The sequence below is a fragment of the Anabas testudineus genome, chromosome 6 (genome assembly GCF_900324465.2).
Source record: "Anabas testudineus chromosome 6, fAnaTes1.2, whole genome shotgun sequence".
Classification (NCBI taxonomy): Eukaryota; Metazoa; Chordata; class Actinopteri; order Anabantiformes; family Anabantidae; genus Anabas; species Anabas testudineus.
Genome location: NC_046615.1, coordinates 10,548,446 through 10,769,315, shown reverse-complemented (window position 1 = coordinate 10,769,315; position 220,870 = coordinate 10,548,446). Strand labels below are relative to the sequence as shown.

General features: G+C 40.5%; 18 protein-coding genes across 30 annotated transcripts; 11 read left to right on the top strand and 7 right to left on the bottom strand.

Moving 5' to 3' along the window:
- Positions 1-8,086: 8,086 nt before the first annotated feature.
- fam185a (family with sequence similarity 185 member A) lies at positions 8,087-11,592 on the top strand. The gene is made up of 8 exons (XM_026366244.1): positions 8,087-8,647; positions 8,745-8,854; positions 9,174-9,266; positions 9,468-9,606; positions 10,639-10,680; positions 10,776-10,871; positions 10,967-11,101; positions 11,277-11,592. The coding sequence occupies exons 1-8, from the start codon at positions 8,212-8,214 to the stop codon at positions 11,387-11,389; spliced, it is 1,164 nt and encodes a 387-aa protein (XP_026222029.1). The 5' UTR covers positions 8,087-8,211; the 3' UTR covers positions 11,390-11,592.
- Positions 11,593-12,059: 467 nt separating this feature from the next.
- Positions 12,060-26,783, bottom strand: fbxl13 (F-box and leucine-rich repeat protein 13). The gene is made up of 21 exons (XM_026366234.1): positions 26,646-26,783; positions 26,314-26,420; positions 25,606-25,699; positions 25,430-25,497; positions 22,276-22,430; positions 21,772-21,881; positions 21,579-21,677; positions 20,482-20,577; positions 20,248-20,383; positions 16,213-16,265; positions 15,705-15,805; positions 15,325-15,454; positions 14,761-14,859; positions 14,481-14,601; positions 14,217-14,379; positions 13,993-14,112; positions 13,774-13,897; positions 13,615-13,695; positions 13,159-13,293; positions 12,895-13,058; positions 12,060-12,810 (listed from the first exon to the last, which is right to left on the bottom strand). Exons 1-21 carry the CDS (start codon positions 26,715-26,717, stop codon positions 12,615-12,617), a joined length of 2,424 nt encoding a protein of 807 aa, XP_026222019.1. The 5' UTR covers positions 26,718-26,783; the 3' UTR covers positions 12,060-12,614.
- On the top strand, positions 15,122-20,099 carry LOC113166212 (leucine-rich repeat-containing protein 17-like). 2 transcript variants are annotated; one of them, XM_026366235.1, is made up of 7 exons: positions 15,122-15,248; positions 17,183-17,420; positions 17,517-17,996; positions 18,120-18,334; positions 18,920-19,075; positions 19,480-19,621; positions 19,711-20,099. In XM_026366235.1, exons 2-7 carry the CDS (start codon positions 17,287-17,289, stop codon positions 19,988-19,990), a joined length of 1,407 nt encoding a protein of 468 aa, XP_026222020.1. In that variant the 5' UTR covers positions 15,122-15,248; positions 17,183-17,286; the 3' UTR covers positions 19,991-20,099. The 2 variants fall into 2 exon arrangements, with proteins under 2 accessions (XP_026222020.1, XP_026222022.1); XM_026366237.1 differs by lacking the exon at positions 15,122-15,248 and adding an exon at positions 15,258-15,384.
- Positions 26,784-27,065: 282 nt separating the features above from the next.
- armc10 (armadillo repeat containing 10) lies at positions 27,066-31,283 on the top strand. The gene is made up of 6 exons (XM_026366246.1): positions 27,066-27,549; positions 28,293-28,438; positions 28,653-28,787; positions 28,897-29,073; positions 29,179-29,250; positions 29,458-31,283. Exons 1-6 carry the CDS (start codon positions 27,300-27,302, stop codon positions 29,707-29,709), a joined length of 1,032 nt encoding a protein of 343 aa, XP_026222031.1. The 5' UTR covers positions 27,066-27,299; the 3' UTR covers positions 29,710-31,283.
- Positions 31,284-32,228: 945 nt separating this feature from the next.
- On the top strand, positions 32,229-48,142 carry LOC113166206 (DENN domain-containing protein 5B-like). The gene is made up of 21 exons (XM_026366220.1): positions 32,229-32,537; positions 36,190-36,299; positions 36,810-37,524; positions 38,149-38,336; positions 39,674-40,168; positions 40,300-40,531; positions 41,697-41,847; positions 42,154-42,244; positions 42,338-42,457; positions 42,556-42,708; positions 42,871-42,952; positions 43,045-43,120; positions 43,336-43,464; positions 43,551-43,672; positions 43,856-44,001; positions 44,092-44,210; positions 44,840-45,024; positions 45,205-45,287; positions 45,763-45,889; positions 46,105-46,279; positions 46,774-48,142. The coding sequence occupies exons 1-21, from the start codon at positions 32,429-32,431 to the stop codon at positions 46,955-46,957; spliced, it is 3,792 nt and encodes a 1,263-aa protein (XP_026222005.1). The 5' UTR covers positions 32,229-32,428; the 3' UTR covers positions 46,958-48,142.
- A 1,071-nt stretch (positions 48,143-49,213) lies between these two features.
- sinhcaf (SIN3-HDAC complex associated factor) lies at positions 49,214-55,801 on the top strand. Of its 2 annotated transcripts, none has more exons than XM_026366247.1 (6): positions 49,214-49,368; positions 51,669-51,796; positions 51,903-52,002; positions 52,126-52,249; positions 52,375-52,525; positions 53,610-55,801. In XM_026366247.1, exons 2-6 carry the CDS (start codon positions 51,669-51,671, stop codon positions 53,893-53,895), a joined length of 789 nt encoding a protein of 262 aa, XP_026222032.1. In that variant the 5' UTR covers positions 49,214-49,368; the 3' UTR covers positions 53,896-55,801. The 2 variants fall into 2 exon arrangements, with proteins under 2 accessions (XP_026222032.1, XP_026222033.1); XM_026366248.1 differs by lacking the exon at positions 49,214-49,368 and adding an exon at positions 49,868-50,112.
- A 627-nt stretch (positions 55,802-56,428) lies between these two features.
- kxd1 (KxDL motif containing 1) lies at positions 56,429-58,547 on the top strand. 2 transcript variants are annotated; one of them, XM_026366251.1, is made up of 5 exons: positions 56,429-56,920; positions 57,184-57,303; positions 57,453-57,605; positions 57,681-57,727; positions 57,830-58,547. In XM_026366251.1, the coding sequence occupies exons 2-5, from the start codon at positions 57,206-57,208 to the stop codon at positions 58,084-58,086; spliced, it is 555 nt and encodes a 184-aa protein (XP_026222036.1). In that variant the 5' UTR covers positions 56,429-56,920; positions 57,184-57,205; the 3' UTR covers positions 58,087-58,547. The 2 variants fall into 2 exon arrangements, with proteins under 2 accessions (XP_026222036.1, XP_026222035.1); XM_026366250.1 differs by having other exon boundaries at positions 56,432-56,911.
- An 843-nt stretch (positions 58,548-59,390) lies between these two features.
- Positions 59,391-63,075, top strand: ergic2 (ERGIC and golgi 2). Its single transcript, XM_026366245.1, has 13 exons — positions 59,391-59,798; positions 59,877-59,985; positions 60,084-60,130; positions 60,223-60,290; positions 60,403-60,443; positions 60,702-60,803; positions 60,886-60,978; positions 61,151-61,206; positions 61,346-61,444; positions 61,533-61,630; positions 61,724-61,886; positions 62,168-62,247; positions 62,356-63,075. The coding sequence occupies exons 1-13, from the start codon at positions 59,693-59,695 to the stop codon at positions 62,440-62,442; spliced, it is 1,149 nt and encodes a 382-aa protein (XP_026222030.1). The 5' UTR covers positions 59,391-59,692; the 3' UTR covers positions 62,443-63,075.
- A 290-nt stretch (positions 63,076-63,365) lies between these two features.
- Positions 63,366-125,303, bottom strand: LOC113166205 (membrane-associated guanylate kinase, WW and PDZ domain-containing protein 2-like). 7 transcript variants are annotated; one of them, XM_026366218.1, is made up of 23 exons: positions 124,826-125,303; positions 108,298-108,414; positions 97,351-97,470; positions 93,600-93,824; positions 92,037-92,265; positions 91,645-91,724; positions 84,244-84,301; positions 83,298-83,419; positions 82,558-82,740; positions 79,286-79,809; positions 78,367-78,532; positions 73,697-73,728; positions 72,061-72,253; positions 71,822-71,937; positions 71,232-71,424; positions 70,555-70,794; positions 70,011-70,196; positions 69,221-69,536; positions 68,334-68,553; positions 68,020-68,163; positions 67,366-67,504; positions 66,965-67,047; positions 66,315-66,503 (listed from the first exon to the last, which is right to left on the bottom strand). In XM_026366218.1, the coding sequence occupies exons 1-23, from the start codon at positions 125,121-125,123 to the stop codon at positions 66,447-66,449; spliced, it is 4,041 nt and encodes a 1,346-aa protein (XP_026222003.1). In that variant the 5' UTR covers positions 125,124-125,303; the 3' UTR covers positions 66,315-66,446. The 7 variants fall into 7 exon arrangements, with proteins under 7 accessions (XP_026221998.1, XP_026222000.1, XP_026221999.1 ...); XM_026366219.1 differs by having other exon boundaries at positions 71,846-71,937; XM_026366213.1 differs by lacking the exon at positions 66,965-67,047 and having other exon boundaries at positions 63,366-66,503.
- A 5,178-nt stretch (positions 125,304-130,481) lies between these two features.
- Positions 130,482-139,739, bottom strand: LOC113165787 (guanine nucleotide-binding protein G(i) subunit alpha-1). Its single transcript, XM_026365518.1, has 9 exons — positions 139,245-139,739; positions 135,929-135,971; positions 135,129-135,270; positions 134,149-134,306; positions 133,897-134,025; positions 132,573-132,702; positions 132,309-132,462; positions 131,655-131,847; positions 130,482-131,554 (listed from the first exon to the last, which is right to left on the bottom strand). Exons 1-8 carry the CDS (start codon positions 139,360-139,362, stop codon positions 131,657-131,659), a joined length of 1,065 nt encoding a protein of 354 aa, XP_026221303.1. The 5' UTR covers positions 139,363-139,739; the 3' UTR covers positions 130,482-131,554; positions 131,655-131,656.
- Positions 139,740-146,819: 7,080 nt separating this feature from the next.
- On the top strand, positions 146,820-153,402 carry LOC113166008 (muscarinic acetylcholine receptor M2-like). The gene is made up of 4 exons (XM_026365896.1): positions 146,820-146,919; positions 150,977-151,190; positions 151,392-152,255; positions 152,459-153,402. Exons 2-4 carry the CDS (start codon positions 151,032-151,034, stop codon positions 152,768-152,770), a joined length of 1,335 nt encoding a protein of 444 aa, XP_026221681.1. The 5' UTR covers positions 146,820-146,919; positions 150,977-151,031; the 3' UTR covers positions 152,771-153,402.
- Positions 153,403-165,009: 11,607 nt separating this feature from the next.
- On the bottom strand, positions 165,010-174,848 carry LOC113165855 (ubiquitin-conjugating enzyme E2 H-like). Its single transcript, XM_026365626.1, has 7 exons — positions 174,477-174,848; positions 170,268-170,344; positions 169,906-169,980; positions 169,767-169,806; positions 169,470-169,522; positions 168,037-168,165; positions 165,010-167,300 (listed from the first exon to the last, which is right to left on the bottom strand). Exons 1-7 carry the CDS (start codon positions 174,527-174,529, stop codon positions 167,176-167,178), a joined length of 552 nt encoding a protein of 183 aa, XP_026221411.1. The 5' UTR covers positions 174,530-174,848; the 3' UTR covers positions 165,010-167,175.
- Positions 174,849-177,001: 2,153 nt separating this feature from the next.
- Positions 177,002-182,487, top strand: LOC113165831 (kelch domain-containing protein 10-like). The gene is made up of 10 exons (XM_026365597.1): positions 177,002-177,240; positions 177,687-177,779; positions 179,254-179,475; positions 179,592-179,746; positions 179,837-179,985; positions 180,117-180,201; positions 180,288-180,354; positions 180,435-180,482; positions 180,582-180,721; positions 181,054-182,487. Exons 1-10 carry the CDS (start codon positions 177,153-177,155, stop codon positions 181,261-181,263), a joined length of 1,257 nt encoding a protein of 418 aa, XP_026221382.1. The 5' UTR covers positions 177,002-177,152; the 3' UTR covers positions 181,264-182,487.
- cax2 (cation/H+ exchanger protein 2) lies at positions 181,619-190,753 on the bottom strand. Of its 2 annotated transcripts, XM_026365595.1 has the most exons (20): positions 190,604-190,753; positions 189,203-189,367; positions 189,011-189,117; positions 188,825-188,933; positions 188,379-188,495; positions 188,238-188,299; positions 187,551-187,703; positions 187,258-187,449; positions 187,074-187,173; positions 186,843-186,984; positions 186,572-186,755; positions 186,312-186,411; positions 185,513-185,631; positions 185,387-185,418; positions 184,928-185,040; positions 184,682-184,827; positions 184,506-184,600; positions 184,349-184,427; positions 184,152-184,260; positions 181,619-183,918 (listed from the first exon to the last, which is right to left on the bottom strand). In XM_026365595.1, the coding sequence occupies exons 1-20, from the start codon at positions 190,659-190,661 to the stop codon at positions 183,845-183,847; spliced, it is 2,256 nt and encodes a 751-aa protein (XP_026221380.1). In that variant the 5' UTR covers positions 190,662-190,753; the 3' UTR covers positions 181,619-183,844. The 2 variants fall into 2 exon arrangements, with proteins under 2 accessions (XP_026221380.1, XP_026221381.1); XM_026365596.1 differs by lacking the exon at positions 181,619-183,918 and having other exon boundaries at positions 184,171-184,260; positions 184,334-184,427.
- A 2,680-nt stretch (positions 190,754-193,433) lies between these two features.
- LOC113165268 (zona pellucida sperm-binding protein 4-like) lies at positions 193,434-196,945 on the top strand. Its single transcript, XM_026364656.1, has 8 exons — positions 193,434-194,441; positions 194,942-195,126; positions 195,216-195,313; positions 195,409-195,566; positions 195,648-195,840; positions 196,041-196,188; positions 196,281-196,356; positions 196,444-196,945. Exons 1-8 carry the CDS (start codon positions 193,451-193,453, stop codon positions 196,563-196,565), a joined length of 1,971 nt encoding a protein of 656 aa, XP_026220441.1. The 5' UTR covers positions 193,434-193,450; the 3' UTR covers positions 196,566-196,945.
- A 1,953-nt stretch (positions 196,946-198,898) lies between these two features.
- On the bottom strand, positions 198,899-202,512 carry tmem263 (transmembrane protein 263). Its single transcript, XM_026365137.1, has 3 exons — positions 202,126-202,512; positions 200,082-200,152; positions 198,899-199,962 (listed from the first exon to the last, which is right to left on the bottom strand). The coding sequence occupies exons 2-3, from the start codon at positions 200,146-200,148 to the stop codon at positions 199,664-199,666; spliced, it is 366 nt and encodes a 121-aa protein (XP_026220922.1). The 5' UTR covers positions 200,149-200,152; positions 202,126-202,512; the 3' UTR covers positions 198,899-199,663.
- Positions 202,513-202,735: 223 nt separating this feature from the next.
- Positions 202,736-211,301, top strand: si:dkey-103i16.6 (SIRT1 domain-containing protein). 2 transcript variants are annotated; one of them, XM_026365136.1, is made up of 9 exons: positions 202,736-202,840; positions 204,314-204,503; positions 208,462-208,690; positions 209,245-209,445; positions 209,534-209,766; positions 209,922-210,022; positions 210,116-210,277; positions 210,393-210,605; positions 210,751-211,301. In XM_026365136.1, exons 3-9 carry the CDS (start codon positions 208,470-208,472, stop codon positions 210,949-210,951), a joined length of 1,332 nt encoding a protein of 443 aa, XP_026220921.1. In that variant the 5' UTR covers positions 202,736-202,840; positions 204,314-204,503; positions 208,462-208,469; the 3' UTR covers positions 210,952-211,301. The 2 variants fall into 2 exon arrangements, with proteins under 2 accessions (XP_026220921.1, XP_026220920.1); XM_026365135.1 differs by lacking the exon at positions 202,736-202,840 and having other exon boundaries at positions 204,231-204,503.
- ric8b (RIC8 guanine nucleotide exchange factor B) lies at positions 211,204-220,427 on the bottom strand. Of its 2 annotated transcripts, none has more exons than XM_026365133.1 (10): positions 220,166-220,427; positions 219,628-219,675; positions 218,918-219,538; positions 217,882-217,976; positions 216,731-216,881; positions 216,181-216,279; positions 215,780-215,924; positions 215,500-215,644; positions 215,246-215,365; positions 211,204-213,413 (listed from the first exon to the last, which is right to left on the bottom strand). In XM_026365133.1, exons 1-10 carry the CDS (start codon positions 220,247-220,249, stop codon positions 213,305-213,307), a joined length of 1,617 nt encoding a protein of 538 aa, XP_026220918.1. In that variant the 5' UTR covers positions 220,250-220,427; the 3' UTR covers positions 211,204-213,304. The 2 variants fall into 2 exon arrangements, with proteins under 2 accessions (XP_026220918.1, XP_026220919.1); XM_026365134.1 differs by having other exon boundaries at positions 216,181-216,276; positions 220,166-220,417.
- Positions 220,428-220,870: the final 443 nt, after the last annotated feature.

Sequence of the window (220,870 nt, the reverse complement as noted above, 5' to 3'; positions counted from 1 at the left end):
TGTGGTGGGACTGACATTTACACACCAGGTCTGAGAAACTGAAGCCTCATTACCTTAACTCCCTGCAAGGCAGATGCCTCATTTAGCTCATGTGACTGCAAATTCTCTAGTTCTTTTTTTTTTTTTTCACTATATGTAGACACAGTGATATCTCTACTAATCTCAGAAGAACTTACAATCTATACAAAGGGAAATGAGACTTTCCACCCAGAGTTTGTGCTACTAATGCTGGACACTTAGGAGGATTAGTACTGTCTGTACAAAGTCAATAGTCAATGAGAAATTTCTCTCCCCGTGCGTTGCATTTACATGAAACAGCACTCTTGAATAAATCTGACATTCCTGATTTTCATTACTCAGACAATAAACTAAACCACACACCTTACAGTAAAATGAATTATGCTCTTACAAATCTGAGTCACACAGTCGAGGCTCCAACCCAGTGGATAATACTTTCATTTACATGCATATTTTGACCTGTCGCATCTGTCACTCACATGTTTGTGGACCTACTGGAAGGAAGCCTGGGGATTGCCTGCCAAAACAACTGTGACACACATGCATATTCAAGGCTATGATATGCTTATCATTACAGCATGGATCGAGAATGCATTGCAAATGGTCTTCATTAAGTGACGTGAAAACAATGAAGATAAATTGGAATGTAATATTAGGATTACAATAGGACACATGCTTTCTAAAGCTTTCCTGGCTGATTAAGATCAGCTTCAGTACAGTTAATTCTGTTTTTATTATGAAGTAGAAATACTTTACCATTTTTATACTTCCTGCTTATCATCACTATCTCATAGACGTCATCTTCCTAGAAGAACATCCTCCCAATCATCCTTTCACTCTGTTTTTTCACCTGTTTTCCCTCTTGAAGGGTCTTGCTCCTCAGTTCTCTCACAGACCCCTCCCTCTTCTTCTCCCTCCCACCTTACCTCCTCCTCTCACTGTCACTGCGCTTCACTAGCTGAGGTGGGTCTTTTTTTACACTCTCTCCCTCCACTGCTTTTGTTTTTCACTCTCAGGACGCGATGAGGTTATCAGCACTGTGCCTATTTGGGACCCTGCTGGCTCTCCCAAGCCTCTCTTGGACCGCAGCGAACTCTGGTGAAGGAGACCTCCTGGGGGATAATGGATTTGTGCCCTGCACTGCAACTTTGAGACCCGAGAGGGTGTGCGGAGAAGGGCAGGATGAGAACACGTGCCCCTACCTATTCAGTCTGCCACCACTGACTGTCCATCTGCCAAAGCAGCTCAGTGAGCTGGAGAAGATTATGGAGGATCTGCAGAAGCTGAAGGACAATGTGGACCAACTGAGGAAGATGTGTGCAGACTGTACAGTAAGCAAAAGTGAGAGAGAGTGTGGAGGGCAAGGAGAAAAAGAGTGTGAGAAACTGACTGAGGGTGCAGATAGACAGAGGGATGAGAAAAACTGGATGAATGAGAGAGGTCTTGAAAGACTAAACGATTGTGGGACAGACAGGGTTGAAGTGGAAAAGACTATAGAAGGGGATGGAGACACTAAGACTGAAAACAGAACAACTCTGGAAGAGAAAGAAAGGAAGAAGTGGGAAGCAGAAAGACAGAGTGAAAAAGGAGTCATAAAAGATAATGAGAAAGAAGACCTCTTAAAAGAAGTGGCAGAAAAGGATGGAAAAAGTCAGACAAAGTGGACAAAAGGAAAGGGCAAATTAGGACAGACAAAAGTGCCAACAGCTGGTGGAAAGGAGAAAATGGTATATAGGGAAAGGGAAAGGAGTTTTGAAAGCAATAACAGGGATGCTGACATAGATGGGAATAAGGGAAAAGATGGAAAGGGGTTTTCAAAAGGAGAACAAGAAGATAAACTGGATGGTGGAGAAGAAAGAAAGATGAACATTCATATGAAAAATGAAGAGAAAATACCAGAGGATGACCATGACGTGAGGCGAGACGAGACAAAGGAAACTGAGAAAAAGACACGAAATGAAGAAGACAGGGGCAGTGATGGGATAAAGATGTCTGAAGAGCATGATAAGCATACAAATAAGGTGCAAGAGCAGCACGGGGAGGAGAGGATAAGGGAAATGGAAAAAGGAATTAAAGCAGAGCAAAAAAACAAGAAACCAAAACAGACTGAAAACAGTGGGAGGACAGAACAAAAGAAGACTAAAAAAGAAGGGGAGGCGGAAGAGGTGGATAGAGCGATGGGAAAGGAGATCAAAACGAAGGGAGAAAAATCTGTCCAGAGTGAACAGAGAGACAGTGATGGAGAATCAGCATCCAGCAAAGAAAGTGAGGGAGGAGACTTTGTTTCAGTCACCCCGACTCTTCAGCTTAACATTGGTTTAGATGTAAGGTTTGACTCCATGGACTCAAACGAAGCTCCAACCTTTACATCGTCTCCACCTTTGTCCGGTTCCACTTCTGATTTGATCACAGATGTCAGTCAAGATGTTTTGACTGCTTATGAGCTAACAACCCAAAGAACTGGAGTAGACGGTATTTCTAAAAACCCAAACACACCAACAACAGACAGAAGAAACACACGAGGTGGCCACAGACAACATGTAACCAGTGCCACTATTAGTGTCCTCTCTGCAACTAACGTGAGACCTGGAGCAGGCTTCCAGGGTTGGGTTAGCTCAGCTACAACCACCACTACTCCGAGTTTCAATTCATACACGACTACATACCCAGGAGTCACAGAGCCCGGTCCTTGGACTTCTAAAAAGAACAGCTCAAAACCTAAGACGGGGGTGAAACCTCTACCAGGCCGAGGAACAACGCCTGATAAGATGCAAAAACCTGGAATTAAGCCTGAAGCAGAGCAAAGGCCAAAAATACCTCAAAATTACCGGAAACCTGACCAAGCTCCTTTACCTGACAAAAAAACAAAACATGACCAGAAGCAGAACCCTTCTCACCAAAAACCCACAACAGACCACAAACCTAGACCTGGCCTAGACACTAAACTTGTCCAAATTCCAAAACCTGACCAAAGATCTCCATCTGAAAATGTAACTACTGATCAAAATATCAAAAACAGTCTAATACCTAAACATGGCCAATACCGTCCAACTAATGAAAACAAGTTACCCAATCGAAAGCCAAACTCCCAGCAGAAGTCTCTGCCTCCTGTCCGAAGACCGACATCTCAAAGACCTGTGACTGTAAACACAACCAGCCCTGACAAAGATCATCTAACTGAGCAACAGCCTGAATATGATGAAATCTCAACTATCAATCAAAACTCAAAACCTGACAAAACGCTGCATCACACTCCTGAAACCAAGAAGCCAGACCAAAAGCAAACACCTGAGAGAAAAGCGACCAGTGAAGAAAAAAGCAAACCTGATCAAAGATCTGAACCAACACCTGTTCAAGAGCCTAAATCTGACAGAGGTGAGACAACTCGTCTTGCACCAAAACATAAGCCGGTGACAGAATTAATCAGAAAACATCATGATGAAGATCCTTCTTTTGAGCCTAAATCTAACAGAGACTTCGTACCTGGACAAAAGTTCACACCTGATCGTGCTGTTACGCCTCCTGATCAACAGCCTGAATCCAGCCAGAGAATTTCTACCAATAACCAAAAGCCTAAACCTGGCCACATACCTAAATTTAACCAGAAACGTCCAGTGCCTGTGACAGACCAAAAGCCTAAACCTAATGTGAAACCTAAACCAGGCCAAGCACCACAAACTAATCAAGGAATTAAAACACCAATATCTGCCCAAATCCCCAATCATAACCCAAAAGCTGTGCCTGATGACATCCCTGAAGCACAAACGAGCAAAACAGGCAAACCAAGGCCTCCCCCCCGACACAGACCACCAACCAGACCTGTACTCAAGCCAGGAACAACACAAGTTCAAAGGCCGAAACAAGCAGTACGACCAAAAGCAAGTCCAAGAACCAAAGCAGACTTAGATCTTCCTCGTGTCAGCGGGACTACTTCGAACAGCATCCAAAACTCTCAAACTGTCCTGCCACCTACATCTGCCGCTGTGAAACAGACTGATGACGTGACTCATTCTCCAGGGGACATGGAGTTCAGTCCCCGCTCAGTAAAAACTATCAGTCTGAGCACAAAGACCTCTAACAGCCCAGAGTCTAGACCCTTCCGTCATTTTCACACTCTTCCTGAAAGCTTCACGATGAGCCCAAGCAGCAGGACTAAGTCTGATCTGAGGCCACAAGCAGTTGGTAAACCATCATCAACACCAGTGACAACAAGACCAATCAATATCGTCCATGGGAGCCCCCCTAGTGTTATATCCAGCGCCAGTCCAGAATCCACGAAGCCAAATCGAGCTTATAAAACTGACTCCAGCTTACAAGCTACGGTACTTCACAGTGTAGAGGAAACAGCACCCAGGCCGACTCCAGCTCCAGACAAAATGATGATTCCTGTTCATTCCCACAGGGCCCAAACCACCTCCACAGTCATCCCTGACTTCATGTCAACAACCTCTGCCAGTCCAGGTCCCAAACACCCGGATGCTGAGTCCTCCACTCCCAGTGCACGTGAGCTGCGTGTGAAAATCAACCAGGTGGCTGCATTGTTCAATAACAGCCTCAGGGTGAATGAAAGTCCACGGGACAGGGGACCAAAGGAGCATCTTGAGGACAAGCAGGGAGGCAGCAGGCCTGACAGGGGAGACAGCAAACTACCCACACTGACATCATCTAAAGGTAAGAGATATTATTTCAGCGTCTTATTGACACTACATCACTGTAATTAGACAGAGAGGACACTTTATAACACTTTATAATTGTATTAATGTCTTAAAAGGTAATTGCTTCATTCTGAGGTGGAGGACTTTTAAGAAAGAGGACCACACAATAAGCTATATGAAAAATAATGATGTGGTCTGAGTTCATCTTTGTATCATACATCATGGCTATTATATGCCAAAGGAGGAATCTGCATATGTGTGCAAAATGTGTGCGGTGACTAGGGGTAAAACCACAAGTATGCACAGACAAGCAGCTTAAAAACATCCTACAGCGGAGTTTGACTTACAGCGAGTGACTAATTTGGCATCAAGTCAATCTTGATACAGTATCTTCAGTTTATAACTTGAGTTCAAACACTACACTTAAACTAAACAATGTTGACGCAGGTGATGATCAAGAGGATCTGATCACCACATTACATCATATTATATATGTGAAGTAAAATAAAAAGCCTAAATAAACTGTCATTTTAAAGTTATGACTTTTATCTCTTATCTCTTAAATCAATCTTTGATACTGGTAAAGTAGTTTCTGCACTGACCCGTCGCACTTCACGTACACATCCTAGTTACAATAATTATTTCTGCAAAACATGAGATGACATCATTGCTTGTTGATGACATCACTCCTACAAATGAAGGGAGACTTTAGTAATTGTGTAAAATATGTCCATCCTTCCTGTTTTCCTTATCTGCAGTCACCATCTCGAGGAGAGACTGTTCGGACCTCCTGCTCCGAGGAGAGACGAAAAGCGGGGTGTACCTGGTGACCCCTGACATCCAGGGAAGAAGCTTCCCGGTGTTCTGCGACATGGAGCTGGTGGGTGGAGGGTGGACTCTCATCCAGCGTCGACAGGACGGCAGCGTGAGCTTCAACCGCAGCTGGGCTGAATACCGATCAGGCTTTGGAGAGCTGGACGGAGGGGAGTTCTGGCTGGGCAACGATATGATCCACCTGCTCACCCGGGACAGGGACATGGTGCTGCGGGTGGAGCTGGAGGACTTTGACGGGGTGAAGGAGCATGCGCAATACGAGCACTTCAGGGTGGCGAGTGGACGGCTGCGGTACAGGCTGACAGTGGGTGGGTACAGTGGGAGGGCAGGTGATGCTCTGCGCTTCAACAAAATGTACGATCACAACAACAGGGCGTTCACCACCCCGGACAAGGACCATGACCGATACCCATCCGGGAACTGCGGGGCTTACTACAGCTCCGGATGGTGGTTTGATGCCTGCATGGCTGCAAACCTCAATGGGAAATACTATGTGGACAAGTACAGGGGCATCCGGGACGGGATTTTCTGGGGGACGTGGCGTAACATATCGACAGAGTATTACCCCACCAATTACAGACAGTCCTTTAAATCAGTCAGGATGATGATCAGACCGAAAGGCTTTTCACCATAAGCTGTGACTTTGACAGGTCATATATGAAAAAGAAATAAACACAAATACTAACTTCAACAATAAGCTCCAGAGATGCACATTACAGTTTTATTAAAACTTAATGTCCAACCTGTTATTGTATGCCAGTAACGCAATGCTGCCTCCTAGTGGTTTGATTTGCAATAATGATTTGTTTACAGATTATTCTGACGGTGTAAATAGTTATAAAGACTATACTCCTAAAAACATAGCAGCCTTTATCATAATCTTTTGATATCAATATATTATCATGTTTTTGAGAGGTGACAGAGAGATATCTTCTTATGAACAGTTATTTTTGGATGAAGACTGAACGGGTACCGTGTATGTAACAGAAAATGACCTTTTTATAGCAGGACTGAAAAGACAGCAGTTGATTGTTGACTGAAGCTGTTTGGGATGTTTTATAAATAAGATTGTCTTGTCATGGTGAATAAAATGAATTTAAATATACGCTTTGCCTTTTGAAATTATCTGCGCAGTGGAACAATAACTAAAATACTTGGTCAGTATTACTAGAACAGCAGCTCTCACATATGAAACATACCAGATTAATAATTTTTTACAGAATAAATATGATTAATCAGAAAATATGATTTTAGTCTCAAACTGGACTTGATTTTAGTCTAAATATCTTACAGATCAATAATCAAATGTATATCTCGGGTTTCTATTGGATAATTAATGTTTCATATTAATATATTATATATTTATAGTAATGATTTTATAGTCTAATCAGCAAACTGACATGATGGCTGCGTGTCATTATAATTTTAATCCATTTCATGAGAAATAGTCCCATTACAGTCCAACCAGAAGGGGGCGCTTTGAGCGACAGTTGAGCAAGAAAGTATATCCGGTTTGTCAAGTTAAAAACATAGACTCCGGAACTGAAAGATTGTACCTTCGAAATAAAATATTAATATTAACAATAATGATAATAATAAACTGTGAAAAGGACTGTTTGTACCACACAGTGAACCAACTGATTTGTTAACACAAAACAAGTATTCAACTACTTTTATAAATTAATAGCTATTTTAGTATTTTTTTATATGTCAAATGTTTAAATTAGATTATCATGCTTCTCCCTGTTTTAAATAATTATCACTAAATGTATGTTCTTGGATTTAAGGAAATGTAACAGGTACAATTACTATTTACTTATTATAGGCAAGATGATAGACTAAAAAAATAACATGCAGATAATATAAATAATAGTTCATTGGTACAAATTTCAGAACAGTCATTGATTATTGGTAAATGGGCAGCTGGAACTTCAATCCAAAAGTTTATTGTAGAGGCTATTTGAAAAAACAGTTAAATGTATGAACATGTGCCTTTATGTTCATAATAATTGTATTTGTATTCCCAACAAATTTCAATCATAACACATCTTTTAAAACTAGTAGCTACTAAGAATGGTTGTACTAAAATTGAAAGTGTCTTCTGGTCGGAGAAGCATGTTAGCAGAAACTGAAAAATGACTACAGAGCAGTGGCTCTGACCTCACATATTATGAAGGCTTTTGAGAGGCTGATCCTGGAGTCCCTCCGACTACATACATAATAAAAATACATAATTACACACTTTAGTTTACCTATCAACCCCAACTTGAAGTGGATGACGCCATCATATATCTGCTCCATTGCACTTACACCCACCTGGACAAGCCTGGGGGCTTAGTGAGGATCGTGTTTTGTTTTGTTTTGTCTGCAGTTGTAGGATGTATTCAGGGTGAGTTTTCTGTATTTATGTTAATCTGTAGTTGTGTTCCTGTGGATCTTTTCTGATTGAACAACTGTAACAAGACAAAACAATTTCCCTCTGGGATTCATAAAGTTTTTTTAAATCTTGAATTGAGATAAAGGACAGGCTGTAAATGGAAAATGTGCTTTTACTCTGAAGATTCGTACCGGAAGCCCAGGCTGTGTTGTAACTGCGACACATGTTGAATGGCGGCTCGTCCAGTGGAGGAGTTTGTTTTGTTGATCAGCTGTAAGAGCTGCGCTGTCTGGCGTGGATGAGTTGGTTTGTCGGGAGGTGACTGAAATGTTTTGGAGCTCAGCAGGTCACCGGGGATGTGTCGGACTTCTGCGCTGCTGGTCCGTCCCAGTCAGCCCCAGGACTGTCATGACACACCGGGTCCCTGTGGACACTTCAAGGACCTTCTCCATCTCTGCAGCTGCTAAGCGTCGAGCACACGGAGAGTCGCAGCCGCCTGTGAGGCAGTGGGCCCTGGCTGTGAGCCCCTTCAGCTCGGTGCGGGCACAGCTGAGCTGCGGCATCTCCGTCAGCCCGCTGGACCCACACGACTTCCCCGAGGCTGACCGAGCCTTCATCACGGTCCGCGGGGCAGACTCTGAGCTGGAGGTCGGTCTCCATCACTTACACGTCCATTATGATGAACACAGCAAAGAGCTGCTCATCTCTGCAAAGGAGCTGCACAGCAACGTGTCGATTGATGTGTCTGCGCCCATCAAGAGCAGTGAGTGTCTCCTGATGATGATGATGAAAACTGTACCTTGTAACTGTACATCTCCACAACAGTCTGTCAGTGTCAGTGTCCTTTGTGTTTCTGTCAGATCTTTTCATTACTACTCATGGAAAAGGCGATGTGCAAGTAAATAAAATGGAGTGTGATGTCTGCAAAGTGCAAACAGAGAGAGGCAACTGTTTACTGCACTCCGTCAAGGTAGGTCTGAGCATAGAAACATGTTCTTATTAAAGAAAATACACACAAAAACAAGAAACCATCAGATCATCTGTATCCTACTGACTGACGTCAACGTCTTCAAGTAGTTTAGTGTGTTTAATAATGCTCAAAGAAATTATGTAAATGAAATAATCAGAACAGAAAATCCAAGGATGAATCTTTAAGGGTCCACAAGCACTTAAAACTGATGCAATAAACTGAAGGTGCTTTTATTTTCTTTCATGGATCTAAGAGGATTCATAACTGGTTGCACACTGACTTGTCACTCCTGGTCCACTCTCTCTCTCGTTTGTCTCAGAGTCATCATGTGGAGGTGCAGTCCAGTGGCGGACATGTCACAGGTGTGGGCACTATCCATGGCAACGTGGACATCAGCACGCATGGAGACAGTGTAAGGACAGTGTTATCACCTGGTTCTCCCTGGTTTTACAGTCCCTGGTCATTAGAGGGCAGCAGCAGTCTGTAAACAGAATCCATCTAAACATGTTTTGAGGACTGACTTTCATTTTTTCTTAATTATCAGAAGAGAAAACTGAAAATAGGTTGAACTTGTACGTCCCCTGGCAGCAGCTAATCAGTTTTGTGTTTGCAGGCAGTGGATGTCAAGAAACTCCAGGGCTCCAAAATGAATGTTTCCACAGAACAGGGCCATGTGAGGGTCAAAGCCATCTATGCTGAGTCCAGCTGCATCTCCTCCTGCTCTGGGAAAGTAGAACTGGGCCATGTACACGGTGAGCAAACAGCAGCATCCATCAATCATCTCTACTGAAGCATCTACATTATTTATCAATATTTCACATAGTACAGTGTGATTAGAGCTGCAGTCAAACTCAGGTGCAGAGTGAAATAACAGGAAGTGGTGGAAAGTAACTGGGTTGATTTACTCAAGCTATAGTAACTAAATACTTTGTAGAGTAAAACTTCACATACTGAACCTTCAAAATCTTTATTATATATTAACATATTTTTATATATACCTATTTTCACCTTTTCTGAATAGAAAAATAATTTTATATTCAGTGAATAATAGAGAATTAATCTAATATAGGAAAGTACTATACTGCATAATGAGCAACTTTGTAACTCTAAATATATGGATATATTTACATATTACATATTTATATATAACATAAATATATGTTGATGCAAATCTTTGTAAACCTGATTTTACATATGATATTGTTAGTTTTAGGATGTGAATACACAGTTAAGTTCCATCACACTCATTTGACAAAGGCTTTTGTTGAAATTATTTAAAGTCTTTCCAACTTGTACACACATGCTGAAAGGAATTTGGGACACCGGCATCGGGATATAAGGAGCAGGAGATCAAACTCACAGCTCCATAATTAACAGATGATGCAGTATTTCGCCGGTGAAACACAGCATGATGTTAATTTGATAGCTGATTTAGCTGCAGTGTGGTTGCAAGTGATCACAAATTCAATACTTGTTGTTTGTTTTGAGTAGGCTTATAAAATTATTTTTAGGCATAGATAACAAGAAAGCCCCACAATGGGATGTGAAGTAAATGCATCATCTGTGTAGAATTTTAATTTCTTCCTGATACAGCTGACCGTCTCTCCATGGAAACAATTAACTTCTTTGATCCAGGTTTATGATATCTATCATCTGTGATGGCAGCTATGTCTTTGCCAGATTTTCACCAGTCTTTATCATTTCCATATGTTGTAATTTACCTACAGGTAACTTGAAATAATCTGACAGTTGCGTAAGTTAATGATGACCTTGTGCTTTCAAAGGTGATGCCACTGTGAAGAATGTGTCTGGAGACACAGTTATAGGTAAGCAGGCAGAGTGATTACACAATGACATACTTGTGCTATCCATCAGCAGCTTCAAGAAACAAAATCTCCTGAGGCATGCTTTAATCTTGCAGATGGTTCAAATAGTTTCCTGAAGGTTTCCTCTCACAGCGGAGGTATTGATGTTTATGTGGGAGATGGTGGGAGTGCTGAACTACATAGTCAGGAAGGTAAACATAGATTATTAAAAGAATATTCAACTGACAGATCATAGTTTTTCTTCCTGTGTGCTGGTCTGTTTTACTGAGTCTATCCCTCATTTTAGGAGAGGTGTGTGTGCGTGTCCCTTCCTCGTTAAGAGCAGGAGTGGAGCTCTGGGGAGCATCTGTGGAAATCAATCCAGATGTTGTTCTGCATGGAGTAGAAAACAACACAACCCAAGGCCAAACCACAGTTACTGGTAAGCCACTATTATGAAATGTAATGTAGAGTTACATCACATTTCACAGTACCGTTGAGAAACTAGGTAACTAAACACTCCAACAAGTAAATCAACACAGAACCTTCTGTTTCTTGTCTGCACACTGAATATCTCCTATATTTATCTCCTTTGCTGCGTTCTATCTCTGACTCAGGTTTTCTGAATGTGGAGTCTCCAGTGGACCAGTGGGTTAAAGCTCAGGCAGACAGAGGCTCTGTGAGACTGAAGACACAAAGCTGGTTTGAGTCACTCAAGCTGGGGAGCTGAAGTGACAGGTTTTCTAAGCTCACAGTGATGCACCACTGCACTGGAGCTTTCCACTTAAAGAATGAGGCAGATATTTACTGCTGCTCTTGAAGACTGATGTTACCTCCTTCAAGTACTGAAAACTCAGGATGTTCTAAACTCTCAATTATGTATCATCCAACTTTATGTCTTTGTCTTTGTGTAATAAAATCCTTGTACATTGAGTCTGGAAAACATATTGTGTAAGTAACGACATAGTGTTTTACTTTTAAATTAGCAACATTTTGATTGCTTAAGTTATTTTAAAATAACTGCATCTTCTGTGTGATACTGTATGTAAGGATAATAAAAACTAGTTGAGGTTTAACATTCCTTATAGAGTCAACACAGGCATAAAACAAATACATGTCTGTACAACTGTCTCCCTTCCTGAAGCAATACCACCAACTGTAAAGCATTTAATCAATGATTCTTTTTCTTTTTCTTTTTTAGATAAAATAATAAATAAAATAAATATAAGTAAAAAGAATGCATATTTTTAAGTTTAATGGCATAAATAAGATTATATCAATATATAGAGCTATATCTATATGTAGATATAGATATATAGATATATTATTTTTAAAGACAAGCAGTACGTTAATAAACTGACAAAATTTAGAAAAAAACAAAATAATTATCAAACTCAGGTTATTGAACGTTTTGGGAAACCATATTTTGTATATTAATCCTCCCAGTTTTTTAGTCTGGGGCCGCGTCTATTTAAATAGCATCTAAAGAATTTAGTATTTATGAACCAAAAATGGATAAGTAATCTTTTGCACTCTGCAGACGTTCTATAACTATCTGTTGAATGAGAAAACAATAAATCACTATTAACTGTAAACATTTAAATACCTCTGTAAAGAAAAGTTGATAATTCAGAACCTAGCGGGGTCAAAGACAATACATCTAAATCATATATCTAAAAGCTGATCTGTTGTGTTATATCAAACACACATTTAGAGAGGTGGCTGTAATAGTGCTGTGTCTGAGCTCCTATCCAGACAGTAAGAACACAGAGAACACACGAAGGTGAAACATAATCAGATCATTAATCCAGTGATTTGAGTGTAGATTTATCTCAAGATTAGTTTGGTCTTATTACATTTTGATATAAAACATATAAGCAGTGGGATTGCATGATTGTCAAAGTGCTGTATCTATTACTTACTGTGTGACTCTATATTATAAAATCAGGAATTCTTTAGATCTCTTTATATCCTCTCTGAACTCCTGTCATCACTGAGTGCTGCTCCACCATTTCCCAGGTGCCATCAGTCTTATTAGGTCCAGTCACTGAATGCCCTATTTGGCCCAAGTTGTATCCAAACCAGTATGGAGGGTCATCATTGCTGTGCTCCCAGTGCTCTACACGTGGTTTCAGCTTTAAGGCAGCCACCCTGAGAGATCACACATTTACTGATCATTCAAAGTTCTTGTGCAGGAATTTAAATATACAGTACTTGTCTAAGTTTGTGTCTTACTTGGAGATGCTGCTGCAGCACATCATTGCAATGGAGCAGAGTGGAGGACAGATCCTTTCTAAGTGTCGAAGTGTGCGATCTGTCAGCAGAATGCAGCCACTCACATCAAGCTCTCGCAGGTACTGAGACCCACTAGTCAGATACTGCACTGCCATATCTGTCATCTGAGACAGGCAGAGGGGAACAGAAACATCATATGACTGAACAATGGAAACAGTTGGCTTCAACTAGAGAATATTTAAAAGTTTCAGAGTGTGTGTATACCTTTGGACAACCTGACATCTGCAGAGTGACCAAACTTCTGCAGTAAAATGAAATAGCTCGAATGGCTGGGTCAGACAGAGATACACAGTGAGACACGTCGATGTGTTCGAGATCTCTCATATTCTTGCATAACTTCTGTCCTCATGAGGAACAAAGGAGATGACAGAGAGATTTAAGAGAAAATGCAAACGGATATCATGAAATGGGAAGAAGAATTAATGCTCTGTTTACATGTGTTAGTAGGCAGAAGCAGACAGAACACCTGTGGAAATAATTGATACCTTTTTGGAACCGATTTACCAGGAAAAACTTTGGGTATGCTTTTTTTTTTCTTGTCAACTATTCGTTTTAGCAAACACTTTGAAAGCATGTAAACATAAACCCAGTAAAGTTGTAAACTGTTCTATTAAAATGTCGCCATCTGGCCAAGTGTTGAAATTCCAACTGGATTTTTACCTCTATGCCAATGTCTGTGATGTAGACACAATCTGCAAGAACCAACTTCCTTAAGTGTATCCCCTCCACAGCAGCCAGTCCCTAAAAATACAAATATGTTCACAACAGGGGCCAGGTATCTTTTTTTAAGCAATGTGAGAAACAAACATGCAACAATACCTGATCCTGAATGTTGCAACCACTGATGTCAAGGGAGCAGATAGAGCTGCCACTCAGCCACTCCAGACTCATGTCAGTCAGTCTTTCACAGTAACTTATGTTGAGATGGTACAGATTACACAACCTGTCCACACATGACAGAAAAAGTCTGCTTTGTGTTGCTGACCACCAGATCACAGCAAGGTATTTTGTTTCTAAGAGTGAAGTCACACTATATACCTTTGTGAAATCCTCATGACAGAGATATCAGTGATGCCACTACAGTGACTGACATTCAGCTCTTTCAATTTGGTGACAGAGGAGCCATCAGTTAGGTACCTGATGCCAACATCATTCACCCTAAAATACACATTATACAAAAACACATGGTGTCATGCAATGTAAGAATTAAGCACATTGAATATTGAAAGATGAAGGACTTCTCCAGTTGCAAACATACATACCTATTGCAAAGTGAGATGTCCAGGTATTGCAGGTTCTTGAGGGTGGCCACAGATTTGAGGCTGGCGTCAGTCATTCGGGGACATTCTGCAACATGAAGTCTGCAGAGGCCCTCTGAGCTGCTGCACAGAGCTTTCCAGCTGATGTCTGATAGTTGGTTGTTACCTAAATTGCATGTGTATAAAGCAGATAGAGCAACTAGAACATTGTTGTGTCTTTACATCTGTATATCGAAATAAAGGCTGCAAGATACAAAGGGATCTCACCCTCTGTGCTAAAAGTCTTAAGTTTGGCTACTTCAGCAATGGCTTTCAGGGCTGTGTCGGAAAGATGAGGAGCTTCCAAAAGAGACATAGCAGACAAACAGTGACACCTGGCAAGCAGCGCCTGTTGGAAAAGAATAAGACTCAGGGGGTTGAGGGTATGTGGAGAAAAGATATCACAACGTTTAAAAAGCAATGTTTGTCTAATTTCCCTGTTAAACATTCCAGAGCAGTGATGGTGATTCTGTGTGAAACCAGTGACATGAGAAATGATCACACTTACCAAGACACAGCTATCTGACAGTGTGGGCATGTCATTGATCACAATCTCTTTCAGTGCAGGGCATCCAGCAGAAATGTATTTGAACCCATTTACTGTCATCTAGGAGGAGTGAGAGGAAAATATGTGTCTATGTCGGAATCTGAATCATTCTGAATGCAGTTTTCCTCACTCCTCACATTTCCAGGGCCCCACAAAGTGAAACCATACATCTGGAACAAAACTAACACACATTCCGTCTTTTATGTTGGGGGACATATGTGTTATGTTATGAAGTGTGCACATGGTGAGTGGGTGGACCACAGCCGAGTGTATAAACCCAACCCTCTGCGTAGCCACAGCTGCCTCTACTTAAGAGCTTTGTTCTTTTGCTCTGATCTCTGAGTGCAGACAGTCACCAGTGTACGGTTAGACAGAAGAGAAGACGTGGAGTGTGCAGTGACTGGGATTATTCAACGGGCGCAGAACACTAAACATTTAGGAGGAAAAAGGTTTGGTCTTGTCTAAAGTTGAAGTTGCAACTCTACTGTATGCAGAACGAAAACTGAGAGCAGCATACCAACTGACCTGAGTGCAGCCAGACAGATTGAGGTGGACTAAACTGTGGCAACCTTTGTCTGTGGTCAGGTACAGAAAGCCTTTATCTGTGAATCTGTAGCAGTAGGCCAGACTCAGGTATTGAAGGTTAAGACAGTTCCTGTTCATTTATAAAAGAAACAGATACCGTGTTAAAGCTGTGTGCTCTTATAAGATATCTTCAAATCCTAACATTTTGTGTAATACTGTTATCTGTGAGAATGAGGTACCCATAACAGTCAAACCTCCAAATACAGCATATTGTTCATGCAATCATCCAGTGCAGTAATTTTGTTAACTGATAATGCTGCACACTGGACTAAGAGAAATGGGAATCCTGGACAGACAAGTGAGCTGGACTAAAGGTTTACCTGGATAATTCTCTTAGAGTTTTGTTTGTGATAAGTGTGCATGAAAGGTTTAAGTAGAGCAGGCTGGGACAGCCCTCGACAATTCTCTGGACCATTATATCCTGTTAAAAAGCACAAGTTCAAATGTTATTTTAAGGCATCTGCTCCAGTTACGTGGATAGCACAATATCTAAAAACAACAGTGAAGCTACTTGGTTTTCACATGGGACAAATGCAATGTTATCTGTGACCTAGTGCTAGACCTAAATAACGATTATACATGCAATTATGAACAGTGAGGAGCACTTTCCCAGACAAACAGTGTTATCTTAGACAAGGGCAGTTTTTGATGAATATGTTAAATTATTTTTTATAGGACTGACAGTGTATTAATAACCATCATTGTCAACATGTTGCCTTTAAACATAAAAACATAGTAAAGTTGTAAGTAGTATTATAATGTTTTATGAAAATTATGCATTTTCTTATAGATTTTGGAATTATTTACAAAAAACATTATTTTACTTACAGTAACATTAAAACACTCTGACACATTGAGCTCCTGGAGATTTCTGCATTCACCTAAAAAATGCAAAGAAAAAGCAGAAAAGAATTTGTTCTTATTTGTACTAAAATAAGATGAAGTCATATATAAAGTTATGCAAGGAATAACAAATAAGTATACCCCTAGCCTTGTTTCAAAGTTGTACAGTGGCAAGAAAACATATGTGAACATTTTCAAATGATTTTCTGCATTAATTTGTCATAAGATATGATCAGATCGTCATCTAAGTCAAGAGTATTAACAAATATAATGTGTCTAAAATAAAACAAAAAAAATCTGATCTTTCATGTCTTTCTTGACATATTATTCACAGTGCACAATAGTGCTATACTATAGTATAGTGCACAATTCTTTATTCTTTCAGACAGAACAGTTTTAGCTCTGTTGTATTTTTTGGACATTTCATGTGTGTGGCTCTCTTTAAGTTGTTCCATAGCATCTCTGTTGGGTTGAGGTCTGGGCTGACTAGGCCACTTGCTTTGGTGTTTTGGGTCTATGTCCTGTAGCATCATCCACCTTCTACAAAGTTTCAGCTGAAGTACAAATATTCTAACATAATGCTAAAGAATTTGGGAATTCATCTCCCCCCAAATCACTGCAAGCTAGCCAAGCTTGATGCATCAAAGCAGGCCCAAATCATTGAGGTCCTCCACCAAGCTTCACATTTGGGATGATGTTTGAGTGCTTTTTGTCAAAGTAGCTCTAGTCCACATCTCCAAACAAAATTTTGAACAACAATACTCTATATAATATTGTTAGGCACATTATATTTGTCAATCCTCTGTACTTAGATGAAGATCAGATCACATTTTATGAAAATTAATGCAGTAAACAACAAAATTCCAAAAGATTCACATACTTTTTCGTGCCACTGTATATACATTCCTGGATCGTGCCTATCTCTTACATAACATGCTTCATGTTTCTTCTGCAGGCTGAGCAGCAGCTGTGTTCCATCAACAACAACAACGCTGCTGCCCTTTGACCCACTGCTTCTGTTTGGAGTCTCTAACTCCAGTGCTTCATACTGAAAGGACAATGCCTGTAGGGCTCAGCATGCGTCTGATCTCGCTTCTTATTGTCTTCCTGCTCCTGCTCCCATCTACTGAGATGAAAAGACCAGGGAAGGGCAAAGGCCTGAAAGGAGCACGACAAAATCTTGCACCGGGCAGGTATGGTTTATTCTTGGTCTTTGTCCAGTCCATATTTCACTATGACAAGCGATGACTTTTTAAAAAATATTATTTTGTCTTTGCAAATCATGTCAGGGTAAGAGTTGCTGGGCGCCACAGCAGATCACGCTCCTCCAGGCTTGTTAGATTACCTAACTGCTCAGAGTCCACAGAATCTGGAGAGGTCTTTGTGGACTGTCAGGACCAACGTCTCACCTCCATTCCAGCCTCACAGATGTGGTTGAAAGAGCCAAAGCACCTCCTTCTAGCCCGCAACCGTATCAGAGTCCTCAATGACATGGCCTTCCGTGGATATGAAAGTTTAACCAGTTTAGATCTGCAGCAGAACCAGATCTCTTTAGTAGAGGAAGGGGCTTTCCAGGGCCTGACAAGCCTCACAACCCTGCTGCTGCAGCACAATCGCCTTGTAACACTTAGCGAGGAGGCACTCATCCCCATGCCAAGCCTACGCTACCTGCGTTTGTACGATAATCCCTGGAATTGTTTTTGTCCATTGGACAGTCTCATACGCACCATTCAGGTCCCAAGCAACCGTAAACTAGGAAATCATGCCAGGTAAGTGATTCCACACAAAGCCTTTGACACAGTGTGATCCACAAGTGTCCACTAAAATATAAGAATCAACTTCCCAAAATCACACTTGATTTATTGACGACTTAACTGTACTTCCTTCACCAGGTGTGCAGAGCCCATCACGCTAAAAGGCATAAAATTGAAGCAAGTTGACCCAGAGTTACTCTGTAAAGAGTCAGACCCAACTGGTGACCCAATGGAAGATCAGAGAGATTCCACAAACACTTTAAAGCCCAGTCCAATTCGCAGCAAACCTGATGCTATCGCAGCTTGCCATACCTACTTTTTCCCCCAAATGCGAATGGACTGCAGAAAACAAGGTAAGGCCATAATCACTGTGTATTCTGAGAATCACGTTTTGAGAAAATCAACACACGTTTCTTATGCAACAGAGAAGTTAGGAAAAATACCTCAAAAGCATTATGTCACAGAACTTGTATGCTTGTGTATTGCTTTTGTATGACAGGAATAATTAATGTTCCATTCCTCAACGGTCATTCAGGGCCAGACAGAAACAGCAGAGAGTCACATCTGGTTTGGCAGGTTTATAACATCTAATATTGTGCTGCTTGCTGCCTTAACCACTGACTGATTTCATGTTAAAACAAACCAAGTTTAAATCAGAAGAGGTCTTTTGTGAATGTGCAAAAGAACTTTAAATTTTCCTAAGAATATATTCAATCAAATAATGTGTTAGTACCATCTGACTCCTACTGGCAGGAAGCCTGGACTAAGTATTACTGTAAAAGTGTGCAAACTCACACTGATTAATGACAATTTTGACAAATTTGCATGGTTTACATCCATCCTTCTAATTTATTAATAAAACAAACAGTGAACATGTAAATAAAGCAGTGTAATTAAATGTACTGGATTTGAATAAACCCCTTCCTTTTTATATTTAGGTCTAACTGAGGTGCCCACAGGTATTCCAGAGGATATTGTTCATATTGACTTGTCTCATAATTCAATCAGTCATCTCAAAGCCAGAGATTTCCAAGGTGCAAGGAGCCTCAGGACCCTTAATATCAGTAATAACAACATGGAGCACATTGACACAGGTGAAGCATGTGTTTTTATTACTACATATCAATTACTTAAGTTTTACTATGAAACCTTAATGTGTCCTCTATTGTGGAGGATAAAAACCAAAAAAAAAAGGATGTGTTTTTCTTTGTCCGGTAAAAAAATATGTCTGCAACTTCTGCTGAAGGCAATTGAGCAATCCTTGTGTAAACAGTATTACTTTTATTTATAGAAGGAAAAAGCTGAGAGTGTTACAGACATTAAGTGATCGCTTTGCTTAACTGATATTAAAAAAGAAGAAAACGTCCGTCTGCACATTCCTCTTAGAGTTAGATTGCAATAGCTTTTTCTTCATTAATAATAAACTGCAAAAAAAAAAAATAAAAATCACATATTGAGAAAAGCTAAATCCAAGTTTTCCTTTCTCTCTCTCTCATAGGTTCCTTGGCTGGGCTCCTGCACCTCCGTGAGCTGGACCTGTCTGATAACAGTCTGCTTTTTATTCAGTATGGGGTTCTGGAAGACCTTTACTTCCTATCACAACTAAATCTGGGAGGAAATCCCTGGATGTGCAACTATAGGTGAGTTCTTCTTCTCTAATTTGTGATCAACTGATTTTTTTTTTTTTTTGGATAAATGCAAATAACTAATAAAACTAACACTTTTTCAGCATTCACTACATGGTGTACTGGCTTCGTCTGCACCCAGCGGTGCGGCACTCTGGCCTGCTGTGTCACTCTCCTCTCGAACATAATGGTGAGAGTGTGGAGGAGTATGTGAATTCTTACAACAGAGAATGCCCAAAGGACAGGCAGCACAGCCAAATAGACCAAGACACAGATCCTGAGCTCTGGCAAACTGTGATGGAGGTTCAGAGAGAGGTGGAGGAAGAGTTGGAGCCCAGTCACTTGAAAGCACCGCAGAAATACCAGATCATCAGACTGTCCTGATTCTAATGAAAATCTGACCTAAACTTTGACTTACAAAAGGCTCTTTGTGTTCTGTTCTTTTTTATTCCCTTCAACATTATTAAACTGTCTGTATCAGATGGGGAAATTATTATTTTGTTTAGTGTTTCTATATTTTTATGTTTTGTCAGTGCTGTTCTGATTAATTATTATTGTTAGATCATTATCTGTATCAATACACACATATGTGAAATATGGGAATTGCACATTAAATGCATGACAAAGCATGCAATACTCACTGATACATTTTAAAGTGGGCCATTTTAGAGATGTGCAGCCACGCAGGTTGAGACGTATCACAAATGGGCGGTAGTTCTTCAAAATCTGCTTCATTGTGTTGTCTGTTATCCACTCTTTCTCTACAGAGACATTCATCTAAAAGGGGCAACATTGGGAAAAATGTATTTTCCTGTTTAAAGTATAGCTTTAAATACCACTACCAATTAAATGCAAGAATCAATCTCTGTACAGACCTGACTCCACAATGTGCCTGACTGGATAATAGCTTTCCATGCGCAACACACCTCAGCACAATTTAGCCAGTCTCGTAATGGTAGATATTGAAAAATCTGTAGAAAAAAAACCAATCATACAACAACGCTAATTCTGTTAGGTGTTAGATGAAAGACAGTAGACATATGAATGTCCTCTTAATTTTTTATGAACTAATATCAATTCAACTTTGTGTTAATTCATAATGTTATTATAAATGTACCAGCTAAAAATGTGAGCATCTCTAAACAATATGAGAAAGAAAGTCCACAAATTACAATTGTTACAGATGCAACTAATTTTAAAGCAAATTATTTTACTGATATTTGGTCCTGCAGGATTTAATTTCACATAACCCACACTCACATTGGAAATATTTGGCCAGTGTCAAGGGGACAGTTAGATGATCAGACAAGCTTCAGTGTCATCTCTGCCACTTTGCAAGGCAGAGTGATACAAGTGTACAAGTAGCCCCTTTCTCTCTCCAAACATAGTCATGTTGGAGCACTGTTTACTGAGAGGGGTGCTGGATAGAAACACAAGAGCAGATGGAGCCAAAACTGCGCTCCCTTTGCCCGCACATGTGGATGCAAAACAAACAGGCTCTACAACTGATAAGTTTCGAGTAAGGAAGATAACTAAAGTTCAAGTTTTCAGGATATTTAAAAACAGAAAGAAACTAATGTCAAGGTACTAAAATGATTATATAATACAAAATATTAATATGCACAAAACCAAAACACTGCAGCAGATAATAAATAAAGGCCTTTCTAGGGTAATGGATAATAGGTACTTTGAAGCTTATTAAGCTGCAACTGGTTTTAGTCATGTGGCCTCATGGCGACAGAAAGTATGTTTACAGTAAAGTATTATGTAACAGGTATGTGTGATCTCATCACACTGCTTTGAAAACGAATGAGGCTACTATGACTTTACTTTTACAGCCATCAAAACTTTGTGAACTCAGCTCATGAGCTATAAAAGAAAACAGGAGAGTATATATATATATATATATATATATATATATATATATATATATATATATATATATAAAACTGTAAAGTTTCTTAAGAATTACCTTCAGGGAGAGGCTGCTAGGCAGTGCTGAGAGTCGGTCACATCCTTCTCCAGTCTGATGGTCTTCATCGCCATTTTCCATCAAACCCATTTCCAACTTCTGCAAGATTCACACAAACACAAATAATATGGAATATTTTTTAGAGAACAGAGCTAGAGATTCAAAAAAAGTAAAGTCCCACATAAAACCATACCTTAAAGTAATCTTTTGTCCTCTTTGAGTCCTGTGCAACATTATGCCATGCAGCCATCATGCGCTTAAGGCGTTCACCATTTATAAGTCTCTCAAGTTTCTTGATGGCAGCTGAGTTGAAACAAATTCACATCTTTAAACACAGTACTTACATTATTGCATCGTTTTAGAGATAGAGGGTAAAATGTAGGCCAATATTTGTCAATAATTTAATATTAATTAATATTATGATCACATTGGATACTGGATGTTTAGCTTTTAAACATAAAATCTTAGAGTTCAGTATTGAAAGGTACAAGGGACAAAATGAGTCACAGTAGTGGGTGTGGGGAAGAAATGAATGTCAGGAAAGACATGGTTTGAATACATTTCTAAACCACAGTGCATGTTTTCTCTGGCTACATACATGGGAGGGTTACAGCTTACAGAACCAGTTTCTACTTTTTGGTTAAGGTAAACACTCATGATTACTATTTTACTCAGAAATACTTATGTGGTTACTTACCAGACTGTGTCTTCCTGTGTAATTTTACCCAATTCAACCATTTGGCAAGTGCAACCCGTTGGCATTTGGTCTCAAAGTGCTTTTTTGTCATGTCCATCTTCAGAGCCAGCTCTATGGTATCTCTCTTGCTCTGCACAGTAAACATCTTCCACTTCCTGTACCCAACAACAAACACAGCTCATCATTAATTTAATGGAAAGGTTCACAGTCTGTCAGGAAGCTGCATTTACTCAACAGGACAAGAGTCTTGTCCTAAACTAGATTATTTCATTAATTATTTCAACTAAAGCAGATATGCATGGAGATTATATTTGACAGGTGAGAGGGAACCTGTGAAATATAATATCTGAAATACATGACACTTTATGCACTTGCCCATTTGTAAAGAGTGATACAGAGAAAACACTGAGGTTAGATTTCTGCTTAGCACTTTATCCGAGTCACTCTCTCAGTATGTCATGAATAATTTAACACTGATCAAATTGAAAGGCCTTAACAGTTTCAAAGTATAAGAGGTCAATTTAAGTACTTCGAACTTTTTTGGAATTGAGGTTGTTCTAAATCTTACTTACTTTGTAATTTTTAGAAGTAAGATTTAGAATATTTATAAAATAGACAACCTCAATTCCAAAAAAGTTTGGATGCTTTTCTAAATCTACATAAAAATGTAATGCTAAGATCCAGAAATCTTATAAACCCATTTTTTTATTCAAATTAAAATAAAAACAAAACAAAACATAAAATTACATTAATTTTGAAATGAATGGCAGCAACATGTGTCAAAAACAACAAGGAGGAGATGGAGGAACATTTTACAGTTAATTAAGTTAGGTGGCAGTAACAAGATTTGGTATAAAAAAGCACCTTAAAGCGTCAGAGTCTCTCAGTAACTAAGTAAAGATAGGGAGAAGATCAGTAATCTGTGCAAAGCTGTGTCCACAAATAGTCAAGCAATTTCAGATTAATGTTCCTCAATGTTAGGCTGCAACAGTTTGGACTTGTAGTAGAAGAGTGTAGAAGCTGAACTGGCCTGCCTGCAGTCTAGACCTTTCACTTATAAAGATTATATGAATTATTTATTTCTATTTATATTCAATATTTCTTAAATGCAAAATGTGACAAAGACCCTGGACTGTTGAGCCGCTAGAGACCTATATATGTCAAGAATGGGACAACATTCATGTCCCAAAACTCCAACAACTGGTCTCCTCGGCTCCCACAAACTGTTGGCACTCTCCCAGCTTATTTTAGATGTGCTGCTGTCATCAATTTTTTTAAAATTGTAAATTTTTCTCAGTTTAAACATTTCTTATGTTTTCTATGTTATATTGTGAATAAAATGTGGGTTTATGAGATTTGCAAATCATTTACACAGCATGTCAACTTTTTTTAAATTGGGGTTGTAAGTTGTACTTCCTTAAAACCGTTCATGTAATTCCTTGTTGTCAAATCTTTTGAGGAAAGAAATCAACAGTCTGTTGCTGTTGCCACTGCAGATGTTTACAGTGATTGAACTATGGTTGTACTAGAGCTATGGCTCTTCCATTTGTGTAAAGAAAATACAAATGTACATTATTTTGGCAAAAGTTGTTCTGTTACTTATTCCTAACATAAATGTTTCTGGGATTTGATAAACGTTTTATGTCTGTTTATTCCCTGTGAGGTTACATAACTGCAGATGGCTAATCTCTCAGTGAGACTCCACAAACCTCATGTTTCATATTGAAACATTTTTAACTGAGGATGGGACACCTTAGTTATAAGACACTATAGATTTGTTTTCTTTGACAGAGACTCTCTACTCTGAGCTCCTTCTGTGCAAAAATATGAACATTTGAACTCTGGCTATCAATACATCTTTCTTCAGGAAGCACACACCACAGAAAACTATGCATCAGTTTCCCGAAAATCTAAGATTACAGACAGCTCATAGATACTATGACTTGAAAAGGTGTTTTAAAACCATCTGGAGTGAACCTATGAATACAGAGTGAACAGGGCACTAACTACCTCAAACTCAGAGCCTCTCTTACCATGATCCTTTCAGCTCCACTGCAAGTCCCACTGTTTATGATGAGCAAGACTCTGGGCTTGGCTCTGCTCTCGACCCACACCATAATTTAGCAGCCACAAAACATTTTTCATTTATTTATAGAGTTTTGGCTAGTGTTGTACTGGTACTTCTAGGGGAAAACCCTGATATTTTCACAAGTGCTCCTGATGGGCAAAATGACGATACTCAGTCAACCAGCTACAAGCTATGATTGTGTGCCTGGCCAATCCTCCAAACAGCCCAATACACGATTTCAGCGATACCAAATAATTGAATATTCAACTGAATATACTATACATCTCATAGTAAAGACTGTTTAGCAAGGTATCAAAAGCCATCATGTGGTTCTAAGAGGGTAACTATAGATCCCAAATCACCTTCCCAAACACAGGGACAGTCGGTTCATACATATCAACCTACTATTGGCAATTAAAGGATATAAACTAAACTTTTACCATCCACCCACACATATCTACCTGTTTTGTTTCTTGAAAATCTTAAAAACCTTTCAACCCAGACAGATAGCCATTATGTGGCCGTTTAAGCAGGCAAACCACATGACCCACAGAATCAAGCTGTTACTTGTCCATTCACCCTCACTGCCGAGGGTCATTAAGGAACCAAAATAAAAGAATGGGAATACTGAGATTTCCATTTTAGTGGCTTAGATTGAAGAATTTAATCTCATCTCACCTCTCTTTTTTTAATTGCATAGCAATTTATTTGATATTTCTGGGACGACAGTAGCTCAGTTGGTAGCACAGTCCTCTATGAACCTCAGGGCCAGTGATTCGACTCTTGGTACCTCCTGACTACATGTTGGGACAAGACACAGAATCCCAATAGTTGTGCCATTATCTACTGTCTGGCAGCTGTCTCACAAGATTTTCCCCAAAAGGATCAATAAAGAATGCCATTATTGTTATTTAAACTTTATTTGAAATTATGGTTTTCTAAAATGGTCTTGGCTAAAGATTGCTGCACTTTACTCTAATGAGCCAAGAAAAGCTACCCAAATGACTCATGGTTCTTTTTCTCAAGAAATCCTTCAACAATCAAACCTTATGTGTTGATTTTTTTACTGTGATTCTGCAGACCTACCTGAAGCAAGAGCTTGTTAAGTTTTTCCTGTGATAGGAGTAGGCCTTCTCAAACAGGCAAAAGGAGAACTACAAAGCAATACAGAACTAAAATTATCATAATAGCATTAAAACTGTTATATTATATGTTATATTCAACTTGATATTCAGGTATGCGTGTACACTACTAAACCACACCATATCATCTGCCTCCATATATATAGTGTCCACAGTCCTTTGAGTGAGGAAGGTTGCTGTAGTGCACAGTTCTGAGTCTGCAACAAACTTTTGCCTAAAAGAAAATAATACAATTGACATCAAAAACAGATAATACCCCACATTTATTTGCATCCCTACCTCCATATTTCACAAAAACAGACTCAACACAATCCTAATGCTACATATCTTTTGTATAAATATTAAAAAGTATTATTAGTAAATATTGTATCTTATATAAGAAGTAATACATTTTGTCTTCATGATATCTTCTTTTTACATGTTAACTGTATGTATAATTGTCAAGGAAAGTCTATGATTTCCCCTCACATAATACTTGATTAACCCTAATACGTATTTACTGGAGAACTTAATCATCTGTTAATATGAGACTATGGCAATGTAACCAGATGATAACATGATGCAATTAGAAACATATGTAAGTACTATTTCCAATATTTCTTCAGTTTAGTTTGTTTTGTACAATCTTTCCCACCAGTTAGATAAATGTTAGGGTCAGAAATGGAATGTAACTAAGATTAAAAAAATGTTTTTTATTTTTTTTATTTCCACTCCTCCACATTTAGTAGTGCAACATGAGATTCACCACCAGCAGTAAAATAAAACTTGAGAAAGTGAGCCACCAAGTGTCCATGTCAAGAAAAGTCTCAAGAAAGGGGGTCTACATACCAGTCGACATCATGAAGATGATCATGTCCCTGTACGGCCAGAAGAGTGTTTTTCAGAAACTGTATTGGGTCACTAGGACATGACAGGCACGAAGCTGCCAATATGGTCTGTTGTTAAAGCACATCAAAAAGACAACGCTTTACTTAGATACAAGAAAAATATTTGAGTGGTCAAATACATAGGCAATAATCCAATAAAGTGAACTTCGTGTGCATCAGCTACTGAACAGCTGACCTGTGCTAAATTAGCTAAATTAGCTAATTAGCTAGGTGCATTCATGCTACATTTAACTAAATATACTGAACGTTACTGTCCCTATAGAGGTAACATACCTTATATATTTGTGGTAGGCAGTGTTTCTGCTCATGATCCTTTAAAACATGTTCTGTATTTGCCACATCCATATCTTGTCTTGTTGCATTTAATGTTAGTTCAGTTTAGCACTTTCCAGATTTTCTTGACGTTTCTCAGCTCCATTTAAACTCCAGCGTTGCCAGGTAACGAACGTTAATTGTTGGACAACTAATAAGCTGCCGCAAAGTTTAAGAGAACTACGTAAGTCCGCGGTATGGATATGAACTCTAACTATTTTATAGTTTAATGTTACATATTATTTGCTATTTTGAAAGATTTAAAAATCACTACACATAAATATGATAAAATTACAGGATAACATTTTGTGTAAAGCTCAAAAATACATACTAGTCACCCAGCGAAAGATTTGGTCGGCCACTGTGGGCTGACCGGAACAACGGAACAAAACATTGTTGACAACTTATAGCTACTTGTGGCTGTGACAAACTTCTCTAGTTTTCAGAGCAATGAAGCTGCTGGATTTGGTTCACATGGGACTTGTAATGGCTTCAATTGGTTGTTGTTAGTACTAGCTAACTAATGAGCTAGGTTAGCTTACCAGATTTTGCTCTTGACGTTTAAGAGCATCTGTAGCTTAACGCTAGCTAGCTAGCAGCTAAAGACGAGACAGCATGGGAGATGGTAGTGTTACTCCCAGGCTCGGCAATATGAAGGCGTTGCTTGGAATAGTTGCTGGAGCTGGAGCTTCCTATGGGATATATAAACTTATTAGCTTCAAGAGAAACAAGAAAAGTGCTAACAGCGAAAGTACTGGGGTCAAGAGCAGTCAGCACAGTGAAGTTACTCTAAAGCCGGGGAGCCTGTTGGCCAAAGTGTCTGGACTCGATGTTGTATGTCCTCGACCTGTAGATGTTGCATCAGGTAAGAAACACAGAGCTCAAAAGCAAATCTAGCTTATAACAACTATAGCCTTATCAGACTCTTCTATCTCAAGATCATTTTTCAAGATGCGCTGTTCATAAAAACTTTCACAGATTACCTGTAGTCGTCCACTAGTTATTGTCACCTATATGACAAGATAAGATATTTCTTGATTTTCAACAAGATCAAACTAAATAAATAGTTACTAATAATATACAGTACTATAAAATAAAAAAACAAAGCTCTCATAGAGTAACTCAGTAGTTATTGGAAAACAGCAAAAATGTAAATTTAGTACAACGTGTCTGTGGAGGAAGGAGAGGAATCCGTGATGGTCTCTGCAGGATTACCAAACCACACAGTGAGTCCTCTAGTCAGGATGCTCTCCACAAGTCCTCTGTTGGTCTGAGTGAGGGATTGATGGCTTAGTCCAGCTATTTTCTGTTTGTTTGTTTCCTATTGACATTTGCTGTAGAGCTGCGTCTGGGCCCTTTTCATTGTTGCTTTAGAGTTAGTGGACCACATCAGGATCCATTAGATGTGCAAGCACAGGAACGTAAAGCTATCAGTCTGCTCTATATCAGAGCCTTTTATGGTCAGCAGCTGGAGAGTGGAAACATGTACAACCATGTGTGAACTGAGAACAGTTTTGGACTCAAACAACAGCCTTGAAGTATTCCTGTGCTCAGGCCATACAGTATAAGCTCAGCCAACATCCTGTTTTCCACTCTGGTTTTTCATAGGTGATATCATCCACCAGTCACCTGGCAACTTGGAGCCACAGCACCTTAAAATGTTATTGTCATGTCTGCAGACCAGCAATAATCCATCTGACAGATGTCAGATCCTGGTTACCTTAGGAAATGCTGCTGCCTTCACTGTGAATCAGGTACAGTAAAAGTTTACTTTCTCTAAAACCTTCTACAAGTGAGGTCAGTAGATGTTGATTTATTGATGAACAAGAGTCAGAATTTTCTAAATCTGTAAATTACTCAGTTAATACTGTTGTGTTTTGCTGGTTAACTTACTCAGGGTTTTGTATAATACTTGTGATATTTATTTGCAGCAATTTAATATATTTTCTCATTCCATTGATCCCTCAGAATCTAATTCGGGAATTTGAAGGGATACATATCATAGCAGGTTTCATTTCTGATCCTGCAGCAGAGGTTAGAGTGCAGACTCTGAATGCCTTAAATAATTTGTGCATGAACATCCAAAACCAGGATCAAATCAAGGTATGTTGCAATATACACAGCAAATAGCATGTAGTCTTTTTTTTTCTTCCTGAAGTTTATTGTCAGTTTGCGGACGAACAAATATTTTAATAAAACTCTCTTCTTGTAGGTTTATGTACCACAAGTGCTGGAACTGATAGAGATGTCACCAGTGAATTCTGACCTTCAGCTTGGTGCTCTCAGGCTGCTGACAAACCTTTCTGTCACGGACAAGCATCAACACTTGCTTAAAGAATCAATTACACTTTTACTTTCTCTACTTGTCGTGAGCAATGAAACATTACAGGTTGGTACAGTATCTTTTCGAGTTGCCTTGTTGGAAACCAGTTAAGGCTAGTAGAGCTGTGAATAACATCCATATGTGATGCTCTTTTGATTTTTTTGGACTTAGGTTCAAGCTTTGAAAGTCCTTGTGAATGTGTCATCTAATCCAGATATGATGGATGACATTGTCCAAGCTCAGGTAAGAATAAAGGGTTAAACATGCAGTTCTTATCAGATCATGAAAGTTAAGCAAAAAACTGGGTGTAGTTTGTTCTTCTAATACACAGAAAGTAAAGTTTTGATGTCTTAAAAGGTCATCAGGACAACAGTCAAACTGTTGTGACAGATGTTCAAATTAATTTTAAAGCCTCATATTAATGTTATTCCTTTATGTTTTTTGCCCCAGGCACCAGCTTCTGTTGTGCTGCTGTTTGATGCACGAACAGCCCCTGCGGTGCTTTTGCGACTCTTGACATTTGCAGGGAACTTAAACGCCTGGCGGCCCTCGGCCCAGGTGGCTGATGAACTGAGACAGCAGCAGGATTGCCTCTTCCGGGTTATGTTAGATGAATCCTCCCAGCTCCACAGCAGACTGGTACAGCTGCTGTCACACCCTGATGGGGAGATTCAGGCCCAGGTGGCTCGTATGTTGACATAGGCCTCCCTCTCTGCACTTTAAAGTCTCAACTTTAACCTGTCATCAACCTGTCACCGTTCAAGTCAAATGATAAATCTGTTGATGTGAACCTTACAGAAGAACAGGCCTCCTGTGGATACACTCTCTAATCATACAGTATTGCTCAGAACAATACTGTTACCACACATAAATTATCTATTCCACCCTGCCAACTGATCTCCATCTATTTATACTACTAATTTATAAGAAGTAAGCTAGCAGGAAATCATTATTTATTCAGATGAGTATAAAAACAGATAATCTCTGTTTTATTTTTCACTGCTTCAAAGAAATTTCTTATCTTTGCAAGAGATTTTTTTCCTTCCAAGATCCACAGTGCCCTGTCTTCTGAAAATGTCACCTAATTTCTCTGAAGATAATTTCCAGGTGACACTTCTGAACCCACTGCCAAACGTTTTTTAGAGAACCTGTCCACACAACCTCCGCAGCATGACCCAACTTGCTATCCCTGTGTGGTTCAGAGAGACACTTTGCTGGAGAGATGAGCAGGTCTCTTGCTGCACATCTTAGAATGCCTTGGACTTACCAGTGAATGGGTGTACTGCGGCTCCTGTCCTCACTAATGTTACGTTTGATTTAAAAACTGTAGTCTTATTCCAAGGAAAGCTAAGATTACTTATCTCTGAATTTAATTTGAGAACGTGCATCTTGATTTTTAGAAAAGCAGGAGTGAATTTAACCTAAGGTGTGATTGCTTTCTGTGATTCTGTGAAAAGACGAGGGTTTCCGTATATCACTAGATCAGTGAAACACTGCCTCACCGACATTATGAAGAGTTAGTACAGGTGCTTAAGGTACTTGGGTAAATTAAGAATTGACTTTGAAGAAAACCTCTGCTGCTGAATGAGATCATCCAGGATGGTGTCGTTGAATGTCTCAGCTGGCCTATGAATACCTGCAAATCCCCCAGGGAGCAGCTGGAGGAAACTGCAAGGGAAATGGATGTCTGGACCGCTTCAAGCCAAAACAAATAAAAAAGTAATATAGATATTCAGCTTAAAAAACAAACAAGTCTCATCTCAAGTGTTTGACTCTGTAATATAAATAATAAAACTAACTATGATTACTCTAGGTGAAAAATGAATAACAATAGTGATTGAAACACAAGTCCTGTGTATTAAGTTATGAACTGTAGTAAGACTGCAAGTGTCGGATGCACATCCTGTATAGCTAAAGGACAGGAGCTGTAAATCCATCTGCTGCTGAATTATATTTCTAGAAAAGAGGACGTTTTAGGTGCATATTTCTAAATTGCATGACAAATGTGGCACTGAGCTCGGAATATGATTTTTATTGTGAGGCTTTTATGGCACGAGCTGGACAACTAGTAAAGAAATGCTGCACATTTTTCAGGACACTGACTTTATTTATTCCCGATCCCAAATATCTCTCAGGCAACATGGTTTACCAGAAAAGATACAGCAGGAGGCTGATTTACTTGTGACCTAGAAATGTAATTAAGTGAGTTTGTGTTTTGAATATATAGAGGAGAAATTTGTTAATGTGTGTTTGAATGGTTCAATAAATACTCTATGACCCACCCACCTCTTTATTTCTGACATTTACTCATACATACATATCTACATATTCAACTAAACCACCAGTTTTGCAGATCTTACACTTCAGTGTATTTTACCACTGCTCACCTATATTTGCCAAGAAGCAAAATATGTCTCATGTCTTTCAGCTTCACAGACTATCTAGCAGGGGTCTTCCTACTCCATGTTTACTTTGGACTCCAAAGTGAACATGGAGAACTAACATTTATGTTATTTCTACTGCAGAGCTGCAACAAGCTCCCATAAGAGAGGAGACTCACCCTGTGATATCAGGTTCCCCATCATCTATGAATCTTTAAGGAGCACTAAATCAGTTTAGTGATGTTCTTCAAAAAGCTCAGGGCTCACAACAGACTGATTTTAAATGAAATAAAAAGTGTGAGTAGATGTCTAAAAACAGTGGATCCTACATTTCCCATAAAGCCCGTGTCTGTCTAGATCCACACCCACAGATTATAGTAGGCTTCACTCAAATAGGTAATGTGTTAGAAAATGCAACTCAAGAAAAGCTGAAGACATTATACAGCATCATTTGTAGTTATTAGGCCACATATCTCTGTTAAACAGGATTTTAATGTTTTGATATGCATTTTAATGATTTATGCTGTATTTCAGTTCATGTTTTAAATGCATTTAATTTTTTTTTTAAAATGAACTTCCCTTTTATCCTCAATTTATTCATATTAATGCTAAATGTGCAAATTACAAATACAAATTAAAACAAAGTAAAACTGTCCGCTATGAACATTCAGAAATTAATGTTATTTTGATGTTAATGCTGTCGATTAATCTGTAGCCTCATTTAAAATGAGGCTGATTTAACGCTGATGATCATGATGCGTTTCTGTCTTTGTCTCCATCCCTCGTCCCCTCCCTCTCAGGCCTCCATCCAGCCTCCTCCCCCCGCTGAACAAACGCGATGACCGTCGTCGGCTCGTCCTGCGCTCCATCAGAGTCAAACCGCGGATCAGTGGGTGCAGACAGGCGGGCGATCACAATCCAGCGCACGGATCAGGAACCGACAAGGGGGGCAAGTGGTTTCGGATTAGCCGCATCAGCAATGAACATCCACGACGTGAAGTAGAAGTACACGGAGCTGCCTCAACACTAACACATCGACGATGAGCGGCACTGCGGCGGCCTCGGCGGCGGCTTCCTGCCGGTTCGCCCACTATTTTGTGGTGTGTGGAGTGGACACGGACACGGGCCTGGAGCCGGACGATGGAGCAGGTACCCGGTCCACGAAACAGGCCAGAACTCCACACTTCACAAATACGAACATAATGCGTCCATGACATCCTTCAGCATGTCAGATATCTAGCAGTTCACACGGGCCCGTTTTTGACGGGGTGACATGTATTTAAATATGTTTTTAGTTGTTGTTGATGTTGTTGAAGACTGCGTTTCTCTTCCTTTATCTACAAGTAGCCTTTGACCCTTAACATTTCATTTCAGATCAATTCAATTAGAATTTGCTATTACATGTTTGCCATGGCATGTAAAGATTAAAGGTGTATTGTTGGGTGTTAAACAGACATCTAAACTCAAATTACTGTATTTTCTATGACTGTGAGACGTTTAAATGATTATTTCAACCTTTGTGGTTTCTGCAAGTCATCTACTACTACTACACCTGGATGAGGGACATTGTTGAGAAAAGGATTGGGAACAACATCCTGTCTTTCTAATACAAAGCTGGAACATCCAGACAGTACTTTATGGTTACCACAGAAATAATCTCTTATCTCAGACCTAGAGCTCTGTCCCTTTCTTAGAAACACCAGAGGTGGAGAAGGAAGTTGAAGGAAATGGATGCTCTCATATTAGTGTATGTGAGGGTTGCTACGGTGATCACAGCTGTAGTGATGCTGCGATGTGTCATGGATTGATGATATTTTATTTGTCGTAAATAGCGCAGTTAGAAATAAGAGGTATCAGGTGATATGTCTTTTTTTTCCCCTCCACGCACTCAGTTGTTGACGCTGAGCTCGGTGAGGTGAGGACAGATTCACCCAAGAGCCCTCTGTGACGTCTGTATGTGTTTTGCCCTGTTTGTGTTTGTGTGTGTGTGTGTGTCTGTGTGTGTGCGCGCGTCCTGGTCTTTGTGAGGACACCGAACCATGCAGGTGTGCTGAATGCCAGTAACTCGAACATCACTTCCACAACACAAACAGAGCACAGTCACACCCTGCCCTCTCCCTGTCTTCTTCGTGTTCATGTAGCTGCTCCTCACTCTATCCTTTTTTTCTCTTTAGTTACAACCAGGAAAAAAACTGGATATTAAGATGAGTGCTGTATCACTTTGGAACACAAAGTTTTGCTGCAGATTATTTAGTGCTCTGACTAACCAGTGGGGACTTTGATATCTGGCTCCCTGCAGAGAGCGACAGTGCCACTGGCTAGTATATCCGAGCTCCTCCAATCTGCTTATATAACAGCAGGTCATCTCAGACTCACAGAAGCAGGGGGGCTCTGCTCCTTTCAAAGGATTTTAGTCTGTGTGTGGATGTTTTTGCCCTTGCATACATATTGTATAAACTGCAGTAAAGAAAGATATTTATTCTGTACACCAGCAGTTCAGTGTTAAGATGGTGCAGTATCTCTTTTTGTGTCTCTGTGTGTGTGTGTGTGTGTGTGTAATTAGTGAGACAGAGAGACAGTCTTCTCTTGTTGGCTTCTCAATAGATGCCACTGTGTTTTCTGCAGCCTAATCAAATTTCGCATGACGTTGCTGGTTGGAATGCTGGATGGCCGAGGTTTCAGTGCCTGTTCATGCCAGACGACTGTCACAGGGGGATGACATCAGTGGTGTGCGAGAAGTCCACGGGCCGATTGTTTGAGATCTGTTTTAAAGCATTGATTTAGTTACAAAGAGATGTATGGTATATAAACTGCCCTTGTGTTATTAATACACACGCTGCTTGTACTAAGAAAACCCAGCCCCAGATATCTTATTTTTAGGCACTCGACACTTTTATCTTTTATTTTAAGCTAATGTGTCTCAGGCTGAGATAAAAACGAAAAAAATATTCACCTTCAGTGAATGGACAAATGTGTGATGCAGGATGGAGAGATTTGAACAAGCCCTCATCTGTCAGTGCCTGCTGACATTAGCTGTCATTTTAATCTCTTTCCACTTTTTACTTCTCTCCTTATACTCATGTATTGATATGATTAATGGCCCAGTTCAGGTAACTCACTTGCTGAATATAACAGATTCTACCTTTATGGCTGATGAAGAACCCCTGTTTTAGAGATGAAGAACCATTTGGGGCCATAAATCTTTGTGATGAATGTCTCCACTGTGGCATGAATGTGAAACACAAAGTTTCATCCTTGATCAAGATTGACGGTGATAAGGACTTTTCAGTACTGAATGATAAAGCTGACTTATGTGCTAGAAAAGTTAATATAGGTTGTTGGAGTGTTGGTTTCTCAAAACAAGCAATTTGAAGACATTTAAAAGGCCAAGATATTAAGTGGGGTTGTTGGGTTTTCTATATAACTCTCTATAGAGTTATGTTTTGTAAGATCTTAAACCTTAAACACTGTAAATGGACTTGAGATGACTTCCTTTTTTAATTTGGCACTATACAAATGGAATTTAATTGAATTAATAAGATAATAATGATCACACAATATTGGCCAATGTTAAGTGTTTTGCAAAACATTGGCTCATAATTGTTTTCTAGTGTGTGTTAACCTGGTAAAAGGAGGAAACGAGCTAATACCAGCCTGAAGTGAAACGGGCAATTAAGCTTCCATTCAAACACTAAAACGAACCTCCCTCTCACTCTGTTCTCTTAACACTGACAAAAGGAGAGAGAGACAGCGGGAACCCGTGTCAGGAGGTGTGTGGGTTGTACTCAGCGAATGTCAGCTGATGAAACTCGGGGTGACGTAATTGCTGACGAGCTCTGTCTGATGGCTATCTTCGAGGCCACAGCGGAAGTGAATGCCATGGCAACTAAGTGTCCTTCAGCAAGGCTCGATTGTGCCTCACAGCACCAACGCCAATTTGTATCCTTAGCAAAGAACACTGACTCCCCCTCATGTCGCTGTGATCCATTAGCTGCTATCCCCCACCTAAAAGTCTGACTCAGTATAAGTGTTGTGCGTGGTGCGGTTTCCTCTCTCGTGGTTGTCTGCGTCATCTCGTAGGCAGGTTAGGTGGATGTCCCTGAATGCTGAATGAGTGCATCATAGCTGGCAGCTGAGAAAAAGCAGTGTGCCAATTGCAGGTGTTGTTGTTTTGCCAGTGGTGTCAGGTAAAGTTGAACTTGAACTCTGAGAAATAATCGCAGTGTAGTGAAATGGGGAATACAGTGAAGAGCACTGTCCAAAGGCATCCTCTCTGAAAGTGCATGAATAATGAACGCACCTCGATCTAACGCATACATCACTCATACAGACAGTACTATGTATGTAACCGGAGCTCGAAGCTGACACAAGCTGCAGAGACTAAAGAAGGGGGAAATCTGAACCAGACAGGGCAATGCATCACATAGGTGCTATCTAATAGAGATTTCTTGCCTGCCTTGCACTGTAAATTCCATCCTTTGACATAGATGTAGTTGTTGCATATTATTCCCTCGTCCTTTCCTACTGCAGTTGCACTGCTTTTCCAGCCTATTTCTATGATAAGTAGTTGAGTTATATAACCCCTGGATGGGTTTTCCTCTTCGCTGCAGAATGGTCAGTCTGTTCATAACAGATAATGACAATTTTTTTTAAGTCTGTGTCAGACAAGGTTGTCCTGTCCGAGTCACTTTATAAATCAAAGCTGCTGTCATTTTGAGGCGTCCTCTCTTTTGTCCTTTCTTTCTCTCTTTTTGTGAATCCTGTTGATGAAAGTCTTTCTACGTCTCTTTCTGTCTTTCAGGTGAAAGCTTTGATCAGAGCCCCATTCGACGGTCCTTCAAATCAAAGGTTCTAGTGCACTACCCTGAAACCACAGAAAGGAGCCCCTTTAATAAAGATGCTGTCAACATGGTGAGATTTTGGATTGCAACATAATTGCTTGTCTATAGTGCATTTGAAGCACAAGATGTGCCTTGTTTTTTTGTTTCTCTTCCAAACATGATAACACACTGAGGGAAAGCCATGTACTGTATATTTACTTGACTCTCACATTAGAAAGGCAGATCAGGATAACAACAGCTTAAGCCTCAAAATAAGTTGGGATAATTTAAAATTAGTTGTGAACAGCTTCCTCAGACACCACAATAATTATACTATTACTAAATTTATTTTTATTGGGTTTTCAGATCTGAAAACATCATAAGATGAATTCTTAGACACAATATATACATTTTTATACCAAGGTTTATGTTGGCTACAAATGTAATGTTTTGTCTGGTATCTGTGTCTTCTTTGTTCGGCCTCCTTGTTCTTGTCTTTTTGTCGATACTGTCAGTTGTTGAAGTCATTGGCTGCATTAAAATTTATTCTAAACCTTCCTTTATTTCTCCTCTTTGTTTTTTTTCACCACTTTCTTTTCAGCTCTGTATGCCAAGAGGTCTGTCCTTCCGCACTCAGGCAGACAGACTTGATCCTCAGTTCCACTCATTCACAATTTCTTTTGACGATGGGACACGTTCCTATGGCTTTGTCCACACCTTCTATGAGGAGGTGACCAGTGCTCAGATCATCACTGCCATGCAGACTCTCTATCAGATGCACCATGTGGAGCACCACTCCTCCTCATCAGCCTCCTCTCCTTCTTCATCATCTTCATCTGCCTCCTCACCCTCCACCTGCAGCATGGACTCGCTTGTGAGCAGCATGGATGAGTCGGATGCTGAGTCCTTGGCCGGGGTTTCTGGCTGCCTTGGTTGTGCAGGCTCTTTTGAACCAGCACGGGACACCCTGTACGTGTCCAAAGCCCTCTGCCTCATCTCGCCGCTCCCTTTTCTTCAAGCTTCACGACAGTTCCTATCTCAGCTGCATCAGGCCGTGACATCACAGACGGCCCCACCACTCCCTCTAGAGAGCTATATCCACAATATCCTGTACGAGGTGCCCTTGCCTCCACCTGGCAGGTCGCTGAGATTCCATGGGGTGCAGGGACCCATTGTGTGCCAGCGGCCCGGGGCGGATGAACTCCCACTGGGAGAGTATCCTCTTGGAGAGGCGTTTTCCCTGCTAGGTGTGGACAATATGGTGCAACTGCTTACCTGTGCTCTCCTGGAGACACAAATCCTGCTTTACTCTCAAGGTAAGCATCATTGATTAAAATGACACATGAAAACAAAGTGACACATTAAAAAGCATATGCTGAGTAAGCAGAACTGAAGGAAGATTATAACTGTTACTTGGACATTAGTTTTGAAACGTGTGTTTGAAGAGGATATCGAGCAGCACTTCTTCTGAGCAAACTCTGTGTCTTTGCAGTATTTAGCAACACCAAGTATGTAGCACAATTGCTTTGATCAGTTCAAAGGGCAACTTTGGTAATAAATGGTGCATAATACAATTACATTAAAATAACAAGAAAAAGGAAATGAACAAAAATAGATGGGGGCATTCCTGTGACGTAAAGGCTCTGACAGTAATCATCTGGCCATCGACCTAGCATGCATATTATTTCCTGTTTCTCTGACCTCATTTCCTGTCGTCAGCGGGTTTTTTGGTTAAATACCGGAGGAAACACAATAGCCTTAATGAGGTACGAGGTATTCTTTAAGCAGTTAAGCAGTTCATGTAACATCCTCAAATAAAACACTGTTATTTGTAAAGTATGTGATTTCCTTGATACTTTAAGTGATGAATTCATGCTGATGTCCCATCTTTCTCTCTCTCTCTCTCTCTCTCACTCACTCACACACTCTCACACCCTCAGACTACCAGCGTTTGATGACAATAGCAGAGGGGGTCACCACGTTGCTGTTTCCATTCCAGTGGCAACACATCTACCTGCCCATTGTTTCTACATCATTACATCACCTCCTGGATGCCCCTGTGCCATTCCTGATGGGTATCCAGCGCAGGGATGGAGCTCAGCGATCCTCTCTGCACCTACCACACGAGGTACAGCACAAAACAATGAGCTAATCTGCCAAATTCATCTTTGGTTTCTGGCGTGAACGTAACAGTCGAAATTTCAGGATGCAGGAATTTCGAGTAATAGTCACACAAAAGGAGCTCAAATCAAATCTCCGATAAGGCTGATGGTAAACTGAAACATTGTTCAGCCATTTGAAGATCCCCTCGTTTCTGCTTGCATGACAATTTGCCCTCTGCCTGCAGCCTGTCACAATGAGACAATACATTTCCTCAGAGCTGCCTTCTCCCTCAAAACCAATCCTGCATGTGAGATCCCTTTATGCTGCATAAATATCTCACTGAAGCCTCTTTGAAGTTGCTCTGCCCTAGAAAAAGAGGCAACAGAAAGAAAGCTTGGGGGGGATGAAAGCAAAATTGCAGAGCATCGAGGAGCCAGAATAATAGGACTTGGTGAATAATTAATGAGAATTAGGAGTTGTCACTTATTTTTTTGAGCTGTGCAATTTGAAGGAGGAGGGAAATGTTTACATTGTATGTGTACGATTGGTTGAAATTCAGCACAGGAATAAGTGCACAATTTGGCTTAGGCAGTCTAAAAATAAACAACACTAAGGCAATCCTCCTTAATATTCATATGCAGTACAATGTGCATTATTTTGCTTTCTTCAAAACAAATAATCTGATCGATAGAAGATTTACAATTATGAAAAAATAATATGAAAACAAAAAAAGGTTTGTTTTCATGATCTTAGATCCTCATATTTGTCTTAGGATCAAAGAGATGATTGAAAAGATATTAAGCATGAAGTGAAGACACGAAGCTATATGAGGAGGTAAGAGAGTAAGAGTAAGACGATGTCTGCCTCTGTCCACTCTGCAGTGTATCTCCAAATTTCCCCTGAGGCTGGAAGCTGACTGGCTGAGGTCACTGTTGAAGGTCGTGTTGCTGCTGAATGTGCAGTGCTCCACTGCTGCTTACATGGCAGCTTTTTAAAATCAGTGCCTATCTTTCTCACAAAGTTCTGGTATTCATTGCTCAGCAGCTTCATGGGCACAGGTCTCTCATTTGTTTGTCTGTGTGAAAACCTGATGTTGCAGGTTTCCTCTGGTTATCCTGTTGTGCTGATAACATTGATCAGTAGTTAATCCTTCACAGGAGTCCTCTGAGGGCTCAGCACAATAAAATGCCAAGAATCTGTTAATTAAATGTAAATCTTCATCTCTGATCTTAATTGGAAGCTAAAACTCAGACACTTTGTCTACATGAGGTGAATAAGCATCTGTACAGTGCGACTGGTTAAACCTATTATGAATATCTGATGGAGGCACCAGTTGAAAAGTGTTGTTTGTCTCTTGTACAGGCAAACCTGTGTTTCGTAGACATCGACAACCATTGTGTTGAAACCCCCGAGGACCTTCCTGCATTTCCAGACCAGGCTGAACTCGTCCAAGAACTGAGTGAAGTCCTGCTGCGTTTTGGGCTTTCTCCGCAGGGGGGTGTGATCACTAAGCCCACAACCACCTCCCCTCGCCTAAGCAGCCTGGTGTTGGAGGACCTGATGGAGGACAGAAGGAACGGGAACCTTGGAGGCGAGGAGTTGGCAGTGCTGGAGAGGCTGCAGGCTCTGGCCCAGAGGTGTGGAGGAGGGAAAATGTCAGACAGTGGGAAGACACTGGGACTGTTTGAAGAGGAGGAGGAAGAACTGAAGTCTGCAAAGCTGAATATTCAAATAAGGGAGGTGTTTGCTGGACGTTTTGCTGCCATGTTTGGCAGATATGAGGAGTTTGTCATCCACAGCGCTCTGGATTTAGACTCGTGGTTGAGCAACAGAGAGGGGACATTAAACTTTGACAAGGTACGTATAGGTAAATGCTCAAATATCATGTTTACTCCTGTTATTCCTATATACATTAAGACTGCTTCGCTGTGTGCTTTTGATTGTAATAAAAAAATTCGAGCTGAGCATATTCACTTTCATTGTTTCAGGGTTCCTTCCTCTCAGTTCAGCCTGTGACCCACTTGCGCTTCTTGTCCCGGTTCTTGGAGACATCCATGTTTTCTTTTTTTGTGGATGGGAAAGTGATATCTCACTGGGCAGATAGAGAGCCACAACAGCAGCTGTTCGACAACCGCCTGGAGAGAGAGCGACTGTATGACACAGACGGGGTGGACTCCCGCAACTGTAGCTACAGGAAATGCACCACACTCTTTGAGTCAGGTACTGAGGAGGAGCACATGATCAAAAGAGGATGGGGGAAAAAACACATTGCTGCTAGATGTTAATGTGTTGTTAAAATATATTAATATGTTAAAATATAAATACTGTATTCCTAGGCAAAAGATGCAGCAAAAAACATGTTAAAGCATCTCTTGTCAATTCGTAGTGTTGATTTCTCATTCATCCTTGTTGCTCTTTGTCACCAGGGAACACTTAATCAAACCTGAATTAATTTACATAGATTTTCATGAAAATTTGACATTGATGTACAAATTTACTACCTCTGGTGGCAGCTATGACAAATATATGATTAAAGGGACTTTGGCAATTGATCTTTTATACATGAGTTGTTACTTGCAGTTATTCTAAGAAGCTGTTCTGTATATTAAATGATAATTAATGCAACAAATCATTCAAAACAACTGTTTCACTGTTTCTTTTCAGCATTTAGCAGTTAAATTGAAACCCCTAATGGTTATTTGAGCTTAATAATGTGATTGAAGTTGATGCCAGACTTTGCCAAGGCATTTTGCAAATCTGTTGCCATCTGTCTTTCTGTTTTGGTTCATGTTGATTATGTTGCTTAGCCTTCCTGCAACCATAAAATTTCTTCTGATGGTATCTAAATTATAACTAATGGAAACATTTGCCAAATGTAGATTCAAAGGAAATAATGTAATAAATAATTAAAACATAAAAGTAGTTTAGAAATATGTAATATAATAGTAGAATCAGCTAGTTATAAAGGGCTGAATTAATGGATGTGTTGAGGGGATTAGCATTATATAAGCAGGAGATGATGTCCTGTGAAAATCATTTAGGACCTTCTAATTTGAAATCCAGCAAACGTCATTGCAAAAAATGCATCTCATCTCAGTCTGTATCATTATTCACATTTAGATTCCTGGAGATGTTGCTTCTCCAACATACTGTCAGATGCAGTAAATCTCCACTTTGTCTTCTATTGTAGCTTCCTTTGAGTTTGTTGCAGCTACACAGACTTAACACGTTCATGTACAGTAAGAGGTGTCATTAAACATGACGCACAAGTCCTCCCTAGAAATGTCTTAATCATCACTTTCATGAGTCATTGTCATGAGTTACTGTATTTATAGTAGCTGCTTCTGATCTATTGCAACTATTGTGTCTATGTTTGTCTCTGCAGCTCAGGCTATCGAGCACAGACTGCTGAAGGCCGATCACACAGCCATACACCCCCACCTGCTGGACATGAGGATTGGCCAAGGTCGTCACCAGCCAGGCTACTTTCCTAAACTGCAGGCTGATGTGCTTGCACAGGGGCAAAACACCAACAGGTGAGCCATTGTTTCTGCTGTTGATCAGCGAGAAACCACTAGAACAGTGATTCCTAACCAGGGATGCTTTTCAGCAAGGCTTATGGTGGAAATCTGCAGCTTCCAGAGGTTACAAAATGTAGATCAACTAATCTGAAAAGAAAGATAGCTGTTATTATATATATGTATATGTTTTCGTGGAACGTTAGACAAAAAAGGTTGATAACCAGAACTGTGTGCGGATATCTGCCACTGTCTTTCAAAAATATACAATCATACACAGTTGACATTGTGAATGTTATTTTGTTATGTTATCTGGGTGAACAGGTGGTCAGGTCGTGTGACAGCATCACGCAGGACTGACCCTAAAAGATTAACGGCTGCTGATCAATCAGGAGTGGACAATGAACAGAGACAGGTACTTTTCAGGGGTAAACACGTAGATACACACCATCAAAGGCTTTAGGGGGCGGACTGTGTCTAATTTATTATTTTTTTGTTTCAATAACAGAAGCACACATTTGCGCGGAAGAACCTTCGTCAGGCTAAGCTGCTTGACCCATCACCTGAGGCCGTCACACAGACTCATCGAGAGTTTGTTGATGGGCTGCTGAGCGAATGTCGTCTGAAGGTGAGAGCTCTCTCTGCGTAGTAATGAAGGAGCTGCTGTCTTTGATTTCTTAAATAATGACGCAAGATTAATGTCTGGCTTTTTTCCTGGCTCCTTAGACCAAACGGATGTTGATGGAGAGGATGGGGAAGGAGAGTGCGGAACTGGGTCAGGGGGAAGCCAACATCACAGGCTTGCAGGAAAACACACTCATCCACAGTCTGTGTGACCTACTGGAGAGAACCTGGGGCCACGGTCTGCAGCTGAAACAGGTCAGACACACACATACACGTCATTTTACACACCCCATCAGCTCAGATGACCTACAGGAACATCTGGAACTGTCTGTCATCATGTAAACACATCTACAGCATGCACATTAGCAGAATCCTGCTGTGGTTAAATATATTGAAATGTGTTTTTATTCTGAACAGGGGAAGTCCGCTCTTTGGTCCCATCTTCTTCACTACCAGGCGGAACAGGAGAAGACAGAGACACCAACTGAGCCTCAGTCAGGTTAGAGCACAGCCCTCGGGTTATGTTTTCTTACGTAAATAACTAGGTTAAGTGTTGTCTTATCATCCCTGCTGAACTGGTTATCTGTTTAGGGTTTAACGGTTCGGACCAGAGAACATTGGATGATGGCGCTGTGCCCCTGAGAGGATCCTTACTACAAGATGTGAGGTAATGAGAGCAGGTCTGCTTTGATAAAGAAAGTGTTTATGATGTATAAAAATTGTCATGAATCATGGCTGAGGTTTTTAATACTAACACAGTGCACAGACTGTTTATTATAGTTAGCATTTGTCCTCTGTTGGAGTCGGAAAGTTAAATTGCATCTTGGTTTCAGAGCAATAAGTTGTTTCTGACTGCTCATGACAACCTATTTGTTCCTCCAGGTTTATCCAGACCATGAGTGAGGGTCTGTCGGACGTGGGTCAGGCTCGAGCCTGGATCCATCTGGCTCTGGAGAAGAAAATGCTTTCTCAACACCTTAAAGAGCTGCTTACAAACCAGGAGCTGCTTAGGTCAGACTTCACTCAAAATTATTTGTTGACTGATTTCATTTGTAGCATGTCTAAAACTTTGGCTGACTTTTTCTTTTCCCCAACAGGCAGCTTTATAAACCCCATGCATTCCTGCTATTTGAGGAAGAAAGGGAGCAGTTTTTGTTCCACTTGCTCTCTCTAAACACTGTGGACTACCTCTGTTTTACACATGTCTTCACCTCCATCAGTAAGTATTGTAAAATTTAACAACTAAATGGTCAAATTTACTGGCAGTTTTAGCTGAAGGTTTAGCTCTGATTGTGTTTACCACTGATCCCCAAACCAAACGTCCTGCAACTCATGGGATTTTAAGTGATACAAGTGAAATGCCTTGATAAAAATATTGCTCTGGTGTCTTGTCTTTTTCCAGGTATTCAATATCGCGTTGCTATTATTCCCATGAAGAAGCTGAGCATTGCAATGGCAACAGTTAACCCCTGGGTGTGTGTGTCTGGAGAACTGGGAGATTCAGGAGTTCGACAGATCCCGAAGAATACACAAGAGATTTTTTTCCAGGTTTGTATACACCCTTCAGCATTAATGTAGCACATGTAAAACCACATCCAGCCTGACGAAGACACATCGTTTTTGTACTTTTTATTTCAGTGCAAAAACCTGGGCCGGCTGAGTACTCTGCAGCTGGGACAGGAAAACTCTGGTTTACTGGCCAAGTGTCTGATTGACTCAGTGATGGTGTACAATGAGATTACTGGACACACCTACAAGTAAGACTAATCCTCTGACCTCTTATCAGTGAATAGTGATTGTGAGGGTTTCAGCACAGTACTTGTGTAACTGCAGCTCCTTGTGTGGTAACTCTCAAATATTGGATGTCGGAGCATCCAATGAGATGATTACCTTACAGGATAAACACTTACAGTAAAGTATACACAGACAGTAAGAACCTACAGAAGAGCCCTGGTAGCCAAATGGTTACAATATATGCCGTGTTATCATATTCCTTGTCTTCTCCCTTGCTTCCTGCCTAGATTTTCACTACATTTTCTCAAATAAAGGCAAATATGCCCCCCCAAAAAGTAGGAATCTATATATTCCTTGTGATGGATTAATAACTAGGAACATACTTCAGGGCTTTGAATGTTTATTTAATACCTTTTAATGATGCCTGGAAGCTGGTAAATAAATCCAAAGATCTATTGGATGATTTTTAGTTGTATAGATTGTGATTTGTAGGTAGTGAGCTAAACCTAGAGTGTGGTTTTTTAAGTTATTTACAGAAATAAACACTGAAATATTAAAGCAGATGGCCCAAATCTACGCCAATTCCTTGTATAATAAATCATATTTTTTACTGTTTAATATAATGAACCACTGTGTCATTCTTTCCTGTCAGGTTCCCATGCGGCCGATGGCTTGGAAAGGGCGTGGGTGACGGCAGCTTGGAGAGAGTTCTCATTGGACAGTTGGTGTCACCTGGTGGAGAGGAGGATGCTGGAAGATGGACAGGGACGCCTCCAGAGCTGGCCTCTCCTTCTCAGGCCGTACGAGCAGTGCTGGGGTCACTTGGCAGCCGAAGCAGTATGTACTGACAAAGAATACATTCTTTAGTACAATAGCTGACCCACTTGTTGGTGAGCTCATTACAATAACAGATTCTTCCCCTGTATCACCTTTCTATTTACCCTCTGTTCTCTTCCCCTAGTGTTCATCATCATTCTTACTCATGTTTCTATTTGTTCCTATTCTTGATGTTCTCAGGAATGCTGTCTGTTGAAGTACAAGAGGACATGAGAGAGGCGGCAAACAACCTTGTTAAATACTTCCACAAACACGAACAAGAGGTATGTGACTATAATAGTGAGTGTGTTCCCCTGATTCAGCTCCAACCTTCATATAACCTGTTGGCTGACGAAGCGTGAACATGATTAATGTAAAGAACAACATTTTTTGCAGCGACGGCCTCCTGCGTGTTATTTTTATCTCCAACATGGTTCAGTTCTGCAGGTTCTCCAGCCTACTTGTGGTTCACACTAAATTCTCAATATAAAAATGCTGAAGAGATTTGATTATTCCAAGTTTATTGAGATAATATCTTTGCTGAGGCTGTATTGTACACGATGTTCTGTCTACTTCCTCTGAGTAAAGAAAAGAAGAGCCATATTAAATTTAAAAAATGCATAAACTGTTCTTAGTTGTTGAGGTTTTTGGAAAACTGTAGTGCCTTCTATAAACTCATATGAACAGATTTATTGAAGTTGTTAGATGAGCCTCCTGGTTACAGTGCCTCTATTAACTGTTCCTATTTTATCCTCCCAGAGGGGAAACTTGACAGTCTTGTTATGTGGAGAAGGAGGTCTAGTGCCTTCCTTGGAAAAGTTCCTCCTCCACGGGTTAAAAACCAACCGTCTTTTCCAGAGGAATGTGTTTGTTTGGGACTTTGTGGGTAAGTGGGTTTATTAGCAGCATCCAGTGAATGTTACAAGTGATGATTTAGTTCTTACTGATATGTTTGACATGTCACCATCTAGTGGCAGCAAATATTTCACAGATGTTTCCTATCTACAGTACCTCCAGTGTTTGTTTTTTACAGCTTTATTTCCATTACTGCTAGTATAATAATACATTATTATTCAAAGTATTTAAAACTCTTCCTCCTAGAAAAGGCAGTGGCTTCCATGGAGACAGATGATCAGATGGGTGACCTGCATGGTTCAACACTGACAAAAGGTCCTCCCTGTGACTCTCTGTGCCACTACGTCAACGCCATCAATGTCTCACCACGAAACATTGGAAAAGAGGGCAAGTTCCAGCTGTTTGTCTGCCTGGGAATAAGGTGAGTGGTTTTAATTTATAAATGAAACACTAAGTCTAAGAGGACAATGAAAAAACTGGACAAATTTAGAGACCCCTTCCTAATGTACATGGTGGTGTAACAGCAGACAGAAGTGAGAAATAGGCAAAAAAAAAAAAAACAGCTTTAACAGTTACTGTAAAAGAAATACAATTAAACGGTATACTATGTTTTAGTACCTATATTAAAACTACAATGTTCAGCTTAGGATATCACTACCAAGTAGTCTTGTGGTAGTTATGAAATTACAATAAATAATAATTCTTCAAAACTTCTGAATTATAGATTAAATTCTCTGATAAGTTAGAAGACTAAGTCTTATGTCACATAAGCCTTTGACAGAACCTCTTTCTAGTTAGAAAAAATCTTTAAAAGCTATTTACACCTTTAATGTAAGAATCCCAATACAACATTAGATTAGATGTGGTCTATATATTAATTTAAGATATTAACCCTTGACCTTTTATTTTTGGCAGAGACCAGCTTCTCTTTCAGTGGCTCCCCCTGCTGGCAGAGTGTCCCTTGACAGCACGGACATATGAAGAAGGTGCTCTGCTGCGGGACCGTGCTGCTGTACACTCCCTGTCCCGCATGCTGCACACACTGAATGAGTTCACCATCATCCTGGAGACAGCATTGGTTAAAGGGGTTGACCTCTGACCCTGACGGATACACACAGAGTTCACTCGGTAATGTTTCTTACTGCAGGAATGCCGATGGCGTAAAATATTCATTCTTCCATTGTGGAAAAAGGAAATACATTGTGACACTGGAGAAATGTGACTTTATCATAAAAAGGACAGTGGATCAGACGGAGTCAACTTGCAAACATATTGCCTTGTTCACTATGTAAATGTCGTACATACTTTATTGGCTTCAGGAAATAGTCCGATTTTTCCTATGCTTGTTTACACTGTGAAATTCTGTTTCTTCAAGGAGAAATAGAGAGTAATTCATAATCTCACATATACAGTTGATATTTTCACAGCTCACATCATTTGCTGTTCCTGACCCTAGGACAACTATTACTCTCCTTCTACTGCTGTATTGCTTGCACTTGAATTTTAAACTAAGCATATGCATGGCCAAAATTTGTTTGTTTGTTTTGTGTCTTCATGTGTTGTGATCTCGTCTATAATTTCTCAGGCCTCATTATTATATCTAATAATATATAAAATCCTTAATTGGATATCTTAGCAAATATACTCAGAAAAAACAGTGTTCCCACTCTATATGTTGCAAAAAAGTTGTATTATTATGCTGTTGTTATACTGTGTAATGTCTGGCCTGTTTATTTCAGTTTAGGGTCACATACTACCACTCAGAGTTGTGCTCATAACATCCTCAGTTGGTGAAACTATGAAACCAAACTAGTGTCCTGATTGTGTCAGTTCAAATAGTCACTTTGTCAGAAAGCTTTTTCCCCTCTCTCACTGTAAATATTTTGTCCCATCAAATCTTTGATAGAACTGTGTCCATTTACTATTACAGTACAATGAATTTGTGGCATTCTTTCTGTATAAAGGCATCCTGTTTGTGTTTGTGTAAGACAAGATATTCCACTGCTGGTGCATTTTACTGATTATGTGGATTATTGGTCATGATGTTTGTTTCTAAGATGTTCAGATGTCATTGCAAAACATCAGACAATGAATAGAGCACAGGTTCTTAAAGCACTAGGTATTATGTTGCTGCCACATTTTATTTAACAGTAATTATGAAAATACTGTCTCCTGCACTGTCCTGCAAGCACTATGTAACTCTCAATGACCAACCCTCTATTATCATTTAGATTAGAGAAAGCAATAATATTTATGAAATGTGTCGTCAAAGATTAAAGTTAATATTGACATAACTGACATGTTTTGAAATTATTTTTTAACATGAAATATGTCTCATTACTTTGTTGTGCAACAGTGTAGAAGTTACATAATGTGATTTACAGTTGTTGTGGTGAAGGAAAGTTGAACTATTTAACACATATTTTGAGATAATGCTATTGTTTGTTTCAGAATGTAGTGATAAATGCGTTGTCATTTATCACAACTGTCAGAGCCCAAAGTGACACTCTTACAATAGTGTTTTGTTGTACAAAAAGTATAACAGATTAAAGAAAATAAAATTCAGGGAATCATCATATTTGAGAAGCTGGAACCAAGCAAATGTTAGTATTTTTGCTTGAAAAAAATATTTTTAATTAATTTGTTTTAAGATGTGTGTGTGTGTGTGTGTGTGTGTGTGTGTGTGTGTGTATGTATATATATATATATATATATATATATATATATATATATATATAGGCTGCATTTAGATATGTTTTGTGTGCAAAAATCTTAATTTGCAAGTAAAGCTGTAAAACTGCTGTAGTGCAAGTTATATTTGGGTGTGTATCTTTAAGGATGCACTAAAAAGTAAGTCCTTCAGATTTGTAGTTTTCCTCCTGTATTCACCTGCTCACCGCTGCACAGCCTCCTCTCCATCCCACTGCAGACACACAGTGTCTAGTACGACTAGTCTCTAGTTGGCTGAAACAAAAAAAGACCAACCGCTGGATGCAGAGCGTGCTTCAGCCACCTTTTATTTACCACTAATCTGGCCAGTTGTCACGCAACTGAAGTCAACAAAGCGTCTCTCCGTGCTGGACTCCGAGCCCTCTGAAGACCCTGCAGGCCGCCAGACGAGCCATCTGGCGTCCCGTAGTAAAACAGCAGGCCCCGCCCCCTGGTTCCATTCTCCAATGTGCCATAGCAACCGGGGCCGAGCCCCCTGTTCCCGCGCAATGTTCCCGTCCTTATAAGGCCAGTAGAACGCAGACGCACGCACACGTCACACGTCACACGTCGTTTATGTAAATGCTGTGATTGAAGAAAAAGGAAACGGCTCCACTCTGAAATGGAGGCGTGGAGACGACGCATGCGCGCTGTGTCCACAACTATCCAGTCCCGTCCACAGGCGCAGACATCAACAAGAGAGCGGGTTACTGATGCGGGTTGATTTTCATAATAATCACACCGCAACGACGCGCTACAAGGACTATTACTTTGTATCAGCTTCACGCAACTTGTGACAAGGTAATCAATGCAAACGGCTTTCGTGTGTTTTGTTGAGTCTTTTGCGCTTTAAGGGGTTTTAAAGTCCTGGCTGCGCTTTGAGATGTGTAATTCAAAACAAGCTTCGAGTTGTCTCGGAACAATTGCTGTTTTAGGCCTGCCACCGGAGCGAATCGGTGGTCAGCTTGACGTGTGGGTCACATTAGAAACAGTTAAAGTGAGCAAGTGAAGTGGAAGAAATGCGAGATTAAGGCAAAAAATGTGTTTAATAGTGTCAAGAAAATGTGCTTCATATGCAAGCATGATGAACAAGGGTTGAGTGTTGTCACTGGCTGCTTCGGTGCATTTGGATGTTGGAGGAAATCCCTCGTTGTGCGCCTAAAACCGGGCTAAAAGTCGGCTTTTACAGCCAGAAACAGTCTTTTTAAAATGCACTAATGTTAACATCGTGGCTGTAGTGCGCCTGCAGCCAACTACACCTTTACGCTCGCTAAATAAACCAAGTTAATCTCTCACGCCCACCCGCACCACAGATGCGTCTCAGCACGCGGGCGACGCTGTCAACAAAACAGCTCCAGCAAACGCAAACTATTAGTGATGGAAGCGAAGCTGTGGAAAGAAGAAGAAGAAGAAGAAGCAGCAGCAGTTTAGCGTGAGGAGACGGGCTGGACGAGCCGCAGCTCCCGACGAGCCGTCCCTTTGAACTTCGTGCACATGTAGTTGAAGGTGGACTGTGGCAGTGACGCGGCTCTGGAATAACAAAGAGTAAAGATCAAATTACACGTTTGTCTGAGAACAGCTTTTTCTCGTCGAATTCAACAAAGGCTACGTTGCTTTCGAAATACGTTCGCCTCGGTTGTTTCTCTCTGCACGAAGTTAAGGTTGGGAGGGAAAGTCGGGCACCGTCGAGTAGAGGACGGTCGTCATAAAATGGGTGCGCATGAAGCAGGTCGTGTGGCATGCCATGCTTCCTCGCTGGAGTGGGCGGTGAAATTGGCGACTTGCACTTTTCTCTCGATAAAAACAAGTGTATTTCTCGGTGTCTTCTTTTATTTTAAAAGGGCCACGTGTTGTTGACCCAAGTCCCGACCGCTTTCAGGAGGATTTTTACAGTTTACTTTTATTATTGCAGTTTTTGCGGAAAATCGCATCACACCCCCTTCTCCACACTGCCTCCGCCTTTGAAGTGTGTTGCCATGTTGAGTTGCGTCACGTACTGTATTCTGCTGCAGAGATCGTCTGCGTTTTGCAGATGAGACACTCGAAGGTGAAAACCTGGTGACGTGCAGACAAGACCGAAATGTTTTCTGTGTGATGCTGCTGTCTCAGACGGCACATGCATACAATAATCCAAGTAGGGTGCTTTCCTAGTTAGTCGGTATGAATTCGAGTTCAACATAATTGTGGGACTGTCTGACTTTAACTGCTGCAGTTTGTAGTTTGCACACCGATAAATAGACTTTCACTGTACCTTAATGCTGTATTTATTTTACTATGTTCGATGTTTTATTTCTTAAACTGTGCTCTCGTTCAGTATCGTTTACTAGACTGAAGCACGTCATTTTTCAAACATGCATCGTTGTCTCGTTTTCCTCTTCTCCACATCTCCCAGCATTGAGTGGATTCCGATATAACCAACGGAGTGAGAGGTGTTTGTTTTTTCCCCTCTCTGCCTGCTCTCTGTGGCACCGCACTGTCAGAAGACCCCGAGGACTGATGGCAAGAAAAAAACCCAGTCTGGGGGGCGCGGCTCGCAGTTTTGCCGCAGTTCAGGGCTACATGTGCGGTGGAGATTACATTTTGCCTAGCAACATAAATCATAATTCCTCTGCATAATCAGCGCGCTTATTGCATTTCGAGTGATATTTTTTTTTTTACCCCTGCACACATTTATATTTTGCCACGTTTCTGTCATTGGTAGTTTGATTTTAGCCATAACTAATAATGTATCCTCTGTAGCCTGGAGGCTTAAACTAAGTGCGTGCTTACATTATAGTTTGATTTTCCAAAAATGAAGCGTGCATCCTGTGAGCGCAGCATGGTGACTTGATCTGTCTGACACGCAGTCTGACTGTTGACCTACTTCCCCCATGTGGGTCACAGGAGAGATGCTCCAACAAAATCGCTTTCTCTGAATGTTTTAGTGGTTTATGATGGTCACAAACTTCGATTCTTAATGCACTTTTGTGAAATGCTACGAGAAATTAACCAGCTCTGGTCGGAACCACAAATGCATGGCTGGGGGATGTGCTGCACTGAACACAAGATGCACACCGATTAAAGTCTGAGATGTTAATTTTTTAAAATTTGTTTGCATGTAGATGTTTGGCTTTCATAAGCCGAAAATGTACAGGAGTTTGGACGGCTGCTGCATCTGCCGGGCAAAGTCGTCAAGCTCTCGTTTCACGGACAGCAAGCGGTACGAGAAAGACTTCAGGAGCTGCTTCGGGTAAGGGACACACCTGAACACGTGGTATCTGGACAGAGATGCAGCTTAATGTGTAACATTATGTATATGCTGTACAACGTGTCGACTAACTCTAATTGTTTTGCAGATTGAGTGAAACACGGTCGGGAGAAATCTGTAATGCCTGCGTGCTCCTGGTGAAACGATGGAAAAAGCTACCTGTGGGAACCAAGAAGAACTGGAACCATGTGAGTGAGATCACACTGCTGATATGCTGCTGTTATTTGGTCAGGGTATAATACTGAAATCAGTAAATTAATTTTGAGAAAACTGATCCTGTTATATCTCCCCCTTTCCTCTGCTCCTTACAGGTGGTGGATGCAAGGGGAGGTCCCAGCCTAAAGATAACTTCCAGACCCAAGAAGATAAAGTCCATCTCCAAGAAAGCACGTCCAAGCCAGATCAGCAGACTCCAGAAGGAACTTAAAAGAAACAGTACGTTTTGGCATTAAATACTAGCTATCATGCCAACTTCCATTAAAGAAGTATGTTTTCTTTCTGTTATACACACCACACATCTAATCACACCTCTGTTTTTCATGTTTTTTTCTGTCCACCAGATTCAGATGCTCACAGCACCACCTCCAGTGCCTCTCCAGCTCAGTCACCCAGCTACAGCAACCTGTCAGATGATGGCTCTGACACTGAACTCAGCCCGGGTTCCAGCCGCTCCCCTGTTTTCTCCTTCCTGGACCTCACCTACTGGAAGAGGTAGGTCAGACTGTGAATCAGTGGCAATCTTTGATGTGACGATTCATTCTTTGTTATTCAGATTTAGGAAAACACAGTCCAACATATCATTGGTTGTACACATTTATTATACTATCACATAAAAATGAAAGCGCAATGTTTCACATGGAAATAAGCCCTTACACTGCACTATTCCACACAAATGGGAAGTTTTGTTACATAGATGGTGTGACTTGCATTTCTCTTACTCTCCTGCCTGTCAATTCTGTTTTTACACGTTAGGGTGGGATGACCCACATCAATCTTTATAGTTCATATTTTGATGACAACTTCCACCTGACTAGAGGTTTAATAAGGGAGAATAATATAAACAGTTGTGTGGGTGTGCAGAGACTGAAGTGTATGTGTGTCCACAGCTTAAAACTAACGTGTTAGACACACCAGTAGAATTACGAATAGAATAAAGATAAAAACACCAGTTCATGTTTAAAGATAATCCACTTAAAAGTAGCAATAAAAGTATATTTGACACTTGCTTAAGTTACATTTAATGCTCTTTTTCTTTAATGGACCATTTTCTGCACGGTTTGGTCATTTAATAGAATTGACTGTTGCACATTTACATTTAGTTCTGCTGACTACGTACTAAGTACAACATGCTTTTAGAAATATTTAGTGTCTTCCAGACTTCCTGTGGTTTTCATATAGATAGATAGATAGATAGATAGATAGATAGATACTTTATTGATCCCCAAGAAATTTTGGTGTTGCAGCAAAAAAAAGAAAAGTCACGAAAAATGGGGGGAAAAAATCATAAGTAAGGCCAAATCTAACGGGAGCTACTGCAACAGGCAGCCAACTGAGGCGACGCCAGGTAGTACTAATATTTATATTTATATATAAAAAAAAAGAAACATGGCAGCTTAAAACAGTGCTCTGGGTTTCATTTTTTTCTTTTACATTACTTAATTTTCCTAAACACTTGCATACCAAGTTTGAAAAATTTACACTTACTAGTTAATGTTTAGACACATGCTGACTAACATGGTGACACAGGTGATTAGATATTTTCGTGGTGCCTCATCATGTATCATGTTTTGTATAGGCAAAAGGTGTGCTGTGGAATAATCTACAAAGGGCGCTTTGGGGAGGTGCTCATCGACCCCCATTTGTTCAAACCATGCTGCCGTAACAAACGGCAGCAGCAACAACAAGAGGAAGAGGAAGAAGATGAAGAGGACGAGGAAGAGGAGGAAGAGGAGGGCCAAGATAGCATGGATGTCACTGAGCAAAAATCCCAGACAGAAGAGGAAGTGAAGAAGACACCACCATGTGAGCAAACTGCAGAGCCTCCAACCAGGAGTGTAGCAGTAGTGGAGGAAGGGTGGTAAAGTCCAAACCATCCTCGCACACATTCATGAAGTAATATTGGGGTGCTGTTTTTTTTTTTCCGAACACTCGCAGAAAGAAGTTGCCTCAGATTGCTTTCAATCAAAAAGCAGCTGAAATCTTTTTGGTCTTCTTCATAACAATGTTGGAGGTTTGTTTATTATGTTTAAATGGTAATTTATGGATTATTGTGTTTCCTTATTGTCTCTTATTTTGTATATTTTTACCCTCATCATAATGGACCATCATTCAAGGTGTTTTTGATCTACTTCAGACTAAATGCTGGAGCTCTAGTTTGCTGGTACATTTAAAAGATTTATTCCAAAACGCAATAGATCCACTTACTTACAGGAAAAGGTGCTATTTGGAATTCATTGCTCAACATTTCCAACACACCACTGAGTCACATCCTTAATGTGGATATTTTATGAGCATATATGTTAAGATGGCTAATATAGTATGATATGTTTTGCTTTTTTTGTTCACAGTAAAGAGTCTCTTTTTTTGAAATGGTGGATATTTCGTTTTGGAATGAATGACTTTTATTACATTAACTGAGCACAGACCTGTACAGTATCCCTAGTGTTTGTGTCTATTCATATTGACATTCACTCCTATCAAAGAGTTTGTGTTTGTAGACTGGATTAGTGTCTCTGTGTGCAAATACATACGCGGGTCCCATTTAAATAAGGCCTATTCACAGCTTCAACAGCAAATACACCAGCCTTAATTATGTGTTACAGACAGTGCTAGTGTTAATTCTGGATTGGTATTAAGGAACAAAAAGAGACAGTAGCTATATTTATTGTGGCCTCAGCAACACATAGTGCATTTTGCATGAATGGAAAGCCACTCATCCAAAAGACCTAATGATCTGATGCATGAGTCTACTAAAATTGCATGGCCTTATATAAACTGTAAATCTTACTTTTATTTTTTTTGATCAATTTCTCTGAAGGTTTAACTTATTTTTATATGTAAAAAAAAAATGAAAAAGAAGAATAGAAGTGTCATTGCGTAATAATACCACACAATACGACAGCAAAACACACAATCGGTCTATAGTCAGTCAGCAATATCAATATCAGTATCAGCGATTTCCCTCATTCCTGGTTCATTGTATGGTAAGACTTTATACAAGCTGAAATTCTATGCCATTGCCTTTTATATACCACAAATGTGTTGTGATATATAGCCTAATTACTTTATTTATCAAATAAAAGCCAAAGCACATTGAAATTCACCCGATGTCAAATCAGTGCAGGTTTTCTATGGACACTTGTGCTTGTCCGAGGTCATTTGTATGTATGTTTATGGTCTTCTAAAAACAAACACTAATATGAAATTTCATACACGTGATGTTGTAGTTGGGAGCAGAGGGTGTGTTATGTACATAAGGGTTGGGCGAGCCTTTGGCTCTTATGTGGGTTTCATTATTTATTTATTTCATATTTATTTGTATCACTGCTTCCCTGCTTAGAAGTGTAATGCTATGATTTTTTTTCATATTTAGCTTCTGCATAGTATAGTTTTGAACATCAGAAATCGAATGTAATTCTCACGCAGGCTTTGTTTAACATTGCGTTGAATTACTGGTTGTCAATATTTGTGAAATGTGTATTTATTTACTCATCAGTTGAGTTGTGTGCAACCTGACTTATTCTGTATCATCATTTTTTATCTGTATCATGTAGACTGAAACACAATGATAGAACCAAACTGTACCTTCTCCCTGTTCAGCCTGTAGCTTAAAATGTTACAGAATAGTAGGACACCTTATTCTAGACTTGCATGCACTGTTGCTATGCATTTACTTAGCTTACAAGTTAGACAAAGCAGTTTTGTATTTTTTATACATCATGTACTTTTTTTACTTGTCCCTTAATAAAAGTAATTTTTGTGAGTTTTCTGGAAGTTTGGAGTTTCTGAATTTATTGGTGTAAGGTGGGTAAACATGGACTCAAGATCTACACTGAGAAGATCTAAATTCAGATAACCTTGAAGTATTCAAGTATTTAGTACCTTAGACTATTTGGAATGATTTATTTATTGCTCAACATGACTACAAGTTGATATATATCACATAATGTATAGGGAATGTATAGGTGAATTTACAACATTTCAGAGGCAACAAACTGCATATTTATCTTATTCTTTGTGAAAGTTGTTTACACGTACTTACAATACGATGTACTTACAATACTATTTACTTTAGTGCAATTACACTATAATCAATTTGCTTGAGATTTAATATTATGTTGTTATAAAATGTGATCTTCATCTAAGTCAAGAGTATTAAGAAATATAAGGTGTCTACATTAATAATCCAAAAAAGAATTAGCTATGGGTTCACATACTTTTTCCACTTTCACTATGAGGTTTTTATGGTTTTGCTTAAATAAGACGTGAAAGATCAGAATTGTTTTGTGATATTATTTTAGGCATATTGTATTTATTAATACTTGACTCAGATGAAGATCAGATCATATTTTATTAATGTAGAAGACCACGAAATTCCAAAAGGTTCACATACTTTTTCTTGCCACTGTTATTCTTGAATCATTGATATATATTTCTCTTTTCAGTATACCTCCGCGTTAAGCCTTTTTAAGTTACTTATAATTAAAGTATAATACAGCAGAGACTTTCAAAGACATCCGATTTATTTGCGGACCAATTTGTTTTCTAGGCTGTTCGTTTGTTGTTATTGTCGGCAAATCATTTTGCTGGGACATAATACCGTATAATAATTCCGTATAATAATTCCGTAAAATAATACCGTATAATAATCCGACTTGCTGATGATGTATAATTGTAAGTTGCGCAGTTTTAAATAAAGAACAAAAAGAGAAAAAGAGGCACCGGAAGTAGTGGTCATATGACAGGAAGTTAGAAAACACGGAAGCGCTTTGTTTTTGTTTTATAGCTGTCAGGTAAATCTTCAGCCTGCTGGTGTTGTTTTAAACAAACATTAACTAAATATCCAGAGGTTGACAGACAAACACCGTGGGACCTGAGGTAGATCATGTTTCTCCGCTTGTTATTATAGATTGTACGCTCACCCTGCTAACTCTGCTGATGTGTAAATACAGTTATCTATCGCTAACATTATTATTTTAATATCATAGCTTAACTCTGTAGATGTAAGGCCTCTGGTAACCAGATGCCACTGAATTAAGAACGATTTGTTTAAATAATAACATGATGTGTTCATCGTTTCAGTGGTTATTGTTGTTGATCTTCATGACAATGATGATCACACATTTCTAAACAAAGGTTTGTATTTTCAGATTGTATGTCTTGGTCTTCATCATGGAGGAGCCCACAGCATCTGACGTGTTCTGTAACAGGATGCTGAGCATGGTCAATACTGAGGATGTGAACGCCATCATCCAAGCTCAGAGGCACATGTGAGTGTCACGCTGTTATTTGTCTTTTTAACTTCATGTGGCTTTTCTGAAATGTGTGAGTTCCCTTGTATGTGTGGTGAATCTTATATCTTCCTTGAAAACTGCTACCTGAAGATTGATGTTGTTTTGCTCAATTACTGTGACAACAGGCTTGACCGCTTTGAAAAAACGAACGAAATGCTGATCAACTTCAACGGGCTGTCTAATGTGCGACTGCAGCAGATGAATGAGCGCTTCCTACTCCACACCCGCACCCTAGTGGAGATGAAGAAAGATCTGGACAGCGTCTTCAGAAGGATCAGGTAAACACTTTTCCTCCAGTGCAAACATACATTTACACACACACACAACCTCATTGGTCTCCTCTGCTTCTCCAGGACACTAAAAGGGAAGATTGCCAAGCAGTATCCAGAAGCTTTCAGCAGTAAGTTAGCATCTTCTCCACTATTGTAATTTTAAGCACAACTAACTTCCCTGAGAATCTGCTTATGTAAATAGCACTTCTAAAATATCCAATTTATGGCAGATATCCATGAATCACCAATCTTGGAGGATGATGATGATGAGTTTGACCCAGTCCCCCCCAGCGTTGCCACAACAATCACAACAGCCACCTCAGAGCAGAGCACAGAGTCGTGTGACACAAGTCCAGATGTGATCTCACCCACTGTGAGCAGATGTTCTGAAGATCTCTCTCAAGAGCCACCTGACACACCCACCTCTGATGTCCTAGAGACCGCTGTCCTACGGGATGAGGGTCCAGACTCTGTACCTGCAGAGTAAAACGACAATTTGGAATGGATTTATGTTATTAAACCTGAGCTTCAACCTTAGAACTATTTTAACAGGAGCATGTTGCATATTGGAGTCAGTGTTGACCGGACATTTCGAGTCGTTAATAGATCTGTGGGGAAGAGCATCACAACATTGTGTGGCAGTGAACCGTCTGTGACGATGCTGGTTTATTGTTGCATGCTTATTTGACTTATACCTGTATATTACTGAAGTCATGCAGACAATACTTGAAATTGTGTTGTGCAATATCCTTACCAATTTTGCAATTTTAACATTTAATTTTGGCATTTTGAAGAAATTCACACCTAACCTGAAGATGTTTATTGTGCTTTATGTTATGTCAAAGTCAAACGTTCTCATCCTAAATAATAGCAGTTAGGGTTTGCCAGCCATGACTGTTATTTTTTAGGCTCCAGTTAAAACAAGTAAATGCAATTTTAATACACAAATGTTGTCAGTAGCATTTAATCAGCTTTAACACCTACAACACAGTTCTTTCCTAGTTTGCCTTCTTTTTCTATTTAACAGACACTCTTATCCAAAGTAAGGAGGTCTTGCCTAAGGAGTTAAATATCGGTGTCAGGGATTCAGTGAAGTGTTACAAATGCAGAAAACCAGATTGATTTAGGTAAATTATATTAACAAATATAACATTTTACTACTACAGTTATGCCCATTAAAATGCAGTTTAGATGGGGAAAATCCATCCTAAAATTGACTTGGCATCTATGTCATATTTTACATCTTAGATTTATGCATTTAAAAAAAAAATAATGAAAAGCAGAGAGACTTAAAAACTGATCTATAGAAATCAAGTATCTTATTTTATATTATTAGTTTCTATATGTTACATGGTCACATTTTACGACTTACAGCTTTCAATCCAACATTCAAATAAAACCAGTCTTCAAATAGTGTCACAGTCAAAAACGGTATTGATTAATTGACTTTATTGTAAAAAAAAAAAAAAGTCTCTCAAAGATGAAAATGATGGCACTTATAAACCTATATTATGTTTAGAGTATCTACAACTGCAACATGTAATCAGTAACGAATAAAAAGTTCAAAGCTTTGCTTAGTTACCTAAAGCACTTATTAATTTAACAGCTCGTTATTTATACATTTTAATTAAGATGTGAAATCCGTTTTAAAACCTCTGCTGCTGTTTGCTCCAGTTGCCGTCAGGGGGCGCTCAGTCCGGCTCGGCGCAGTTTTTTCAGACAATGGGTCAAATGACAACGTAGCAAACCCGAGTTCACAATACTGCTGCCGGATATTTAGCATTTCTTGCTGTTTAACCTAGAAAATGAGCACATTAGTCGTAAAATACAGTCACGTCTTTTGTTCAGTTTAGACCACAATCATGTTTTAGCTCGCTGAGCTAGCATAGCTAGGTGTACTGTTAGCTAACAGTAACGTTAGCTAACAGTAACGTTAACGGTGGGAGCCTCGGTAGCCGTCATGGTCGACGTCAGCACAGAGAGGAGGACAAACATATGAACTCTACTGCAAACAACAAACGACCAGCGATTAACCAGCCGAAAGAAAGCATCCACTTTATGAGGGAGTCACCTGAAGGTGGGCTGCAGCTAAGATGAGGAGGCTGACCAAGAAGAAGGCTCTGACTCTGGTGAAGGAGCTGGACGCTTTCCCCAAAGTGCCGGAGAGCTATGTGGAGTCGACAGCCAGCGGTGGGACAGGTACAGATAACAGCTGACCACCTGCAGCATCCACACGTAGCCGAACCACAGCTTACACTGTCTCCATATTCTCCCTAGTGTCAGTGATAGCGTTCACTCTCATGGCTGTCCTCGCCTTCCTGGAGTTCTTTGTGTACAGAAGCACATGGATGAGATACGAGTATGAGGTGGACAGAGACTTCACCAGGTAGGAGACGTGCACTGATGCATGCAGCACTGGGATTGTTGTCTGCTCTGTGTCTTGGCCCAGTATGTTTCCTAACTGCATTTGCTCTTTATTTACAGTAAACTGAGGATAAATGTTGACATTACAGTTGCAATGAGATGTCAATGTAAGTGCAGAAAAGTAGATTTCAGCTCGTGAATAAGACATTAATGACCAAAGTGTTATTATGTGTTAACCTGTGTGTATTTATGAATGTAGATATAGGTGCAGATGTCCTAGATCTTGCAGAGACCATGGTTGCAAATGACGGATTGAAATATGAACCAGTGAGTATGAGCTCAGAAATTAATAAAGACAATGAGCTGTAAGTACAATCTGTCCCTTAAACTGCATTTAATCCAGTCTGACATTTGTGTTGTTTCTCTTTTAACTGTTTAGGTTAACTTTGAGCTCTCACCACATCAGAGATTATGGCACATGTAAGTCTCAGCTAAACTCGTTGAACCTGTCATATGTAGGACACACCCTAAACAGTTAAGGTGACTCTTCCTTTTAGTGCAAGGTAACACAGTTTATGGTCCATTGATCCAGTATTTACACACCAGCGGTCTAGATGATTATTATCATTATTGTTTATTATTAATTATTATTTTTCTTCATGAACCTATTCATATTTTTTATTTTATTTATAAGTGAAATATTGAGATCTTTTTTCTTTTTCTGTCTCTTGCTGTCAGGACTCTTCTGCATATCCAGGAGCGTCTGAGAGTAGAGCACTCTCTCCAGGATGTAATCTTCAAGTCTGCATTAAAAGGAGCTCCTCCTGCTCTGCCCCCAAGGTACAGGATCCTAAAAATAAGCTGCCCCATGATGGAAATGATAAAACAAGTGCTTAACTTTCTCCACATATTTTCCTGATAGTGAGGACCATCCAGCTTCCCTCAGTGCCTGCAGGATACACGGACATCTGTATGTCAACAAGGTGGCAGGGAATTTCCACATTACTGTCGGCAAGTATGTATCTACATGTCTATAAAACATTTGTTATGATTTGTTGATGAATTAGCTGATTAAATGTTTTGCATCTTTCCACAATATATGAATCAGACTTGACAGCATTATATCAATGTGTTATTTTAACAGTAGCTTTAACTAGTAGCCATTTTTGTGTTATTTTGTGTCACAGGTCCATCCCACATCCCAGAGGTCATGCCCATTTAGCTGCACTAGTTAGCCATGACTGTGAGTTTTCTATGCCTAAAACCTTGTTCTTCTAATGTGTTTTTATGTGTAAAAAGCGACGATACACTGTGTTAAAGTAGTGTTTGCTGTGACATATGAATCGATGAAGTAACTGTTTTGATTTGGTGTTATGTTACAGCTTATAACTTTTCTCACCGGATTGACCACCTGTCTTTTGGAGAAGTGATTCCCGGGATTATCAGCCCTCTCGATGGCACAGAGAAAATCTCTGCTGACTGTACGTACATATTGTGAAACACAATAAATTTTTATCTTATACTTTGATATATTTTTTTCATTGATGGATTTTTGTTGATTCTTTCCAGCTAACCACTTGTTTCAGTACTTCATTACCATTGTGCCAACCAAACTGAACACCTACAAAGTCTCTGCTGACACACATCAGTACTCAGTCACAGAGCGGGTAGGTTTAAATCGTGCATTAGTTTGTATATTTGTGTTATACTCTTTAGTTTAGTATGGTGATTGAGTCTGTATTCTGCTTGTCCTTTTGCAGGAGCGAGTGATAAACCATGCTGCAGGCAGCCATGGAGTCTCAGGGATCTTCATGAAATATGATATTAATTCACTAATGGTCAAAGTCACAGAGCAGCACATGCCTTTCTGGCAGTTTCTCGTCAGACTCTGTGGCATCATTGGGGGCATTTTCTCCACTACAGGTCCATGAGCTTACACACATACAAACCTATACACGACATTTTTTTTTTACCTGAAACAGTATCTGTAACACAGTTTTAGATTGTATTATTGACTCCCAGACAGTCATTTATAAATTAAACTACTACTAGTAGTAGATACTTTAACAAGTGATTAATGTTTTGTCATTTGGTGTACCAAAGATACTTATTGGTGTAAACAGAGCTTAAACAGAGCTATTTTCACCACAGGTAAAGCCTCATTATTATCAGCATCTAAAAGTTGGACTGTTTCTCACTTACAGGTATGCTCCATGGTATGGTAGGATTCACAGTTGATTTAATTTGCTGTCGTTTCCAAATGGGAATCTACAAGCGTCTTAAGGTAAGCAAATGCATAAATATTTGCTTCTGTATAAACTCTTCACTTTGAATGAAAACATATTTGGATATTGACTAAAACAGTTTAACCCTCTGTTGGTTTTTGCCTCAGGAGGCCCCTCTCAATGAGCAGGAAAATGGTGAAACCCCGATTCCCACTGTTACTCTCAAGGATAACAACTTAGCTGCAGCCAGCTGACTGACATCTCCCCATCTTGGTCTCATTAACCAGACAGCAGTGAGATGCTGGGAAAATGTTTACAAGTTGTTTATAAAGTGTGCCCTGTCTTTGTCAAGAAAGGTGAAAATATTTGTGTCATTTTAAAAATGTATTATTAAGATGATTAAGATGTGACGCTTTGTCCATGTGAGGGGCTGCAATCAATACTTCCACTAATGACTTCTGTCTACAGCTGCACCGGAACTGAAAAGCAAAAATGATTTACATCATTACTGTACTGTCGGCCTGAGATCATTAAATCGACATTGCCTATTGTTAAAGCCCCCATGTGATACCTACAGTCGTCTTTCACTTGGCTGATTAGACTTTTTGTCTTGATTTTGCTATTATGTACATACTTGTTTGATGACTCTGACATGCCAATTTAAGCGATCTTTCATGTAGTTTGGTGACCTCTCAGCTCACCTATGCTCTGCTTCAAGCTGAACAGAGGTCTGATACGGCTACAGCTAAGTAAAAACCTGTGGATAGTTTTAAATGAAAACTGTTAAAGACTGGAGGTGTTTTAGGATTGACAAGTGCCTATGTATAAATAATTGTTGCAAATATGGGGATAAGCTGATTCATTTAATAAAAGTCACTTTAAACTTGTTAAAATCATTGTTTGTATTTTGCATTAGTGACTCATGGTTATCATTAGCCACTAATATGTCCATTAATGTTTTGTTTTTAAAATGTAAAAATGTTGAATATCATCAAACACATTTCACAAGCGCCTAAACTTCATCCAACCAATAATATGAGCCCCAATTTTAAAATGGTAAACAGAAAGCATAGAGGATTGTTGTGTTTGTGCACCGGTAAACAAATAGAACCATTAATTGATTATAAAAATGATTGTGGTCAAGTTAAAACAAAGTTAATCAATCTCTAGAAAAGAATATTTTACACCATGTCAAGAGTTTATTTGACAGTATTTCAGAATATCTTTCAGTAAACAAGTTTTTTGTTTTTTAGCAAAATGTAATATATCAGTACTGTCGCATTTCATAAAAATAGTTGTTCACGTCTTTGAAACTACAGTATCAATGATACAGTAAACCATATTTGTAGGAATACAGCTGTACAAGGTGAATAGTACACAAGTAACACTACACAGTTATACTTGATCTCAATGGGGATTTATGGACGTGCCATCCTTCCTTTACAGGTTCCAATGAAGCAGTTTCTTTTTTGTTGTTTCTGTGTACAAAATCACTCACAGCAGGCAGGGGGACGGCCTGGACAGAGACAGAGGGCTGGATGACATACTGTTCCACCTTTTCTGAACTTTGACACTTGTATATAAGGTAAACACACTTTCTCCAGCCTAATGAAATGTTCTCATGCTCTCTGCTAACATGTTAACTGCAATTAATTTGAACTGTTCAAGAAGCACCCAGACCCCAAGTTTTACAAGAAACCACTGCAGGTCAAGTTCAGTCCTGACAACGCTTAATGCAGACAGTCTTACTGGTCCATTCCCAGTTTAGCTGTAGGTCCATACCAGTTTTCAAGTACAGCTTGGATCTGCTATTACACTGCATTCAGTCACAATGAGATTATTTTAAAACTCATCTGGTCCACAATGTTTATGAGAGCAAGCATCTTGTAGAGAGAAATGGATGACATCAAAATGGAGAAATGCAGGAGGAAAGTGACTTCGTCTGTAGTGTCTCAGGTTGATAGCAGCATACCTCGACTGCCAGTGACGAACCTGTGATCCAAGTGATATTTCAATGCATTTATGTCTCATAGATCATCTTAAATCATGGGTTCGACTCAGCGAGGAGTGGTGCTGCCTGCAACAGACAAAGCTGAAATAAGACTCATCTGAAACAACAGAATCTATGGTCCGCTTTGATGATAACCCTGTCTGGATGAACAGCTCGACTCTGCCAGACGACTGTAAGAAGAGGATGTAATGCTACAGGCTACATTTGATCCCCTGTTCAATACGTGGGGACAAGGGCAATCACTGACATTAATAGGTTGTGCAGCTCAGATTGCATCAAGATAACCGCATATACTGCTTGGTGTTAAGTCCGAAGAAACGCAGGCGCCACAACTCAACAGCTGCAACTGCTGGTATGTGTGCGTGGTCACTAACATCTGTTTTGCATTCAGTTCCCGAAACAAATCGCAACAGCTCTGCATTAGTTTGAGTAAGGCACTCCGCCCCACCTCATAACCATCGGCCTCCCCTTCCCCACACCGATGCCCCTCTCCCACAGTGATGTGGTACACATAGCACAGTAAAAGGCATAGAAATGGGAAATATAGACTGGACAAAATTTTTTTCTGTTGAGCATCAAATGAATACAACACTGCACAATGCCTGCATGGTTGACTGATCAAGTTGTGTACATAACTCAGTGGAGTTTTACGAGTTCTTACTTAGCCAACTGATACGAGTTCAGTTTGATGAAAATCTTATTTTCTGTAGTCTCACACGAATAACATCTGGTCAGCTCCACAGAGAATATCCTCTATTTTCACCTCTAAAAGACGAGCGAGTCCCAGCTTTATGACATGGTGGCTTATGTCCATGCACAAGACCACCGCCTCCTTCAGTGGACCAGGTTTGGTGCCTTGCACAGTCTTTGATATGTAGTTATAGGAGGACATGGAAATTGTGATCGTAAAACACAGCCCTGGTGTTTTTACTCTTTTCTTTACAATGCATCTAACTACAACATGGCCCCAAAACACTGACAGGCATGTTTTTGAGTTTACCAAATGTACATATTTTTAACATCTTTACATTTACAGGATATGATATATTGGTAGGCATGTGGAATCTAACATATGTCAGGTTAACCAGGTTGTCGCTTGGGTCGGTACCATGTCCTCCAGGGGTTTCAGTGTCACTGCCTCCATCTGTCAGATTCGTAGTGTCATTCTTTCCACTGTGCTGAGAAAATAGAGCAAAAGTAAATCTCTTGGATGTACAAATGTCTCTCCCCTACATGATCCTAAGTTGTGATGCGATAACCAATGTGAGCCAGACACAGCTGAGCAGTTAAAGGTGCACGTCAAAAGCACAGCTCCACTCAGAATCAACCCTTGGTGCTCCAGCTGACACCGTACTGTCGCATCTGAGGGTCCAAATGCCTACAGGTTGAGTAGTTTCCATCAGGTTTTACATTGTACGTCACAATAGCTGTGAAAGTTCTTCTGTTTTTTAAGGTGGTGGGTGTAATAATCATCTCGTAAGAACAAATTAAAATAAGATGGAGAAAAAAACTGGACAGAGAGAGAGAGAGAGGAGATTCTCAGATATCCACTGGTGACCTGAATGAGAAGCCAGACAATGTGATCGGGTCCAAACCAGCTAGATCCATTCTACCTGCTTACTGTGGAGGTCCAGGACCTCAGGGTGCCAGGCAGTTTGTCAGACCCAGCGATGTTCCAGGGCCCAGGTGAGGCAGCTGCGCTCCTCACAGGAGGATCTTCCATGCTTTTAGAGGGGCAACAGAGCCCGCTGTGGCCACTGGCTCTGTCGTCTTCTCTTGGGAACAGACTTCTGGACACCAGCCTCTCCTGGAGGCTGACATGTCCATCTCCACTGGACAATGAGGCTCCATTCAAGTTCACACTCACATATGAGTCCCAGGGCCAGACAGTGCTCATCGCCTGTGTGTGCAGACCCTTCCTCTCACAGCAGGGGGAGCAAGTCTCCTTCTGCCTCTCTTTTCTTTCAATCGACCTCCCCAGGACAGATTTAGGAGGCAAAGCCCGAGGCTGTCTGTCCCCTGGTCCACAGTCCACCTCTCCAGAACCCTGAGGGGTTCCCTGCCCCCTGATGATGCACTTCTGCTGGGTGGACCTGCCACCTGCAGCCCCTCTAATGGAGCTGTGGTCTATCATCTGTGGACCCTTGTCTGCCATGCACATGGTGGCCTCTAGAGGGAGCTGATGAAGGGAGTCTGGGGCTGAGACTGGATGGGATGAGAGCAATGGATTTGGGTGGGGTTCGAGGGTCACTTCCTGCAGGGCAGAGTGGGCTGTAGAAAGGGAATCCCAGGGGCCGGCACAGTCTGTCAGGAAATAAGAAATAAAACGTGTTAAGGTGGACTGGGATGAAGAACGATTGGTACAACCAGCATGCACGTGCATCCAGATAGAGAAAGAAAGAGGAGAGCAAATAGCAGAGAGAATGAAAGATTGACACAAGAATACAGTCACCACAACACATCCTGATATACTGTCAGGCTAAATTGCATGCACCTGAGCACACTGGACTCTATACTGATATGATACCTTAAGTATAATTTCCACTACATACAGACGTGTGACAGGGTTCATTCAGTGCTCGAAAATAAATAACACATTCATAGTTGTGTGACAGACTGATCCTGAACAGATTGAATTCACACAGTCTACTGTACAGCACTGTTCAGGATGGTATTTCAAATGCATAAAGTCGTGATCATGCACACATGAATGAACTACAGCACATCTACAGTGAAGAGAGAGAGACGTGCAGTTTTTCACAAACCGTGTCTTTGCCCATTAGGAAGAAATAGGGGGAGCTTAGTGTGTCACCTTTCATGCACATGGAGAGGTTGGAAGGTACCATTCCTGAGGGAAGGCAAGTAAAAGCCTATACCAATCATTAGATTTCAAGCAGACACGCTACAGCTAAAGATTGGGTTGTTACTTTACTGCTGGATCAAAAATGTTTTTTCACATACAGACGAGTATAAATTGACAATAGAAGAACAGAGAGGAGTAAATGTGGAAAGATATTAATACATGTTAATGTATGTTGTTGAGTTAAACATCTGCAGGACAAAGCAGTTCTGGTTAAAAAAAAAACAGTATGAAGGCAAGAACCAGATCAGGTCAAAAACTATGGCGACAGAAAGAGTGGAAAGTGCTTGTGTCAGGAAAACCCACCATATTCTGGCACCTGTCCTGTGCCTCTCTTTAGTAGCAGCCTGACCCGCCTGCCTCCCGCCTTGATAAGTTCAATAGCACGGGCATGAGTCATGTCCCGGGTGCTGTCCCCGTTAATCTCTATGATCTGATCCCCTACCTGGAGGAGACACACAGAGGACATGGTCGATTTTTGTCAACCTCTGTTTACCAACGGAAAGTTGACTTTCCTACACTACTACAGTCTTCCGCTGGTGAGTAGCTCCAGTGAAGCATCTGGGGAATAAGTGCCATTAAGTGCCTCGACAACATCTCAAGAGTTGTTGCTGAGGGTCAGCAGTAGGTTACTCAGTCACAGAGACCACATGCACTTATACATAGTGACTTTCTAGGTTTCCTAACCCCAAATTCTAACTGCCCCATGAAGAAGTGGGAATATACAGAAAAATAAATACAAAAAGAAGAGAAAGAAAAAAATCATATTGGAAGAATAACACATTAGACTTTAAATTTAATTTAAAAATACCACATTTTAAGCAGCCATTTTTCTCATTCTTAATGCATGTCACTTGAATAATTGGGTTTCTTCAATTGTTTACCAACTAGTAATTCTAGTCATCTCCCAGACAGCTTTTTATTTTGGCAGTTTTTGTCATCTCATTCGTGCCATCTCACCCTCATCCTTCCGTTTCTTATGGCAGGACCATCCTCAGCAAGACGCAGCACAAATAGATCCATCTTGTACTCTCTGCCTCCACGGATACTGAAGCCAAAACCCTTTGTACTTTTCTCCAGCTCCACAGTGAAATAATCAAAGTCCTGCAAAACATAATGTACAGGAATTAAAACAATCCCACACCAAAGAACAGTGTAAGGCATGCAAATTACACCCTCTCAATAGTGTGGTAGCACAAACAAACAAATAAATATGACCACTTAATGCTCCACACAGTATCAACTTAAACAGACAGTTCATAGTCTGGTCGTACCTGTGGTCTAAAGTCAGCAGGGATCCCAAGAGGAAACTGTGCAGCTGCAGGGTGCTGCCTGAAGTCCAGCAGACCAGGTGGGTGTCTGTAGTCCAGTGTCGGTGGCTGTCGATAATCAGTAACCGGTGGGTGACGGTAGTCGACTGGAGGTTGTCTGTAATCAGTGAATGGAGGATGTCGGAAGTCTGGTTTAACGTCCTGTCTAGCTTTTACCTCTGACCTGTGACGAGAGAGAAGGGAACTAAATCAGAGGAGAGGACTGTCCCATTATGAAGACGCCATTGTTTTGGAGAAGCATAAAAGAAGGGGTCCTACTATACATAACCTCACACGTCCCTAAGATATTTTGTAAATATATGTAACATTTGACCATAGCTTTCCATGTCAAGGATGGGAACCTAAGTAATACTGTTGTGTGCAGCCAAGGAGTGCCACCACAAAAAGAACAGAAATATCACTCCCTGTTTTAAAAGTTTTATCAAGTTCCCAATTGTAAAATGGGCATAAATCCATAACTCTGGGAGTGCTACTCTCCGAGCTCACACACACACACACACACGAGCGTTCTTGCGTGCCCCCGAACCTTTATAGTTTTGATGTGGAACAGGGCCTGATTGCTGGGTTCCTGCATTATGGAAGAGATACCTTAAGCTAAATTATTCACCAATACTGTAAGAACTAAGTGGTGTTATGCAACAGAGTAGAAACCAGCCTGAGACTGAGAGTCTGTGACAAACGTTGTCTCAGCTTTTCTCCAGAACTGGAGGAAAATGGTTTACATTCAGCATGCACAGTTTGATATTTGCCACTTATGTACACCTGCTTCCTCTTTCAGTCACCATGACACACTCGCACTAAACAAGAACATCTGTTTAGTGTGATCTTACCTGCCGTCATGGAGGTAGAGCTGAGGAGGGGGACCAGAGGACTGGGTGACTGGGCTCTGCTGGTTTCCGGCTGGTGCAGGCTGGGAGGCTGCTGGTGCAGGAGGACCTGTCACTGTTTGGCATGTCTGAGCTGGTGCCTGGCTGGGCCGGACTACTGCTTGACCCGTCTGAATGGCCGTCTGGCCTGGCTGAGGAAGTGCTTGGCTGGGCTGGGTGCCTGCTTGGCTTGGCTGGGCTACAGGGCTGGGCTGGGTCTGCGGACTTTGTTTCTGGGTCATGGGGCTTTGCTTCTCTGAGCTGGGCCCGGAATGGGCACCTGCAATGGGCAAAAAGTGAGAAAAGATTTCACCTGAGTGGATAATGTCAAACCCTGTAGAGAATTGTAGAGAAAACCTATAGAAATGCACAAGACTGTATTACTCTCCAGATTTTTCTGAACTGTATTTGAGTTCTAGATGGCCTTATGATGAAACACACCTAAAATGTCTTAGTGTTATAAGACAAAGTGTGATTATGTTCACGCACCGTCATAATCAAAACAGCACCAGAACATCAAGCCTGAATCTTTTCATGTTTACTCTGTGAAGATTACTTTGACTTAAACTTCCTTTAAGTTCAGAAGACTTTAAGTTAATGTATGGTAATAGAGTGAAGGAAACACATTCATTTACAACACAGGTGAATGATGTCAGAGAGTTTTCTTTTTCGAAATACAAAGAGAAAGCTAAACAAGTTCCCACACAGAATACACAAAATATAATCTGTTTTCATTTCACACTAATATACTTACCCTCCTCTGGTATGATGTGAAGAGTGACTGTTAGCCCGGCGTCTTTAATGAGCTTGACAATATCCGCGTGTGGCATGCTGATGATGGACTGTCCATTCACAGCCAGGATCCGGTCACCCACCTTCAGCTTTCCACATCGGTCCGCTGGGCTGCCCTCAATGATGCGTCCTATTTTATGGGGCACAGCTGGAAAGAGGCAATAACAAGGTGGTCCTTATGTTTAACCAATCAAAAAGTAAAGCAAAGTAAAAAAAAAACAACAAATCAGTATCAGTTTGATTACAGCTAATGAAAAATCAGAAATTATTGGAAAAGATAATAAAAACTAAGTTTATTGGTAATGGCCATAAAATCCGGTGGTTATTAGTAAAGCCTATATAATGAGGATTATATCACATGCTCAAAATGCTCACAGATACCATGTACCATCTGACACTGAAACAGAAAAAACAAACAAACAATCAATCACCCTGGCACAGTAACAACCCATCAGATCATTTGTCATCAAGGTTTACAAATCATCATCCAGAGATCGGTAACTCACTGATGACAGTGGCGTTCTCCGGTCTGTTCAGGGAGCTGATGATGACAAAGCCAAAGCCTTCGTTCTCCTTGCGGTGAATAACGACGTCACTGGTTTGCAGAGCGGATCCCTCTGGAGGAGAGGTGGCAGCGGGGACGGCGACTGCTGGAGGCCCTGAGGCCGAGGCTGCATCGCTCCGTGGAGAGCTGTGTTGTGTTGACACTGAACCGGGGCTGCGGCCATTCACTGGACACAGTTCACCTGGAGGGAACGCAGCGACAGGGCACGTTGGCAACACCCCTGCTAATGTAAAACCATCTTACAGCAGCCATTTCTCTCCATCCCACATATATTCTCAATGAAACTTTTGCTTGTTGGTTTGTCACTTGATAACTTGTGTAACCATCTACAGGAGCACTGCATTCAGAAAGGCAAAAACCACACGGCCTGCTGCAGTGATCACAGTGAACAAAGGAAAGACGTGATGATGCACGTTATGATCTACTACCACAGAAAAGATGTGTGGGTGAGAAGTACACACTGATCCTGCACACAGATTGTCAGCATGTGTGTTGTGTCCAAGTTTTTTTTTTAAAGTCAATGCCAGTGAAATGTGCAGCATGTTCTTCAGTTTTAGTAAAGTGAGAAAAAAACCCAAAACAAAACAGAAAGAACAAAAAAATAAAACATGTCCTCACCAGGCGTTTGCACTCTCCTTCTCACAGTCAAGCTGACTTGACCATTACGAGCGGCTGCATGCATCAAGTCTATTACATATTTGTGCGGTTTCCCAGCAACCACATTTTTATCCACAGAAATGAGCTCATCCCCGGGTCGAAGTCGCCCATCACGCTCAGCAGGAGTGTTCTCTATTATAGCTCCAATAACAATCTGTTCAAAGACAATCAATATTAGCAGCATAGATAAAGGTGAAGAAGATACGGCAGAGACAGAGAGTGGATTCACACACTAATTGCTTTATCTAGCTTATAAACTCATTTTTAAAACTAGTTTTCACCTTTCAAATATTCTGCTTCCACACTTCTCTATATCACAATTTGCATGCTGTTGCACACTTTCACAAGTTAGCAAGGCGTTACTTCAGTATGGGAGGTACGGAGCGTTTAGAGGGTCAGGACAGCGAGAAAGTGTGTGACAGTGTGTGGATGGTGTGTTTGTCAGATGTAAGAACTAGATGAAGAGTGTCAGATGAGGTTAGGTGTGAGTCGGATGAGTTTGGTGTATATGAGGTTAAAAATGTGTGTGGTCCAGCCCGTCCCATACGAGCCTTGTCACGGGCGTCCGGACTCACAGCCTGCACGGCCTCGTCTCCCCCCAGGATGCGGAAGCCGAACCCGGTCTTCTCCCTCAGCAGGTGCACCTCTACCTCTTCGTACTCTGGACCTGATGCAGTGATACAGTCAATAAAGGTGAACTCTCACTTTCATTTAAACGCTACTATAAAATAGTTTGTGTTTAAAACAACATAATGCTCCATGCGTCATGAACTAAAGGCCCTGTACTCACGTCGACTCTCGTAGATAGCCCTCGACTTCTCATAAAGGTCATAGGGGTCGGGCTTGTTAAGGTCGAAGCCTTCAGTTGAGTCAGGCACTGAAGTGCGGTGCTGCGGCTGATTGGGGAAGGGCATGCCAGGAGGTAAGACGGAGCCAGACAAGTTTGCCTGGGGGCTGCCATGTGGATCCCACTGGTCAGTCAACTACAAGACAACACAAGCGTGAGCTGTTTAATTGAGGATATCGTACATAGCAAGCATGTGTCATGTAGTATTACGGCATGATTTAATTATTTCTGTGCATTACGTTTCTGCAATCGTTTAGAAATACAAACAGCGTGTTTGTCAGCTTTGGGACGAATGCCTGTTTGTGTCACATCGATTGATCAATTTCATTATCTGAAGGGGAACTGAACACACCATGCAGGCAGAAGAAAACAACTCCACAACAAAAAGCTGAAATATTATGTAGTGATGCTTATAATACTTCTACAGGTAGAAGGCAGAAGAACTAATATTAGCATAAGAGTAGAAAAAATGGAAATAACAACACAGGACCAGCTGCAGAAATTAAATCAGACCAGATTAAAATAATAAAAGAAAATCAACGAGCTACAACAAAACAGAGGATAACTAATAAGGTAATGAGACAAGTTAACCTGGGTGATTTTAATTTTCCCCCCATTAGCCTAATTTGATAACTCATAATGCAATAGTGATTTTTGCAAATCACAAATCTAAATTAAAGTACTCAGACCATTTGCTGTGGTAAAATAAATTGATTGGACATACAGTAGTTTAGAAAAGTACAAACCTATGTATAAAGGTTCTCACTGTCCACACTGCATGTCAGGACTTAAACCGTTCATGTAGACCTCATAAAAAACTGGCTAGGTGAAGATCAGCACATGGGTATAAAACCATTATTAAAGCTTTCATTGTTCTCAGGAGCATCGTGGCCTCAATATCTGGGAAATGGTTCTTTCATTTTTATCCAATTATTAGTTTGGAACCACCAGGACCCGGCCTAAATCCAGGTACGCAGGTTGTGGAGACTTCTGAAAACTACAAGTACCTTTACTGAATTAAGAGAGTGAATCCTGCTCTAAGTGAGAGATTTCAATTTTCAACTATTCTAAAAACTAATTTTCATTTTGTCACCATGGATTTCTTAGGGTTAACTTAAGGGGTAAAAACAATGTTTAATCTGTTTTATCTGTTTATCGATTAAAGGTGCAAGATGTGTGGCCACAATTTAAACTAAAGGAATATTGGAATAATAATAGGATTATTCTAATACCATGTATGAGTGCTGATTGTGGCAGGTGCAGGTAACGTATAAATCTGAAGAGCTTTTCCCCATCTGGCGAAGTGTGAGATCTGACACGATCAAACCAATAAGCAGGTCACAACAGACTGGCTCATTTCACAATAAAGCAAAAGCCAGAGACCTCTAAGGCAAAACATCCTACACACTAGTGTCTTACCTCTCCGCTTCAGCAAACAAATCTGGTTCACACACAAACCTTTTCCCTCTTGTTTTTCTTTCTTTCTGTCTCACTCACACACACACACACACACACACACACACACACACACACACACACACACACACACAAGCAGGAACATGTGGTTCAACCACTGTACCTGTTTGGAGGTCTTCCACGGAGAGATGTGGCCTGAATGAGAAAGACAAAAAACATATTTACCAGAGAGCAGAGTCTAATAATAATGTGTCAGATTATTATCAAAAAGAAACAGAAAAATAAAACAAAACAAACACTACAGATGAGATACAGGTCTTCATTTAATGTGTTAAAAATTACAAGTTAGTGTTGTGACTTTGTTTGTGCAACTCTTCCTAAACGGGTTTGGTTGTTGCATTTGTTTTCAGCATAATTACATCATTATCTCCAGGCAAAAGCAGAGACCCGCTCCCCCAACAACACACACACACACACACACACACACACACAGTTTTCTCTGTAAGTCATGCTGTGTCTGCACGTAGAAAACAGGGAGGACTCTATATCACAACAATAATCTCGTCAACACAGTTTCCCTATGACTCCACAGAATCAAAGACATTGGCACATTTGTGCTGCAGTGAGTCACATACATACATACATACATACAAACACACTCAAAGCACTCCAGACTCCTGCCACCTCACCGGTGAATCCTTAACAGATGTGGCCACTGAGAATCCTGATATACGTAATATTTACTCAGATTTCCCGAGAAACGCCCGAGAGAACTGGATGAAACATCTTACCGACTGAGGCGCCAACTAAACTAACTCTTTTTTAGGTGGGTGAGATGAGGGCCAGAGCACTTAGCATCAGAGCAGAATGGAAGAACTTTCTATCAAGTTAAGGGAGCCCAGGGAAATTTGAGGAAAATGAAATACAATAGATCACAGCCAGTTCATGTGAAAACAAAATGAAAATGCAAAATAATTTCTACCTATTCTTCCACTTTAATGTTTTATCTCCCGCCAATTTTCAACCACAGCCCTCCTCCATTTGCTCCATTAGAGTCACTTTTCTACATGGGAATCTTTTCCATTTTTCCCTATGTCCCTGCGGCGTCTGTCGGTGTGGAGGAGGACTTACAAGAATGACAAGGGAAAATAAATAAATTCCCTTGTGTCCATGATGCCATAAACATGAATGGAGGTATGAGGAGAGCTGTCCGCGGTGCTGAAATGATTCAGCACACTGGCAGCAGAGGGAAGGCTCAGTGGGAGGTTGGGACTAATAACCTCATTCTGCAGGGAATACAGGCCTTAAGGGACGCCTTTAAGGAATCCTAATAACTCACTGTCGGAAAACTTTTCTTAATGATCCATGGAAGGAAATGAGTATGAGCTGAGAGGCAATTGTTCACTCGTATTAAAGAGGAGCGTCACACTTACAGACACAGGTAGGCTTAATTTAAATACTAATGCAGCTCATTGGCGTATGTGCTTGATGTGTGTTGCGCTCATATGAATGATGGTGAATTACAAACGACTGGTGGAGAGGCTTCATGTGGCCTCTCTTACGAGTCAGTGGTCAGGAAGTCTGGCAGGCTGGCTTCACAGACTAGCCTGCTGAGTTCTGGATGGCCTTCAGATCAGCCTGATTGGCTTGTGCAGTCTGACACCCTTCTCTTTACAGCCATGATCTGCATCCTCATTGGTGCCGCAAAATGTCTCTAGTCTATGGTTGGCTCAGCTTCAAACTGGGATGTCAGGGGACAGAGCTGTGAACACGACCAGAGCTCAGTGGAACTCTGGCAGACTGCCCATGCTACAACAGAGCAGTCAGACACAGCGACACACACACACACACACAGCGGAAGTCTAACACACTGTCTGTGCTACACAAAGCACCGATGCACTCAGTCACACATCTAAAATCATGTGTGCAAACTGTATTCCATTGCTGCTCTGCACAGAAATTCGATGTCTGCAAACACAAACATGCCTAAATGTTCCTGATATTTTGTACAGCTGAGTAATTTTAAAGGGCCTTTTCCTTTCGTTCACCCTACAGAGAGAGAGAAACACAGAGTCAGAGAGGTTCCTGGTGTGTCAGGCCAGTAGTCCCGGTGGGCCAGTTGTCCTGAGGCGTTTTGAAATGGATGAGGGTGAAGGAGGAGATGCATCTTTGAGGGAAGGTAGCCAATTTGTCACATTCAGCCCAGAATTGACAAGAATATCAATTGCAACCTGTGACCGTGTATTTGAATATGGATCTGTTTATGTACATATGATGATGCATTAAAGTGTGTAGGGCAACCTCATTTATGTATTGAATTTCAGTATGCTTTTCAAATGGCGTATCTGACAATGACACATGACTGAGGGTCTTTGCAAACACTAACCACCAGGTGGCATATGCTGGCTCTGCATGGATTGATCTTAGCTGCTCACATACACATGCATACTGATGTTTAGTCTCACAGACACACAGTTGTTTCTTGCTGAAAACACTCGAGTCCTTTGTGTGCAGAGCGGCACAATTTACTGCCTTTACTGTAAACAAGTGTCTGAGTGTAATTCATTGTACAACATACAGTACAGAACAATCTGCTAAGATCAGGCAACAATTAGTCAAGACTTCTCCAATAATGCTCAATAATATACTGCAACAGAGCAGGTGCAACATCAGCAACCCACCAACAACACCCACTGTATATCAGCTAGTCTAATGCATTAGGATCACTAAGAGCTAATGTCTCTGATTGTTTTTCAGGTCTGCAATAATAATTCCTGTCACACTTCAATTAATTAAACCTGAGATGCATAAGAGACTGATTGCCTTCATCCCTAATTAAATACAAAAAAGTGATGCAAATGAGAGCGTATCTATAATTCCTCTTTATTGTTCCCTTATCGTTTCAGAAACAATACAAAATAACTCTTCACTCTTGGCAATTTATCTCCAGAAAAACTAGACATAATGACAAAATGAATGTGAAAATGTGAACTGCAAAGCTACACATCAAAAGTCCACAGTGAACCTATGAACCTGAAAAGACAGGTGTTCATTCAGGCTGCCTAATGGTGCTATATGGTAAATAACTGGTTATGTTGAGTGTGTGTGTTCGTCAGATGGCCAGAAGCTCAGTGGCAGCCGCAGGTAATTAACAAGTCAAATTTTGACCCTATGACCGCAACACATTTTAGACAATCAGTGCAAATGCACATGTCAAACAAATGTGCAATTTAATTTCCTCACAGGTGGCCTATCTCGCCGGAAATAAGTTCCGGCAATATTATATGAACTCTGCACTTCAAACTTCCCCATGTCTTCTTACTTCATCCTTCAGCTACATCACACCTCCAGTTTACTTTTCTTCTTCTGATCAAGATCACATGGTGGTCATCTCCGTTCAACTCTACAGAACGGCATGTTGTTCTTTTAGATCGTTTTTAATCATATTTTCTCTTTGTTACAGATACAATCGTGCCGAAATTGACCACTAGTATAAATAAAAGATAATAAAAAGTATAATAAAAGCACATATTTCTGGGTATTTGGAGTACAGTCAGTACAAGCAGCCAAACAGCACCATGCCAACCAGTTCAGCCTGTTTGCTAGTTTACACTCTGCACAGACATTTCTGTCTAAAGCACATTTGAGTAATATAACTGCATTCATTTTAGGTTTGAGTGAGTCCAGTGGGAATTAAACTACTTCCCTCTACCTCTATCCACGATTCCACACCTAACAGTGATATTAATGCTACTCTCTACCCTAACTCTCCACTGCATGTTACATTTTTACCAGCTTTTGAGTGGCTGTATCTTTAAACACTCCCGGTGTGTTAAATCCCTCATGCTGCTCCAGTCGTCTTCAGTGGAAAACACTGATGAGCTGCACGAAACACTGAGGACACGTGGTGTGACACACACAACACTTACGATGACATCTGCTTACACTCTTTTTGGATCTGTAATATCTCTGTGTTTTCTCTGCATGAGTCAGCACATATGAAATACATTGAAACACACTTTTCATTTCATTTCTCTGTTTTCTATTTTCTAATGTGTAATAATGTGTCCTGTGAGCGTTTGCTCCTGTAATTATCTATGATTCCCAAGAAGAGCATTATAGTGTAATTTTAGGGTTAGGAAAACACTGATTTTATTTCAGGAAACAATCATGTAGTTTCAAAACTATTTAATATTTCAAATATCAAATCTCATCTGGAGACTTGAATAAAATGTTTTGAATGTGTTCAAAAATAGAACAGGTCTCAAAATGATCATAATCAAAATCTCTTCTGCTCTCTAAGCTCTCGCTGTCAACTCTACTTGACTTCTCTCTTGCAAAGCTGCAGCTGGGGTTGAAGATGCACAGCAACAAGATATTTGTGCATCTCAATCAGAAGCTAGCTTATATTTAGCTGGGCAGTTGCATTGCATTGAGCCCTTCATTATTTTTGCTAAAATTATCTTGGTCTTATTAGCAGTGTCAAAGCGCCACTTGTGATTTGATGCTAATTGTAAGTGTTTTTTTCCACAGTTGATGATATAAGTACATTCAGGACAATCAGCAGGTAACACAAAGCTGAAAATGATTTGCCTTTGAGTATTGAGTCATAAAGTAGATTATATTCATACCGTGCTTTGTCCGGAAAATAATTAACTATCAAATTTCTCTCTACTCTGAGTCTGTACTATACATTTTGGTTTATTGGACACTAGTGTTATTAGGTCTCATTTAGATGTTTCTTTGCAAACTTATGAATGAACAACAGAAATAGAGAAAATGTTCCAAGCTAATAACCAAGCAGACACACAGACAAATGGGAATGAGTCTCACCTGCTGCTCTCTGTATGAGGAGCGTCGCCTCAGCTCCCACCGGACACTCTTTGAGCATCTCTACCACTCGTCCATGTCCAGCTGCAGCCACTGGCTGCTGGTTCACCTCCAGGATCAGATCTCCCTCAATCAGCCCTGCTGCTGCCTGTGAGCCTGGCTCCATCACCTGCACCATAACAAATTAACTCATGGTTACTTTGACCTTCTCCAGTTCGATTTTGTAATACCTTAACCTAAAACACCTACTGAAAACCTGTACGTGGCTTGTCTTTATATAATTATAATTGTTTTTTCTCCAAATTCTCCACTGTCCAAAAGCAAATCAAGAATTCACTAGAGTTCAAAGGTTTCCAGGACCGATACTTCAACATGTTTTCAAGAATATTGTTTGTAACACAGCTGCAGTTATTGTGCTAAAGAATACATCACTAATGTTGACCAAAAACCAAATTACTTGTTAAGAGATTGTTTCTTTTAATGGAAATACAACAGGGATAATAAATATAATCTGTCACATCGCAACTCATCATTTTCTACTTTATCTTTGGCTGTCTGATCGGATACACATTTTATTTTTACTTTAAAGCTTCTTTAAGGCAGTCATTTGGGACATTTCCATGCTATTAACTATCAAATTCTTCAGAGGCAGAGCACACATTGTTCTTATTATTTTAATCTTGCACCGACTGAATAAAATATACTTTGACCTGCTGTCTCAAGTTTAATTTGTAACTCAGCTTAACTCGATTACTGAGTTTAGCTGACTACTGTGATTTTACACTTTGAAGAACACATTCACTTTATGAAACCCACAAAGTAAAATACAATTAAAACATCAAATGGTTCTGACACATTTTATCTCAGGGTCTACTAAGTGAACAAGGGATGGGAGATGTACAGACAATCCATTATACATCACCTGTTTAACTCGCTGACCAGTGGGACTATCTGCAATAGTGAATCCAAATCCCTCCGTCCCTTTCACCATAGTAACCGTCAGCAGCTCTGCCCCTGGTGCTGCTCCTCCACTAACCCCTGCAGTCCCTGAGGAGGCCATGGACACGTTATCGTCGTGTGGTGTGAGTGCTGATGCTGAGCCAGGTGTGGTGGGCGGCAGGGATGAGCCGTCTAGATGTGTGTCCCCGGGGTGAGATGCCTGAGCCAGAGCCTGAGGAGGCAGCTGGGAACTCAAAGACAAGTACTCCAGATAAGGGTCATAGCTGCTGCGACCATTCACAACTAGGGGGCGGTGCTCCAGGCCAATGGGAGTCAGGGAGGTGCTCGCTGCACCACTTGGATCCTCAGGGTCAAAAGGCAGAGGATAGCCTCGACAAAGCACAAGGGTCACGCTCTGACCGATCGGCACCGACTGAAACAACTTGACAACATCGGCGTGTGTAGTGCCGAGCACACAGATGTCGTTAATGTAGACGATGACATCGCCTGAAGAGGAAAAGGACAGCAAGGACACAACAGTTTCAGTCACACTCACACTATACAACATGTTGCAGAGAGCACATGATCTGGACTCAGTGGTTCATGTGCAAACATACTGTGCTGCAGAAATACAAGTTGTCACAGTCTGTTGCCATAAATGTCAAATCTCAGCGGTATCTGGACAAGATGCGGCACAATAGAAGAAGCACACTGTCCTTCTCAAGTGTCACACAGGAATATAATACCAGTTCACTGTTACTGCAGGCAAGTGCATGTGTGAGACGGAGAGATGGTGCATCTTCATGAATATGACCCATCTGGTGCTCAGTGGCACCCACAGAGTTCCTATAATTATGAAAATCTCAAACTCTTTAATGGACACACACAGTAACAGTAATGAGTAGTAACAGTGATGACTCCTGGCTCATGCACACAGCATTATGATGTTTTATTTTTATGGTACTGTGCTGACCAGATGGAAATACAAAATGCACATATGTACCATGGTTTATTGAAAGTTGTACTGGTTAGGTCACATCTGCCCTAACAGGCAGTGTCTGTGTCGTCCAGTCTCATCAGCTCACTAAGTTTTATATTCATGTTCACTGTACCTGAACACGTTGAAGACATTTTCATGCATACCAATGGCAACGTGGTGAAACAACTTCACAAATGCGACACTGGATACTCTGTCATCTCTGCTGTACTTTGAACGTGTAGAAAGTTATGGATTTCAGCTTTAAAGTCAAAGCCCTATGACAAATGCAGCTGCCTCAAATCCTCTATTTCACACTTCTGGAGGCACTCTCTGTCACACGTGCAGACACACACACACACACTCTCCCATGAGTACATGCACACACATAAACGCACACCATACATACACAATCCCTAAGAGCAATGCCGCACAGCTCAAATAGGCCAGCTAATCTCAGCCAGGGTGTGCCTGTGTGTGACTGCGTGAGTGTGAACGCGTGTTTGTGAGCAGCACTGGCAATGTCACAGAGCGGAGGGGAGCTAGTTAGAGAGAGAGAGAGAGAGAGAGAGAGAGAGAAATCAGAACAGAGGGGGAGGAAAAAGCTGACAGACCAGGATAGAGGGATGAGGAGAGAAAAAAACTAAAGAGGTAGAAAGAGAAAGGGGATGAAAATATACAGAGGCTTAAAGCAGAGGAGAAGTGTCAGATGACGTGGTTAGATAAGCACACATAATAAAGGGTAAACCAGAGAGACAAAGACAGAGACGGGGATGAAATAGAAAGAGATGGATTCCAGATAAAAGAGCAACTGATAGCCAGTGGGAGAGACATAAAAGCAGAAAGCAGGAGCAGGAAGGAAAAGGAGGAATCCCAGCTCTGAAACAAGCTCTAAATGAGCAGTTTAGGCACCAACCGTGCCAGGCATGAGGCCAGCTCACAGGTTCAGAGCAGAGCACACATAAAGCCTCATACCGTAGTTCTTCTCTGAGCCTTCAGCTACTGCCACTGTGACTTCTACTAATCACTTCTTTGAGGTCAGGTTAAACCAAGAAACTGCTTCTGTAAACAACTAAAAAGCAAGATTCATGATATGGAGGAGCCCAAGAATCTACTCTTTAGTAAGGGGAAGTCTGGCAACCACAGTGCTGCTGTGAAAGTAAAAATGAATGTCAGTCAAACCAGTTTCTCTCGTTCTCATTAAAAGTAGAATGTTTTAGCACGCTGACAGAGGAGAAAGAGGGTACTAAGAGGAAACTGAAGTCCTTGTCTGGGACACACAGTGCCACAGTCACCAATATAGGACACCCCAAATATGCCACACAGGGCACAAATGGCCCCTTTTAAGATGAATGAATATTTCTGGGGTTACTGAACATTTACCACAATGTTTTTGGAAAATGTACTTTAATGGTTCTTGGAGTATCGCTGCAATTTTGTTCACATTGATTACATTTATTTTGTGGAACAGCTTATTAGGATTTCATCAACTATATTTGAGTTGTTTTTGTAAAACATTCAAACTGCTCAACAAAAAAGAATCTGGCAACAAAAATGAACCATAAGGAGAAAAACTGAAGCCCAAAAGTTCAGGGTTTTTTTACAAAGTAATTGTTGCCTTGTTTTGTGTATGTGTCCATCTCTTGACAAAGAAAGTGTGAAGGAAGAGAATCTTGTGGTTAACTTAAATGAAAACAAGCATTACTTTTGGCTGACAAACACAAAGTATTACCCAGTGGATTATTGCTAGCTTTGATAGTCCAAAATCCAATCCATTAAATATTAAGAAAATAATGTCTTTTTGTCAAAACAGTGAAAGAGAACACTAAGTTTTAAAACTGAATTCAATTCAAAATCACTGAACACAATGGACCTCATTGAAAAATGCCCAATATATAAAAGACACAATGTGTGAATGGGATTTTGTGGATGACCTCTGCCAACTAAAAATCATATAAGCACAAAGCGATGCTAAAAGTTTAATTTTGTGGCGTCTGCTGAGTTTCGACCTTTTTTCAAGAAATTCTGACAGAAATTATCCAACAGGCAACAATCTGCTTGATTTAATTCAAACTCAACAAAGAAAAGTGTTCACACTTAATCTGCCTTGGCAGGAAATTATGGTTCGTACTGTTGACATGTCAGGATAATAAGGCTGTGCTTAAGCACTTTCTATAAACCCAGCATTACAGTATCAGCAGTGACAGATTGTAGTTTGTTCAAACCTCAATTTATCTCTCAAACAGTTGTCAAAATCCGGCATTTGTAAACATAATTACCTGTGTCCATCTTCCCATCCTGAGCAGCCGGTCCGTCTGGTATAACACTCTTCACCTGCAAGAATTCATCAGGCTCGTCGCCTCCTATGATTGTGAATCCAAATCCCATGGTGCTCTTCTGCAGGGCTGTGGACAGGAAGGTGCCCTTCAGCTGGGTTGGGTCCCTCGTAAACAACGGTTTCTCTGCAGGGAGAGGAGGTTCTGAAGTATGAGATTTCAAGTATCTATATTTAAAAATGTAATCTTTGTTAAATCTGAAGTGCTGAATGGACATATTTTTAAAGAAAAGTCCTCATAAGATGACTCATTGGAGAGCAGTTCTTATTCAGATGAAGAAGTACATTATGTACTGGTCTAGTACATCAACACACGTGCCTAGATTAGCCCACTAGGGGCCTCGGGGTGAACATGTTCCCTGTCCCCCGCACTGCCAGTGATTTCCATTTGACCCTGTACGTTGTGACATTGTGCATCTGCCCCATCAAATACTCATGCAGCGGCCCACTTTATAAGATAAGTCAGGAAAAATATGAAAAAATGTTCAACATAACGAAACAGGGAATTTTATTACATTAAAAATCTATCAGCAAATGAGCTTCCAGGTTCCTGATGCACTGAAGATCAAGGGTGTGTACTGTGAATGTCCATTCTGCAGACGTGGCATTTTTATCTCTGTGTAAATGAGTATGTCAGCATGCTTTTATTCAAGTACTGCACATACTGTAATATTTCATGTGTACCTCTGTATATAGTGGGCAGTGGTAGAGCGGAGAGTCCCTGGCTCTGCATCTGCTGCTGCTGCTCCAGACGTCTCTTGGCTTCCAGAACTGGGTTCTCAAACTGAGTCCTTCGATTGATGTGACTAAAAATTCAGTGCAACATAACAATAAATGGTCGATATATAACCCTGTTCATGACAAATGACACAGAACACCACAATGCCATTGAGAATCATAATCGTTAACCAAGTACTGTATAAAAATATTTTTATAATAATGTAAGAACCAGAAGCGCACATTGAAAACAATGCTGCCTTTTACTCCTGCCTTGTATATTCATACAGTTATTTATGGTAGATAGGGCTCCTGTCATTGGCATGTACAGTAATACTGTATGTGAGGTTCACTGCACCTGTTTAAGTAGGACAAATTACACCTGTCATAACTACAAGAACAGTGGCATCACATTACATGTAAATATTAGCACCAGAGCAGAACTAAAAACACATATTTACATATTTCTTTTTAATACCACTGAAAATCAACAATAAAACAAACAGGACACATTTAAGAGCCACATATTTTTCAGCATTTTACAAACTAAAAATAAAATACAAATGAATATTGTACTAGCATTTACATGAAAAAATAATGTCATTAAAATGTTATTCATAGTGACAGCCAAATGTTGTGAAGGACACCTCTAGTTACTGCTAAATGTAGTTTGGACTGGAACAAAACTGAATGTTCTTCCAAGTAAAACAGAAACTGGAAAGTAACATATCAAACAACTTGGATACAGACCAGTATCTCAGTGTAAACGTTTAGTCAAATGACCAGTAAGACATAAAAAAGAAATGAGAATTTAGTCATTTATAATTCAGAACGAGGCGTTGTAAACCGTGGAAAATCATTTCCTGTTTTACTACAGAGCAGCTGAGTTAAGCAAGTCAAGTGGGACACTTACTCTACATAGTAGCTGCCATAGATAGGGTCATCTATCTTCTCCCATCCATAGGGCAGCTCTGAGAGGAAGCAGAAATCACAAGAGGAGAAAAAGTCAGCGTATGCTGTGAGGAAAAGAAATGTAGACACTAAATTGAACCACTGAGGGGAGACAACATGAATCTCTGGGCTCACAGCTAGACGCTCCCAAAGTGCTCCTTTAATAGACAGACAACACTTCGATCTGCAGCAGCAGCTTCTTCACAGAGACACGAATCACGACAGACGCATTGGGCAGGAGGAAAACATTTAAATCATCTGACACATCACATCCCGTGCTCTCTTTCTTCCAATCCTTCTCTTTTAATCCTTCTCTTTCTTCTTTCCTTTGTCATGTGCACAAATCTTTCAAGGCCAAATAGCCTCACCATGCTACTTCATGTTTGTCTTTTTTTCCCTTTCATCCACCCACTCGTTTTCGCCTTGGATGGCTTCCATGGCTGTTGTGTTAATTGTCTCCATCTCTGTTCCCTCCTCACTTCATCCATCCCTTTGTTGATTTATCTCTTCTCTCACCACTGTAAAAGAACTGGGTCAAGGCACTGATAACATTTCCTCACTCTACACCATATTCTTTTTCTGTGTCCTAACTTTCCAGTGACAATCACAAACACATTTTCAAATTCAGCATGTCTTGGTTTGAGGAAAAGGACAAAAACACTAAAAACCCCAAGTTATCCAGCAAAGATCTTTCAGTGTCACACAGATCGGAAAACATGACAAACACGGTAACAATGAGTCACCTGGGATTTGGTTTGACCCTGAGTTTGTTATTACAGCACAAAAACACACAGAAGAGGAGATGTGAGAAATAAAGTGAGACGAAGAGGGACCTGTGTGTTAGTGAAAAGCACGGAAAGGTGTTTGTGGTGAGGCAGAGTGTTTAGCAGCGATGCTTCTGCTCAGCACCTCATTACCTTACACAGGTGAATAAGTTGTCATGTTGAGGCAATGCTACAACCACCGGAGACTTCAAGAATCTGTCTGCACAGCAAACATTTGATTTTAAATCTATGTTGCATTTTAACACAATGCAAAGGTGCAATTTTCGTTTTTAGATTCTAAACAATGAGAGAGGTGTAAACACCTGCCCACATGAGCCTGCAGAGGAAGTGAGTGAAAATGGTTCAAGAACGCTGAAGGAACACGCAAGTTCGCAAGTTGCCAAGTAGGAAGGGTGTTCGTGACTATCACCACATACCAACGCAAATCTAAATGCCACAGAGAAATTACTCAAGGATAGGGTAAGACATGATGGCCCTCCATACAGTGAATACAATGCTGAACAAGCCACACAGTGCGCCCTCACACACACACACACACACACACACACAGCTAGACTGCAATACCAGAGCTGTATAGAGCATTCAGAGAGCACAGGAAGCAATGCAGAAACAATGAGCTTTAAAAAAGGTTGAATACAGAATCGCAATTGGAAATAGTGTTCTAAAAAAATATTTTCATTATTTACTCATATCTTTCAGCCTTAATTTGTAGCATTGATTATCACAAATTGTCAAATACCACGGTTTGTGCATCAAATAAAAGAACTGATCAATCTTGTGTCTGCCTGTGATATACAATTTTGTCATAGAAAACTTCATAGATATTTGTGCGATACATTTTACATTCAGGCATGTTAATTTGAATTTAATTCATTCGTACCTGTGGAGTTATTTCCAGGAAGATTCTTGAAAATTACTGGTAAATTACTTTTAAATTAAAGATCCACACATAAAAACCCATAAAAAAATTAGCAACATGTTTACATGAAAGTAGTATTGTTTTTACAAAATGAAGAAAACTTGAGAGAGAAAACTGTCTCTCTCAAGTCACTCGGGATTCATACACACGTGCACACACACACGCGCGCGCAGGCAAATCCCCAGATCTCTCATTTTTACAATTACTTGGTCTGCATGACACTGGTACTGTGGCATCATCCCCTCATGCTGTAATGTAATTATGATCAGATTTGTGATTTTGATATCAATAATCCATGTGTGTGTCTGACTGTGCGTATGTGTGTGTCCTGCCTTCTGAGCATGCTGACTGTGCAGCCCAAGGTGAAAGAGGGGCACGCTGCAATTATCCTTGCTCAGCTCCACTGTTTCCTCAACTGCCTGCCCTGCACTGCCCTCAACTCAAACGAACCTTCTCATCCTGAAGGCGGAGAAGTCTGATAGATTCACACTTTAAACCACCTTAAATTCCTTTCCACCCTGTCCACGCGCCACCTTAAATGTCGGCCTAACTCATCCACTAGTCGCTAGCCCTCCCTTGAAGTGAAAGGGAGACAGTTTCCATGGAAACCACCAGAGGAAGTATTTTTTCCCTCGCCTGAGTTGAGGGCTCTGTCTTGTCTCCATTTCCTGCTGCTCAAATACACGGAGAGGGAGCGAGTGTTTGCATGTGTGTTTTTATGCATTCATATGAGTATATATTTGCAGTGTGTGTGTGTGTGTGTGTGTGTGTGTGTATCAGAAGGCTGAACGGTTTTGAATGAGTGAAAGCGTCATCTTCTTTGAATCAAACACCTCATCGTGTGTCTGTTGCTTGTTTCTGTGTATCTGTATTGGTGTCACACATGACATTAAGTCTAATTGTGATTCCTCTGCATTAGATGACTCATCTTCCCTTTTGCACAAAATCTTTCTGACCAACAGGCAGCAATGAAGCCATCTGATCCCAGAGAGAAGATATAATAGAAGAACCACAGCAAGTGTTGGAGTTATTGTGCAAATGACACATTCAAAGATTCAGACTTGTGATTTATATAAAGTAAGTTGAATTAACTAACTAAAACAAATCCAACACAATTCATCGTCGTCATCAGCAATGAAACTTCAAACATATTTACTTTAAAGTTCTGAACAGATGAACACACTCGCAAAATTAGTTAAAATACAGCATTAACCAATTCCAAAAAAATATTTTAGATTTATTTTCTTTTTAGTGGCTAAGTGATTATTCCCTGCAGATCTAATTACAGTGTGTGAATGCTGTTTTGTGCTGAATGTTGTGTTTATGTGTGTTTGTCTATTACAGTATTAACAAATAGTGCACCAACAAAGGTAGGAAATAAATAAGAAACATCAAGCTAGATACAGGTGGCACTATCACCTCACAGCAAGACTGAACGTGGCAGCTGGGGGCAGCCTTTCTGTGTGCACCCTGAACCCGTGTCAGTTTCTACCCACAGTACAAAGACATGCAGGTTACCGTAGGTGAACTGGTGACTCTAAGTTGCCTGTGGGTGAATGTGAATGGTTGTCTGTAGGACCACATGGTGACGTGTCCAGGGTATATGTCACTGATGGGACTGGCTCCTGTCCACATGCAACCATTATAGGTAAGTAGGTATAGTTAAAGGATGGATGGATGGGTATTACGTCGGAAACAGACAAACAACAAAAGAGACGAAAATAGAGAGAAAAACTGTAGAGAAATAGTTCTGGTCTGGACACGACTGAAGGTAATACCAGTGATGTAACTTAGAAGTAACATTTTAGCATTTCGACTCCATCACTGTCTGACAGTGCTTCAACTCTCCACATATGCAAACGTCACTCTACCTCCATTTATGTTTTTCTGCTCTTTTCAAGAAGCTACTCTAGCAAAGCATCATCATCACCACCTCCTCCAAAGCCATCATTTCTCGTTTCTTTTCACTCTCTCTGTCTAGACTCATTTCCTACACCATTTCTCTCATGGATGTAGGGAGGGTTTTGAAATTACAACATTCGCCTCAGTGAGGATTCCTGTCTCTAAATGAGCATGAGCAGCATGTTTTCGTCAACAGCACCGAGATTACTTTGAAATCTGAGTTGGGACTGAGTGCATATCAAAGGCAGAATTGAAACCAACGCTTGTGCCGCTCTGTTCTTGCCTTCTCTGAGTAAGAGAGGAGATATGGGCTTACGTTACATAACAAAAGACTAGCCTGACAAAAAAAAAAAAAAAAAAGGCAAGTGAACCAGATCCGTGGTGACAAGCCTTTGAACTCTGAGAGTCAAACTCAGCATATGGATACAACACAACGCACACAAAAGTTGCACATTTGCGCAAACACGTCGACACAAACATGTCTCCTCAAATTCGCCAAAAATTCAGCAAGGGAGCAAAAGAGGCCTGAGAGCCTGAGCGAGGGGGAAAAGGAATAGTGAATGAGGATGTAACACGGCGCATAAGAAACAGATGGAGGCAACTCAAAGAGAATAACAAGAGGGAAGATGCAAACACAGGAATGATGAAAGCATGTCTGAATGTTTGTCTGCTTGCTGCCTGAAGCTTTGAGACTGGGAAATCCTTCAGGCAGATGGGCAGTTTAAAAACAGCACCACCTCTTCCTGTTGTTGCCTACCCACATTTTTGTTTTGTTCACTCTCCTTTCAGAATTTGACATTGTTGCTTCCATGCATATTTCATCATTCAACAATGGCACGTCAGTGAATATGAGGATAAAATGCTAAATTGCCTTTAAGTTGTCACAGCGAGCACAATAAACGTGTGTAAATGTCAGAAAACAGGCAGCACAGCACAAGGTGATGATTAACAGGGAAGAACATGACGCGAAAAGAGCAAAACACTTGATTAAACTTGAACTGTAAATGCTTCTGTCATCCATGAGGCTGCCGAGGATACGGATGAAGAACATTTCCTGGAAAGTCATCCATGACCAAAACTGCTGCCATAAATATATTTAATAATTTAGCAAAATCGTTGTTGGTTAAATTAAACTAAAATCTCTGTCTAAAGATGTTCTGAATCCACTCTCTGTGCTCGGTGGTGTATTACAGTCTGAGTCTGGCTCAGAGGTGGTAAACGAATACTTGTTCATTTTACAGTTCGATGCCTCTTTGAATCAAGTCTTTACAAATCCAGCTCCGGTCTGATGTTGTTGTTCTTGACGAAAGGAGAAATCTATCAAAGACTGAAAACTGTACTGCCTGTCACATGTCACCAATTCAATTTCAGCTCAAGATTTTCAAATCGAATCACAATCTGTCATATGAGAATGTGTTGTTATGGTGCAGGAGCCCTGCGATCTATTTAGTGACATAAATCAGCCATAATTTGCTGATATCACCTCTTCTGTTGATATAATCCCACAGCTGTGATGATCTGGACTAAGACCTAACCTGTTGATTTTCACATTAAAAGCCACATGTTCCATTGATTTAAAGTGGAATCTGACTTCTAACAACTTGTAGAGCACTACACTCTACAATGTCCGTTTACCTGGTGTTTTCATTATAGTGCAGTATTTTGTAGTCTACAGTGGTTGGAATTGCTCATATGAACCATATTAATATTTCTTTAATTGTTTAAATTTAAGTTACTGTGCTGTGTAGAGCATCTTTTCAGGTAAATAAATGGCCAACATTTATTAATTACTGCATATGTTTGATTTTAAAACACAGGTAAAGCCATCAGGCGTCTGACACTCATTATTGTAAAGGACACAGCCATGAAACTGAAGGACTACTGTATCCTGAAGAAGACATAGCTGAAACATCTGTGCATTTTTCCAACCGTGCTGATAAAATAAAAAAAGAAACATTTCACTGTTCAGTGTTTAAACTCTTTTTGTGCACACACCAAGGCCCCATTCGTTCTTTTAGCGGAGTGGGATGTTCTTTTCGTCTTTTTTCAGCTACACTAAGATGGTGAATGTGATAAACATTACACCTTCTTAAGGTAGACACGGTCAAATTGTGCCTTTAGGCCTTTCAAACTTTGTTTGTACTCTAACAAAAGTAAGCTCAAGTTAAATTCAGTAAGAGTTAAAACTGTAGTATTAAGAGATAAGTTACTTTTGTATACCTTGACTTTATTTCTCTTGTCTCATGATGTCTAATACTCTAAGTATTGTTTAGAAAGCTGTGATCATGGACAAACCCACAGGCAACAGCAAGTTCTTGCACTAATACATAATATCACAATAAGTGATCACACTACGTTGCATTTGACAGAAACTTGGCTACTGAACACGGCTGGCGAAGGTGAAAACCGAATTCTGCTCTGGCAAAATGAAGTTGAAGTACAGTACATCGGGTGTGTTTATAAAAAAAAAGGTCTGTGCATTGAAACAGTGTGTGTGTGTGTGTGTGTGTGTGTGTGTGTGTGTGTGTGTGTGTGTGTGTGTGTGTGTGTGTGTGTGTGTGTGTGTGTGGTGTGTGTAGAGAGAGAGAGTGAGACCAGTTTGTGCAGAGCAGCGTTATTAGAATTCCTGTCACAGTTCAGCCCTTTACTGTGCAGAAGAAGAGCGAGAGAGAGATTGAAGGTGGGAGAGGAAAAAAAGAGGAGGAGGAAAATTGAAGAGAGGGGGAGATTGAAATGGGAGAGAGAGGAACACATGAGGTGAAGGACTGCAGAGCGGAGAATGGAGAAGGGAGAAAATTGTGGAGAAGGAGAACAGAGGAGAGGTGGAGAAAGAACTGATTCAGATCTTGCTCAGGTGAATCACATCACAGCCTAATTCACTGACCAAAGGCTGTGACAGGAGCAGTAGGATCATCTTATTTTAAATATCTGATCACAGTGAATCCACACAGAAACTCTTATTTACACAACTGACATCAGCACCGGCTTTTCATGGGATCAAATACTTTCACATCTGATGTAGCCCAAGTGACATAACCAACAAAGACCATTAAGCCCATTTTAGCAGGACAAATAGGCGTGCAGAACAGACTAATATGCAGCTGTCTTTGGTCTCTTTAGGGATTTGTTGACAATTACACACTTGTCTCTGTCTTTATACACAAGTAAAAAGGTTTTGTCCTGGAGTAATGAGGTCTGAAGCAAACAGTTATGCAACAAGTAGCTTTGACATAAGCAGGTCTTATTCATAAGAGTAATAAGAAAAGTTCCAGACGTCCAGCTTAGCAGACCTGCAACAGGCTAAGAGCTCTTTATCATGGGATGGGCATGTTTTAGGTGGGGATGGTAATACTGTAACTGTCATTAATTACTAAATAATTGGTCATTACATTCCTCTCGACTTGCAAAGTGTTTTATGTTGATAATTTCCAACAACAAATGCAGAAAGGTAAAATTTATTTAGCAAGTTTATTCTTTAATCTGTATTTGATGATGGTATTGTGTATTCCAGTCCCTCTTAGAACCTGGAGTAGAAGTGAGACAGACAAACGCCTCAAACAGTGGAGTATTTTTGTGCTCTCTCAAGGTGGGAAAACACACAGGTAAAGTGAGTCGGGAATAGACAACACAGGTACACAAACAGCAAGAAATGCAGAGACGACACACTCCTATAACCTCTGATGAGCTCGACTCAGATCAACAGAAGCAAAACATACAAATAACAGCGCAAACAGGCAAACAGGTTGCTCAGACTCACCATCTTCCCTGCATTCTTCTGGAGGTTTTGCTTTCTTCGCGAGCCGAGGATCCAACCATGATGTAGTTTTGGTGTTGTGACTGAAGAAGCAGAAAGAAATATGTAGATGAAGGCAATAAGGAGAGGGGCATACAGAGGTCAGAGTGCAATGGACGGAGAGAATACCATAAAGAGATGGGTAACCAGTATGTACAGTAGGAGTGTGTTGGATGTTTGTGTGAGTAAAGTGAAATATGGTAATTCTAGGGTAGAGGTCCAGAGTAAAGACCATTTATCCACTAATTAGCCCCCAGTTACTAATTGGTAAGGGTGAGGTGGTTATTTATTTATTTTTATATTTAAAACCTACAGACATGATTCAAGTGTACTCATACAGAGCGTTTTTCTCTTACTCTATAAAGTAGACTTCCCCCTTCTCAGTGTAGGCCATCTCCCAGTTGTCGGGCAGAGGACCCAGCTCTTCCTCATCTGCATCTGGGAGTTTGACCGGAGATTTAGAGGGAGATTTTGGGGCCTCCTCTCCTTCGGTGGGAGGCTCAGTGGAAGTTGGGGCCTGGCTGGACAATTCAACAGCGACCTCCCCAGAGGCATCTGTGCTCTTGTCCTCATGTTCACTGGATTCTGTCAAGTGCAAAAAAACACACACAAACACACACACACACACACACAGTTATTCTCACACAGACTGTACACACATGCAGACCTGGATGCACACGACACACGCCATGCATGATGAGTCAGAGCAAAGCCACTGCAGAGCTATGAACCCCCAGGAGAGAGAGAGAGAGAGAGAGAGAGAGAGAGAGAGAGAGAGAGAGAGAGAGAGAGAGAGCAGATACAAGAGATGGGCTCTGAGGACAATGAGCATGAGGAGACAACATGGGAATGTCAGAAATGGAGAAATACAGAAAGACAGAGACTGTAGGGGTCAGAGACTGAGTCAGAAATACAATGAAAGGTTTTTGGAATGAGGAGAAAAGCTGGTGGCATTTTAGTCAGCAGATGAAGATCATACGATCGGGAAGAAGGAAAACAAAAATGTTCAATGCTGTAATGTTCCTGTTCAAGAAACAGAAAGACCACTGACAAAAGTCAGACAAGCATGTTCAAAAAATAGTTTTTCTTGTGTCTTGTTATCAGAGACTTTTGTTTTAGTGCGGTGCCTAAAAATAACACATGGCAGTAAGAGAATAAAGAAGAAAAATACAATGTGCGACTAAAAGAACCTCGACTACAAAGAGAGATGGGTGAAGGTAAAGGAGGAGAGGGCAGAAAGGACAGGACCACAGAGATGGACACGAAGCTAGAGACATCAGAAGAAGGGAATGGTAGATGGGAGTAAGAGAAAGGGGAGAGCTGGGGTATTAATAGAAACAAGGACAAAGGCCAGTGGCAGAAGAGCAAAGACAGCAGGAGAGACGAAGAAATGAGGGGACAGAGAGACAGGAGCCGGAGCCAAAATGAGACTCTGGACAGTGATAATAGTGAAGATGTTAAGGTGCCCTTGTGCATTCTGTTACAAAAGGTTATTGAGAACCTGTACACTTCTCACTCAGGCAGTTTATTAATGTCTGTTATGATTGGCCGGGGTCTGGTTTATTGTCAGACAGTCAGACCTGCACTAGCTTCACTGTATAAACTGCACACATGACAGTTGACTAAAAGAGAAAGTCGATTTTTCCTTAAGGAACTATAAAAAGAAAATATTACAATTGCTAAGACTATTGGTTTGTTTGTCTGCTTTTGCTCAATCATACCAGTGAGACAGCAACAAATAACCCAAGGAACAGTGCAGGCCTTCAAATCAGATTTTCCTCACCTACACATGTAATAAAATGTCTTCTTGGTCACGGCAACTGTAGTAAAGACAGTGTTTCAATCTAATTTCAGCCCGGACTAAAATTAGATTGAAACTAATCAAAGCAGGAAATTGATATTGTTTGCTCCTATGTCACCTGGTGTGATGGCCACCCCATTGCCGTTGACAACCGGGCTCTCCTCTTCCTCTTCCTCCGGCGGCTCCAGGCTGGCGCGCTGCTCCATGTTGCTGACTGACTGGTTCCTCTTCCTCTTGCCCTGGGCACTGGGCCGGGCTCCGGGCAGCAGAGCTTCACTCACATTCAGAGGAGGAGCTGCAGGAGACGGCTCCGCTGGGGGTTTTGGTGTGCCGTAAAAGTTATCTGTGAGCAGAGAAGCGCAGCGTTGTTTGAGTGCGACAACATATGTACGAGTAAAGAGGAATCTCAGTGATGTAACAAACTGCCTGTCAGGCAGACTGCAGGTCCACTGCGTGTGTGCAACTAGTTTCTAATGAATGTGATCAATTTAGTGCTGGATGTTAGTGTTGGTGTTAGTTAGCAGTGCTAATAGTAAAGACCTTCAGATAAACCTGGACAACATCACAGCATCTACAGTTTAACTTAACTTTAATATTCAACTTTAAGTTCAAGGTTATATATCAGAGACACGTTGTATTTCCCATCTTAAACTTCCTACATGTTAAAGTCCCACCTCACCAGAACAAACACAGAAATAAGTAATAACCCCAAAACAAACGATGAAGAACAAAGATCCAAGACAATACTCAACACACGCTGGAGTCAATGTCATCAGTGTGTTTCCACCCCTTCTTTCTGCTTATGAAATACTTTTCTGTCCTATCATTCACACACTGTGTGACACTATTTTATAAGCAGCGATCTTTCCCAACTCTGTCACCCAATCCTTAAAAAGAAGCACTGCAGGCATCTTCCAGATAATTTACTGTTCAATCATCATTGCTATCTGGCCCCAGACCTTCAATACCTCACAGTCTTCTAAAATATATTAGACATTTTAGACATGATACAAACGGCAAACCTGTCACATTCACGATGTAACAGTGACTCTTCCAGGATTGTCGTCTCATTTTGTGCCATACCCTAATTTTTCCTTTGTCCATTTATATATATACTTCCCTCAATTGAATAAATATATATAAATATATGTGTGAGGGTGTGTGTGTGCTGTATCAATGTAAATTAAAATCGTATATTTAGATTGGACACAGCGGGAGACATTAACATGAATACATTCTCCTGACTGATTCATATAGTCTGTGCTCTTACAAACCATTTATATAATGAAAATCTCTGCGAAAGACTTAATTGAATTAGCAAGTGTAAAATAAGTGTAAAATGATTTTTAGTTGAATCTGAAGAAGAAAACAGGTCCTACAGGTTCTTTTAAATTTGTGTTTCTGCTTTTGTTTTATTAGACAGACCCACAGTGATGTCTAGTGTTGTCATCTCACTTTCATTGGTTCTTTTTTGGTGAAATACAACCAGTGACATCATTAGGTTTAATTATTTTAAGCCTAGTCCCAAATATATTTGGTCTTGTCAAAAAAGCACTTTGCACCAGAGCCAGGGACTGATTTAGAAACAGAGCGCAACTAAGCACAGCACTGGAGACTGCACATGAAGGAGATTAATGTGGATATTCCAAGAAGAAAAATAAAGGTAAATAAGTAAGCTTACATATTAAACAAAGTTGACGACCAAAAGTGAAACTATATCTCAGACACATGCGATTTTTTATTGCCCTTGTTTCAGGGTGATCTCTCCTTCTCCTGAGAAACTACAGAAACACTTACAGTAGCGTCCTAAAGTACTAAAATGCTAAAATCAAAGAACAGAGCATGTCCATTTTTTAGATAAATTAATATTTTGGAAGTTGAGAAAACCTTGTCACTATGTTACCTCTGCCTAATGATGCACATAAACCTATTTTAAAACATAATGATAGCTGTGCAGTCAGGCTACAACTACAGTGTCGTGTCAAGACAAACGGGTGCAATTTAATGATGAAATGGTTACCAAACTGTACAGAACGCCCTGATCTGTATAAACACAACCTGAGCTGCGTCATTCCTCCCATGCTGCTCCAAACAGCTCTGCTTGGAGGCACAAGCACAAGAATAAAACCAGGACACAAAAATAGCACAGTATATATGATTTCTTTCCATGTGCCGTTCGCTCTTCAACAGAAATAAAGCTCCAATTTTACTTGGAATTTAAATGAGACTCAAAGTCAGTGGATTTTATTTTGTGATTAAATATTGTAAGTGAGTTGCAGGGATATCTTATTTGGTAATCCCTCAAAGTGGAGAGGGCTGGAGGTTTCACAAAAAGGAAACGGAGAGAAGAGAGGGACAATGGGAGGAGAACAGCTGTGCAAAGAGTGAAGAAGGCAGAAATAAGGGACAAAAGGAGGCTCAGCAGTAAAAGAGGTTCAGCAGTAAAAGAGTCCACAGACATCATTTTACTTTCATCGCAGCAGGAGGCTGACAGATATTAGCAATGTCTCTACTGCTGCCATCAGTTCCTCAATGTGCAAACTCACCTTGCTGCCCACCAAACAGAACTATCACACTGTGACAAAAATATAAATGTGCACACAAGCACATATAAACAAAAATACAAATATGAAACTGCATAAGCAGCAAGCGCCCACCTGAGAAAGCTTAAGGGCATCCTGATGAGCCGCTTCAGAAAACATAAGGCATGTTCAGACCAGGGTTCCTCCATAAGCACCACAGTGGTTTTAAATGTGCAATGTTCCCCTAATCCTGAATGCTCCTGGTTTCATCCAAAGGCATCTTGGCTTTATACACCATTCAATAGCCACCTTCAACTGTGACTCATCTCCTATTATCACAAGTAAACTCATATGTGCATCACCTTACACACACTCGTGCCTTACAATTACCTTAAAGAGTTTCCTGATGGTGCTCCATGTCTGATTTTTCCCTCACTTCACTGCCTCTTAGATCTTTTCCTGTATTTTTGAGTTCTTACCTCCTGTATCCCATCCCCTCTTCTCCACTCTTGCTTATTTTAATGTGCATTACAAAACGACTTGCTGCACCTCTGCTGCAGCCACCCAGAAAGAGACAGCCTCCCCAGTGGGTATAAGTAAGCTATATACATATAAATGTACATGGACCTGTCCCCCTCTCCCACACACACACAGTTTGTGCTAGTGTGTTCATCCGCACATGCTCACAAAAACGCTACTGGGCAAATGAACCAGCAAATCCCCCATCTGTAGATGTATCCCTGACAGTGCAGCAAAGCAGATGCACAGACTTGACATGACTTGGAAATGGGGCATTCGTCCAACTCACACTCACTCACACACGTCAGCCAGCCATTCAACAACCACCAGAGGAGGCTGTGGCTCAGGAGGTAGAACAGATCCATCATGGGATCAGTGTGTCGATTCCCAGCTCCTCCTGTCACATGTCAAAGTGTCCTTGGGCAGGATACTGAACCCCAAGTTGCCCCCGGGGGGTCAGGTCAGCTGCATAGCAGCTGTGCGATCGGTGTGTGAGAATGGGTGAACGAGAAGCAGTGTAAAAGCACTTTGAGTACCAGTTATGTAGAAAAGTGCTATGTAAGTGTAGACCATTTACCATTCTTAATACATTACTCTACACTACACCACATTGTGCAAAAGACGGATTCTGTTTCATTAGCTGTGTGTTCAGTAAGAGCATCAAATTACACAGCTGATCCATCAGGGAAAGAACTACACTGTACCTCAAGAAGCCAGATACAATTTAAAAATAGTAAAATAGCTCTAGTGAAACATGTGTTCCCATTTTTGCTCCCTAAGCACCAGTGATTGTCTCGCAGATGCAGCATGTTTCCTCCCAGAGCTTACCTTCATAGGTTCCACTCTCTAACAGGGCTCCACTTTGCTCCAGTTCCATAAAACGCTCCACACTCACAAAGTTGTAGTCCACCCCCAGCACCTCCCCTTCCTTAGGCTGTCTTGTCGTACCTGCGGTGAGAGAAAGAGCGAGAGAGGGAGAGGTCATCAGAGCCAAATAGGGCACTTGAGAAGAAAAGGCAGGAAGGCAGAGAAAGAGCTTAGAAAAACGACTGGACAGAAAAAAATGGAAGATTTGAGGCTACAAAGTGTATGAGAGGAAGTGGGAGGGGAAAGGAAATGAAACAGAAGAGGATGAGTTATGGAGTCATCACTTGTGGTAGCCAAATCCATTCACACAATTGTGTGTGAGTGACAGTGAGAGAGACAGCTAGAGAGGAGCATGGGGAGCGTGGTCGAACAGCGAACCACTGTCATTCAGTCTCTTCGTGCCAATCTGGTGCTGTTTTAGTAATGGCTGAATCAATACACCACTGTTAACCAGCATAACACAACCTCCTTACACAGCACACAATACTGTGCCCGTTGGATTATTGTCAAAACAGCAGGAATGCAGAGGCACCACATTACCATGCAGCAATTAGAGCCTACACCAACACTCTGGAGATCTCCATCAGAGCTGCAGTGTCGAGGCTTCGCTCTCTGATAGCTGCAATGGGAGTTTTGGGTTTAATGAGGTGCTGTGTTTATGCCTCTGCCAAGTGGACTTTGAGCTCAGGCTTGGTGAAGTCTGCTATTGCTGATTCCTGATCTCCACTGATCGTGCCTTTAAACGATCAGTGGTCCAGTGGTATATCAGAGCTTTTCCCACAGCTCAGGCCCACATGGTAACAGCTGCACTGGATTGATCTGGCTTGAAAGATTCGGTTGAAGTCTACATGTATGAAAAGAAGATCAGCAGATCAGACCAGGCTGTAAAAAGTCAATATAACGGTGCAAGTGATCAGGTATGAGACAGGGTATAAAGCACTGAGCTGTGGGAGAATAACAACACATACTGGATGCATAGACACACAAACAAATAGATGGATGTGCACAAACACTGAGTGAACGGGATATCAGTCACTATGAGTGTGATTTCTTAATCATTAGATCTCAATCGATCATCTGTAACCACTTTGCTCCTGCAGAGCATCTACTAAATATTCTCTACTGAATTTCTTCACTGCTGGGAGCAGAGACGGCAGCTTAGCAACACATAATGGGTACGAACATGATGTCAGAAAAATCTGTCTATAGAGTTGCCTGACATTATGTACAGAGGTGTGTTTGATTGTCCTTTTGTCCAAATGTGTGTTTGTCTTTGTGACAATGAATGGTGGTAAAGTGCCCACTGAGCCAGCAGCAATCCCGTCTACCAAGCTGCTCATTAGGCCTCCTAAATCCACAACACCACAGGTGAACGAGAGTGTTTATATCTCATACAGTGAAGAGCTCGAATGCCCTTCACTCCTAATGTTTCGTAGATAAGTCACTTAGTTTTTGGCCTGTACATGGATGTTTGGAGCTGTTTGGAGCTGGATGAAGTCCTAGTCTGGTTCTAAATATCAGTGAGCTATTATATATGTCTCCATTTTTGATTGTGATATTGATTCATAAACTCCAAAAGGAGCTAGACAACTAGCTGGATGCTGTAGGTGTTGCTAGTATGAACTAAAAGATTGCCTACTTAAGAGCTTAACTGTGTTCCCTTAACAGACAGGAAGATGTGCAGTGCAGCGACCACTGAAGAGGACAGGAGAGAGGAAACATTTCAAACACAACAGTAAATACTGTCTTATGGTGTCATTTTGCAGAAGAGCTGAATAAACTCTATGGTAATTTGGGAGGTTTTAGTTTACGTGCTAATGTGTTCGACTGCATTATATCATAACGTTATATTAAATGTCTTCCCCCACCCCCATGAGCTGACTCATCGATCCTCTGACTCAGTCTATACAAAAACGTAGCTTTATATGCTCCACAGAGAGAATTATAATGAAGGGCTATTTTATCCGATTGTTTTATAGCACCAGGTGTTATCTCAGATGATCTTTTTCACCACCTCTTCATAAACATGCAACTTCCAACTCCAAGATACTGGCCGTTCTCTAGTAGATGTCTTTTAGTACATCTTGTCCAAATCTGATATATATAAAAAAAAATCATCATGAAGGGGACCATCCACTGCATGTGCAGTGCTCCTCTGAATACTGCAGCAGCTCAGGCAGCCAGGCGGGGCTGGTTACAGCTATTGATCGGTAAGATCAGAATGAAATTATTCTGCTGCCCACACCAGAGTAGGCAGAGCCTGCTGGAATACTGATGAACTGCCGATGGCCTTCTCCCACAGCTTCCTTCACCGGACACATCAACCGAACAGAGAGAGAGAGGGAGAGAGTGTCTTGTTGGATCTGAGCTGGGAATATTGATCAACTATCTCGCCTTGAGAAAGGCTGATGTGTCGACTGTTCCTCTTCTCTTCCCTCCTTCTCACACATTTCTACCTTAGAGCAGTTAAGCACAATCCCTGTTTTTCCTCTCTCACTGTCTGCTCTTCCTCCTTCCCTCCTTCCTTCCTTCCCAACACTCACTAAATAACTCTGAAGTAGACGTTTTTATTAAAACAAACACTGTCTGCAGCAAAATCCATAGTCCGTTCCCTCTGCCTCTGTTGTTATTTTTCTCTGTCATCAGCTATTTTTGACCTTACAGCTTCCTTTTTTCTTATCCCTGAGAACTGCCACACAGAGGCCAAGAATAACAAATATACAATATATAATTGATGGCGTTTGGTTCGGGGGATCTTTGCTCACCTAAGATGAGCTTTAATAAATGAGCCGATCAAAGCAGGTGCACAAATTAAAAAAATATATATCAACAAACGAGCGGGCAGCAACATTTTCCCGGAGCGAAGAACATCGCTGCTGTTGACTATTGATTGAATGTCACGTTCTTGCTAATAAAGGATAAAGCTGGCTGCGAGCCAAAATTGGTCAGCGAATGAAGCCAAACCTCTCAGAGGTGATGCTACAAGCAGCAGTATGAGTGCCATAGAGATTTATGGCTTAAATGATTTAAATCTATAACAGCACAGAAAAGCTTCTGAGCTGCCTCTTTAGGGGTTGAAGACTGTCTGTGCCTCAAACCATGAAGGCTGAGCATTACAGAATATTTTCACATTAGTGGGAGTGTGTGAGAATGAGAAAGAGAAAACAGGAGCGAGATTACGTAGAAACATTACAAGAAAAGTCAATTTGGAGGTAGAGCTAAAATAGCTGCTATAGTGAAATAACTCAGCTGGGTGTCAGACGATAAGAGGACAAATACCTTAGCTAAATAATAGAGTGGTGGAAGAGTGGCAAGCAGAGGAAAACAGCAAAAGACTGCAAGTGACTTTGATACTATGCACACGTACTGCGCATACATCCAATTGTATAGTAAGAAGGAAGTCGCCATGAGAGAGAAGCAGAGTGGGGGGCAGTCAGAGCTAAAAATAGACCATCAATGGACTGATTATCATAATAAAGGGTGGGGAAGGTGGTCAAGTGATATGATTTCACGTAGTATGTATGGAAACATGGAGCTGAAGATGGTGATTCCTATTAAAAGTACTTAACGCTAAAGAACTACAGGTTCTGGTCACTGTGTCCTCTAGAGTTTTCAAACTCACTGAAGAATAATGACTTTTACATTATTTGCAGTTGTAATACAAGGAGCAATTATACAGTAATTGGACTGAGCCACAAAACCAAAAAAGTCAGGTGCACGCGGTCCCATGCGACTTTCCAGCTTCCAGCTTTCTCAACACACTCTTGGTTTCAGCGTATCATCCATCAGAAGCATCAGGCTGCTTCGGGAATTAGAGTGAATTTGTTACAGAGACTGAGGTAACACCAAATCTAACAGTAGCTAAAAATATTCTCTGAAAGGTGAACAGGCGTGATGCTCTTTCTTAGTAATCCCCAGGTGGACTGGATAAGGAGGTTTCAAACATATAGGTACAGATCCGTCCTAACCAACTAATTCTGCAGGAGTTAAATGTCTTTCCATCTGAATTAAGACTGAATGTTCCCCTGATCCTCATACATAAATATGCCCAAACCTACAAAAAAGTGAATAAAAAAGATGCACAAAATATAAAAATGTACCATTCAATCTAACTGTGTTACAATAAAACATCACACCTAATTTAATAATACAACTTGTTTTTAAATTCAATCCTGCAGCCGAACCAAACAAAAATATCGATACAGACAACACTGTCCTAAAAACCCGAACTTGTCTACCCAGAATCCTTTTCGGCACAGCAAGCACAGCCCCCCGACAGCAAGAGAGCATAGAGGAATGTGAAGACTGTTTGTTTCTCACACGACACACAGACACAGCTGCTTTTCTATTCATTTACTGTCTCAGTCTCACATCTGCCTCTCTCAATATCTCTCTCTCGACATCTTTTTGATCTTGTATTTTCAAACTGCCCCTCTCAATTATTCTTTCTTCCTCTGGTTCGTCTAGTTTCCAATTTATCTTGTTGCTTTTCCATACATTTGTTCCTCCGTTGGTGCACCCTGTCCTACCATTACTTAATCCGTTTCCTCTTCCTTCTGTTATCCTCATCTCTTCTTTTGTCTCCCCTTCAAGCGCCCCGTCTTGCCCTTTGGTCTCAAGTCTCAGTCAGCTTCTTTGTTCACCCCCCTCTTCCTTTTCCATCTTTGTAGTTGGCAGAAGTGAGACAGCGTGTCTGATCGAGGTATAATCGAGCACACACACACGTACACACACACACTCTCTCTGTCTCTCTCTCTCTTATTTACACTACAAAGCCCAGGCTACAGATGCAGTGATGCAACATGGCAAAACGCTGACAGGAGCGTCTGCTACCACAACACATCACTGCCTGGCAACACAGCTTTGCCATGGCAACACGCTGCAACATCTACATTATCTGTACAAAAATAATATTTATGTCACATATGACACTTGGTTGTTTTAGTAGCTACAGTCTCAGAGCTGCATCTTTCAGTCTTATGCTTCAGTCAATTACTGTCACAACCTGACCACTGAGAGCTCACACCTGTTACCTCAGAGCGATTCAACTGGTGGTTAAATGGACAGGGACTGCAGGCTGGGAGCCTGTAGATGTCATGTCTCCTGTGTAAATCCCTCTCCGGACTGGAGAATGCTCTTCCCCCACAGGCTGAGTGGAGTCGCAGTCAGCAGTGAGATAGTGTGTGGGACGGACGTGAGATCGGGCTGCTCACTTAGTTATAGATATACTGAGCTTGAGAGTTAAAGGAAGACTGTTGTAAGTCACAGCGGCATGATGTGCAGTGGTGAAGGTTCTAGGTTCTGACCTGGCAGACGTTCTGGGCAGCGTTTGTACGTTCTCACCTTGCATGCCTCACTTTGCCCTGCTTTGAAACAATCATGGCGTTGATTTTCAACTGTACCAGAGCATGTTTGCCTAAAGTTTTTGCTTTCTTAAGAATGTCTTTTATGAAAACTGCATTTTGTAGAAAACATAAAATCTCACTATTAATTAACCATTTAATGAACCCCAAATTTCACTAAATGTATAATCACATTTTTTCCTGCATTACTGGTAAATTTATACATGATGTGTTTCGATATTTTAGTCATGCAAAAGTAAAATAAAAGAGTTGGTTTCCAGGTTCAAAGAGCAGCAACGTGTTGTCTGCAGTTTCTCCCATAAACTACCTGTATGTCAGGTTCACTAGTGGCTGCAAAGACAACTGTGTTGCTCAGTTGATCGGTGTCTGGCGGAGCTGGTGCCTGGATGACATTGAGAAATTACCTCTGTACTGAGGTGTTTCATGTGGCGATGGAAATCAGTCCTGATAGGCTGAAAATCACCTTTATTAGTCTGCAGAGCTGACTGACGCAGAACGACAGTGGGGGTCACGATGATGCTCACACACACAGATCTGCTGTGTCTGGTATGCAGCGTGCGAGTCTGTGCGTGTGCATGTGCAGAGGTAAAGATTGTAAACAGTCGAGCTCTCGAATATGTCAGCGCTCAATGACCATAACAGTCACTGAGCACCTGGCTCATCACTGCACACTATTCTGATCTTAGAAGTAGCACAGACAAAGCAACGAGGAGAGTGAGGTGGTGGAAAGGTAAAACTAGAGGCAGAAACATAAAAGGCTTCAGAAGAACCTCATTTTGTGATTAGTTGCTGAGTGAGAGGATCCTAATGTTGAAAAGAAAGAGATAAGATGACACCTGTCCAGAGCTTAATGCAAAGAGCACTTTGCAAACATAACCAATTCATTAATCACATTCAATATTTGCTATATTCATTTCAAAAAATTCCTATCATTGCTGCACAGTTCCTTTCATCTGTGGGACAACATTAATCCAGTATGTCAATCAAACTGCAGGGAGCACAGAACCACATCAAAGCTAGTCAGGCAGCCCTTTAACAAGAGCAAGCCAGCAGGCAAATCACCCCTTTAAGAACAGAGTCCCTGAGGAATGATGTATTTCTCTCCCTCTTCCTCACACACACACACACACACACACATAGAGGCGAGCGTGCACTAACCCAACACGCCCATTATTCATTCAGCGGCTCAGCCTATTAAACCTCGGAGCACAAACAGAACAATCAACATGAGAGTGTAGAAAACGCACGTGAACATTCATCCATAAACATAAAAGAAATTCATCTTACCTATATCACCTCATCAAACTTCACTATTACCATCACGACAAACATCCTCAAATAACTCATCACTCTTGTTTCTCCTTTGCCTCATCATCACCAGTCATCATACAAAATTAGGATCAAGGCCCACTCACATCCATATCAGTGACTATAAAAATGATCCAGTCTATAAACAGAATGTAACCGATCACTAAAATTAATGTGTTCCAACTAAAGAAACGTCAATTTCAAATTCAAAAGCAGATGGAGGTGGGAGATTTTGGTCGCTCACTGCAGTGACAGCTTCCTTCACTGAGGAAATCATCACAGATGAATAGACTGGATGTTTATTTAGGTGCAGATTTTGTCCCTGTGTATTTATAGTAAATGTCCATCTGATTGCACTTCATCGAGCATAATGAATTAAAATCTAACATTGTTACAGCAACACATTGGCAACTGTGTTGTCTGAGCCCAGAGATCATCAAGGCGTGAATTTACAAAAGCAGAGAAAACTACAACACTTGGCAGACACACTTCGACCAGACAAACCTGTGATCCTTTGTTTTAAAATAACTGACAGCTTTTGTGGCTTTTGTGGGGTTTTTTCAGCCTTCAAAGAAATTCACAGTCCAAAAAGAAAAAATGGCTTATAACAAGACAAGTTTTACTTTCCTTTTCCTTTTTCAAAGGACTTTATGGACGACATGAATTCACTATGCAAATGTTTAAAATAATCCAGTTCATTTTTACTAAACTTCTGTCACTGACATCTGCACAATCCTACAAACTAATCTGCACATGTGCACAAATGCAGAACTGACTCATGTTTCAAACCTTGACAGATAAAATTCCAGTGAAGTGAGGACTTTGGTAAGTTACAAATACCATGCTGAGACCAGAGGAAGCTAAATAAAGAAATAAAACCCGCCTGTGGTATCACGAAGCCAAACAGACAGCAAATTATAGAAATGTAAAATAACAGACATGCTTTCCTCATTACAAGACATGTATATCTACATACAGTCTGTAATACTACCTGTTGATTAAGTCTTTGTTGTGTTTTTGTTGAAAATCAAACAGTTTTTAATCATTTGGGGCTTAAAGTGTGTGGAGCTGAAGAGCAACAGCAACCGTAAGCGCTATCACTTTCCCCATCCTTGGCATCTCGGCCATGTTTCTCAGCACCATCTTTATCTTCTCGTCCTCTTCAGAGGAGGATTCCCTATTGATGGCAGCAAAGCTACAGGGCAGCATGCAGCCAGATCAGTGGATGTGAAGTGACAGAAGCTGCATGTATTTATAGGCTATCTGAGTAGAGAAACGTGCTGCTCACTGCTAATGCTATTTATAGATCCTTTTACTGATGCCTTTGAGTAGAATTGAGGAGATGGTTCTCGGTGGAATGACTTAAGAAGCTCTCTCATATCTTCTTCTACCACTACTCAGTGTACATCAACCCTTCCACTCCCCGTGTCTGTGCTCAGACCTTCTCGCATTGGCTCTCCCCTTCTCAATTACCATTTTCTGTTTGCTCTCTTCTTCCCTCTCCACCTCTCCCTTGCGGATCTCCTCCTCTTTAACATTCTCCTCCTGTCTTCTCCCCCTTTGCACATGTCTCCTTCCAACACCTCCCCCCTCTCTGTTTACAGTACGCCACTTTCCCTATTTTATTAGCCAGATCTCACCACTCCTTTAAGGCCAATTTCAGGGTTTTAGACTTTTTAAATTTCTCAGCAGAAAGTTACACTTCTTCTTTCACATTCCTCAAGTGGACAAGTGATCCGTAAAAGTTAAACTAAACATTTCTAATCTCAATGGCTTGAGAACCAACCAGTTTTAACCTAGAAATGCTGATGTCAGTCTCCTCACATCTCTCTCATATTCTCCTTCTGTTTTATATTTTTGCACTATAATGAATCACTCCTACACAAAGTAGAACCCATCTTTTATTTTTATAACAGTCTGCAATGAGCGTTAGTCCCTATCCGACTGAAAATGTGGATACATGCCTGCTCTTAAAATGGCAGTATACTGCTAGTGCTCGACATGTATGTTTATTGAGGTGTGAATGCATGTGAAAAAAATGACAAATAAATAAACATTCACCTACAAATACAACAGCAAACACAAAGTCTGGAGGCAGCCACAAGTGAAGTCATTAATGTCAGACAGTTATCAAGAGTTATCACATTCAATTTATTATCTTTTAAGGGTAGAATGGCCAATCCTTGAGCTGAATGATGTAAAAGGATGCAGGAGTTAATGTCAGCATGTAAGCCTTCTAGCTGTGTGAAGAACACACACACACACACACACACACCTCCTCCCACGCCCTTCAGTCTGACAGCATGTTGTGATGCAGAGTGGCGTCTGCTTGTCAAGCTGACAGACTTGCAATGACAGCATGGTCAGAGCGCTGCAGACATGGAAGAAAAAAACACTGAACTTATAATGCTCCAAACCACAACAACGAACAGCCTGCCGGGCACAAGCAGCACAGCGCTCAGGACCATCGTCCCCGTTTTTCAAGCGCCTGATGCTGTGACACACTGATAGCTGAGCAGCGCCTGTTTCTGTGTGTCTCAAACTGCCAGGAAGTTATCTAGAGAAGGTTCATCAAACAACCTCAGAGGCACTACGGACGAATGGTCATTTTTAAACAAGATTTTTCTTTATTTGATTGAGTTTGTATGGAGGTAGACAGTGAACACAAGAGAAGAGAGCTGGGGACCTTTCCTGTATGACATCCAGGAAAGGTCCCAGCTGCACTTAAACCGGGAATGCGGCAATTATGTGCTTCTGTGCACTGTATCAACTGTTAAAATAATCAAGAGCATGTTATTACTACTCAGAATTTACACAGAATAACTTGCTTTTCATTCCCATTAAGGGATGAAATGTGGCTATAATTGAAAAGTACAATTATGGTTCATGCTACCAAAAGGGGCAGGTGCAGTCCTTCAGCCTCAACAAGGCTGAAGTGTGCAGAGACCTGCAGTGCTGAACTTCAGCCAGTTACCATCACCTCAGCCGTCACCCTGTCAGTCTGCCTTTGCTACACTATTACACAGCCAACAGGCTGAGAAAGGTAGAAAACAGAGAGGCAGAGGAAAGGAGAAAGCAAGTGCGACGTCTGGAGTACAAATTGAAAACAAGAAAAAAAAAATGTGATCGAGTGAGGTTGTGTCCAAAAGAAATCAAAGAGGCAGAAAAGGAGGGAGAAGCAAGGGGAGCATGAGAGCACGAGAAGAGTGAATGCAAAGAAATGAAGATGACAGGAGAGCGGGGAGGGAGGAGAGGAAAAAGAGGGAGAGAGGCGCTCAGGAACTGTGCAGCTGTGGGAGCTTATTAAACAATCACGTCTGTGTCAGCAGCTCAACACTTCCGGCTGAGGACATCTAGTAGAGTATAAGAGCTAAACAACCATCGCTGACGTCAAATCTTAGCTTTGCTTTCTCATGGTTTTGTAGCAGACTGACTCAACCACCTTCATTTGCAAAACACCCCGACAGCATGTGTAGGTTATTAACAGAGGATACTAAAACATGTCAGATGAGTACAAAGCTCTTCAACAAACCTCAAATCAAAGTTCATGAAACCGTATGCAGCATGACAGGAAAAACCTGTGTAGCTGCAGAGTCGAGCGTCAGAGTGGCTTCAGTCTCTGGAGAAGCTGATTCATGAGCTGCTCAGTGTATTGACAGCGGGCGGAGCTGCTGGGGATAGCATCCTCTCAATGTCAATCATAGCAATGACATCGTCCCCCAGCAGGCAACAGGCACACGCATTGATAACACAATGTAGGCGGAGTCATGCACGTCCACATGCATCTCATAGTCATGAGGTGTCTGTGCTGTGAGGCTGTGTGCGATTTATCCTGTAGGATGACGTGTAGTTACCTTCATATATACGTGTGAGTGTTGTGCATAGTGAGTGTGTGCTAAAGGGGGTACGGCGTCACGGCAACAGAAGCCTCGAGACAAGAGGCTGGTTGCCGTGGAAACCTCAGGCTGAGAGCTCAGCAGCCGGACGATTGAGGGAAAAGAAGGAGCGATAGACGGAGAGAGAAGGAGAGAGACGGAGAGAGAGAGCGTGTGTGGTGAAAAAATATGAGGGCAGTTTCCACAAGGAGGGTAAAGTGAAACTGAGAAAGGGAAGGAAGAGAAGAAAATTATATATAAGAAAGACAAAAAAGACACAAGGAGGCTGAGGGATGAAGAAGAACAAAGACGAGTGAAGGAATGATGGAGGCCAGAAGGAAGAAGAGAGGAAGAAGACTTACAGGGAACGGTGCGGAGGTAGAGGTTGTCTCTAATAATCTGCTGGTGGTCGTGGTCCACTGAGCCCTTGGAGAAGCGCAGGTTGAGGTAGTGCCGCAAATCCTTGTCAACCACCCCCCCTATACACAAACACAGGAAGAGAGAGGTTAAAGCTTGCTTTCATTATGCCTGAGTCTTCTCCACATATATCATGAGTCTTCTGTTTCAAGATGCTAAATACTGGTCCCATGGTCATGATGCAAGTGACACTATACTGGAAACAATAGATGTCCACTAGAATAACAAGCAGTGGCCTGTTCAGCCATTTCATACAGCTGAGAAGCCAAACTTTGCTCAAACCTGAAGAACTTCTCCAAAGATACATAATATGTCAGGGTGACTACTGGACAAGTGTGTATAAAATTATGCACAGGACATGTAGAATATTTCATTTATGGACAGCTATAAAAGAGTGCAGACAGTATTTTTTACAACCTTACACCTCGTTAAGCAGCGGTAAAAGGGGAAAACTATTTGTTAAGGGTGTCAAAAAATACATGTTTTTAGATTGAGGTTGATTAGGATTTTAGAAAATTGCTTAATCAGGTTGAAAGCATGCATTGGTTTTCACACCAAAGCAAAAACACCACGGAAAAGGCTACCACAAACACACAGATCATGGTAATTGTGTAAACTAGTGATTCCCTTGGGGCTAAATGTGCGGTGTCAGCAGGTTGGGTGACAAAGGCCTACAGAGTACAGAAGCCCACACCACCTCTCTGTCCCTGCTGATTATTTGCTGTACAAGCTGTCTTCTATCTCACACATAAGTGAAGGCAGAAGGCTAAGAGCAGACCAACATATCTGTGCTGCACACAGACACTGTATAATAATGTCCATGAATTGTTTCTCCTCCCTTCATCCCCAAACCAAACAAGCCCCGGAGGATGAGGAGAACTTATTCTCCACACAACATTCGTTATGCAAGACTATCACATCCGACAGCGGGAGGGTTGAGGTTACATGAAATGCATTTACAAATGACAAACATGTCTTCTCACTCATGCATACTCTAGCGACCTCCTGCCAAATTGACTTGACAGCATTCGGCCTACCAGTGGAGATTAATGCAGTATCTACCTGTCAAAGAGATCATTCAGTCTAACGCTGGGGAGAAAAATTCTTTACACGGACTCCCACTGCACGTACCATCCAGATACATGCATGCGTGTTGCTGACACCGGTGACTCCAATTCTGCAATAATTAATCCTTTGAAACAACATCTTATGTAAACTGACACCATTTTAGTGTGGCTGTAAAGCACTGAATTGATTCACAAACAGCTAGGCTGGAGGAAGGAGAGGAGACAGCCAGAAAACAAAGGAGGACAGAATGAAATCTTGATTAACATTACTGTCACATTTTTCAGATAGGTAAACATCACATCACACAGCTGTGTATTCAAACATAAGGAATATCTTATATCTTTAACATGCTCAGACACCAGCACAGACATAATTATGCATACACACCAACACACAGAGATATATGTTCAGAGAGCGATGGAGACACTGTCACAGACGGTCTAGAAAAAGGCACTGCATTCCAGGCACCTCATCAGCAGCAGCTCCAGATGTTCATAAAAGCAGTCCCTTCTCCACAGGTATACATCCCCAGACAGCCTGTCCTCCCAGGCGTCCTCTAGCCTTGCAACCAACCACCGCACATCTTTTGCCACCTTGGTGAAACCTCAATGTCTTCCTCCTGCCTCTGCTTCTCAACCGCTGCTCCAGTGCATTCACCACCTCATTCAGCGCATACACAGCGCCCGGACGCAGGCGTTTTTCATCCCAGAAAAAAAGACGAGGATGAGGGGGAAGGGAGATGGTGAGAGACGCGGAGAGATGGAGAAAGACGATGACCGTCGGGAGAAAAGAGAGGAGAAAGAGATGTGCCAGTGGGAAGCTGGGCTTCAAACAAGCAAGCAGCCGATTGGCTAGACAGCTTCCACAGTCCTGCAGCAGCCCCTATCTGCTGCTACTGTTACTGCACTGGAGTGTCTGTGCAGTTGTGTGGTTAGTGCTTGTGTGTGCAAGAGACAGAGAGACAGAGAGTGCAAAGGAGATAAATGTTTGTGTGTGAAAGCATATGTAGATGTGTGTCCGTCTCTGTATGTGTCTGTGTGGGAGTACACCCAGATGCTCCCTGACATTCCTCAAATACTCTGCATCTTACCCACCAGATGCTCTCCCTGTTTGACCTTGTGTAAACGTCACAGACTTGAGAGAGAAATACTACGAAACGCAGCAGCCGCAGCATATGTCACACTGAGGTTACACACACACACACACACACACACACACACACACGGATGGTTGATGAGCTCACATCTGCAGACGCCAGTGAAAATGCCTCGAGCACTGTCTTGGTCAGGGTTTGGTCTAAATACAAGGAATAAACAAACACCAACACAGAAGCACACACTCATGATATCAGTACTCAGCTCAGGGCACAGCTGAGTGTGGAGGAGGGGGATATTTAAAGAAGCTTTATTGGCGTACTTGATGCTGTAAACATCATAGTCAACTTGCTTTTGTGGCTGGCTGCTCTAAAAACCTGGAAAAACCCTGCAGTTTGATAAAATAAAATAAAAAAACGCTGCGTGTCAAGAGGAGAAAGATGGCAGCCACAGTCAATCAAGGCAGACAGCAATCAGTGCAGCTTGTGTCCAGTGAAGCATTACATTAGTACATACAGGCCATGCACTGTCCTTCTCATCAACTGAGCAAAAAACAGCAATCGTGTGGCCACACTTTAACAAGGTGGCCCATTTAAACCATCAGCTCCACATTCCTTTATGCTGCAGCAGCTGCTCACGAACTACTCTTACTGATGGAGACAAAGCAGCCTCCACCTTGTTAATCAACACAGTGCGATGGTGCAGTGGGTCTCTATGGGCTTGTCTATCGGATTTATATGTTCAATATCTTGTAGTATTTGTCTGCTCGGCTCCTTGGATACAAATATGGAGAGTCTGTACAAATACAAAGGATTTGTGTAGTAAATGACAAGCGTGAGCTTCAAGCTACATCTAGTTATTACATTTAACCAGATACAGCTTCCATTTGCAAAATAAGTCGACGAGAACTCAGTTTTACAAAGAGAGATGTATGGATGAACGTTGGCACACACACACACACACACACACACACACACACACACACACACACACACACACACACACACACACACACACACTACAGGATCGAATGTCTGTGTTGCTTAGCAACACAAAAGAAGCAGATTTGTTTACACAGCTGTTGATTTACCTACAGAGCTGTTCTAGTGAGAAACGCTGCTCCAGTGTGAATAATTTCATCCTAAACATCCACTATTACTGTGAAATCAATCCAATGGTTTGGGTGTTTCTGCCCTGAGATCATACACAGTTTACTTGAGACAGGAAATGTGGGGAGAGAAAGAGAATATGTGACATGTAACAAAGGTCCAGAGTCAAACCAAGCAAAATAAGGGACACTGGAGTTTACAGGATGTGTCTTTGCTGCTATCTTTTGTGGTAAATGGACATTTTGTCCTAAAATGTTATACACTAGTGGCAAGATGCACTTCCACCAAATCAAGTATGCCATTTATAAATAAATAATAATAATAATAATAATAATAAATAAAAAAAACACCTGCAGTTGTTTGTTTTTTTAGACATTTTAGCCTTTATTTGACAGTTTAACAGTGGAGACGGGAAATATAAGATGAGATAAGGGGCATTAAATGCAACAAAGATCCCCGGCCGGTCTTGAACTGGGGACATTATGTGACATTAACCATTAAGCTTTTAGGTGATTTTAGTTATGACTGTTAACAGCAAGTAGATATTTTTTAATGTGTGACTCTCAGCCAGAACCAACAGTGCTTCAGAGCAATTTGGAGTTTATTACTATTTTAGACATTTTAATTAGCTTCAATTTTGTTTCACTTGAACAGAGTAGGTTTGTGTATTCTTTCACATTTTTGTGTAACAGGTTTTATATTATGTGGTAGTGTGCAGATATTTTATTTTGTAAATAATAAAAATCATAGTTTAGTGACTAGTTATTCTCTAATCAAAATGAATTTACACTGCAAATACATAGATACATACATACAGCAATAGATGTATGTTTATTACTCCACCAAATCTTAAAGTGGAGACTAAAAACTGTTTCCTATCACTTCCATCACTTTGCATGTCCTCTTTTCATCTTTGTGGAGACATGTAAATGTGTGATACTTCAGCTACACAGGAAGATTAAAGCTGAAATATAGCAGGCCAGTTAATGACACAACTTCTTTCCAGGGATAGCTAACTGAATTGTTAATCCTGCCCTCAATGCCCTCAGCAGGTCAACATCACACTCCAACACCTGTCACTCATCTTGATGAGCTGTCTTCTTCGAAACAGCCTCTAGCCTAAGGCTGAGCTAACCAGCGTGCAAACTCCACGTCCAGAAGAGGCTCAGAAATAAGATATTCTTTAAACAAAACAGCATCACCTGTCATTTTTTAATTCTGCCTTTTCCTTTTCTTCATGGTGAAGACCTCTTTATTCAATTACACAAAAAAAATTTAAATAAACAGACGTTCACACATCAAGTTTACCTTAATGCACTTTGTTTGTAATCAACCAATTTTTTTATTCAACGGTAAGGATGCAGAGAGAAGGAAGGGAGGTACATGAAGCAAAGGTTCTCAGACTCAAACCACGGACGCTGCAGTAAACATTCAGCTACCAAGGAGCTCCATTAGTCTTTCACTTTTATCTGTCAGGTTAGACCATGTTAGATATCTACATATTTGGATGTTTTTCTAGTCTTTAGTTGGCAAATTGCTGCTTTTTTATATTTTATATTCCATTTTATATTATAGATTCTCCATATTATACAGTACATACACTATGTACTATTTTATATTTACGAGGTTTTTGTCCAACCAAACGTCCGAAACACAACACAGAAATAAACAATATTGCTTAAAAGAATATATTAGTAGTTACAATGGTTAGTCAGCTAATTTAGCAGCCGTTTCAGGTTTGGATGTTTTTGGCTTCAGTGTTATGGTAACAACTAGCTCGACAATAAACTACAGATAAAAATGACCAGATATAAAAAGACACAATTAAAAAGTCAATATGTGCTCAATTCACACTTTACACACGTTTTATGCAATTTAGATTCCTGAGTACTTCTCTGTCTTAACAAGGTGGGTCTGAAAGCATCGTAGTGTTTGTTTGTGCACCAACAAAAGGCCTAAAGGAGGAGCAGATAGATGCAGAAACCAACAGGAGCCATTTTGTTTGATTTGGGACGGCATAATTAGGTCTGACATGCCCCCTCTCCCAGGAGGCTGAGAGTGAAGGGAAGCACAGCCGAGCCACATTGATTCTCTGAGCTTCTCTCCTCACAAACTTTAAGTGGTCAACTATTTAGTGTAAACAACGCAGCAGTCATGCTTTAAGGACACAAGCCAGTATGCAAAACTAGGCTCCATTCTTAGTATGTGGAAACTTGAGTTAGATTAAAGTTCAGTGCTGCTGATCAGTCTAACATGTTAGAGGGAACCACAAACATGATGCCAACTTCACATATGGCTCCATTTCATATAGGCAAAAAGAAATAACCTGACGTTAAAAGTTTGCACCCTGAAACCTAGATTTTGAGATACTGTAAAGCAATAAGACATAAACTTAACTAAAAGAATCAATGCTAAAGAGCCTCAGCTCAGGTACCATCACTTGGAGTCTGAACATGTCTGAACTTCTTTTTAAGCAGACACACAAGACAACGTGTTCAAGCATTTAAATAAAACCTACTAATTACATGAACAGCAAGCAATCAGATTGACGTGTGTCCCAGCACATAAAAGTTGGATGAGCATTCAATTGTATAAATGTCCAATACAAACATCAAATGTAACTTTACTGCACATTGTCCTTCTCTCTTGACACACACGAACTTCCCCACCCTCCCAACTATAGCAGATACACCTGACACACACCACACCACAAACAAACAACTAATCGAATCCCAGAAACACACACGCGCACACACACACACACACACACACACACACACACACACTGAGCAAATCGAGAGGATGTCTGGCCAGTTAAAGACTGAGATCTGAGCTGATGGTCGGGGGCGTCTGGGGAGAGCTGAGGTGAAGTGGTGCTGCACCCGAGTGGTTGTCATGGAGAACAAAATTCAGAGAGAGACTTGATGATCGATAGTTTTCCTGCACACCCACGAGGTCACACGGGCTACAGAGCAGACAAACAACACTGCAGAGCAGGAGTTACGTGCACTCACACACACACACACACACACACACACACACACACACACACACACACACACACACACACACACACACAGTTTCTCCTTTCTCATCCAAATTTCTGCTCAAGCTACAGAGTATTGTAAAAACTAAAAAGCGACTACTGCATATCATTTGATGCCATTATCACTCAAGCTCGATCCACATTATCTGTTCTTATTCCTGGTGTGGAATATGGTGTGTATATATATATATATATAATTTATTTATTAATTTATTTTCAAAGCAGGAAAACACAGGTGTCAAACACAGGTGTGACTAATAACATCACTAACCAATGCACTGCAATAAGTGCTGGAATTGAGCCATCATCTGTGTTATTAGCTGCACCTGTGATGTGATTTCCCTGCTAAGACAAACTAAAATAAATAAATAAAATGTCTGCTTCACCTGGGAGCCAGATTAATGCAGAAAGTGAAACAGGTGATGAAAAAACAAAAAGCAGATGATGGTCGTCGATAAAGCAGCTCATGCAAATCCCCTAGAAGTGCTTTCAGATGTTTTCGGTGTCTTGCCGCCTAATTGCAACACTAATGTGACATTCACTCTCTAATTTAATATAAAACGCCAACACATAAATTAAACATACCTTGTTGCCACTGTTGGGATGGACACATTACATATGTATATATTCTCCTGAACAGTTTTAGTTGGTTCTAATCTTGATGAGCGCCTGACTTTCAAAATAAAGGATTAACAAAATAAAAGCTGTAAAACATAAAGCTTTGTACTATTATACTATACAATATTATGCAAATGTAGTTTACACTAAAACTAAAAGAAGGATGATGATGATCTTTAGTAAAATAATAAAATTAATAGTGTATTTACAATGGTCAATAGGAGAAAAATCCATTAAGTGTTTAGTGTGTTTGTTGTTATGTTAACATCAGGGTTAAATATCTAAAGCTCCTGAAGGTGTTGTACAGTTCTTCATATTCAGCATCAAGCACAAAAAATGTTATTTTATCTAGTCTTATATGGATTTCGTCTTCTTCTCTTAATAACTTGTTTTTCTCTTTGCCATTCTGGTTTTCCAACTACATTTTTCAGTCCTCACTTTATTCCTCTCTGCTCCTCCTTTGTCTCATCTGATATTTTAGTTTGTCAGTTTCTCTCTCTGTATCTCTTCATCCACCTCTCCAGCGGTCCAGCTAATACTACCCTGATCTGACCTAATCTACTTTTTCTTGTTTTACAGTCGCAGTTCAGCACAGGCAGTTTGAGCTGGCCTCAGAAGGCCTGCATGTGTGCGTGAACACCCAAAGGCAGAGTGTCTGTGTGTGTCCTTGTGTTTGTGAATTACACTGTTTATGTACTGATAGTTTGAACATGTGAATATACTGTGAAGGCCATTTAGCTGTGGATGAAGTATCTGTTTCCAGTAGTCCTAATGACATTATTACAGCAGGCGGCAGGGCCCATTATTAATAGTAAATGACAGAGCCCTCTCCTAAAGGTCTTAATATTGATCCTCCCTATCCTCAGACTGGTCTTAATGATGATGTTCCTCCATGTCTTTCTCTACAGATCTGTAATCAAGGCCAGATGCACATTTACAACTTCTGAGTCACTATAAAGAGAAACAAGCCCACACTACAAATGAGACTTCAAGATTAAAGGAGGGAGGTCATAGGAATAGCCAGCCCTAATATTCCTCACACTGTCCCCCTCCTCCTAAGGCGAGTAAATGAGTTCCTCGTCTCGTTGATGCCGATGAGAGAAATACCAGTGGACACGAGGATTGGAGGTGTATGTGTGTGTGTTTGTGTATATGGTGGCTCCTGTTTTTAATGTGGCTGTGGAGAAGTCTGTCACTCCTGATTGCACTCTCCAGTTTAAATGGCGCTCTAAGACTCTGTTAATCAGGAGCAACAAGGAGCATCTTAATGAGCATTAAAGCAACAGACAACATAAGAGCTGCAAAGAAGGAAACAAGAAACAGGGCAAAGGTGTGTGTGTGTGTGTGTGTGTGTATGTGTGTGTGGGCTCATACCTTGTCCTAAAGCAGTGGGAAGTTGAGTAACAATTATGTGCAGAAAAGAGTGAGGGCTCCAAGGAGCCAAGAGGCAACAGAGAGTAATAAGATAGTCATTGGTTTGGGGGCGCAGCGGTCAATAACCTGAGGGGTTGAAACCAGCAGGGGTTGGTTCCCGGTCAATACAAAAAAATGAATAATCATGGCTGTGGAGACGAGAAGGCGGCCCCCTGAGCATCACAATGATTCTTCTCACCAATGCCTCATTTGGCTGCTATGGTCTGATAATCTAATAAAGCTTGTCTGTAGTGATTAAGTGGTTCTTCATGATGCTACATCCAAAGCAAAATTAATTTAATTCAGCTGTAGTGACCTGACTGCTCCTTTTTATTCTCTATTACAGCGATAGGATGAACTATAGGAACAGGGATATTATACACACCCAGCACATAGATTTAGTGAAAAGAGGCCATAACTCACATCCTAACGAGTCAGGTGGAAAACTACTTATAGGGTCTTCACAAAGTGAGGAGTCACCAGCACAGTAATCATGATTTCATTATAATGTCATCATATGCATCGCTCTAAATATCTATTATTATTATCATAAATCCAGGGGGGTTTCTTTAGTTGCTTCACACAATGACTTGTTTATGTGCACTGTCATTTTCTTATACATTTAGATGGTCTACACCTGCTATGCTTTGGGGGGCAAGACCCAAAAACATACTATACATAAAAAAATAGTCAAGATGAAAGGATCAGGTCGTCCAGTTCTTCTCATTTAGTTATTTGGCCATACAAACATTTGCACAAAAAAATCAACAGCAAAGTGTCTGCCCCAGAGAAATTACATTTTCATAGGAACTTATATCTAACAAAGCAAGTGCTCTGTTAATTTACCAGAAAAACCAGAACAGTGTGCACCTAACAGGGTTCAGTCATTATATGCTGTTTAAAAAAAACGTTATTTCAGCCGAATGTTATTGCTTTGGGAGTAGGGGACACCCACAGGTTGGTCATCCCTGACATAATCTTGTACATCTCAAACTGCTCTAGTACAACTACGCAACATTATTCAAGACTGGCCCCACTCAGAGGGGAGGCTCAGCAGCAGTCTCCTTGTCACACCCGTAACAGGTTTTATAGTGTGTTACAAAGCAGTTCAGTCGGATAAACAACAGCAACTGTCGGATGGGAAAAATAGTGAAGAAAGGTTTAAACCTTTAACATTTTGACATAAAAACTGGGAAAATATTCAGCATCACTTCTGAAGTTCAAACTCAACTGAACCATAACTGTCCAGTATTGTGTCAGTGCAGAAAGAAAAGCTGCCTCAGGCTTCCTGAAGAGCATTCGAGTATAAACTGATCAGACAGCCACCGTCCTCTACTGGTAGGAAGCATCAACTACAGTGAGGAAACGATCCTGAATGCAAATTAAGCACTTTAATACATCAGCTGAGATTTCTTCCAGTAAGACAGGAAGCCGCCTGCTGCTGCAGTGAACATGATTAGCTCAGCAGTCATGTTTTAAAAACCCAGTAATTAAATTCCAGTCTTACACGAGCTGATGCATTACAACTAACACACTTATTATATAAGGTACAATGATGAGGGAAAATCAGGTGAAATCCATCATCTCGTGATAGCCCTAAAAAATATGAAAGGTTGGTATGAATTAAAGGATTCTGAGACAGATGAGGTGTGATGTATGAAAGCGGTTTTAACTCCGTACCATGACAATGCCGCTCCTGTTTATATGCAGTGTATATAATACTTTGCATATGAGTTGGCTCCAGTCCAGGATATGCAGCTCAGCAACGATGGCAAGCCTCTTTAGAAAGTCAGGAGGGCGCAGAACATTGTTGGTAGCCATCCACCAGTTTCAGCGCTGCAGCTGGAGCCGCTCCTGACGCCAGCTTTTCTAATCCTCCTCATTCAGAGCTGAAGCCCACAGCGAAGCTATCAGATTAGCGCTGCTGGCTAATCTACATTACTGTATGTCAATGAATGAAAACCATCCCCTGCCTTCTGCGCTGCCATGCCTGACTGAATATGATATGATTCTGTGAAAGTGGGAGGGGGGGCAACGTGTTACGGGCACAGATCTGTTTTTGTCACACTGTTAGATACACACAGTACGTATCATGTTGAAAGCAGACCTCATGTCTTATATTGTGATTTTTGTTTGTCTCTCTCTCTCTCGCTGTGTGTGTGTGTGTGTGTGCATCAGCAGATGGAACACATACTGACATACAAGGCCACACACACACACACACACAGAGACTAAATAAGTTTCACATTCACACGTTCATGTAGCAGTCGTGATGAGCCAGATGTCCTGGTTGCTTCCATCTCTGGAGGTGAGAGATGCTTGTGTGAACTTTCCCAACCTGCACTCAGAGTGGTGCATGTACAATACATGAGTGCATCCATTTTATGCCACTCTATACTTCACTAAAATCCAAAAGGAAATGCTGCATTTTTTACTCCATTATACTTATTTTATATTATGCTTGCTATATTTGTAACACTGCACTGTTCCACATATGATGCGTTTATGAAATCAGATGCATGTTATAGATTGAAGAACTACAGACAATATAGTATAATTATTTTATCAATTAATTAATAATTAAATCTGGTTCCACTCTGGCCAAGTAAGTCAGACAAATGCTGCTTATGCACTGATGTAAAATCTTCTACTTCTACTTTTTTCATTTTTCTCAAACGGATTTTCATTCCTATTGTTATTTCTTCTTCTTTGTATGAATCCACCAGTAATTCCATGCATGCATACCCTTGAATTTATTTTCTATTCCTTTCTCAGCATAATAAACACATGCACACAAATAATCGCTCTCTCAACACTCACAACAACACTCAAACATTATGAATAATCAAGAATTAGTTTAGTCTAAGCCAGATTTACTGCTTTAAGTGGCAACATCCTACTTGTGCGAAATACAGCCTCTTTTCCAAAATCTGACCTCACACACTGCATCATAATGTCACATTGCCATGGTGATCTATCACACAAAGGTCTGTGCAGTTATTCTAGAAAACCTTTTAGAAACATGACACATTTCTTCTGACTTATGAAAATGACAAATCCGACCTGATCACAAAGTGGGCAGTGAGACAAATCGCACAATAACATCACTAAACGACTCTGTTAGATACACATTGTTGAAATTGGTAGAAACTCTGATCCTTTTATGACTGAAGGATGTCAAAGCAAAAATGTTTTGACAAAATCTCCTTTCGGTCAGGTCTTACACATACTCACCGCATCCATCTACATTTCACGACACATGCAGCGGGACCATCCCAGATTGTTCCATGCAGTGTGTCTGTGGTGAGGAGAATTACATTGACCTAATTCACTTAACTGGACCAGTTAGATATATGGCCATTGGCTGCTGAGCTTGAGTTTGATCCTCTGAGCTGAGCTCCAGCAGCTTCTAGCCTCAATAAAACCATCCTCCGTGTCTGACAGAACTTAACTCTACATGAGTTATTAATACCAACAGAGCAGACAGGATGTTATGCACTGATTCTTCAAGCTTCTCATCAACAAAGCGACAAGACAGCAGAAGAAGGTCGCTGTCTCTCCCTCTGCTCCATCTGTCCATCCATACTTTACCCACACTGGGAGGAATGGCAGGACTTGGACAGACGAGTCAGAAAAGTTGACGACTTCCATCAGTTCTTAAAGCTGATAGACAGGATGTACACAGATATATCACACTGACCATGGTCCTCTAAGAAACAGAAAATCATCCACAGTTAACAACTACAGTAGAAGTACAGCTAAGGAACTTCCTTTCCAAAGGAAGGAAATATTTTGTGGGGCTGGTTATGCTGCAAATTGCACAAAGATTAAAGAAATATATACCAGCTCTCACAGTTATGCTTTTCATCACATGACGGTGGACGTTCGCTTTTGATTTCAGAACCACTACAGACACACTCCTAGTACAGAGCCACCATGTTCCTACAGGGTCTAGTGTCAGTATTAGCTTACTCTAGGTATCTCCAGTTTCAACTAGCAACACAGTTTGGCCTGTTTTTGTTTACTTCTGATGTTAAAAGAATATTATTAAGAATTTCAAGTAGGAAATCTGCCGCAAATGTCAAAGTAAACAGTATACGTAGTGTGAAAAGGTTCATTTCACAATATCACTGCCTGCATGTGGGATGGATAGAAAGTCACAATTTCAGAGACAGTTTTATATTTCGGATGAAGTGGTTTCACTCAGCTGAAATCCTGTTTACAGTTTCATTAGTAAATAGCTCCCTGGCCTGGCCTGCCCTATATAAGCTGTGGCCGAGAGCTGCTGCAGGGACGGAGGCAGGCTGTGCTCCACTTAGATGTTAAAGGGCATGTTAGCATTTTGAATTCATGTTGTTTTTCCTCAAAAAGCTCTGCATATTGTTCTCCTAAACCTGAGTGGATAAAATGTCCTGGGGTCTTCCTCCTCCACACTCCTCTCTGATCGGTGAAAACATATTTTTTAAAGTAGAAAAAAACATTTGAAATAGGCAATATCAGCAAACAGTGACATGTCTGTGGCTTCATGTCTCCCAAAGCTAAACACCTTCAGGTAGAGAAAATAGCATTTCTGATATTCTGTCTATTGTTATGTAAATCAGAGCTACATTTGTTGTGGGTTCAGTCTAAGATGACAGCTTTAATTTAATTTGAATAAATAAAACTCTAAAAATAGCTGACATTAATAATATTATTATCGCTGTTACTGTCCATTGCTATTATTAATGGAAATTAAAGGCACAAGAACTGGGTTATTTAAAGAAGGATACAGATTTTAATGTTTTTTGTGTTTTCCTTTTCTCCAAAAACAGTGAATAAACAAAAAAAAACTAACTAACAAGCAGCAATGCAAAAGGAAAATGACAAGGCCTACAAATGATTGTGGAAATCACTGTCTACAAACTACAATCTGCTATTTTGCTCATTTAGGAAAAGTGGAGGCTGTCATGAGTTTACACAATGAGGACGTGTCATTTCAGAAACAAGCACTTTAGAATTTGTTTTGATTTTAGAAAAAACGAATCTGCCAGACATAAAAAAAAAAATCACAAGATGGCATTTTCTCTATTTCCCAAACTGTGTTTTCTCACACCTTCACCATACTCTTCTCTTAAAACTCCACCTCTCCTTCTCACTTGCTCTCTCTCTCCCTCACACACACACACACACAGACGCTCATTCACACTTCTCTCCTTACTGTTCTAACACCTCTAACACCATTTGCACTTTGTTCCTGCTCAGTGCTGACGAGCATGGATGAGAGATGTTTATCAGATAATTACATACAGATGGACACACTCAGTGCATTTTAAAAAGTCTATTTGTTAGGTGCACATGTATCTGGAAGATTGTTATCATTTGAGTTCAAAAACAACCATCTCAGTAAAGAGGCTGTATGTGCAAGAGAAAATTTTGATTATGCTAATCTGGGACAGTAGGCGACAGCAGACAATCTGACTTGTCGAAGCTCATGTGGCAACAGTAACATTCACAGTGGTTTTGTTGAAGAGTCTCGTGTCCCGTGACACGAGGCTCCATGCACTACACCAGCACTGTGAAACTGAAGCAGCTACGTGGAATTCAACCTTTCATTTCATTATTCACACATCTGCTTTTACTGCTGTGACGTGTCACAAGGGTCGTCCATGAAAAAAACAAAAGGGGTTTCTAATGTCTCCAGAAAAGATGCAAAAGGCTCATGGCAAAGGTTTCATAGAGCTGCTTAGATAAAATGCAGAAATCGTCTTGTTACGTTTTGATTTTCCGGTCTTCTTATACTGTTCCATTTCCGTTAGTTGAGGTTTATTCACAACACATTCATATGACGGAGAAGTGAGACACTCGAAGCACTTCGACACACGCAGCAGGGGAAGAAATAACAGCCCTCTTGAGAAACATACTTGAACCATATTTCTTTCCTGGCAGCTCTACTATTCTTCACATTGAAGTCATTTATCTGCAAAACCAAACAATGCTCCATGAAGCGTTGATTGAGTAGTTGACTTAATAGCGAGTTATATAGTGGAGCACAAGATGTCTATTAGAAGGTGACCTGATACACGTCCTACACCTGCATGATGTGACGTGCGAGGGAACTTGCCAACACAGGACCTGTGAAAGCGATATGGTCTGTGTTCGTGACTCAGTCTATAAACTCTCTCAGAACTGGGGTGAAAACGCAGCAGTGCCACAAACAAACATTTTTGTTCCAGTAAAAGGTGCAAAATATTCCCTTATCCACAAAACCTATCTATTTGGCTGTGTGCCCGCATGCCTGTGTGTTTACTAAAATCTATGATCAGTGAAGATGAAACAGGTCAGGGCAGAGTCAGGCCGTGACCTCGCTCTGGAAGTCCATCAGGCCTCGCTGTCGCCCCTGTGCTCCCTCGTGGACAGAGAGGGGCTTTTCTCCATTCTACCTGACTGAAAATAGCTTGTTAAAATGTGAGTGTGCATGTTTGGATGGGCAGTCAGACATGACTGAGCACACAGACAGGACATCCATCTCTGATTCGGATGAGCCAAACTTGTGGACTGCTACTAGACGATTCCTCAGCGGGCCATGAGTGTGTCAGCAGCTGTCTGTAAGCATACTACCATAAATACACTCCGCTCTCCACTGGATGGAAGTCAAATAATAACATGACAGCCAAGAAGGAGAGAAAGAGCGAACGAGAACATAAAATATATAGTGAAGGGGGGAAACGCAAGCTGTGCGCAAACAGCAGCGAGCTGAAGGACGTTCTTAGCTGAAACCATATTCTGCTGGGGAACAGTGTGAGGTTTGTAGTTTAATAAATAGACACACTCATGTTTAAATGGATAAGACAGAGAGGGTGGGGGGAGGGAAAGAATAGACCTGTCTGAGAGACACACACATTAGCATTTAACCCCTTCCACATCACAGGACCACACTCTGTCAGCAGCTCTTACTCAATAATCAATCACATTGATGCAATCCGTGGAAACACTGGGGTTGAGAGCGAGCAGTCGGGCAAGAGTGTGTGAACACAAATCCAATGTGAGTAAACGCTGCAGGGTCCAAAAATTAAAAAAAAAGGGGTTTGATTTCTTGCTTTACTGATGTCTCACAAACAAATCCCTGTAATGCTCATTTCAGGGCTGAGCATGCAGCACTTTTAGCCACTTACTGGGGACTTGACCTGAGCCTCGGAGGGTGTGACAATAACTATCTCCCCTTCTCCTCCTATCTTCTAGCCCCCTGTCTGCTTTGACACTGGCTGACAGAAGCAGGTCAGTCAGTCAACACTGTTCCCCTCCTGTGTTCAGAAACACTACCACAAGCCTTCCAGCTTCAGAGGCCATAATAATTGCACAAAAAAAAAAAAAAAAAAAGAGCAACACAGCGCGCAGGCTGACAATAACGCTCACACACGCTCCTCAAAGAGACCTGCGCAATTCTTTTCCCACTTCTGAACTCAGGAACATTTCATGAACAACATGTGTGCGAGTGTGCATGTGTGCCAGCTGGAGCAAACGGAGCTAATCGATGTTAAAGCGGGCTCAGCAGTAATTAGGCTGCACAGGTTTCATTTTTCATCCGCGCGTAATTATCCTGTATTAACAGTAATGGTATTATCTGGACTGGCAGCCGGCACAGACTCGCTGTGGTTGTTGTTTTGTTTTTTTGTTTTTTTTGTCCTGTCTGTCGTTCAGACTGTGCAGCAGCACAGAGAAAAACATTTGATCTACGGCGCAGGCCTCTTTGGTGAAATGATCCCTGTCCTCGACCACAATAAGGAGAGATCTGCAGGCTGTGGCATCACGCCTAAACGGACACACCCCCTCCAGGCTGCTGTGGCATCGAACCAGCGACGCTGAGATAAACAAACGGCGGCTGCTCCCGGCTGCGATGTGATCATTACAGCCTGGTGCTGATCCTGGTGGACTGAACCCATCATTACGGCTCGTAATGGCATATCCGCCAACAAGCAGGCCTGAGCACAGGTCTGCGCTTTGTCCACCTAAACGCACGGTGTGTGTCTCAAGTGCAGACTGACAGATGACATGTTAATCACACCAGCACACACACACACACACACACACACACACACACACACACTCCCCCCCCCCCTCCTTTTAAATCCTGGCCTCTCTAGCTCACCTTGTTTGACACATTTGAAGCGGACCGGGTCTTTGCAGTGCTTAATCACGGCCAGCACGTCCCGGGTGGTGAGCCCGGCCACTGGCATGTCGTTGACCTCCAGCAGCAGCTCATCCTGGGCCAGTTTGCCGCTCTGGATCAGTCCCTTCCCCTGCTTCACTTCGCCGAAGTAGGGGAACTGGCCGTTTTCCGCGCCCCCCTTCAGCTCGAACCCCAGCTCCCCTTCCTTCCCCCGGGATATCACCGCTTCGTGGACTTTGTTGGTCCAGTGGTTTTTCTTCTTCAGGCTCTTAGACATCGTTAGGGCGAGTTGATCACCACGGGCTAGCCCATACAAAAGCCTCCTACCGTCTCATCCCTGCCTTTGTGCGATCGCAGCTTCACAGCGCCCGTGGCTCCATCATCACCGACGCACGCCAGGCGCAGTGTCCGCTCGGCGAGCCGCGCAGGCGGGCAGGAGGCTGCAGTACGGCACGGCGGCGGCTGAAATAGTCTAATTATTACTCTGTCAGACACACAGACGCAAGAGACAGAGACTGGCGGATGACCCGGATGTGAAGCCTGAAGGAGGGGAGAGATGAATGGTTCTGGTTCGGCGTAAAAGGATGGAGAGGAGGGGAAATAACACAGGAGGCGCTTCACTCCCACTACACTGCCAGGGGCGCTTCCTCAGGCTCACTGTGATCACACAGGGGCGACGACATGTAGGAGAAGCAGCAGTTTACAGCACATTATATACAAACATCACCGTATGTGATCCAACTGTAACCGTGTCTGGACCAGTTCGGTGGAAAAGTAGCTTCATAGCTGACTTTATTATTTTATTAGTATTATTTTTTAGCATGCACCATCTTAAACACATGTTAAATCGGTCAGATACAGCTTCAGCGTGGGTTATTTTATTATAAGTATTTTAAAGACACTTGTGCAATAAGCATTATTCATTCTAGCCTACCCAAAACTGGATTATCACAGAGCTTCATGAAAAAAAAAGCCCTGGGGGCCCCAGACCCACAGGGGGGGCCAAAGGGTTCAGGCTCACCATGTGGTGCTAGTTTGTGGTAGCCTAATTACTGCAAATTAATTGCAAGCTTTATAAAATGATGTAGCAGCAGTTTCAAAGTGTTTTTATTATGAGTCGAAGGTGCTAAATAAACGGGTGTTTAATACATACAGAATACAAACATAATTCAATGTACGCCATAATAAGACATATCAGCATTTCATGGTAAATATAGTATGTTTAGGAAATGTCCTGGATATCTCAGATAGAATCAGAATCACCTTTATTAACCAGTATATTAGTACATGCAAATAGTTTGATTCTGTCATGTATACAGATTTCAAAGACCTCAAATTGTTGTCTTAGCTCCTACACATCTACTGTATTACTGTAGGTGTTACAGTAACATACAGTACAGCACTAAATACAGAGCATGGGCTGATTTTCACCGTGTTTCAGAGTGTGAAAAAACAAAATCAGCATGTGTGTTTCTGTTTTTTTTTTTTTAAATTCACCTTCCTTCTTGAAGCTGGCCATCATTTGGCTCCATAATTGCCATGATGACATGAATCCTAGTCCAACAGAGAATGACAAATCCTTTTGTTGTCATTACTTTTTTATGGCTGCGTCGTTTCTGGAGAGGGCGAAGTAAAGTTTCATCTAATATTTAACACAAAAGTCAAGAGCTGGATGAGGATGACAGTCCCTCTTACTGCCACTCTTAGCCTGTGTGCGTGTCCTGTTTAAAGGCATGCTTCTGTTATGCAACTATCTTTCCTGCAAAACAACATTACTATACGCAGCCCCCTCTGCATTTTACAGCCTGTAAATAATCTATGAAGAGCAGTGGATTCACTTTTACTGTCACTTCACTTACTGTAGGGTCTTAGGATTTAGGTCATACTGCACGTGCCGGTCACAACGCATGGTTTTGCCACTAAATCTGAGCAGATGATGATGCAGACCAGATGATTATTGAAGATGAAGATTAAGGAGTACTGGTATAATCCAGAAAACTTGCTGGATTAGTAGATTTACAGACTCAGAGGGGAAATGAACCCCTGCTTTGATTTAATTGTGCCTCTGTTGGTGGATGTCAGAACTGCAGCTTCAAGAGGTTTGTATCCTGTTTTGAAATATAGTTGAGGGATAAATAGTCATGTAGGACTAAAAGACTAACACTAGCTAATTCTAAGTAACGGGTGTATGTAAAAACAGCTGATGCTGCCTTCAAATGTAATAAAACTCAGGCACACTGTAGCTCTTTGTTACATAAGTAGTAGTTTTAGTGTGTGCAGGATAAATCATGCCCTAAGTGTTTGTCCTGGGCTCATTTATCTATATCTGGATCAGAGTATTTCACTACTTTGGACCTTCCTTTGTTGCAGAAGAACAAAAAGAAAAGCCATCAGCTGTCAGAGCTTTGAGCTGGAGCATCTAAATTTGGAGTCACTTCAAGCAACTCGTTGCCACTTTAAGATTTTCCTTTGACAGGATACTAAAGTAGTGCAGCAGTAGCTCTCAGTAGTGTCTGGGACACATGCACAGATGTGAGGAGGAGCCGTGCATAATGACAGCGTTGATTTCCTTTAGTCTTTATGTCGCTGTGGTGTAAAGTCTCAGAAACAATGTGTGCATCAAGTTTGACCAGCTCCATCAACTCCAGTTTTTGCCAGAATATTAACAATCCAAATAAAATGGCTGTGATGATGAACACCCTAAACGTTCATAGAGGCTTCGTGAGACTGTCACAGATATTTGCGACTGTGTTTGTGCAGACCGGGTGGGGGAGGAAGAAGAAAGAAATATATCATCATTACAGACAGAAACTAATGAGCATCTCAAAGCAGACTGCCAACAACAGAAGGCAAAAATACAATAACACGAGGCAGTCTGCGCACTCAGAAGGGAAATTTCAGTAGAGCCTATATGGATTTAGCTCAGTGCCTCCGTCATTGACTTTGTGCATTTACTCTTAGAAAAGAAATGCACACTAAGTTGTTTTTATTGCTCGACAAAGACGGGTGGGAGTGAGGTCACCTTCACACAGATACTCACACATTCTCAAAAGGATGAACAGACTCCTCGAGTCTTTAGTTTATCCACAGATCTGCCAGAACTTAAAAAGAAAAAGACTCCAGATAATAACTATGGTCTCCTGTCGACTGAGACTGACAATGCTGGGAAAGCATTTAAAACCTTAAATTTATATAGACATCAGTGACAAACCCAGTGACATGCTGCACTGGAGCAGCAGCTAAAAATCTGTTTCAACTATGCACACACACACACACACACACACACACACACACACACACACACACACACACGCACAGAATAAGTTAATTAGACTGAATGGCTTAAGGGAATTGGCGACTAAACGATGTTGGCTTTTTATCCAAGCGCACAACGAGATTTAATTATGCAGTGAAACTTGTGATGGCAAAGTACACCTGTAGAAGACTCCAAATCCAAACCACACAGGCCTCCTCAGTAAAACCCGATTGATACATGATCTGGGCTCATGTCTGCTGATATTAGTTTATCACATATAGAGGTGATCAGCGCAATGCTGAGGATAAGTTTGAGGTAACTGAGAAACAGAGACGTTGCAACATTTTTCAGCTACGCAGTGTTTCGACTCCATAGAAACGAGTCTTGGTTTAAAAATAGATAAATTAATTAACACTTAAATAAATATGTTAAAGCTACTTATACTGGAGCGTGTAGCTGCTAAAGAAGCAGATATTTTCTCAGATTGAGACTAAAAGAAAATAAATTAAAATTTAAGAACGAGGAAATCAGGTTGGAAAGAAACCCAATTCTGAAATAGTGTAAATGTGCTTAAATCTATAAATGTCGATCATCCAAAGAAATAATTCAGCAGTTTGATTGACTGGACCGAGTTAACCGAGCTCTGTTCAGCTTCTTTAAGTGCTAAATGCTCCAGTATATGTTCACCTGCTAATTTTCTATGTACTTAAATCCTATTTAAAATAAAAAATCTCTGTCTCATGTTGCACTTGCACCTCATGAAATTGAATAATTTCTTCCTTTAGCACTTTGCTCTAATGTTTTCTCCTTGACCTAGATATTTAGCTTTCTTTGAACCTCACTTCTAAGTTCTTTTGGATAGAAGTGCCTCCCAACTTGCTAAATGTAAATGTCCAAAAATGACCTTAGTGCATCTCTAAAATTCTCATCTTAAGATTCCCAAACTTCCAAAACATCAATATTAGTATTAAAATCAAGTATCAGAGAGCTACAATTACAGATTTCTTTACCCACTCATGAATTATATGAGCATCTCCTCTCAGATATTATTGCTTTCATGTGGCAAATATGGAGTCTGTTAAGCTATAGATAAAAAAAATCAGCTGGACGTTTTTTCAGCATCATTAGCATCATCATCCTCTTTTCCTTCACTTTCCATTACTACCTTAGTTTTGAAGAAACTTCATATCCACACTGTTTGATCTCCCTGGAGGGGCTTTAGGGATTAGCTTAATGACTCTGCAGTTAGCTTTTAAATCACACAATGCCTCCCAAAAATAGTGTCCTCTCAGCTAATGCCCAATCATTGTGCTAGAGCAGCGATGGCTTAGCGAAGTCTGCAAGACAGGAGTCAGCCGAGGCCCAGCTGTGACCCATTTGTAGGACGTTAGTTGCCATCATCTTGATGTTTGTAAAATATATAAACACAGACTGGAACATGACAGTTGTTCAGATAATCCTATCACTGTCTCTGAACTAATTCCATTAATGGTTGATCTCTCGTGAGTACTGGGAAGGATTCTGGGCCTCAGTTCTTGCTTTAAATCACAACAGCTTGGTGGAAAATCACTTTCTCATTTTAGTTTGGGATTAATTGGCCCTAATCTTGGGGCGCTTCCAATGGAGATTTTACAGGAAAAGCCAATGCATCTTGTTCAGGAACAATCTATGTTAATTATATTAAAAGTGGTGATTAGATTTTCCTCACTTGTCTCCTTTATGACCATGGAGCATAAATCAGTCTTGGTCATTAGTTACTCCATGTGTCCACTAGAGGGAGCTGTTCACTGTCAAACAGAGCAGGCTGTACTGGCTCCCAGTCAGTTTGGGGAGAAATATTAAAGCCCCCCTCCAATCACAAATATGTTTCACTAATCATTTCTTCACTTGGATGTTTGATAATCACTTAGCTGAATGATGCATGTGTTGTTTGGCACTAAGAAGGACGTTTTTGTGGGCTAAAAAGAAGTGTCTGCGTTTAAATGAAATCTCAGACCGAGACACTTTTCTATTAGCAGGGAAATACAATTTACAATATTTTATTTATTTTTAAACATTTCTGGTGGATGCCGCTAAGATTTTCCCAATCATTTATAAACCTGCACATTTACAAACCTGCCTTTGCACACAGTTGGGTTATATTGTGCAAAAACACGTCTATGGTAGTTTCACAGACTTTCATCTCACTAATAAAAACAAGAAGTAATTAAAATGAATCTGCTATCGGCTGTCTGAGTTAAATTGTGAATTATCTAAACCTAGGTAAAATTTATTTAGTTTAAATTTCTTGTTAGCAGTTGAAGGGAAATCATTTAAATCTTCATGAGGCAAATGTTTTCCTGTGTAAGAGTATTCACAAACAAAAACAACAAGAAGGAATGTTTGTTGCATAAGCCATCGTGGTTTCACCACAGCAGCTTTTTTTATTAGCAAAATCATGGAGATTAGTTCACTAATGTCCCCATCCAATGGAAACAGGGGGTTGGGGTCTAGGGGGGGATATGTAACTTGAAACCATTACAGATCATAATCAATAACAGTGCACTTGTACCGAGCCACCTCACTGTCTTACTATGCACTGAACACAGATCTACACATGGTCCTATGGTCTGCTACAAGGTGACCACTGGCATCCTCTTCAAAGCTTCTCCTAACTTCCTGATCCAAATCGGGAACGTTTCAATTCGTAGCAGTGCACCAACAACGTGCACTCAGTGATTAGAGAGAGTAGGTTCTTTTTGGTCGCTTAGAAATATAAAACTTTGAAAGAGGATGACAAGTAGAGGAATAAAGTCCCTTTTGTTTTATATTGTACACACAACCATTCACAATCACACACACAACCAGTCAGGCTTTTGACCTCAATCCAAACAAATCTTCCACTCTCAGCACACACACACACACACACGCACACGGCTCTCACAGTATGTCGGAGTGAATGGTCTACAGAGTGACTTGGTCTTGCTTGGTTTGTACAAGGAGGCAAAAATGATAAGACAACGAAATAATCTGCAAAGAAAAAGATAACATGGACTCGGGAGTGCTTGGAAGAGTTCAATGGTAACATCTACATAAACCTAAGATCTAAGTCAACAAAACAAAAGCACTGCACCTAGAGCATGCAAGGCACAAGAACCTAGAAACAGAAGACAAAAAGTGTTCATTTATGGACAAAAAAAAAAAAAAAGCAAAAGGCCCCCCGTTTTATATAAAAATTAAAAATAATATGGTAAAATAAGCACATTTTAAAAACTGAAAAATCCCCAACCATTGACAGTTGTACAAATATTTTACACAAAGTGATTTTTTTCTACACACTGACTTTAAAACTTTTAGAGATGAACATAAGTTAATAAGAGGTTAAAAGTGACATTCTCAGCAGGGTCCGTGAAGTTCCCTCGAGTCAGACTCCTCTTCAACAAAGTCACTTGCTAAACTGTCCACCAGGCTGCCTGAGCAGAGACACAAGGGAAAACAGAAAGTGATTAGGAGAAAAACATGACCAACACGGTGACAGTTGGAACAGCTTGACCTGCACACAGCAGACAGTACCTTTAGAAAAGACCACAGTCCTTCAGGTTGTTTTTGATGATGACATCGGTGACGGCATCAAACACGAACTGCACGTTCTTGGTGTCGGTGGCACAGGTGAAGTGGGTGTAGATCTCCTTGGTGTCCTTTCTCTTGTTCAGGTCTTCAAACTGGCACTGGATGTAAGCTGCTGCCTCCTCATAGGTGTTGGAGCCTAAAGGAAAGAAGGATGAGGACTTGACAACTGGCTTCAGCTGATCAAATACTGGACTTTTTTCTGCTAACTTTTTTTGTATGTCCTGTATTTACTGTATGTATACTAAGAACTGACCAAAGGAGGCTGGTACAGTACTAGTTATCTACAAGTTCCAAGTACACATTTCCTTTGAATGTGTAACTGGGATTATTCAAATTAGATTAATCTTGTTTTTTTAACAAAGCCAGGAACACACTAAAAAGTGTCTTTGTTGCTTCACTGTCAGTTGTCTCACAACTGCTCTTTAATATTTTCTTGTGAAAGAGAATATACCTGAGTAAAGAAGGTACAACTGAAGACATTTTTAAGATAAAAGAAAATGCAACCAACCTCAACTATATGCTTCATGCCGTCACTTACTAAAAACAAATGTACTCTCTACTCTATTTGCATGTGCAACAAACAAAAGTGTTTCTCACCTGCATATTCTGGGTAGCAGATCGTGAGAGGACTCTTTTTGATCTTCTCCTCAAACAGGTCTTTCTTGTTCAGGAAGAGGATGATGGAGGTGTCTGTGAACCATTTGTTGTTGCAGATGGAGTCGAACAGCTTCATGCTCTCGTGCATTCGGTTCTGAAAGAGAGGAGAGATGCGCACAATGCTAACCAGCCACAGGAGCTGGGCTGAGAACTGCATTTGCAATCCCCAATAAATGCACATAATTAGGGTGAGTCCGGTCTTACCATCTCCTCATCCTCAGCCAGCACAAGGTCATAGTCACTCAGAGCCACACAGAAGATGATGGCAGTAACTCCCTCAAAACAATGGATCCACTTCTTCCTCTCTGATCTCTGACCACCTACATCAAACATTCTGCAGAAAGACCACAGACATGCATCGTTAAACACACTACACTACGCATATTGACTCTGAAATGTGCATATGTCACACGATACTAATGAACTAAAATCACTTCCACTGTAAATCACTTCATGACACATTAAGACCACAGTTTTATCTTAACTTAAGTTTAAGTGCAAATACTTGCTTAAAAAAGTTGTTCAAAGCACAAAACATTTACTCAAGTTAAAATCCTATCTGCAAATTTAAAATGACCATCAGTATGACTGTGGTACTGAAAAAAACTATTTTATTCTAAATACACTGATTTTAATTAATGAGTAAGAAATGTTGCCGCTGGTTAAGGTGGACATATTCTTAAGTAGTTTATGTTCAGCCAGGAGGTTAATGAATCGTGATTGACTAATTGATAATATTTTGTTTTTGCATTTGCAAAATAAGTAAAGCTGTAAAATACATATGAAGTAAAATGTACAAAATTAGTATCTAAAAGCTGTGGTTAAAGCTACAGTTTGTAGCTTTGTAGTAGACACATGCTCCATAATTCATCATGAGGTGCTACATTACAAAGCCTCTTGTGACAGAGACTGACAGAGCAGCACTGTCGGACGTCTGGAGACAGTATTTGACACTCTAGGACAATTTCTTTTGGCTTTCACAACTCCCAAATGGTGCATATTGTTGCTTTAAGTAAAATGATGTTTTGAATGCACAATGATGACCTAATCTGATAATGTGACTGAATTTTGTTTCACTTTCAGTCAGGTGTGCTCATGTTAGTCGGTGTCTGACCAATATAACTGATAAAATAACACCTCCCTGTTTGGGAGCTGATGTTCCAACCAATCAGTAGCAAGTGATGCATTCTGCCTGCTGACATTATTTTCATGACTGAAAAGTTCATATTGCCCACAATGATCAACAAGACAAGATTGATTTGAGATATCAGCTACAATATCAGTAGCTTCATATCAGTGTAAATGTTTTCATAAATGCAGCACGTCAACCATGATCCCTCTTAATCCCTTTTTTTTTTTTTTTAACACTATAAACAATCGTCCATGAATGTGACACCAGACCTACATTTAAATCAGAGATGTGGGGACGATTCACAGGCTTGGAACAGGGCAAGAACTGAGCAGCACTAGTCATCATGCAAATACAGCAGGGTTAAACGACTGGACAAACTGCGGTGGCTGTACTCACTTGAAATGCAGGTCTTTGAAAGTGAAGTGTGTCTCCACTATACCAGTAGTTTTGACTCTGGTCCTCAACACATCCTGCTGGGTGGGTACGTATGCAGCATCAGATATCCTGTCCAAGTCATTTAGGTAGCTTTGGAGGAGGAGATAAAAAAGAAAAATCAAAAGACAGATGTTTGCACACTAAATGTTTATAATGGGACCTATTCTGCCAAGTACATTAGTTCCTGTGATTGTATCAATGCGTCCCACTCACTATGCTGCAGAGTCGTTGAGCTGGTACTCTCGGGAGCGACTGAAGCAGGCCTGAACTCCTCCATCCTTCCACAGCCGCTTGATGACCCCGGCCAGCTCGACTGTCATAAAGCCCTCCTCTGCTGAGCCCGCCAGCACAAACAGCTGGCGTGCATCATCCTAATGAAAGAGCATATTTAAGGTTTCATAATTCGTATTCGATTGAAACGTTCAAGATGAAGAGTGTTTACAGTGCAGTTATTGTTACAGGAAACAAAGATTTAGGAGCATTGTTTTGTACTGAAAACAGCACAGTACAGCACTGTTTTGGATAAAAATTAGGGAAGAATTAAAAAAGACAAATTTGTGTCTGTTCCTGCTTTTTAGCCATGAAACTTTGCATAACATTTGATTTCAAAAGCTGCTTGGTGTCTTAAACAGGTCAGTAGCCAAAAACACGTTGTTTATCTGCAGGAGCAGAAAATCAGGATAAAAAAGCTTTGGGTGTAAAATTGGTCACGATGACAGAGTCAGGCCAGTCACGCTGAGGCGATGACTAAGCCCCTTGTTACGCCAGGAAAAAAAAATAGATTTACAAAATAAAACGGGAGTCTGTTTAGGATAAGGAAGAAATAAAATACTCCAGATTCTGTATTTATTTGCAGCATGTGGTAATAATACGCTACACTCAACACTCAAGGAAAACATGAAACCAATAAGTGTCCAGAAACCAGGAAAACATAAACAAAGCTATTAAACTCATTCTTGCTTCAGTCCATGAACAAGTACTTGTAAATATGCTGATCAGCTGCACAGCAGGGTCACCACATCAGCTGAAGTGTTTTGAATGAGATGTTGAACCTTAACCTACCTCGGTTCCATCTGTCCTGCTGAAAAGGAGGAAGTGAGAAGTAAGCTGCCCTTTTGACTAACTGTTGTCCAACCTGTAATGTCCAGGTCCAAGAAAAGCGAAAGTGCCAGATTTGATTTTGCATCACTCACCGCTCTGGCTTGATCAGCAAAATCAATCTTGAGGCGTCCCATAGCTCTGATTATAGCGATTATGGACTGGATGGTGTTGCTGAAGACCACGGCCTTGTACTGCTTACACTCCTCCTCTGAGTAGCCAGCTTCATGGATGATCCTGGCACACAAAGAGAAGAAGTTAGGAGTTGTTTCCAAGTAGCATGGATGCCTTCCTAAAATAGATTATAATTTATAATTTAGGCAGCTACAGGCAGATTGTGCAGTGTGTTTTGAACCAGCCATACAATTACTTTGTTGAAAGGACACATAAACTTTACTCTTAAACTGAGACATGTTTTAGACTTGCACATTTGATTCAGGGACATTATATATGAAACAAATATACATACAAGTACACGTGTATCAAAGCTCTATTGTCCATAACACTGCTCCTATGCTTGATATTCAACAATGCACAGGACAAAATGACAGAAAATTATAGTTATGAAACATAAACCTGCCAGTGATGGCACAAGATGATCATCATAAACATGTCCACCATCTAAATTACGGCTCACTCCATTCCAGTCCATTATGTAGGGACAGTGAATGGGTGAACCAAGGAATTAAGGAATTATCTCCATCAAAGTGAATATATGTCTTAAGGTATCTCACCTGCTCACAACTAAGAATCACTACTGTGTCAGATGATCTGGTGCATATATGATCATGTGTGACATTGGCTTTATGTGTGTGTGAAAGCCTGCTGTGTGCTGTAGGTGACTCTAAACCAAAAATACTGCTCTACAAACATGATGCTCATCATCCACACTTACTTCATCTGTTTAACAATTGTACTTTTTCCAGACTCTCCAGCACCTGAAACAACAGAATTATAGTTTAGACAGTGACATGACATCATGAAAGTCATAAGTTAAGAAGTTTACTAACCAATCTGATCTGTATATAGCTTTTTTAAAAGCATATTTTATAGTTTATACAGAATTTCCACTGTAACAAAGATGAATTTGTCTGTCTGGCATTAGTCAAGGCCTCAGACGTCATGCACTTACATACAGTGTGAACAAAAGTCCAAAATGAAAAACATATAGATCAACAAACTTTAGATGTAGGGCTGCTGATCTCTGTTCACAGAGTTCACGTTTTTGTTTTTAAACTTCATATTTAGCATTTTCACTGAGGCTGCAGTGACTTTGCAGTTGTCTGCTGCTTCTAGATAAGTGTGAGATTCTTTCTCTTTAAAACTCCAAACTCTAATACATACTTGTAAGAATGTCAAACTAAAGCAGTCAATATTTTGTGTCACTGTGAAGACCTACAGTCAAATCACAACCATTGCACCTACACTGCAACTTTATGATTTATGATGGCAGCTTTAAACCACACCCAAAACCAAAGACAAATCTCTCCTATACTTTATTCAAAAATGTGTTTGCTGTCATCGGCAGCATATCAGGGGCTAAACTGTTGCAGTAAATACATGTGTGGTTTAGCCAGGTCCAATTGGATTAATCAACTGAATCCTCTCGTCAACGAGATTATACACAGCTTAAACAACTGACTGAATCTCATATGGACCATTTGATTTATGCATGACCAGTATATACTGATACACACTATGCCACTGCAGCCTTAAAGGTAAAGGTTAAAAAGATTTAAAGAAACATGTGAAACATACGATGGTGTAACTCTGACATTAAGACATGTTTAGTACACAGCGTTTTCTACAGTTCTCCAGCAGCTCCCTGAGAGATTCAGGCATGTTTTCAGCTGCGCTCACAACATTTTAATTACCTTACCTCTGCAGGGACTCACAGTTCCCCATGAGGAGAACTGTTCCCCAATTCATCGTCCCATATGATAAACAGCCACGCACCACAGCTTATATTAAGCCAAACATCAAAACACACTTAAAATTAATTTCCAAATCCACGCCCAAACCTGACTGAGCTGCTGAAATTAAAGGGTTTAATAAAGGGCAATTAGGGCAAAAACTGAAAAAAGCAAAACGATGCAAGTTTGTCACTAAAGTAGGATTTTTACTGGACTATTCTGGCACATTTCACTCATTGTAGGAGATTTAAATATGTCCCCAGCAAAAAACTAGTATGCCAGCAACTATTCTGTGCTGTTTTCTTCTGCTGCTGTACCATGAAATGCCTCTACACAAAGATAAAGATCAATCTTTATGATCTGCATTTGTGCAGTGCAAAAACAGTCCACTTCTGAAGCAGTCCTCCCACTCAAAACACTTGTCTCAAGAGCATGTCATTTGTAGATTACAGCATTAATGCAAACACCCCCAGTGGGATGCCTGGCAGACTGCAATAATCACGCAAAGTAAAGCTGTCTTTCTCTCCATCTCCCTCAGCAACACATACACGCATTATATAAAAACATTTTCACAGTATTGAACAGACAAATGTGGACGATAAACACATCCATGTGGAAGATGATACATGTGAATTGCCCCATCAGATGCTAAATCCACAAACCAATCCCACACACCTCGTGCAGGTGCTTGTGGAAATCGTGACATGGACAGAAAAAACAAAAACAGTACCATGAAGATTCAAATCAGGTACGTCTCAAATGACGCACACATATGAAAGAACAGACTACTGCGGCTCAGCAACAGTGTCTGGGACTGTGGTGAAGTCCTATGTCAGAAAACGAAGGGGTGCCACAGAAACACATCTGCCTGAGTCGGGTTTAACTAAGAGATCGACAATACTGTTGCATTGTCTGAACAGCTTGTCGACCACATGACATCCAGTTAGTATGCACTGGCCCTCTCTGTTTGTGTGGATATAGTTGCCACAGGTGCTTATTGCTGTTGGACAGGCTGGAAGGTTGCTATGCAACCACTCACCTGTCCTCTTTCTGACCGAGCCAGCCAGTAGTGCTCATCAGATACTAGTGACAGGAAGGACCAGGAGAAGCTGTGGCACATTTCACTGAAGCCATTCGGATAAATCCGAGATGCTGCACTGATACAGGACTGTGAATCTGGATATCATCTGGCAGATTGTGTTAAACTGTTCGATGCAATGACCTGAATGTTTCCCTTTAACAATCTTGAAGGCTCACTAGCTACTTAGCAGTATTAGCTAAGTGAAATCGGAGTACAAGCCTCTGCCTGCTTGGTCAACATATCCAAATGACCATATTAATGTTTGTTTTCTCAGACACCCGGTCAGATAACCAATATTTTGGATCAATCAGAGTCACGGAGAAGATAGCACTATTATTATTTGTAAAGGTAATTATTGAAAAGATAGCATACAACCCTGAACACAGCAGAAATAAAACAGCACAGCGTCAAACTTCTTAGAAATTTCAGACATTCAGACTAGTTGAGCAGCATGAACGCTATCTCTGAACAGACCAAACACTTTTCTGTAGTATGACTGGATGGATATTTGTGTAAAATCTATTTTATAGTTTCACTCGCTAGTTTCACCCGTTAGTGTTTATTTTATGGAACTTAATGAGTAGCATCTGAACAAGAAGGCGAGCTAGCTACGTGAATTTAAATGGCTAAAATGAAGGTAATCTGTCACAATATTTGTGCACTTGCATGTTTGTCGGTCCTTGTGTCTGATTATGATTCAGAGACCGACAGACCTGCTGAACAGCGAACATCTCGGATTTTTGTTCCAGCTACATGTTAGGCTAGCTAACTAACGCTAATCCCCGCTAGCATCGGGGCGCTAACCTAACGCCAGCTAAGCTGCTAACAGTTAATTGCTAAATTAGCTCAGCGACTTATGTCTGGCTAATGTGTGAACACAGCGAAATGCACGGCGGACTGAGAGCTACTTTACTGGCTGATTTGCACTTGTTGAGGCGGAAAATAAAATGAATCCAGCATAACCAACTTTTAAAGCAACTGCACCTCGGCTGTGCCATTCATATAGCGGTTCGTTAACTAATCTGCGAAAGGTTTCAAACCACCACTTGTGTCGTCAGCCTCATCACTTATTGAACTTTAGCTACGACAAAAAAACATGTGCTAATATCTAACGTTAAATATAACTTGGGTTCACAGCAGGTGGTGAACAGTGAGGATGATCCTCTCCAGCAAATAGACCGAGACCCCGTCTCTCCGTCCATCCATGTTTCTCTCACCGAGCAGCAGCAGCTTGACCTCCCGGGCAGCCTTTTCTCCGTCGTCCCGAAGGTTCCTGTCGATCATCTTGCTCCGCTCCTGCGCCGCCTTGTCATCCGTGCTCAGAGTACATCCCATCTTCTTTTGAGCTGACCTCCAAATAAATAAAAAACCGAGACTATAACACAACTTTTAACTAGGAGTGCAACGACATGCAAAGGCTAAGCTAGCATCCAGTGAGTGAGGAGGAGGAGGTGGTGGTGGTGGAGGCAGTCTGTCTTCAACACTTGAGAATCAAACACGCCCTTGTCTCGCACTCAAACTCCTGATTCCACTGCCAAGAGGTCTCAAATACGAGTTAACCACAACGCGAAGCCTTCTCCACAGCTGGCTTTCCAACTTTATTTTCAGCCACGCACAGAAGTCGAGCACAGTCCGCGATCATTCACAGAAAAAGGGAGTAGACGGTCGACGGCGGCATCTGCGACCAAGTCAGAAAATGTTCGCTTCCTGTTCTTCTCGCCGAGTACTGCGCATGCGCGAAGCAACAAGCTTCTTTCAAAAAAGTCTGATCTTCTTACTTATTTTACAAAGTGTCTGCGGGGATTACTGCAGAAAACTGCACAACACGGACGTATGCAGACGCTCGGGGACACATTGCATTGTTAATTGAGAAAAGAGCAATTGTAAAACACGTCATTGACTCGTTAGGTTTTAAAGGACGACTAAGGTTCTGGTTTGGGGGAGTACATGTTCAAGCAAAGTAGGAATATCTAGCATCATTTCACCTACTGCCAAAGTTGTGAAAGATTTGAGACTCCAGCCACACTTGCAGTGTATCAGACAACTTTTTGCAAGTGTGACTGGAGTCTTGGTCTTTTCGGAGTACATGTATATGAAAAGTGTCACTAGTTATTCTGTGTTCCCTAAAATACTTCGCCATGACTTGTTGAGAAACTCCTCCAGATGACATCATCATCTGTGTAGATGATGTCATCTAGAGGAGCAACTTGACCAAGAGCACAACATCCATAGTATCAGCAACTAGATGACATAACCTAAACTCAAAACACATATTTAAAAGGCTGAATTGGACTTTTGGTTTAATAAAGTTTTAAATTAATAAGTCAGAATATTGCATGGCATCATTTTTATTTATTAAGTCAAACATCTGAGTAAAATGTAAATAATGTTGATTAAATAATTCAAATGAGTTACTTTCTGCCTCACCTTAAATTACTTTTTATAGACCATAGACCTGTTTTTAATTTGATTCATGACATCACAATTTACAGTTACAGTGTTTTCCTGGCAGATTATTTCAAAACATTTCTGGTGTGACATTTAGGCGACAATTCAGTCAAATCAGCTACAAATACACCGTGACACATTTGTTTTCAGTGAGTATGCAATACATAAGTGGGAGAGCGAGAGATCAGTGTAACTCATCCTTTGTCTGTGCTGTCAGCACTGATTTGCATTGCAAGGCTCTTTCATGAGCTGCGAATGCTCAGTAACATGTTTGCATGAGCAGCTCATGGAGACAAGCTGCTCAAACAAAGACGCTTTTAATGTCTTTAGTGTTCAGCTATTTGAGACAGTAAAAACATGTATATTTGGATACAAGCGAAAATACCTGAGTATTTTTTTCACAACATAAATTTGTGAAAAGCATTTGTTCAATAATTTTAATAAAATCACCATATTGATTGATTTCAAATATACAGCTGTAATGAAATTTTGTGTCTGTAGAAATTTACACAGAAACTGACAAACAAAAATAAGCAAAAACTCTGGAATTAAAACAAGCTTTACAGATAATTCTGCACAGAAATCGTGTGTGAATATACTGTATAACAAAATAAATCACCAAATTAAGGCCTTAATGTCAGAACAGACTCTACACATGTGGACACTGGCCCAGATTAGTTGCCCAGATGGTGAAAGCCTATTGTCCTTCAGTGTTAAACATCTCTGTCAGGTGATGGAAATCACAAATGAAGGTTAAACAATGTGGTTAAGCTTTCTCCATGACCACATCCAGGAATTCAAATGACCGGCGGATGGTTGTGTGATTCAGCCTTAAGAGCTCTGCAGCCAAACTTGTACAAATAAACAGAACATGAATATGTGATTCAGAAGTTTACATGTACAGTGTGTGAATTAAACTCAATATGCATGATGCTTAGTGTACTGGTCACTTTATCCTTTAATGTATTATTATGCTGCTGCAAATAAATTAAGTTTCTACTAAAGTCAACCAGTCGAGGCTGCAGAACATGTTCTCCCATAATGATGAGAATTAGTTTGACCTCTAGTGAACCATCATATTGTCAATGGTTTTATGTATAAACAAAATGGGAAAGGTTTGAGATGTGGTCAGAATTCATCTCCTTACTTTACATATGATTTCCATTGTAGATGGCCTGTGCATCATGCAAACTAGCACCATAATTTTTTCCAATCCACTTAAAGTGAGCAGGGAAAGATTTTCCTGTGTGTGTACAGTACAACACATGAGCAGGGGAGGTCATCAGGTCATGGGTGGATTCCCAAAGGAGCCTGCCGTAGTGCCCCCTGTCCGGTTGAGCCTCTGTTTGGAGTGTTAACTGTTCCTGTTGGAAGGTCAATGTACTGGACAATGTACAGTCTATGTTTCTTTTATTCTGGGCTCTTGCTTTTATATAGGAGAGGTTGTTTCATAATCAATCCATGGGAGAACTAATTCATCAATTCACCTATCATATCTTTATAAACACGCAATTGATTAAGCAGCTACTAAGGATTTCATGTGTTAGTTTTGTCTTATAGGAGGATATCTGTGGGCTTGTTGCTATGACACACCTAGGGCACAGCACCCACAACAGCAACAGGAAATGTTCTGACTCTTTCAGCAATGAAACCTCGAGTGTGAGATTACTGGTGAAAGGACAGAGCAGCTTGTCATGTCAGCACTCTGATGCTCATTATGAGCAGGGGCTCCAAGAGGGACCTATTAGTGTGTGTGTGTGTGTGTGTGTGTGTGTGTGTGTGTGTGTGTGTGTGTGAGTGTGTGTGTGAGAGAGGGTGTGTGCAAAACCATGTTGTTTTTTTGGTCAACCTTTTATTGAACTGTAAAAAAAAAAAAAAACTACTAAAAACAAAACAAAGAGACGAAGACCAAGAGGAGACAGAAACCAAAATATAAATAATGGACTATTGTACAAAAGAGGTGGTCTCTTTATTGAGTCAGTGGAGAGCTCCAGGTACACAATGTCTTTAAAAGACTGAGTAGTGAGACTAGTGTCTCACTGAGGAGGAGTGAGGGAACATTTACTGAGCTGACACCGTAGCTGTTACCCTGGTCAGGATTGTTCTGTGAGACTGTGAGACTGTGAGACACCTAGTGACGATATGTCTTTTAAAAGTAAAACAGGAAAGGAAGATGAAACTGGTGCCCGGTCCTGGTGCACAGACAGATAAAAAGTCCCCACACCACTTTTACGTGTCTCTTTGGGTTAATTCTGTTCCTATCTTTGTTTATTATTTGTCATTTTGATAATTTTTCACCTTGTTTGTGATCATTTTTTGCCTGTTGTTGTCATCATGTCATCTCCTTGGTTTTAATATTTGTCTATTTTTATTTGTCATGTCTTTCTTTTTGGTTGTTTTTCAAGTGTTTGTGGTCTTTTGTATATTCACTGGGATCATTTTGTGTCTGTTTTGAATTTGCACCTTTGCACAGAGATCTTTAATTTTCAAACAAGACATAATAACACTCACCCCATATAGAGGATCTGGCACAGGGGCCCTCTGACCTCTCAGGATCCTGGACCTACAGTGGCAAGAAAAACTTTGTGGACCTTTTGGAATTTCATGGTTTTCTGCATTAATTTGTCATAAAACATTCCCAGTGCAGGGTGGAAAAAGTATGTAGTAGAATCTGCATTATTTCAGATTTAGTCATTTGGCAGACACTTTTATCTAAAGAAACTTACAAGGTACAAGGCAAAGGCAGGGTAAGTGTAAGGAGGTCTTGCCTAAAGGACTGTATGTAGGCCATAGCCAGGTTTCAAACCCAGGTCTCATGCATGGAGGGCAGCGATATTACCACCACACTATAAAGCCACATTTTGATTGTTTTCCAGGTGGCATTTAGTATCAAGGCTAGAGGAGTCCCTGTTAGCCACATCATGTGTCTAAATATCTCCCATAGCATGAAAGAATTAATGAGAAGATACTGATAAAGTACGGACACCATACCCAATTATATTCCTACTTTAAATAATAAACTACTGTATATAGAAATGGGATGCATAGGAAAGTCTCTTTGTCACTAGAGACTGTGTGAGGAAATGCAAGAGAGACAAAGGTCAGACAGTCCTATAGATGGCAGCAGAGTCATGAAGCAGCCGATCAGTCAGAGACAGAAACATTAGAGCAAACAACCAGCAGCTAAAGACTGAACATTTAATGGGACGTTAAAGTTTAGAACAAAACCAGTCATCTGTGTTTTCATATGATCACGGTTCTGCAGAGGATTATTCTATTTAACCTGTGTAACAGACTGTAAAGGAAGCTTTTATTTATGTCATTATAGCAAATCTTAAATTCTGTTTTTTGTAGCTTATACTAAAAGTCAGAATGTCTTGGACGTGACCATTATTTTGCCTCTTCAGCTGACCCTTCTGAAAAACATATTATTATATTATATTATATTATATTACTGGAAGAATTGTTGGTATTTCTATTTTTGGAATTCTTGTTGTTATCAGTCCACTTACGGTATAAAAAGATTACGTTTGTGTTGAAGCAGAAGAGCAAAAATGGTATTAGCTGTGAGTGAAGGCATACACAAGCACATGTGACAGCATCCTTTCACCATCATACGTTTGAACTTCCTCAATGAAATGTTGGCAAATCTTATTATATTTTTGAAGCACTAGTTTTGGGAAATACATTAAGATGTCTGTCTCGTAGAGGCTTTCTCGTGAAGCAACTGGTTTACTTAGCTTGGCTTCATGTGGTTATAATAGATTATTAGGAAGTTACTAGGATGTTTCAACATTTCCTTTAAATTCTTGTTAATTACATAATTTCAGAAACTTAACCTACAAAGATACGTTCAAAGTTCTGTAGTCATATTTATTTACAGCCACAGTTTGTGCTTATGTCCTAATATTAGTCATATTTGTCTGTATTATTTTGTGTTATTCTATGTTTTCACAAACTCTTTGTGTGAAAACATAGAATCTTGATAAGATTGAACATTTAAATTCTGGCTGTGGCCTACCTCCAGTAGGGGTCCAAGACCTTCCTACGCTTACCCTGCCCATGTACCTCACTAAGTTTAGATGAAAGCATCTGCTAAATTACTAAGTATAAATGTAAATGCTATACATAACAAATGAAGAAACTGTACATCTGACTAGGAAAGCTTGAGAAATAAGGGAATTAATTAATTTTTTTTTATGTTAAAAATGATTCTTTGACCATTTTATTACAGAACAGCAGTGTGTTTTATTACAGAAAATCTTTTAGTGTGTTTTGTAAAGTTTGCAGCTTTGTTACTGTGACTCTAATGGTAATGGATGAGGCCCCAACGTAATTTATTTAGAAGTAATATCAGTGCCAGTGGTTGACCAGAGTCCAGGTGGCACAAAGCTCGACTGGGTCTGGACACAATGAAGGTCTTTGATGAATCACCAGAAGAGATTATAATGTCACGATTTGCTCCAGGCCCAAGAAGAGTTACAGTATCTGTCATCAACATGAACCTATTAGCACATGATGCAGTAGATAATTATGCTCAGAAAACAGTAATCCGTACTGTGAGACAAGGCAAAATACAGTGGAACCCTTTAGAAATTCCTCAGCTTTGCTGACAAATCAATGTTTCGGGAAATATTAGGGAATATAAAACTGTCCGGTTAAGTGTTTATGTGCAGTCATTGTGCATGGCCCAGCTGCTGTGGCTCCAACATGACCCCATTTCCCTGCAGCCTTCAGGCTCTTCTTCATAAAGTGAGAAGGAGAGAGCTAAATTGTTTTTTTATTTTTTATTCCACATTCACATACAGCAGAGTACAGCAACTTTTGAATGAGGGTGTCCCTCCCACTGTTACTACTAAGACTAAGATGTATAATTATAATGTGAGTCTTTTGAACCTACAGTACACATGTGGACAGAAGACAGATTGATTTGAGAAATGTGATTTTGTATAGTTATGTTTGGGTGACGCCTTTTATCAAACATCGTCTTCATCGATCTAATGCCCTGCTGTAGTCTGTCCTTTCAGTTCTACTTTCAACTTTTATGTTTGTACATATTACACAAACACATATTTCGACTTAAATCAGAGGATGTTGAAAATTAAACTGAGACCTTTAACTTTCATATTCATGGATACAAACACAAAGTGAGAGCCTTCATATGATATTCCCATGCAAAGCTATTGCCACTGGCCAGTAAAGACTAGACATGACCCTTATGAATTATACATTCAATGTTGTTCAAGCTATCGCCCAAAGGAAGCATCATGTTAGCTTAGCTTTACCTGTGCAATAACTCGTCACAATTAAATACTTAGGTATCACTTGATGAAAACATTGTGTCACTGTCAAATATTACATTTCATCCATTTTTAAAACATTAAATATTATTAAAGCTCTTTTGCACAATAACAAACCAGGACAACTATATATTGGGTTAGGGTTAGTTTCAAATTCAAATTTGTGCATATTTCTGTGTATATTCTGCAGAAAAAAGATCTATTAAGTTACACATTTTTGTGGTTGTTATTGTTGTTCTTATGTCATATATAACATTATTAGTGTTAGTTTCATTGAGTTATTTTGCACCATTACAGTTTTCCAGAACATCACCTTATCAATAACTAAACAGATCACCTCCAAGTGTCGCTGTGATGAGTCTATCATGAGTCTGCAACAGGACAAGAGCAATGTATAATCTTGTAATTTCTCACATCAAACCAACTTGCCCGGCTTGGTCCTGTGTGATAGCACACTTTGTGTTTCATTTGCAATATTGTTTTGTGGATAGCGACCATTATTCTCTGTGGTAATTCCATCAAAGTAAGGTCATCCTCCAACCAGGGCAAACTGCATCATGGCTTTGGTTAAAAGGTCAAAACAACAGAGTTTTAAAGGTTAATGTCCCGCAGCAAGGGAATAACAGTACAAACCTCCTCTTTGACCTGTTCTCTTTTTAATAGTACTTTACCATTGTATTTCACTCAGACACTGTCTCATCGTGATTGCTTAGGGCTTTTTAATGCAAGAGAACGTGTTTGTGCTGGAGAGGCGAGTGCTCCCTATCATCACGAAAGCAAACCTCTCTCCCTCTCTCTCTCTTTCTGTCTTTATCTGTCTCCGTCTCTTGTTTATTCAAATTTGTGACCGTAGCTTAAGGGATTCAAAGCAACAGTCACTAATAGCCCCCTACACCCCCTCCCTGCTGTATCTGTCAGCCTCTCTTTCTGTGCAACACACACACACACACACTCATACACACACTGTTTTTGTCAGAGGAGGAGCAACATCAATGTCAGGTTACTTTCTGCTTCTCTGTCTGCTCCAGTGTGTTGACAGAAGTGAGAGTAACATGGACAAAATCTAAAGCTAGGTCATCTACGTCATTTGCTGCAGACAAGGAAAGATGATATTTCTCTGTGGATTTCTACCAAACTGCTGCAGGTAAGGATACTGTTTTAGAAAATGTCCCTAAACTTTAGAACAGCTACTTTTTGGGCATTTTGATATTTGCTTGCTGAGGCACCAGTACAGTCAACTAGACAGAGCATCTGTATATTTAAAACAGTTATTTTGAGTTTCAGCTGAATCTGAACAATCTGAACATGCATTGGACAGGTGTATAACTAACAAAGTACTGTTACGCTAAAAAGGAGAAAAGTCAAAGGATGTTCTGTTCTGATGTGAGCCGTGCTGTAAATGTCACTGCAGACTTACAGACACACCAAAATAAATATAATATGACACCTCAAAATGCTGGTTGGAATCGTACCCTACACATGCTGATTGAGGTTCCTGAGGAAGTTTTCATTTATCGTAGTAGAACTGGGCTTTATAGTTCCCCTAAGGCTGTTTCTGTCCTGAGCTCAAAGGATTAAATCAGCCTCCTACTCTGGATTCCCCAGTCTCCTTGCTCCCGAGGAATCCCTCTATGTTTGTGTCTAAAGAAGGAAATTAGATTGCAAACAGACCGATCCTCCCTAAAAACTGTTGGTCTACAACTTGAAATATGTGTTATGTTTTAATCTTTGCTCATTAATTCTCCTACTCACGCCCCCCTGATGGACCTTTTTGCCTGCGTGAAGTTGTGGTTCCCCTTTTTATTTCATTATTTTTTTCCATTTATACCTTACGTAGCTGATCACTTCAGTTTTGTTTTGTCTTTCTTCCAACCCTGTCCACTCTATTACTTGTGCTGTGTATTTTTTCTCTCTGACACTATTACTGTGCACCAGTGGTTTTCTACTGTCTTTGTTACATTGCTGTGTGAGGCCAAAGCTCAGGCTTATGTGAAATGTCCCACTCTTCGGTGTCAGGACAGACAACAAACATACCTACAGCAACTAGTGCAATAACATCAGGAGCATTTACCCTGAAAAATAGTTATAAATCCGTGAAGTACTGTGAAAAAACACCTCAAACTACAGTATGTGTTCAGTATGTGTTTTTCATTCTGTGTATTCACTTTACATTTTATGCTTTGCAGTTGCTGGTTATAATTCCATCTGTACAAAATAACATTAAAGATTTCCAGCTAGAATGTGCAGTACACAATAAAATACACTTACGATATGAAACATTAGACCAATAAACAGCTGTATTATGAGGTACTGCCATAGACTTTGATACCTGTAGTCATTAAATCCTCCTTTTGATCAAAATGTGTACTCTGTACAACGTCCACAATCGCAGATGTGCTTCCACACCTGCTTTTGTCTCTGCAAACAAGCTCCTTGTGTCATCGTCTCATCTGCTGGTGACTGCTGACTCGGCAGTCCTCGTGATATCAAACAGACTTTTTAAAGCAGAGCTCACCCTGCCAGATGAGTACTACTACCCCAGAAGCTTTTTACTGGCGCAGCTGTTGCAGGCAGCATCTGCTGGATCTAATTACTTTCTGTGCCTGTCAAAGAAATACTGTTTGCCTGTTTGACTCTTTCCAGTGTCCCTGCCTAAATAATTAAGGAGGTTCAGTAATTTAGGTATGATCAGTGTGAATGGAGGGAAGATGTGAGGATGGGCTTTTGAACAGGCAGTGATCCACTTTGCATTTGCAAAGTAACTGAAACTGTCAAATAAATGTAGTGAAGTAAAATTCAAAATAGAAAAAACATATTGCGACTTAAACTTAAACCCTTTGTGAAAATGAGACCTTTAACTTTAATATTCATGTATACAAACACAAATTCAGAGCCTTCATATGGTGTTACCATGCAAAGTTATTGCCAGTGGGCAGCAAGGACTAGACATGACCCTCATGAATTATACATTCTGTGTCAGCCATCGCCCAGAGGAAGCATCATGTTAGCTTAGCTTTACCTGTCCAAGGATTCGTCACGATTAACTGTCCAGACATTATATGCCTTTCAGACAATGTGCCACCACCAGCTATTGCATTTTATACAGTACATTATATTAAACATGAAATTTACAGCATACATTGTTTAATTCACATTTGAGAATAGATTGTGTAAAAAATTGTGTTAAAACTATTACATTAAATAATAATTGAATAATGATGATTGAATAATACTTTTTTGTTTTTGGTTTTACTTTTCAGGATAATTAGGTATTAGTTTTATCGCATTCTGTAAAGACTGATCTCTATAAATTCAGTAAGACAACTGTTATTATATTCAACACTGCTACGAAGAAAACATTACATTATTATTACACTAAATAGATGATTCAGTGCTGGTGTAGCTAGAAGAGCAATTAGTGTAAGTACTTCATTCATTGAAATGTGTTTATCCAGGATGAAGATGCATCAGCACAGCAGCTGTGTGAGTGCGTATTTATGTGATACTACTACATTTATTGGCTTGTATAGTACACACTGTATAGTACTGTTTAATTAGGTAAAATTAGGGTATTGGGACAGCTCTGCTAAGAACTGTCACTTGCAGTGCACTTGCTGCATCAACCTGGGCTGAGTTTTTGTCCGAGTCCATCTCTGGTCAATGCCACATATTGATTTGTGTTTATGACGAATGGTGAAACAACACAAGAGAGACTCATGGTCATGTTGTCTTTCTCAGCTGTGACAGAAAAGGACTGGAATAGGTCTTTGATGAGTAAGTCATAGAGATAGAGATGCCGTAATGAAGTTTTATCTGCAGGAGAGATGTTTCCTAAGAGCAGGAAGGAAACATCTCTCAAGTACAGTATGATGTTATCATGTTGCCTAATGGAGTCACTTACAGGGCTTCAGTAGTATACAACAACCCACATTGTCTCAACTAAGCATCTTTTCATTGATTTTCTGATCAGAAAACATTAGGTAATCACATTGTTGTACGATATATGGTGCAGATCTATTAAATATTCCTGATGTTTCTTGGTATTTCTCGGTTAATGATGCGTTACTCTAATTTTAGTGTTTTGATGTCAGGTTGCTTGCCTGGAGCCATTTTGAATACACAGGCCATTATTAATACAAAAACCCAGGTATGACCATTTGCTCATCGTGTGTTGTTTAGCAGATGATTTTATCCAAAGCACCAAACAGCACCATTACTGCCCCTGCATTTTTAGCATGGGTGGTCATAACGGAAGTCTGTTTTTACTGAAACAGTCTTTCATAACTCACAGAAAAGGCAATTCCATTACACGGAGTAACTTACTTCCCTTGTTTCCCCACAACTGACCGGCAGACAAACCTTCTTTAGCCTCAGAGAATCTGCCCTGCCTTGACTTTAAGTATATTTGGACATCTGTCTGAAAAAGAAAGCACAAATAGACACGTGCATGTTCACTCACACTCTCAGTGCTGTATTTTCCCAAATGGAAATCCAGCTTTCAAACCAGGCTGTGCCGACATCGTATCCGGGAGGAGAGATGTTGTTAGGAAATTACTTCTATACACCTGGAGGATTGTGATAACAACTTGACATTTTTGAATTGGCTCTCACACACAGATTAGATACACTCAAAGGACATTTTGTGAATTTCATGGCCAAGTAAGAAATTTAAATGAACTCTCTAGAGGTGTAGGTGGCCTCATTCAACGTGTCAAGTTAGATTTCATCAGAGTTAAGGCCTTCAGGTTGCTTAACGAGTAGCTGTAGAAAAGAGCCTGACAAAGAAACCATTTATAGTTGGTTTGAGAAATAAAAATAGATCAAACCAAATGTCAGTCTGGTTTGAAATCTGTTTATTTCTGCAACATCTGACACAATTTAGACTAACCAGATGTACATTTTACCATAACCTCTGATTTACAGATATGAGATAATACTCACTGTGTAGATTTATACATTTTAACATCCAGGCCAGTTGCAATGTGTTATTCCTGGTATGTGCACACAGCTGCTGCAGCAGCCTTTATTTGCTCACCTGTCCATCCTTCACACCTGGGCCAAACTGCAGACTCAAAAACACTCAAGCACCTGCCAGCTGTAAAAATAAAGTGAAGCTAAGCTTGTTTTTAATTGTGTGATTGTGCAGACAAACACCAACAGTGGGAAAAGGCTTCTTTTTTTCAAACCTTTGTCACTAACAGGTAAACAGATATGACCTTGAGGCATCGGTGAGAAGGATATTCAAGAAGAGACAGCATGGAGTATTCATTGCACTCTACCAACACCAGCAGCGGCGAAAACAACACCACGCTCGGTTCATACACGACTGTGGAGATGGTGCTCATCATCCTGGTGGCTGGATCTCTGAGTGTGATCACTGTTGTTGGAAACATCCTGGTCATGCTTTCTATTAAGGTTTGGGTTTTCTTGTTTTGCTCATTCATGATTTTGAACCATCCATCAATGGACACCTTGAAAAGCAGCTCAGATTAAAAGATAAGAATACATCATGGGCAACCCTGTGCAGAGGGGTAAACCAATAAGAAGAGACCATACATCACATGGTGCAAAAAAAGACTGGTGAGTAACAGCCTGCTCCGTGTTGTTTCTCTACAGGTAAACAGGAACCTGCAGACTGTCAACAACTACTTCCTGTTCAGCCTGGCTTGTGCAGACCTCATTATTGGTGTCTGCTCCATGAACCTCTACACTGTCTACATTGTGATTGGCTACTGGCCCTTGGGAGCAGTGGTGTGTGACCTGTGGCTGGCTGTTGATTATGTAGTTAGCAACGCCTCAGTCATGAACCTGCTCATCATCAGTTTTGACCGTTACTTCTGTGTCACCAAACCTCTGAGTTACCCAGCACACCGAAGCACCAAGATGGCGGGTCTGATGATTGCAGCCGCCTGGGTCTTGTCCTTCATCTTGTGGGCTCCAGCCATTTTGTTCTGGCAGTTCATCGTGGGAGGGAGAACCGTGCCATCATATCAATGCTACATACAGTTCTTCTCAAACCCAGCTGTGACATTTGGGACAGCCATAGCAGCTTTTTACCTGCCAGTAGCCATCATGATCCACCTTTATTGGCGCATCTCCAAAGCCAGCCGCAGCCGCATAAGGAGAGACAGCAGGAAGACCTCTGGTACCAGTCTGGGAGAAGGTCCCTCCCACAGCCAGGAGGGCTGTGAGGACCAGAACAACTGCACCACAACAAAAGAGACTCAGGAGGAGGCGGGAGATGGGAAGGAGAAAGAGATGTTGCAGCAGCAGAACGGAAATGGCCCCTGCAAGGAAGAAAGCATTGACCAGGTGGACTCGATGACAGAAAGTGTTCATGCTTCAACATCTAAGGACACAGCTGTGGTGGCTGTGTCCTCACAGAAAGGACTGAATGGTGGGAAGAAGACTAATCAAACACAGCCACCTGCCCTGGAGAACTCAGCTGCTGATAAACTGGTTTCAAGGACACTGTTCAAGGTACATTTGTTTGCTGTAAATCTGGCCAACATTTCCCCAGTGACTTTAACGACCTTCTGACTTTTTCTACTACAACACCATGAGGTCCACATTTGCGGTTTTGAGTGAAATATCTAATTAACAATTGCAAATATTGCCATGATGTTTCGTATGTGGGCTCACTTAAATTAATTAACAACCATTTAAACTTCTCCTATTTTCAGATAACAAAGCAGAGTGCTGTGGCAAAGTGGAAAAAGAAAAGCTTTTCCTCCAGGGAGAGGAAGGTGACGCGCACCATCATGGCCATCCTGGTCGCTTTCGTTGCCACATGGACGCCGTACAACGTGATGGTCCTGATCAACACCTTCTGTTCGGCCTGCATCCCAAGCTCTCTCTGGACCATCGGATACTGGCTCTGCTACATCAACAGTACTGTCAACCCAGCCTGCTACGCCCTGTGCAATCCCACCTTCAAAAACACTTTCAAGCACCTCCTTCTGTGCCAGTACAAGAACATACGTGCGGCACGATGAGTTTGCAAATACTGACTCGTGACTGATGGCAAGCTGGCAGTGAAGTAAACACATTGTTGACATATAGACTAGTTTTATTCTTGTTGTGCATGTTTCTATATCACTTGTTGAACTTATTCCCACTGCCACTCAAACCAACATACTGCTGAACTTTTAATATTTTTTAAACAGATATGGCTTGGTACAGTAATGCTCGGCTGTATTATGGTGTGAGTGCATTTCTACTTGTTGTTCTACTGTTTTACTATGACAGATGATGTTTTTCCTCTTTACTCGAGCTTGTGCAGTGTGTTGTCTTATATGAAATCTGTTTCCAATTCAGCAGTAAAACTGTGGTTAATGTGAAGGTTTTGTGACCTTTTGTGATTTCATTCCAGTAAAGAAGATGTATGAGAAGAAGATAAGCAATAGAAAAAGACACTATGCTACTCACATGTTATTGCATAAAAGAGACACACTGACGTGTGAAACTGGAAAAATCAGCAAAAATGAAAAAAGGATTCTGAATTATAACATTTTATGATAATTAACAAGAGAGGATAAGAGTGTTATCAACTGTAAACAGATGTATACATGTGTATGTAAAGCTAATAACATCTGTAATCTGTGTTAATGTGAAAAGAGCTTTATGTCCATATCAGCCCTTATTTCTTCATATATTAATGCTGTTTGTTTGTTTGTTTTTGGTAAATAAAGGAGATCATGAAAGAACATTTAATTTAGTGCCAGTTGTTTTAATTTTGAAAAACAAAATGTATAGATTAAATGCACAAAGCCTAATTTATTGGTTCCATTATCATCAGAGGAGAACAAGGCTCCACTTTGGTTGGAATAACAGATGTTTACAAGCTCAAGACCCAAGAAGAAATGTGGTGCTGTCTTGTATCTGTAACAACCTGTCAACCACACGTTTCTACAGACGCACAGCACAACGCTACAACTTCATATTACCCAGTTAGGATGAAGTGAGATGAAGTGAAGTACTTTATTTACTATTGCATTTCATATATTCTCATGTCATAAACAAAAGTACAAATATTTCACAGCAAAGTAACAAGCGATTCAGTTTCATTCAGATAATGTGAGAAAAGCATCACAGTAACAATAATAATAAGAGAGAGCACAGAGCTGGTCTCCTTTTTTCTGAGTTTGTTCAGTCTCTTACGGTGCACTGCAAGGCCACTTCCCCAGCAGCCCTCTAAAGTTGGGGTTGTAAACCTCTACTGATTACTGATTAACAAGGCACAGAAGGAAACATCCAGCCTTCATATTAAGGACAGAAAGTTTCTGTCTCAGTCTTGGAAACAGCTGTGGAACTGTTACGCCCTCTAGTGGAAGAAGAATCTGATTCCTGTTGACGCTTCTACACCAGAAACTTCAGTGTTTGAAACCTAAAGGGTTTTAACTGTGTGTTTTTCAGCTGTGATGTTTGGTAAAGACTTTGAAGCAAGTGCGCATTTTGCAAAATGAGTCTTTTTGTGTCTGTCCACTGTCGCTCAGTGTGATGACACTGTCCAATCAAACGCAAAGTTCGCATTTTATAATAAAACCTTTGAATCCTTTACTCTGAAAGTGCATTTGAACAGGAGGAAGTGGTACTGAAAGAAAATCTTATTTTATGTTCACCTGGGCACCAGACTTGTTTTTCTCAACATACCCTCGACATAACTACACAACTGTATTCAAGAGGCCAATCACACTGTGGATTATGAGAAATTTGTGCATGGGGCCACTACTGATGCTAAAGGAGTGTATTATAAATATGTATCCTGGATTTTGAACCGCATTCTGCTGTCAAAGACAATACAGAATAAAGAAGTGGTTTTGTAGGTCTACATGCCTGAGGTCTTGAAGTGCGACTTAAGCTTTTTGGCACTAACGGGAGAACAATTGACATTGCTGACATGTCCAGGCTACACAGAGGGTGTTTACTCTGTGCACACAGCATCCAGGACTAATTCTCTACTTTACATTTAGTCAAAGTGGCTCATGATGTCATGCTGACATCTTTCACAATAGAAAATATGGCTGTGTGGGAAGTGTACGGCTAAGCTGTCATTTGGTCTGCTGTCAGATCACCTAAGCAGGATTCTGATTTGCTTCATCACTGGCAGCCAGTGGATTCACAGCAGAGGAAAAGAGCCAGACACAAACCCTGTGGGAGGAAGTGCGATTACCTAATGATTATTCTGAACCACATCAGGAGGATGGCGTTGTGCCGAATCAGGAGACAAAGCAGGACAGTTCCACTACCACATAAATATCAAGCAGTAAAAAAACAGCTCAAACCTGATGCAGCTGCTACAAGCAGCAGAGAGGAGGTGGACACCATGTGTGAACATGTAGGGCAGATGCATCCAACTCTGAGATAAGGGGGGCTGGTTACTGATGCTCAGAAGGCTGAAGGTAAGTGCATTTACACACTTCAGGACTGAGATGGTGTAGATCACGACAGTATATATAGTATGACTGTATAATAATAATAATAAAGATAATAAAGGACACCACTAAGCGGGATTCCTGTCTGAGCAGCAGTGCATCCTGGATAGTGAGGCACACTTTTTTCATATTTTCTGTCCTGAAGATGTGAGCTAACTGAACTGAAGGTGAATAGTTAATTTAATGTTGTTTATGAGATTTTGAAGGCTTGATCTGAGGCTGCTCCTCGTGACTGGTGAATTAAGTCTTTGGCTGTAGGGACTGAAAAGAATGAAAAGAAGTGTTTAAAAGTGTTTTTATAGTTATATTAAAAAACCATTTAAAGCTAACTAACAAACTAACTGATAACAATGCAGGTACAAAACATGAACGATTTATTATGTGTGATCACATATCTTTGATATACAAACAGAGTCTGTTCTGATTCATGACATGTACAATCACAGGATTAACTTTTGTGCTTTCTCCTACAGCTAAAACTTAATTAAAAGAAAAAATTAAGTTTCTTTAAATCTGTCCTAATCTGAACTGTGGTCAAAGGACTAGAGAAAAGTATTGCCTATGAGATGTCTGACTTTAAACGCTGCATCAGAAACAACACTGGAAACTATAATCATGTATAGACAGTGTTTGACTCTGAAGAGTTAAAATGTTACATTTACTCTAATTTCTGTCTTGCAGTGTGCAGCGACAGCACTGATGATGGTATTTACCCCACACGCAAAGGTCAGAAGACCTCTAAAGGCCTCTCTCAAAACTGATTTTCAGAATTTACAGATTCAAAGAAGATAAATCGGGGTAAAGTCTGTGAGACTACAAACCACACTAGTATAATTTATAGTAAGAAAGAAACAACACACAAGAAAAAGAGATAAAATGACAATATCTAAATACAAATACAAAATGGACCCAGGTTTTATGGGACTTGGTACCTTCTTTGATAGTTAGAAACCCCCAGCATCACTGCTCAGACAACGGTCAGTTCACACACAAGTCAACAAACTTGACACTGACAGAGATTTAGTTAGTGTCACAGTTTGACTGATTGTTACTTAAAGCACCGTCCAACATACAGTTTGTCCTGCTGATTCTTTGTGTGAGTGGTCTTCTGTGGGTCTTGATTGAGACTTTGTCTGAGCTGACCAGCTGCCCCTGAGTCGCTGGCCAGTCTGCACCATCTCTTTGACTCACAATTCAACAGCTGCTGCTTCGGCTGAAGGAGGCACAGCTGCCTGCACCAACTGCTCCTCCACCCGACTCATTATTTATTCTTCTTTACTTTCTCTGTTGATCATCTTGTGCTATTTAACTCTTATTCCCTCTTTTGATGGTGTGTTGACCGATGGGTCTGTGCTGAGACCTGGCAGCTCAACTTACTACTGTAAAACACATCAAAATGTAAATTCTGTTGATAAAAAAGTATACATTTTATTGCTATAGTTATAGCCAATTGGTTTTAATATATTTCTAATTAGATTTAGTTAAAGATTAAACGCTACTCTTTGACCACTACAACCTAAAAATCTCACCCAATTAAATTTAATTAAATTTTTTTTTGAAGAAGTCCTCCCTTGATAAAGATTTTTTTATTGTAGCTGGTTGAACTGTGTCTGTGTTAGTTTGACTTCCAGTTGTGTGTATTTAATAAGCACAGTTAGAAGAGCTTCAGTGATGATACAGGTATGCATATTATATATTACAAGTAGTAATTTTGATCAGGGTTTATTTCATTTTAATTTCACCACAGGCAATAAAAAACGTGGCAGAGAGGAAGCATCTGGACAAAATGAAGAATAACTGCATAGTCTGCAACATGGGAAATTCCCACAATGAGATCAAGTTGGTAACAAATTAGAAATGTGTTTGTGTTTATGTATTTACAGTGTTGTTCGTGTGGAAAATCCAGGTTCTTTCTCTGCAGAGCTGAGCTGGGCTCTTGTGAGGCCTCAGGTGAGTGTTTTCTAAACTAATAGAAAAAGAATTGTTATGTTTGCTGATGAGGAAGCTATTATTATTGTTATTGGTAAACAATGGTGCCATGGCAACACGTGTTGTAAAATAAAGCCCCAACGAGGTTTCTAAACTGATCACAGTGAAGGTGCTCATGCTGCCCTAATGACGATCTCTCTGCACATTATCTTTTTTATTTTATAACTACTTAAAAAACACGTAAATCAACACTAGAGTTGTGTGTCAGCGAAACACAAATATACAATCAGCGCTGTAGTGGACACACAGACCTGCTTGACACTGAAATGAAAGTTACAAGCACATTTTACTGCCCTTTAAATCCAACTACTACTAACAAAAATATTTTTTTCTTTTCTGTCTTATTTATCAGGAAGCATTTTTCAAACAGGGATTAACCATCCAGAAACAGAGTTGGAGGACTAAAGCTGATGTCCTGTTAATTGGTTGGTGTCCTGCAGAGAGATCCATGACGCCCTCTGCTGTCTGACAAGACACAGTACACAATATAAATCTTTATACTATCTAAAACAAAACTATTTAGTTCTGGGATTAATACAGTTTTTTTACTCTTAAAGTAAACAGTGAAGAGTTTATAAACTGCACAGCTGCTGATTATCAGCGTGGAAGAACCACATTTCTCGTCAACACTGATTTAAATATAACATTACTGCTTTTCCCAAACCAGCATGTAACATGTTATTCATAGTTTCAGTTCATCTTCTGTTCTGCCTCCACGTTTGTCATGCTTTTCTGTTGCCACTTTTCATTTTTCGTCATAAACAACAGTAAATGGCCATGCTCACACACAACCCTGCACATAGGTTGCACAGCCTCATATTATTCATGAGGAAGTTTCTTTCTTCCCACTAGAGGGTGTAAAAGGACAGATGTCTCATCACTGTCTTAGTGCTGAACACTGAGATAAATTGTATTTTTTAGTTAATTTCTTAATCAAGAGACATAAATGCCATTTGTGTATGTGTAATTAAGAGTGTGTGTGTATGTGTGTGTGTGTGTGTGTGTGTGTGTGTTTCACGTGCATCATAACGACATGTCATTATTTTAGTGACTTGCTGCTACAGTTACATTAAAACACTATAATATCTGTTTTCGTTCAGTTAATAGCCTGCTGAGGAGGTCACTGAGTTTAGAATCAGATTATTTTATTACAGTGTGTTTTGAAGCCAGTTAGCACTGCTCTTTGTTTGGCTCTCGATTCACAATTCACAAAAGTCCTCTGATACTTTCAGTGAAGCTTTATATTGCAGAGTGACTTGTCAGCATTTTGGTTCCTGCTAGATGATACATAATTAACCCTTCTCCTAGAGAATCCATCTGGATAGATGACAAACATTATCTGTTTGCTTTGATGGTTGCACCATGTCTCTCTCTGATCATGAAGTCCTAAAAATACCCCCCCTGTCCATGGATTAATGTAATCCAGAGTCTTCCTGTGTTTGTGTGTACCAAGACATGGCCTGGCTGAAGTACAGGGGAGCAGCACGGTTGTTACTACTGTGACCGATGAATGAATGAATCCAGTCTCTTCCTCTTCATTTCTTTTTCTGATAACTAAAACATCCCTGACTCCTGTTCCATCACTGTTCTTCTGTATTTGAATTCATCCCACATAATGTGACACTGACAGCAACCAGTGTAAAACACCTTTAATATTACAGGGACAATAATATACACAGGGATACAGAGCAGTTGAGACAGCATCAACTGAACCATGAAGTGAGCCATTAGTGTAGGAGATTAATGAGAAGATCCAGTAACCTCCACACCCAATAAACTCTAACAACTCCACCCACGTCCTTGTATTACCAGTTTCCCATAGTCAGAATATTTGTGTGTAGACCTACTCATAACCTATTGGTTGAGGATGTATCTGAGAATGGCAGATGGCCTGTGCAGCCAATTCGCTGCTGGGGCTGTGAGCTTGGTTTAAAAGCAGTTTTAGAAACCAGGAAGTTGTGTATCAGGATTTTGGGTGTGTGTGTGTGTGCGTGTGTGTCCGTCCTTGCCTCCTCCCTGTTAGGGATTCTCCCTAAAGAGCTTTGATGCCTTCTCTGCATCACTACACGCTCTAATCACTCGTACCAGCTGTCAGTGTGTCGGCCTCCCTCCTCCCCTCTCTGCATTGGCTGGCACCACTTAACCTCACATCCTCTGCAGTCGGCCATGATGGACTCTCGCAGTGCTCGTACTGACACACGATGAACATGTATCAGCTACTGATCGCTCTGACTGCTCCATCCAAACACACAGTTCATTCATATACAGTAAATGTGACTTTGTTAGAACTGCACTAACATTATATACTGTCTATAATTATGGACCAAGTTTTCTTTTTCTCTACCATTTCTTCCATAGCGCAATCAAATAATTGGACTAGAAAATATTTTGTCCAGCTACATTACATTTAAATTCAGTTAACAGTATCTTCTAACAGCTGCAAACATCTGCTGAATAAGTGAGTTTTAACTTTAACCTCTATTACATCTAAAGTCAAATTCTAGTAGATCATTTTATACACATTTTATAGACGTTCTGCTTGTATTATTCAATTATTAGAAACAAAAATCAACTGTTTAGAAAGTTCAGTGTAGCCCAACTTTTGACTTAAAGGCTTCTATCACATCTTATTTTTAGTAGTATATTATAATTGTACAAAGAAGTCTTTGTAATTTAGCTGAGCTTTATTGATATGAACGGGGCCAAGATATTAATAGAAACAGTCATCAGTATAATAAAACACAGTTAAACAGAAGGACAAATGACATCTTCCAGAGCCATCATCAGCCCCTCTGTCAAACAGAACATAATTTATTTATTTATTGCAGAACTGTAAACCACTGCGTCACTTTTTACTTGGTGAAGCTAATAAACTGTGATTTACTACCTTCAGGTCCAAACAGTCAAATTTAAGAATATATATTCTGTAAATTCTTCCTCGGACATTTCAAACTTTTAAATTTGGGAAATAAAATTATAATTTTGGGAAACAACATTGAAGATGGGATCTCAGTGTAATTAACTGTAGGTGGACAAATCCTAATACAAACAACAGGATTTTGATAGATTTGCTAAAGTTGGGTTTGCATTCACTCATTTGTTAGGTTTTAAACGTCCATGGTCTGCAGGGGCTCAACCCAGACCCTGGGTCTACAAGCTGCTAACACAAACAGTGAGGAATTACAACCACAGGCCTTCAGCTGCTGGTTTCACGACACCCATGAACACGATTGATTGATTTATTGATCGGGGTATACAATGGTCAACTTACTGCCTAATGGCCTGTGTATGGATATATGGGTTATGGCCCAAAAAAAGTCTCCATTGGCTCAAACCTTCAGTGTTTGAGGTCTAAAATTACCCTTATGGTTTGATGTCATGACCAGCAAAGTGGGGCCGACATGATGCTGAGGGAGCAGAGAGGAAGCACAGAGAGGAACAGGGATGTTTTCCAAACCAAGAGATTTGGTCTGTGCTTTGTTTTTATATCACTACACTTGCTGTGTCCTCACTCGGTTTCTACAGTGTTCTGAGACTGCAAGTAGGCTCAGGGGGAACGGTCAGTTTTCACCCCTCACTGCACCGCCTGCAGTCACTCACACGCCCACATCCCAAAGCAGCATTTCTAAACACAAAATCATCCTTGATGAGTCCCGGGATAAGTGGAGGGTGGACGCGTAAAAGCTCTCAATCAGTTGTTGGCAAGTCTAGAACCACTGGATCCTTCCAGCCCACCAGAGTGAGTTCTACCATTGCCAAACACTGTGGGAGAGTACACCAGTCGCCACCACATCTGTGTGACAAGTGGGGTTCAGGTTACACGGGACGGCATCTCCTAGATAGAGCACCGGCCTCCATGGCAACCAGTGATATCTGAGAGGGAGGATGCAATCGATCAGATCCATGGCTCATCTTTCACCCCCTCCCCTCCCGCTCCTCTCTCTCACAAAGATAACAGAATAACACATGAGACATGGGATTATTTATGAACAGCTGAGTGTCTGTCTTGTCCTATATTGGCACTACACATGATTGCCCAAACAACGAGAGACAAAGCAAAAATGTGCTAGTGCCAAAAGAGGCAAAGAAGATGTGACACATTGGAGAAACAATATTTGAAGTGTTTCAGATCTGTCCGCTGGATTTAGACTTAAAGTTAGCGTAGAACTGGGACACAGGCAGTGTGGTTCGGTCTCTACTCTGTTTATGGCCCTATGGTAATTCACTGATAGTGTGCGGTGACAGTGAATTCTACCAGTGCCATACACAGAACAGGAGGAGATACATTAATCCCACATGAATGCTAACAGCATTGACGGCTACGCAGAGCTGAATAAAAACATGACCAACTTTTCCTCAAAAGATGAAACTTGACGGCCTGTATGCTGCTTTGTGGTCAGGCTCTACTTCCACGTCTGCTTTTAAAACCCTGCTGACATGTTCTGAGGTTGAGGAGTCTGGTCTTGACAGTGCAGGACTGAACCGAGCAGTCAAGCTCAGATTCAGTGGTGGAGTCGTTTCATGTTAGTTTTGTCCACTTGTGCTGGAAGACACAATTTGCCCAGTTTCCCCATGGAGATAAGGCTGTAGTTACCTTTGCTTCTAAAAGTTACTGTTGGATTATTGTTAGCGTTAATATTTTGGGCCACATTCTAACCTCCACGAAGAGCAGGTCTGCTGCTTGGATTGATTCTGGCTGTAGGGAATGATGTGCTAAGTGATTTTTGAGATGCTCCAAATGGGTCCCAAAGCAGGGCTCATCTTCCCGTTTCCGGGAGAGATCAATAGAGTAAAAAGCTTGAGAGAGACACAGAGAGAGAGAGAGAGAGAGAGAGAGAGAGAGAGAGAGAGAGAGCAAAGAGCTGCTTCCCTGAGTTCCATGTTTTTTTTATATTCTGTATATTTTGTTGTTTATATTAAAGTAACAATTATGTTGTCCATTGTAAGGATTTGTAATAAAGACGAATTCAGGAAGAGAATAAAACATATTGAGGTGATTCAACAAAATGTGTTTAAGGTGAGACACTGTTCAACCACCAAATCTCTACATGACATCATTTGAAGTATTCTTAAAAACTACAAGGAAAACATGAACCCATCATTTTTCATTAGACACTATTGTTGTTGTGTTTGCTTTGTGATGACTATTAACTCCAGTAGAGGTCCACTTCTCGGTTCACTAATTTCTCCAAAAGTTATTCAGAGGGCTGCGTTTTGATTTTTTTAGATGCAGTATTTAATTTCTTACCTTTAATAAAAGTAGATTATATCTCCTCACTGCAAACAATACATTAGTCAAAAAGATCAGAAGAAACTTCTTCATCGAGCCAAACCTCCAAAATTATCCAGCAGAAGAACATGTCAGAAGTCTCTTTTTTTTTATCGTATCCACTGAGGGTCATTCAGCTGGAGGAACTGGAAAAGTCGTTTGACGAAGGCAGAACATTTCTTTGATTCTCCTCAGTCCACACAGTCTGGTCACTCTCCGTATTCCTCTCTCCGTTTCTCATGGCTCCCTGCTTGTTTGGGCTGTGTGACCGGGGATTTTCTAGTGGACAGGTAATTAGTTGGTAAGCATCTTAACCCACTGGCACTACAGTAATCCACACTGTCCTCCTCCCTCTCCTTCTGCCGCCTCTATACGCAGGCCTACAGCACATTTCCGATGCGCCTTTTACGCACAGGGCGCGCACTGGAGTGTCGAAGATGAAAGACACTGAAAAACCGGTTAATTGTTTTAATTGAGTGTTGCCCCACATTAGTTTCTTACACTTCAAAGTAAAACCTGGATTATTGTCAAGCAATAGTACATTAATAACATTAAAATAGACTGCAACAGCCATGCGTCTGAAATAAAGCAGATTAAAGATTACGGGCTAAGATTTAGGATATGTCAGAATTAAACTAGGTCCAGCTTTCGTTACTGTGCTCTGTTTCTACTCGCGTGACGGTTCCCATGCTGTAAAATCCTGATGTTTGCTAACAGACCACAGACTTACCAGCTTCCACCGGGTGTGGCATCCTGCTGCAGCCAGGCCTGAGGCTCCGCGCTCTCTCATCCCTACAAGGGACTAAAAAGTTTCTCCTCTGCTCCTCGTTATATATTGACACCCAAAGGTCCCTCTGGGGCTCATTCACCTGCTGTCGGTGATTATTAGACAGGTGATGTGAGCCCGTCAGAGGGGGATAGGACAGGTTTGGGTTACGGCTCCTTCAAAGTTGACGCAGAAATCCAACCGTCCACCCTTTGTCCTGTCTATACATTATGAAGGAGGCGCAGCCGGCACAGCGCTGCTCCTCTTACTCGGAAATAACTTTACTTAGCACACACAGAAGTTTATTTTAAAACTGATATCGCAGTTTTATTACTCATTAGACGAGCTTTTCACTAGATTTTTGGAGCACTGCAGTTAAAACAGGAGTAACTGGCGTCAAGGCTCCGTCTACAAACTTCCACAAAATGATCTTTAAAAATATATAAGTAAATAAAGGGAAGCAAAGTGCTGAGATAATTAAACAATTTAGATAATTTACGGAGCTATTTTGTACAATAATAAACCATTATTCATTTTTAACAATAGATTATTACTAATAAATTATCTTTTTAAGTTACAATTAAAATAATTTCCAATATTCTGAGCTTGAAAATACAAACTAGTTTCACATGTTCTAATGCCACTTTCATACAGCATGTGATAATTCAAAATACCTTTTACATTTACTACAGTTATTCTATTTAAAGGGAAAATAATTGCAATGAGTCTTAATCATTGTAATGTACTGAGGCTGGTGATACCCTTCAGCCAAATGTTGATGTAGAAACAGGAAACTCATTATGCCCAGAAAGAGGCTGCTGGACCACACAACAATGAATATTTCATAAGATCATTATTGTCTGTTAAAGAGAAGCACAGCATCTCAAGGCACAAGAGGAAAGGACTGTGCAGGTTGTTCATTCATTTACCTTTTTAAAATAAGTCATCAAAAATCTGAATAAATCCAGAAAATAGTTTGGAGATAACCAAACCAATTCCTGCTCTGGATTGAAGAGGTACAGTATTTAAGGCTTTTAACATTTTTTAAACCAATAATGTGTGAAGTAAAGTAAAACTGGAATATCTGTCAGGAAAAGGAAAAAAGTACATAGACAAAGAATTTAAAACATGATCGTGACTTATCAGTTATTACATACAATTTCAGCAATGAGTTACTAAATCCAGACCATAATAATAAAATCAAGTTTTAAAGGTTTCTAGTTTTTTTTTGTTATTATTTTTATTAGCTTCCACTACTCAACTCTCACCAATAACCTAATTTTTCCACAGTATATATTATAACTTGTCATGAACTAGGATGCTGCATATAAAGCAAGTGAATGATTTTTATCAATTCATTCATTTTGCGTTTCACCTACTGTGCCATAAAGCCAACCTTTCTCTCTTTCAGGAATGCCACCACCTGTCTTGCTGCAATAAAAATAACTATGTAGGAAAAAGAAAGAAATGATGAAAAGTTAATATTATCTAATTTGTTATTTGACGTGGAAAAACATAAATGAAGCCTTATGCACAAACATGCAATAACAGACTTACTGAACAGTTTGCGCACCAGACAGACAGGTCTGCCACCTTGTGGACAGAGGAGAGACACCAACACAACTCTAAAGTTCTTATACAGTATGTGTGAATAGTCCTGTGATCTATGTAAATTATGTTTAACAAATCAGATAATAAATAAAATTGACCTGTTGAAAATGAAAAGTACAAACACAGACACAGTGTCAAACACACAGGCATATGGACATAGTTCATATATATTTTGTTGTTTATTTCTTTTTTTCTAGTTACAAGGGAAGCACATTTATTTATTTTTTGCCTTTAAAAAAAAAAATCAGGGAAATCTCAACTTGTATCTTTGACATAGGGCTTAAAAGACAAAAAAATAAAAACTAATTATAGGCATCAAATGTATGTGTCTCAATAAAAATACGTAACACACCGATGAATCCAGATGATGACAAACAAGGCTGGATCGTGGATTGTTTTGCAAATAACAAATGACTGACATCATGTTGTCCTAAGACCTACACCGATATATATTTGGTTGCCAAGGCTAATTAGAGTCATTTAAACTAGGCTACTTAACGAATATGCCATGTTACAAACTATGACATGCTAGTTTTATTAACCTATATTACTTTCAAACAAAGATAAACCCTACTGCAAGACACAGTGAAAGAGATTCTGATATCATTTTTAAAAAATTAGAAATATCACTTCTCTGGTAACACCTCATTTTGCACAGGCGCTAGCAGGCACATGAACGTTTTCGGGGCTAAACCAGGACAAAAGCTGTTAATCCGTCCACTGAAGAAGAAAAAGAAACAGAGGAAACCTGCGCCTGAATTTAAGTTTTAACTAAAATGAGGTGGCCACTCAGCATCTGACACTTTAAGGAACATTATTCATTTATCTTCTGATTTAAACTCAGTCTCCAAATCCAGTGTGTGGAGGATTTCTCATCTGTTTATTGTCGTTTTTAAAAAACTTTTTGGGATATACATGAAACTAAGCTTGAAGATCCGTTATATTTTTGGTCCTGCCATTTTGGAAAACAACTGGCCATCAACAGTGTGACAAAAGTAAATGCGACTATGTCGGATGGCTGAAACAAAGAGCACTTCTGTCTAACAACGTAAAATTATTTGATGAACACATTTGCATAAGAAGAGGGTGAAGGGGAGCAGGGGTGCAACTTTTTTTTTTTTTGCAAGATTTGATCCGACCCACAGACAAAGATGCATTAATTCTCCTCATCTTTACAGGACAATTAAGTCTTTAAACTAGTGTGTTATATAAGTATTAAACCATACAGTATGATGGGATTCACCACCCGCAAAAAGACTAACTATCCCTACGCAAGTCAAACACCTATTATAGTTCAACACAAACAATAGGCAAAGTTTAGAAGTTCAATAACTCAGCAAGGACCTGGATAATCCCCACCAAACCCCGTCCGGTTTACAGACGTCCTCTTCAGGTCTACAACGTTACAGCTCCACAATGTCCTACACAAACTTACTTCTGTGTCATGCGACAATATACAAAGATACTCAGAGAATGACAAACACTTTCCTAAAACGGAGAGGAGGAGGAGGAGGAGGGTGCTGAAGATGAGAAGGATCAGGACTGTGAATGGTCTCCTCCACTTCTGCTGAGCATCATGAGTCAGTACAACACAGGTTATCAATACGCCATAATTCTCTCTGGATTACATTCATGCATGCACACAGGCACACTAGAGACAGACACACACACACACACACACGGCCGCCCACACACACGTTGTCACGGTTGATGCATTGGTTCTCTGATAGTGTGTGTGACGTGTCAGCAGGTCTGCACAGAATGAAGTCCTGTCAGAAAGGCCTCGTGCAGCCAGTCAGGAAACAATGAAGACACGGCTGCTTTGTGGCCACTAGTCTCAAGTGATGATTGTAATGGCAGCAGCTTTAAAAAAAAAAAAAAAATCCACGATTTTCTGAAGTCAAGACCACTCGGAGATAGTGACTCGTCATCCTGCGGTCGTCTGTCGCAGAGGAGAAGATCTCAAGCCTCATGATACAGTACAATTAAGAGAAAATGTGGTGAGGTGAGGCTCTGTTCAATTTAGACTCAGTGAAGCAGAGTGAAAGCCTTGACTGAAGCCAGTACAGATCATGAAAGTGAATAATTCACTCCATTCTGATCTAAACAGGCGATCTCAGGGTGAAGAGGAGGCGGAAGTGGCAGGTGGTGACGAATTCCTAAAGAAGGGTTAATATTCTGCAATATCATACTGCAAATCCTCGTGTAGCAATAAAAATCCTTGTGTTGCTGTAAAAAAGTGTCTTGTTTAAATATGAATATAGTACTGAGTTTCTGCTCTTTAGGAAACGAGTCTGTCGTGTGGTGAAGGGGACAGGATCTCCCCCATCACTACAACTCCATGTCCTGAGCCTCGTCCTCCGAAAAGTCTGACATGGAGCTCTCGGAAGAAGAGTCGCCCCCTCCTTCCTCCTGCTCTTTTAGAGCCTCCTCTGTGGCATACTTCTGGATGTACTCTGAAACAAGAAGGAGAAAGATGTATGACTGTGCCTGTGTGACGTTCGCAGCTTCTTAGCAACAGAAAAGCTTCACAGCGTCGAGCACTTTCGCGCATCGACAGGTACGTCAGTCGAGCGTAAGGAAGACATCTGTGACTGAGCCCTGGATCGAACCTAGTCACAGTGTTTTTACCACTTTAAAAAGAATCTCAACTCAGAGCCTATTTAGAAGTCTTTTCTACACTTGTTTGAATGACACCACCAGCTGTTTGTTAAACAACTAGGCTCACACAAAATACAGTGAATGGAAATTAATTGGTTTTAATTTCACACATTTCCACAATTTTCAATTATTTAAATTTGTTTTCAGTCCTCATTAAACTGCTTCCAATAATAGGAATAAGGTCCAAAGGTTTCACATTTTTATGGTTGTTCTCAATACAGTCATGAAAGAACAGGATGTTTTTGTGTTATTATTTTAGGCACAATATATTTTTTAATACTCTTGACTTAGATGAAGATCGGATCACATTTTATGACAAATTGATGAAAGCCATGAAATTCCAAAAGGGTCACATCCTTTCCCTGCCACTGTACATATAGTATCTTGTCTGACATGGCTTATGTGAATGTGTTGAATGTTGAAATATTTTAGCTGCAACAGCTGCAGCAGCTCATTGCAATTGAGAAAAAATACTAAGCATATACCAGTTTTAAATCTCAGCATCTTATCCGCCATATCACTGTTTGCTACCTTTAATCTTGTGTTTATAATCCTCCGGTCGGTGCAGGTACATTGCGGCTGCGTCCCCGTTCAGAGGATCGATGGGGTTAGGGTAGGCGAGCAGCTGGGGGAGGAATGACTCAAAGATATTGGTGAGGTCTGGTGGATGTGGGGAGAGAGATTAGTCAGCACACAGAATAAAATCCAACAAAGAAAACTCAGCAAACTGAACTCTCATTTCTCCAACACTGAGTCACTCCATTATGTGTGCAGCTACAACAACATCCACTACAGTGAAATGCAGGTAAACAACTGGGTGTCAGTTCATTTTCTGCTCCTATTAAAGGAGGTTAGAGTGAGGTTGTGGATCCCGAACAGCTGAGAGCAGCTAAAATTATCTCACGTTAATGTTTTTATGTTATGTTTTAGTTAATAGGTTAAATAGTGATGGTCAGGTCCACAAACTACAGTTAGGTGCAGAAGTATTTGGACAAGACATGTTTTTATGATTTTGCCTTCATACACCACCACAATGGATCTTTGCTGCATCTTTGGGATCTTCTGAAGACCTTAAAATTAGATTTGTTGTTTGAATATGCCATCAGCTACAGCTCAGGAAGCCTTTTTTGTTCTCAGTATAATACATCTTTCAGATACATATTCTAAACAAGTACAGGGTATTTTGAAATTAGCCTGAGAAAACTCACTATGATGTTAACCCTTTAATACCACTGACGACAGAATGACTGAATAACTTCATTACTAAATCAGCTATTCCATCAAGGTTACTAGGTGTGTTCTTCTATCTGAATGTTCAGTCTGTTACTCATCACAGCTAATGATTATTATGTGTGCAAAGTGCTCATTATACCAGTGTCACACCACCCACACAAAATACGCAACCATTTGTCAGGGTGTTTTCGAGCACACACAACACATGTCTAGGAACAAACAAAGCTGATCAAAACAAACTGAAGAACAAATAAAGTTTGTTGTATCTCAGCTGTGATATGATCTCAGACCTCTCTCTCCATCTCTATCTCTCTCTCCCTCTCTTTAGTTTTAAAACACAGATGGTTTTAAATCGCAAAACGTTTTAACCTTTATTTCAAAAAGAGTATAACATTGTTTTGGAACAGTGACGTACTATTGAGGTAACGTGATCTAATAAAGTATGTGTTAACATGTCTTTAACAACAGGTGAGGAGGTTCACTACAGACTGGTAGAAGTTCTCTCAGGCTCAGGACCTTCTTATCTGGCAGCACTCCAATACATGACCTCAACACAAGCACCAGTTATCACTAAAATGAAAGCCGATTAAACTAAGATGGTCTGTCTGAAGCTGTACTGTAGAGGTGTAAGCTGCTTGTTTTGTGTGTTTTTATTGCCTATTACTGTCAGAGGGTTAACAGAGCAACCAGCAAAACTGTCTGTCAAAACGAGAACTGTGGCATTTGCTTACCGTAGAGAGCGGTCCAAGTCTGGTTAATGACATCTAAACACACAGTTCCTGACCTGAAAAAAAAAGAGGCCTTTAAAATAAGAGTCTAGCTGAGATTGTCAAAATAAACAAGGGTGCCAAATTATATAAATAATAATGAAGAAAGGAAACACCTTTCACACACTTTTGAATTATTGCTGTATAGTCCAAACAGAATACATTTTTTTAACAAAATATTTGTATGTCTTTGCCAGTTTGCCTTTAAAAAGGAAACTATCATCAGGAAAATATACTGATTACTCAAACGGTCGTACTTACGCTTCGTCAATGTTAGGATGAAAGATTTTATTCATGAATCCTGTAAAAAAAAAAAAAAAAAAAAAAAAAAAAAAAAAGGTGGGGTTTAATCACTCTGGGTTAAATTAGTAAGATTAATAATATTGTATGTACAATATACCTATTGATGGGGATTTGAAAGGGTATTTATCAGGCAGATCCACTCGAACCTTCCATACACCTCCTTCATATGGTGCTAAATAGACAAGATTAATCAACAAACAAACACCTTAGAAAAACTGTGTAAGACAAAACACTATTGTCCAGATTGTTAAGAAATAAGAAATAGTTCAACATTCTGGATATATATCACTTTGCAACAAAAAGAGTAAACATATTTTCCAAAATGTCCAACTATTGCTTAAAATTAATACTTTAATATGCAAGAAACACTGAAGCAATACTGTTCATTTTAAATTACACTAGTGAAAACCTGGTAAATACTGTGCAGAACAAATGTGAAAAGTTTTGTGAGGCTCTTACTTCCAGGTGGTCCGTGGAATTTGACCACGAACTCATTGAGCCCACTGAGGATGGTGACCTCATGCTTGCTCTCAATGCTGATACTTTGTTAAGGAAAGGTCACACACACACACACACACACACACACACAGGCAGAGCTCCCGTGTGTTGTTTGGACAGAGGTCAAACACAGGTTAAATAACATGAACCAAAGCAGTGGGATCAATAACACAGTGGCCAGGATTAGACAAACTCCAAACCAACAGATAACCTTTCTTACTTTAACAACAAAATTACCTCACAAGTCAGAACAGAATGAAAACCTTTCCACTGTATGACTAACAATTTTCCAGTACACAGTAAAATAAAACATATAGAACAGGTTTTATCAAATATCAAACACCACAAGTCTCTGTGTATCAAGCATATACTGGCTTCAGCTGTCCCAGCTAAAAAGAAACTTATGGGAACTTTCATCTTTGCTGCAGGTAACTACAGCTGGATAAGACGGAAGGTGATTTGGGTGGTGTGTTATAATCATAGCATGTGGTGGATGTGTGAGCGACATGAGACTGAGTCAACCATCTGACAACAATGCAGAAAGGTCGAATGTGTCCAGTCAATGACTGCGAGTCTGACAGTGATGGAAAAAACACACACACCAAAACCACACCATGAACTGTTGCACAACGTTTCATCACCTAATCATAAATCCTTCTGTCAGCTTGATCCCAACCATTTCACCGAGGTAACTTTAGGATGCTTATTTACCCAAACAATAATAACGCTAGATAGTTTGATAACATGCAAAATAACTGCTAACATCTACCAGAGAAAAGGAAGGTTTCAAAAAGCTCAGCCACTGAATAGAAAATGTTTGCAAACCACCAACTAGAGTAGCTCTAAATGTGATGTGAGGCAATGGGTCCTATAAATAAAACCTGTTATAGATGCAGACTTGTGCAGTAAAAATATGTCTTTCCCTTAGGGCGATCCATAGAAACCCAAGTATAAGCTTACTCAAGAGTAATGCACACAAGGGAAAACTTTTATTTTGACAAAAGATGTATCATCATTATTCTCTGCCACAAATAAGAGGTTTTTGCTGATGAACATATTCATTTTTGCACATCTGTAAGTCTAGTTGTCGAGCTTTGGCCCCATTTTGGAAAATAAACTGTACTTTTACTGGCCTTTGGTACAAAAATATTTAGTTCACTTCCATTTACATGAGTTGGATACACACTGATGACTGTAAGGGCAGAAAAATAATCAGCTGCATTAATTGCATCTGCAGCAGTTTACCAGAATTAGCTGTGCTCATCAACACGCGTCCAACTAACATATCTGACCTAAAGGCACAACATGAGAGTACTTATAGTCTCTCCTATTAGAACAGGAAGAGCTAAATCCAACCACGTTTTTTCCTTAGTTACATTAGCTATTTTTAGATTTTTCATCCATATTTTATAATGATGCCAAAGAAAAACAAAAGCCAATACTCTTGTTTTTCAGTTTTTCCTTGTGACTGTACATCCATGATACATGTGGTAAAAATCTAAGTTATTATCACCAGCCCTACCTTAAAATAGTGTAAAAATACCAAATGATCTTAATTAAAATCCTAACAAATCTTATGTAATTGTTCACAGTCACTGGAAGTTATCAAACTGATACAAGTGAATCATTCAATAAACACTGATTAAATCTTCTTAGTCACTCCAAGACATGTTTGTGAGTATTAGATCACCTTTTAGGCTTTCAAATGTATTATGTGAGTTAATCAAATCAAAGTTTGACTTTTAATTTAACTGTTCTAGACACTAACAACTTAATATGTAAATATAAAAATAAAGTACTTAATAAAGTATTTACTTAGAAATAAATATCAACCTGATATAATACACTAATGACACCTATGAGCCTCAGAATCCCCTGCACTTCAGCTTTACCACAGGCTGCTCAGTCCCTCCCCCACACAGCTCAACACTTCAGCATTGTGAAAAAGGCTCAGAACCTGACGTACTTTCTGAGGACGCTCGGCTCCTTCAACTCTGCAGCACCATGCTGCGGCTGTTCTACAAGTCTGTGGTGGCCAGTGTCATCTTCTGTGCTGTGGTCTGCTGTGGCAACATGAAGGTGGCAGACACTAACATGCTGAACAAACTAATCAGGAGGGCTGGCTCTGTTTTTGGGGGTGGAGGTAGACCCTCTACATGTTGTAGCTGAGAGGAGGATGCTGTTAAAACTCCTCTCAATCCTGGACCATCCCTCCCACCCACTAGAGTGTGCTGGTTGAACAGAGGAGCATGTTCAGCTAGAGACTGATCAACATTAGGTGCTCCACAAAGCACCACAGGAGAACCTTTAGGAACCCTCAAACTTTACAACTACTCCCCCCTGTGTAGGGGGGAGGGGAACTGACTATCACCAGAATCAGTGTTTCAGTGTTATGTCATATATTTGTTGTCATTCCCCCCTGGACACTTATTATTGACCTATTTTTATCCATCTTTATATATTCTGTGTATAAATAAAGTTTTTCGTATGGATGTTATTTTGTACTTGTGTTGGTGTAGATATTTTCTGGTTGTGGTTAATTTTCTTTCTAGCTGAATTTCAGAGCAACTGTAATAAGGCAAAAATAATTTCGAAACATTTTTGAATCTATGATAAATGTCTAAACCACATAAACACATATAATCTCAACATACTCAAAAAAAGTATGAGAGCTCAACAAGTCTTATTTTGTCTGACCAGGAAATCTTCAATCTTCCAACTACACTTTTCTGTGATAAATCACAATGATCTTCAATAATCAGCACTAGTTGTTCCAGTGTTATGGTGAAAACAACTTATGAAAACACCTATTGAGAGTAGTGTGTGTTCAGCCCTGACCCTGCCACGGACTGGATGTTCCCAGCCCCCATTCCTGCATGTGCCCGGACAGCTCGCTTGTTGTTCCTCGATCAGCTGTGTGTGAAAGCCCGCCCTCTGCCGTGTTCCGGATGGTAACAGCCTGACCAATCACACAGCAGCAACTAGCTGCAGGACAAAAACAAAACAATTCATGCTCATGCTGTCACAAAACCTTTTCATGCAAAGTTCCGCTGATACCTGCAAATAAAGAGCAGCAAGAGGAAAATGTGCACGGGAGGAGACGACACCAGTCAGCTGTCAGCACAATGAAACGTAGCATCACTGAGATTCAACCTCAAACAGAGTTATGTTATTGTGAAAAGAATAATTAAATACATGCAAACATGACGTTTTCAGTTCTTTCGGCATCGGTAAATGGAGATAAATCACGTTTAGATTTCATACCTTTAACAGTATAATGTGGGGTAAATACGATAACCGAGACTTTCTCCACTATTAATAATAGAATTCACGCTTTGTTTAACCTCAACTCGATTTAGCACATTGTTTATGTTTGGGGATCAATGTAAAGAAGAACAATAAGACATATTAAAGCCTGGTTTCTATGGTCTCTAAGATGAACTGTAGTAGTTACTTAGTTTTTCTTTGTTATATGTCTTATATATCTTTTTAGTCTGTGACGGCCGTCATTTGTTCCTTCTTGGTGCTAGCGTGCTACACAGTCAGCTACATCAACGTTACCATTACTAGCTAAATAATGAAAAAATAAACTTGTCTTTTCACAGAAGTGCTGCCAAAATGTGCAAAGGTCTTCGCCAGTCCTTCACGTTGTGTTGTCAGTCTGCTGGGGACACATATAGTTGGGCTAACAGGCTAACTGGACGCTTTCGAGCTCATGCTAACAAGATTCAAAGCTAACACACACACACACACACACACACACAGCTGTAACAGTAACGTTATATTGCGACAGATTCCGCTGCTAATTCTCAATTGATGCAAACAAGAAGATCGTTGCTAATGTATCAGCAAGCTAACATACAAGTGAGTTCACACAATGTTAAAGTGAGCTACTGTTAGCTTCCTCGCTATCCGGACAACTTCACAGTGAGCTAGCTAGGTTAACGCTTTTCAAACGGCACAATGTAATGTTAGACAAGCGGTAAACATCAGGTTTTCACTAAATATATGAATATCCCAAAGCTAATAGTCACATAACCGACATCCTTATATCACCCATCGGGAAGAAATGATGTAACTGATCAACACTGAAGAGCTGACAGTTGTTAAAAACCACTTGTGTCTGTTTGAATCGCATATTTGTGGCTTGTTTATGTTCTGAAAGGATACAGTTTCACCACGTCGGTATCCATTCGCCTCTTGCCCGGACTTGGAGACGACATTTTTGTATTCCTTACAGAAAAGATCTAAAAATACTGCGGCGATAAGGCTACCTCAATCTTCCAGCTACAAAATACCTACAAGCTCACACGACTGTATCAACAGCCTCCCCACAGTGTCCATAAACAGGCTCCTAGCTGCAACATCGCCCACTTTATCTCCTCTCAGCGGATCCTCCGTGTCTGACCAGCTCTACCTACTTGTGTCCTGTCCTGAAGACTTTCTGCCGCTGACATCAACCTCCAGCGACCAGCCTGACGAGAGGAGGAGCTCGGCTGCAGAAATACACTGCACAGAGCTCCACTACGCTGCTGGTGCCTACTGATTAAAGTGATTTACACTGCTGTGGCCATTTGTGCACACATGGAAGCTGACATATAAACAGGAAATGTAGTCTTTGCATTTGTTTTTCTGAGGTCGCTCAAGAGTGCTCAAAGAACTCAAAGTGTTTGCTTTTCTATCATCCCTAGATCTACGAGGAGTTATCTCCCTGAAAAGCTGAAACAGGCACATGAGGCCAAAATTAATTTTCCTCACATGCACTCTGTGTCCATCAACCATTAATGTGATTGGTTAATGAGTAGCCTCTTATGCCACACATCATTTTGGTGAAATATATGTGCTAAATGAACATACAACAACACAGACCTCCTGATCACTGGGATTTATCAAGAGGTGTTTAGTCTATCACAGTTAAAGGTCAAACAATAAAAACTAAACAGTGGAAAACCCATAAAGTTCCTTCCAACCTCATTCACAACAGTGTTCATTCTCATATGTCACAATCGTAGGGGGAAATGCAAATGATGCAAAAAGGCCATTGATACACAACTATTAAACAGCATGTTGTTTGTTCCTGTAAGATAAAAACCCGCTTTTGCAACATCATTTACAGTAGAATTATTTTGTTATCTATTTTAATCTCTTCATGCCTGAGCAAACAAAAAGCATGGGTGTAGTGTATCTCCCTATCATGCTAAGTGCATTGGAAGACATTTATATGAGATGGTCAATCTAAAGATCTATGTGTAGATCAGTGGATGGAACAAAAAGTTGAGTTTAATCTTATTAACCCAGCTGCAGCTTATTGTTCAGGAATGTCTTACTGTCTGTGAAGGACTGGCTTCATTTCCAACTCACTGTCAGTGTGTTGAGGAATTGTTTGGCAGTGTTACCATCAAGTGTGCTATCTCAGTAAAAACAGGTTGAGAAAGCAACACTATGGATGCCACAAAGTGTTATTTTATTGTAACAGTTATATGGTCTGGACAGGCAGCAAGGGCCTTAACTATTAAACATTAACACGCTTGCATGTGCATAATAACATGCTGTGAGGTGTTTTAAGTGAAACGTCAAGAGTGTAAAGTGCAGGAAAATAGCAATGAAAATAGCAATGTGTGTAACCATTATCTGCACTGTGACAGTCACTGTAACAATGTTTTCATTTCAATTGCTCACACTTTTCATTCATTATTTTGCGAACAGGCCATAGAGTTTTTCACGTGATTGATTCAGCCTGTTCTAAGTTGCTGCAACTCCAGATTGCCACAACACAGATCTGGGGAAAAGGTTGATTTTTTGTTCAAGTTGTAACAAAGCAGCACAACTCGGATATATTTAGTTAAAGGATATTCCTTACACATTGTAAATACAGTGCTGCTGTTAGATATTCAGTCAGTTTTACCAAACTTACTTATATATAGACTTAATATGGACTTAAACCTAAACTTATATCACAAAACTTTACAATATATTTTTTGTAACAATATAAGTGATGATACAACAATACTATGCGAAGCAGAATTTCTTTTAAACAGGTTTTTACATTATGTTTCTCTTGGCTGTTAGTAGGGTGTATAGTGGTACTAATTTCCTGGAGCTCTCAGAAAAGTTTTGTCTTCACTTGTTTACCTTATTTGCATTAAATGCCACTGTTGGTAGTTGACTTAACAACATTAGAGCTTCTCCTCCTCTGAAAGGTGCACATGATTTTTCTCCACTCCTGCAGTGGAGTAGACAGAAATAGTCTGTCTCTAAACATGGTAATGCTCCAAAATGCTGAGGAGGTGAGATGAAGCAGTCACGTCGCTACAAAAGTCAACCCCATCAGTCCACAAAACAATAAGGCCAAATAGAAAAGAAAGACAGTTCACCTGTCTTCAGGATCTGACCACATAAACAGCATGGCAGAAACAATGTCCTACAGTGATTCAACATATCAAAATCTAAACATTTGAAACAGTAAATTGAACAAAAAAAAGACATAAAACTTAGAGGTTAAACACTTAAATGCTGATTACCTCACTAACCCCAACAGGTGCACGTGGTTTTATCTACAGCTTTATTTTGCTGGTTCTTTATATGCACATTGTACTTTTCAACCAGTGACGGTTTCTCCGTGTGACTCTTGAACGCAACATGCTACACGCGACTTTCTGATTGGTCGTTGGAGGCCAGCTGTCTGTGACGTCGCTGGCTGCGGCAGCTGTGGACGCTCTGTGGTGGTTTGTCTTTTTGTTGGTGTCTCTCCTGCAGCTAGCGTCTAGTCTCATGCTGCTACGCCTGACTAAACCGACGCGGGTCCTCGTCCAGCTCTCGGTGTGAACCCCGGTGTGGCTTCTTGTTATGATGTCGTCGACCGAGCAAGACGGAACCCTCAGTCAGCTTAATAAGTTTGAGAAACTATCGTGGAGGCCCTCCATCCGCGACTCAGGTTTGTAAACAAAAGTCCTCTGCAAGAGCGAGCAGCCTGACACTGGCAGCAGAGCAACCCGTGGACTAAAGGTTAATCCTGCAGCTGAAGTTAGTCATCGTTGATTTGGTCTTGGAGTGCACCAGGATACTCATTTGCCTGTGTTTTGTCTGTGTTTTAACCATGCTAGCTTTGGTGTAGCACATAGGCCACAGTTAGCTAACGCTGCTACGGAAGCTAGCAGGAAAGTGTTAAGTGTAAATGAACACACAGCAGCGACCTGCAGCGCTATTGACATTGTAATTTTCTTTAAATGGAGATTAACACATGAATGATAGAAGAAGAGAAGGGTCAGAACTGAGTTTCCTCTGGCAAATATAACCTTAAATCCAGTTTGTATTGGTTGGATGTCATTAGTCCAGCCTCAGTCTAACTGTGTTATTTTTCTCCTGTTTGGTGGCTCACAGGCTCAAAGAAGCGGGCACGGTGGCTTCAGGCTCGACGCATCTTCTCCCCTTCGTGCCCCAACCTGCGGATCCCCAACAGGTTTCTGAGAGAAGGTACTGAAACCACACGACCCCCTCCAATAATCGAGGAGTCATATCTTGTGCTGGGAATGTATTTTGTAACGGTGGTGAAATGTGTCCTTTATGCATATATGTAGCATAAGAAGATAAATAAAATAAGTGTAAATCATTCAAGACAAATTGATTTACTTATGTTGTCTGAGATATACAGACGTGGATAAAATTGTTGGTACTCCTCTGTTAAAGAAAGGGAAAACCCGATGAACACTAATGAAACTGGCCTGGACAAAAATGATGATTAATATTTTGTTGCACAACATTTTGAAGCAATCACTGAAAACAAACAATTTCTGTAACTGTCAATGAGACTTCTGCACCTGTCGACAGGTACTTTAGCCCACTCCTCGTGAGCAAACTGCTCCAGCTGTCTCAGGTTTGAAGGGTGCCTTCTCCAGATGGCAGCTCCTTCCACAGATGTTCCGTGTGATTTAGATCAGGACTCATCGAAGGACACTTCAGAAGAGTCCACTGGTTTGTTCTTAGCCATTCTTGGGTGTTTTTAGCTGTGTTTTGGGTCTTTATCCTGTTGGAGGACTATGACTATGACTGCTTCACTTTTACGTGATCATAGAGCAAAAAGTTCCAATTTTGTCTCAACTGTCCAAAGGACATTCTCCCAGAAGCTTTGTGGTTTGTCAATATGCATTTTTTTTTTTTAATGATTTGCTTTCATTAGTGGAGTCCTCCTTGCCCGTCTTCTATTAAGTCCACTTTGGCTTAATAGTGACTGATGGTGTGATCTGACTCCGATGTACCTTGACCATGGATTTCACCTCTAATCTCTTTGGAAGTTCTTCTGGGTTCTTTAGTTACCATTTGTATTTTCTGTCTCTTCAATTTGTCATTAATTTTCCTCTTATGCCCACGTCCTGGGACGTTGGCTCCAGTCCTGTGGACCTTAAACTTCTGAATAGTATGTGCCACTGTAGGCACAGGAACATCAAGCTGCTTGGAGATGGTCTTAACCTTTAACATGTTTGTCTATCATTTTTTTCTATCTCCTGAGAAACTCTCTCTTTAGTTTTCTGTGGTCCAGGTTCAGTGTGGTACACACCATGATGACCAATTTTTACCCTTTAAATGGGCATAGAGACCGATTACAAGTTTGAAGCTAACTACAGGACACACGTTAGTTTAACATACCCCTATGGTCAAATTATTTAACATCTTTTCTAGGGGTACCATCATTTTTGTCCAGGTCATCTTCATTAGTTTGTTTTTAAAAAAACCTCTGTTGAACCACAACTCAAAGCTAGTAAAAGGTTAGTAAATTTTTAGTTTAAAGTTATTTCAGTGACCTTTGTGGGGTTTTCTTTCTTTAACAGAGGGGCACCAACAACTTTGTCTATGTCTGTGTGTATATGGATGATTTTGGTTACTATCATCATTTTGTTTTCAGTTTACATCAAGAATTTTAAGTGTGTTTTTTACTTTATTCCTTCCACAGGACACTGTGTCCCCCCAGCTCGAAGTGGACATCGCTGTGTTGCAGACAGCAACAACCTGTATGTTTTTGGAGGCTACAATCCAGACTTTGAGGAGGCAGGTGGGTCAGAGAACGAAGACTACCCTCTTTTCAGGGAGCTTTGGCGGTTTCATTTTGCTACAGCCACATGGCAGCTAGTCCGCACAGAGGGTTACATGCCTACAGAGTTGGCCTCTATGTCAGGTAAGGACTGAGGAGATGCTCTTAATTTCATCAATATTTACACTCACATGTTCTCATCTAGATCCAGCTCCTGCAAGACATCAAACTTTAGTATGGGCTGAATATCTCTCTTTCAGCTGTTTTACACGGCAACAACCTGCTTGTTTTTGGTGGCACTGGGATTCCATTTGGTGAAAACAATGGCAACGACGTCCACGTTTGCAATGTTCACTACAAGCGATGGAACCTGCTTAACTGCAGAGGGAAGAAACCCAACAAGATATACGGGCAGGTAATAGTGGTTTTTAATTTATTTACATTTTTTTATCTTTTCTGCTACTACAACATGTAGCTGTGTAATCCAACCTGAAACATCTGTCAGGCGATGGTCATCATAAACGGCTACCTCTACGTGTTTGGAGGGACAACAGGCTATCTTTACAGTACTGACCTGCACAGACTGGACCTGACTACCAGAGAGTGGACTCACCTCAAACCCAACAACGCCCCTTCAGATCTACCTGAAGAAAGGTCAGTCAGCACAGATACTACTACTACTACTACTACTACTATTATTACTACTACTACTACTACTACAGTATTTTATACCTACATTGAATGAAATATGAAAATACACTGAAAATTGATCTATGATGTTCCAGGTACAGACATGAGCTAGCTCATGATGGACAGAGAATATATATTTTAGGAGGTGGGACATCCTGGACATCATATCCCCTGGATAAGGTGAGAGGAAACGGCACATATCACACAGAAAGATGACATAAAAAGGAAAGTTACCTCCTGATTTTAACACTGTTTGTCTCCATCAGATTCATGCATATAACTTGGAGACTAATTACTGGGAGGACATAGTCACCAAACCCCATGAAAAAATAGGTTTGTGATTAAATTTTTAGCTGAATTATGGATTTGAAGACGAGAAATTCATTTTGTAATATTTAGTTTTATCGCGACAGGATATCCTGCCGCCCGTCGCTGTCACAGCTGTGTGCAGGTCAAAGATGGTAAGGAGTACATCACACAGCACTGTCTGGACAAGCCTGTCTGAGTAATTTTTTTGTGTTTGGTTTTTAAACCATGTGTGATTATGTTTTTACCGTCAGAGGTGTTTATATGTGGAGGTTATAATGGAGAGGTGATTTTGTCGGACCTGTGGAAGATCAACCTGCAGACTTTCCAGTGGACCAAGCTGCCTGCTGTCATGCCAGAACCAGCGTACTTTCACTGTGCCACAGTCACTCCGGTTAGTGAAATATCTTTTACACACATCTTAATTTCAGTGCAGATTTATGAGTGGGGGAAAAAATATTTTACCAGTTTCATTTGCTGCAAGGTTGCAACTAATGAGTATGATCATTTTAATTTATGGGATGATTACTTCTTTCACATTACTTATTTAGCCTAAAAAAGTTAAGATAATCTAGAAAATGTTTGCAAAGCTCACAATGTAACTCCGGATGTCATCTAATACATCTAATCTAATCGATTTGCATTAATGGAAACAATCAAACCATTGTTGCAGCTCTAATCTTCTGCATTGTAAATTAGAGTTGTTATATTGCTCCTCTCCCACAGGCTGGCTGCATGTATGTACACGGTGGCGTCGTCAACATGTCTGGAAACCGAAGGACTGGCTCCTTGTACAAGGTGTGGTTGGTGGTGCCCAGCCTGCTGGAAATGACCTGGGAGAAATTGCTGAAAACCTTCCCTTATTTGGCCCAGCTCTCCACCCTTCAGCTGCTCAACCTGGGACTCACACACACACTAATTCAGCGGCTCAAATAGACGGAGCACAGAGACTGAAGGGAGCCGTAATGTGATGGAACAGCACGGACTAGAAAATTGCTGATTACTACGCAAAAAGTTCCTGAAAGGACAAAGTCTTGTGACATCAGATGCTTGTGAAAATTCTTTGAATGCCTTTTAACTTTAGTTTTATGTACATTTGTGTGTTGTTTTTTTTTAACTGCAAAGTGCAATGTTTCTCTGTATGTGAACGTGTCAGAGTTGAGTTTGCACGAATCCACCTGAAGTGTGCATCGGTGTAAAACACTGAATGCTTATTTCTGCCTCATTGAGGTGTCTTGTAATTGGAAAATGCACACTTCAGTTTTTTATATAGTGCACTCTCACAGTTGTGTTTTTTTTTTTTTTTTTTTTTTTTTTAAATCTGTATCACTTTCACAGAAACTTGGAGCGCATGGGCAGGAATAGTTAAATGTTCCATTTCTTAAAAATCTAAACGAATGTTGCTTCTGCTAAAGTTTGACATTTCTTTTCAGATGCTGTGAAACATGCATCACTGTTGCTGAAGTGGTGATGTGTTCACTTCTGCCACAGTATTCAAGATCAGCCTTTAGCCTGGTAGACTCCACATAGGAAATCGGCTAGTTGCTCAGAAAAGCGGTCAGCTGCTGACCAAGCATATGTTAGGATAACTGCGTTAACTGTGATACTTGACAGTCTAATTAGAGTATTTATTTAAGTCTTTGTGTTTTAGCCTCAAAGATTTCCTGACTGCATGCTAACACTATGACTGGAGAGTTCAAACTGAAAAGTCTCTCTAGGCCGTGTGATCAGACAAAAACTCCAAAGCCTCTTTTAAACATCTTTGTCGTGGCATCACTGTGAATCAGCCTGTGCCTCTTTTGTTCATCCTTTTGAATGATTGAAATTAGTTTACACACCTGTAGCGCCACAGTTACCCTTAAGCTTTTTTTATTTACTATTTATTTCTTTATTCGGTGCCTTCTGATTTTTCAAAACATCGCATTGTTTTTATATTTCTGTAACAGAGTCATGTTTTTATTTGTTGATGACTCTGAATTGATTGAACTCTAGTCTTTATTTCACGTGATTTAGCTGGTGCTTCCCACATCAGCCTTCTGTTGGTGAGCTGTTTTGTTTATGATTAAATGGGAGATTAAATCCACATCCACATTTTAACCTATTTATTTTTATCACTGTGCTGCTGTAGGAGAGCATTAAACTACATATTTTTTCACCTGATTTCACTGTTAGTTCACTTCTCACTTTATGCCTAAACTTAACCTTTTATATTCTAACATAGACTTTATTATATATATTTTAACTTTTGGTCTGATTTCTTTGGGGAATATTTTGCTGCATTACTTTGAAAAATAAATTGTATGAAAACTAGTAACCGAGTAGAGTATACTACTCATGATGTTAAATACTGTGATCAGTCTATAGAGCTCCACAAACATTCATCATTATTAACACGTCAGCAGCCTCTGTCATGGCTGTGAATCCAGATTTACATTCACCAAGAATTTATATGAAAAAGATCTTATCCAAATACAAATACTATAGTATTACAGCTGCTTTTATCAAGTCACAGGTTTGCCTCTCGTTTTTTCACCTGTTTTGTTGACTTCTATCCTGAATTTGAAGCACGAGTATCTCTGCAGCATTTTACTTCAGTGTAACTGTGATGGTACAGTAGGAAGCTAAACTCATCTAAAGCTTTTGCATGGTATTTCCCATTTTGAAAAAACCCACCTCAGTCACCTTTTTCGACGTAGTCTTGCTAAAAAGAAAAATCTATGTGCTCAGACTTTGCTTACAGTTGAGATGTTTATATTTGCATCATTCTCGATGGTAATGAAAGGTAATGATCTGGTTTGCATGTCAGTATGGTCTGCATGTCACTTTACGAAAAGGCAAATGTCTCCTCAAAACTCAGTTGTGGCTGTCATGTATATTCTGTTTTGTAATTTCTGTCTGTACAAAACAATAAAAACACAGACAGTTGTTTTTTTCAGAACATTACACTGACAGATATAATTATTGTTCTTGCTTTGTACAGTCAACCACGCCAGTTCTTCAACCACAAGGCTCCAGTGTATACAAATTGAGTCACATCTTCACTCAACATTAGGTGAAGGCTGTACTGGTAAAATGTAGATTTTTCTTTGCTATAGCACTGTTTTAAAAGACATTAAGTTATGAGAATACAGACACACTATTAGCTTCTAAACTGTACATTTTACATAAAGTATCTGAGATTAAAATTAAAGTTTTACTATTTGTATAATTTTATGTCCAGTATACGAGCATTAACAGTTTATAACATACTGTAATGTAGTTGTACACAGATTTATTTACACAATTTTTACAATTGTTTTAATATATTATCATTTTTGATCTGTTTATACAATAACTTGTTGAAAAATATTCAAGACTTAAGACATCTTATTTATATGTACAACTGCATTATAGTGTGTTATAAATTGTTTAATAATTGTTTGTATACTGTCTATGAATGCTACAAAAAAAGCCCATTTCAGGATCCCCACATAAACATTTAGTCATAATCATGTCCACAAAAAAATATGATCCATGCTCAACAGCCTGCTGGAGATGGAGCAAAATAATACAGAGCTAAGAGGATGAAGTAGACAACCACCAGAGCCGTACCTGAGACAAAAAGAAATAATAATATAATATTAATAATAATAATAATAATAAGATTGATTTGATTAACAGTCAATGCACAATGAGATGTGACAATCACCACACTGGATAGCATGTTTCCTTTTTAAACAAATCAACTATATTAGTCTAGGCATCCTCAAAGTATTAAGATAGACTTCCTATTAAATGGTTGAAATTGTTTTAACTGTACAAATCTTAACAATATCTAAACTTACCCTGAAAATAATCAGACTTGCCATCCATGAAGATGTAGTTGACTAGAACCACGCTGAAGATGCTGGCCCACAGGTGCAAGTCACTGAATAACAGCACAAACCCCACATCCTACACAAAGCACATGGTGTTAGAGTATATAAAACCACAGACAGTAGGTATTAATATGAATATATCAACAAACCTAAGGGTCTCTTACGTAGAAAGCATTAAACAGGACCAGTATTGGGATCTGTAGCATGCAGACCTGCACAGCGATACAACTTCCCACCTCCAAGCTGAAGAAATAAAGATTATTTAGATACAGAACCACTTTTAATTTCTCACTGCCTTTTTTTCATTAAAACACGATTTACCTAAGGCTGATGTTGTTTTGGAGTGCAAACTGGATCCCATTAACAATCTCTGGAATCTCAGGAACCATTGCGAGAACTGTCACACCAATGAAGTACTGGAGAAGAGAAAAGTCAGCACAGCTAGACGAAACAAACGGTTAAAATCTGCCTGAGCATGTTCACACGCATGTCCTGACCTGAGACATGTTGGGTTGGTTAAGTATGGGCTGGATGTGTTCAGTGGCAAGATCGGCACAGGCAGACATGAGCACAGTGGCCATGATGAGGATGACCAGAGACCTCCACCGTGACCAGTGGACGACTGCGCCATGGTTGCCAGTAACTGCATAGAAACACAAAGAGATTTTAGTGTTGTTAGTAAGAATGAATCAAATGAAAGTTTATGTTAGGTATTAACTGTATGTCACGACGGTGATTCATACCCTGTCCTTCTCCAACATGGATGTTGTAAATGTGGGAGTGTGTCTTCAAAGTGAATATCAGACCAATGATGTAGGCAACTGGTAGAAGGGCAGACACCGTATACACCAGCGGCCTGAGAGTGTAGACATAAGAAAGACATACTGTAAGGAAAAGACACACAAGTGTGGGACATTTGAGATGCAGCCTAAAATGTAAAAGCTTCCTTAAATGCACCAACAGGAAACCTCTGTTCACAGCGCAGCTAGGAAATAAACAAGTACAGGCAGCAGTTGTGTTTGTGACTGTTTGATAGTAAGATTACACTGTCTTTCGCATGTTTCAGCAAGTCATTAGCATATTTTACTAAATGTGATTGAAATAACTCCCTGAAGGTCCACATCAGTCAATGCTAAAACATACAAAACCACCTCTAATTCCTTAATATTGCAGATCATTTCAAAACAAAAAGAATTTCTTACTCAACATGGCTGTGGAACAGCGTACCGTTGTTCTGTCGAAGAACAAACAAAATATAATTACACAGTACAGTACACAGCATGCAGGTCATGTACTGTTAATTATGTTGTGCTGCTCCAGATGCTGACCAGATCATAGTGGCAGTTGTGGCAGACAAACGACCCGCTGCTGTTGCCTCCAGAGGAGTTGCAGGCGTCACACACCAGATTCCCATAAGCCTTGGAGAACAACGTGGGGGCAAACACACCTGCCATTGACAGTTAGTGGGATCATTTACTTCATTTTGGTCTATATCTTAGTTGATTTCCATTTTGGCACACAGCTGGTTCTGTCATTGACACAAAGACCTGAGCACCACTTCACACCACACTGCAGCATCTGAGGCAGATTTTGTGAACTGTGCATGAAGATGGTCCTTATTAATAATTTTCATATCCTTCTTTATAGTTAGAATATCTCAGACTTTCTATTCTTCAGACGATTAAATTTCTCATGGTCAAGTGTGAAAAATAATCCAGTTTGTGGATAAAGCATTTAGAAAAGTAAATCAAAATAGATTAATGTGCACACTCTTCATGTGCCCAGCAACTAGTTCAACTGTAATTATCTCTATCTGATTATCTATATTTTCTCAGAGATAGTTATTAAATTTAGTTCAATCTTGGTGATTTGAGGTGCTGTGAGTATTAAATGCAAAATGAACTGCAGCTGCATTAGTTGCCTGCAGGTGGTGCATCTTAGCTTCTACTACTTTTCTGTTTCTATGTTTGCATTTGGAGATCTAAACGGTGCTGTTGGTAGTTTCCTTTCTCTGTAAGTGCTGAAAGCTGGCTCAGTTTCTGAGAAAGTTTCACAATGTGGTTGGCATCTGAAAATACAGCTAGATACGAGGAAGCTGTTTCTGTCTGGTACATTTTGAATACTAACCTCCTACAGAGATGAAAAGTAATGCAGAGCTGACTCCTGTAGAGCGACTGTTGAATCTTTGTTCACTGTGTCTCAGCCCTCCAATTATCATGCAGATTCCCTGAAAGAAAGACATAACAATGAACCTTAGTGTTTCACTTTTTGTTACTCTGTTTACCTATAAACATTGTGTACATGCATGTTTCCTAGCAAAGTATGTCGTCATGTACACTGCTAACTTATAATTACTTGTACATTTCAATTTTTTTTTGTTGGCTCACAGGAATGAAGAGGATGCACCCAAGCAATGTGCCAGTCAACGCCGCTTTAACCACCTCTTGCAGACACGGATTGGCTGCCTTGTGTCCTCTAAGCAGGGCTGTGATGTAAAAGGTCAGCTCCGTGATGGAGCCGAAGGTGGCGTTCACCACCGCACCCACAGCAAAGTTACTCTGGGCTGAGATACTGCAAATACAAAAATGAACTGAGTTTGTGAGGAAAACCTAAAACTGCTAGAGGTGTATTTTGGGGGCTTTGAGTAACAGAGCTCACCTGGCAATGCCCATACCGATATAATAAGACAGAGGTATGATGGAGCTGATTGCTATGGCAAACTTGACATCAGAGCTGGCGAACAGATTTTCTTTGTCAACATATCCGATTACCAGGGAAACTATTACTAGAGGGAGGAGGTCTGAGGTGGGAGTCAAAGATGATGACAGGTATTTACATGATGCATGCTGACACAAACAAACACACTCACTTGTTTTAGTAAAAGGATACTAACAGCAAATACATTGATCCCATCAACAGTGTATTTGTAGTAGTACCAGTTTGCAGCATGGTAGCAGCACAGCAACGCTCTGGTCTCATAGTCTTGATGCTATGAGTCAAGTAAAAAAAGAAAAAATTTATTAATCGCTCCAGGTTTATGTGCTATGGCTAGTAAACACTACTTCTCCATTGCCTTTCGTTGTGAGTAAATGAAAACAGAAACATCCTCAGGAGGCAAAAGAAGAATGATGCGCAGAGTCCGTGCGTTCATCTTGGAAACGGGGATGGTGATAACAAGGATCCAGGAGAAGAAGCAGGCCAGGACGTGAATTATCACCAGAGGAGGATATCCCAGCAACAGCCACACGTAGGTAGAGAAACGATGCTACACAATAAGAAGAGATCACAAGGTAAAGATATCTTGTGTGGTGTTTGTGTATTTTCTACATCTATTTGTGTGTGTGTGTGTTAAGTGTGTGAAGTTACCCAGTACGGAGTGCGCAAAGGTTGATCTGGCATCTCTGGGGCCAGCACCTCTGTGGGTGAAGGCAGCAGAACTGTTGAGCTCTCCTCCACCCTGTCGATGTTGCACTCACAGTCTGGTGCCTGATCACAACATCTTCGCAGTGTATTTCCAATCTGGAGACACGATCAAGACCAATTTTTTGGCTCATTAAAGAACAGTATATTTCATACAGATACATATTTACATATAGAGTCAGATACACTTAATGTAGCACTTTTATAAAAACTAACTACACAATGCACACAACCAACACAGAAAATCATACACATGAAACTATACAATAAGAAAAACTAATGTAAAAGTTTGTTGAGAAAGATTTCACAGAAATAGGAAAATAATCTAACCCTAATTATCGTTGCTTTCTTGCAACAGCAACAACTGATTGAGCTACTGAGGAGACTATAAATCTGCATCTTCACAAATGTATTGCAACAACAAACGTTAAAAGCTTGCAGCGTTGCAGAGTTGTGGTGTTATTCAGAAAAAACTGGACTTCTGCTTTAACGACCACAAGTCAGTGAGACAATGAGGAAACTACGCGATTTACAGTGCATGTACCTAATTTCAGTTGCTAGAAAAAAAAAAAAGAAATGAGAGAAATGGGGGAAAGGTTCCTATTGATAACTGAACTCAGACTGAAATGCTACCTCATGGATTGAGCTGCCAAATGGCCACAGGAAGTAGCAGGACAATTTCCAGCAAAGTTTGCCTGAAAAGAGAGAGGACAAACAAATACGTGAACATCTAATAATTAATGGAAAGTACCTTCTGTTGATTAGGTCACCTACCATACGGTGCACCTGTGACAGTGACGAACATAAGTATCCCGACCAGGAAATACGCCAGAGAGACCCACCAACCGAAGAGAAACACATACACTACATTTCCAAATGTGATGAGATGACCTGACACCAGCAAGACAAACACAAAACATTAGTGCAGATTCCCAAAGATGTACAGTCAAATGATTATCCAAACTGTGTGTTCATTAACGTTTACAGACAGTTGACCACTCTTGTTGTGGTTGTAAGACACAGCTCCTGATAAAAGAAGCACTGTTTGTGACATTTTAAGTCTCCCTGCTTTCCAATTACGTACAAATAAAGCGGTTGGTAAAGAGGCTACCTAAGAGGAAGCACAAACCACATCTATGAAAATAAGGCCCATGTTGTAATAAACAAGAATCATTCATCAACACCAAGCTTAAGTACTACAGAGGGACAACGGCCTGTACCTGAATGTGGTTTAATGATGTTCAGTTCAGAGTAGAGCTCTTTCACGACCTCTGATCTGTCTGCAAATGGACGCTCTGTTACATGGCTCTTCCATTTTCTAAATCCAAACTGACACACAACACAACAAATATTTAGTCTGCTGAATGTAAATCACAGCTGCAGAGGAAAGCTTGGAGACTTCTCACCCTGTAGTTGTTGACCAGTTTGTTGGCTTCTACTTCGTTCTCTGCTGTGATTGTTCTCTTGCCTGGAATCTCCTCCCAACTACCATCGCAAACATTATGGCTCAAGCCTAAAATAACAAAGAGAAAGCTCAGCAAACATGTGCACAGGTATTTCTGTCAAAATATGTATACGAGTTGGTATCTTGTACTCACACGTGTGTGCAGACATGTACTTTGTGGAACACAGCGTCGGACATACAGAGTGAAGTGTAGACGGAGGGCAGCTGTCTGTTGAATTCAATTGTTGATCTGCACTCAGTCGGTCGTGGATCTGTTCATCTTTGTAACCTGCCTCGGCATCGTGCTCCCACGGTGGATCTGCAACAGCAAGGAACTTATAGTTTTAATACAGTAAGATCAGCTGGAATCTCAAACCATAGGATTATTTTACCACATGCTAGACAGCATAAAACAGTACAATGGCTTTTAGACATTATCATATTGATAAAGTTGTTATTTAATCACTATGTTTTACATTCATACATTTACAATTATATTATATATATATTATATTTATCTTCTGTTTCATTTTATCAGAGACAAAAGGCATAAAAAAAGGCTGCTAACTGCTTCATTGCTATCAAACAACTCTTTGTTCTCAGAACAACATCCAAGTGTTCTGACTTGTTGCTGGTCTGTGTCTGTTACACACCGTATCCACACTGCACTTCAGTAAAGGTTAAAAACGACCTCGGGTCATTCATTCAGTCACTTCCCGGGTTTCTCTCTGCAGCCTTGACCTAATCCACCAAATACTGACAAACCACTGGCATCATAAGACAAGTGGGCATGCTCTTGCATGACTTCCCCTTCTATATTAGTTAAAACACTTTTAGGTAGACTTTTGTTTTGTTTCCTCTTTTCTGTTTGGCTATTTCCTTCCTGAAATACACAGAATATAAGATAACGGTGCGTTAGTGATCAGTTAAACTCACTACTCATAGCTTTGTTCTTTATAATCACTGTGAACTCTTATCATGTGATAAAAAATATATTTCAACAAAGACGATTTTCAATTCATGAGCCTAACACCTTACCTACACAGTATCAGACTCTTCCAGATTTGTCAGTTTTTAAAAACTATTACAGTCTATTAATCTTTCTCACTAATCAATTTAGGTAATACATCATTTATGAAGTAACATCACACATTTCTTGAAAGAGAAGATTAGTTTTGCCTACTCTGTTTCATATTAATTCAAATCTAATATAGGGATGGGTTTTAGGTTAGTTTAGGGTTGTCTTCTGGATAAAATGAACAATATGAGGATGTGATTCGGACTCTGGAAAACTGTAAATATTGATAATATTTCAGACATTTTATTGAACATTAGAAAACACACACACACACACACACACACACACACACAGTGAAGTAGCCCAGGCTGCATCGGGGGCTTCACCTCAGTCAATCATCAACACAACAGGACTGTTCTCATGTTTCTCATGCTTGTAAATATGGAGTACGGTGCTGTTAAGGACACAGTCAGCTGTGACCAATAAAGTTTTTTTTTATTATTATCACGAGTTTAAACGTCAGCTTCTCTCCCTCACCTCGGGGATGGTCAGCCGGCCTCCTCCTGCGGCTGCTGCCGTCTGGGCTCACAGACATGTCCTTGTCCTCACCGTGACGGATCAGACCGGTTCAGTCTGATCCGCTCAGCTCCTCGCAGCCCGGACTCCTCTGTCGCTCCGCACAGATTCAATGAGAATTAGGCCTCTGAGAATTGTGGGAAATGTAGGCCGTCCAGGTTGAGTGCCTTAAAGGAATAGTACACCCCAAAACTGAATGTAACACCACACTGGTGTTATAAATAACATTGTGAAGTAGGTTACAGTGGTGGAAGAAACATACTCACATTCTTTCCTTTAGTAAAATGGTAAAAAAAAAAAACAATGAAATAAAAATAATTACAACAAAAATTTAAATTCATGCCTTCAAAATTGGATTGGATTATTTTACTTAGCTTGTGTGATAATGTACTAGCAGTCTTTAAATGTCTTAATGGAGGTAAGTTATGGCGCACAGTTTGGTGGTTTAATCTATTACAAGGTATCAGCAGATCAAATATTTTAAAATCTAATCTACTGAAAAATCTCCATCTCCACAATGAAAGTGCTGTCAAATAGTAAACAGCTGAGAAAAAACTACATTTACCCATGAAATCAAGTTGCAATCTTGGGAATGACTGAATGATTTTTCACTATTACTGGATTTAGAGACTGAAGTGCAGAAACCCCACATATTAAATGGTGTCTGCTTAAAGCAGAGACAAACAAAACAGCGCCACACAGTGGTCAAACACAATGTTGGCACCTTGTTTTATGAACACTAACAAATCTTTTTTGTGTGCGTCTTAAATGAGAGTTGGCTGAAGTACACAAACTCTAAAATACAAGTCCAGTATAAATAGAAGTGCCACTTCATTTTCTTTACTCAAGTTGAAGCAATGAGTGCATAACCTAGATTCTATACAGAAGTACTCCATTAAGAAACTAGTGTTTCTGAGGATCAGTCAGATTGAGTTGTTGAATCAGTGTGTCAAACAACTTTTTGCTACTGTTTACTACTGAACTTGATACTGTTTATAACACGAACGCTGTTACTTTCCACTTCTGCCCAAAAGAAACATAATTATATTATTGTAAAATACTGGCCAATCAATACTTTTACATGCATATTATATTATTGTACTTCTGCCTGGTATTCTAAGGTTCAATAAAAAGAGGACCTCCCATTTAAAGAACATCTGTACAACTTTTGAAACAATAAATAAAGAATAGTAATCATAAGATTTAATACATGGAGCAACATGGCGTCCCTGGACTGAGCTCCGCTCTCGACATCTGCTGCATGTCATCTGTTCATCTGTCTGCCTACTCACTTGTACTATCAAATAAAGGGAACACATTGCAAAAACTACTTACTTCTTACTTACTGACTTTAACTTTTTTTTATGCAGTACTGTTCAAAAATGTGGGGTCACTTAGACATGTCCTTTTAAATTAAAAAACACAACATGCCATTGGAACACATGACTGACACTACTGATAATCGGCCTCTGTCCTATTTCCATTAAAAAAATAGCCATTTCCAGTTACAACCATCATTTATAACATCAGAACTATTCAATTCAATTCAGTTTTATTTATATAGCGCCAATTCACAACAGAAGTTATCTCAAGGCACTTTACAGTGCAAGGTTTAAAACCTTACTGAGTATAATTATACAAAAAATGATATAGAAAACCCAACAATCCCAACTAGTTCTGATCAAATTGATGTAAAATCAGCTTTTCTTACAAAAACAAGGACACTAAGTGACTAAAATCTAAGTGACTTAAAGTACCACTTTCATTCCTCTGCATGTTTTTATTTCCTGCTTGTGCTCACTGTATACTCACTCTCAGTCATAGATTGTAAACACTTAAGTAAAGTTCAGGTGTTCCATAGTGTCTAACAACGGTTATTTAGTATTTAAGTAGAATTACAGAAAAATGATCGAATATATTTTCAAAGAAAAGAATGTCCAACGTCTAAGTGAAAAAGGATTTGTTGCAATAGCATATCCAATTAGACATGATTCCAGTCAAGAAATTGACAGGTTTTCAGCATGTGAATTGAAGTAGAACATGTGCCTAAAATGTGGAACTTGTTATTGCAGCTGATGATACATCAGGACATAAGATTACAATGATGTCTCACCTTGAGTTGCTTATATCCTCCAATACATTACATAGTAAAATTAATCTAAATTAAAGCTCAGAAATCTTCAGTAACACAACCTAGGTAAACAATTTTTGATGAAAACCTGCTGCTGCCATCACCAGTCTGTTGCAGCAAGTAAAGTCCAATTTAGCTTAGAATGGCAAAGTCTTCTTCCAGATTCAGTGAAAAGAATCTACATAACCTAAACCTTTTAATGTGTAGTTGTAACATATACTATAGGTGTTGACAAATTAATGCAGAGCTGGACATGGTGTACAAGTAAAATAAACATTTAGTGACAAATAAAGCTTGAGGCCAGAAAGACCTCTAAAAAGGTTTTTGTGACCCAGATATTGGACTTGCAAATAAATAATGTCAAGTTGGCGTCCTATCCATCTGAACAGATAGGACACGTGTTTTATCCCTTCGTGCCAACCACACATACTGGTCTTGTGAAGTTGCCAAAAAAAAAAAAACAGATCATTCACATGAATAATGCAGAAAACATTACATAATGCACCCTGAGGTTTTTAGGTGTTTTTTTAAAGACAGGAAGCCTTGATTGGTGGTTATTTGGCCTTGGGATGGCAGTTTTAAAACGTCAAGCCTATCAAATCACGTCCTCACATATAAATGTAGCAGCACACATGTGGTGCACATGGGGACTGACCAGGTTAAACTGCTCTGAAACCATGGGAAAGCTGTGGAGTGCCACCTCTTTAGTGGCACTCACACTTCTAGCCTGCTTAGCCTTGACGGAGGTCGAAGCTCAGAACTGGCAGACTTTTCAAGAAACAGCAAGGAATCAGCCATCCGATCCTTGGCATCATCATCAATCGTCTCATTCTGCTCACCCTTACCCTCGAACAGCATCTACCGGCACAAGTGATCATTCTTCTGACTTTGTTCCAGGGGTGCCCACACCCATTCTTAATTCTCCTTGGCCAGGAAATGTTCCTCAATGGACAAAGGTTCCAGTTATTCAGCCACCACCAGTAATAACGCCTGCTAAAACACCGGATGTTACAGTTATTCAGCCACCAAAGGTAAAAACACCTCCTCAATGGCCAGGTGGTCCAGTTATTCAGCCACCAAAGGTACCTCCTAAATGGCCAGTGGGTCCGGTTATTTTCCCACCAAAGGTAATACCTCCTCCTAAACAGCCTGTGGGTCCAGTTATTTTCTCACCAAAGGTAATACCTTCTCCTAAACAGCCTGTGGGTCCAGTTATTCCATCACCACAGGTAATAATGCCTCCTAAACAGCCAGATGTTCCAGTTATTCTGCCACCAAAAATAATAACGCCTCCTAAACAGCCAGTGGGTCCAATTATTCCACCAACAAAGGTAATAACTCCTCCTAAATGGCCAGTAGGTCCAGTTATTCAGCCACCACAGGTAATAACTCCTCCTCAATGGCCAACGGGTCCAGTTATTCAGCCACCAAATGTAATAACACCACCTAAACAACCAACAGGCCAAATTACTCAGCCAAAGGTCCCACAAAAACCTACAGCGCCAAAGAAGCCTGTCGTTCAACCTCCTCCACAGGAGCCTATTATCCAGAGTTGTGATGTGATACCAGGCCTGAGAGTCCCATGTGGAGTTCCAGGTATCACTGGTGCTGCATGTAATGCCATTAGCTGCTGTTTTGATGGCCAACAGTGCTACTTTGGAAAAGCAGGTGAGTTTTTGGCTGTTGTTGTTTCATAGGTAGAGCAACATAGTTAGTAATGATAGTAACATCATTTTAATGAGTAGAAACTGTTTTGTGTCCTCGGTAGATGAACCAAATGATTACCTATGATTTGTTAAGTCTTAATTCACCTTTGTGTCACTACAAAACTTATTTGTTAAAAGATTTCATGCAGTGCTGGATTAACTTTATAGAACCTCTTCCCCACTTACTATAGGCCAACATCCCAAAAGTTACTCCGAAGAATTTTTAATTCCTTCGTCATCATTACAGTCAATTTTCTAATTTAACCGTGTTATGGTGTCAGTTACTAAATGCTACTATATCCCAAACTGTGGTGATAAACATGACCATATATAATATTGTCATGTGAGCATCCTGTCATAATTATTTGTATGGTAGCACCCTAAGTAGTAATCTTCTTAGATTTTCTTTGGTAAGTAATATCTAAAGATGCAATCTATCGCTGCCTGTTTTTGTTCTACCAGTGACAGTTCAGTGCACCAAGGACGCCCAGTTCATCGTGGTAGTCGCGAGAGATGCCACTCTGCCGTACATTGACCTTGGGTCAATCTCACTATTGGGAGCAGGTGCTGGCTGTACAAATGTTGACTCTAATTCAGGGTTTGCCATCTACCAATTTCCTGTTACTGCCTGTGGCACCACTGTTACAGTAAGATCGGGATTTTCTCTCCTTTTCAACCAGTAAAGACAAATTTGGAAGATTGTTATATCACCTGCCATGTTTTTTGCCCTTTGTAGGAGGAGCCTGGCATTATAACCTATGAGAATAGGATGACTTCCTCATATGAAGTGGGAGTTGGACCCCTTGGATCCATCACCAGAGACAGCTACTATGAGTAGATGATCCATTCTTACATAGTCTAAGAGATATTTTAGCGTCCAAATAAAAGTTGTGAACATAGGAAAGATGATGCCACCTGTCTCGTTTCAGTTTGCTCTTCCAGTGTAGGTATATCGGCTCTTCTGTTGAAACTGTGGTTGTTGAAGTGATGCCACCACAGGAACCTCTGTCTGTCTTTTCTGAGGGGCCCATTACAGTGGTTCTGAGGTTGGCTAATGGTCAATGCACTGCAAAGGGTTGTAATGAATGTAAGTGCATGTCAGCCTGGCAGTGTTACTTTGTTAGTTTGATGTTGGCGGTCCTATTAACTGACAGCTCTGCTTTCACAGTGGACGTGGCCTACACCTCTTATTATCAGGAGTCAGACTATCCCATAACCAAAGTCCTGCGTGACCCTGTGTACGTGGAGGTTCAGCTAACTCAAAAGACAGACCCCAATCTTGTCCTGACACTTGGTCGCTGCTGGACCACCACTACGCCCACCCCTCACAGTCTGCCCCAGTGGGACATTCTGATAAATGGGTAACTAAAACGTTTTTTTGTTTATGATGTTTTAGTGATCACTTGAAAAGGAGAGTCTGCTTAGATTTGATGGTCAGGTCAAGGAAACCATACTGCCATGCTGATCTATCACCGGACATAAATAAAAATACTAAAAACACCCATTTCTCACCCTCTTTTTTTCATAATCATTGCCTTAAACTACTTTGCTCTCCATACAGGTGTCCATACAAGGACGATCGCTACTTGACCACACTGGTTCCAGTTGATTCCTCCTCTGGACTGGACTTCCCAACGCATTACAGGCGTTTCATTTTCCAGATGTTTACTTTCGTGGATTCCAGCTCAGCAGCACCCCTGAAGGAAAATGTAGTGAACACATCCACAGATAAGAAATTCCTGCAAAAAAAAAAACAAAAAACATTTTGTATTTCTATGCCAACACTGTTTTTCTTGTTCAGGTGTACATTCACTGCAGTACAACTGTGTGCACTCCTGGACCAGGAACCACATGTGAGCCATCATGCGGCAGAAAAAGTAAGAGATGAATTTATAACGTGAAGAATTCAGTGTTCATGGGCAATACTATATTAAATCTGACTATGTTTTTATGTCTGTGTGCAGAGAGAGAGGCTGTGGATGAAAACCAGAAGAACTTAAGGCCAAATGTTGTGGTTTCTGCTGGACCTGTGATCGTAGTGGCCCCTGAGCAGTCAGCAGCACAGGATGTCAAATCCAACAATTAGACTGATGATGTTTGTTATAATTACCACAAAATAAAATACTTACAGCTTTGCTTCTGCTACTGCCCTAGTTGAAATAATTATGTCATACTGTATAGAGTCATATTTAGAACTTCCTACATTTACGATGTAAGTCTAGATGTATTTTGGGTGACGTGACTCCAAGATGCTACAAAGTAAAAATATAACCAGACCTGATTAGTCTGAAGTGCATATTAGGGCCTACCTTTGTTACAGATATGGATAAGAAAATTCTATATTCTATGGCTTTAACTAGCAAAATAAACATTTGATTACATCATATGATGCCACAAAGCCCTTTAAAAGGTTTCTGTGACCGAAATGTTTGACTTGTCAATAAATGTTTAAATGTCAAACTGACATCCGACATATCTGATCTGACACGTGTCTCATCTGTTTGTTCAACAACCCTGACAGGCCACTTTGTTAGGTACAGCTGTACAATCCTCTACTCTAAGTTTTTTTTATGTCCAAACTGTCAGAAAGGTGACAGTTCTGCAAAATGTTTATTACTGAAGTCATATTGAGGGGTGGACTCATACTGGAGTACTAAAGTAGGCGTTATTGAAAATGTAGAATTCATGGCAGAGCTACTGTGTATAAATAATGTAGAAAATAACCTGTAGCTAGGTGGATGTTGTAAGATAGGAAGTGCGAGTTGTCAGTGAGAAGTCAGTGCAAGCAATGTCAAAGTGTGCTCCACCTAAACTTCCTCCACTACCAAAGGTCCAACCACCTCAACATCTACATTTGTCCCCCAGGAGCCACGTTTGTCAACCTCCAACCAGTAACTGCATCTTCCTGTAGACGCCTTCCATTAACATTTGCTGTCCACCAGCATGAGAAGAAGACATGAGAATCGCACGTGGAGGCTTTGATATCTCTACTGTAAGGAAGTAAAGTTAAAGTGCAGTTGAGTTTTTGACGAGGCTGTTATTCTCTGAAACACACACAAATTATATGGTGATAATACTTAAGAGATGAGTCTGGTAAAAAAACAAACAAAAAAAGAGTTGTGTATGTCTGCTTTGTCCTACTAGTCACAGTTCACAGTGGTCACAGCCAGAGACGCCACTCTGCCAAATATTGACCTTAAATCTCTCTATTGGGAGGTCAAAGCTGTACGGAAGCTGACTCTGATTTTTCCATTTAGCCCTTTTCATTTACTGCCTCCATCACTATGGTTAACGTGTATTAGCTCTATCTATTAATACTATTATATTATCTATTTATAAAAGGAAAAAAAATTGCTTGCTGTGTTTGTAAGTCATTTCATAATGTTGTCTGTCTTTATTTTTATATCTGCCATGCTGATGTGTCATCAACCTGAAATGAAAACACAGTCCTCCTCTTGCAGTTTTATTTAACTATCACTGGTTCCAGTCGGCTTGTCCACTAGACGCCACTTCCCAAGTCACTACAGTGAGTTCATTTTCCATGTGTTTATTTCTCTGGACCCCAGCTCACCCCTCAGTCTAAAGGAAAAGGTAATGAATAGATCCATAGATAAGAAACTACTGCAACAAAATATCCCTCTGCTCTGAGAACACAGTTTTCATTGTTCAGCTTTATATATATACTGCAGAACAGCTGTGTGCACTGCTGCACCAGGCTGCTCATGTGAGCCAACGTGCACCAGAAAAAGTAAGAGATTAATTTTATAATGTGGTCAGATAATAAAAGCTTTAGATTTGGGCATAATATATTTTTTCTTTTTTAGTGACTTTCTAACAACGGGTAACCACTGGCAGCAGTTTTACTTGTTTAAAAATCTACAAATCATAAAATTAAATATTTTCTTCAAACATTGACTGTAAATCTCACAAGGAAAACGGATTAAATTCATATCATAATCCCACTACTTACCAGTATCTGTGTCACCTTGATCAGCAGACATACCTGTTACTGACAGCTGTATTAAGAATGAAGTTTTATATTGTTAAATAGATTATTTTTAACAAAATGTTTTAATATTTGTTATATAATTTAATAAATACTAAACCTACTTTAAACAAAAAAGATACTAAAGGAATGAACATAGAAACTTAACTTTCAACGACTTGTCAGTTTACAAATGTACTCGACCCTTTGAGAAACTCAACCATCAGGTTGCTATAAGAGTAAACATCATGGAAAAGCATCACAGAAACATTGAGAACTGTGCAGTGAGGACGTTTTCAGCATCATGAGCTTCCTGTGTCCAAGTGGCAGTTTCATTTTTACATGTCGACATACTTTGAGGGTGACTTACACCAACATGTCATAGTACTGTAATTACAATATAAAGTCTATAAACTGAGACTCAACTAGTACAATAACAGTCAATCAGTAATACTATTTATTGTTAATCAACTGTCACCTGTATCAAAAGTACAAGTTGCTTTTCACTGAGCTGAGAATCAGAGGAAAATGTGAATTCAGAGGAAACTGTTACAAAAACTCATCAGTGAAACCGGACTGTTTGTTTCCTACCACATCTTTCAACAGACACATTATTGGTTGTAATGTGATTTGATTACACTGCACATATTTCCAGACTCATAAAGGGTTCATCTGCTGACAGTTAAATATTTCTAATCCCCAACAAACACTTCATGTCAGCTCAGCTATAATGGCAGATTGTTACTGATCAGATTGTCTTGCAAGTTAAATTTAAGTGCATTTGCATGTCGGTTGTTCTGCACTGTCACAAAAGTTAACTTGACAAATTCAACCGGTTACATAGAAAACAGTCTCATGTTCTACTATCAAATATAAAGAATGGACATCTTATCGGAACAATTTTAGCCCCTCGTCATAACAGCGTGGTGTTTTCTTTTAGGAAAGTGTTGGAGTGTATGCTGGTTCTTGTTTTCTGGGTTGTATGAATGCTGGTTTACTCTCACACTCACACTCACACTCACACTGACACACACTCTCACACACACTCTCACACACACATAAACAATAATTACTGATCCCACTCCAAAACATGAACACTGAACTTAAGAGTCCTCTTTTGCTCTTCTCCTGGTCACGAAGCCTCAAAGTAAGTGCAGTGTAAGCTGATAAAACTCGGAATCGCTCTCCTCTGCTCTCCGTCAGTCGGACTTGTCTTTCTTTTTGCCTCCTCCTACGGGAACTTTGCTGACCACTGCGGAACCAACAGCAGTCACTCCTCCAGCTACAGCACACACTCCTCCTTTTACCAGCCCCACTCCCATCGCAGGAACAGCAGCTACAGAGGTGACAGCGGTCTTGGTGAGGTCCAGACTCTTTCCTCCGATCCATGTCACACCTCCCACGGTCACTCCTAAAGCTCCCTTAGTGGCACCGTATAAGCCCCCTGCCAACCTGCCAAGCATGCCCGGCTGTGTCTGCGGGTGGTCCTTATTGTTGTCTGAAAACAATGAAAGCAGCATGTTTATCAGTAATTTAATATTTAATTGAAAAATGTGCTACAACATGATCCTAACAAAAATGCTTCTGTGTCAAAAGACCACTGCAGTTAAAACTAACCTGTAGCTCCTGGCTCATCTTTGAGGTATGCAGGGATGTCCTCAGGCACCTGCTCCTCCTGACTCATCTCTCTGAGAAATTACATTTCCAAGAGAGACGATGACACACAAACGAAGGGGAACATTACTACTGACGCTACCACCCACAACAGTTTACTCCTGGCATTTCCTCCACAGTATGTGTTACTCTTAAAACCCTGCTAAATACCTGCACCTGTGCTTTCTGTTCCATATTATACTTATTCCTGTCTTGCATTTTAAGAGCACTTTTCAGTTTTTAACCACTTGAAAATAAAATATGGAAATATTCCATATTGTGATCAATATTCTCACCTAGTACGTGTAACACTAATGAGCTATCTTACCTTTCACACTGTATTTGTGACATGCTGTATGTTATTACAAGCCTTTATACCAAGCAGACAATTCTACTTGGTATAACTGGCTAGTGGCTGTCTAAAGAGAACAAGGAGTTAGCACATGTAACTCTGGATGCAGGGGATGGGAGTTACTATGTGAGGAGATCAGGCAGACTGCTTAATGGAGTTTATTTTATTGCAAACTTTAACCATCCTGTTTAGTACGCTACACAACAGAAAAAGTAAGGACACTTTAAATGAAAGCTCTGTAGAACAACGTCATCAAAGTCCTGTCAACCTGTGTGTTTTCGGTCTACGAAGGCTGGCCAGGTTTTGGCCAGCCTTCGTAGACCGAAAACACACTGTTGATTTTTCTCACACAGCATTTTTGGGTTTTGCACAAATGACAGTCTGTGGTCCACTGTATTGCTGAATTATTTAAATGACTTGACTGTTTCTACAGCCTGGCCACTTATTACAGACCTGGCAGAACCTGGTGCCATAAGCCTAAAGTCAATACATATATCCTTAGTCCTGGTTGCATTCAACCAAAGGAAGGATTCATAGCACCATTTTAAAAATGCATGCACCAGGGGGTCATGAGCCGATTCCTCGTTATTCAGCAGCAGTGACACTATCACCGTCAAATCTACAAATTTCAAGTGACAACCTGCAAAGAAGCCTTAACCAAGAGTCAAATAATACGTCTGTCATAGGCACAAAATGCATGAGCTTGCACTGGGTGTGCTGCTGATACTAAAACAAGGCAGACCTGTTCATGGTGTCACAGAGCTGTGGGACAGGTTAAAACACAGATCAAGGACGTTACAAAGTTAAAATACTGATGGTGAAAGTGTTATATTTGAGTGACTATTAACAGCACTTGTTTTCTGGACTGTGTCACCAGTTATTTAGAAAAAAGTAAGAATAAACACTATTCTCAAAGCATGATCTATTGTCTATATCCCTACGTTTTTGGTTTTCAAACATAACTCGTTGCATAGTGTTTTGATGTTGTTGATTTAATTTTGCCTTGAGGATTTAATACTGTTATGAAATCTGCTCAGAGAAAAGCATCCTCCAAGTTGACTGTGAAGCAAAAGTCCTGTTACTTTTAATAAGGGGTTGGCAACACTATTAGTCAGTCTATTCTAGTTATGTTTCAGACTAGCTAAATATATTAATAGGAGTAATTGGCTAAAGGTGGAAATCTGAACTTACAGTGTACAACTTCATTAGCTAACAGTTAGCTAATTAGCTTAACCTACAGCACCCCTCAGGAGCTCCACTTGCTCAACAATCGTCGAGTTTTTTTGTCAATTTAATCCGACAAACATCGTTTCTGTGTCACTTTTAAAGCCATAAACGACCGTGCTTGTGTCTGGTTGTTTGGTTCCTGAGTCTAAACGCCGTCAGCAGCTTATTAGTAACTAGAATCGTCTTTGACATCTAAAAAAGTGAAGTTACAAGTCAGCTCCGCAACACGAAACATCACTTTAACCTTTTTTAACAACATCCATCGATTCTGTATCAACACTATCAGTCCTGGTGAGATAATGTGTTGCTGTAAACCTAGTTTCCGAGTTCATATGGCTCAGTTTTTTACAAACTAGTGGATGTGCAGAAGTTTCTCGTTAAGCAAACTGAACCCCGACAGCTAGCGTTAGTTAGCCAGTTAGCACTTACCTAGTTTATGGTGATCCAAACTAGCTACTGTGCGTCTTAAAACCAACTTAATAATGTTCCGCTTGCCAGGCCTGTGATAACGTAGCTGCAGTTGGTGAAGCTGACTTGTGTTGTTTTTTTTTTGTTTTTTTTTGGAGGACCTCAGTCTCCACCCTAAAAACACACAGAGGTGCAGCCAGACTGGAGCTCCAGCTGCTGGCTGCAAATCCGAGCAGCTAGATTCAGTGCTGTCATTAAAAGGCACTGATGTTCAGGATTCAGGTTTACTCAGTGACACTGGTGCATGCACAGACACTGGAGATGCTAAGTTAAAAAAAATAATTAATGTCAGACGCGCTGGTGATTATATGAATAACTATTTCCTTGGCGGATTAAAAGCCACATTAGGGCTTTTCCGCATGCACTGATGCATGTGGAGGTAGAAACGAAACGATGATGTTTATTTTGGACACAGTCCCAGTACAGCACATAAGTTTGGCGGGAGAAGACGCTGCTGCAAAAATAACAAAACACCACAACACCAACTCCTCCGTCACAGCGGAAGTGACGTACATCGTGGTTTTAGCTCCTACATCGAAGATCGTCTCTTGTTAGCGATGTGTTAAATCACTTTTCTAACAGGCTGGAATCAAACACCCCTTTTGTGCATTTGAGCGGAAACAGGAAAGAGGCACTGATTACACACAAAGCACCAGCTTCCCAGGAGCCGCTGGAGGTAGGTGGTTTGTTTTGTGACTATTGTCAAGTGAAAAAGAGATTCTTTCTTTACACATGTTATTGTCAGGGGTTGGTGATCTGCTGTTTCTGCAAACAACAAAGTGCAGTTCATGCATTGTTATAATCTGCTGGTAATAAAACGGATATGTACAAGTCTGACACATCAGGCAGCATCTATAGTAGTTTTCACTATGTTTCCACTCACATGATTTGAAATAGCTCTGATGTGTTTATATTAAGATGTAAGGGCCTTAGTATTTGGTCTTTGTATGTTGTAGTTCTGGTCTGGACTGAAACAAATCTTTGGATAAACTGGATAAATGTTGTCAAAACTAAACGGCAAGTAACAGTAACCTTAATAATGACCTTCAGCCTCAATTATACACAAGATTATTATTATTATTATTATTATTATTGCTGTTATTGGTCGCTGACACCACAGTCCTGGACCTGTTCAAAGAGATACTTGTTAGTTTTAGAGCTGAACAACAGCTCTCACACTAAGATAATTAAAAGACTGAAAACTGTGGTCACAGGAGCGAGTTACAGAAGTGGTTCCTTCAGCACGTCGACCAACATCTCAGACGAGATGGTGTCTGAGATGTTGGTCCACGGTGTGACCACAATTTAAGTCCTTAAACATAAAATTCACACAGACAACTCACTAAAGTCTCCTGTCTCAGGAACTCATATTTATTTTGTTAGATTTTCAAACTAGAAGCATTTGAAATGTTAAAACTCCTGTTACGCTGTTGTTTTTGTTTCTTCTATCATTTACTGTCTGCATCTTGTTTTTCACTGGTTTATGTATCTTTTATTTCACTTTTCTTTTCTTACTGCTTTTTCTGTCCTTCCTTTTTCTTTTCACCCTCCTTGCACCTTATTTTCCTCTTTTTTTTTTGCCATATATTTTTGGCCTCACCTCTGCCGAGGAGTTTTATCTTTTATCACCTTTTCTTTGTGATGTTCTTTTAGATAGGAACTTGTCATCAGCAGCTTCTAAGCGGTCGGTGTCTTTTTGGCAACGTGTCATCTCTCTCTAGTTAAACATTACAACTTTATTAGGGCTGTTTGTGTTTAGCTGATATTATTTTATTATTATATTTGTCTTATTTTGCACACCACATTAATGTTGGTCACAGTAAATAACTCTCTCAGCTCTCTGTACATTGCAATATATCTATCTATCTTCGTCTTAATTGCAGGATTTGTTGCAGACTATTGCATTGAACCATGCTAGCTGGCTGTACCTAATAATTACCTAATAGCAACATTTTCTTTTCTTTTCACATTGTGATTAGAATAAGACTAGAGGGACAGCGGAAACACATCACCACGTGACTCCAGCTGTGTTTCCCGCCCGTATTCGTAAGGAATTGTTTGGGTCCCGGAAACAGCGGCAGAGTGAGAGCTCCTCTCTCCTCTTAAACTGCACTTGAGGCTGCGCGCTGATAAACTGTCTGTATTTCAGGAGCAGGAGACACCTTTACTACAAATGAGTCAAATGTTGGCCAGGCTGTAGCGCTCGGTGGAGGATAAACCAAAGGGTTTGGTGTTGAAGAAGCTCTGCGAGTTTCCTATTTGGAGGCGGAACATCCCGAGTGGCCCAGCAGAGTGTGCAGCCTGTCGTCGCCGTGTGTTCATCCTTCACAGGCTCACAGGTACCGACCATCGATGATAATGCTGTGTGCTTTAAAACAGCAATCCTGCTTCTACCACTGCAGAGCAGGACTGGATCTGTGGATGTCGGCCTTTTACTTACACTGACACTTTCCTGCAGAGTGGAGCTAAGTTACACAAGGGTGTTGTTAAATGTCACTTTGCAGCCACCTTGTTGTGATTAAGAGCAGCTGGGAAAATGACGACTCCTGAAAGTGTAGACACAGTCTTAAGACTTCCTGACAAGTGATCAAACTTCATTATTACAAATAAACATGGACAAATGTACTGCATTTCAAGTGATGCACAGCACAGTATTTACTGCCAGCTTTCACCCAGAAAGTGATCTAAGCAGCTCATCATGACTGACATGTGGACATTGTGGCTTTTATGAACCACATTTGTAACCTATGGAAGTTATGTGTCGGTTGTTCAAAAGGGATTTTCATGTGTAATGAGTCACAAGCTCCAGCAGGAAGCAGTGCAGCCTCGCTGTTAGGAACTGTTGGGACACAGAAATGCAGACATAAATACTTTATTGACATGACCTGCAAATTAAAATCATCCAAGACTCTTCTGGAGTTGTGATGGACACTTCCCTCTGTTTTTCTAACTATTTAGAGGCTAAATGTAAAAAACAGATGTCTACAGAGTAATTCAAATTAGTGAAATGTTAAACATTAAATTAGATTGTACAACTCTTCACCCCTTCAGTGCAGTAACAGGTAGATTCACTTTTGGCAGTAGTAACAACATAAAACAAACTTTCCCCGATCTCCTTTGTAAAACTGCTCAAGCTCAGTCAGTTTGCACAAGAATCATGAGTCTAACCACAAATTCTTAGTTGCATCGAGGTAATGACTGTTGTTGGCTCCTATCTCAGCAGCAGTAGCTTCTTCTTCTTTGTAACTCCATCAGAGGAGACGCAGGCATCTTGGCGGCCCTCTTTTGAGGGCACCCTGCTACAGGCAGATGTACACCTGTGCCACATACCTTCTGTGATCATGTTTTGTCTTCATGATGTTGTTTGTGGTCAGGATACGGATCCAGAAATTGGACTGCTGTACGTTTCTGTTGCTTGTTGTTAACACTGTTAGAAGAGGTGCAGAGGGAGAGTGGACCAGTGTTTTCAGCTGTGATGACCTTAAATTTAGATCAGTATGTACAAATAACATCACATCCCATGATTGGTTGATTGGAACTTAGGGTGTCCTCAGAGTAGTAACAGCACAGGAGTCATTAGTTACCCATCGACCCGCTGGCCACCACCCACCTTCTTTTCCGTCTGAGCAAACAATATACTAACACAAATTAGGACTCGCTGCTTTGTGTCAATTGAGCGTCCAACAAAGATGCTACACAGAGCGATATGTCATTAGCGAGCAGGTGGGGAAGGAGGACGTAGTGCTGTTTCCTCTCTAACTAAGCAATGAAGAGGTTTCCTTGGCAACCACGTTGCTGTGGCCTTTCCCTCGTCGATGGGTGCTGGGCCGGCAGGAAGTCAGCTCCCAGTTCAGCTGTAAGCAGAGGGTGAAATGTTGAGGTTGTAGGGTAAACGTCCTCCGTCCAACTAAACTAAACCAAATCCTATTTAATGCAGAAAAGTTCAATTATTTTGCAGGTTCAGGATGCTGCTGTCGTTGACAGTGATTAAGGATGTGATTGTGGTTCGGTAACCTTTTTCTAATTCGTTTTTCAAAACAGTTTATAGTCCACCCCATAAAATACACACTGCTAAACTATGGCCTCTTGTGGCCTCTGGTCACAAGGGCAGTTTAAAAAATGGTGATTGTTTTTGTTGTACTTTATATTATTTTTGACAAAAGATAAAAATTAGACTTTTGGTAAAACTGTACAGCGTCTGAACTGTTCCTAGTTGTTCTTCTGGGTTATCATGACCTTATGTTTTTACTTATTTTGTACGTTTAGACCTCGTCTCAGCACATTGTGTACAAACTTGCATTAGCAGGAACATCGCCGGTGTGAGTGACATCAACAATGGCTCGGTTCCATCAAGTGTCACAGTGACCCAGCACGCAGGGCCAGTAGATAACCCCCTGTACTGCTGACCAGAGGTCCAATCAGTAACATGTACAACCACACATGTATGAGCTTGTTCAGTACTAAGTGTTGTACGTGCTCAGTCAAACACACCTTTGCTAATTTAACCCAAATGTTTGGTTTAGCTTTTGGTTCTGGCTTCAGAAGTACTAAAAGGATTACTGTTTCTGGTTAGAGGGCGTTAATGGTGAGCACCGAGGTGTGCCCAGTGTTGTAGGACAGTCCGAATTAGATAACTGTAACCCTCACATGAGCAGCTACACTCCTGGTGGTCCGGGGGGGAGGTGGAGGGGTCTCCAATCCTTTTTAAGCCTTTTGTTATTTATACAGGGATTTATTTGTCGTTTAAGAATAATAGCAGTATTTGTTGCACAATTAGACCTTTATTAGATTAAAAAAAGTGGACATTTAAAACAGTAAAAGGCAGTTTGATCTCTCTTCTACACTTTTTTAAAGTCACCTTCACCTTGGTCACATGTTCTCCAATCCACTTTGCTCCTTCTTGATCTAAGAACCTGCTGCTGCTCCACGTCCCTATACGAGTTTCTCTCTTTTAAGGTTTTTCCAATTAATTCGACTTTCATAAAATTAAAGTGGGAATATCTTCCACATGTGTGATTTTTTTTTTTTTTTTTCCCGCTTTCATTGGGCTGACAGAGAGGAGGGTGATCGTGTTGACATATTAGGTCTACCTCGTCCATCCGTGTGAGACCTTATTAACTATGGTGGTGATTTATTGCCTGTACGCAGCAGTATCTTCTTGAAAGGAGCCCAGACAAAAGCTAAAACCCTCACCCTCCCGCTGTTTTTAATAGTTCTTTAGGATGTGCAGGAGGCGAAAAAAGAAGTAATATGGGGGCTTCTGCCTTTTTAAGGTGACAAAGTGAAAGAGGATTGAGTGCCTGAAGTGAGATGGCTCAGAGGTTTTTCTACAGATGAAACCTCTCCATGTCAACATCTGCATCAGTTTTAAGCTTTATTAAAAAAGTGTCTTTAGATGTTTACAGGCTGGTGTTTTCTGGCCATGCCGTGGCACCGTAAACCTCCGGTGACCCCTCTCCTCCTCTCCCGTCTCCTTCGGAGGGCGATAAGGTGCTGCTGGAGAAAAGCTTGTCTTATCTCCCTGCTGCCCTCTGGAGCAGTCATGTTTTATGGGTTGTAGTTCCTTTGTTTCCTTGATCGCTGGCTCACCCTGATCACTCACACTCATTCCTCATGGAAGTTGTTTGAAGGCTTAGAATAGCTTTAGAAAACAATCGCCCTCCTCCTCCTCGCGCTCTCCTCTTCTTCTTCTACTCCTCTGTTCTCTCTTTATTGAATCCTGCCTCTGTATCATTTATCTCTGCACCTCCCCTCTCCTCTTTTGAGGGGGCCGTTAGGGGGCATCCTCTTTTCTCTCCCAGCTGGGTTTGTTGACACACAGTCAGTCTACGGTTCTCTTTCACCTCTGCCACCCCTCTTATTCTCAGCTCTAGCCTCCGCTTTCCCTGAACAGTAAAGCTGCCACAGCTGTGGACTGTATTAACATAGCTGCTGAGGAGCAGAGGGGGTTGCTAAATAAATTGCTGCCATTACCTTTTGTTCAGTAGTTGACAGTTTTAAAACATTTCAGCTTCTCACTGTGCAAAGGGAGTGTAGAGAAAAGGCACAATGATTTCAGTGTAACAGCTTTTTAAATATGGGACACGAGACGACAGAGGAAGAGCAAATAAAAAAAAAAAATAAAAAAAAAGCTAATCAGTGGAAACAAACAAATGTCTAATGCATTTTAAAAAATCTAAACCAGGAAGGAAAAATGAAGAGGATTAAGACATTGTTGAAGAAATACAAAAAAATAAAACGGCACAGGTTGATGTTTGCTTCTATGTGAATTGTTTTCTGCTTTTTCGCTGTCAACAGGTGTTGGAATGAACAGGTCCAGATCCAGCTGGGATAAAAAAGCCCCCCAGCATCCAGTCACCAGGATAACCCGCAGCTCCAGCTCCCAGGCCCGACACAACAACCCTGCAGAGTCCCAGGACTCTGAGCCTGGCTTGTATGGAAAACAGCGCAAGAAGCAGACGGACTCTGCTTTGGCCCAGGACCTGAGCCAGATGAGTGTGAGTGGGCAGCACATTGTACCTCCAAGGTGAGGACATCACAGATTGTTCTTGTTTTAACTTTATTTTTGAAAAATAATAATGTATGATTGACAAAATGAAATACATTTATTTTCTTGGACCTAATTTAGAATGGATGTAAGAGTCATATTAATATTTTAAAATGCACACAATGACAAAGCTAAATTACTGACTGTGACTGTTCCTCATGTTCACCAACTACTTTCAGCACTTTGCTGAGGTATTTGGTCATAAACCAAAAATGTTCATTAGAAGTGAAGTCAGGGCTTCCTCTAACTCAGTAGGTGTGACTTTGTGTGGAATATGAATATAATTATAATTATAATGTTAATCCATTCAGTTGTTTCTGACATCTCAGTCCAGACAAAATGACAAACACGTTACCACCTTAACACCATGCTGCATTTTTGTTTAAGATTGACACTGACAATCTTGGATATTATATCAGACCCTAGGCTATAAATTGAAAAGTTTGACAGTTCAACAATGTTGGTATCAGGCAGGTTATTAGAAGAAGAAAATAGAAGATCTCTCTTTTTTTTTTTTTCTGCCTGGTCTCCAGTAAAGGAAAGACGGGAAAGATGTCCAACAACAGCAGTGATCCTGTGCAGGCTCACTGCAGCTCATCTACCTCTGCTGCTAAGTCTTCATCCAGAGGTGGGCTGGCATCTGTGGCTCGGCTGGTGAAGCTCGGCCGCTGTAAGAACGTGTTGGTGGTGGCCGGAGCAGGAATCAGCACAGCTAGCGGCATTCCAGATTTCAGGTTGGTGTTTGTGGGTTTATTCTCTCTACATCCTCCTTTGTTCTGCTTCTGTTTTTTATATATTACATAAAGACCCCTTTTTTTCCAGAACTCCAGGAACAGGTCTTTATGCTAACTTGGAGAAATACAACATCCCTTACCCAGAAGCCATTTTCAACATTGACTACTTCTCCAACGACCCACAGCCTTTCTTCTCCCTGGCCAAGGCTCTCTATCCTGGCAGACACAGACCCAACTACATACACTACTTCATCCGCATGCTTCATCACAAAGGCCTGCTGCTTCGAATGTACACACAGAACATTGACGGACTGGAGAAATGTGAGTGAGATCATCCTTGACAAACATGACAACAAAAGCAGTGATTCTGGGTCTGTTTCTTTTACATGACCAGTAGTCGTGGAGTTCTGATGCTTTGTTTTCACTGTTGGTCTTTCGTGTTTTCCTTACGTGCTCATGTCATATTTGTTCGTCAGTGTGTGGCATCCCAGATGACAAACTTGTGGAAGCTCACGGCAGTTTTGCCACAGCTTCCTGTCACTTGTGCTACACTCCTTACCCTTCTGAGGAGGCTAAGGTATGCCTGGGTCTACAGTGCGAAACTAGAGAACGATTACACCGATTCCCTGTTCTGGAAACCAGAATAATAGTTCCTGCATTTCTTTCACAGCGTGCTATAATGAATGATAACGTCCCCATATGCACATTCTGTGCTGCAACAGTCAAACCTGATGTTGTGTTTTTTGGAGAGGACCTTCCTCAGAAGTATTTCCTCCACACTAAAGACTTCCCTAAAGCTGACCTGCTTATCATAATGGGCACATCTTTACAGGTGAACATCCAAAATATATTGAATATCTGTCTATTCATCTATTCAGTTTCTAAATTGCCCTGTGACTCATTTTGTAGTGAATTCTTTGAGTCAATTCTATCAAAACGTGTTTTAGATTGAGCCATTTGCCAGCCTGGTGAATACAGTGCGCTCAACTGTGCCACGTCTCCTCCTGAACCGACACGCTGTGGGTCCCTTTGAGAAGGTGCCACTGCGAAGAGGAGACCACATGGAGCTGGGGGACTTGGAGAATACAGTCCGAAGGTTTGCAGAAATGCTCGGCTGGAGCAGTGAGATCGAAGAGCTGATGAAGAGTCAGGAAACAGGGGTGAGTTCCCTCTTAATCACTAGGCCTCTAAACGAGCTCTTACAAGTTATGAAAGTCAAGAGGGGAAAATGGGGGGACAATGATCAATCAAAGCCAAGTCAGTGGAGATACATGACTTAACTATTCATATGCTTCCTGCCTGCAGAGCATCTCTACATTGATCAGCGGCCCTCCGTCAGACAGCACACGGAAAACCTCCCAGAGCACAGGAGCTTCAGAGCTTCAGTGTAGGATGGAGACGTCCAGATCAAGACCAGGAGCTCAGAGAGCAGCCAGCAGTGGCAGTGAAGAGACCGACTCAGAGACAGACAGCAAAAGCTCCGCATCGTCCACCAAAAGCAACTGAGGGGTTGTTTCATGAAAGACGTCACTGGAAAGGTTTGAGACGATTCCCTGTGTCTTAGTTCACATTCAGACTGTTCTCCTGTTACGTACATTTATCGTCAGTTTAATTTATCTTCTTACCTCCTCATCAGGCACGTGGTGTGTTTGATGTCCCTATGTTCATATGAGCAAATCAAAAAAACTCAACAATATTTAAAGCACTTATTATAGAAGGGGGTCGTTTCAGAACACTAGCAAATGTCTGAGCCCTGTATGTGTTTTGAGCGTTTTATTAAACAGCAACAACATGTTTGTTTTATATCGGCACACTGTATTTTAAGCAATATTTAATAAACATATGGTGTAATTGTTTGTCCTTTTGTAAAGTTCATGTTTCATGGGTGCATAAAAGACAAATATTCTTGCTATCCAGTTTATTAAGTTTTCAGGTTGAAGTCTCACTACATAAAATAAGTGTGGTGGTATGTACAGTATGTAAGACTGTGCAGAAATAACAATAGGATTTCAGTTACATATTCTTTAGAGGAAGAATGTGATCAACATGCAGTCTTAATTTATTTAAAATGATTACAAAGGAAAAAAGGAATTTACACAGGAGTGTGAAAGAGAAAAACTGACAAAACTGGTCAAATGAAACGATTTGACTGTGACACTGAATCTTGGTGAGGAGCACTGAAGCTGTTCTGACAACTCGTGGTGGACAAACATTTTGCTATGACATGTCACATGATGGTTTCTGCCTCCTAATTAGTCACTGAACTGAATATCTGACCTTTCGTGGCTGGTTTGGTTTGATCACAGGAAATTCAGATAAGTGACTGAAGTGAATCATTTTGAGTCATGTCTTTAGTGTTTGTGTGGAAAAACTCCAGATCGTTCAACTATTCCTCATGTGAGTAGGCAGTAGAGGTGATTCACAGGTTGGATGAAAAGCACTAAATGCTTCACATGTTCTCTGCTCGAATCATTCAATTTCTCTGGATTGTATTCAGCAATTAAATGACTAATGAGCATCTACCATAACATACTAATTTTACTTTATATATAATCTAAACATGGATGTATATAAAATTAGCAAAGATTTCACACTAGAAGAAAAATCACATTACTGAATTGACATCGTGGAGATTTGGCAAAGGCAATGTTGATTAGAAAACATCTCAGTTTACACATTTCTTTGTCAAGAGTCCACATCAGGCAGAAAACGGAATAAGTTGCATCTCTACATTTAAAGTCAAAATTGTAAATATAAAGAAGTATCCTTGTGACAGCAGTAAGCCAATTAAGTCCTGTTTTTAAAGTTTCCTTGTCGCCTAACCGGTGTGCAACATTACACAACCAAATACAGACTCACCGTGAGCTGTGGTTTCAAACTATCCACTCTGATACTGACTGTACACATCAACAAGCACACAATCAGTCCTGTGGTCTAGTCTCAAAGTTTTAAACCGAGTAGAAATTTTACTACTAGCTTGCCTTTTTATATGTGTCTATATTATGTGTAGCAGGAAAAAAAAAGCACAGGTGAAGGAATGATTATTCAGACCCTATTATAACAACAGTGATTTCACATTATCCAGCAAAAACTGTTCTGATCATCTTAACTTAGGGGAAATAAATGAAGGTGCAACAGTAAACATAGAGGCCTCCAGTGCATTCAGACGCCACTACAGAGTCCCCTGCCATGTATCAAGTTCTCTTTTGGAGAGGGTTCTTTATAGCTCTCCGCATCCCACAATGCACTGCATGTTAATGATGAGGCAGGTGAACCATGTCACCTTTAAAACTGCCAAACATCACTTGACCACGTCATGTTTAGGTGATGTTTGCAATTCAAGTGGTCATCAGTCACTGGTCAATATATCGATTGAACAGCACATTATCATTTAAACTGCTTACTTTAAAACATATAAATAACAGATGTCAGGTATAAACGTACAGATACGTACAAGGGCAAAAAACTCTGGTATCACAATATTTGCCCCTGAATTGTCAGCAAATTCAGGAAAACTGGACTTGACCAATTGAAAATGGGTGCCTAGATCCAACAATAGTTAGGGTTTGTGTGTGAGTAGTAGCACTCCAATGCCAGCTGACATTCAATTTAAATAATCTGTAAGGAGCTGTCAGTACAACATGTGGTGCTTTATCTGTCTGATGTTTTCAGTAGAAATTTGTTTTATCCACCACCAAGTTTGTTTTTTTTGAGAAAAACTCTACAATTTTTCACTTTCTCATTTAGATTTCAGGTGCAGACAGCTTTTAGCTCCTCTGAAGGACCCACCTTCATGGGCATCACCCTTCAAAGGATGCAGCCCTCAAAATGGGACGCTGCTTTTATGTGTAATAAAGCGCTAGTCAGAGTCTGATTCTGAATTGTCCTCAGGTGGATCACAGAGAGTTTCTTCAAGAGGTGCTAACGTCCCGTCTGGCCTGACGCCCATGGGCCGGATCACGTTCTGCCTGCAGACACAAAGACAAAAACATCAGACACCCATCTGCTAGATGGACTTTGAGAACGCAGACATACTGTATATGGACATGACATAAAACTGAACTCTGTTCGGGACACAGGTCTTTCAGAGGGCTTTCACTAGTACATCTTTACTCTCTCACATCCAAACTCAAGGACTTCCAGTCAACAATGCTCACTAACCCCTAGCTCTCACACCCCCCCCTTCATGGACACTCGCCCCTGTCTGGCCATCCTCTCTCCCTCTCAGCCCCCCTGCCCACTCCTCCTCTCCTGTTGTTTAATTACAGGATCAGAGCTCAGACTAATCTCCTCAAAGCCACGGCTGCCCCTTCATTCTAATCCAATTATACCTGCACTGTGTGTCACCCCTCCCTCTATGATAATTTATCAGAGAATTATCCACCAAAAGATTTAACAAGGACCCATTTACATTCATTTAAAAGATTCACATACAAATAGGCATGTAATTCCTACTGATTCCTGCTATTCAGTTTAAGTTGTGCAGGAAAAAAACAGGTTCTTTAAATATGATGGATGAGAAATCTTTGTGTGGGGGTGCTACATTTTGAAAATACTGTATACATCCGTTGATTAATGACACCTACACCACCAGTCTGTAACTTAATATCCTTTTGAGTCAGCAGGTACAATGAGGACTAATGAAACGAACAGGAACATGTACCATCATCTCTACCAATTAGAGGAAAAATGTCCCTACTCTTCTTCAGCAGTGACAGAGGACTGGGCATATGGCAGATGTGATGGGTTTCAGTGGTGGGGGGGGGGGTGCAGAATATGTACTAATTGGAGGACCAGTTAAACAGTTAGGGGAGCACATTCTTTAAGGGCTCTGACTGATCTCCTTAGAGCCTATAGTGAGAAAGCACCTCTCCATCATCACCACATCTCCGACACTGAGGAAGAGAAGAAAGACGACGCAGCTTTGAATAAGGAATCTTCCTCTTCTGGCTGCACGTGCCTCATTATAGCTCAACCCGTTCTTTGACTCAACAATGACGAGGTCAGCTTTCTTATGTCTACACATTTATTCACCCGTGTCTCTTCCTCTTCGTCCATGTTCAATCCAAAGTGTTTTGTCTATCTGTGTCTCAGTCCTCTCCATGTCTGGCCAATGATCAGCTCCCCAGAGTGAGAAGAATAAAGTCAGGACACATGTCATTAAAACCTGAATGTGGCACATAAAGGAACCTGGACTGACAAACTGACTGTGTGTGCCAATTAGGTGATAATTAATGGAGCAGTGGTAATGATGCTGCAGCAGCGTGCTGGCAGCTTCCATTTACTCTAGCTGAATGCTGCAGCGTGCTGGAAGTCTGGGTTTAATTGAAGCTACAGCTAACGGCAAGAGATTCTTCCTTTGATGAACTGGTTGGCAAGGAGCGACTGTTACCTTTGTATGTTCATTGTGCTTGACTAATGTTTGCCTCTACTCACTAACGAAAGGTCAACAAAAATACAGAATGGGCCTTTGCAGAGGGGACACTAAATAATATGAATCTTTGAGCAGGGGAAGCAACACTGGCTTTAAGAAAAAGTTAAACATCTTAGTTGAACCTTTGCAAAGGAAACATTTGGTGGCATTTTATGTTCCTACCATTTGTTTCTTACCTTTTCAAATTAGTCTTCAATTGAGGACGCACGACAACACAGCCCCTTGCATTTATCAAACAGTGAAGCTTCTGACCTTAATACCTCCTAATTTATATAATAATTTTTCAGTATGTTTGTCTTATAATTTGTTGGTGTCATATTTTCTATTGTCAACAAAAGATGCAGCTTCTAGCAGAGGTATATTTACCTTGACAACTTGTCAAACATATTGGCCAGTTTCTCTGCTTCATACTCCTTCTGCTCTTCTGACATCTCTTCAATGGGATTTGGCATCGGATCCTCCACGTGACCTGTGATTGGGTTGATGCTGGAACACACAGATGAGCAAGCTTAATGTGCAACTGCAGAATTGTTCGTACACTATCAAAGCTTATACAAAACATAAACCAGTAGATATCAGTTTGCTACTGCTTAATTCCCAGCCCAGTGCTGCTTACTCACAAGGGTTTGGCAGATTTATATTCCTCTGTGTCTGAGTCTTCATCTTCAGAGTACTGAGTCTCTCCTCTCCCACCTGCCAGAAGTCCACGGGCCACCAGGAGTCCTGCTGCATTTCCATACCCTGTGTACTTCAACAGGTTGTCCACTAAAGGATGGAAACACAAACGTCACGTGACGTTAGATGTAAGTGTGGAGATGAGACAAGCTGTACGTATCCCTATTTCAGTTGTCCATATCTCATTACGATCTTAGGTGCTATATCCACCGTTGCCCTGCTTACCACTCTCTTTACAGAGGACGAAGAGAAACTCTGCAGCTGTCTGTTTCACACCCATGTCAACATGTGTCATTAGGCGAACCAACTTGTTTCTGATGGTAGTGCCGACTTCTGGCCTGATCTTCACATCTTTCAGGGGGGGAAGTACCTGAATAATTCAGATAATTGTCAATTGTCACAGTTTTTTTTATGTCACTATAACTAAGATGAAACCTGCTGAATGAACATATTATTTTAAAGCCGTGAGGTCATTAAAATCTGGTTAGTATCCTGGTGAAATGTATGACACGGCAGCGATGCAAAGCTCACCAGTTAATCTCCAGGAGCAAATAATTGCAAACAGGACCACCTACTTTATTTATTTATTTATTTATTTATTTATTATCTGCTGGTGGCTTCAGTACCTGAGCTTTGATGTATCTGCGGATCTCTCTGTGGTGTCTGGAACCTTCAGTCATAAGGCTGAGCACAGGAGTGAGGCCCTCTTTGTAATTGGAGCCCTGCTTGAAGTGACACAAACACATAAACTGCTCAACCAGTAACACATGCATGTTTAGTATGAAAAAACAATGAGGTAAACACAAAATTGGTACATGAGAAACTCAATGGGGCACATTAAGAATGTGTGAAGCTATATTCAAGTGCTTACAGGTCGAGCACTAGTAATGAGCCTGTAACAGCTGGCTGTAACTCAGACTGTGTTAAAGTTAAGTTAAAAATATGTATGTACTGTCAATTACAACTGTTATAAATTTGCTCCACTGGCACCATAATGTGTTTTGTTAAAGCTAAAACATGCAACTTAAGATAGCATTAGCATGATGCTTGAAATCCATCCAATCTGCTCTCCCCAGTGTTTCACATTAGCACAAATATTGGACAAGTAATAAGTATAATAATAAGTAATAAGTGTAATCAGCCTTCTTTGTAATAGCTGCAGAGGATGAATGTTACCTTGTCGATCCTTTTCTCCATGAAGTCTAGTAAAACCTGGATTGCATCCATGTTTTTCCCGCCATATTGCTCTAGTCCTCCTTGTACAGGCACATCGATTAACACATCCAGGCAGGAAACAGGCAAGTTGTTAAGCAGGTTGACGGCATGGCTGGAAATAAAACATATTTATTTATGTAAGCCCTCTGTGGCACTTCACAGAATAAAATACTCTGTTTCTGATATCAAGCTTGTTTCTCTATCACGTGTCCGAGGGGCAGGCAGGGGAGGTCAAAGACGATGACTAATAGATGAAAGCTTCGAAAGATTTTACCAAAGATGAGCCGAGTCAAGGACCCTTCATCACCCCTTGTTTTTAATCTGAATTTGAAACAGCTCACGAGGAGCTGCCAGATGATCTCAGGGTGTGATCTGGCTCAGATGGGATAAATACTGTACACCCATCTGTCCCACATTATTTAGTCTGCACATCACTATGTTGTCCCAGCAGAAACTCTGCATATGTGATTATCTATGTAGAAGAATAATTAACTTATAAAAATGATTCAATGACTCACAACATCTTGTTAGAGACAACTGATGCCATGCAATGATTTTAATGTTGCTTTTTTATTATTATTTTTAACACAAATTATTTAAACCACCTTTACTTGCATATGTTATGGTCAATCCTAATTAATTAGGAAGAATTTAGTAGTAATTTAATTTAGAAGTGAACCATGCAACAAGGATGAAAAGAAACATCTCTGTTTTGCCTTGTGCGTAACACTGACAGTGTAGTCAGCTCCAATGTCAGTTTTAAATCTCCCACTAACAGCTGCTCAGTGTAATCATCCAAAGTGGCTGCCTACATGCAAATCACAGCAGGTGATACTCCTGTGTTGTATATGAGTACTGTAGTTCGTGCAGTAGTGGAAGTCTTTGTTGATCTGTGTGCTTTTCTATGCAAATAAGTTTTACATGACATTTAAAAAAAAAAAAATGTTTTCTCTCTCTCAGCAGCAGTATGCTTCAAAAACACAAAATCAAATATAGAGGTGAAGGAGACAAATTTACATACTCTAAAAACATATAAGCATCATGGGATGAGGCCATTTCATGCTTGTTGTGTGCCCTCTCACATAGCACATTAAAGCATGCAGCTTTCCTACCTGTGTGCTTCCTCTGTTTTCTCTTCTGTCTCAGTCTTCAGCATCAACACATGACGCAGGATGGCAGCAATTAGTCTGAACTGGTGGTCATCCTCCTATTAAATTACAGATGGAGAAAAACTTTAAACCTGAACAGTTTCATAGTTCAGAGAAAAGAAAAAATAACAATGTAAAAAACGTAAACTGCAAGGACAGATACCTAGAAGCAGTCTAAACTCTAAGTCTAGGGAGTCCTGAAGCTCAGCACAGAGACAGTCTTAGTTCAAGTCCTATCGGGGTGTGCTTGGAGCGTTTAGCAGGGTCAAACATGAGCCTAATAACTACATTTACCATAATTTGGACTTACACTTCCTGACATCGTTCCTGACTTTCTTGTTGTGTGTCCCCTTCAATCTAAATTGCATGATACATGGCAAGTACATGTTTGAAATACCTTCATTGACATGTTTGATAAAAATTTTCCAAAGTCAGCTGTTGATGCAAACTTTAATACTAAGTCTATAAATCACAACCAAATTGTATTATATTTCTGAAAGGGTCACATCTTAGCACAAATTATATGTGCTCCTTCTGTGATTTGATGTTAAGTATTTCTCCTACTATTAAATTACACAGATTTTATATAACCTGAACTATAAATTTGTCATCCTGAATTGCATTTAATCAAGATGATCAACACTTTTCATTGTCACATTGATATTTCAGGGATGCAGTTGATGCGCTTACTAAAATCCCCTGGAAATAAATTACAGGAGAGCCTTTTCCACAGAAAGACGTTAACATGACACACACTTGGCTGTTGTGGGGATTAGGTGTGTCATCTTTATAATCCATGACAGTAAAATCTGTAATTTAGCAAATGACAGAGCCAGTTACGTTTCTAATGATGTACTCGCCTAAACCACTCTTGACCTGCTCCCTTTATACGTACTTGCAACACAGGGTTAGAGAAGAAACCCTAATGAGTGGTGTGAAACTTGCACTGTAACATTACACATTCTTACACACTTGCAACACATAATCACAACACACTCACCTTGCCCCCAGTTTCAGACAGTGTGAGGTTGAATAAGGCTTTGAGCGCTTCCATTGCTCGTTCATTGTCTTCTGCAGACATGGGGACAGCCTGTGGAGCTGGACAGGCAGCTTCATAGGGACCTACCCAGCACACATCCAGGGTGTGCTCCAACACCTCTGTCAGTAGAATTACAGCATGGCATTCCCTCCTCAAAACTCCTCTAAGATCAGGCCGCAGAGCAGACAACAGGAAGAGAAGGCGCAGTGTGAATAGGCCCACCTCGTGGTGCCATGTGCGGGCCGTATGCAGACTGGCACACAAGCCCTGAGCCAGCTGCACATCTACGCTAACCTGCTGAGCTGCAGTACTGTTGTACACCACATTGCATAGACACTTCAAGGCCTCCACAACCACCCTCTCCTCCTCCTCTGAATATGTCCCTTCCTGAGAGTTGTCACCTCCATCCTCTCCGGCATGCAGCCTTGCCATCCCTCCCAGGATCAGCATGCCTTCCCTGGTGGCTACAGGTGCAAGGACACGCTTGTCCCTGGACAGGATGCGAAGTGTCTCCAGACATGTCTTCTGACAGGTTGGCTGCACCTGTCTGCCAAGTACTGTCAACACACTCTGACACAGCTTCTGAAATGATACAGGTAGAGAAACACTGTCATTATAAAAGGACTAGTTAAATCATTTAATGACAGTCTACATCAATAAATAGTACTTACACTGCGCAGGGCTTCTTCCTTTTGGTCAAAAGTGAAGGTGTGGCTGTTCTGAAACAGAAAGATGCTCATTGTAGAGACCAAACAACACAACCTCACATTACATAAACCGTCACTAAACATGCTTTCCTACATATGTTTGTATTGATTTATTTTGTCCATAAAAACATAACACGTATCTTATTTGTCTAAATAAGTCTCAGCCTCTTTGAAACGATTCTAAAAGGCACCATTAACTCAAATAGAGAGCTAAAGTTTGCTAACATTCATGTATAGCTACATGGGGAAACAGTCTGTTAGCATCATCACCTCTATATGCTTTTTGTAAACGACGTATCGTTGTCCTGTTTAGTTCATTCGCATGTCTGTTTCTATATGTCTGATACCGCAATATTAGACAACATCTGGCGGTGCAAACAGCATTTTAGTTTAGATTATGTTTAAGATGTTTAGCTAACTCGGGGCTAGCATAGCCGTTTAGCTAACTAGCTAACGTTAGCACTGCAGTTTGTTTTGGTTGACGAGCGGAGCCGCGACTCACCTCTCGGTTATACTGCTGAAGAAGCTTCTCGATTTCCTTTTCGTTGGCGGCTTCAAGCTGCGACAAGATATTATTTAAATCCATTGTGGATATCTGAAGAAAACAGTTCCAACGTTACCAATGAGTGTTGTACAGCTAGCTAGCCAGCTAGCTCAGTGTGTGTCAGTCAGGTCTGCTGCTGTCAACAGAGACACTCCCCTCACTGTCTCCATCAGCAGCTGGGCTGTCCTGTTCATCACTGGCTTCACTCAGTGTAGTAGCAAAGTACAGTCTCCATAAGCATCCGTACAATAACAGCCTCTTCTCTCTACTGCATAAAATACAAAATCTAATCTAATCGATAATCTAATCTAACACTCACTTCCTTTGTACAAAAGTGTGAATGACAACACCCTCTTTTTCCAGACAACATGCATGTAACATAAACATGTAGCATGTGTGTGTAACCAGGGGGAATATTTGATGTGTAAAGATGAGAATCAAGAAGTCACAGTGATTTTGACTTTATGATTCATCTGAAAGTGAAGCAGACAGTGTAAATTCCAGTCAATCGTATATACAGAATATTTTTATAGTATTGTTTGGTGTTCAATTACATTAAAACAAGCTGTCTACTGTGTATTGAAAGGTGTTATTGTGAGTAGCATATATTTGATACCTATGAGCGAGATATAAACACATGAGAAACCGATTGCATTTGTTTAA

Excerpts from the sequence above, each read along its gene's own strand:
- fam185a (XM_026366244.1), top strand. The coding sequence starts at position 8,212 with ATGTTTTGGAGCTCAGCAGGTCACCGGGGATGTGTCGGACTTCTGCGC. Across the intron at positions 10,681-10,775 it reads GTCTGGAGACACAGTTATAG|ATGGTTCAAATAGTTTCCTG; the intron begins GTAAGCAGGCAG and ends TTAATCTTGCAG. Across the intron at positions 10,872-10,966 it reads TGAACTACATAGTCAGGAAG|GAGAGGTGTGTGTGCGTGTC; the intron begins GTAAACATAGAT and ends CCCTCATTTTAG.
- LOC113166212 (XM_026366235.1), top strand. The coding sequence starts at position 17,287 with ATGCCTGTAGGGCTCAGCATGCGTCTGATCTCGCTTCTTATTGTCTTC. Across the intron at positions 17,997-18,119 it reads AAACTAGGAAATCATGCCAG|GTGTGCAGAGCCCATCACGC; the intron begins GTAAGTGATTCC and ends TTCCTTCACCAG. Across the intron at positions 19,622-19,710 it reads CCCTGGATGTGCAACTATAG|CATTCACTACATGGTGTACT; the intron begins GTGAGTTCTTCT and ends ACACTTTTTCAG.
- fbxl13 (XM_026366234.1), bottom strand. The coding sequence starts at position 26,717 with ATGGATGTGGCAAATACAGAACATGTTTTAAAGGATCATGAGCAGAAA. Across the intron at positions 26,421-26,645 it reads GCCTACCACAAATATATAAG|ACCATATTGGCAGCTTCGTG; the intron begins GTATGTTACCTC and ends CTTTAACAACAG. Across the intron at positions 20,578-21,578 it reads CTAGCAGCCTCTCCCTGAAG|ATTTTTCAATATCTACCATT; the intron begins GTAATTCTTAAG and ends TTTTTTCTACAG.
- armc10 (XM_026366246.1), top strand. The coding sequence starts at position 27,300 with ATGGGAGATGGTAGTGTTACTCCCAGGCTCGGCAATATGAAGGCGTTG. Across the intron at positions 27,550-28,292 it reads ACCTGTAGATGTTGCATCAG|GTGATATCATCCACCAGTCA; the intron begins GTAAGAAACACA and ends GGTTTTTCATAG. Across the intron at positions 28,788-28,896 it reads AAAACCAGGATCAAATCAAG|GTTTATGTACCACAAGTGCT; the intron begins GTATGTTGCAAT and ends CTCTTCTTGTAG.
- LOC113166206 (XM_026366220.1), top strand. The coding sequence starts at position 32,429 with ATGAGCGGCACTGCGGCGGCCTCGGCGGCGGCTTCCTGCCGGTTCGCC. Across the intron at positions 42,709-42,870 it reads ACGGTCTGCAGCTGAAACAG|GGGAAGTCCGCTCTTTGGTC; the intron begins GTCAGACACACA and ends TATTCTGAACAG. Across the intron at positions 44,002-44,091 it reads CACAAGAGATTTTTTTCCAG|TGCAAAAACCTGGGCCGGCT; the intron begins GTTTGTATACAC and ends TTTTTATTTCAG.
- sinhcaf (XM_026366247.1), top strand. The coding sequence starts at position 51,669 with ATGTTTGGCTTTCATAAGCCGAAAATGTACAGGAGTTTGGACGGCTGC. Across the intron at positions 52,003-52,125 it reads CCAAGAAGAACTGGAACCAT|GTGGTGGATGCAAGGGGAGG; the intron begins GTGAGTGAGATC and ends TGCTCCTTACAG. Across the intron at positions 52,526-53,609 it reads GACCTCACCTACTGGAAGAG|GCAAAAGGTGTGCTGTGGAA; the intron begins GTAGGTCAGACT and ends TGTTTTGTATAG.
- kxd1 (XM_026366251.1), top strand. The coding sequence starts at position 57,206 with ATGGAGGAGCCCACAGCATCTGACGTGTTCTGTAACAGGATGCTGAGC. Across the intron at positions 57,606-57,680 it reads AGCGTCTTCAGAAGGATCAG|GACACTAAAAGGGAAGATTG; the intron begins GTAAACACTTTT and ends CTGCTTCTCCAG. Across the intron at positions 57,728-57,829 it reads GTATCCAGAAGCTTTCAGCA|ATATCCATGAATCACCAATC; the intron begins GTAAGTTAGCAT and ends AATTTATGGCAG.
- ergic2 (XM_026366245.1), top strand. The coding sequence starts at position 59,693 with ATGAGGAGGCTGACCAAGAAGAAGGCTCTGACTCTGGTGAAGGAGCTG. Across the intron at positions 59,799-59,876 it reads GACAGCCAGCGGTGGGACAG|TGTCAGTGATAGCGTTCACT; the intron begins GTACAGATAACA and ends TATTCTCCCTAG. Across the intron at positions 60,979-61,150 it reads TTCCACATTACTGTCGGCAA|GTCCATCCCACATCCCAGAG; the intron begins GTATGTATCTAC and ends TTTGTGTCACAG.
- LOC113166205 (XM_026366213.1), bottom strand. The coding sequence starts at position 125,123 with ATGTCTAAGAGCCTGAAGAAGAAAAACCACTGGACCAACAAAGTCCAC. Across the intron at positions 78,533-79,285 it reads CTGGTCAGCGAGTTAAACAG|GTGATGGAGCCAGGCTCACA; the intron begins GTGATGTATAAT and ends GTTATGGTGCAG. Across the intron at positions 69,537-70,010 it reads TCACATCATACCAGAGGAGG|GTGCCCATTCCGGGCCCAGC; the intron begins GTAAGTATATTA and ends TGCCCATTGCAG.
- LOC113165787 (XM_026365518.1), bottom strand. The coding sequence starts at position 139,362 with ATGGGATGTACTCTGAGCACGGATGACAAGGCGGCGCAGGAGCGGAGC. Across the intron at positions 135,271-135,928 it reads ACAATTGTTAAACAGATGAA|GATCATCCATGAAGCTGGCT; the intron begins GTAAGTGTGGAT and ends TTTGTGTGCCAG. Across the intron at positions 132,703-133,896 it reads TTCAAAGACCTGCATTTCAA|AATGTTTGATGTAGGTGGTC; the intron begins GTGAGTACAGCC and ends GTCTTTCTGCAG.
- LOC113166008 (XM_026365896.1), top strand. The coding sequence starts at position 151,032 with ATGGAGTATTCATTGCACTCTACCAACACCAGCAGCGGCGAAAACAAC. Across the intron at positions 151,191-151,391 it reads TGGTCATGCTTTCTATTAAG|GTAAACAGGAACCTGCAGAC; the intron begins GTTTGGGTTTTC and ends GTTTCTCTACAG. Across the intron at positions 152,256-152,458 it reads TTTCAAGGACACTGTTCAAG|ATAACAAAGCAGAGTGCTGT; the intron begins GTACATTTGTTT and ends TCCTATTTTCAG.
- LOC113165855 (XM_026365626.1), bottom strand. The coding sequence starts at position 174,529 with ATGTCGTCTCCAAGTCCGGGCAAGAGGCGAATGGATACCGACGTGGTG. Across the intron at positions 169,807-169,905 it reads TTTCAAATCCCCATCAATAG|GATTCATGAATAAAATCTTT; the intron begins GTATATTGTACA and ends TTTTTTTTACAG. Across the intron at positions 168,166-169,469 it reads GACTTGGACCGCTCTCTACG|ACCTCACCAATATCTTTGAG; the intron begins GTAAGCAAATGC and ends CACATCCACCAG.
- LOC113165831 (XM_026365597.1), top strand. The coding sequence starts at position 177,153 with ATGATGTCGTCGACCGAGCAAGACGGAACCCTCAGTCAGCTTAATAAG. Across the intron at positions 177,241-177,686 it reads GCCCTCCATCCGCGACTCAG|GCTCAAAGAAGCGGGCACGG; the intron begins GTTTGTAAACAA and ends GGTGGCTCACAG. Across the intron at positions 179,986-180,116 it reads TCAGATCTACCTGAAGAAAG|GTACAGACATGAGCTAGCTC; the intron begins GTCAGTCAGCAC and ends ATGATGTTCCAG.
- cax2 (XM_026365595.1), bottom strand. The coding sequence starts at position 190,661 with ATGTCTGTGAGCCCAGACGGCAGCAGCCGCAGGAGGAGGCCGGCTGAC. Across the intron at positions 189,368-190,603 it reads GCCGGCTGACCATCCCCGAG|ATCCACCGTGGGAGCACGAT; the intron begins GTGAGGGAGAGA and ends TTGCTGTTGCAG. Across the intron at positions 188,300-188,378 it reads TGTCACAGGTGCACCGTATG|GCAAACTTTGCTGGAAATTG; the intron begins GTAGGTGACCTA and ends CTCTCTTTTCAG.
- LOC113165268 (XM_026364656.1), top strand. The coding sequence starts at position 193,451 with ATGGGAAAGCTGTGGAGTGCCACCTCTTTAGTGGCACTCACACTTCTA. Across the intron at positions 195,314-195,408 it reads ACCAGAGACAGCTACTATGA|TTTGCTCTTCCAGTGTAGGT; the intron begins GTAGATGATCCA and ends GTCTCGTTTCAG. Across the intron at positions 195,841-196,040 it reads TGGGACATTCTGATAAATGG|GTGTCCATACAAGGACGATC; the intron begins GTAACTAAAACG and ends CTCTCCATACAG.
- tmem263 (XM_026365137.1), bottom strand. The coding sequence starts at position 200,148 with ATGAGTCAGGAGGAGCAGGTGCCTGAGGACATCCCTGCATACCTCAAA. Across the intron at positions 199,963-200,081 it reads AGATGAGCCAGGAGCTACAG|ACAACAATAAGGACCACCCG; the intron begins GTTAGTTTTAAC and ends CATTGTTTTCAG.
- si:dkey-103i16.6 (XM_026365136.1), top strand. The coding sequence starts at position 208,470 with ATGAACAGGTCCAGATCCAGCTGGGATAAAAAAGCCCCCCAGCATCCA. Across the intron at positions 208,691-209,244 it reads CAGCACATTGTACCTCCAAG|TAAAGGAAAGACGGGAAAGA; the intron begins GTGAGGACATCA and ends CCTGGTCTCCAG. Across the intron at positions 209,446-209,533 it reads AGCGGCATTCCAGATTTCAG|AACTCCAGGAACAGGTCTTT; the intron begins GTTGGTGTTTGT and ends CTTTTTTTCCAG.
- ric8b (XM_026365133.1), bottom strand. The coding sequence starts at position 220,249 with ATGGATTTAAATAATATCTTGTCGCAGCTTGAAGCCGCCAACGAAAAG. Across the intron at positions 217,977-218,917 it reads TGTCTGAAACTGGGGGCAAG|GAGGATGACCACCAGTTCAG; the intron begins GTGAGTGTGTTG and ends GTAATTTAATAG. Across the intron at positions 216,882-217,881 it reads AAAACAGAGGAAGCACACAG|CCATGCCGTCAACCTGCTTA; the intron begins GTAGGAAAGCTG and ends TTTTATTTCCAG.